Below are 288,358 nucleotides of genomic sequence, written 5' to 3'. Positions count from 1 at the left end.
CTGGCTGACGATATATCGAACATCGATTCCCCTGTCTGCTGTCATAGAGTTAGAATTGGCATCCCTGTCCGTGGATGTGTGACTAGTAGTGGCAGACTACATTCTGAACAAGTGGTTCTGTGGCCCTGCTGTGACAGTGTTACAGCTGGAAGGTCTCTGACGCTGCTGGTGGATGACGCGGTCGTCTGTAAGGAAGCAGCGACGCCAGAAGGCGGTGCAGATTTGCTGAATCACCTGCAGAGGATTAATGAACATTGGAGGCTCTGCCAGTTGACGCTGAACGTAAATCTATTTAACATATCGCTCAAACATAGGAAAAGAAATCCACTGCTCTAAAACTACATACCTGATGACAAATTTCTGGAAGCAGTAAGTTACCTATCGTAAGTCTATGAGTAGCTATCCAGAGCGAACCTATGTGGAATGAGGATGGAAACCAATTAGCAGGAAAAGGGGATGCCAGGCACATTCGTAGGGAAAATCTTGAGCAAACGTAAACCATATACGAGACACGTGGCTCCCAAGGCGCTTGTGCGACCGATTCTAGAGTACTGTTCGTCAGTCTGGGACGCTCACCAGGTGGGACTGGAGGAAGAGACAGGGGAGGTCCAAAGAAGAGCGGCGCGTTTCGTCACGGGACCTTTTGGTCTGCGCGAGAGAGAGCGTCACAGAGACGGCCAACAAAGTCGAGCGGCAGACGCTGCAGGAGAGGCGTTGTGCATCAGGGAGAGGTCTGCTGCTGACATTGCGAGAGAGCATTTTCCGCTAAGACTCGCACTACACACTGCCTCTCCCCCCTCACACTTCTCGCGAAATGGCCACAGCGAGAAAATTCGAGGAGTTAAGAGCTGATACTTACTGCAACCATTTGTCCAGTGGTTGTTCTGTAATTTTGTAATCTTACAGTGACTGGTCTCCCTGTGTAGGTACTCGCACTACGTTACGCCTGTCCGTGTCGAGGGTCCGCTGCGACTCCCTGCACCAAAGCCTGCTCCCCCTGCAGGTCCTCCTGTACTCCGCTGCAGTTTCCCACCGCTGCGACTCCTCCGTGTGCAGCAGCTGAAGCCTGACGGAACTTCTGACGTCATCTACTACGTCATACATATATAGCGAAAAGTAACGGTCCTGTAGCACTCCCTTGGGGGCACACCCTAAAAGCCAGTAGTACAATTATGCCCCTAAACTGTAGACCAATGCACCAGCGCCCCAAGCGTGCATATCCGTAACTACGGGCAGGTTCACGTAGACCTGTTACTCCGTCCACGCGGGACATACCTGGCGCGCATGCGCAGCAGACAGTGGTAACGCGCGAATTGCAAACACGACTGTGATCTGTTGTGGAGTCGTTCGTTCTTCCACGTGAAACACGAGGGGGACCGTGTCACATATTGGAACGTCATCTGTTCGAATTATTCATCTCACTCAAGGTTCCTCTTTCATAAGAAACTGTGTATCATTATTTATCAAGTAGTTGTTAATTTCTTATGTAGGTTACTACTGTTCTGAATTACAGACTCAACACTTAGTTTTACATTACGACACTTGGTTACACAGCTATATGTGTTCATACAGCATTCTGCACATGGAGGACCCACTTGTTTTTGCAGCTGTTGCCCTGCCAGTGACAGTAAATCTTCGGACTGAAAGCCAGATGTTGTTGGTGAGTTCGATCCTGGTTGAAAAGAAGCGACAAATGCATGGGATTAGATTCACTGCTTACGAAAGAACTGAGGCTCGAAGTATAAGCATGAATTTCGGACCTTCGTGAGGATGGACATGGCCTGTTTCGAGAAGCTGCTGTCTATGATGTTGTTGTTGTTGTGGTCTTCAGTCCTGAGACTGGTTTGATGCAGCTCTCCATGCTACTCTATCCTGTGCAAGCTTCTTCATCTCCCAGTACCTACTGCAACCTACATCCCTCTCAATCTGCTTAGTGTATTCATCTCTTGGTCTCCCTCTACGATTTTTACCCTCCACGCTGCCCTCCAATACTAAATTGGTGATCCCTTGATGCCTCAGAACATGTCCTACCAACCGATCCCGTCTTCTGGTCAAGTTGTGCCACAAACTTCTCTTCTCCCCAATCCTTTTCAATACTTTCTCATTAGTTATATGATCTACCCATCTAATCTTCAGTATTCTTCTGTAGCACCACATTTCGAAAGCTTCTATTCTCTTCTTGTCCAAACTAGTTATCGTCCATGTTTCACTTCCATACATGGCTACACTCCATACAAACACTTTCAGAAACGACTTCCTGACACTTAAATCTATACTCGATGTTAACAAAGTTCTCTTCTTCAGAAACGCTTTCCTTGCCATTGTCAGTCTACATTTTATATCCTCTCTACTTCGACCATCATCAGTTATTCTGCTCCCCAAATAGCAAAACTCCTTTACTACTTTAAGTGTCTCATTTCCTAATCTAATTCCCTCAGCATCATCCGACTGAATTCGACTACATTCCATTATCCTCGTCTGTCTGTGATAGAAGATGGAATTAACAAGTGTGACACAATCATAAGGGAGGCTATCTCACATTCTTGAAACTAAGAATAAAATCATATGTTTATACATTTGGTGGTTATACCAGCCTACATCATCAATAAAATACCGGTAAATGCACTGTTACGATGCAGGCTGGATGTAACACTACGTTTCCTGCTGACTGGGGAATCTTTCAAAAGTCTGGCTATTAACCACATAATACCACAGCCCACCATTTAAAAACTTGTTGTCGATGTATGCTCTGCAATTTGCAGCACAATTTAAAGCTGTACTTGTGTTAATTTTCCAAGTTTGGAATGTATATATACACAGAGGGGTCCAAAACTGTATCCACTGTTTAAAAGTCCATAATCGGCAAACTAATTGAGAGAGTTGTCTCATCTTTGGTAGTGTAATAGATTGTAGTTCCGGCAATCGCCACACAAGCGTTGTATTGCGTTGTTTTGTTTTGTCAGATCGCAGTCGACAGATAGTCAGTGTTTTGTTGTTAGCTGCACCTAGTTACTCGAGTAAACATGGCTGGCGCAAGGCTTACATTCGATGAAAGGAAGTCAGTTTTGAAGAGGTATTTCAAGTACCAAAACATTAATGAGGTCCAACAGCAATGGCGAAATGAGTAGCAAACAGACCCACCGACACGTTTAACGATTCCACGCATTCGAGACAAATGTGAAGCCGAAGGCTGCGTTACAGATGTACACAGACAACGATCTGGACGACCTGTAACAGTAACAAGTCAAGCTAACTCCCGCCGCGTGTTACAACAGTTCACTCGCCCACCACAGAAGTCTCTGAGGCAGTGTGCCCGTGAAACTGGAGTGACTCGCTCGAGTGTTTGGCGACTTTTGAAGACAGCAGAGTGGAAGTGCTGCATCCCACGATTGCTACACGCAATGAACGAGGACGACCCAGACCGTAGAATGGAGTACTGCGAGTGGTTTACTAACATCGTGTGCAAGGATGAAGAGTTTGCAGAGATGATTGTGTGGTCTGATGAGGCACAGTTCAAACTCAATGGCACAGTAAATCGACACAATTGCATCTACTGGGCTGCCGAAAATATGAGACGTCCCTGTAGACAAAGCCGTGAATTTGCCAGGAGTAAATGTGTGCTGTGGGTTGACTCACCAGGGCTCGATTGGGCCATTCTTCTTTGACGGCGAGGTGTACCTTCAGAAGCTTCAGACATCCATTTTACCTGCCATCCGAGACTTGTATGGAGACAGAAGAGTTTGCTTTCAACAAGATGGTGGCCCAGCCCACTACCAAAATCGTGTTAGGGCGTATCTCGTCGAAAATCTACCAGGAAGATGGATAGGCCGTAGAGGTGCTGTGGAGCACCCACCACATTCCCCAGACCTAACTCCTCTGGACTTTTACCTGTGGGGAACACTTAAAGACGTCGTTTATCGACAAAGGCCTCGCACATTGGATGAACTTGGAGAATCCATCGTACACTCGTGTGCAAATATCCAACTGAACACGTTGCAGTCGGTAGTTGGTGCTGCAGTTCGGCGGCATCGTTTGTGTGTGGATGTTAATGGTGACCATTTCGAACACCTACAGTGATATCTTTAAGATGGACTTTACGCTACTCTCTCACCAAAAATGAGACAACACCGTCAATTAGTTTGCAAGTTATGGACTTTTAAACAGTGGATACCTTTTTTGGTCCCCTCTATATATATGATCTACTCAGAGTTTTGCAGTCCTCGTCTGTCGCACTGTGCCAAAATGCAACGACTTTCTCCCTTTCAATTCCAGTTTCTGTTTTCTGGCATGCTGAAATCGAGCAAGAGATGCTATTAAATCAAACCGGAACTTTCGTAAACTAGGAAATTACGATACAAATCGTAAATCGCCGTATAACGTTATATGCATATTACTCAGAAGAAAACGACTTCCGATGTAGCTTAATACGATACAGTGGGTCATAACTCACCTTCCTCGCTGTATGCCTGATTTAAGACGCTTAACGCCTCTTTGCTGCATTTCATTTCTAGAATACGAAGCTATCAATAGAAAAATCCTTTCTCAAACAGCTAGTATAAAAGAGTCTACTGCATTTATGAAACCTGCTTACTGAAAAACAGAATGTGTAAGATCCCCAACGCGAAAACTTCCCAACACGAAAATCTGAATTTAGCCGCTAGACACCTAGCAGCAACCAAACAACAAGCAGTAAGCACTGCGGATAATCTATCTGCTAATTTTCGTAGTTTCACCTGTTCTACCGCTAGATGGCTGTCGCGCATGATCAGTGCCGTTCGTGGCGAATTCTCGTGTAATGGCCGCTTAAGTTACTCAGAAGTCCGAAGACTCCTCTCCGTTCAGGATGATACGCTGTGTTCCGTTTGCTGGGCGCTATTCTGTCCAGTCACACAGCTGGTGTCATATTCCATACGCTTGTTATTTTGTTGATCAGGCGGCCGTGCGAAACTGTATGGAATGCCTTTCGTAAGACAACGAAAAATTTTGGGTGAAAAGTAGATGCTTTTGTCCCATAGTGGGCAATGATTTTGGAAGAAGGCATAGAGATGCGAATCGCGCCGATTTGTGGAACAACTTTATCATGTCCAGTAGTGAAATGAGGCGGATGGCTCAGTTTACAAGAGGAGATAAGGATTACAATTTTTTATTCGTTTCACATAGTGATGAAGAAAACTAACAAGGGAATGTTCCAATAAGACAAGTCGAAATCTAGCCCACAAATTTTTTACACAGGAAGAAGGCAACGAAAGAAATGCACTGTCAAAATATTAGCTGCTAAGAGACAGTACAAAAAAAAAAAAAAAAAAAAAAGTTGAAAATTGCCAAATGCGTTGCGCGCCAGGCGGCGGTAGATATGTACACCCCTACTGATGCTGCAGCAGCTGCGCATGCGCAACACAGCCGACATCGGTGGTGCATTTATAAACAGGAAACACGACACAACCCCAACTGTAGTTTGTAAAGGACGTTTCAGGTTACCGTTCCTTGATAGTTTCTCGGCCACTATAGTACAATGTTACTATTGCTTCGAATTAGGCAGTCAACAAACATCTATCACAAATTATCAGTTGTATTTTGCAGTAATGGGAGCTACTGACAATACAGATAAAGTTGAATTGATATTTAGTGCGATTTCGTAAGAGATGCCTGCTAAGAAAACTTTTTTTTCTTCCTCCAGTTTGAGAGTGATGTAGAATGCAGTTAACGTTCTCAATTTAGCAATGATGAAATATAAAGGACGTGGCTTCCAGCCGAAATCACCTACCTCTCCTGAGGATGTGCATATTTGTCATTTGTTACTTGATTTCCTTGACATTCATTCGAATGATGTCGACATTTCGTTTGAAACTGTGGATACGTCAGAAGAAATACGAAATAACGGTGACGATTCCGTGAACTGTGGTTGGGACGACGTCAGCCGTGCCAGTAACAGTTGTGAAGGAGAATACCTCCCAAGTCTGAAAACAACACACGTACTGCAACAGCTTTCAGCGACAAAGAGAAGGCAGCCAAGTATCGGTTAGACGAAGGACGGGAAAACGCTCGAAGTTACGCAGTGCGTGAAGGCGTTTCCGTTTCGTACAATCTGGGCGTGAACTGTAGAAGTGGAAGAAGGAATTAGAGGAAGTGAGGAATGTGCGCCAAACGGAGGCCCCAAACCACCTGAGTGGAAAAACTGTCGGGGGGAGATGGGGGACTGGCCGGATGGAGAGGCTGTGCGCCGTCAGCGGCGGAGGTGTGCGGGGCTGCAGCCGGCGCGGCCACTGCCGGCTCTGGGCCTCTGGCCGGCCGGCTGCGCGGCTTCCAGGAGTCGCACAGAGCAGGAGGCCGCAGAGCCACCGGGTTTACGTCACGTGACCGTGTGGAGCAGCTGCCGGTGGCGGGCAGTGCTGCACGGGAATTCGCGGCTGACTCAGAGGCGAAACCTGCCGCCGTCGCCGCAACTGGTGTTTACAGCGCCGATCAGTCGGGTTTGGTGAGAGAACTGCGTGCGGCCCGCTCTTTATCGTGTCGGGGTGGAAAAGAGGCGGAGTCGGCTGCCCACTCAGTGAATGCAATGACACATTCTTGTACCATAATGCCGGTAGGAAGTGCGGGCGGTTTACTGTTTCTGCAGCTGTACATCTGTCTGCGAGAACCGCAACACAAAGTAGGGACCAAAAATAGAAAATGGACTGTCTAAGTGCAAAGATTTTGTGATCAATGTATCAAAATCTGCGACAATGGGAAAGAATAATTTCCACCATTTCGTTCGAGAAGTATTCCTACCAGCTGCAGAAACCAATTCACTGCTTTCGTTGCACTCATGTTCTGGACATAACGACGCCTCTGTTTTTGTGGACGGTGACGAAAAATGTGTGGATGTAATGTGGATTCCGCCTGGAATCGCTACTGCGATTCGACCTCTCGATAAAGAATGTTTTGGACAGTGGAAAGCATTTTTTGAGGAAATTACCAGACAACATCATTTCCGATACCTCTCTCTCGTTTCTGGTTTATCAGCGGAAGAGTATTCTTAAGCTACCGCCATTTGTCCATCGCCAGTTCTCTTGGCCACGCTTTACGAATTACGTCAGTCACGCCTGGAATGAAGCGCAATATGCAGAACAATGGCCGGGACCACTTGTGACTCCATCCCAGTTCTGTCTAAATAAAAATAGTGGTCGCTGCATCAATGTTTCCTTTGTCCGGTTTGTTTCTGACATTCAAGTGACACTTTGCATTTTTGTCACGACTACACAGAATAAACAAACAACTGTTACGCTGATAGTCAAATGTACAACATTCGATCATCATTGCAAGGAATGGCCTACAGGAAATGTTATAAAATGTGGTACTGCAAGACACATTCCAGTTCAACAAGTTACAAGTCCTCACTGATGGAAGTCGCCTGCCACATCAGACACGGCCATGATTTTATTCTCTCTGCTAGCCACTGATACACGTGCAAGAGTGCAACAGCCGGTATGAAGTTATTCAGACAGTTGTCTGCACAGTTCAAGGCAGGTTTCCACAGCGGCAGACGGGCTGACGAGCACGAGCGGCAGAGAACCCGCCCGGCAGGCCTCTTGCAGGTCTCCCTGGCGGCCGCACTGCAGCTGCTGGCGCGTCCCTGGCCCTCCCCTGTCACCTCATCGCAAAGTGGACACCTGCGGTTTGACGTGGAGTCCCAACCACGTGTCTTTCGTGGCCACTCCAACGTCTCAGGAAGTGACTGCTCGGTTAGAAATCACAGTGGAAGCAGTTGTGGTCTGAACGGGATTTGATCCCGCTCTCTCTGGATCACGAAGCGGGCGCTTTGCCACTACATCATAGATCTTTTAGAGAAAAAAAAGGAACAAAAAAGAATATGACCATTAGACGTTACAAACCTAGTGGAAACGCTAGCTGTGTCGCCTCCTCTTCAGATGATGCTCGAAGTCGGTAACTGGCGGTCTGTTTGTAATTTTCCCTCAGTGGTAGTGAGAGGCCAGGGAAAGGCGGCAGCCGACATACGAGGAAAACTTTGGACCAGTGGTAACGAGAGATGGAGATGCAATTCCGTTGCAAAGAGCACGATCTCCGCGCATGTCACGCTTCCGTAGAAGTTGAGACACTTAAATTCCTGCTTCCCTACTCCATTTTGGATGCTCCGTCAAGAAGAGTGCGCTTGACACACAAAATAATCCTCACTGAACACCAAAGTTTCGCGTCGTGGCTGTAGCAGGACGGAGCTGTATCCTGTGTGGCGAGTATTAGCTCCAGAGAGTAGAAACCAGTAAGACAGCGTTCACAGGCAGTTCTCCTCCGTACAGACGGTTCCAGCCGCACACCAGAGAACGGCCTCCCTCCAGGACGACAACGCGCCACCAGCAGCCCTCGCGTGGAGGCGGCGTCGGCGCCGCCCCCGACTGCAGGCGGACCACAGCTTCGGCGGCAGCTGCCCCTGCGTAGCACAGACTTGTTTGTCTCTTACGATGCAGACTGACTATTCTGTATCCCGCCCGTTGCCTGCGACACGTATCAAAGTTGAGTAATCGTAATTGTGTTTCGCAATGAAATTGATTCGTACGAGTTGTTTGACTGTTTATGTCTAGCGAACCGAGTATGTAGGATTCCTAGACACAACGTAAGCCAGGCTTCAGGTGCTCAGAATTGCTGTCTGTTAACTCCGGACAATCCCACTGCGCGGCGCTGCGTGTCTGATTCTGGGAGTCGCGCGCTAGCCGGGCAGGGTTGTACAGACCGCTGTCGTAAGCCGCTCTCGGCGCGGCAAAAAAGGGTGCACCGTAACTTCAACATTTTTTTACAAAATACTTGCAGCTAAAAGTTTGGCAATCCATTTCTTTCGATGTTTTCTTCCTCTGTAAAAAATTTCAGAGTAGATTTCGACATGTCTTACTGGACTGTTCCGTTGTAAGTCATAGTTTGTGTATACGCCCTGAACACGGAGCACACTGCAGCAGAATTTGGAGACGGAAGACGTTACAGCAGTGGTGACCTGCAGCCAGCACAGGTCACGTGACCGGCTTGTAGAGGCAGGAATAAAGCGGGAAACAGGTACTCGTTTGGCGCTTCTAACCCGGAGCGTAAGAAACGGTCTGACAGATGCCCGTCAATTGTGTGTCTTCAAGGTGTAGCGCAACTATATTATAACAAAAGGTAGACACATAGAATCCAAAACTCTTTGTTTCGTCATAAAAGGGTGAATCTTTCAGGGTACTAAATGTATTATATAGGAGAGAAGAACACGAGGACAAGCTCACTAGGGTATACGCCATGGTGCGAAATCGCTCGCGATAAATTCTTCGCGGCTGTCCGTGTTGTGACGTCACCAAAGTCTGTCGTGGAGACAGCACTTCCGCTATCCGTACTTACTGGTACAACGTCGCAAAGAAACCTGCACAAATACTCACTAAGGCTTTGAAAAGAACCAAAACGAATTGCAAAATGATTTAGACAAGATATCCAAATGGTGCAAGGAGTGGTAATTGACTAAAAATCATGGGAAGTGTGAAGTCGTCCACATGAGCACGACAAAGAAACCACTATTTCCTGTACGATGTTAGTGAGCCGACGCACCGCAATCCCTCCTGCTTGTTCTTCGTACGTCTCTCGCTGATATGGCCACTTGGGCAGTTCTTGCAGCAGAACGGATAGCTATTTAGATGCAAGCAGGCGATCTGTGTGTCCAATTTGGTGGTGAGAGTAGCTAAACCATTTGAAGTAAATTCCAAGACGCCATCACAGTACATTTATTAAAAAATGCAGTAAAACAGTTTGCATTTAAATAGATGAAACGGTTCACCACATGAAGTTACAAAAATCGGGACGTGTGCGTGTGTGTCGCAGGAGTTTAAAGTCTGACATGTGCTGAGATGAAATCTTGTTCAGAGCCCAAAGGCGACATTGCAGTTGTGAAAATAACTCTTACAGTAAATGGCGAATATATACATACATTATTGAAAACAGGTTCCCCTTTTATGCAGAAAGAGTAATTTCTCTTGTTACGTAAACATGTTTAGGCACCTCTGTGCCATCCCCAGTGGACATCTGATTATTGTAAGCTGTAGAAAGTGAACATATTTTATGTTTTAATTGGTCTAACAAAGACAGGCCTAAAGAAAGTTTTTTTTTTCTTCTTACCGTGATTTTTACATTACGCAGTTTTGCAGGACTATCTGTATGGTGTCCTGCACTGCACACCTCTTGATTATTCAGCGACGTAATTTTGGCGTCAAAACATTTAGCGTATACATGTTATTGCTCAATTTTTTTGCGACATCATTCTTTTGCGTTCTGAGGGCACTGCACACACAAACACACGTTGTGTTTGCTAAAGCCGTTAGCGTTCAACTCTTCTCGAGAGTATTTGGCGACGAATTTGAATTTTGGTTACACTATCGGCCTCTCTCTCTCTCTCTCTCTCTCTCTCTCTCTCTCTCTCTCTCTCTCTCTCTCTCTCTCTTTGTGCGCCAGTTTCTTTTCTCTCTACTAATTTGTTGGTTTAATTTCTCGATCATATGGGACTTGCCACTATTTTCCTCTGGTATATGTTTTATTGTGTGTAGCTGCTTTGTGTAATGGTGTTAGCTTACGGATGTTCTGTTGAGTCTGTGCAGTCCGAATCTGAAGCTTGTGCGGCACCGGGTGATTCGGCGGTTTGTGAACGGCGATGCTTCGTGGCTGTCGGTTTCCCGACTATTGTGAAGCCATGGTATCGTGTTTCTGTTTCGGACGGCGATATTCAGAAAATTTAGTGTGTTTTCTGATTCCGATCATAGCCTGGTGTGAATGTGTGGGTCTAAGTTGTTTGTTTCGCCGTGTAGCGGTTACACAGGTGACCGCCTGCTGCGCCACAGGTGGGCCCTGGCGGCCGATGCTGACTGAGGGGAAGTTGCAGGTCCGTCTCGCAGCCGAGTACTGGAGGCTGGCGGGCGCGAGTCTCTGTCGCGGCCCCACGGCTGGCTCGCGACTGAAGGGCTCCTCACGATAGTTTACAGGTATCTCTAGTCAGTGTCACGGTGTTACCGGAGTTGTCATACACAGCACAAAATGTTATGTACAAATAAATGAACAAAGGATTGATTTTTTGTATTCTTTATTTGAAAGACCAACGCATATGATGTAACTGCTTGTGCTTCCTGAATGCCGTATGTCAGCGTTGTGTCAGCATATCCACCAGCTCCTGGTTTCCCCACTCCCTGGCGAGGTCCAGGGGGGTCCTGCCATCCACATCCCGGGCCCGCCTGTCCGCCCCCGCCAGGAGGAGCTCAGCCGCCGCCCCTGCGTGGCCCCTCATTGCCGCCCTGTGCAGCGGCGTCTGCCCCTGCCAATCCCTGGCGTTGGGGTCAGCAGAGGCGCCGACCAACAGCCGCACCACACCAGCGTGGCCACTGAATGCAGCCAAGTGCAGGGGCGTGCTCTGCTCCCAGCTGTCCCTGGCGTCGACCTCCGCGCCGGCGCCGACGAGGCAGCTGGCCGCCGCCACGTGACCCCCGCCTGCTGCCACGTGCAGGGCGGTCCAGCTGCCCCCAAACACCCGCTCCCGCCTCGCCCCCACGTCCGCCCCCGCCGCCAGCAACTCGCGCAGCTGCTCCGCCGCGCCCTGCCTGGCCGCCTCTATCAGCCTCCTCCCTCTCTCCTGTTGAGAGAGGCTCCTGCACAAAACACCGACACTCTCTCACTCTACTACACACACACACACACACACACACACACACACACACACACACACACACACACACACCGAATGAAAGAAACCGTCACAGACGCCACACTGCGAGCAGCCCTCAATACACTTCTGCCCAGCCATGAGTTACAAATCTAGAAATCTTCCCTCTATGATACAGATCAACCAGCGTATCACAGACACATACCAGTATCCCATAATTGAAATCTGCATCCACTTCCCATTAAAAATTGGTGCACTGCATCTGTTTTAACTTTTTCTCCTAATTCACTCGGAGGAGTGACCTCCTGTCACCTCAGCATCCTGCTGGTAACCGATCTTTGAGCTTCAGTGAAACACACCTCTAACGGTTACTTGTGTGTGGAGCAATCCCTTCCGACACTCGGGAAGAAAACATAGGTAACTAATGTCATCTCTAAGTACAGAAATACAACTTCCTCGTCTGTTAACAAAACGTAGATCGCAACACGGACAATATTAGTGAAAGCGATAGCCGTGAATATTGGATTCATTCCTGGGTTTATGTATTACTCTATACCAATGTTATCTTCATCAATATATTTTCCACTACATGTGAATACATTTATTCCAGTGTTTGTTCCGCTTCCTCAAACAACTCTGCAAGTTTTGTTGTGATACCCTGTAGTTCTCTCAGCGATGCATTTTAAATCTCATCTGTGTATGAGAAAGAACGCCCTTTACGGTTCGTCATAATTTTTAGGAACAAAATTTCACATCGGGTGATGGTGCAGCCATGCGCGTCACCACAGTATGGTTTGTAGCCAACAATCACGAGCACGCAACGAATTCTAAACAGATGCGTTATCGCAGTGCAGAAATCATCAACTGTTCCGCTACAAATCTGAAGGGGTTTTTTTTTTCGGATTCCGTCATGCCGCTCACGTTGAGCTTGTAGGTTTTACTGCTTGCTGACCGTTTCACCTTGAGACAAGAATTCGTGGTGCACCAAACTGTTGAAATCGAAGAAATATTTACACCAGTCGTAAACACTTCCCGTACTGATAGTAGATTCGCCAAAAGCAAAATATAATGTCTCTAAAAGCTTGATGACTTTCACTCCGTTCCCATAGCCAAATGTAATACAAACGCGATAATCCGCTTTTACGTTAAGCAAATAATCGCCAATTCTACTAACACACCAATAAGCTTTCCAAGACGTGACCACAGACTAAATATCCCATTTACGTGGTGGAGATATACTTTTCACACATGTTTACCTACACAACGACAAAAAAGTCTTGCGAATGTCAGTTATAAAAAACGCAAAATGGCGAGTCCCCGTTATTTTTGAGCACTACTCGTGTCGCAAGAGTTGTCGCGTTTCAGAGCACCCCATCAAAGGAAACGCTTAGATTCTCCAGTACAGCTGCACTGTGTTTTGTTTAAAAACCGTATCGGACGGAATGTATGCGCCAATTGTGGATGAAGTTGTACACGAACACGCATTCACACGAACAGGCGCCCGCTTTTATATTTCTTACAGATACGGGAACGCTGACATTTGATTCCTGTTCCCGTGTTTATGCAATTTACTCCGTAATGTCGTGTTTTTCTGTACAGGGCAGTCGCTGAGGTGGGAGTGAGCGGCGCCAGGCTGTGTGGCCAGACTGGGTCGCCGGGACAGCACTGCGGAGCGGAGAGGGCGCACGACTTGACGGACACACTGTACCGCGTCCAGGGCAGGCGACCCTCACAAGCGACGCCCCCTACCGCCTGTCAGCGACTGTCCGACACATTTCATTTCAGTATGTGCTCAAAGTGTTTAAATAAAGTGTATTCCGTCTACGTACAATTGCGAGAAGTTTGTAATTTCAACCCGAGACCAGGTGTTTCACCGTCAGGAAGCAACCGCGTGCCTTCGAGCACAGACCAGGTCGAATGTTAGGCTGAGCCGACGGAAGCCGTGTCTGCACACGCAGGCGGCTGCGGCGTGGCGCACGCGAGCTGCAGGGAGGGCCGAGCGTCGGCCGGGCTGCCCCCTGTACTCGGCTGACTCGCCTGCAAGGGCTGCCGCCGTCTTCTCTGATGGCCGCACGGCCGCAATTGACAGACTTCCGCTGCGGAACGGCACTCGCCCCTACACCAGGATTGTCGATATTTTTAAAAATATGGAGTGTCCAATACATCAATATTTATTAAACTGTCTATACCGACTCTCGACATCTTGAAAAAAGTGTGTGTCGGCGGACAAAATATCGCGACACTCCTGCCTATAAAAATATCGGCTGCACATTGTAAATATACTGCTGGTTGTCGAGTTGTACAACTATCGACTTATTATTACATGTTCTGTACATCAACAAGCTATACAGCGTGTATACGTGGACAAGAAAAAAAAATTGCCGGATTTTTCCCGGATCCCCCGGTTAAAAATACACTTTCTCCCGGATCAAAATACACTTTTTCCGTGTTAAGCGACACTATACTCTTCCTCGGCACTGTAGAACTCATCAATCCTTTGATTGTTATACCGACGTAGAATTTCCCGGCCCTTTAGAAAACTAAACTCGGTGAGGAAAAAACGTTTTGCAAGACCTCTGATGTCGTCCATATGTTCCTATTATGGAGGTATAAATTCGGATTCCGCCAAACACCGCACGTCACTTTCCGATACATTGAAATCGAGGTTGCGAAGAGCTTTTGTAAGCCAGACATACCTCATGTCACGTGATCTCGCCAGCTGATGACAGCACGCGACACGCGATGTAGTCAGCCAATAGCAACATCACTCGTAAGTAGCGCCAAGACACAAATAAGAAAACTTGACAGTTTAAATCAATATACACAGCATTCACATATAATATTGGTCTCAAAGATTAGTAAGCCGCAAGAGAAGCTTGCACATATAATCTTGATCTTGTTTGCGCGTGTTACACTTCAACACATCACACAAACGTGTCAGTAAAATTTTTAATAACGCGATAAATGTCTGATCTTATGGACTCGAAATCCTTCTAAACGGTCCTCCTCAAAGAGTTATTTTTAAATGAGAGTCAAACGCTTTGTGATTTAACAAATTCATCGTACATTCTCGCACACAGTTCACCTTGCGTAAAAGGAAATTTGCTTTGAATGTAACGCTTTCAAACCACCATTCGCAATATTCAGTTGATAGCTCCCGGTGACAAAAATCCGTTTTGCTTTAATTTAACGTGAGAGCAATAAACGAGGAGGGAACAGTAAAACCGCTGAAGGTATACACAGGCCACGTGGAGGCGACCCACCCGCCCACCACAGCTCGGGCTGCTCTCTGCACCAGCCCCGGATCCACCGCATTTCCCAAGGGCGGCGACGGCAGACGGCGGCTCCCAGCCACACTTGTGTAACCACAACAGGGAGCAGGGACTGCTCACACGTGACTCTACTGCGCATGCGCGAGAGGCTGCCCGCACCTGTTCAGACGAATCCAATTCAAACAGTCCTCACGTGACGCTCATCGGAGGCAATTTGTTGTTATCGAGCACTGCACAGTCTTCCTAAAGCCTTCGACATACTTTGCTGTTGGCAGAAGGTTGTATGAGCACTGTGTTTTGTTGTTGTATGTGGCGTGGCGCAGTTCCTTCGAAACTTAAGTTTTATTTTCGTTTCTTTTCTGTCGTTCATGTTTTGTTGCTGCAGTATTATTCTGCAGTAGCAGGATACAGTAATATCCTTTGTTAGAGAATTTTTTCTCACCAATCAAAATCACAAAAATTTAACTGAAAACTAAAACAATGAAAACTTCCCGCAATTCTAAACAATTCCCAGTTTTTTCCCAGTTTCCTCCTAGATCAAAAAATTCCCGGGTTTTTCGCGGATCTCCCGGGTCGTATAGACCCTGAGCTAGCAGCCTGCCTATTCCCTTTAGAGCAAAAATTTAAAGCAAAACGTTGGACGTTCAGGCATACCAATAAACACTTTGCTAGAAATGCTACCTGCACGCAGGTGGCACAATGAAAGGGGGCTGATGGGTCCATCGTCCTCTTTAGTCACACATCGGGTTTGTCCGGAACACTTCATGCTGGCTTCCCTGTTCTTTCATTTCTGCAAACCCCAGCGACCTACCAGCTGCATTCTCTTCACCGTGAACCACCATCACATAATCGATTACATCTGAGGTCATTCATCCAAACATACTCAACAGAAACTTACTGGCAGATTAAAATTGTGTGCCGGACCGAGACTCGAACTCGGGACCTATGCCTTTCGCGGGCAAGTGCTCTACCGACTGAGCTACCCAAGCACGACTCACGCCCCGGCCTCACAGCTGGACTTCTGCCAGTACCTCGTCTCCTACCTTCCAAACTTTAAAGAAGCTCTCCTGCGAACCTTCCAGAACTAGCACTCCTGAAAGAAAGGATACTGCGGAGACATGGCTCAGCCACAGCCTGCGGGATGTTTCCAGAATGAATTCTATTTACTGAACAGGTTCTGTATATATATAAAGCCCATTCCTCTTTTGCTATTGACTGGTGACTGGCCACTGATGTACAATTACTACACAAGACGAACAACTGCTACATCGGAATAATGATGTACTTTTCACTGCGGTTTGACTTGGGTTTATTCGTATTTGGATCATAGTGGTGAAATATTGCATTAGTTTCCTTCAGCATAGTTGTATATGCCTCTCGGTCATCAGGCGTGTAGTCTTCGAATGCTACGTTTTTTTCGGGTTAGCAGTTTCATGAATTCATTGCTGGCACTGAAAACTGCTACCTTTGACAGAAATAGTGTCATTGTTAAACGTTAGTTCGGAACCGCCCATGTCGTGCTTTCGACTGTCAAATCTTAAGCCAAATACTGTACGACGACACCACCCAAGCATTTTGATACTTTCAGCCCAACATAATGTGTTGTTTAGTTTCTAACAGCCTTCATCTCCTCCCGGTCTTCTTCCTCAATTTGCTACAGCGCGGGCTCAAGCCTCTTACGTGTCTTTCGCGTGATCCGATTATCATCGACAAATAAACTTCTTTCAAAACGTTATTCCTCAGTTGTAGGCGGAATAGGACACACATTGTCATAATTCCCTTCCTAAGGAACTAGCTCTTTCAACCTCTCCATTTTTCACTATAGAACCAGTAACTTCTTTCTCTAAAGCATTCAGTTTATCCGTCACAGGCTGGACGCCTTTCTTATACTCCCCGTATTCTAATATCGGCTTCGTCTTCCACTCGTGAAACTAACTTTTCAGCTGTTCAAACGTCCTGTTCTTCGCTTGTTTAACAAGCTTTTAATCGTACTTTGCAAATATATTTAAGGAGAAATTTTAAAGTCTCACGTTTACTGTGATTCTTATCGTCGATAAACCGCAAGAATTTAACAGAATTCGATATCGTGAACGTCACAGCCATTGACATTCTTGTAACCTTTATATATCTTAAGTGTGCCTTTCAGCGTTTCATAGTCCTCGTAATTCGGCACATTGTTGTATCTATCAGCTGAAAGAATCTTACACTTGCAATCGAGCTCTAGATATGTTTTATATCCATTTATTGTATTTACGTGCTAGCATTTGTAATGTTGTACAAATGTCCTCCTTAGTCGGCAAGTCTTATGATCCACTCGCGACATTATAGGATTAGACAGACAGAATAATCTCTCGTTCGAGGCGAAATATGTATGTGAATTTCTCGAGTATGCAAATTCTTGACACGCCTTGAAAGATAATGTTAGAGAAAAAGATACCTCACAATAAAAAAATTGTAGTGTAGCTGTAAGCGGCAAATTTTGTCAATGAAACCGGACTCCATATGTTAGTGCTAAAGTCAACAATGCCTCTGACTGTTAAATTTAGTGATTGGGTGTTTGACGAATTCTCGCCTTCCATTAGGGCGGGCGCACAAGGGAGAACTTTTGTCGTGCAACTGCCTCGTCTTTTGCACAGAGTCTGTACAATCATATGTAAGAGCGCACACACACACACAGCGACTCCCCAGAGTCAACTTTCCAGTTGCTCCGGCCGCCGACAGAAGGGCGAACCAACTGCCCCCCCCCCCCCCCTTCCCCACAGGATACACGAGCGCGTGTGCTCGGCCGACAATGCAGTCGCCATCTCTGCTGCCTGCAGTTGGAAACTTGCGAGTTCGGACACTGACTGTTGTGAGGGACGAAGACATCGATAGTGAACTGATCGTAAATGAAGTAGAAAACAGGCCTGCACTGTTCAATATAGAACTTTGAAAGATTATTCTGACGCTAATTTGAAAAGCAAAGTGTGGGAAGAACTGTGTGTAGTACAATCTGCGGACGTCCTCCACAAAACAACGCCAAGCAGACAAGTTTTTATTTTACAGAGTTGCTTTTATTGACATACTTTCAACATTATTATCTTACACTTCTTAATAATGTTTTGTGGATAGAACAAGTAAGTTTTTCAATATTGTTGAATCGTAGTGAAATCAGAGTCCATTGTACTGCCATGGAACAGATCCTCCAGGGGACGTTTAATAGGTTTTAAAATGAAATGATAATTAAATTGACACCCTAGCTGCAAACAGGCGTTCATGTACTTCATTGGGGACATGTTGAAAATGTGTGCCCCGACCGGGACTCGAACCCCGGGGCACACATTTTCAACATGTCCCCAATGAAGTACATGAACGCCTGTTTGCAGCTAGGGTGTCCATTTAATTATCATTTCATTTCTAGTAAAGCTGCATGGTCATCCACGGTAACTGTTCTTTCGGGAACAGATACTACCGTCATATATAGGTTTTAAAATGGCTGCGTATATTGCTCCAGCATGGTCTATAGGCTGCTGTGGACATTCGTAAGCAATATCTGTAAAGTCTGTTTCATCTCTTCTGCGTACAAAATTGTAGAGCACACAACATGCTTTAATTATTGTACGACAGAAATCGGCGGTAACATCGTAAGGTCTACGGAAAATGTGCCATTTGTTCACCAGTATGCCAAATGTGCATTCAACCGTATGACGAGTAGTTGTACACCTACAGTTGAAAATTTTCTTCAACGAGGTTAGCATTTTAGTATCAAATGGGCGCAAAATGTGCCTCAATAAACCGAAAGCTTCAGCAAACAAACAAAAATGCATTGGTTTGCCTTCTGGATCGTTAAAGGCAATGTTCGGTTGTTCGGTATGTTCAGCTTTTCGCCCATATTCGAATTATTAAAAACTGCGAAATCACCTGCTGCTCCATTTGCACCGACATCTATGAAGACAAATTGGTATTCAGCATCGACCCGTGCCATCAATACCACAGGAAAGATTTTTTTATAATTAAAAAAATTCTGAGCCAGAACTTTGAAGTTGTATTATTTGAATACGTGTTCCATCTGTATCGTGTTGCAGAAATGGGTGTTTTTATAGAACTGTTCTGCCAACAACTCTTCCTCACATTTCTCTGGCATAACCACACATTGCAAAGCATTCCATATTTCAGTGCATGTTGCTTTCACTATTTTGCAGACTGTGCTAGCACAAATGAAGTAGTTGTATGGAAGATCATTTAAACTTGATCCAGTCGCTGGATACCTGAAAAGTTATGTAACTGAATAATAGTAGTTTTCATTTTTATTTCACGAAAATAAATTGACTTCTACAACAATGTCAAGCATTTCAATTTATTGTCCGTTTCCTAGGAACACTGGTACAACAAACATGAAAAAGTCGAAGGACATGCTCAGCAAGAGAATTGCGTGAGCAAAAATTGGCCAAGTCGGGACAACCAGCCGCGGAAAGCGTGAAAGTACAAATCAACTTATTTCTTCTACCAACCGTAGAAGTACGTGATGCAAGTGGAAATGTTGAAAACAGCAATAAGGAACCTGAGGAAACAGAACCTTCAAAGGACACGAACCTTCAAAGGCCACCAACTGTTCAATCTCGACATACCTCCTACAATCCAAAGATGAAAAGTTACGAAGAAACTTTACTCAATATACTTCGAGAAGAGAAAGAAACTGCTTCGTCAATGGATGACCCTGCAACATAATTTGCATTGTCTCTCGTCGCTACGCTGAAACCAATACCCACACACCAAATGATTGATGCACAAATTGAGGTTCTTCAGGTACAGGTAACGAGACTTTTACAGAACACGTGTCTACCAAATGACACATATGATACTTTCAGTCGTGGCGTTCGGTGTTCTAGCTTCCCCATCCCTGCACGAGTGTTTACTGGAACATCTACGTCTGACAATTAACCTACTGCCGGAAACAGCTCCTAAACCATCCTTACTTCTCCTCATGATTGAGACAGTGTAAACTCATACCCGACAACTTTTTCTGTGCCTCCACATGTATCACAAACTATGTACCATGTCACTACACGCAACAGTGTTCAGACTTTATACCTGCACTCATTTTCTGCCATTTCCATCAGTTGCTTTGGACATCTTTTATACCAGGGATTCCCAAAGTGGTCCATATCAACCCCTTGGGGTCGATGTCGGTTTCCTAGGGGTCGACATAAACGAAAACTTATTTTGGGGGTCGACGAGGTCTAAAAATCGATCCCTATTAAATTAACACAAGTTCATCAGCAAAGACAAAGAGCTTAAGCAGAAGTTCAACCAAGGTTATCAGAAGTTCTGGTTGCAACGCAACATTGAAACACAGAATCCTACATTGTGGAACGTTGCTGAAAGATACCTTATCGCTTTTCCATCATACCTAGTGGAAGAAAGCTTCAGTGTGGTAACAGACATTTTGACGAAACAAAGAAACCGTTTGAAAATCAACGAACGTGGAGATTTAAGGTTGCAACTCACCAATATTGAACGGGATGTGGTTAGATTGGTAGATAGTCAGCAGGTTCATCCATCACACTGAATGTTTTATTTTCCATTTGCGAATTCAAAAAATGGTTCAAATGGCTCTGAGCACTATGGGACTCAACTGCTGTGGTCATCAGTCCCCTAGAACTTCGAACTACTTAAACCTAACTAACCTAAGGACATCACACACATCCATGCCCGAGGCAGGATCGAACCTGCGACCGTAGCAGTCGCACGGTTCCGGAATGTGCGCCTAGAACCGCGAGACCACTGCGGCTGGCTCATTTGCGAATTAATACTTTTTTAAATGTAATTTCCTACCTACTTAAGATTCTTGAAGTACTTCATTTGTAATAATCATTATAAATTAAACTTGATATTTACTGAATTGTATGTCTCTTTATTTTGTTAAATTTTGATGAGAAAATGAAGTCAACTTTACTCACTTACCCAAGTGCAAAGTTTTCCAACTGGTACCTTAGAACCTAGGTATTTTGTATCAACCAAATATAAGCCCCCTTACTAATAATGCTCTGCTAACTTAAAGCATTGCTAATTCTCACTCTGTCTTCTATTGGCCTAACTCAGAATGAAAAATAACACTCTGTAGCAGCTGTTTTAAGTTAGCTGACCATTATGAATTAGGGGGTTGATCTTAAAAGTAGGTAATTTGGCCATAGGGTCTGAGGTAACAGTTCATTTTGGAAAAGGGGTCACTTGTCCAAAATAGTTTGGGGATCCCTGTTTTATACTAAATGTAATGATTACTGTTACTAACTGGATTGCTGGAATTAATAAATATCAAGCTAAATAAAAATGTGTAATTTCATGCAATCTACCGTAACGTAACACTCAGCCTCTCTTCGGGTGGAATCACCTATCGTATATTTGTATTTTGGTAGGAGGCGCATATTTCTATTTCGGTAGGTGATGGCAGGCTCCAGAATTGGGACTAGCTCGTCATGTGACGTTACACTCGTGCGGAACTGAAGGATTTCTCTGGGTAACATCTTAGCTGTTTAAATAAAGGGAAATTCACTTTAATATTTCGTCTTTCAGACGTAAGTGGATGAATCCAGTAATTCCTTTTCCACTTTGTCCTTTGTCGAATGATAACAGCACAAACCACTGCAGTCCCAAAACAATCCCTCCCTGAGCACTGCTCGACTGCACTACAGAAACCCCTGAAAACGCGTCTGCTGTCAGGAAACAGTTGCTCATCGTGTGCGAGCTCTCGAAAGCAGAAGCAACAATAACGCAACAAAGACGGAATGGTTGCGCGACAGTAAGTCTTCTGTGTACGCCTGCCCTTAGCAAATACGGCGAGTACAGAATTAAAGAGATGTATCGACGCCAATTAATTCACTTCAAAAGTTTGAACAGTATTAGTGAGGAGCACATTCAAAATTTACATAAATTACTACCTCACCTTGTCCCTAAAAACGAAAACTTGAAACATGTTCATACTCTCGAAATTATTTGACGATGACTGCGATTGCACTTACTGTTGTCATCAGAGTGCAGAAGAAATTTGCAAAAGCATCACGGTCAGACACCCAAATTGTGAAGAAATGCCGAGGCTAGAGTACAATGCAAATTCGATAAATTTGTACCAAAGATTGAAGGAAAACCTTAGCATCGACTACCACGTGAACTATTTCAATATCGAGGTTGATGACTACACCAGAGACGAACTGGTTAACGATATCAACTATCTCCGTGAGGCTCAGTTGTTAGCATAATTTTGTAATGGGTCGAGATCCATTAAAATTGTTGCAAAAAGTGCAGAACCTTCGGTGCCACCTGAAGGAAACCCCGTAGGGATTTTTTTTTTCAAGTCCGCTCTCATCTTCCACCTTCCAGGGTTTTCTTCCTCTCTCGATGATCCGCGACATGATGGGAGCTGCTCCTTCTTGCATCTGTCGCCCGTCTTTAACTGGGGGGGGGGGCAGAACACAGGAACAGTGGCGACTCGCTAGCCTCAGGCATACCAGGGAGCGAGGTCAAGCATTTGCAACTTGTACATACGGTTGGTGCGGCAATGCAGCACTTTCTGAAAGCACCTACAGTCACCTTATTTCACGCACGAAATGTGTGGTTTTTGGCAGATAGTTGCAACTCGTCTGAAGAGACGAAACGCAAACTTCACTTCTCTCTAATTTTCAGCTGGGATGACCATCCCATCTGCATTTCCGTAACGAGTAAAGCAAAACACGTACTGCAGTAATTTACACGGCGCAAACCTCGGCGACATCTGTTGACGGAAGAGAGCAGCTGCTGACAACGCCGCCACATCCTGCTTCTCTTAGTGTGCCACAGATTACAACAGGGAATGCTTTGCAGCGGTTCGTGCGCACAAACAGTGTCACGAAAACTGAATTAGCAGAAACACGGATTAAAAAAAAAATATAATGTGTAACAAAATTTTCAACAATACTATTAAACATGGAAGGAGCAACACTTTGTAACCATTTGGGAGAGTATGACAGTGGTTTTATAAAGGGCAGATTTTGCTCGAAACAGATTTTCAACCTACAGTTCGTAATTCGTCACAGATTTACAAAGTCCAAAGATATAGTTGTAACATTTATGTATTTTAAAAATGCATTTGACTCGGTTTATAGGGAAACACTTGATAAATGAACAGAGAATCTGGCATCAAACCTGAATTAGCAAACCTTACCCGTTGAAACGCTGACAAACACCACATCAAAAGTAAAGTTTCGGGATGATATATCGAAGGCATTCGACATAAAAACAACTGGAAGGCAAGGTAATGGCTTGTTTCCACTCCTCTTAACTGTGCACTTGAGAAAATAGTAAGAGTGTGGAAACAAAAACTGAAAGAACAGAAGCTATCACCAGTCAGACTGGGAACTAAAAACAAAGGTATTGAAATACACTGTTTAGCATTTGCGAATGATTTTGCCATTCTTTCTGAAAATCTAACAAATTCTGGGATACAAATCAGTCTCTTAGAAGAATTAGCCAACAAAGCAGGTTGAATATCTTAGAAAAATAAAATTTATGACAAATATAAAAAATGCTCTGGAATCCCTAGCAACAGATATTGGCCAGATAAAGATGGTAAATAAATTTAAATATTTGCGAGAAATTATTCAAGAAAATGGCTTAGAAAAATTTGTTTTAGAACGGAGTACATAAAATGGAGAGTACTTGTGAAATAACAAGGAATATCTGCAACAAAAAGTGCCTGTCAAAAAATTTGAAAATACGGCACTACAACACTGTAGCAAAACCAGAGTTTCTTTATGGAAATGAATGTTTAGTACTGAACTACGAATTATACAAAACTGAAGTCCTAAAAAGAAATTCGAAAAATATTTGGGCACCAAAAAATACAGAAGCAATGAAGAAGTTTATTGTAGCATTGAAAACATAAATGGAACACTACAAAAGAGGCAATTGCTATTTTTTGGACACTTACACAGAATGAACAGCAACAAGTTAACCAAACAGATTTTTAGATATCTTTGGGACAAGAAGTCAACAATAGCCTGGACTCAAGAAGTTAGGAAAGATATGGAAAGAAACAACATGAGTGAGAAAGATGAAACAGAAAGAGATTTTCAAGAGATAAGCGTAAAAAATTGAATGATTCCAAGGCAAGAGGGAGAAAAAGACAGTGTAAAAATGGCCCCAGGAGAGAAAAAGGATATGTAGTGAAACGATGAAAGCATACTAAAGGAAAAAGAAAGAACAACAAAGAAGGAGGCACTGAAATTGGTGCGTGGTCCTTAGATGAGCCAAATGAAGAAAAAAACTTGAAGGTTAAAGAAAATAAAACTTATGGAATTAAGAGCCCTTGCATAAGACTTCAGAATCAAAGGTTTGTAAAAAATGAAGAAAGCAGTGTTTGTTGAAGCTATAGAATGAATTTACTTAGCAGCAAATGATAGTGGTTTGTTTAACTATGGAGACTTGTCTCAGAAAGCTACTTGTGAACTGATAAATAGCAAGGGAAAGTAGGGTCAAAGGTTACTCTGTAGTACATACAAAGAAAGGCCTACTGGGTTTGGTGAACTCAGAAAAGGAACGTTTGGAAACAATTCGGCACATTCAATTCTCTACAAAGGTTTTCGAAGAAAAATAGCAATGGCGCAGCTCCACAAAAACAGGAAAACTAGGCCAAATCTTTCTGTTCAAGAAAGAACTATTCACTTCAGTGAAAGAAAAGAAGCTACCGCTCTAGATTCAATTCTGTGATTGTACAGTATTGTTAAAGAAATAACGTTTGGCAGACAGCTAGTATCATTACAATCAAAGACTCGAATCCCTTGTAACTAATGAAAGCTGTCAGAAAGGCTATACAAGCTGCTATAAATGCAGTAAGAAAATTGCCCGATTTCAAGCAAGGAGACGAAATGAAAATAGTTGCTGAAAACTATTTTAATCAATCAATTTCATCGAAAAGGAATTTAAATTCAATGATTCACACCTACTTGATCAGGTTGAAAGAATAGTAACATCCAATGATACAATGAAAATGTAAACACAAACACCACCAAATTTTACTTTGAGGTCTACGAAATACCTAGAGGTGAAGGTACAAAGGGAAACAAAAATAGTAAATGTTGCTATAGACATAACTGGCAAGAGTAGTATAAACAAACTAACCAACAACGATAGCCTGTGCGGTCCTCGAGCAATGATCACCAGAAACATACTTGTGCGAGGAACTGACAGATAATGACATTCTCTACACTAGGAAAGGGAGAGTTCTGCAGGAAGGATTAGCAAAAGAGTTGTGAGCGAGACTCAAAAGAACTGTGAAGAAGGTTTCAGTCTGGACGATATCGACGATGCAGCAGCTTCATTTGAGTGTTCAGACTAAAGTTGTTTCCGCTGTTAATTTTAACAGGGTTATCCAGTCCTCTGGCGACGAAAAGGGAACAACACTATTTGTGCTTAAATAATGACCACCACAATGGCAGCAATAATATGAAGAGTTTTTTAGGCAGCATGTCTATAGCAAGACTTGTGACGAATCCTGCAATCACAAGGACAAATACTTCTGCAACAAAGATAAAGGAAATGTGTGCAACTTGCGTTTAAGACTAAAGCATGAAGGTAAACAGCCAAGGATTTAATGCAGAAAGTGCAAACACACAGTAGAGTCTCGATAGTTCGAGGTAAATGGGACCGGAGCCACCTCAAACTGTCAAAAACTCGGACGACCGAAATTTAAATGGGAAAAAGAAATATTATGATATTGTAAGTATTACAACTCAAATTTGTAACTTTATTAAAATAAAAGTATTTACACACGCATTTGCATTGGCAGAATTATTTATTTAGCCGAGTAATAGTGAAGTGTGTGCGACGTTTGCTCGCGGCAGTGTCGCCTCAGGCTGCTGTTCCACGGAGCACATGGCGGCCTCGAGGCCAGCGCAGCCATCCGTGTGACTCGTCACCTGTGCAGCCGCAGCCTCGTCACCCTCGCACTGCCGTCGAATGTCAGCCGTGTCAATTACAGAAGAGTCTGTCACTTCCGACTGTTGGTCCGGATTTAACCACTCGCCTCCTGCCACCTCTTCACACCCTGGCAATCCACTGATTAAATTACACAGTCGTTGATCGTCCTCATCTGCTGAATCTTCAGTTTCTGTGTCCGGCACACTTTCCTGTAGAATTTTCCTCCACGACTTAGAAATTGTGTCCGACTATTTCGCTCCAAGATTCACTAATCCAGTACACGACGTCCTTCAAAGTCACTTTCTTCAAAGCTCCTACAATGCTTTTGTTGTCTTCAGAATGCAGCATTGACTGTAGCAATCGCAATCGCCGTCGATACTTGTTTTAGACATTCCAGAACGCCCTGATCCGTGGGCTGAATGAGACAGGTGACGTTTGGTGGGAAAAACAAGGCGCGGATACCGTCACACTGCAGTTCTCCTGTACTCGGATATGAGGACACATTATCCGTGAGCAAAATTGCTTTGTATGGCAGTCCCCTTCCTTTTAAAAAATTCGTGCAGTCACGTACAAATGAGTTAAAAAACCAGTTCTTGAAGATTTCCTGATTCATCCAGGCATTATTATTCTGATGTGTATAGACATCCGGAAGAGCTGAGATGGATACATTCTTGACTGCTCTTGGCTTGGCAAACTTCCAATCACAACTAGTTCTAGTTTGTGGTTTCCAGTTGCACTTGAAGCTGCCATAACTGTGAGCCCCTCTTTCCTTTTCTTTTTGTGCCCAGGAGCAATTTTTTCTTCTCAAGAAGCAAGTGTTCTCGCTGGTAACATTTTAAAATTTAGCCCAGTTTCGTCACAGTTATATATTTGTTCATTAGACAAATTTTCGTCACTTATGATTTTTTTAAATTCTACAATAATAGAACACACAGTCAACAAACAAAACGACACACAGCACTGTACAGTACAGGTGCTGGGAACTACAGCAGCGTATGAACTCCCCAGTTTTGATCGGTAGCAGCTGGCAGCAGTCGGGGTATTTCGTGCCATACTGACGACAGATGTTCGTGCAACAGGGCAGCGAGCTAACCGTCGGTGTTGACTGCATTGTTGTCTGCTTTGTGCTGAGCTGTACTCTCCCTTTCATTATTTATCATGTCTGTGAAAAAAAGAAAGTAGATCATTGCAACCTCTATTTTTTTCTTTTTTATTAAAGGGGCTCGGATTATTGGGAACTCTGACTATCGAGACTACAGTACTGTTTTGGTAAAAAATGCATGGGTAATCACAAGTGAGCGTGTGAAAAGATTTGTGTGAAAATATTTTCAAGTGCGAAAAGTGTAAAAAATAACGCAGAAGCAGCCTCGGCAGACAACCCTGGCTTCTCTGATTGCCAAAATTGCGCTGATGAGTGTGTGAAGGTGGTTGTTGTTGTTGTGGTCTTCAGTCCTGAGACTGGTTTGATGCAGCTCTCCATGCTACTCTATCCTGTGCAAGCTTTTTCATCTCCCAGTACCTACTGCAACCTACATCCTTCTGAATCTGCTTAGTGTATTCATCTCTTGGTCTCCCTCTACGATTTTTACCCTCCACGCTGCCCTCCAATACTAAATTGGTGATCCCTTGATGCCTCAGAACATGTCCTACCAACCGATCCCTTCTTCTGGTCAAGTTGTGCCACAAACTCCTCTTCTCCTCAATCCTATTCAGTACCTCCTCATTAGTTATGTGATCTACTCATCTAATCTTCAGCATTCTTCTGTAGCACCACATTTCGAAAGCTTCTATTCTCTTCTTGTCCAAACTATTTACCTTCCATGTTTCACTTCCATACATGGCTACACTCCATACAAATACTTTCAGAAATGACTTCCTGACACTGAAATCTATACTCGATGTTAACAAATTTCTCTTCTTGAGAAACGCTTTCCTTGCCATTGCCAGTCTACATTTTATATCCTCTCTACTTCGACCATCATCAGTTATTTTGCTCCCCAAATAGCAAAACTCCTCTACTACTTTAAGTGTCTCATTTCCTAATCTAATTCCCTCAACATCACCTGACGTAATTCGACTACATTCCATTATCCTCGTTTTGCTTTTGTTGATGTTCATCTTATATCCTCCCTTCAAGACACCGTCCATTCCGTTCAACTGCTCTTCCAAGTCCTTTGCTGTCTCTGACAGAATTACAATGTCATCTGCGAACCTCAAAGTTTTTATTTCTTCTCCATGGATTTTAATACCTACTCTGAATTTTTCTTTTGTTTCCTTTACTGCTTGCTCAATATACAGATTGAACAACATCGGGGAGAGGCTACAACCCTGTCTTACTCCCTTCCCAACCACTGCTTCCCTTTCATGTCCCTCGACTCTTATAACTGCCATCTGGTTTCTGTACAAATTGTAAATAGCCTTTCGCTCCCTGTATTTTACCCCTGCCACCTTTAGAATTTGAAAGAGAGTATTCCAGTCAACATTTTCAAAAGCTTTCTCTAAGTCTACAAATGCTAGAAATGTAGGTTTGCCTTTCCTTAATCTTTCTTCTAAGATAAATCGTAAGGTCAGTATTGCCTCACGTGTTCCAGTGTTTCTACGGAATCCAAACTGATCTTCCCCGAGGTTGGCTTCTACTAGTTTTTCCATTCGTCTGTAAAGAATTCGTGTTAGTATTTTGCAGCTGTGACTTATTAAGCTGATAGTTCGGTAATTTTCACATCTGTCAACACCTGCTTTCTTTGGGATTGGAATTATTATATTCTTCTTGAAGTCTGATGGTATTTCGCCTGTCTCATACATCTTCCTCACCAGATGGTAGAGTTTTGTCAGGACTGGCTCTCCCACGGCCGTCAGTAGTTCCAATGGAATATTGTCTACTCCGGGGGCTTTGTTTCGACTCAGGTCTTTCAGTACTCTGTCAAACTCTTCACGCAGTATCATATCTCCCATTTCATCTTCATCTACATCCTCTTCCATTTCCATAATATTGTCCTCAAGTACATCGCCCTTGTATAGACCCTCTATGTACTCCTTCCACCTTTCTGCTTTCCCTTCTTTGCTTAGAACTGGGTTTCCATCTGAGCTCTTGATATTCATACAAGTCGTTCTCTTATCTCCAAAGGTCTCTTTAATTTTCCTGTAGGCGGTATCTATCTTACCCCTAGTGAGATAGGCCTCTACATCCTTACATTTGTCCTCTAGCCATCCCTGCTTAGCCATTTTGCACTTCCTGTCGATCTCATTTTTGAGACGTTTGTATTCCTTTTTGCCTGTTTCACTTACTGCATTTTTATATTTTCTCCTATCATCAATTAAATTCAATATTTCTTCTGTTACCCAAGGATTTCTACTAGCCCTCGTCTTTTTACCTATTTGATCCTCTGCTGCCTTCACTACTTCATCCCTCAAAGCTACCCATTCTTCTTCTACTGTATTTAATTCCCCCATTCCTGTCAATTGCTCCCTTATGCTCTCCCTGAATCTCTGTACAACCTCTGGTTCTTTTAGTTTATCCAGGTCCCATCTCCTTAAATTCCCACCTTTTTGCAGTTTCTTCAGTTTTTATCTACAGGTCATAACCAATAGATTGTGGTCAGAGTCCACATCTGCCCCTGGAAATGTCTTACAATTTAAAACCTGGTTCCTAAATCTCTGTCTTACCATTATATAATCTATCTGATACCTTTTAGTATCTCCAGGGTTCTTCCATGTATACAACCTTCTTTCATGATTCTTAAACCAAGTGTTAGTTATGATTATGTTGTGCTCTGTGCAAAATTCTACCAGGCGGCTTCCTCTTTCATTTCTGTCCCCCAATCCATATTCACCTACTATGTTTCCTTCTCTCCCTTTTCCTGCACTCGAATTCCAGTCACCCATGACTATTAAATTTTCGTCTCCCTTCACAATCTGAATAATTTCTTTTATTTCATCATACATTTCTTCAATTTCTTCGTCATCTGCAGAGCTAGTTGGCATATAAACTTTTACTACTGTAGTAGGTGTGTGCTTTGTATCTATTTTGGCCACAATAATGCGTTCACTATGCTGTTTGTAGTAGCTTACCCGCATTCCTATTTTCCTATTCATTATTAAACCTACTCCTGCATTACCCCTATTTGATTTTGTGTTAAACCCTGCAGTCACCTGACCAGAAGTCTTGTTCCTCCTGCCACCGAACTTCACTAATTCCCACTATATCTAACTTCAACCTATCCATTTCCCTTTTTAAATTTTCTAACCTACCTGCCCGATTAAGGGATCTGACATTCCACGCTCCGATCCGTAGAACGCCAGTTTTCTTTCTCCTGATAACGACATCCTCTTGAGTAGTCCCCGCCCGGAGATCCGAATGGGGGACTATTTTACCTCCGGAATATTTTACCCAAGAGGACGCCATCATCATGTAATCATACAGTAAAGCTGCATGTCCTCGGGAAAAATTACGGCTGTAGTTTCACCTTGCTTTCAGCCGTTCGCAGTACCAGCACAGCAAGGCCGTTTTGGTTATTGTTACAAGGCCAGATCAGTCAATCATCCAGACTGTTGCCCTTGCAACTACTGAAAAGGCTGCTGCCCCTCTTCAGGAACCACACGTTTGTCTGGCCTCTCAACAGATACCCCTCCGTTGTGGTAGCACCTACGGTACGGCTATCTGTATCGCTGAGGCATGCAAGCCTCCCCACCAACGGCAAGGTCCATGGTTCATGGGGGGGTGGGGGGGGGGGGTGGGGGGGGGGGGTGGGGGGGGGGGGGTGGGGGTGGGGGTGGAGGTAAGTGAAAACAAATGCTACATGCAAAGGAGAAAAAGACGTGGTGGTTAATGCAATAATAAATATACTCGCAATGGGAGTGGCACTAAAAATTTTAAAAATGCTCTTACAAAGAGAGGTACTACTTTTCCGATTTCGAAGCAGAACAAGATACAGGCATACACACGCCAAACTTTGTGGCCGTGCACGACTTCAAAGGAAACACATACGAATTTAGAAAACAATGAATTTTGCGAATGATTGCTGTCACACAGTAACAGGGGCTATACGTGTATAGCACACAATACAAAGACTTATGATGTGTACTTTATTTTACAGTATTGTGTAAATAACTGAATGAAGATCAAAATCATTTACCAAGGACCGAAGATTATAGTGCTAAAAATACCTTCCCTAAGGCTCAGAGTAACTGACAGCATAAACCTTACCGTATTCACTCAAATCTAATCTAAGCCACACTCGAAGAATGAGACTAAATCAATGAAAAAAAAAATTTCCGAATCTAAGCTGCACCTGAAATTTGGGGTTCTAAATTCAAGGGGAGAGAAAAGTTTTTGACCACCCTAACGTGAGACACAATTGAAGCCGAATAGATGACGATACAGCTACAGTAGTGTGGTCCGAGTCGTAGGCTTAACAGTTAAGCTTTATCAAGTAGCCATTGCTACGTCAATTAATCAAAGCGACACTCACAGCCACATTATTTTGTCGCCAACCGGTTTCAACCTGACATGGGGTCATCTTCAGGGCAATCTCCACTGTAAAGTTATAGTATCAGTAAGTAATCATGTACAAGCAATCACTGCTATCTCCACGCAATAATGTTGTCTGAACATTCATTGCTGTGTGTCAGGCATTATACAGGTACCCTTCCTTTTTCACGTGCTTCGTCTGATTTGAACAGATTGCTTATTTTGCTTTGATCTGATGAGTGCTGTTCTCTTTGTTATAGGTGTTTAAGTCACTCTAAGCTGAAAATGCATTATTGTACTGTGTCATGCACTGTTTGTCGCATACTGACAATGAGTGTTTACAACCTGTCCCCGCTTGCGGCATGGCTTGCTTTTGTGCGTGCTTCCGTGGCTTACAATAAAAAAGAAAAAGAGAAATTGTCTCATATGGGAAACAATGGCAAGGGACTGCCATTTGTTGTTACTTACACTGCTGCTTTGTTTGGTAATGACCAACAAGAACCAAATAATAGACAGCGTATGAGAGAAGATGTTGTGAACTGGAGTTTAGCGAAAAATTTTCTCCGTTTGAAAATCTTTGCAGACGCCTCTTTAGTGCATTGCATTCTGCACAGAAATCAACGTCATCTTAGATTTAAAAATCTAGTCAGTTGCTGAGGTTCATTTCTGTCTATCACTATTCAGCATAAGAATAATACGAATATAAACATGACATGATATGTATATTCTTCCGCATTTGCTGTTGTCTCACTCTAGCTTCGTAGTTTATTAGGCAGACAGAAGTTCAGTGAGACAGCAGCAAACACAAACAAATACATGGCATAATGTTTACATTCTTCTACCTTTTCTTTTAATTTATTTACGAATGCAGAGGTTTTGGCGCCAGTATTTATCTTTGTGCCTGCAAAGCATGCCTGTGTAGCGCTACATATATTTGACGGCAGAAGTTAGTTGTGGCGGTACCTACCAATATTTTTCAGAAGTTCCGCTTACTTTGCACTCGATTCTAGGCCGCAGGCGGTTTTCTGAATTACAAAAACCGGAAGTACGGCTTATATCCCAGTAAATATGGTATCCTAGGAAATCTCGCGAGGTTTTCCAAGACATTCAGTCTGAAAGAGCTGAAAAAAGGTTACTTTCCACACTTCTTCAATAAGCAAATCAAAATTACGTAGGGCGACTTCCAGCAAACAAGTGCTATGGTGTTGACGTAGTGATATGTAAGGCTAGAAAAGCATTCTTAGAATGGCACGCTCAGGAAGTGGGTGAAAATTACGGGTTTGACTTCCAGAAGGAATTTTCAGAGTATTTCCATTCTGACGACATATTGCGCCGCAGCTGCCTTGAATTTAGGAGATATTTCCTGGATATTAGAAACATTGATCCTTTCCAGTACATAATTTTTAGTGTTTGTATGGCTATTTACAGGTCAGAATACATTGAACCCAATTGCTGTAGTCAAACATCAAAAGAAGGAAATGTTGAGCGAAGAGTAAATTGTGTGGTTAAATTCGTTTCCTAATGTACAAAATGCATTGAACTATGGAGAAGTTACAAAATGTGGCGGAAATGTTGACAGCTAGAACGCAAACACAAAAACAGTTTACCAGTATCACAATTGTTTCTGGCACGGCTGTCCAGTGTGTTATTCGCCCGATACTATCGACAACGGTCAACAATGAAACCATGGATCTCTTAGAACTCACGCAAGAGTTGGGGTACGCCGGTTGTAACTGTGTCGAAATATGGAGCTGTAAGTGGAATAATTCTAAAGAGAACGTAAATGTCAGAGAACCACTGAATCCTAGAGATGTCTTTTTTGGAGCAAGAACGAACGCTGCTAAATTCAAGGATTCAGGCAAGAAGCTGCGATATATAGAATGGGCAGGCTATATCCAACAGTGATGTTTTACAAAGATTATATGTTGGTCATCCCGTACAGAAACTGAAGCCAGAAAAATATGACGAATGATTTCGTTTCGTTAAGTGCAAAGTGCTTGTGCTTCACGGCTTGTACCACTCTGTGCTTCCAGTTGAGCAGGAAAAGCTTTCGTTTGCTCTACATTCAAAAAGTGTAGAAGAAAAGACTGATAGTAGTTGCAACCATAGTGACGATGAGTGAGCATTTGTACGAACTCTGGAAACTATAGAGCTCAACAAAGCCATCGAGAAGGCTGCACAATACAGGAAATTTACGAGGTGTGGCACTTTGAATGGGAAAGTAATTGACTGTTCACAAACTACGTTAAAACCTTCATGAAGGTCAAACTAGTCCTTGGCAAGGTAATTAGAAGTCTAAAGAAGAATACGGTTGAATTATCGAGGGAAAGCAAGACGTCAGGAATGACATTAACAATACTGAACCGAATGCTGGCAAGCGGGCTGTGTCCAAAATATGCAATTCCCTCTGGGGAACATTCGGCCAGTGACAGAACTCGTCACAAACAGAATTTATAGACAACATTGAGCAATGGTACAAGCTCTTACTCGAAATAAAAGAGAGACAACTAACGTCATACCGATCAACGAAGAAATAACACAGGTCTGAAAAAAAAATATTTTTTGGAAGTTGCTTGAAATTTGATAACTGAATGATGTACTTTCAACAACAATTTCAAAAATGCAATCCAATTTTTTTCTGTCACGTCAGGTTTTCTCACAAAAAAGGAGTATCTAAAGGTATAGTAACAATAAAATTTTATTTTATTTATAAATAAGTTCTAAACTACATTTCCCGCACGCTTCCACTTCTCTTTAATCTCACAAGTCATTATAATAACGCTTTCCCTTTCAAAGGAAGCTCCTCTTATTGCTTCTCCAGCTGTGGGCTCGTTGAGGATCACGACTTTTTATCATCCAGTAGTAGTCCGCTATCATGTTGACGTTCAGTCTTCCTTGATATATTCTTTCCATTTCTTGGATGTCTTGATGGAATCTTTCGCCCTGTTCTTCACTTGCATCACCAAGGTTTGCAGGGAAGTAGTCAAGACGCGAGTGGAGGAAATGAACTTTAATGCTCATGTTACAGCCCATCTTCTTGAAGTTGTCGAGCATAGAGTCTCCTAGGAAACCTGTAACACCTAATTTAAAAGATGTCCATGCTGTCTTTTCTTAAGTTTCCATTTTGTCCACAAACTTGGGTTCTGTAATTAGTTTCCTAATGTCTGGTCCGACAGATTCCTTCCTTTAGCTTTGCCTCAGATAAACCAGGAAACTGTCCACAAAGCTACCTGAAACATTCCCCTTCTTTTGGCAATGCCTTAAATTGTTTCATCAGCCCCAACTTAATGTGAAGTGGTGGAAGTAACACCTTTTGGGATCCACAAGGCTTTTCCTCTAAACGTTCTTAACCATTACCTGTAAGGTTATTCTGAAGGGCCAACCTTTTTTGATGGAGTGTTGCTTTCTATAGCCCTTTGTTGACCAAACGGCATTGAAATCACTTTTAAATCACCACGTAATGTCCATTTGTGGTCTGAATAGCTGTGTTTGCTTAAAGCCAGTTCAAGGCCTGCGTAACATTGTTTTAAGTAAACCGAATGTCCAACTGGTATAGAAACGTACTTATTGGCGTTGTGGGAAGTACTGCTTTAAGGCTTTTTTTTGTTTTGAAGAATCAATAAAAAGTCTCCACTCATCAGGAGCATATTCTATTTTGAAAAGGGCCATAAGTCCAGGGGGGGAACATCACCGCAAAACACCATGTCACCTTCTTGAGGGAAAAAAGATACAAACTCCTTTTCCCTCGATCAATACCAAGAAAAGGATTTACCCGGAGCCAATATATGTTTATCTTTTAATCTAGATCCTAAAACCTCTGCCGATTCTTTAGAAAGGCCTAGGTTTAAATCGTTCAGTTCAGTTTGTGAGAATGGAACGCGATCAGTTGTGCCAGAATCGTAGCAATCTCTATCTTCTTGCACTGCAAGAACAAAAATAGTAGTCTTCACTATGATTTCTGGGCTCCTCGAAACCATTGGTATTCCGAAATGTACGGACTGCTTTTTAGATTGAAACCATTGCCTCAGTTCTTCAACACACAATGAACAAACTTTGTGTGGGGCCCAAGGTTTATCTAGATCACCTAACTTCATACAAAAATAGGCAAACTATACCTTTTCAACAAAATCGGAAATGTTCCTTTGTTGCAATTTAACGGTATAGTTACCACAAATGTAGCACAAGCAACGTGGCGAATTTATACATCCTCTGGTAGCCACTGTCCATGGAAGAACTTCACAGCACAAGGAAACAGTCACTAGTTTAAAGCAACAACAACAACATCACGTGAACAGCACAGAGTGAAGAGGAACTGTGAACTGGAGGACAACAGCAGCAGCTCACTGCTCGGTAATGGCGGGGAAGGGGCAGCACGGCAGACAGGCACTGACCTGAAAATACTGCTGGTTTCTCCTGATTACTCTTATTTTGCGTACATCTAGTATAAAAATTCACTCACTATAGTGCTGAAATATCGAAAAAAGTGAAAACTAGAGAAGCAGTTTCTGAAATAACTGTACGTGATGGTATTTTTTCACTAATCTTCCCGAAATCAGTGTTGAAAACACTATGAAAACCACTTGATACATTTCGAACAATTTTTATGTCTCAGACCTGTGTAATCCAAGTTATATATCAGTACGATGTCTAAGATTGTACAAGTACCAACCTATTTGTGTCCGCATTCACCACTTCCAAAACTAGAACGAGGCCGTACGATATGCTCGATAGATTAGGTGATAAAATTGTGTCCTATGACACTCTTGTTTATATTGACGATGGTACAAATACTGTAGAAACAGGTTGCACACTTTGCGAATCGACTGACGAGTTTGCTAAAGATGATTACAGTACTGAATGGACAGGAACAGGACCAAACAGTTGCGCATACAAAACGTACAGAGGTAAACAGACTACCAAAATCACAAGGCTTCACTTAACTACTGCAGTGATAAAGGTTTTGAATATGGAAACAATGGCTGAGCTGGTACATGGATCACAAGACAATGTCATAATAACCAACGATATGATAACCACACACAAGAAAACAAAGAACTTTGTAAGTACAGCTATAGGAAAGGAATTTAACTGTAACTACGATAAGCTTATAACTTTAGAAGAGAATACAGAATGATTAATACACTTCCCTGGGGGTTATCAATTAATAATGAAATAAAATCTACATGTATAAATAGAATACAGCTATGCTTTCCGCGAGATTACAGAATGCATTGATGATACTGATTGTTGCTGGATAATAAAATAGAGATAACTGAAGAGACACCTATCAACCAGTAAATAATTGAGGTGTCTTGTAAGCACATCACAACTGTCCGATTTTAAAGGGTGGACACCCTCTAAAATTTTCGCGTGTCGTTGCAGAAAGTCATTGCAAAAATGCGCTCGCAAGAAAGTGGTAGCTAAACAGCGACCACGGAAAAGTGCCTGCCGAGCGACGACTGAGTGCAGCCTGGAAATCTCAAGAAAGTGGACGCAAAATGTCGTTGCAGGAAGGTGGCTGCCGTCTTTTCGTCTAAAACATGCGGGTTCGCGCCATACCGCTGCCCTTACTTAAAATCGCCAAGGTTTCCCAAAAAAGTGGCAGCCAAAAAGGGGCTGCCATCTTCTGCTCTGCGCAAAAAGACTTGTTCAAACGGACGACCACTTTTACGCAAAATGTTTTAAAATCTGCAGTGATAAGATGCGGAAAATTTTTATGCGGAAACTATGTTAATATTTTTACGTGGAAAACATGTGGAAATGATGAAAATAGTCTTTTCGATACAGTTTTCTTTAAGACAAACAGCGAATTTTTAAAAAGGAAATTGGAAATATTTAACAGAAAATTAAAGTGGAAATTTTATAAGACAAAAATATTTTTACAAAAAAATATGTGGAAACGTATATTCAGAAAAAACCGCGTCGAAATATTTTCAAGTCAGGAACACGTCGAAATATTTTCTAGTCAAAAACACGTCGAAATATTTTCAAGTCAAAAACACGTTGAAATATTTTCAAGTCAAAAACATGTGGTGTCCCATACCAACGCCTATACTACTGGCATAGTTTGAAACAGTGCTATAAAACTGAAAGAAATCAGGCAACGAAATTTCAAATAAAGCATTGACTCGACAATGCACAGTGAACTGCAAGTTTGTAGGTGAGACAAACTCGTCCCATCATTCAGTAAGGAATTTGTTTTTAACATCAACCATCCGTGATCTGAAGATAAAGTGGATAAAAGAGGGGTTAAGAGGGAATTGTAAGTTCCACAAGATGTATATCAAGGTTAACTACTACCAGTGCAGATTAAAACTGCGTGCCGGGCCGAGACTAGCTTGGGAACTTTTCCTTTCACGGAGAAGTGCTCTGCCACGAGCTACCCAAACACGACTCGCACCCCGTCCTCACAGCTTTACTTCCGCCAGTATCTCGTCTCCTACCTTCCAAATTCACCACACTCCTCTGCAGAGTGAAAATCTCACTCTGGTAATATCAATGCCTTAACGCAGCAGTACACAATTATGTCGAGTGTTAATCTGGTCGGTAAGTTGGTTGGAAATCTATTTATTGTGCTGCGACAAGTTGGAGGTGCTCTGCCCCCTACGATTCTTTCTCGTGTGCGCCATGTTCAAAGGGCAGTAGGCAGTAGTTACCTCAAAGCAAACAAGAGCAGGAAAATAGGCGTAAGAGAACTACAGGTGTAGTATGAGCACTGCTTCTCACCAATGGTTGGTTAAAGCAAGTTTCTTTTGATCGTTCTTGGTCTGCGTATAAAAAATATACTCCCTCAGAGCAAACTATCCCTCCTGAAAGCCTCCTGAAACGATTGCGACATTGTGATTTGTATCATTGGAAGATTCAGCCTCTAGATGTTTTGTTTGCTCCGTGCCTATAAAACGTATTATCGCATTATCTGAACATGCACCTCGAAGGAAGACCAGTTGCACGGTTTAAGGTCCACGACAGTGTTCACCTTCGATCTCGATGGTGTGAAGCTTTGTGACCACCGGGAAGCGCTGTTTCTCATTTGGTGCTTGTGGTTCAAGTTAATTATCTGTCCTGAACATTTCTCCAATTTCGACGATGTCTATTTTGTTATGTGTTAATACGTGTGTCTCATAGGAGGTTTATCTCTGTACATCACGGACACTCACTTTCTGTAGCCCTCCTCATGAAGATGGTGAAACATTAGCAGCTAATATATTCCCCCATCACAACTGTTAATACTATCCAATGAGCCTCACTGAAGACTGAATGTGAGATCTCGCACTCAAGAGGTTCCCTGTGAGAACTTCCAAACAGTTGTATACTCACTCATGTGACATGTAGGTTTCATTGAATAACAGTGCACTGACACCGTGGCTCCGAACCCACTTCCTTCGGAACTAATTTCTAAGATACGTTAACACCATCAAGAGCAGCAGGTACATTAAATACACATATAAAACGAAGAAATAATTTTTCCTGACAACTGTAAGCTAAGCTTTATCGAAAATTTCAAGAATACTTAAATTAGATGTTTTTAGTGTAATATTTGGTTGACGCGGCACCGAGTGTACAAGTCGGCAGCACTCACCGCAGGCGAGAGACGGTCGCGTCGTCTGGTGGCGGCAGAGTGTGGCGGGCAGCCGCGGCAGAAGAGCAGCCGGGGTCGCCGAGTGGCCGCGTGGCGGTGCTGGGACTGCTGGAGCCACGGCCCGCGCTGCAAACAGGGGGCGGCTGTTCAGAGTGGGGCGCGAACCACAGCCCGAACATAGGGGACAGCGACTGTGCTGCACTGACAGCACGACTGCCGGGCAGAGTTTTGGAAGCAGTTCAAGTCAGCTAGCTGTGACTTGCTTGTGAGGTTATTTGGAACCTAATGTATGGAAGCTGAATATCACTAACAGGGGGGGGGGGGGGGGGATGGGGAAATAGGGGAAACAATCGGACAAGTTCTGTTAACTTACGAGGGTCGTTCATTAAGTAATGCCCCACTTTTTTCCCCATAATGTATTTATTGTTAAGAGTCAGAATTTGGTGATACACATCGACACGTCTTGCTCGTGTCCACTGAAAGACTGACACACTCGTCCTCTTCAAAGTCTGTTCTCCGTAGAAAATCTTTAAGCGGCCCAGAGAGATGGAAGTGCGAGGGTGCCAGGTCCGGACTGTAGCGTGCATTATCATAGTAGAGCAAGATTTCTGCTGGATTCTTGTCCGATTGAACACGTCGGTAACGGTTCTCGTGTTCGAGTCTTCTCATATGGCCCTGAATTGATGGTTGACCCTCTTGCCATCACATCCACAGAAATGACGCCATCACAATCCCAGAAGACTGTCACTGTGACTTTTCTGGCAGAGGGGTTTGTCTCTAATGTCTTGTTTTGTCACTAATAAGGTCGACGCCACTGCATGGACTGCCTTTTTGTTTCTGCCACAAAGTGGTGCTCCCAGCTTTCGTCCCCCGTAACAATCCGTTAGAGAAAGGCGTCTCCATCTGTCTCAAAACGCTCTAATAGTTCAGATGAAATGGCCCTTCTTTGAATCGCGTAACCCGCTGTGAGCGTTATTCGAATCCATCGCGAGCACCGCTATCTGAATAGCCGAGAGTCCTGATCATTGCAGACGCACTTCCAATGCTGACCGACAACTGTAGAGCCAATTGTCAGGTTTTGATGCACCGGTCGGCACGAATAATGGCATCTGCACGATTCAGCATGTCTGGAGCAGCGGCTGTGGCAGGACGTTCTAAGTGTGGCTGATCGTGGAGCTTGTTTCTGCATTTCCAGAGCGTGCAACTTTCACTACCCGTTGCCCAACTGTGCTATCAACTGCAGCATTGCCACGCACTGCACACAAACGTTTATGGATGTTCACCACGGTTTCTCTTCTTGCGCACAAAAACTCAATAACAGCATGCTGCTTGTAGTGGAACTCATATGCAGATGCCATTTTGACGCTGTACTACTGATCTGCCATCTGCCAAAACAGTTCGAAACTGCAATCGCACACAAAAAACATGAAATAGGAGGCACCAAAAAGGACTTTTGTCTATGTATATTAACGGCATTTTTTAAAATTTAAGGCATTACTTATTGAACGACCCTCGTACAATGAAAAACACATGAAGCTTGTCACAGATACACAGGAGTTGTTTGATAAACTGCCACTTAGATTAACAGTGGATAACTAACACGCCTGAGGGAGTGAAGGAGATGATGGCCAGGAATTACAACAGCTATACTGTAAAACTTACAAAAGAGTTGTTTCAAAATTTGCTTCTGACTAAAGCAGACAGAACCATATATGCATGTAATGTCTCTTGATAGCAGAGGTGATCTACTTCTTCCTCAAACATAAATTTTCATGTTAAATTAAGCTGAACAAAACAGACAGAAGATTCCAGTACAGGCTACCGCTAGAAGAAAAAATGGATTACACAGGATAGGCAATATTGTTTCACGAACAATGTTTATAAATTGTCGAGTTACCAGTAGTGTAACACATTCAAGAAACTCCAAAAAGAAAAAGACTTAATATGAAGCATATGAATCAGAGAGAACATGCCGAACAAAATGAACACCCCGCCGTTCAAGATTGTTCCGAAGTTCCTCATCAGTTTGAGGGATGAAGTCCCTGTGAAAAATCACACCTTGAACCATATTTAGAGACTGGTGGGGGCGGAGGTAATGGACACAGGAATTGTGCCAAGATGGTTACAGGCACGAAGGGCCGCAGACTGGGCAGCTGAAGCAGTTTTGATCAGCAACGAACCCGACCACATCTTGCTCAGGGAGTCCACTTCGCCAAACTTGTCTTCAATGTGATCCACAAAAAAAGGTTTGGCATTGCTGAAGGTATCCACGTCAGTCCTGGTGCAAACCAGATAGCGGCGAAAAGGTTTCGCTACTTGCCGGTGGGCAACCCTCCTCCAAGGGCGTAGCCACGGGAGGGAAGGCTGAAGGGGCAGGAGAAGCAGCACTAAAAGAATCAGTTCCACGGGGAGAGACGGCCGCAAAAGAATGGCCTGAGTTCTGGATCCGTATTCAGTGTCCGCCCTGATACCACCCACTCCAATCAGGGGCTCTCCTCACGTGCACCACCCAGCCACAGCAAGGGCCGTCTGGCACGGCAGCCACTGCCGTGAGATCCAATGCTCCATGACGACAAGCAACCACTGCAGGTGTGTGATCCCTGTGTGTTCAGGGGGCTCGACCAAAAGGGTACTAGCGACCCCACCACACGGGCTGGCTACCGAGCAGGCTATGCACCCTAGCATCAGACGACGTGAAAGAACAGGTTGAATGAACTAGGAGGGCAAACGTTGGAGACACTAGGTAAGGTGCTCTTACCCAAATGGCTCACACGACGCAATAGAAATTTAGTAATGGAGGCCAATCCCCAGAGGGGTACCAGGGAATGCCAAAAGGATGAGGTGATTACGCAACAAAGCCAAATTACAAAACCAACATAACCAGGAGGATAGTGGGGCCAACATAAGCAAGGACACCAAGAGAGGGAGAGGAGAGGGCAAAGGAGCAAGGAGAGGAAATGAGGGGAAGGGCAAGGAAATGCAGCCCTGGAAAGAAGAAAGACTGCACTAGCTTGGCACCCCGTGCTCACCACGCACATACTCACGGAAGAATCGTGAGCCCCCTGGGGGTATCAGACTGGAAATCATACCCTGCTCTTTGGAGCTCAAGGTCTAGGAATATAGTCTTTAATTAGCAATCAAAAACGTCCTCTGTGCTGGGTTCATTTTGAATAAAAATTGTCAGCGTTGGCAGCCGAAGACTTCCAGCTTAAGATGTCACCATTACTCAGTCAACAGCTTTGTCAAAAGTGGGTGGAGGGGCAGACAGGTTCAGGACACTCTTGCCATTGGGTTTGGAAGCTTCCACTTAAGGCAGATGAATCAGCAATGATCAAAGGCATGAGGATGCAGAAGACAATGAAAACTACTGCATTAGACACAAAGTATCAGCAGGACATGTGGCCGGTAACTGACAAAAGTATCATCATGATCTTGGCAAGAGATTCCTGACTATAGTTCAATTCATTTATCTTGGCGGCTCGCGCATGCCCGCCCAGACGCGGGAGATTGCAGCGTTGCCAGTTGTACGCGCCAAGAGAAGCAGCGCCGTAGCAGTGTAGTTCTCAAACTTACATTTAGGGGGGAGCGCGCAGTTTATGAAGTAAAGCCACCACGGCTGCACTAAACCTTTCGCTGCTACAGAGACGTGCTCCCTGCATTCCACGCCGTGCGCGATTTTGTAACCACTGCACTGCTCGCCTGTGCAGACACATAGTGTTCCGACTGCTTTGACACACTTATCATTCGATTTCACAAAAACTATTTGGCCCAAAAATTTGATTTTGACACATCTTCTTGACTGATACCTTCCCTCCATAAATGACTTAATTTTGTTTCGATTTTCAACGCAGTTATATTGCAGCATTAAATGTAGTAAACCATTGCACGAAATTTTGAAGAGTTTGCAGAGGTAAAGTTCATAGCGTATACTTTCCGTATGTTCGATTGTAGTTACCACAATGTTGAGAATGAAATGTGGCCAAGATACCTAAATTTCATATAAAATTTACTGTATAACAACATCTCATTTAATTTAAGTATCAGATTGGTGTCGTATGTAATATTGAGAAATATTCCGTCTTTCGCGACTGTAATAAAAGTTTTATTTACACCGGGAGCGTTTGACTTTATTTTAAAGCACTTCAATCAATCAAAAGGAAGTACACAAAATACGTTAAACAAAACTGTGGACTTACAAAAACATTAGGACTTGAATATACTGTGTATCAGTGCTCTGAGCTACGTCAAATATAATTTTTGTGTGTGACACACACACAAAAAGCATTTATTTGCTAAAACACTGATCGGCCGACACAAACGTTGAATATTGTGTTACCTCAGCACAAAACTACGAAAGGTGACTTGGCAATGGAGGAGACAAAATGCTGTCCAATGAAGATGCTTCAAAAGAGAAAAACGCGTCTGGTCTAAATAAGACGCTTATTACAGTTGCAGAAGAGGAATATATTTCAATACCATTGGTAAAATTGCAACTGTGGAACAAAAACAAGAAAGAGAACATGAGTATTATTGTGTATGTGCCTTACCCTTCATTGTTGTCAATCGCTGCGATAGTCTTCTGCATCGCTGTAGTCAGTGTCACAGTCCGAATCATCAGGTCTTGAGAGTTATGACGATGGGTTCAAGCAGATTGTCAATTACAATTTCCCTGTCCATGTCCTCCCCCTGTAGCCTTTGTGCATGCCGAACACATTCAGCCCATGCTGAAGGAGTAATTCTGTCAAGTGCTTCGTGCAGAAGCCTTTCTGTATCGGCAATTTTAAATGTCACGTTTCGTTCTGCGACATACCCTTTCACTTGTGCCCAAATTAACTCTATCGGATTGTATTGGCAATGGTACGGTGGCAAACGCAAAACTGTGTGTCCATGTTCCTGTGCAATACAATCGATTTCATAAACTTTTGTGCGAGGCTTATGAAGCACTACAAGATTCAACATTTCAGCACGAGTTTGGTTGGCAGTATGTGGAATATTTTTACTTGCAAGCCATAACATGATATCGGCTTTTTTTGTACTTGTTGTGGGTGTCTTAACAACAACAGTGATAACTCGCATTGTCCATTACAATCACCGAGTTTGCAGGCAAGTAAGGGAGAAACTGATTCCTAAACCACAATTTAAATGTCTCAGAGTTCATTTCGGAATAATAATCCCCTGAATTTCTCTTTTCTGCCCGGAACACTAATTTGCTTTCTGGAATGAATCCAGAAGCAGAACCAGCGTGAAGCACAATTATTCGTCCACCTTTACCAACTGGTACTTTAAACCCACCCGAACCATCACTCATTTTCCAACACACTTTCCTTGTGTGATTTTGGTTCACCCATGTTTCGTCCAAGAAAAAAATGTTCTTATTCCTGGATTTTCTTACTTCAATAATACGTCTTAAAAACTGTGCCCTTGAAGCAGCGATATCACTACGTTCCATTAAAAACTTTCTTCCGTCATTGGTATGTACATATTTGAATCCAATGTTTTTAAGTATTCTATTCATTGAAGTCATGCTACCTTTAAAATTTATGGTTTCACGCATTTTCACAGTGATTTCTTTTACAGTAGGAAATTCGCCTGTGTTGTACATGTTGAGCACTTCTCGTCTTAGAACATCTTTGTCGAAATTATCTAAATTAGTTACAGTCCTCTCACGAGTGCGATATTTCCCTGGCGATCTGAAAAGTGGGCTTCCACAGGTCTCCGTAGATAACTTTCCTTCATTGGCAATCCGCTGAACGGTTCTCAAGCTAATGCCTGTCGCTTCTGCAGTGCGTTCCTGAGATCTGGCGACATCCGTGATAGGTCCACCATTTTCTGCTTCGCGCTTGAAAAAAGCGTGAATCCGGTAAATTATGTCCCTCGCCTGTTTATGGAGAGTTTGTCGCTTACCACCATTATCAGCCATGACAACTTGCAACAAATGCGATAAAAATTCACCAATCACATTTAACACTCGCACTCGCCAAGACATTCCCAGCAGACCGTTCAGAAAACTACTGAACACTCATTGGCTGTCAGCGGATGTGTGACGTCAGGTGCGTAGAACGAGCCTTAAATCGACCGCAGTCGTTCATGGTTCCAACTATACAGTGTTCATTTTAATTGAAGACATTGAAATATCGGCAAATCTACACATTGGATCAAACAAATTTATAACTAAATTTTTTTTGTCTCAGAGGGGGACATCCAATGATACCAAATTCGACGAATTTGTAGTCAAATTTGTTATAATTGGATGTCCCCTTCCGGGAGGAACTAATTTTCATTAGGATTTCTTTTGGCTCTGTGTGTCGTTTTCAAGAGATTTCAATGTCCCCATAAAATGAACACCCTTTATAACATAAACAGTGTTTATAAATTGGGAAATATTCTATCTTTAGCAACTGTAACAAAACTTTCTTTATACCAGAGTCATTTCGCTTTTTTCTAAAACGTTCTGATTAAAACGAAGTTGGCGAAGTACACAAAACTGAATTTTGGACGTAATAAAACATAAAACTAAAATATATTGCCAGTGAGGCACAGTGCGCAAACATTTTGTTTTTGTCACAACGGACAGCAAATACTTGCCAAAACATAGATCAGTCGACGAAACCATTGAATATGATGTTGCCAAAGCAGCGAAGCAAAGAATTCCGTCAGACAATCAAATAGCTCGGCAACGTACGAGCCGAAATTCTGCTCTAAATAATACTTTTAATACTGCCGCAAAAGAATATATCTCAATATGAATAGTAAAACAGCGACTGCGGAAGAGGCGATATACAAACAAAACGGATAACATGAATATTGTATGTGTGCCTTTTCGTTGTTTTTAATTGCTGTGAAACAAAATATTGGATGAGAAAATTACAAAAACTGAAAACTTATTATGATTATAATGAAGCACAGGAAATTTCAAAACATTACATTCAAACGAATAAAATTCATTAAGTAAGACACTTCGCTATTGTTTTTAAATAAATGAAATATTAAGTATGCAACAAGCCTTGAACTCAGAATCTTCCGATTAGCAGCCCAACATCTGAACCATTACGCCAACGCAGCTACTCATTTCTCGCATCTCGTGGAGCACTCTATACATCTGCAAAATACCGACAAACACTGTTGGGATGACTATGAATTACTCACGTTGCGTCGAAGTACAATAGGAAATAAACAATTACCGCTGTTCTTTATTGCGAAAAAGCGGTTCGTGAGACTGATACAAACACCTTTCCTTGCTATCGCCTGAATTAGGAGGCTTATTGTTTGTTTGGTTTAATTAATTAATAGAATATGAAGCAATTGGTGTAAAGAATGCTTTTTCCAAACTTTCTATAAAAGAAAGTCTGCTATCAAGACATTGCTTTTGTTCAATTACTTCATTTATAACTGAACGTTTCTAAAATTGAAGACACTCGTCCGTGCTCTGCACTGCAGTCGAGATCTGGCAACGTCGTTCTCTGTTCATTGGCTGACTGTGATTTGTTACGTCAAATGCGCAGAACGAACCTAAACTCGGCCACCAAGATATATGACGCGTACCTTAGTGCCTATTTGGATACCTGGGGGAGACTGCCAGAAGTGACATGACCACGAGAAAAAGATTGAATGACCAACGAAAGGATGACATTATACGAGTCGAGGCGTGGAACGTAAGGAGTTTGAATGCAATAGGAAAGCCAGACAATAACAAAAGGGAAATGCTAAAGCTCGATTTGGATACGGTGGTGGTCACTGAAGTGAAATGGAAATAAGGCAAGGACTTCTGGCCAGACGAGAGTAGGGTAATATCAACAGCAGCAGAAAATGGCGGAACAGGAGTAGGATTCATTATGAATAGGAAGGTAGGGCAGACGGTGAGCTACTGTCAACAGTTCGGTGACAGGGTTCATCTGAACAGAATTAAGAGGAAACCAACACCAGCACAGACAACGAGAGTTCAGGTATACAAGCCGACATGACAAGTTGACAATGAAGATGTAGAAAAACTATGATGGTATTGAACACTTAATCCAGTATGTAAAGGGAGATGAAAATCTAAAAGTGGGGGGAATGCAGTTGTAGGGGTAACAGTAGAAGAAAGGGTTACAGGAGAAGATAGACTTGGTACTAGGAATGAAAGAGAAGAGAGACTAGTTGAGATGTATAAAAAATTTCAGCTAGCAATAGCAAATACTCTCTTCAAGACTCAGAAGAGGAGGAGAGGGTACACTTGGAAAAGGATGCGAGATATGCGAAGATTTCAGTTACATAGCATCTTCAGGCAGAGATTCACAAATCGGATACTGGACTGTTAGGTTTACCCAGAAGCAGATACGGATGCAGATCACAATTTAGTAGTGATGAGTAGGCTGAAGTATAAGATACAGTCAGGAAGAATTGGTGTGCAAAAAAGTGGGATATAGTAGTACTAAGGGATGAAGAGTCTCTGTGGTTATAGATACTACCATAATGAACAGCTCAGGAGGTAGCATAGTTGAAGAGGAATGGAGATCTCTCCAAATAATCACAGACGCTGGAAAGGTAGAAAGCAGGTAATTGCAAAGAAACCGTGGGCAACAGAAGAAATACTTCAGTTGATGAATGAAGGAAGTACATAAATGCTCAGGGAATTCAGAAATACAGATGAACAAGTCACTTAAAAATGAGAAATAGGAAGTGCACAGAAGCTAAGGCAATACGACCACAAAGAAGAGAAGAAATCTGTTGGGAGCACTCAACATACAGAAAAGCCGAACAAACTTTGGTGAAATTAAGAGCACAGAAGGTAACATTAAGACAGACTGTTAAATGCACAGAAGAGAGCAGTTAGTACGAAATTCCTGTATGATGGGGAAGACTTGGCTGTCGTAACAGAAGGAGAAACAGGAGTCGATATGGAGAAGATATGTGGTCTAGTATTAGAATCAGAATTTAAAAGAGCTTCAGAAAATTTAATATCAAATAAGGCAAAAGGGAGATACAACATTCCGTAAGATTTTCTAAAATGATTGGGAGAAGTGGTAACAAAGTAACTATTCACATTAGTGTGTAGAATGTGAGTCTGGCAATATACCAACTGACTTTCAGAAAAAGATTATCCAGACAATTCTAAAGATTGCAACAGTTGACTAGTGTGATAATTATCACATCAGCAGCTTAACAGCTTATGCATCCAAGTTGCTGACAAGAATAATATACAGAAGAATGGAAAAGAAAATTGAAGTCGTGTTAAGTGTCAATTGATTTGACTTTAGGAAAGGTAGAAGCACTAGAGGCAGTTCTGATGTCGCTGTTGATAATGGAAGCACAACTGAAGAAACATCAAAGCACGTTCATAGGATCTGTCAACCTGGAAAATGCGTTCAACAGTGATAACTTGTCAAAGATGTACGAAACTCTCAGAAAATTAAGGGTAAGCTGTAAGAAGACACACAACATTCAATATGTACAAGAGCCAAGAGGGAACAATGAGACTGGAAGACCAAGGACAGAGTGCTCGGATTAAAAGTGTGGAAGACAGGGACACAGTCGTTTTCCCCTACTGTTCACTCTATACACCAAAGAAGCAATGACGGTGATAAATGAAAGGTTCAAGAGTCTAATTGAAACTCAACATGAAATGATATCAATGATAAGATCCACTGATGACATAACTATCCTCAGTGAATGTTAGGAAGAATTACACAGCATGCTGAATGGAATGAACAGGCTAATGAATACGGAATATGGATTGAGATTAAATCAAAGGGAGACAAAGTTAGTGAGAAGTAGCAAAAATGAGAACAGCGATGAACTTGACATCAGGATTGATGACCACAAAGTAAATTAAATTAAGAAGTCCTGCTACCTACGCAGCAAAATAACCGCCAACAGAGGAAGCAAGGAGTACATCAAAAAACAGAGTACCACAGGTAAAATGGCATTTCTGGTCGAGAGAAGTCTACTAGCATCAAACACTGGCGTTAATGTGAGGAAGAAATTGGTGGAATTGTTCGTTTGGAGCACAACATTTTAAAGTAGTGAGACATGAACTATGGGAAAACTGGGAAAGAGAAGAATGGAAGCATTTGAGTTGTGGTGCTACAAAGAACGTTTAAAATTAGTTGGACAGGTAAAGCATAAATGAGATGATCTCTCCACAGAATAGGCAAGGAAAGGAATATATGGAAAATATTGATAAGAGCAAGGGATAGGATGATAGGACATCTATTAAAACTTCCATTGTGCTAGAGAGCTAAACAGAGCAAACACTGTAGAGGAAGACACAGATTGAAAAACAGCCAGAAAATAACTGAGCACGTAGGATGCAGGTGCTAGTCAGAAAACTGATTGGGGGGGACATGTACAGCAGCTTCCTACGAATGTAGAGAAATGTAAGTTAATGCGGATGAGTAGCAAAAATATCTTATCAATATTGACGTTGTAGGAGATGTATCAGACTCCAACAGATGGGTTAGGAAATGAAATCTGCTGTACCCTAGTAGAGGAAAACATGGTGGGATTCACTGAGTGGCCTCTGGTAATGCCAGAGACGATTTCAAGCAAGACAGGACATACATTTGGCACACGCTCCTGCAGCATGCACTCAAGTGATGTAAAAGTACACACCGTTCCTGCATGTTTGTAAGGGGAACATGCAGCACATATTCCAGGCACTGGCTGAACAGGGGGGAGAAGGAAATGTGGCTGGAAGGCCCAGCATTGTGTGCGACCATGTTGTCTTGTTTACTGCATTATTCTTTTGTTGTTTGGTTCAAGTGACTCTCAGCAGTATGGGACTGAACATCTGAGGTCATCAGTCCCCTAGACTTAGAACTACTTGAACCCAACTAACCGAAGGACATCACACACATCCACGCCCGAGGCAAGATTCGAACCTGCGACCGCAGCAGCAGCGCGGTTTGTTGTTTGGTCACGGAGTGTCTGGGGAGCCCCTGTGCTTAGACCATGTTGTTTACTGCACACACAACCATATGCTACTCTCTGGAGCCTGGCATATTTAATGTGGTGTGCCTTTTAAGTCATACCACCACTTTACTGTTTGAGGGTAGCAAAGTAAGTTTTGTACTGAAGTTGCTGGCCTATTGCAGACATATACTGAGGAAATGGAAGCCAATTACTGCCGTACTGTCCTATACTGTGTCGGACGCTCACTGTGGCACAGACGGTGACACCAGATCTCGATTACCCCGACTGACACATCGCACTTCTGAGTAGCCATTCTATGCTTGTGGGACAGACCTTTAACGCGAACGTCAGTACTGTTCCAAGGCCGTCACCTAAGTCAGTACCTCACGGGATGTTCGCGCAGCAGCTGGCAGTCGCAGCTTTCACGATCAACCTGTGCCCAGGTCTGGCTGTGAGAGCCGCCTCGGCCGCTGAATGCACGCTGCGAGGCGTCAGTGTGGCACTCGTGTTGCGACAGTAGTATGTTTACTACGCCTAGAAGGTAGGGTAGGTCAGTATCTGCCACACGGGTACAAGAGAAATGCGAAACTGAATACGTTGCTGTCCTCCTCGACGTGTCGCAGAATGCTAAAATCTTTCTGGTGCTGTGCAACATACATAATAGTCTTCAACTCCTCATTATGCAGCACGATGCCAGTTGGAGCTATCATACTGTCAACTGCAGCAGTGGCACCGGACAGCTGATGGCTACTTTTAGTAAAGCTGCCCCACATCACAGCACGAGCATTCATCTGGTCGGCTACAAACTGCACCCGTCACTGTGTCCGTTTTGTGCCCACAGCGGCACTCTCACTTGCTAGGTGCACTATCAAAGGATCTCTTGTTCAAAGGCTTGATGCCAAAATCTAGATGAATGGGCTCTACACATGCTTTATAAGAGAACTAATCAAATGAGGACGGATTTCTTCAACACTGAAATTATCCCCTCTATGATTTGTTTACTTAACATAACTGCTAACAAAAAGGGCTGAATATGGAGCTTTGATAAACCATTCATGACAGGACAATGACAGCATTGTGAGCTATAAGGAGAGACAATCACAAATATTGTACTGTTAGAAACACACACACACACACACACACACATTATTGGTAAACACAGAATAACGTCTTGCCCTGGGCTCACCTGGCTTCTGCTGGTGGTTCACTGAGCAGCCGACTGACTTCAATCAGATGCTCAGGGCAGCTACGCATAGCATCTGCCCAGCCCTGCGTCGCCATTACTTTGTGTGTTTGAGACCTTATGAAGTGGATGGCGGCCGCAGTTAGGCTGGGGCACGAGTGCCTCACCGCCAGCACAGCTGCAGCCGCCGCCGTCTCCACCTCCAGCTGCGCCGCCACCTGCTGTTCGCAGGCGGCCTTCAGGGCGGACAGGCCGTATTTGTCGGCTGCCGTCAACAGCTCCGGGGCAGTGTCGGTCGTGTGGGGTGCCTGCAGGGTGTACATGTAAGACAGTAGCTGCCTCAGCACAGGGCCCTCCACGTCTGTAATTCTGACCTCGCCGCAGCTGGCCTCCAGCGTGTCGTGCTGGAACATGGCTCGGAACACGGGGCTCCTGGCGGCCAGGACCGCGCGGTGCGCCGCCAGCCGCGTCTCTCCCGCCACCAGCGTGACGACCGCGCCGTCGCCCGCGTCCAGCAGGGCGCCCAGGTCCACGGCCGCCGTCCTCTGAACCTCAGCAGCTGCCGACATGGCGGAAGGTCCTGAAACACGGCGCCACCGAGCCCACCTTACACGGCACCCTCCACACTTGTACGACGCACGTGCAGACCTGTACAACAACAGCTGGTGAATGTTGTCCACCAGTGATCCATTACAATGTCACGATATCCTGTCTGCGTAAAACTCTTCCAACAGCACAGCTTTCGAGATTTCCCATACCGTTGCAGCACCCTGATTTTGGACAACGTGTCTTCAGAAGGGGTGCAGACCTCATTCCCCCAACTTCTTTCTATAGAGTAGGGTTGTTCAATCACGATGTGTTTCTAAATGGAGATAGTAACTGTCTCAATCTCTCTAGTTATTTACAGAAAGAATGACTTGACACTTGGTATGTGCATTGCTCTGCTTTTAACAGCTATTTCTGCAAGTCTTGTAGGAGCTGCCTCACGCAGTGGACAGACAATCTGCTACAAGAGTTGGGGGTGACTTAATGGCAAACACTGCTACGGGGTAGTTGTGGCACCCAGACCGAATCCTCTGACATTTCCGACAGATTCCAGCAAGACAACACCAAACCGTCAACTGGTGAACTCTTAGCAATTCGTAGAGAATTGTCTCTTCCAGTTAGCTGAGGCGTGCTATCATTTTGTTACTGATGTCAGACAGCCACAATACAGGAAACTGTTCTCTTAACACCAACACGTTGTAAAGCCGTCACTGATAGGAGAAGCGGGCTCGTTGTGAAGTTAAGTCAGTAAGGCCAAATGTATCATGGACACAGTGATTTCTCCACCAACAGGCTCTGGCAGCCACGGTTTTACCTTCTGATCTGAAAGACGTGCTTAAAGAAAACGATCAAAGCTCTGAAGTCAAATAAAGTGTTGCAAACGACTGTTTAGAATCATCAGAATCTCCTCAGATTTGGTAGCTTTCCAAAGGAGAGGTATTGACGAATTCTGGAACTTGAAGCTGAATTTTAAGAACATTAAAACAAGATTCCAAATCTTTTTATTTGAATTATTTCTGCGATCCTCTTTCACTAGTGAAGTTAGTATTACTCGCAATTCATTTTAATCACACAAATATTACAGAATAGAGCCTCCAAGGGAGAGAAGAAAACGAATATAAAGGTGAAGGATAAAATCTAAGCAGTCCTGGCGAAATTCCGTTTGTGGTCAAAGTCTTTACTGAAGGCAGTGTTTCAGTCTGTCCCTTACTTTCAGAAGGCTGTCAGAGAGAAGTCGGCCAGTTGGTGGTGTAATTTCTCACATTCCTTGCACGATGCACAGCTTGACTAACTTTGGAGAAAAACTATTAATTTACTTTCCGGAACTGAACTCTCAAGCTAATAGTGGGCATAGATGGATGCGAAATCCTTTTGCAGCTATGTCAGTACAACTGAGCGATCTGAACACGAAGATGACAAACAGACTTTGCTTTGGACATCACGCTTACATAAAATTTAAATCGTAAAAGACTCACGTGTTCTGCATGAAGAGGAAAGACAAATATCCACAGCTGGAGAGCGAAGTTTTAGAATTCTTAGTGCCATTCACGACTTCCTAGCTATAGAAGTTAGCACTCTTCATTGGTGAACATGAAAACTAAGACCAGAAATAGGCTTCCATTAGGAAACGAGTTGGTTACTTTATCTCAAAAACAAAACCACAATTTGACAAATTATTAATAAATAAACAGGTACGGCCGTCTCATGAAAATAATTGTATTTTTTTCGCAGTTTAGCACCTATAACCCTTGCTCACATTTACCTGGCTAAGCCACACACCGATAACAGGTGTCGCCAATATTAACCTATGACTAAAAGCTGTTAAAAACAGTGAAATCCTTGTAAGCGTCAAGTATGATTTTAAGTAATACAAATCAAAGACGGACATTATTCATCAGATTGCTGTTCACTGTTCATTTGCAAACACTGTTCATTAGCGTATATTCGCTGAACGTGCCACTTTGCTCTTGGTGGTACGGCTTACACTACGCGCGAAAGAAATGACATAACGGAAAAGGTGGAAGAATAACTAGTGTAATGTTTACAACTGTTATAACCAAATCATCAATTGCTAGAATTCTTCTGTCAGCATTTCGGTTCATTTCATCAGTGAAGTTACAGGAGCTTTTCGTTCTGCAAAATGACACTATAGAAGAAATAAATTGTCGAATCATATGTGAAAACAGGTTCGGTTAAGCAATTGGCGAAATTTTCGAGTCAAGTACCTGGACAGACGACTACCAGCAGAGAGAGAAATACAGAGCCTGTATAAAAACAGGCGCACCTACGGCTCTGTGCAAAACTTAGAACGACGGAGAATTCCTTCAGTTGGCACACGCAGAAGTTACCGCAGACACTTGCTGAATAATTGTTCAGAGCCCAAAGAGGTCTACATGTAAATTGTTCCAAAAGGTGCTCTTGAGTAGGAGTTCCTGCCAGATATTGAAGAGCTTTAATCTGAAGACGCAACGTGTTGTGCAACAATTAGTGGAGGATGTTTGTCAAACGTTTACGTTACTGAAGGCGGCTTTTCAGTAAGATCGACGATGGTTTGTTAGACCCTTTCCATTATATCACGAGTGACTGTAAGCATGGTTTCACCTTTCTCGTCACTTGAATTCACAGAACACGAGGTACTGGGCAACAGAGAACCCCAATATAGTTTGTCAGCAACCACTCCACGATGAAAACGTCTGCACTTGGCGCCGTGTAACAGGACTGTTTTTTTGACACGACCCTCAACAAACGTTTGATACATTCTGTGCTCAGCTCACTGAACATGGAAGACAATACTGCTGCTTATAGCATGATGGGACAACATGCCACACGTCTAAGGTATCGCTGGAACGAGTCCACGATGTCTTCACTGAGGACCTAGCTGTCAGCAAACATTCATGGCCACCACGTAGGCCGGATCTAACGACGTGTGATTTTTGTTTTAGTTCCTCGCTTCTGTAATTTCACTTCATTTCCCTCACACTTAAACAGGTTACCTTTCTCAGCGCCACCCTGTATTATAGCGATGAAGAAAGAACAGTCACACTTCACTTAACGAGCACCTCCTATGAGGGTCATTCAAGAAGTCTGGTAAAATAAGGCGAGAAAAACTTTTTGTCGTAAACAACTCAACTAACCTCTCGACAGTCACCTTTGAAGCATATAAGCTTGGTCCAGCAATCTTCCACCTTTCTCATCCATCACAAAAATAGGTCATGTCAAATTGTGAAAAATACTTGTTGACTGCAGCTATCACTTCCTCAATGAAAATTTGTTCCCAGCAAGGCAGTTTCAAGTTACGGAACTGGTAATAGGACGTGCCAATGCAAATTTCTAACGATCCAACAATGAAGAATAATAGAGTCCAGTTCTGTTTCTGCCCTTTTCCAATTAACGCGTGATTATTCCCTGGAAAGTCCAAAATAAGTGGCCGTAACCTTACCAGCTGACGAAGTGGCCTTTGGCTTCTTCGGTGCACTTTCGCCAGCCTTTGTCCACTGTTTTGGCGGCTGCTTCGACTCTGGTGGGTAGGCCGTGTCTCAACAGCCACGAGTCGGCATAAGGAGTCTGGAGCAGTGCTGTTTACGGTCGGCAGGCAGTGAGCCGAAATGTGGTGCCGGGTGGGCTTTCGGTCGACTGTGAGCTGCCGCGGCACCCACATCGGCCACAGCTTCTTCAGGCCACCAGGCTACTCCTCCACGCTGGAAGTATCCTTTGGATTATTGCTATTCCCATTTCTTGTAACATTCAAATGGCATTTACGTTCAATACCCTAGCAGAAAGTTACTTTTATCTAATTAAAGCTTGTTGTTGTTGTTGTGGTCTTCAGTCCTGAGACTGGTTTGATGCAGCTCTCCATGCTACTCTATCCTGTGCAAGCTTCTTCATCTCCCAGTACCTACTGCAACCTACATCCTTCTGAATCTGTTTAGTGTATTCATCTCTTGGTCTCCCTCTACGATTTTTACCCTCCACGCTGCCCTCCAATACTAAATTGGTGATCCCTTGATGCCTCAGAACATGTCCTACCAACCGATCCCTTTTTCTGGTCAAGTTGTGCCACAAACTCCTCTTCTCCTCAATCCTATTCAATACTTCCTCATTAGTTATGTGATCTACCCATCTAATCTTCAGCATTCTTCTGTAGCAACACATTTCGAAAGCTTCTATTCTCTTCTTGTCCAAACTATTTATCGTCCATGTTTCACTTCCATACATGGCTACACTCCATACGAATACTTTCAGAAATGACTTCCTGACACTTAAATCAATACTGGATGTTAACAAATTTCTCTTCTTCAGAAACGCTTTCCTTGCCATTGCCAGCCTACATTTTATATCCTCTCTACTTCGACCATCATCAGTTATTTTGCTCCCCAAATAGCAAAACTCCTTTACTACTTTACGTGCCTCATTTCCTCATCTAATTCCCTCAGCATCACCTGACTTAGACTACATTCCATTATCCTTGTTTTGCTTTTGTTGATGTTCATCTTATATCCTCCTTTCAAGACACTGTCCATTCCATTCAACTGCTCTTCCAAGTCCTTTGCTGTCTCTGACAGAATTACAATGTCATCGGCGAACCTCAAAGTTTTTATTTCTTCTCCATGAATTTTAATACCTACTCCGAATTTTTCTTTTGTTTCCTTTACTGCTTGCTCAATATACAGATTGAATAACAGCGGGGAAAGGCTACAACCCTGTCTCACTCCTTTCCCAACCACTGCTTCCCTTTCATGTCCCTTGACTCTTATAACTGCCATCTGGTTTCTGTACAAATTGTAAATAGCCTTTCGCTCCCTGTATTTTACCCCTGCCACCTTTAGAATTTGAAAGAGAGTATTCCAGTCAACATTGTCAAAAGCTTTCTCTAAGTCTACAAATGCTTGAAACGTAGATTTGCCTTTCCTTAATCGTTCTTCTAAGATAAGTCGAAAGGTCAGTATTGCCTCACGTGTTCCAGTGTTTCTACGGAATCCAAACTGATCTTCCCCGAGGTTGGCTTCTACTAGTTTTTCCATTCGTCTGTAAAGAATTCGTGTTAGTATTTTGCAGCTGTGACTTATTAAACTGATAGTTCGGTAATTTTCACATCTGTCAACACCTGCTTTCTTTGGGATTGGAATTATTATATTCTTCTTGAAGTCTGAGGGTATTTCGCCTGTCTCATACATCTTGCTCACCAGATGGTAGAGTTTTGTTATGACTGGCTCTCCCAAGGCCGTCAGTAGTTCTAATGGAATGTTGTCTACTCCCGGGGCCCTGTTTCGACTCAGGTCTTTCAGTGCTCTGTCAAACTCTTCACGCAGTATCTTATCTCCCATTTCATCTTCATCTACATCCTCTTCCATTTCCATAATATTGTCCTCAAGTACATCGCCCTTGTATACACCCTCTATATAGTCCTTCCACCTTTCTGCTATCCCTTCTTTGCTTAGAACTGGGTTTCCATTTGAGCTCTTGATATTCATACAAGTCGTTCTCTTATCTCCAAAGGTCTCTTTAATTTTCCTGTAGGCGGTATCTATCTTACCCCTAGTGAGATAGGCCTCTACATCCTTACATTTGTCCTCTAGCCATCCCTGCTTAGCCATTTTGCACTTCCGGTCGATCTCATTTTTGAGACGTTTGTATTCCTTCTTGCCTGTTTCACTTACTGCATTTTTATATTTTCTCCTTTCATCAATTAAAGCTTAAAGATCATTAAATGTCAAATTTTGGGCATATCACCGAAAACACTTCGTTATTGGCTGAAAGTCTAAAGCTCTCCTGACGTCACAGGCTAGGAGTAACACGAAGGTTCGAGTGCGTTACAGGGTGTGTGTTGGCCCAAGTTAAGACGTTCTTACGGACTACTTCCGCTACGTAGTGATGGGAATCTCAATTACAACTTCTAAGTAACAATAGAAAGGAGTTGTATGGACACTGATAGTGGAAACCTGGCCAAAGTTGATGCGTTTATGTAGAGCGGCGGTATGTGCAACGACCGATATTCTTCTCTCTCCAGTTTGTAGCATCATTAATGTCGCTCGAAACTAAGGAAATGTGTGAGTTTGCCAAACGAGTCGGTATGTAGCAACCAGGTTGTCGACTACAAGTCGCGAGCCACGACCCCCGAAGCACAACAGAACTGTTCTCTGCAAACCCCTGAGCTGATTTCCTTCACTGAAGGCACTCGCCAGAGACCGCAGCCAGCACGCGCTCGGTGGGCAACGGACAGACGGCAAAGAGGTCGCAGCTTCGAATCCTGTAGCGGTCACGTACTCCTGAAAGTTTTACACCAAACACGAAAATACCGCTAGCACGAACTGATTGCAGTAGCTGCTTGGGTGGTGAGATGTATTATTTACAGCATAGTTTGAGAAATGGACAACAAAGGCTAAATGCATTTACTGCGCGAACCCACAACTCAGGTTTTTGGAATTAACTGCTAATAGTTGAGAAATCACCATACGCCCACAGTACAAAGAGGCGTACGGCGATGAGGTCATACGGAGAGATATGAAGCGTGTACAAGATGCAGGTAACACAAACGTTAGGGGTGTGATGTTTGTGTGTAAGGTAACGTCAGTGTCTGAAGCAAACTTACTTCATTTTTCATATAAGACGATGAAACCTCAAACGGTTAAACAGTAAGGATCATAGCTAGACAGTAACAAGATAAAAACATTCTTTGTATGAAATGAAAAGTGTGTGGCCACAAACTGCAAAGTATCTTTTCGTACGTGACGTGTGTGAAGAGAGATTGCAACTGAAGGCACATGTAAACAGCAAGGAGAAAGCAATCACATTCTGTGTCTGATCGGTGTGGTGAAGTTTTCTAATTGTGATTTGGCTACCACACGAGAGGTCTGTCGAATCGTTTCACACCTAAGTTAAAATATTCTTTCGGGTTAAATTCGAACCGGCGACCTATGGTACACAACTCGTAAAATTTGATGGTCTACCGGTCTAAGAACTGAGCTACCAACTAACTGACAAGGGAACCTCCCCATCGCACCCCCCTCAGATTTAGTTATAAGTTAGCACAGTGGATAGGCCTTGAAAAACTGAACACAGATCAATCGATAAAACAGGAAGAAGTTGTGTGGAACTATGAAAAAATAAGCAAAATACACAAACTGAGTAGTCCATGGGCAACATAGACCACATCAAGGATGATGTGAGCTCAAGAGCGCCGTGGTCCCGTGGTTAGCGTGAGCAGCTGCGGAGCGAGAGGTCCTTGGTCCAAGTCTTCCCTCGAGTGAAAAGTTTAATTTTTTGTTTTCAGTCAATTATCAAAGTTCAGGCACTCACACATAATCAACTCCGCTCTCCAAAATTCCAGGACAAGTTCAGATTTGCTTCGACATATGCAGGATTTGACGGTCTACACACGGAAAAACTTGAAAACGTTAAAAACATATGTTTTGACAGAGCACAGAGAAAACTGTGCGACTGTGAAACTGTTGCATTCATTTGTTGCAGTTTATGTGACAAACTCTTATGTTTTCATCACTTTTTTGGGAGTGATTATCACATCCACAAGAAAACATAAATCGGGCAAGGTAGAAGAATCTTTTTACCTATTCGACAACATATTTCTGTCATGTAACGCACATGCCGGCACCAGTGTCTTATAGAATGTATCAGATGTGTTTTCCTGGATCAAATGTTTTCGGTTCCCATTGCAGAGGCACATCCATTCGTCTACTAATCGCACGGTTTTGCGGTGCGGTCGCAAAACACAGACGCTAAACTTATTACAGTGAACAGAGACGTCAATGAACGAACGGACACATAACTTTGTAAAAATGAAGTAAGTAAACTTTTGGCTCGAGGGAAGACGAACCAAGGACCTCTCGCTCCGTAGCCCCTCACGCTAACCACGGGACCACGGCGCTCTTGAGCTCAGATCATCCTTGATGTTACCTATGTTGCCCATGAACTACTCAGTTTGTACATTTTGCTTATTTTTTCATAGTTCAACAAAACTTCTTCCTGTTTTCTCGATTGATCTGTGTTCAGTTTGTCAAGGCCTATCCACTGTGCCAAATTATAACTAAATCTAAGGGGGGTGCGATGGGAAGGTTCCCTTGTGAGGTGTAGTCGGAAAAACGACAATTTTCGCTAGGAGTTTAATTTCGTGGAATGACGCTGTTCTTGATCGCAAATGTGGTAAAGTTTATCTCTGCCGTGTATCGATGTAAACTTCACAGTGCAAAACGTTTTTCATTAAATTAGGGAACTCTTGCGTTAACGTGGTGGCAATTTGCCGGTACAGTGAAAACCACATTTTACTGATCTCTGGAACACTCTGAAACCACTTTTCAGGAGTTTTTATAGATGAATTTGTACAGTATGGTACTACTCATTTGCAACCCGTTTTCCGAACCGGAAACTCCAAAACAAGAGGTCAATTAGCATTACGACAGTAGGACTTTCAGATTATTCAAATTTTATTTCCGTTTCTATAGAACAATACTGATACTAAAGAGGAAAAGAAGCATGTCTAGCGCGTAAAATGACCATCATTCAATACAAATTCCCGAAAACTCTCAAATACCCCATAACCCGTGTAGCACATTACACACACACACGTCTCGGCAGTCCAACTTTTATTCGGCGCCCCTGCATTACCGTGTGTTCAGTGATGCTGCACACTGCGCGGGAACTCGATCCAATTCTGTTTTGAGTTGTGCGGCAGCCCAACCCTCCTAATGAAAGAAAAAGTTTAACAACAGCACGAAACTTTCTCTCCATTTTCAGTCGCATTCGGTACACTGACCAATTCTGTGAACTGTACGATGTGCACCGTTGAAATTCTTCAACGCCACCTTTGGAACAATCACACTTACGAAAGAGCAATAAAAAATGTTGCGCTCTTTCGTCGGAGTTTAGCAGACTCGTGAGACGCCCCCCGTACACAGAGGGTGGCCCGCAGGACGAGTCCCTCCCTCCCTCCTCCTGCTGGACTCCAGGCTGGACACCGCTGCCCTCCAGGCCGTCGCCGACTCTCCTCACGTCTCACTCACTGCTGCTGATTCGCACCTTTAAGTCGCAATTTATGAATTTCATTTTAGATTCGTCGTCATTAACCGACACGAATTCGACGAATCTTCAGATAGCAGTTCCAGTCAACAAGCCGTCTTCAGTGTTCAGAACTCATGTTTGAAAGTAGGGAAGGACAAACACCTTTCTTGTTAAAAAGGATGTACGTTGTTATACTTTACGTTACTATCTAATAAACTGTTTTAGTATTTTTTACGGAATGAAGCGAATTATCCTACTTATAGGTGTATTCCTACAGCAAAACATGCTTTGGGTAATTTACTGCACGAGAGACTCAGAAGTGAATTTTGTTAGCTTTACCGAGGTGCCACTTCATCGTCAGTTTGTAAATAAGTAGGTATTTATTCGAATTTATCCAAGTTTCTCACGCGATTTTCTTGAATGAGTTATCGAACATTCCCCTGAAAACAGTTTACAGATTTTGTTTTTATTCATCGTTAACACCGAGTATTTTTGATAAATGAATCAATCCGGAATTTATGTTAAACAAGAAATTACGTAATTTTTAATAAAAAATAAATTATTAGCCCTATGTTTTTGTATTATGGGATCTGTAGTACCCGCACAGGGAGTTGGCTGGTTCTTTCATTTCCTTTCGAAAGACGAAATCATTTTTCATTAATTGCAAATGTGTTTGGTATATTTCATTAAAAAATATTGCACTAGTTTTCTTTAAAGTATTTTTCAATTCCTTGTGAAGCATCATCGTAATCACAACGATTCAATTCACGTAATCACAATCGACAAGAAAAATGAACAGGGCGACAAACAACGACGATTTTGTGGTGATCCCGATCACACTACAGCGCTAGGGGAACAGAAGCGACGACGACACACGGTGAGTCCGTTGCAGTCTGAGGCCGTCTGCAGAACGTTTCCCAGAGACTGCCGCACTTCACGCCTCCTCTCGCTGCAGTCAATCCTACCCGTCTACTGTTTGTGGGCCGAGGTGTCCTTCCATCGCCGATATCGATATCCCGTGTGACGGAAGAGTCTCCGGTCGGCGCTGGTCGAGCCAACTCGTGTTGGAAGCCAGCCGGCGTCCCTAAAGCCGTCGGCACACGGACCGTGGATCCCAACGTTGGGCGTGCCGAGTTTCTAACGTCATAGCGTGGAATAGCACGTTCTGGAGTCTTTCCGAACGTGCGGAGCAGTATCTGGCATGTCAGATATTCTCAGCGTTGACCAATGAGATGACACAACGCCACCTACATCACACGCACGCCGTGTCCATTCATTACAGAGTTGTGAGGCGCCATATTGGCATTCATTTCAAGCTTACATGTATATATGCCGTTTGTGAGCACCAGCAAATTGAGAATCACTGGAAAACCCGTTGTTGACTGTGTGGTTCGTTGCAATAAAATAATGAGAAATATATTCGTGGCAAAAGAATTGTTGTAACTTGCGTCTTATGAGATTAGGCTATTTGAAGGCAGCGACACACTCAAGATCCACCCAGAACGCATTATTCTTGGTTAAGTTTGATATAATTAAATTTTAATTAGTAACATATCTACGATAAGGTTTTCTGCAAGGGGTAACATACTATCATTGCCTACTATGGATCTGTTGTGGGTCTAGCGCAAAGAGCAGCGTCATTGTCTAGTATTGTTTGTTGGTTGGGCCGCGTCTTGACATTTCTAAATTTTATTTCCTAACATTCGCGTTTTTATTAGGTTCTGATACTTTATTATTAGTTTCATTTAAGTATATACTATAATATTTGATGTTATGTACATACAAGTTCACCTTTTCCTGAGGGGTGACTGTTCGATTGGCTTAATCTACAAGACAGCTTGCGCTACTTGTATAAAGATATTTTGCTCCTTTTTCTTTTCCACTTCGTAATTCACATGTTGCAAAGCTTTTGCTGCTGGGTAGGAACCGTGATTAAGTAAGACTGACCTTGGGGTTGTACTAAAATGTGGGAATGTTTTATCTTATGCGGAGAAGGATCCCAAATTTGTACCGCACTGTTTGTAATGCAACTTTCCTAAGCCTGTGTCCTTATTGATTGGACATGGTAATTCCCTTTTCGTCGACGATGGAGGAAACGTGCGTTTTAATAGAGCTAACGTGGGAATTTTACGCGCGCCCGCTGAGTAAACAGTGTGATTTACGAACTAGAAACATCCCTCGACTGCCGCTGGAGTGCGTTGCGATCGCATGTACCACGTTGGGGCCCACGTACCGTGTGCACAAGTCGCATCGTTCCTGAGCGATCAGCAGCGCGTTGAACTCGGCACGCTCAACGTTCACGTTCGACAGCACGGCCCGTGTGGCGACGGCTTAACCGTGGTGCACGGGCCTCGCCGCGCTCGTCTTTTGTCGCGCCGGATGTACGGTGGCGATCACTGGGCGCCCCGACGTGCGAGTTTTTTGTGGATTCGTCGTCTCACGCTGAACAGCTTCCCAGCTCGTAACTTGCAAGCTCCAACTTATTCTGTCTTTAACTATGGCGGTTGTTGAAACTTATTGTGGCATGGGTAGCTGCCGGAGATGGTTCTCAACTTGGTTCCACAGTGGCCGTTTTAAGGAGGCTGATGTTCCTCATTTCGCCTATCTGTGGAGTGAGTTTTTTAAGTGGTTTTCATGCAAGTATTGTTTTAGGCCATAGTGGCCGCTTGGGGACTGGTTGCCGTTGTGTAGGCGCCCGACAGCCGTACAGTTAATGGTTTAATTATTTGTCACGGCAGGATTTGGTGTGTGTATTTGATGCTGAAAGTGCCTCAAGGCAACTGGAAGTGATCTCTTAAGTTTCCAGCTAATTTAGTCGGAGACGGGTCCTTTAGAGTATTGCTCCACAAGAACATGGGGGCACGCTTACTATATATTCGAGTGTGGCTGTGATTTGACCTTGTTTTCGTTGCAGTCTATTTGTGCTGCAGGCCATTTGTTGAGTCTGCTCGTTTCGTGGCGTCGGTGGGGTTTTGGATTCTCGTCAGGACCGCTCACTGTGAGGCTGGTCGGGCTATATACGAGGGCAGTTCAATAAGTAATGCAACACATTTTTTTTCTCGGCCAATTTTGGTTGAAAAAACCGGAAATTTCTTGTGGAATATTTTCAAACATTCCCGCTTCGTCTCGTATAGTTTCATTGGCTTCCGACAGGTGGCAGCGCTGTACGGAGCTGTTAAAATGGCGTCTGTAACGGATGTGCGTTGCAAACAACGGGCAGTGATCGAGTTTCTTTTGGCGGAAAACCAGGGCATCTCAGATATTCATAGGCGCTTGCAGAATGTCTACGGTGATCTGGCAGTGGACAAAAGCACGGTGAGTCGTTGGGCAAAGCGTGTGTCATCATTGCCGCAAGGTCAAGCAAGACTGTCTGATCTCCCGCGTGCGGGCCGGCCGTGCACAGCTGTGACTCCTGCAATGGCGGAGCGTGCGAACACACTCGTTCGAGATGATCGACGGATCACCATCAAACAACTCAGTGCTCAACTTGACATCTCTGTTGGTAGTGCTGTCACAATTGTTCACCAGTTGGGATATTCAAAGGTTTGTTCCCGCTGGGTCTCTCGTTGTCTAACCGAACACCATAAAGAGCAAAGGAGAACCATCTGTGCGGAATTGCTTGCTCGTCATGTGGCTGAGGGTGACAATTTCTTGTCAAAGATTGTTACAGGCGATGAAACATGGGTTCATTACTTCGAACCTGAAACGAAACGGCAATCAATGGAGTGGCGCCACACCCACTCCGCTACCAAGAAAAAGTTTAAAGCCATACCCTCAGATGGTAAAGTCATGGTTACAGTCTTCTGGGACGCTGAAGGGGTTATTCTGTTCGATGTCCTTCCCCATGGTCAAACGATCAACTCTGAAGTGTATTGTGCTACTCTTCAGAAAGTGAAGAAACGACTTCAGCGTGTTCATAGGCACAAAAATCTGAACGAACGTCTCCTTCTTCATGACAACGCAAGACCTCACACAAGTCTTCGCACCCGAGAGGAGCTCACAAAACTTCAGTGGACTGTTCTTCCTCATGCACCCTACAGCCACGATCTCGCACCGTCGGATTTCCATATGTTTGGCCCAATGAAGGACGCAATCCGTGGGAGGCACTACGCGGATGATGAAGAAGTTATTGATGCAGTACGACGTTGGCTCCGACATCGACCAGTGGAATGGTACCGTGCAGGCATACAGGCCCTCATTTCAAGGTGGCGTAAGGCCGTAGTATTGAATGGAGATTACGTTGAAAAGTAGTGTTGTGTAGCTAAAAGATTGGGGAATAACCTGGTGTATTTCAATGCTGAATAAAACAACCCATGTTTCAGAAAAAAAATGTGTTGCATTACTTATTGAACTGCCCTCGTATATAGACATACACCACCTGCTAGTGAGGCCTTGCAGAAGCCGTGGGGAGTGAAGGCTCTGACTGCCTGCCTGCCGCAGCGGCCTTGCTTCCGAATACTGCTGTGGGCTTTAACGATGTTCTCTAAAGTTAGGTGAGGCCACTTTGTCAATATTAGCGTTTCTGTAAGTCATTTTACAAGTTATTACTTGCCATTCTCATTCAACACTTGTGTTAATCATTTGTGTATGTGCAACTCATTGTTCCTGTGTTCCAGTTTTGCGACCTTGGTTGGCCCACTTTCATCTACATCTACATCCATACTCCGCAAGCCACCTGACGGTGTGCGGCGGAGGGTACCTTGAGTACCTCTATCGGCTCTCCCTTCTATTCCAGTCTCGTATCGTTCGTGGAAAGGAGGATTGTCGGTATGCTTCTGTGTGGGCTCTAATCTCTCTGATTTTATCCTCATGGTCTCTTCGCGAGATATACGTAGGAGGTAGCAATATACTACTCGACTCTTCGGTGAAGGTATGTTCTCGAAACTTTAAAAAAAGCCCGTACCGAGCTACTGAGCGTCTCTCCCGCAGAGTCTTCCACTGGAATTTATGTGTCATCTCCGTAACGCTTTCGCGATTACTAAATGATCCTGTAACGAAGCGCGCTGCTCTCCGTTGGATCTTCTCTATCTCTTCTATCAAACCTATCTGGTACGGATCCCACACTGCTGAGCAGTATTCAAGCAGTGGGCGAACAAGCGTACTGTAACCTACTTCCTTTGTTTTCGGATTGCATTTCCTTAGGATTCTTCCAATGAATCTCAGTCTGGCATCTGCTTTACCGACGATCAACATTATATGATCATTCCATTTTAAATCACTCCTAATGCGTACTCCCAGATAATTTATGGTATTAACTGCTTCCAGTTGCTGACCTGCTGTTTTGTAGCTAAATGACAAGGAATCTTTCTTTTTACGTATTCGCAGCACATTACACTTGTCTACATTGAGACTGAATTGCCATTCCCTGCACCATGCGTCAATTCGCTGCAGATCCCCCTGCATTTCAGTACAATTTTCCATTGTTACAACCTCTCGATACACCACAGCATCATCTGCAAAAAGCCTCAGTGAACTTCCGATGTCATCCACAAGGTCATTTATGTATATTGTGAATAGCAACGGTCCTATGACACTCCCCTGCGGCACACCTGAAATCACTCTTACTTCGGAAGACTTCTCTCCATTGAGAACGACATGCTGCGTTCTGTTATCTAGGAACTCCTCAATCCAATCACACAATTGGTCTGATAGTCCATATGCTCTTACTTTGTTCATTAAACGACTCTGGGGAACTGTATCGAACGCCTTGCGGAAGTCAAGAAACACGACATCTACCTGTGAACCGTGTCTATGGCCCTCTGAGTCTCGTGGACGAATAGCGCGAGCTGGGTTTCACATGACCGTCTTTTTCGAAACCCATGCTGATTCCTACAGAGTAGATTTCTAGTCTCCAGAAAAGTCATTATACTCTAACACAATACGTGTTCCAAAATTCTACAACTGATCGACGTTAGAAATATAGGTCTATAGTTCTGCACATCTGCTCGACGTCCCTTCTTGAAAACGGGGATGACCTGTGCCCTTTTCCAATCCTTTAGAACGCTACGCTCTTCTAGAGACCTACGGTACACCGCTGCAAGAAGGGGGGCAAGTTCCTTCGCGTACTCTGTGTAAAATCGAACTGGTATCCCATCAGGTCCAGCGGCCTTTCCTCTTTTGAGCGATTTTAATTGTTTCTCTATCGCTGTGTCGTCTATTTCCATATCTACCAATTTGTCATCTTCTGCGTTAACTTTTTAAAATAGTTCGGGTCTGTTTGTCACCAGAAGGTCTAATACGTTATCGCCACGAGTCTGTTCGCTGTTTAACTGCTCAAGGTAGTTTTCAGATAAAGCACTTAAAAAAATTTCACTGGATTCTTTGTCCCTGCCACCCGTTATGAACGTCTGAGTCTCCCAGTCTATATCCGGCAAATTAAAATCTCCACCCAGAACTATAACATGGTGGGGAAATCTACTCGAAATATTTTCCAAATTATCCTTCAGGTGCTCAGCCACAACAGCTGCTGAGCCAGGGGGCCTATAGAGACATCCAATTACCATGTCTGAGCCTGCTTTAACCGTGACCTTCACCCAAATCATTTCACATTTCGGTTCTCCGTCAATTTCCTTCGATACAATTGCACATCTTATCGCTATAAACACGCCTCCCCCTTCACTGTCCAGCCTGTCTCTGCGGTATACATTCCAATGTGAGTTTAGTCTTACGTCTTGTTTCATCCAACTTTCTGTTCCTAGTACTACATGAGCGTTGTGACCGTTCAATGAGAGCAGTTCTGGGACCTTTCTGTAGACGCTCCTGCAGTTTACTATTAGCACATTAATATTGTTATTCCCTGTTGCATTTTGCCTACTCCTACTTTGCATGTTTAGTATAAGCATGTTCACTGTGGACCTTTATGTGGGAAGTTCAGTTTTACTAATCTGTAAGATCTTTCTTTTTTTTTGATGAACTTGTGGTATTATGTGGCTGTGTAACTTTGTGTTGGAAGTGTATAGCGTTACTAGCCTTTTGAGATACGGTTAAACAAGAACGATTGTTTATGATTGATTATTCACCGTGCCTGCTATCCATGTTTTGGTTGCGGATGCAAAATATGATTCTATTTCGTGTTTATGCAATTCAGTTAAAGTGAAATTTTTTATATTGCATCAGTAAGAGGGCGAATGTCCGAACGGAAGTTTATAACAAAGTCTGTTTTGAGTGAAATTAAAATTGTGAAACAATCACAAGCTTGTCCACCACCTGTGATCCCGGGCTTCCTATTTCCTTTAAACACCCACTGGTGTGTGTGACCGCTCTGCAGTTCCTAACCCGACCATCGTGCTACTTTTTATCCCTTTTTAAAAAAGTACGTTTCATTTCAAGGCGAGGCTACGCACTAAACTTTGTCTTCTAAACGAATTTAATCAGTGTGTATACATGGACAAGGAAAAAAATTCCTGGATTTCCCGGTTAAAAATACACTTTCTCCTGGGCGACAGTATATTTTCCCTTATCAATCGTTTGAATGGTTATAGTTTTATACATGGGCATACAATTTCCAGGCACTTTACATCTACATCTACATCTATACTCCGCCAGCCACCTTACGGTGTGTGGCGGAGGGTACTTATTGTACCACTATCTGATCCCCCCTTCCCTGTTCCATTCACGAATTGTGCGTGGAAAGAACGACTGCTTGTAAGTCTCCGTATTTGCTCTAATTTCTCGGATCTTTTCGTTGTGATCATTACGCGACATATATGTGGGCGGTAGTAATATGTTGCCCATCTCTTCCCGGAATGTGCCCTCTCGTAATTTCGATAATAAACCTCTCCGTATTGCGTAACGCCTTTCTTGAAGTGTCCGCCACTGGAGCTTGTTCAGCATCTCCGTAACGCTCTCGCGCTGACTAAATGTCCCCATGACGAATCGCGCTGCTTTTCGCTGGATCATGTCTATCTCTTCTATTAATCCAACCTGGTAAGGGTCCCATACCGATGAGCAATACTCAAGAATCGGACGAACAAGCGTTTTGTAAGCTACTTCTTTCGTCGATGAGTCACATTTTCTTAGAATTCTTCCTATGAATCTCAACCTGGCGCCTGCTTTTCCCACTATTTGTTTTATGTGATCATTCCACTTCAGATCGCTCCGGATAGTAACTCCTAAGTATTTTACGGTCGTTACCGCTTCCAATGATTTACCACCTATCGCATAATCGTACTGGAATGGATTTCTGCCCCTATGTATGCGCATTATATTACATTTATCTACGTTTAGGGAAAGCTGCCAGCTGTCGCACCATGCATTAATCCTCTGCAGGTCCTCCTGGAGTACGTACGAGTCTTCTGATGTTGCTACTTTCTTGTAGACAACCGTGTCATCTGCAAATAGCCTCACGGAGCTACCGATGTTGTCAACTAAGTTATTTATGTATATTGTAAACAATAAAGGTCCTATCACGCTTCCCTGCGGTACTCCCGAAATTACCTCTACATCTGCAGATTTTGAACCGTTAAGAATGACATGTTGTGTTCTTTCTTCTAGGAAATCCTGAATCCAATCACAAACCTGGTCCGATATTCCGTAAGCTCGTATTTTTTTCACTAAACGTAAGTGCGGAACCGTATCAAATACCTTCCTGAAGTCCAGGAATACGGCATCAATCTGCTCGCCAGTGTCTACGGCACTGTGAATTTCTTGGGCAAATAGGGCGAGCTGAGTTTCACATGATCTCTGTTTGCGGAATCCATGTTGGTTATGATGAAGGAGATTTGTATTATCTAAGAACGTCATAATACGAGAACACAAAACATGTTCCATTCTTCTACAACAGACTGACGTAAGGGAAATAGGCCTATAATTATTCGCATCTGATTTATGACCCTTCTTGAAAATGGGAACGACCTGCGCTTTCTTCCAGTCGCTAGGTACTTTACGTTCTTCCAGCGATCTACGATAAATTGCTGATAGAAAGGGGGCAAGTTCTTTAGCATAATCACTGTACAATCTTAAGGGTATCTCGTCTGGTCCGGATGCTTTTCCGCTACTAAGTGATAGCAGTTGTTTTTCAATTCCGATATCGTTTATTTCAATATTTTCCATTTTGGCGTCCGTGCGACGGCTGAAGTCAGGGACCGTGTTACGATTTTCCGCAGTGAAACAGTTTCGGAACACTGAATTCAGTATTTCTGCCTTTCTTCGGTCGTCCTCTGTTTCGGTGCCATCGTGGTCAACGAGTGACTGAATAGGGGATTTAGATCCGCTTACCGATTTTACATATGACCAAAACTTTTTAGGGTTCTTGTTTAGATTGTTTGCCAATGTTTTATGTTCGAATTCGTTGAATGCTTCTCTCATTGCTCTCTTTACGCTCTTTTTCGCTTCGTTCAGCTTTTCCTTATCAGCTATGATTCGACTACTCTTAAACCTATGATGAAGCTTTCTTTGTTTCCGTAGTACCTTTCGTACATGATTGTTATACCACGGTGGATCTTTCCCCTCGCTTTGGACCTTAGTCGGTACGAACTTATCTAAGGCGTACTTTAGAAAACGAAACTCATGGGAAACGACACTATTTGGAAGTATCTTTGGTGTGCAGCAACATGTACGCTGCGTATTTTCGTATTACGACAGCACACATTGGAATTCCACCAAACGCCGCATGTTACTTTCCGAATCATTGAAATCGAGATTTCGATGCGCTTTTGTAAGCCAGTCACAGCTCATGTCACGTGATCTCGCCAGCCGATGACAGCGGATATTCAGACCATAGGACAGGTGATGTCAACCAAGAGCAACATAGGACAGGTGATGTAGTCAGCCAAGAGCAACATCACTCAAGTAGCACGAACACACAGACAGGGAAAGCTAACAGTTTAAATTACTATAGATAGTGTTGCTACAAGAAAAGCTAAGCTTTCACATATATTGTTGATCTTTTTTGCGCGTCTTTCACTTTAAGATATATCATACAAATGTGCCAGTAAAATTTTTAATGACATAAATGTCTTATCTTCAGGGTTCAAAATCCTTCTGACTGGCTCGTCATCAAAGAGTTGATTTTTAAATGAGAGTCAAACGCTCCGTGATTTAATAAATTCATGGTACATTCTAGCACATAGCTCAACTTACGTAAAAGGATATTTACTTTGAAAGTAACGCTTTTCAAACCACCATTCGCAATATTTTCCCGCGACCTGTTAGAAATAGGTTCGTTTCAGCAGTTGCCAGAGAGCGCAGATAACAGGCGATACCGCGCTTGGATAGCTATCACGCCGTAGGAAGCCCCTGTATGTGCGTACGTGTAAAACATTGAAAGATCATACATTATGTCATAAAAGAAACAAGACATCAGAGGATACTGCACGAGCATCGGAATTCCGTGAACAATACTAAAATGTCCACATTTAAAGTGCATACTTAAAGGTCAAATTCGTAAGTCCAGATTCCCAATGAAATAAACCTCGACCTGATATTAAGCTTTTTCGTGTGGTTTTCGGGGTGTAAATTTTGTTGGAGCACCAGTACTGTATTATATCATGTTTGGGTCTTTATTACGGCATAATGGCATCCGTGCTAGAAAATGAAAACGTGCACTTGAAATGCAGCGAACAGATGAAACGAGCCAGTACCGTGGAATTAAAAATTTCGTTTCAAATACATTGACTGCCTCTGCGGGAAAGGTTAACAAAACCCTAATTTCTTTAGCAAACAGACAAAAATAACTTCATTGTTCCGGAAGGCGATTAATGCTTGACTGTCAGAAAGGTGGAGATAAAATAAAATCTGAAACTAATGACATATTTCGGCCTCCCGTAATTATGTGAATGTGTTTTAACTCACTTGACAGCTCCCGGTCACAGATGTCCGTTTTGTTTTCATTTGACGTGAGAGTAAACGAAGGGGAAACAGCAAAATCACTGAATGTAAACACGGGTCACGTGGAGACTACCCACTGTAACTCAGACTGCTCTGCGCATCAGCCCCGGATCTACGATACTTGCGAACCGGGTCAATATTTTAAAAAAATCGAATTTTCAAAATATGTTCATCTCGTAGCGCACATCTTTCTGAAAAGTCTGAAACATAAAACATACGTATTCGAGGAAATGTAAGGCATATTATTTGGTCTTAAGTATGCCAAAGTGCAGTGCCACGCCTCTTCAGAAAGCCTTTTTCTACCGCACGTCGAAACTATATTCAGAAGAGTGGAAATTTAAATGTCCTCTGGTGCCTCTCCTGCTCCCAGTCGGCCAGTTTGACAGCCTGCCCCTCCTTAAAAAAATCTCAATTAATGGCGGATGGGATTATTCGTAATCGAGAAAACAAGCACTCTTCAGAAAATCTGAACTCTTTATTGCCTTATAGCTTATAATTTGCTGTTTTGTGTGACAAAATTAAATATAGGATATATAAAGCCAATACTGACAAGAGATAAGCAAGAAATTACACATTTCTTCAAACCTCAGCTCCTAGAATGTTCTCTCTAATCTTGCTACAGCTTTACATGGCGTGCTTTCCTTTCTGCGAAAGAATCTATTACCTCATCAAGGTTCGTCAAACGTTTTGCTACATGAAAAATCGAAATGTCGTTATCCAATACTAAAAAAGTTGTTAATACAAATAATACCAAATTACATCTAGTTTGTCACTGTCTGCTGGATAAAACAAAATAAGCCTTTCTAATATGGTAGCAATTTTGTAACGCACCAAATATTGGAGACACTTTTGGCACAAATGGCCATTTTTATAACACGACAGAATATAATCCAATAAGTAACAATATCATATGCCTATTTGCCTAGTACAAGCAAAAAGCTTTATATTAGGAAATAGTTTCACATTTCATTCATACGCACCAGCTTCTCAAGCATGAGATCGAAAAGTAGTATTACGAAATTTTTATATAAATCTGGATTCGTCTTATTCTTCCATAATTTGCGTGATGTCCCCGTTTCTTCTCCTTCCTCGTTCTAACAAACAATCTTGTCATCACCAATTCTGTAGCTATTCCTGCCATTGTCAAATTTTGTTCGGCGATTAACTTCACTAACCCTGCCAGAATCACAGGTTTATTTATCCAGCGATTATTTTCCCATTAGACCTTATTACGTTCCTAACAATACGTTTTCCGCGTTACTTCGAGAATAGAACTTAGGCGGCTGCTAGCCGGGGACTGTACAACGGTCCTTACTGGTATAGCGATCTGGTCAAAATTTTCTGTCAACATTTCGTTTTATCGGATACACTGAGAAGATAATACGCAATATTTCTCATCTGTTATTCCTGTCAGTCGTTTATTTCCATTCTGGTACACTGAATTTATGGATTTCGCTAGTAATTGTGACAACGCTGATCATTCGCAAACCCAGTCAACCACATAATCAGACAGCGATTGGCATCCATCCGTTCGGCTTTACCCCGTTCAGCCCGTATAGCCCCATCCCCTGTTGTCTGCGGAAAGTTTATTTCTAGATGCGACGAGGATTCTCCTGGCAGAGACATCACGTACACCATGCACACATTCCAACTTATGACTCATTCATAAATCAATTTAAAATGTGTTCAAAAATGTTCAAAGACCAACAGGGACGCGTTTCAAAATCATATGAATAATCTAGAGACCAACGAGAGCTGGATGCTAGGCGTTTTGTGAAAAGTTTTTCTTGCTCAAGAGTATGAATTTGGCGCCCCCTTTTCCCGGTAGCATCTAGCTGCTTGCTGCGACTGCCTGCACAGCCAACAGCCACATTCCTGTAGCCAGAAGCGGGAGAATCTACTACTCGAACTGCGCATGCGCATGAGCCCGCGCGTAACTGCTAAAACAAATCGAATGTAAACAGTTGCGACTTCACGCTCATTGGAGGCAATTTGTTGTTATGAAGCACTGCATAGTCTTCCTAAAGCCTTTGACACATTTTCAGTTGGCAGACGCTTGCATGAGCACTGTGTGTCGTCGTTGTAGATGGCGCATTTCCTTTGCAATTCAAGTTATTTTCGTTTTCTTCTGTCGTTTATGTTTTATTGTTGAAGTGTTATTCTGAAGTAGCGGGATACAGTAATATCCTTTGTTGGAGTAGCTGTTCTCACCAGTCAAAAATACAAAAATTTAACTGAAAACTGCAACAATGAAAAATTCCCGGAATTCTGAAAATATCCCTGGTTTTTCCCGGTTTTCTCTCGTATGAAAAAATTTCCGGGTTTTTCCCGGATCTCCCGGGTCGTATACACCCTATTAATGGTTATTTCACATATTTCGAGTGTCTACTCTCAGATCACAAAACGATCTGGATGTATTCAGATCACAAGTAGGTCTACGAAATTTTTGGAACACGGACTGCGTAATAGGCTGTACCACTCCGAAAGACGCGAAACAATTTTTCGTTTTTATCGCCTTCAAACGGAACCGCCTTTACTTGGAACTTGAAACAGACTTTATAGGCAGCGAGCGGGCTTCCAGCTTGTCCAGAACACTCGCGGCGGTTAGCTGGCGCCGCCCAGTTCCTGCAGAGCTGCCCCCCCCCCCCCCCGCTCCTCCCCCCCCACCCCGCCCCACACACACACACACACACGGTCCCTGTGCCGAAGTCGCGACTGCAGGCGACGAAGCCCGCTGCTCAACTTGCCGAGAGGTATTCTTCCAGTGAAAGCACAGATACGCCTGCATCAGGCCTGCTCGTGTTTGTACGCACTACACGATCGTATTCCAGTAACAGATGCGTTTTGTTTTCGAAGAGCTAACGTTAGTTCAGTAGGCGTTTATGTGAGCGAACACTGAAAAGTCTCTACCATGTCCACTTAACTACCGTGCTGAGGTTTTGCTATATGAGAAACCTATTTTGAGTGGCCATCTGCCTCATTCACGATGCATTTGAAGTCGTTGGCTGCCACGATATTAAATCGTAAAAGTAAAGAAAAGAAAATGTGACAGCCGGCAGGCAGATAAAGTACATCGGAAAGTTTCAGTATTATTGCCTCATATTTGACAGAATCTGTAGATTATATCTAACTAAAAGACAATACACGGAAGCGACAGACGTATTCCTCACGGCAGGAAACTTATCGAGAACTTACTGCAAATTCGTATTCCGCACATCAATACTATTAATGCGGTCTCTCACAATTCAACAATAAATACATCAATAGACTAGAAAAGAGTTTAAATCTGTTACCAGGCTAACACAATCCACCATCCACTGGAATCGTGCGTGCCAAACGAACGGCATACACGACAAACTGAAGGCTTGCAGAAACGTGATGGTCAGTCGCTCTCCCACCGAAAGTCTGGCAGTTTTCCAGATCTCACTTAAAACTTGATCAGCGTATATACTTCCCTCAAATAGACTATCTTGCACTGCAGTAAACGAATCCGTCACGTTACGTATTATTTCTGTGTTGTATTACAGGTCTCTACACTTTACGCAATACGTGAACAGCGCCAGAAATTGAGCTTCGAATTTCACGTACAGTGTTCACTTAATATCAGCTCACACTTGAAGAAGCCCGCTTTTAACGTTTCACTTTAACCGCGCTGCGGCAACGTTCCGCGTACTTTGTGACAGCCGCGACGATGACAAACCTTCCTCGATTCTCACAATTACTGCACTGCAAGTCGCAAATCTCAATTCTACCGTCGTTATAGGCTGCTCATAAAAAGTTACACTGCGCTTTCATCGCGTCATTTGAACGTCAAGTGAAGAAGTCGGTAAGTGACAGCGTCATAACCGGTAATATTCTCTCGCAACAAAAGATACGACTAATGCGCAAGCACGATTGTAACAACTTCTATGAAGCACTGGAGTACAGTCTGGTTAATTTGCACTCCGTTTTAAACAAAGCCATGTCTCTCGAGCGTCATATCCCTGACGTGTGGCCGGTACTTGCAATCGTGCGTGTGCATACTGTCTGCAAACTGTGTTGCGAATAGCGTCGGTACTGTGAAGAAATAAAACTCCACGTCTGATGCCGAAGTTGACTTTGTGAGCAGCGAAAGTGTGGTAGGTGACGTTCTGTATTGTTTTTAGGGCCGGGGGAAAGACGTTAGCGAGAAAAATATCCTTGTCTCTGAAAGCAAGTTGAGTACGGCAAATCGCTAAGCTGCCTCATTCTGAAATACTGGGTGAATAATAACCGCGGGCCGCTGTAGCCGATCGGTTCTACGCGCTTGAGTCCGGAATCGCGCTGCTGATACGGTCGCAGGTTCGACTCCTGCCTCGGGCATGGATGTATGATATGCTTAGGTTGGTTAGGTTTAAGTAGTCCTAGGTCTAGGGGACTGATGACCTCAGATGTCAAGTCCCATGGTGCTTAGAGCCATCTGAATCATGTCCGGGTGGTGCTTAGAGCCATCTGAATCATGTCCGGGTTTTTCAACGCCTTCATTTCCGTTTCCTCGAGACAAGCTAAGCTTCCAACTGATACTTCTCTTACTGCGTGAAAACCGTACCCTAAGATTATAGTACTTTACGAGCGGATTACCAAAGCATTTTGGGTGTTTAAATTCGGTCAGTTTACGCGAAACATTTCTGCTGGAGGTTCCGTAATGGAGATGACTACGGCTGACGGAATCTGAAGACGCCCTGTCGCTCCAAAACTCATTTAGTCCAAAGTGCTGCAGTTGATGGCGTTCGAAAAGTTGTGTCCTATGAAGATACGTTATTTCCACGCAGTGACATAATAAATAACGTGTTGTATTCATTTTAAATATGTGTCGTGAGAGAATTCTGAAGGAATCTCCACTCGCACGTCGAAACAATGTCCGACTGAACGTGGCGCTGTTTTCCGCTCGTTCGACGTTATTCCCTCTCAGCTTTTCAGCGCTTAAATGACCAGAACGGCGATAAATAACGAGCAATGAAACACTCGAATCAGTAATTTAACACACTATTCCTCATTCGCAAGACATTGTATTAGAGAGGAGCAGTTTTCTGACGTTGCTTTCTCCTGAGTTAACGCGACGGACGACACAAAAGCGACCAAAACAAGGGAAGAGCCGCGGCTTCCGGAAACTGCAGTCGGGGCCAGCTTCCCGCCTCCCCCTGTACTCCCGCGCAGAAGTGACGCCCTGACGACCTGCCGACACTGGCCGCCTGGCTCCTCCCCCACTCCACGGCTGACCGGCGCAAACCGCCGGGGCACGCCGCGTTGAGTCGTGGGAAGTTAGCGACCCTTTTCCGAGAAATATACTTTTTTTCTCGCTTCTTGTTAGATGTGCCACAGTTCTAGAGTTCGTTGTACAAAATTTGAATAGTTCTGCAGAATATAGCGAAGAAAACAACAATGTATAACACAGCTGATTCAGGACCCTTTCCTTCCGATACAATTCTCACTGTTGCCACAATAAATCACTTGTGATTAGATTCCAACCGTATTGATCATTACAAAAATATAACCATTAACCAACGACGCACATTTCTTGTGGCGTTGTACAAAGCATTCAGCTTATCCGCTGTGAAAATACCACACTTGACGCTATTGTAAAATTTACAATGGATGTCTTCCATTCATCTACAGAGTCAGCATCTATCAAATTACCTTCACGCAAACGTGATTCCATGATCACACTTCCCCTTTTTAGGTACGGAGGAAACCAGAGTTCAGTCTTGTGGAAGCCAAAACAGGAACTCTGGACAGCCCTCATTTTACTGGTAGCAAACTCTAGAGAAATCTCACGCTTGATTTTCTTCATCGTGCCAACAAAAGAAAAATTCTCCCTTCATAGCTCTATCATCATTCCAATAGTAGTAAACCAGTTGTCCGCTTTCACATTTCGACCTGACATATGTAGGTTTACACAGTCACAGAACATCAAAATGTTTATTGCTCAGTTGGTAAATCCTTCTGGTTGCAACACAGCGTATATTTCCAAATTGTATAGGTAAAATACTTAAGAATCCACAAAAGCATAGATTTTAAATCCATACTTGTTTGTTTTGATAGGTACATATTGATGAAAACTGCACCTTCCACAGAATCCTTCCAGCTTCTTGTCTACTGTAACATTTTCTCTGTATAAGATTTCTGGTAGTTGCGTACAAACAGTAAATATTTCCCGAATTGCTGTTAGCTTCTCAAATTGTCTCCTTTCATCACGAATAGCGCGACTGTAAAATCTAAGACACCCCACAATAAATTTGAAACGTTTTTATGTTCATTTGTGAGGTGAAATTTTTCAATGCCATCCCAATCACCTCCACAGAGATCTTCCACGATTTATCTGCTATTTTTGGTTAACAAAAATTAAAAACAAGAGACTGATGAAGGCTTTCAATTCAATAACATCTATTGATTTTACCCCTCTCTCACGCTGAAATGAAGCTTTGACGCTCTCCAATTGCTGATTGGAATACAAAACTACAATAGACAAATATCGACATCTATGAGGCAATTACAGCATCACAAATGCTGCTTTGGCTGCGCCTATTGGTCCAGGTAAATTTCGAATAATATTATCCTCGTCGAACAATATGCTTTGGATTTCTTCAACATGATCTAGTACATCCCACTTAAAATAATAAAATTCCTATAAAATAACGCAACCAGGCGCAGTGTATTAATCTGATATTTGACGTTCACACAACGGACACTGACGATTAGACAGTTCAAACAGAATTTAAGTCATTTTACATTCTGGATCAGCTATGTACTACTTACTACGTCGATAAACATATAAATTAATTGCTGAAATGAAATACGAAATGGCACAGTGGATAAAAACGAGCAATCGGCTCATATCTCATCAGGAGAGCATTAGCGTCCATGCTGAATCATACAACAGTGAAAGGCATACACAGAAAGGAAGCTATAACGAGAAGGCGCCAATACTGCAAATTGTTAAATAGTAATTTACAAAAAATTCCCACATGTATCAATATGAACAGCTGCGCCCGATGGAAGGATAATAAAAACTACGACACGTCCCTGAGACCTCTCAAGACCAAAAAACAAACGAAGCACAGCAACTATGCAAACGTCGTGGCACTACGTCTGGAAACAATGAACACGTGAACTGCGTCTTTTAAACAATCGGCAAGTGACGTCAGCGTAGCAGTTACAATAGAGAGCGTCAAAGCTAACGACAGCAACAGCTGCACTTTCTGGGTAACGCGCGCCGCGTCGTGTGAAGGCGCCCGCCACAGCTGCACTTCGCTCCTTGATCTGCCCCTAACGACTAAACGTAACAATGCTACTCACACTCATGCGAATGATCATTATGCTCGTACAGTCAGACCTCTCGTGCAGCCGCTGCCTGTTGTGTAAGTGATATTTATGAACCGAAATACCCATAAAAATGTACAATCTACCAGAATTGAAACGTCTTCTCAGCATGGAGGAATTTAAAGTAGTCGATGATACAGGCATTCAATTCACACCGTCTCATCCTATCTTCCAAAAACTGTCCGAAAATGTCTTCAAAGCATATTTACACAACAATTGAAGATTGTCATGATCTGCTTACTTTTGTTAGAAACACCTTCAGGCTGGAATGTTTCGTTGAAGAAAAAGACGACGACAGCAAAGATGAGTCGTGGAATGTTTTGGTTCTTCGTGCAACAAGGGCATGACAAAGCAATTTGACCTACTACTGTCAGGAGAAAAAATGGTCTACCGTAAAAACAACAAAGAGGTAACTTGGAAAGCTTTCAAGACTGGAAATAGGGAAATGGACCGATTTGATGGCTGATAAAATTTATGAACATCACAAAATTCCATGTGCCTTTTGTTTCAAATACGCGAAAGTGTGTGAATGTTCAAGTTCAAAGTACTTCTTGAAGATTAAAGGAAGATGTACAGAATGTGGAGCCACTTTCGAAGGGATTGCTCTGAAGAAGCCAAAAAAGGACAACGACATTATTCTCAACTGCAGACTTTCAAACTTTTGAGACGATAGAAATCACCTGAAAAGAAGGCAACTTCGTGGCACGAGAAGACAACAGGCAGCTGCTAAATTGGTTGATAACAGGATGCCTGCAGCTCTTTGGCGAAATGATGAAGCGAAAAACATGTCTTTCCCAGACATGATTCCTCCAAATTTACTTAATGCCGATGTCTTGAGGAAGGCTAAAGAAGAGTAAAGGGACAAACGATTTGGTATAACAACTAGTAAGCCCGATGAAAACCTGCAAACCGCAAAACATACAACCCATCGGGACGAAATTCACGCAATCGGATTGGACCCGTTCTTCTCTATATATTGGCTGAAAGATCAAAGTCAGTTGCACAAATATTGTCATCAAATCAATAGCAGTGAATACGATTCAGTAGATGCTACGGGTGGCGTTGTATTTCGAGTTATTTCACGATTTGGGGATCTGTCAAACAGGGCTGACTGTGTGGAAATTAAGTCAAAGTACATATACCTGTATGAGTACATACGCATCCGCGAAGTAAACGTCACTAGTAAAGATCCAAATATCATCAATCACTTGCCCAAGTTATCAGATATCCTCTAGACATGATGCATCATTCTTGTCATTTTTCTTTATGGAAATCGTCAGATCTGGAACTCCCAAACCAAAAATCATGGTAATTGATTTTGGTAAGGCTTTGTTGGTTGCCATTTCTAAAGCAATAGCCAATTGCTCGGGCTTAACATTATTTGAAAAGGTTTTATAGTCATATTGTTTGGCATGAAAGAGTAATTCTGCCCTCGTGTTGTTCGAGAATAGATTTAAACCATTTTATGGTCATGATTTCGAGGTGGAAATGCTTCTCAAGAGGTAAATCACAAGTCAAACAACTTTACCTTCGAGTTTTGGCCATATTTACATGACAGATTTTCGTGATACTGAAAGTGCTTTGCGCTCACTTTTGGTTGTTGCGTTGAGTGAACATAGACAAAAAATGAATATCTTACAACATAAAACAAAAAACAGTACGACAGTCAGCGCGGAAATCCCTAAAATAGCACAATACTTGCAGGCAGACATCATGTGCTTACAAGGACCCTATAATAGAAACATGCTACCAGAATAACATCCAGCAATGACTAAGGCTGCAATAGTAATTCTAAATAGAACTTATAATTAAGGTAACACAGTTATGCAATCAACACTTGGTCCATGTGCGCCCAATACAGCCATCAAAGCCGTACGCAGATTACATCAGAGAACCAGTAATGTATGCCAGAGGCAAAAAATTAGTGATAAGTGCTGACGTAATTCCAGATCGACCCTCTGGAACTCAGAACAGATGACAGAGGACGCATAATCACTGATCTAATACAAGAAACACAATTACATGTAATGAATACGGGAGGACCTATACCAACATATGCAGGGTTCGATGGTACGAGCAGTAATATCGACTTCACGCTGGCAAATAATGCAGCAATGGCATACGTAACAAACTGGACTGCACACGACAACATAACCAGTAGTGATCATATTGTCAGAACATACGCACAAAACACTTCAATACCGACAGCAAAGAACACAAATTGCTCACCAGTAGCATGGACCAAAGAACTCACGCAAGACGCAAATGAAAATTATATCGAAGGGCGATAGCAGATACTGAGAGACGAATAAGACTTGAAGCATATAGGTTTGCACAAGACATATACAGAGACACTATACAACACGCGTAGACAACAATGGGAGCTATTTGTAACAACACAAACAGAGCAAAATATATGGGGGGAACCATACAAAATACTGACAGAGAAAATAAAAACCCCACTAGTTCTGGGAACGCTAAGGCAGGATGACGGCACGATGAGGAGGGGATGGAGGAATACAGCGGAGTTTCTGCTGTATAAACTGCTCCCTGGCGACGTTATCGATACTGACACACAATACCATGCAACACTAAGAGAAAACCTACACACGCCATACAACGCTGCAACTGTCACCCGTCCTTTTGTGCAAGAAGAGGTTGCGCTAGCAATCTCAGAGCTCAAAAACTAAAAATCACCTGGACCAGATGGTATCCACTCGGAAACACTGAGAAAACTAGCACCGCAGATCACCACCTACCTAACAACGTTACAGAACGGTGCCTTACGGCTGGGCGGGGTACCTACAGTACGGAAAACCTCCAAAGCAGTCACTATTAAGAAAGCAGCGGACAGGGATCCTTCAGATCCAAAGACTTACAGGCCAATATGCCTAATAAACACCCTAGCAGAGATTCAGGAGAAGATACTGTGTAAGCGCCTGCAAACACACAGAGCTCTCAGGGGTATGAGCCAACACCAGTTCGGCTTCAGATCTGGCAGATCAATAGATGATGCCATCAACCAGGCCCTGCACATAGTTAACACCACAAAACAGAAATACGCCATGGCAATAATGATTGTCATTGCCGGGGCATTTGATAATCTTTGGTGGCCCGCACTGTTTCAGAGGCTAAGACATCTGGAGGTACCGCTATCACTGCAGACTACTGTAAAGACCGAGCAGTCGAATGGCAGATGGACAGCCGGAAAGTAAGTAAAAGAATTACCGAAGGCTCTCCTCAAGGGTCGATCTGCGGCCCCATCTTCTGGGACATAACAATCGAACCCCTCCTACAACTTCTGGATGGGGATGACAGGTCAGACGGAAATGTCGCCTACGCAGATGACCTTATTAGTTGTAGTCACTGCAAACTGTTTATATCTCTCATAATTCCAAAATAAAAATGAGAATTTAGGATCCGTCCTCACAGCTGTACTTCCAGCACTACCTCATCTCCTGCGTTCCAAAACTCGCAGAAGTTATCCTACGAAAACTGCGGAAGTACCACTCCCGGAAGAAAGGATTTTGTGACGATATTGCTTCGTCACAGCCTGGGGTTCGGAACCCGGTCCGGCACACAGTTTTTATCTGCCACCAAGTTTCACATCGGCGCACACCCACTGGAGACTGAACACACTATTTCATAATCTATTGGCACCACAAAAATGTTGTGACGGTTTTTAAAAGAACTCTTTCGGTGCTATCCAAAACTGTCAGCAAAAGGGATGTGCCAATTTATTATAATGTAGACCAAGTGGGTCTCTCGTAAATGATATATGGGTCTCTCGTAAATGATATCTCATTAACTGTTATCCCCACAAAAAATGTTATTACAGTTTTCGGTAGAACTCTTAGGGTCCTATTAAGAAATGCCATCTGACCTTTTGTACGAATTTATTACTCTCACATGACGAAAGTGAGTCCCATATTAATTATCTCATAATGTCATCGTCACAAAAAATGGTATATTTTTCAGTAGAACTCTATGGGCGCTATTCAGAACTGTCATCAGAACTATTCTACGAATTTTGTTTTCGTAGAGAAAGTGAGTATCTGATTAAAACAATTATCGCATAAACTATTATCGCCACAAAAATGTTATCATTTACAATACAACTCTTCCGGTGCTATCCAGAACTGCCAACAGAACTGTTCCACAAATTTATTTTTTCTACATTGACTAATTTTTTACTATACCAAAATTGTGCCGAGTTATTGTTTTCTTCCCGAAATTCTGCAGAACTATTCGTGTTTTGAGCAGGGAACTCAAACTATTGCATACATATCAAAAACTATGAAAAAAAAATTCTATTTCTCGTAAATGGGGTACAAACTTCACGGGAAAAGCTCATAAGCGAACCTTAATAAATGCCGTTACTACGTAAACAATTACCTGCACAGAATATGTTACTAGTATTCTCTATAGAACTCTTACAATGCTATCCACAGCTGTCATCAGAACGTGCGAATACACAATTTTTTGTAGAGTAAGTGAGCCCCACAATTAATTATCTTCAAACTATTATAACCACAAAAAATGTTATGATTATCGATAGAAGTCTTGGGGTGTTATCCAGAAGTGTTCATCAAAACTGTTGTACGAATTTCTTTCTTTCTGTGGAGACAGTGGGTCAAAGATGAAAGCAGTTACCGTATAAACTATCATCGACACAAAAAGATGTTATTAGGATTTTCGATACAGGTCTTTGTGTTCTGTTCAGAACTGTTGTACGAATATATATTTTGCTAAAATTGACAAAAGAATGTTTTCGATACGAAATTTTTTTCGAGTATTCTTGTTTTCTTCGCTAAATACTGCAGGACTATTGAAAATTCGTACAAAGAACTCGAACTATGGCACATCTACCAAGAACTATGAAAGAAATGTGTATTTCTCGTGAGAGGGGTGCTAACTTGACACGACTGCGGCGTTGCCAGGTCGGCCCCCGGCAGGCGAGGGAGCGGCTGCGGCAGAGCCGGCGAGGCGTCTACGTCGGTGTCCGCACTGCCGGACCGGACCGGACCGCCTGCCTCCACCCACACCGGTTTGTCTCGCACTGCCGTATACAGCTGGCAGCACGAACCCCGTCCCCGTTTACATGGGACTCCCAACACAGGATTTCGTAATCACATTTCTGAATACCGCTTCTAATGTAAATCTATTCTGGAAATCCGCGTCCAGTTGCCAATTTTCCGAAATGCGCAATCAATTTTCACTCCCACGTAAACGCAACCGGTTTTGAAAAATCCTGGGGCTGATAGGTTTCGTCGCTTTTTCAAAAAATTTCGGCTAGTGTGGCCAGAGTGGTTTTCTGTACAGTGAAGGAAAAGTAGAAATATTTGACGAAAGCTATTTACACCTCGTCTAACTGAAGGGAGCCGCAGAATATTCAACGGGTTGCCAAATATTCCGGTTTTTCGTATCAGAAGTAATCTTATTTTTGATGCTTCACTTTCGTTTTTATTTACTTTTACCTTAATATAGTGTCATAGACAGTTTAACATTTTCTTCAGTCTTGAAGGCAAAGATTGAATGAAGGTTTATTTTGATCACGGGATGAGGTGAGAACAGAACATTTCCCGTCATCGTGTTTACTCCCAGTCACCTACGCGTGAGTTTCGCGATTTTGCAGTGGATGCAACCGACACGATGTCTTCGCACTGTTACACACAACAGTGACAAGTAGGCGGCAGTTTCCACACTCTGTTTGGCGTGCTTGCCTCAGTCCGCTGTGTGTGAAAGTAATTCCTGCCCGTTAATATGGGGAAAATAAAGTTTCTTTCTTGAAAAGAGGATTCCTTTACCTGACAAACCGCGAGTACGAAGGTGGTATCTACGCTCAGTCGTTCAGTGTTTTCCACTGAACATTGAGATTGAGGACTTACCGATACAACGAAGCACAAAGAAAATGAAGCACCTGTTGGCAGTTTCTGAGAGGACTTGTAGCTGCGTCACTTCCTCTGTAAGAACGAATGAACTACAAACAGACGAAGACTAACGCGGAACAAGTGCTGTTTGGGTTCCATACAATCCTCCTTTCGATTCAATGAACTGCGCGACTCTTCTCATCAGAGACCTATTCGAGAAGAAATTCGCATGTTCCAGGACAAAATGTGAGTCAATTATAGTGAACGTTTTACCGCCTTACGCAATGCATGAAGTTCAGCGAGAATTTCAACATGCTAATTGTGTGTGTGTCATGGTCGATGAATCAAATGACGAAAGGTTAAAGCTGGTGACGATTCTAGCTAGTTGTTTCATTCCTCCGAAAGGTGCTCGGTGCAAAATAACCCGTCTTCAAGACTCGTTGGGTGTAGTCTGGATATTTTTAAAAAGAAAAATATAGGTGACAAGATCGGCACATTTTGTGCACATATAACTAATACCAGCTTTGGTGCTCGCAAGAGGGCAGGAACAAGCAATGTTTACTCCTAACTGAACAGTGTTCTCGAGACGAACTTTGAAAGCATCGGTCGTGCATCCCACGTGAAGCTGAAACACGTGCACACGTTCTTCCCTTTGACACAGAAACTGTAGTGAATTACATTTTTCAATATATTCACATTTACACTGTGTGTGTGACTAAGGAAATGTGGGCAATTTACATGGTCCCTAGGTGACTAATGTGCGCCTCTAAATCATATACCAATATCAAAAAATTTTAGAATAACCGTAATGACAGAACTCTCAAAAAGAAGTTTCGATATTAAACTATCACGATGGAAGGTATAAATCCTTCACACGTTAGATATTTGGCAGTAATGTGCTCAGACCCTGTTGTCAGAAAGCAAAGTAAACACTAGAGAATGAATCAGTGTTGAGAGCAACTATGATGGTTAAATATACTGAACTAAATAGTCCCGGTGACCAATTGATTGAACTTTCTGCATGAGGCGACACTGGCTACATGAATCCCACCGAAATATAAAGACTTTTATTGTAAAATATGTACCATGTGTGCTACATAATGTAAAAGTTAAGGTGCTTATAATGGACCCTTCACACGTACAAAATACTAACTGCGTGCGGAATGTGCATTTTAAGTATCGAACAATCAGGACGCTAAAGTAGCGACAATAAAAAGGCCAAAACCTTTCAACAAACGACAAATGCACGAACTGTGTAGTTGCATAAAATAGGTGAGCGCACCCACAGCAAGGAATAACAACTGTGACACACAGAAAAGAATCTGTAAATAGTATGTAAATTTATGGCCGAAGTCCCTAGCGCGTAGAAATATCTAAGCATTAATGTAAAGTTTCACGTACAAAATAGTTATATGCAGTGAACGAGACTGTTGAAATATCACATGCATAAAAGTGTTGGATGTAGAGTCAAACTGCAGCGAGTAACGTGTAAACACGGGACATCTGAACGCTGGAAGTGGCAGGTGGACAAACATACAACAGAAAACCCTAACGGAACACGACGACTGTATGAATGCAGTGCGTGTGTGACGGGAGGTGTTGACAAGCTATCAGCTTTGCATTTAATTAAACAGTGAGGTAGTACAAGCGTAATCCTAAATGTTGTGAAGTGCTGCACTAGTGACGTTCAAAACAAACTACATACACAAGCAACAACCGGGTGACACGGGTGAGGAGTGATTGTGAACTAATCAAAACATTTTGTCAGCTTATGCGTACATTTACATGTGTAAAAAACGAAAGAGACGTAAAGTGACATGTGTATAAAACATACGTGTGAGAAGTTACGTGTGTTGTTATAATGGTGGTATGACTGTTCGCATACCGCGGGTGTGTTTGGCCCATTCATACCAGGGGGCCCTTGTACCGATACGGGGCACAAAATATTAATTCGTGCGACATGTCGGACACAAAACAAAGTAAAATAGGAAGTGTAACACTATGAAAATACGTGTTTAATTAACTGTAATCGGTAATTCGTAACGAAACGAAATAACAATGAAGCAAAAGACCCTATAGAATGTATGTAGCAACGTAATTGTTCTTTTACTCGCTGCCCCAAGAAACCAAAAAGGAAACGCACCGTAATGCGGCCGCCTCGCATTGCGAGTTGTGACTTTTAAATAATATATGGTGATTTATGCTGACTGAGCATTTTTCTTTCATGTGCAGAAGTAAACATATTTGTTAGGTTTTCAGTACGCTGAATAAACAAGAACGGCCAAACAGTCGACCATTCTTGGTACACATCTTGCATAGAAATAATTTCATTGTTAACTTCATCGCCGTCATCAACGCACGCTTTACAATACTCGCATCATATAAGTAAATACAAGAAAGTGCAGAAATTAATTTATTTCGTATTAAAGCAAAAACTAAACAACATTCAGTTCAGTACATTGACCGCTTCTCAGCAAAACAAACATTATTCCATTTAAAAATTGAAATACTTTCTTCAATTCAAAGGTTTCCTTTAATTAAATTTCTCCACGGTAAAGGTATCCTGCAGCGATATTTTAATGCGGTGACACGAAATATAATTTTTTAGAGGTTCTACAACTACAGAACCATTTGACATGCTCTTAGCGAAATCCAAAAATTATTCTAAAAACCTAAATATGAAACACACAGACATCTCACAGCCAAGAAAAATTCCAGTGATTGCAACACAGAAACACCATCTGTTCCCAAAAAATTGTCTTCAGAGCGAAAATTTAGGAAGGATTTGTTCGAAATTCTTGATCTCATTCTGAAAAAAATTATCGAAGGGCAACCAAGAGGATTTAAAAAGACTATCCCATCTTGAAGCGATAGTTATTACGTTCTCCCAAATGTGTCCTCCATCTACAAGACGTTTGGAAGAATTGCTTTGAGAAAATACAACAGACTTCAACCTGGACAGGCTTTCTGCACAGCTCGAAATGATGCGAAGATTTACGACTGGTATACAACCATGTAACGTACCCTATACTGAAAGAAAACTTTCCGCTGAACCTGTTAGGGTTAAAGAACTCCTCCAGGAATTTATTTGCCTCATCATTCTGGTTCTGCCCGTCACCACCCTCAGAGGTCATTCGGCGCTTTGATACGATTTAAAACTTGCCTCAGATGAACGATGACTCAATCGAGACTCACCCCTTTACTCCTCTTCCATATTCATCAAGACAGGATTGGAAAAATGTATCTTGCGGATGTCATGAAAAAATCTGTTTACCGAAGCGTAGAAAGGAAAACTACATTTGGAAATGGTAACTAAATTTTTTTGGTCCCATGCGCGGGAAGCGAGAACGCTACTGCAACACCACGAGCTACGGACAATAAAAAATAAATAAATGCCTTCATTTCAAATTACGTTTTTCTTTTTCCATTATGATGTGATGCACAGTGTTTATCAAATAGTAACAATAATAAAAGGTTTCTCTACCCGATTGTTATCCATAATCTACAGTAAATAGGTATTCCTTTTCGTAAATGGTCTAAAGAAAGTAGGACCAAGGTCTTTTTAATTTTTAAAAATTAAAGCAACGAGACAATTTTACAGAGGACGAACCTTAAAACTGGGTCCATATTATTTAACGAGTTGTTTCTGTAGAACAGCGGTGAGTACCTAACACCTTCCCACACGGTCGGTATTTATGTTTTCTTAACGGTTTTGCAAAAAGACGAAATCAGCAAATGGGTTTCCATGAACCCCCTCCCCCTGCCCAAAGAAATGGTTGGTAAGTCACTGAACGGGTCGTTCTATTAAACAGCCTTGACGCCACATCAAGTCTTCTCTCCTGCGGTTTCCTTTATTTATTTATCTATTTTTGTCTTCACAACACAGCGGACCACGTGAGCAGGACCGTTGATCCAGCTCCACGTACTGGAAACCCTGTCTTGTGCTAGCACCGCGTGCCTGGAGTGCATGGAAGCGAAGGTGGTTACCGTTTTCCAGTATCTATGTCCATTAAAACGTACCACGAACTTAATTTCGTAGATTACAATTTAATAAGCAATGACTCCGAAACAAGCCACCTAAACTTCGCTAAAATTGAATATAGGCCTAATCTGGCTTCAGTTGCGACTGCTGTTTTCGGCCAATCACAGCACAGGACAACTGTTGCCATGAGATGAGGCACTGACGTCACACTATTTGTTAATGACGGGGAAATTCTCCGTACAGCTTCGTGTGCGTTATGTGGGCAACAATGAAATTTCCATCCCGACGACAAATTTATTACCGTCTATTCATTTACATACTGATCAGTGAACGTTCTCCTCTAAATTCTGGGTTCCATATAACACTACACATTTGCAGCCGAAGATCATACGGTTAGAAACATGTAAGGAACGACTAGTAAAGATTGTTCTCCGGCTTAGACAGAAAACACATTAAACTGCACATGATTATTGATGCACGAATTTCGTGAAATAAAATTTACCAGCAGTACTCTACAAGGTGTGTCGATACTAGCCTTGTTAATACCACTACCCATCTAGTTTGACCGATCACCAAAACGCCGGATAAGCCACTCCCAAAATGCAGTATGCGTGAAATACCTATAGCAACAAAACCTACTTTACTCCCCTTACAAGACATTCACATGCTTCGCCAAGTAAAGCTTCCCTTTCAGTCTAAGGTAGTTAAAAGTTCCAGCACACTGTGCCTAAGCAAGAATGTAGGAGGAAAATAAATGTGTTCTGTCTGTGCACACAGGAAGTCCCGTGAAATTACGACACAGGTCAAAGTAAATATCTGGCATCGGCAGGGCACTCACGGGAGAATTCTTTTATCGTTCTAACGTTTGCTGAAGTTACCTTGCATTTTAGGTTTTAGTTTGGAAGGTACGATACACAGGGTGAGTCAGGAGGTTCAAAATGGCTCTGAGCACTATGGGACTCAACTGCTGAGGTCATTAGTCCCCTAGAACTTAGAACTAGTTAAACCTAACTAACCTAAGGACATCACAAACATCCATGCCCGAGGCAGGATTCGAACCTGCGACCGTAGCGGTCTTGCGGTTCCAGACTGCAGCGCCTTTAACCGCACGGCCACTTCGGCCGGCAAGAGTCAGGAGGAAAGGTACGTGTTTTGACGCGTGATGGCATTAGTGATTCTGAACAAAAAAACTTGATGTGGATATATGGCCTATTCCTAATGGTTTCCCAGATACAACACTTAAGGTACATTTCTATTTTCGTTCTGTATTATTGTCTTTTTACAACGTACCACAACACAGATGAAGTGGAGACGAGCATTTTGGTACAGGACGCTTTCGGTCTATCAGGTAGGAAAACTGCCTCAAACTGGCCTACAAAAAGCTACAGCGCACGCGCCAGGTTTTCAATATTCTCGCGATGTCTCCGCGCAAACTGTTGGTCATAGACAAAAAATAAATAGGACCTTTTTGTAGCAAATTAAATTTAGTTTAATCGTGTACTATGACGTTTTCCTTGGAATGTGCGATTTTTAAGTTATTAAAGTACAGAAGTAATAACAAACATTCTATCTCGGAAACCATTCGCAATATGGCAAATGTCCACATGAAGTTGTTTGTTCAGTATCGCTTATACTACCGCATCTGAAAGCATGTACCTTTCCTCCCGACTCGCCCTGTATATGGCAAAGTGCCTTAATTACAGCGCAAATGTGGACATCAGCCGCTGCTGCATAGCAATCCGTTGCCCATTCACATCCAATGGATTACCCGTCTCCAACCATACCGTCTTATTCCAACCTAACCTAGACCTACTCCTTATGCTACAGACCTGTCTATCAGCGTAACCAGCGATTCATGGACGTAGAGAGGAGGTTATATCAGTCCTTGATCCTGAACGTTTGTCTACTGTTCGCATTCCTATTTTTTCGTTTACTTCAACAAAAGACGCTGAAATTACTCTTTGCGTATTAGTATCAGGAGATCCACTTGCTGTGATATAAACTGTATTGCTAGCTCTACGTAATAGCAATACACTTTACATTGTAGGCGACTACAGCTATAAGAATGTATTCTCGTTAAAACCGCACTAGCAGTTGATTAATCCTTTATTTAAGCTAATAAAGTGTTACTCAACAACTCCTGTGGCTTTGTTTAACAAGTATATGTGAATCCTCAGTTTCTATCAAGAGACAATTGTGTCGTAAAGACTTTTAAAAAACTTGGAACGATAAATTTATCTCGCGACGAAGTAAATGTACACGAACCTCGTGTATCACCGACCGCAAAGACGGCGTAAAATTTTATAGTAAATATTAAATTTACTCTTCGTATCAAGGAGTAAACTTCTTAAATGTAAACTTCTATGCAATTAATACGGGAGAATAACGCTCCTTTATTATTGTTGTAATAGGTAGAAGACATACTGTACCACGTAAGTTAGATGTTGCTAATACTGTACGTTAAAGTTTAAATGTGCGTTATTTCGATGTACAGTGAGCCATCATGTACCTCGCATCGAATTAATTTTTCTTAAGACGTTTACAGCTCCATAATTTTAGCGGCCTCTGCTTAGACGCCATTACGCGTCGCCCTATAATGCGAAATAATGCGGAAGCTCAGATAGCCCGCTTTAACATTTAACAAATTTTTTCACAGCAGTCAGCTGCAGACGAGAGCAAGACTAGTTTTGAGATTTTACTTTCCAGCTTACGCCGAGAGCCAGGATTTGACTACCACATCCTGAACATGTTGCGTGGGTCCAGAATGATTTCAATATATGAGTCCATGCTCCGAAAGTACAAATACGTCGAAGCTAATAATGCATTCAACAAGTTTTGCATCTTGGGCCACAGAATTACACTCGCGCGTCTATTTGAAGATTCCGAACAAATGAGAAAAATATAAATAAATAAATATACTCCTCCCGAAGAGACACTTCACAACTTTTTGCTGTCGATCAGTCCACGAGCGAACTGCCAGTTCGTGAGTCCAACGCACACACTGTGAACCAGAAGTTCACGAATATGGATAATAGTTTACTGCAGTAACATCTGTAATCGTCACACCACGTATTTCTAGATCGTTCTGACCAATGATGAAGACTTTTCAGAAAATACATTCAGGGCGACTGGTTTTAGCAAAAAAATGCTTCAATATAAGTGCTTAATGTACGGTATTGTTTTCCTCATTCAAATACTTACATTGTTAGAAAAATGAGTGCTGTTTGGTAAGTATAAGCCACAGTAAGTCTGAATATACACGTTTATTAATCTAAATGAATACAGTACTAAAACAATGAAGGCGAACATTTTGAAGTCAACCTAAGAATTCACTGATTTCTGCAATTACACAAATACAATAAAGACGAAATGGGGCACAGCCTTATCTAACCAAGAGGCGGAATTGTCGCCGAAAACATTACTCCACAAAAGTAAAAATATCAACTTGCTGTTTGCAAGTACAGGACAGGAGAAACAAGCTCCATTCCGTTACGTTATTCCCCACCTACAAGCAGGGTAGTTCTCTTATACATCAGACGTAACGAGTACAACGCAATATTTCGAGCAAACAATTCAACAAAATGGCCCGAAAACGACAAAACTATCTAGTCCGTGACTGTGCTTTTCATTCTTGCCTATAGTCAGTAAAACAGCAGATTTAATTGTTATTTACTGGAATTTCGATAGCGCTTTAAAATACCAAGATTTTTAATACGAAATTCGCTAGCATTTTGAGAACATAGTAACCTTCATAGTTTGCTTTATACGCAATAGCCTCGATGGAGAACACAGAAACCGCACAACTACCGCGGCTTTGCAAAAACGAAAATAATTCAAAACAGCGGGAACGAATGGAAATGGTCACCTTTACCTTATTAACGGAGTAGTAGATATCAACTCGGAAGCTGCAGCACAAAATGCGGACACACGTCTCCACACTGGAAACAGCTCGCTACAAATGCGGCAGACAACAGAAGGCGCAGGGACTGCCACGCTGCCAGTGCTGCCAACTGCTGAGATGGCGGCAGGTACCAACTGCAGCCAGCCTCTCACAGGGGGCTGTGGTCTGCTCACGCAGTACTGGCTCTGGAATTTCTGTAACAATGAGACGTTAAAAAGAATAAACAGAGTAATACGTCTCCATTGTGTCACACAACCATGAAGTACATTATAATGGCGATAGGACTTCTGATAGCTTTTCGTATAAAATTATAAATATAGAATAGAGAAGAAATGTGATGTGCAAAAATTTTTTTGTCTGTCATCCCATTCTTGGAAACGAGCGATATGTTAATATTCAATGTAACTGCTTCAACGGAAATATGAAACCTACTTTTAACAGTCCTACATACGGCTAATAAACACACTCTTCATAAACCCATCTGCCAGGACCCCTTCTGGTTCGTCCTGTAAACAGTATCAAATCGGTTCTGGAAATGCGGTTACCGTTGCCGAATTTCCTACTGTGTTTTTAAGGTAAAAAAAAACAATACGACGACATTCCATCATTTTACCGTTTTAAGCACATTCATTTTATCAGAGATTAAGTATGTAACTCCTGAGAATGTGGTCAGCACCTTTGTCCCGTCACGTCTGGCATGTGTAACGGTGCTGGATGACAAAACCTCGCTCAACCAGCACTGCTCAAGTTATATAAGTTGCAGGTACGTCACTGAACGACTTACAAACGTAATGACATTGTTTTGAATTACAGCACATTTAACTGAACTAGCAGATCGTAGTAACAAAGAAGACAAATTTATTTTTGCGTGAATTCTCCGTGCCCTGCAGCCCACAGAGCTATATCGCTGCCTCAAGTGATTGACTGTTGCTGCTAGCGCTCCGGAATGTCGGCAGTTTAACTTCCTCAGGAACAATGGCCGTTTTATGAAGTAAATGAAAATAGGAAAAAATGATGATAAAGATACAAACTGTGCCGCAAAATTCCGTTAAACTGAAAAAGGAATATTTCGCAGCGACATTCTTGTGACGCACGCTTTCGGCGTTCTTGCCGCGTTTTACGTGAATAACGAATCAAGATTCTGACGAAACTCTCAGCCGTCTCTTTCTGGACCAGCTGACTGCAGCCGTGCTGCCAAAGAGGGTGTCTACGTCTGCGACACTGCTTCCACCATGCTTGAAATGTAAACAAGTCTTGGAAGTGACTGTAGACTGTTAACGCTAAAAGCCGTCAAACCAACATCGGAGGCGAATTTGCTTACGTAGAAAGCTACTTATGAAATTTAACATATATTTTAGAACCGACAGAGCTTGGTCTGTTATTGACCTCACTAAGAAAATACATTTAGCGCTCGAAAAGTTTCGTCATTTTAGGAAGTTAAGAATTTCAAGGGTGCACTTTTTTTTGGCTCTAGCATTAACACACTGCAACAAAACCTCAGTGGTGTATATGTAACCGTTTGCAACTCTGGGGCTTACATACAATTTTTTTCGCCTTGTTTGTGTTTTACAAGCTGACTGCTTGGCATGTTTTCCTTATTACGGCTTCTTCCATTGCCAAGTGGTTCTGTCGCCCTTTACATGTTCCGTCCACATATTAATAGGCTGTTATAATTGTCTTGCTGACAATGGAAATGACAGACTTGTTATTTTACCTCGTATTATCAAGAGCCTAGTGAGTGTTTCTGCAGTTTCTTTGCGACAGTGCCTGATTAACTAAAGATCACGGCAGGCGTGTCTTGCTGCTACACTATGATGACGTCGTAACGTCGACACTCGCATCTCATTCATTGCGAACGGCTCTGCACTGCCACAAATGCTACCCCTGTAATCGAGAAAGCCTGGCCTTACATTCTTCTTACTAGAATATAAGTACCCTAAAAAGATCCGTGCTTCTCTGAAGAGAAGAATTTTTTCCCATTTAATACGTCTCATTTTTTCCAGTATAGTTATTCATCCACTTTGAAAGCGTGTAAATGGCCGATATCTGTCCGATCGTGTGTAGCTCACCGGGCATCAGACGAGAAACTTGGATTTTTTATGGCTCTGTTTTCTCCTCGATAAACGGATCACGTGTGCTCTTTTCACAACATGCTAGTAATATTTCTGTGGCGTCTTCCATCTCGAAGTTCTACAGTAGTGTGTCACATTCTTGCTATATAATGAAACAATCCCGAAATTTTTTTGATGACCACGAAAAACGATAGTAACCATTTTTATTTCATCTTATAAAGTGTGCTTTACGTCGCTAAGTAGAAACCACAATTCGGCGCGATAAATGTGTCTACATACTGTTTCGAAATCATTCCTCAGTGTAAGTCTGCGAGACATTTGCTATGATAAAATTGTTCTCTAGTATTCGAATTTCCGATCACAGTGATATACGTACGTAGGGAAGCGTATCTGGTCCTCAGTCAGTTTCTGTGAAGGTCAAGTAGTTAGACTAAAGGGGGCAGTCTCTGGAAACCGATCTGCCAGTGGCAATTCTGCACTCAGGTGGGAATGTGTCTACTCGATGAGAAGTTTGGTCGCCACCCCTAAAATCCTAAAGTTTTTCTGTGAAATATGCTTCCAGCACTTCTTTCCGCAACGAACGTAACCCCGGTCGCTTAATAAAGCAGCTATGAACGCCTCAAAGGTCGTGCGCGAGACTTTTGAACGTCCCTCTGCGGCCAGCCTCCTCCCCACACTCCCCCAACTCACGATTTCTCTGGCGTCCGTAAGGAATTCGTGCTCTGCAATATGTGTCTGTGTCTCCTCTCCGTGTTACATAAAGACTGGCGAGTTCACTTCGTCAAGCACAGCTGCACTGCAGAGACTATGCGTGTAAAAATCATGAAGATCGGGACGTCTGTTGACCCTAGTGGAATCGACTAATGTAACAAGATCACTTAAAGAAAAACGGTTTCCGGAATTTGCGTCACTATTTCATTACAGACAAAAGGTAAATAAGTGGACTATGGTTTGCTTCCGGTCAAGAGAAGAAATGACGGCTACTTGGTTCCATAGGTTACTGTGTCGTAGGTATATGACGAGATACAAAGAGCAGCTAATATCACCCTAGTCTTCAGTGTCTCAGACATCACTTCCACATCGCAGACGCTATAAAATTATTTCACCTTTACTCCCGATTATAGGAGCGATATGATCAACCCAATTAAAGTTTGGCTTCATTTTCACTGCTTAGACAGTTGACCAAAGGCGCGCAGTCTTTCCTCTCATTAACACCGATGCTGTAGGCTCTCAGATGTCGCCGCATCGTAGCGGGACCGACACCCTTGTCACGGCACTCACTTCTTCACTAGAGGACTTTTTGTAACCAAGAAACGCATTTTTCGTCTTACTTCGTTGCGGCTTGGTTAATGTATCGCATTTCCTTTACATAGCTTCCAACTTTAACGTTATAAATCTCTACCAACACACTCTGTCATTTTGCTGTTTTTGACACTTTCTACCACAGACGAAGTGTATTACACCTCTGAGAATTCGACAATTAGTCTGTCGTGTCACGTCTGGTATATACAGGGCGAGGAAAAAGAACTCGAGCAAAATTGCACGGCAGAAAGAGAGCATCAAGTGAAGGGGTTTCGGCATTGCGAGTTGAGGTGGCAGCTGAATATTTACGGCGCTATGCCAACATGAAAACGCTGGTCATACTGAACATTTGCTACACATACCTATGTTAATCAAGTGTTGGCTCGTTTTTCACTCATTTTGACCTTTCAAAGACATGTTCAAACATGAAACATGGACATTTGATTGTCTTCGTCTCTAAAGAAGTGCTGCATGTTACGTCAGCTTAGTACGATACACGTGTAAATAATGCCGTAAGTTTATATTGTTGTCATCGTGGCGGTTGGTCAGTCCAAACAGCCTGTTTAATCACACATTTTCTGTAAATTAGCAATCATTTAGAGCAAAGACGTCCGTGTCTGAGTTTTGAATTACGTCCCCGTAAGGCCAAAAATAAGCAGTTGCGACCCCCTAGTTGCTCTACTCAAATTCCTATGTTTCACGCTGCCTTTTCACCCTACACTTTTGGTCAAATTGCTTCTCCGCAACCTGTATAACGAAGCTGGATTGCAAACCTCGCTCAACCAGCGGTGCTTAAATTACTCATTTTTTACGTACGCTACACAGACAGGGTGAGTCAGGAGGAAAGGTTCATGCTTTGAGGTGTGACAGTATTAGTGATTCTGAACAAAAAACTTCATACGGACTTATGCCCTATTCCGAATGGTTTCCGAGAAAGAACACGTTTAATATCACTTTTATACGTTTTTCCTGAATAACTCGAAAACCGCACCCTCCAGTGAAAACGTGTCGCAGTACAAAATTAAGCTATATTGAATTTCCTACAAAACAAGTCCTATTCATTTTTTTGTCTAGAAGTAATGGTTTGTGGGAAGAGAGCGCCAGAACGTTGGAAAACTCGCTCGACGCGCATGCGCTGTAGTTTATGTAGTTTTTGTTGACGAATTTGAGGCCGTTTCCCGACTTGACAGGCCACAAGTGTCCCGTACCAAACTGTTCGCCTCAGCTTGCTCCACACTACTGTGGCACATTGTGAACAGTGACAATGTATGGTACTACAGAAAATAAATAACACTGTGTTCTACCTCGGAAACCATTCGGAGTAGTATTCAGTATCACTAATACTATGACCCCTCAAAGCAGGTACCTTTGCTCCTGACTCATCCTGTATGTCAGTGAATGGCTCCCAACCCGGTCGGCCGACCATATTCTGCCACGTCACAGGAACGCCAGCACGCGACACTCAGAATCACGAAACCAGCGTCATACCCGCATAATTGCACTGTACTAATTTTGAGGACATGTAGACGTTGACTACATTTGGACATAGTTGCAGAAGCTGAATTTCTTTCGGTTAATTCTCCTTCTCCTGCAGCCCACAAAGCTTTGTTGCTGCTGTACCCCATCATAAGAATAAACCTGATGTAAACAAACACAAACGCGATGACTGTTCAGAAGCCGTAGCACGCATACACTGGTGTTGTTACGCTCTTGGAAGTAGCTCCTGCTTATGTATCAGGTATCTTATTACCAAGTTACGTTAAATGAAACTTTCAAGATATCCAAATGTATTAACCGGCCATCAGCGTGTTAGCTACGTAGTTTTTACTCCACAAGCCGTGTACAGTCACTGCCTCTGTACTGGGGAGCCCTGATTGCCGCGCTGTTAGTGGCCGAGGCTGCTTTCTGTTCGGTGGTGAAACACGCGTGTGGGACACAGTTAAAAAGTGCCGTGGAATAGGTTGTTCTCGATGTTTCTCATCAATTTACAGCAACAATCGGCTTCCAAGTTTTCCAAGGGACTCTGTTAGACACATACAGTTCAGTTTCAAAGCCACACTCCTTGTCGACGTCTATGTCGGCTTGGTAGCTCAGTGTGTTGCCGGCACGGTAACTCTGCGTGTTCGGTCAAAGGGTTAGCTGCCCCCTGTAATAAAAAAACTGAATCAATAATTCAACGACGAACTGAAAAGGGGGTCTTGCGACGTACCCCCCGAGCAGATACAACGAACAAAAACGAATAAAATGAGATTAAAAAAAGAAAAAGTGTGTTCGATCAGCGTCGTATCTGCCCTCTGTAATAAAATTAACTGAGTCAGTGGACAAACGATGAACTGGAACAAGAGCCGTGGAACGTCCGCCACGAACGAATACAACAAACAAAATGAAATAAGAAATATTGGTAACCTAGCAGATTAGTAATTATTATTCTCTGTATATCATGGTCCACGGGTTCAAGCCTCGTCCAAGTCACTTTTTTTCTCGTTCACTTTGAAATAGCCACATCTCGTAATTGTAAAATTTATCATCATATTTTATGAATAATGCACGCCTTATTCTTTCTAATTACGTATTACACACGAAATTGCTGTTTTTATTTCAAATACAAATTATTAATTATCGATATTCTATGAAGCATTGTTAATAAATGTTAATAAATCATAACAATGTAATTTTTAAGGCGAAAATGAAACGCCAAATAGTCTTTATTTGGACTATCCGGATTGTTTTATACCACAGATGTAGATAAGTATCGTAGGAACATGGAAACAACCACTTTCACAGCATCGAGCACACCCACACCATACAAATGCTGCCTTTTAACATTTTCCACTGTGCCATTACAGTATGAACCCAACAGAACTGATCTGGAGCCTAGTTAAGGGATTTGTCCCGAGAAATAACAAAACACTGTTAATCTGCCAGACCTAGTGGAACTAACAAACGCAGCTTTTTCACATGTCAGTGCCGAACGCTGGAGGGATCCAGGACGGCAGAAAAGAAGAGTGTCGGTTAGACCGTCAGTGAGAGAGCACTTCGATTTCCTGCTGCTAATAAGGCGAGTACACCGTTCGCTTGTAGGGTAAACATAGTCATGTGTAGGGGCTGTGGTTGTTGTGAGCGGACGCAAGGAGAATTGGCCACTCTTCGGGGGCAGGTGGAGGCTTTGTCTGTTAGGCTCATCGAGCTCGAGGCGCAGGCGTCGGCTCGTAGTGGCGTTGGGGCAACTGTGGTGAGACCTATGCCTACTTCGGTGGCCTTGGAATCGCATGGAACCCCTGATGTCGCTGCGTCTTCCGGCAGTGAGCATCTTACCGGTCAGCCATCACTCCAGGGTGAATGGCGGACAGTGGTGGGCTCGCGCGTGCCTGGCCGAAAGGCGAAGGTGGGATCTGGCCGCGTGGCAGCTGCCTTACCCCTTTCCAACAGGTACGGGGTGCTTCCTAGTGGTGATGACATCGTTTCCGAGCCACCACAGGATGCCTCGCCTGTTGGGCCAGTGGCCGATTCTCCGGCAAGGTCCCGACAGTCACAGAGGGCGGGCCTATTAGTTATAGGGAGCTCCAATGTTAGGCGGGTTATGGAGCCCCTCAGGAAAATAGCGGGTAGGTCGGGGAAGAATGCCAGTGTGCACTCGGTGTGCTTGCCGGGGGGTCTCGTCCGTAATGTGGAGGAGGCCCTTCCGGCAGCTATTGAACGCACTGGGTGTGACCGGCTGCAGATAGTAGCACATGTCGGAACGAATGACGCCTGCCGCTTGGGTTCTGAGGCCATCCTTGGTTCCTTCCGGCGGCTGGCTGATTTGGTGAAGACAACCAGCATCGCACGCGGAGTGCAAGCTGAGCTTAATATCTGCAGCATAGTGCCCAGAGTCGATCGCGGTCCTCTGGTTTGGAGCCGTGTGGAGGGTCTAAACCAGAGGCTCAGACGACTCTGCGACTATAATGGTTGCAAATTCATCGACCTCCGTTATTGGGTGGAGAACTGTAGGGCCCCCTAGAGAGGTCAGGCGTGCACTACACACCGGAAGCAGCTACTAGGGTAGCAGAGTACGTGTGGCGTGCACACGGGGGTTTTTTAGGTTAGAGGGACCCCCCCTTGGGCGAAACGATAAAATACCTGACGGCTTACCAGAGAGGACATTATCATCGTTGATAAAGAACGTCCGTCCTCAGAGACCAAAAACAGGAAAAGTCAACGTAATATTGGTAAACTGCAGGAGTATCCAGGGCAAGGTTCCTGAATTAGTATCTCTTATTGAAGGAAATAGTGCGCATATAGTATTAGGAACGGAAAGTTGGTTAAAACCGGAAGTGAACAGTAACGAAATCCTAGACACAGAATGGAATATATACCGCAAGGATAGGATAAACGCCAATGGTGGAGGAGTATTTATAGCAGTAAAGAATTCAATAATATCCAGTGAAGTTATTAGCGAATGCGAATGTGAAATAATCTGGGTTAAGTTAAGTATCAAAGGTGGGTCAGATATGATAGTCGGATGCTTCTATAGACCACCTGCATCAGCAACCGTAGTAGTTGAGCGCCTCAGAGAGAACCTGCAGAACGTCGTGAAGAAGTTTCGTGATCATACTATTGTAATAGGGGGAGACTTCAATCTACCAGGTATAGAATGGGATAGTCACACAATCAGAACTGGAGCCAGGGACAGAGACTCTTGTGACATTATCCTGACTGCCTTGTCCGAGAATTACTTCGAGCAGATAGTTAGAGAACCAACTCGTGAAGCTAACGTTTTAGACCTCATAGCAACAAATAGACCGGAACTTTTCGACTCCGTGAATGTAGAAGAGGGTATCAGTGATCATAAGTCAGTGGTTGCATCAATGACTACAAGTGTAATAAGAAATGCCAAGAAAGGAAGGAAAATATATTTGCTTAACAAGAGTGATAGGGCACAAATCGCAGAATATCTGAGTGACCACCATCAAACGTTCATTTCTGAGGAAGAGGATGTGGAACAAAAATGGAAAAAATTCAGAAACATCGTCCAGTACGCCTTAGATAAATTCGTACCGACTAAGGTCCAAAGCGAGGGGAAAGATCCACCGTGGTATAACAATCATGTACGAAAGGTACTACGGAAACAAAGAAAGCTTCATCATAGGTTTAAGAGTAGTGGAATCATAGTTGACAAGGAAAAGCTGAACGAAGCGAAAAAGAGCGTAAAGAGAGCAATGAGAGAAGCATTCAACGAATTCGAACATAAAACATTGGCAAACAATCTAAACAAGAACCCTAAAAAGTTTTGGTCATATGTAAAATCGGTAAGCGGATCTAAATCCCCTATTCAGTCACTCGTTGACCACGATGGCACCGAAACAGAGGACGACCGAAGAAAGGCAGAAATACTGAATTCAGTGTTCCGAAACTGTTTCACTGCGGAAAATCGTAACACGGTCCCTGACTTCAGCCGTCGCACGGACGCCAAAATGGAAAATATTGAAATAAACGATATCGGAATTGAAAAACAACTGCTATCACTTAGTAGCGGAAAAGCATCCGGACCAGACGAGATACCCTTAAGATTCTACAGTGATTATGCTAAAGAACTTGCCCCCTTTCTATCAGCAATTTATCGTAGATCGCTGGAAGAACGTAAAGTACCTAGCGACTGGAAGAAAGCGCAGGCCGTTCCCATTTTCAAGAAGGGTCATAAATCAGATGCGAATAATTATAGGCCTATTTCGCTTACGTCAATCTGTTGTAGAATAATGGAACATGTTTTGTGTTCTCGTATTATGACGTTCTTAGATAATACAAATCTCCTTCATCATAACCAACATGGATTCCGCAAACAGAGATCATGTGAAACTCAGCTCGCCCTATTTGCCCAAGAAATTCACAGTGCCGTAGACACTGGCGAGCAGATTGATGCCGTATTCCTGGACTTCAGGAAGGCATTTGATACGGTTCCGCACTTACGTTTAGTGAAAAAAATACGAGCTTACGGAATATCGGACCAGGTTTGTGATTGGATTCAGGATTTCCTAGAAGAAAGAACACAACATGTCATTCTTAACGGTTCAAAATCTGCAGATGTAGAGGTAATTTCGGGAGTACCGCAGGGAAGCGTGATAGGACCTTTATTGTTTACAATATACATAAATGACTTAGTTGACAACATCGGTAGCTCCGTGAGGCTATTTGCAGATGACACGGTTGTCTACAAGAAAGTAGCAACATCAGAAGACTCGTACGTACTCCAGGAGGACCTGCAGAGGATTAATGCATGGTGCGACAGCTGGCAGCTTTCCCTAAACGTAGATAAATGTAATATAATGCGCATACATAGGGGCAGAAATCCATTCCAGTACGATTATGCCATAGGTGGTAAATCATTGGAAGCGGTAACGACCGTAAAATACTTAGGAGTTACTATCCGGAGCGATCTGAAGTGGAATGATCACATAAAACAAATAGTGGGAAAAGCAGGCGCCAGGTTGAGATTCATAGGAAGAATTCTAAGAAAATGTGACTCATCGACGAAAGAAGTAGCTTACAAAACGCTTGTTCGTCCGATTCTTGAGTATTGCTCATCAGTATGGGACCCTTACCAGGTTGGATTAATAGAAGAGATAGACATGATCCAGCGAATAGCAGCGCGATTCGTCATGGGGACATTTAGTCAGCGCGAGAGCGTTACGGAGATGCTGAACAAGCTCCAGTGGCGGACACTTCAAGAAAGGCGTTACGCAATACGGAGAGGTTTATTATCGAAATTACGAGAGAGCACATTCCGGGAAGAGATGGGCAACATATTACTACCGCCCACATATATCTCGCGTAATGATCACAACGAAAAGATCCGAGAAATTAGAGCAAATACGGAGACTTACAAGCAGTCGTTCTTCCCACGCACAATTCGTGAATGGAACAGGGAAGGGGGGATCAGATAGTGGTACAATAAGTACCCTCCGCCACACACCGTAAGGTGGCTCGCGGAGTATAGATGTAGATGTAGGAGAAGTGCGGCGCCTGGTTGGCTTCGTGGATTCTGTTGTTGATCGACTCGTCGTCAGAGTAGTGAATTTCTCGGATACGGGTGGGGAAGGAGCTAAGAGTCTACCTGACGACTGACTGCAATCAATACCTTCATTAGCTTAAGTATTCAACATCACGGTGAAATTGCTGCAGTGCGCTTTTGCGTCACACATAGGTGGCTCAGAAAAATTACCCTGTGTTTACGTGATCAGTTGGGAATTTTCATCACACTAGTTTGTAATCGGAATCCTATGTAAGGTAAGAACGAGAGCATTTTATGCTTTGCGTCTCGCCGCCTAAGAAGCGTGCGGCAGTGCCGGACTTTTGCCGAATATTATTTCAATCGTTTTAAAAATTAAGTGACATTTGAAGCTATATTGTTTCTTTGCCCGTCTCTTTTTGCGTCTCAACTGCAGCTGCTCTCAGCAGTGCAGGTTGGTTGGACCGCTAGCTGGCCACTGCTGTCCGAGTTTAATGCGCCGGTGAAGCTGTTGTACGGCGTCATAGCTCAGTCTGTGTGTGTGTGTGTGCAACACAGCACAAAACGTGTCCTTGTGATCGCACTTGACTGTACTGGACACAGCTTGGCTTCCGCTCCACGTGAAACGGAATCCAATGAGATTCGAGCAAACGCGGGAGAATACATGGCGTAATGTTTACATCAGGTTTATTCTTATGACGAACAGAGTATAGCGCCGCGGAACGTTGGCAGTTTGAAGCTCCCGCGAGTCGTGGCGGTTTTCTGAGGTGAATGAAATTTACACCCCAGTGTTAATCATCGCAATGAGAGTGAATTCCCACTTGACTTGACGGCTTAATTTTTAAAATCCACCCACAGCAGAAGGCCGCGTGTCCCGCGAGATGCGAGCCGCGTGTCCCCCCCCCCCCCCCCCCCCCCCCCACGTGTGGATCACACTCCCAGCCGCTGTCCAGTTCCGCCATTTTAGTGCATCCGGACAGAGCTGTTCTGCACTCGGCACGTCCCTGCACGGCCTTCTGCCACACAAGCCTCCAGCAGGCGTCACCCTGCACTCCTCAGAAGGGGGAGGCCGTGGGAGAAAATCTTCCGGAAAACACGTCAAAACATACGGTCAAAACGTTCAGTCCGAGCCAGTTAACGCACGAGATTCTGTGTAATTATGTTCACCTGGATGACACGCGTTGTGCGTAATATGCGTAGTGGTAAGGGGTGGTATGCATTTACACTTCGTAGCTTTGAAGACGTATAATGGCTAGAAAAATTCCTCTCGTCTCGAGGCGATATCTTGATCAAGTACATTGAATGACCACATGTGCTGACACCACGCACCGATTGTTAAAATTTAACAAAAAAGCTGACTGCATCGTGTGTTTTGTATCGACACGGAATATCATCGCAGGGTGAGAAACTGTTTTACTTCGTGGCAGTGTGTGCAGGTGTTGTCCTTCGGCTGCTAAGGATGGCATTCCTACCTGGCAGCGGATAAGGAAAAACATCTGCCGGTGGCCTTCAGACACTGCACACTTCAGGAGGAGAACCGCATTCAGCTAACAACTAATTTACTGAAAAGACGATAAGAGCAAAAAAAAAAAAAAGTCAGCCATATTATTCTGTCGATCGCGAGAACAAAGCCCAGCAAAGCTTTATTTTACGGTGCTGGACCGCTGCATCCACTGCTCTTTGGCGTATGTGAAACTTACCTTACACCATGACGATACACACACAGACGGCACATGCCTCTACCCTTGCCGTGTTAAGGTTCGAAACCGAGTGGATTAGACAGTTACAGTATCTGTAGCTGGAACCAAGCTCTGGTTTCAACAACTGATCTCATGTCTTCGTCAGGATAGAGGTCAGGAGCGGAGGGCGTTGTAAAATGAAAAGTAATGAAGTGGAATGGACCCAGTTTATTCCCGTAACGATGATACATTGGTGCCTACGCAGGGCCGAGCAGCCCCAAGAGGGGGGTTGCCGCCTGCTCACCAGAGAGGCAGAGGCTAGAGGGGCGAGTACTCGGGGCCGAGGTCCGAAGCTAAGAGAGCGCGGAGCCGTTTCCGAGCCGCCCTCGCCGCTCCCGGCCGCGTCCCCACGTGATCACACGACTGGTCTCTGATTCGAGGATTGATTCCGGCAACGCGCCCTGCTAGTAGCGTAGCCCCGTCAGCGCAACCGACCCGTGGGACTCGAGTCTGACCGAGGAGCACGTGGCAGGAGTGTGCCGACCGTGGTCTTCCGGCCAGCACCTTCCACCACAGTATGCCCAAGCCGGCTACGGCCGAACATTACGCATGGAAAATTTATTTAATAAAATTTTGTCGGCAATGATCCCTCTTGGGGGGTCTCCTCCCTGCACATCCTTTCCCCTTCCGAAGAAGGCTCTCTGGATGAAAATGAATTAGCTTATTCTAATTGATTATTCCATTTAAAAAATATATGATCACTATGAAGGGTCCCATAGCATAGTGATATCAATATGTGCAAAAGTTACAAAGTGGCCTGAAGGGCCTGAAGGAAGCCTCTTGAACAACAACCTTGTGAAGTTGGTGCGACGGCAGTGGGGCGGCGCCGTGCTGTGAGTGTGTGTCGGCGGTGTGAGTGGTGGAGGGGAACCGGAGCACCGCACACTGAAACACTCCACCCTCGTGGGGGGCAGAGGATGCTCCCAGGCCGAACAGTCACAAGGGGGTTTTCCCCCGTAATATAGCCTAGAGTTCTTAAATCTAGGATTACAATGGTAATTGCCAAAGTGGGTGAGTGAGAACATTACAAAATGACAAAAATTTAAAGAGAAAACAAAATGACTTACGTGAGGGTTAAGACTCGACAGTTGCCGGCCGCGGTGGTCTCGCGGTTCTAGGCGCGCAGTCCGGAACGTCGCCACTGCTACGGACGCAGGTTCGAATCCTGCCTCGGGCATGGATGTGTGTGGTGTCCTTAGGTTAGTTAGGTTTAAGTAGTTCTAAGTTGTAGGGGCCTGATGACCACAGCAGTTGAGTCCCATAGTGCTGAGAGCCATTTTTTGCCAAGACTCGACAGTTAAATTGTGATTCCATAGACTTTACATAGAAATACAAATCCATTACAAAATTAGTTCACTGACCTGACACCTAGACTACAACTTATTTCTAAGGTGGGGGGGGGGGGGGTCATGCCTGATCGCATGCACCAAGGTCGGCAGGTAGTTTCAGGTGTAGATATTCACCTTCAGGTTGTGGGGGTGGTACTACTTCTCGGAAGGAAGTGAAACATTTGCAAAACCCTCTTTTAAAGAGTATCCAGGATACTATAATCAGAATCATTACAATGATGATTACCGAACCAGCGCTGGGTAATACAGCGGTGGTCAATCGCTTGGTTTGGTGCCAATCAGCAATATGTGAAGCCACTCGGTCAACAGCAACTTGGTTGTGTTCCTGGGTAAGGAGATGATTGGTCGATTGGAGTAGATCTGAATCATTGGTATTCGGTAAATTCTTTAGCTTCTCATGGTGATGGAGTTTAAAAGAGAGTTCAGGAAGGTATAAGGTAAATGTGGGAATGGTGACATAAAAGGTGGAGTGCAATTGAGCTGATATCCTCGTAGAAGCAGCGTATACGTCACATCTTGAACTATTATACACTAGGCCACTATTGTTCAGTGTTACTCGGTACGATTCAGTCTCTGACATTGAACGGTGGCACACCAGGGTGGCGGTGACAGTCTGTGGAACAGCGAATAGAAAACTGTTGCCAACAGGTTGAATTATTGGTTGACGAAGTGAGACTAGAACACGAGGACATGGAGGTGTAGTAGTTTCAGCTAGAAACAGTGACATCTCGCAGTCAGTAGTGTTATAGTGTAAAATTTGCGTGGAGCATAGGTAATGTGTTGTATGGGTGCAACTGGATAGTTCAGCGCGAGAGAGAGTGGCGTGGGTTTGTCGATCCCGACTAACTATTAAAAATTCTTGAGTCTGCCAAACAACATGGTGGTGCAGGGTGGCTCAAGAGACAGGAAAAGTGTGTACCTGATAGCACTCGTGTTCGCAATTTGCGCACGTGGTCGGCAACCTCATTCGCATCCGAATACCGTCCGAATTACTGGTAAGTCGGACCTCCAACGCAGCACAGTAAAAGGGGAGGTTGCTTTCCCGCACGGCATAAAGCATTTGTTTAGGGGCCAGAATTTGCGACGACGCATTGTGTAGGATGTGCAAGAAGGGCTCTGAGGATAACAGATGTGGACTGAGCTTTCCTTGCAGTCCGAGTTGAATGGCCGAGTGTAACATGTGCACGTGTAACTGTGCTGTGTGTATATTAAATAAAAGAATCTGCGTGGTCTTCACAATGTCCAATGTGATAGATTACGTAATCCCGAGGGAAGATGAGTCCACTCTTGGTTAAAGCATTGTTCAGGTGCACCATAGTGTCGTGTTAGTCTGTCGGCTACAACTTGTATTTGTCTAGTTGTGGCTAACAGGTTATTCTCAATATGGGTCAGGCGCACCTGTTGATGTACCAACACTTCGTGATTAACTTGTGTTTCCGAAAGCGCTTGCTGTGTGTCCAAATCCCAGGGCTTTGCGTCTGTTTCGTCAGGAGTCCCAAAGACAGATTTTAATAATGTACCTCCAACGGGCAACCAGGCTCGTTTGAAACGAGGCCGTGGTACTGCGTCCCTAATACTGTTCAACAGACTTCGAAGGGTGGAAATAATTCTAGTCACTTCCCACAAAGATCGGAGACACTCATGTTCCTTCGTCTGCGTCAAGGTGGTTTCGTATTTTGACAATTGCTGAGCTGTATCACATAAAGCACGGTCTTCCTCTTCTAACAGTGTTAAGTTCACATCAGCTAACACAATAGCATAATGTGGAGTGTGCACCAGATTGTGACGACGTCCAAAAAGCACGCCAGGCGTGGGAGGGTAGACGTGAAATGGAGGCGCCTTAACGGCGACGACGGCAACCACTGAGGTTAACATGCTTCCCATTGCGGATGATGAATTGACAGCCTCTTCATCCCCTTATATCTCATTTTCATCTGTCCAGCTGCAAAAAAATGAACATCCGACTTGGTAATTAATTTAGCATATCTGCCTGGCAAAATAATTTTAAAGTCATTATTAAGGTCTATGCAACGTCGTTCTCTGTATCTATTGTTTAAAACGTTCGCATCCAGTAACGTTATGCAGAACGCCTACCTGTAGCTCACTTAGTTTTTTAATCTCTTTCGTGCTGCCTGCGTTGTTGAGCTTCTTGATAAGAGTCTCCATTTTACGCAGAAAATTTTTCAATATAGAATATTTTTGTATGCTATAAATGTACTCAGACAACAACAACAACGAGACTTTTGAAGAGCTACAAATAGACCTGAAGAAGAGGTCGATCATGAAGATGACAATATTTTCACTGTTGAAGAGCTAGCAGAAATTATATGTAACAGACCTGCATTATGGTCATTTTTTGAATCAGAAGATGAATTCGATGATAATGAATATGTTGACTATACTGATTATGAAGAAGGTGACAATAATGCGTCCAGTCTCAGACTGCGTAGTGTCCGTACGTCAGTGTATCTGCTCCATTTTCCAGGACATGTCTTCTGTTGTCATGTGGGCTCAGCGCCTTCTTGTTTATTTCAACTGAGTACATTTCGTGTCTTCCACTTTCGAATCATGTTAATCCTTCTCTACCAAGCTGATTCTATTTTTGACTACACATTTCTTCAATCGTTTAGACTTTTTCTCTATTTTATAATCATCATCGTAAGCGTACATCTTCGCCCTTAGGCCACAGAACTCTTCCATTACTTTTCCATTGCACTCATCCTTCATTTTTCCTAAAACTTTCTTGTTTACTTGTGGAATACCACAAATATTATCTGCTGGATAATCACTCGTATCAAAGTAGTGAATCATCGATTTCATGTCCTCGTAGAAGTCTTCAGTCTGAATGTTGTATATGTAGTTGTCCATGTCTTGGTTGCACAGCTCAATATTTTCCCCACACTTTGGCTTCACTGTGCTGTAGTGAAAGTCATACATCAGTTCTTTAGACAGATCGAGTAAGGTCATTCCAACATGGGCTTATTAAATGTGATAGAAACAAGATTTTCATTAAATATAGTTCTGCCTTTAAAATTTAGCTTTGCTACAAGTTTATCACATTTTTCTCCACCTGGTACTAATTTTATGTCTACTCTGTTTCTTATGTTTTCCATCGTCTTGGCAAAGACCGATTTATTCATCAGCTTACAGAAGTCTTTCTCGAAGTCGTTTGTAGCCTTGGTCCTCATCTGTGTATTCAGATTTATATATTTCTTCAACTGGTCAGACTGCTCATATTTTCATACTCTGCCCATTTTTGTGAATTTCATTCTCAGAGACAGCCACTGTTTGAGATTTCTATAGTGAGACACATATTTCTGTTTGTCATTCAGTGTAGTCAACAATTTGCTTTCTTTAGTTCCAGGGACAATTTTATTTTCAGGACCGAGTGGTAAATCTTGATGTAAATCGTGCAGCTCCTTCGGATATTCAAGATCTACTTGGAATATGTTTCCCTCTTGAGAAGTGTTTGACTCTCGCTTATTTTTGCAGAACCAAAGCTTTCTGGATCATCCCATTCGAATTCCCCATAAGGCAGATATTGACTCACAGCCCAACCATACAGACTGCTTGCATCCAAATATGTCAGATAATTTGATGTCTTCTCAGCATCAAAGTCCTTCCCATGCTTGTCGTTCGCCTCGACATATCTTTTGCAACACTGTGATGTTCCTCCTCTTATGCCCTTTTCGTCCATCAAAATCATGTCATAGTCATATAGCAAGTCAAGCGGCTGCTGGGTCGTTTCCAACATAGCATCCCATGACACACCAGGAGCTGTAAAATACCAAGATGGATCCAAATCATAGGCTGTCATACAAGCTTCCCTGAAATTCTAGAAGACATCAGCCAGTAACAGCACACCAGTTTTCACATACAGATCATGATATTCGCCAAGATCTTTCATGCCAAATTTTTCCCAGACCATTTCTGCATGTTTGTAATCTTCATCACTTATTTCACAGTCGTTCAATTTGTTGTAAAGCTCTTCTTTTGGTGGTATTTTTGTCTCTTCAAATTTCTTCCGAGAGTCCATATAATCGTATGGCTATACACCTTTTCTGATCGCCAAGTGGATCAGTTCTTCTGGGGAGAATTTTCTGTTGTCAAGTCGAATTCGATGAAAGTTTGTGAAGTGACAAAGCCCTAAATTTAAATGTGTCAATAAATCTCATCTTCAAATTATTTGTTCTCTTCCCAAAACTGATGTATCTGTCCTCATTGTTGGGTATTAAATCTATCTCTTTCTTATTATACCCAAGTTCTTTCACAAACAGATGCGAATCGTACCCGGGCAAGTTATGCAAATAAATCGGTACAAACTTCGGATGAGTCAGCTGAAGATTGCGACTGTTGCACAATGGACCGACGTATTTTCCAGTCACATGATCATGATGACGGACCTTTTTTTATTTTTCTCGTGTAGTGGCATGCGCACAGTGTACAAGCTGTAGATTCTACATCTACATCTACATACATACTCCGCAATCCACCATACGGTGCGTGGCGGAGGGTACCTCACACGACAACTAGCGTCTTCTCTCCCTGTTCCACTCCCAAACAGAACGAGGGAAAAATGACTGCCTATATGCCTCTGTATGAGCCCTAATCTCTCTTATCTTATCTTTGTGGTCTTTCCGCGAAATGTAAGTTGGCGGCAGTAAAATTGTACTGCAGTCAGCCTCAAATGCCGGTTCTCTAAATTTCCTCAGTAGCGATTCACGAAAAGAACGCCTCCTTTCCTCTAGAGACTCCCACCCGAGTTCCTGAAGCATTTCCGTAACACTCGCGTGATAATCAAACCTACCAGTAACAAATCTAACAGCCCGCCTCTGAATTGCTTCAATGTCCTCCCTCAATCCGACCTGATAGGGATCCCAAACGCTCGAGCAGTACTCAAGAATAGGTCGTATTAGTGTTTTATAAGCGTTCTCCTTTACAGATGAACTACATCCCAAAATTCTACCAATGAACCGAAGACGACTATCCGCCTTCCCCACAACTGCCATTACATGCTTGTCCCACTTCATATCGCCCTGCAATGTTACGCCCAAATATTTAAGGAACTGACATTCCACACTCTGTCCGTAGAATGTGTGTTTTCTTTCTTCCGATAATGACATCCTCCTGAGTAGTCCCCACCAAAAGATCCAAATGGTGGACTATTTTATCTCTGGAATGTTTTACCGAAGAGGATGCCATCATCATTTAACCATACAGTATAGCAGCATGCCCTAGGGAGAAATTACGGCTGTAGTTTCCCCTTGCTTTCAGCCATTTGCAGTACCAGCACAGCAAGGCTGTTTTTGTTTATGTTACAAGGCCATATCAGTCAATCATCCAGACTGCTGCCCCTGCAACAACTGAAAAGGCTGCTGCCCCTCTTTAGGAACGGCATGTTTGTCTGACCGCTCAACATATACCCCCCCCCCATCCACCCAATTGCAGTTGCAACTACGATATGACTATCTGTATCACTAGGGTAGGTTCATGGGGGCAGAAATAGATATACACCATGAATGTATGGCATTAAAGATAAAAATGGCAGTACAGTATTTCCAAGTGCTACAGACATGGAACTTTGGAAGAAGTAGTCCTACTTTGAGGACATTTTAAATGCCAAAGCTGGAAGTATAGGAATGGATCAACAACATAAACAGCAGAATGTAGATCCCTTGGATCCACAGCTTCAATGGAAGAGAAAGCAGATGCAGTGAAATTATTAGAAACAACAAAGCTCCACAGAGAGGTCAGATGCCAGGTTTACTGCTTTAGAAGGGAGGAGATCCACTTGTGAAACAAATACACAAACATGTGACCAATGTTTGAAACGAAGAAAGAGTGCGAGCGCAGTTGAAAGAAGGGGTCGTAGTACCAGTCCACAAGAAGGGCAATAAACAAGAATGAACACCTTATAGATGCAGCTCATCAATAACCACAGCTCAAAAAGTGTCCCTCAAGATTCTCCAGAAAAGACTGCAACCATATTTAAAAGAGGTAACACACGAGAAACAAGTGGGACTTACAGAGAGGCAATCCCTCTGCTGATGGGGTATTTATAGCGAAAGAATCCATATGAAAGTATTAGGAACAATGGCAATATTGTTTGCTGATATTAGGAAAGTCAGTGATAGCAAGAATAGAGAGCAGCTGTGGGAACAAATGCAGAAATTTGAAATATCAAAGAAGATTACGTCTTGTAGAAGATACACTCGAAGGCTCGAAAGGGACAGTGAAAAAGAAAGAATATTTTAGGGCTTGCAACATAAAAACAGGAGTCAGGCAAGGAGGTGGATATAATGAACCACATACTATTGCAGAACCTTAGACAAGGAGAAGAGAGGGGGATTAAAAGTGGGATAAGTATCACAGAAGGAACCCAGAGGTCAAAGACCTTTAGGCAGACCAATATTTAGATGGAGAGACCAGGCGGTCAATGGTCCTGAGATACTATAAAACTGCTGGTTATTACCACACCAGTAAATCCTTATTAATGTTATTCCCTTGAAAGGACTTAAGAATTTGACTGTGGCATGTATTAATGGGAAGGAATTGGACTGTTTCGTTACCTGAAAGATTAAGTTTTGGCAGGGGGCAGGAGTTAAGTCAATGGGGGTCAAACCAATGTTATTCAAGCTGTAAAAAGAAACGGTAGCTGCATCAATCAAAATAGTTTCCAAACAAATAAGCCATTATTCATGAGCAACAAAAAAAACGTAACTAAAATGTCTTGATAACATACTATCTCTCATTAGCACACATTGTCTGTTCTAAAGAAAGAAAGATAATGTTCAAGAATATAAGGAAAAAAATAGATTGCCACTCACCAGAAAGTTGGCACAATGAATTTTGAAGGCAAGTAAGCACACCTCTTCACACACACAAGTGCCATTTCTCACAGCTTGGGCCAGAATACATTCTAATCTGAGCTGCTGGGGATGGCAGTCATGTGTGTGTGAGAAGGTGTGCTTGCTCGTATCGATGAATGTGTGTGTGTTTTGTTTTCTTTTCTGAAGAAGGCTTTGGCTGAGAGCTACATCTTAACAGTGTTTTTGTTGTGCCTATCTGCAACTCAACATGTCATTCTCACGGTGAGTACCAACCTATCCTTTTCCTTGTATTGCTGATATTCCAACCTGGAGTTTCCATTGTTTGTACGATAATTTTCATTACACGGTGCTACTTACTAAGGGAAAATCACAGTTAAATTGGACATGAGGTGGCTCTAACACTTCACAGTTGCAAGATGGTAACAGAGAAATGATCAAATTGTTGTGCTAACATGTATGATTACTAAATGTTTTCGAGTGGAAAATATAAGTATTTGCATTATGTTGAATCTGTCAAAGTCTTGTCAAGTTGTAGCCAGTTATGTTTATAAGAACACAAATATATTTAGAATGACGACTACACTTCATAAATACTTTCACTATACTAATTGTTGATCTACCGGGTCAACATTAAGTGGGTTCCAGAAACAGTACTGGCTGTTAACTGAGGTTATCACAAACTCTTCTGACCAGGCATAGTAAAGATGCATGCACAAATGGAAATATTAGAATAAGAGCAATACTACAAACCTGTAAAGTACATAATAGTTGCGATGGCCTTTAGACTGTAATGACCTATAAATACTTCTAATCACCACCATTCTAGTCAGTTACTTCAGTACTAAGCAACACTTTAAATTAGAATAAAAACTGATTAATGTATTTAGGCCTTTTACTTGCAATTATTCTTTTACAATAAGTTTCCTTTAATTTTCGTCTATGGTAACAAACTTTTTGTTAACAGATTACTGGTTTCGCTTTATAATGACCATCATCAGATCTCCAGCAAAAAACGGGAAAAAAACATAAATACACTCGCAGATTGTCTGCAGCTTAAAAACAACAAATAGACCACAATGAAAAGTACCACTGACATATATATATATATATATATATATATATATATATATATATATATGGGTTTGTGCACTTTAAGTACGAAGAGGCATACCTGTTTCATAAAAACAAAGTCGTAATGTAGGTACTGCAGCCATAGTAGGATCGTCAAATGTTAAATGCAAAATCAGCACCAGCATCGTCTGATATATATAAATAACATCACATGCACGAGTCACGTTGTCAGTAGCACTACTGTTTAAAACAAGCTGACGCACAGTAGCCACAAGATGTTTGTGTTGTAAGTTGACCAGATGTCGCTAATGTAGGCATACACTAGTTTTCAATAATTAATTGAACAGCGTGAAATAAAGGGGGATACAATAGTTGAAGTCTGTAACGAGCTTATAATGTATAAGAGGCAACACAGTAATAAAAGCAATGAAATAGAACACGACAAAAGTCAGATTGTTAAAAAGAGGAAGAGTTAAGAGATAGTAGTTGGCGTAAATATTCTAGATAATGACATAAGTAATAAACACGTTTGATTGTGCATGGAATAATATTTAAAAAACTATAAAACAAATCGCTAAAGAAGCCACAATGAAAGAAAACATAGTGCTGCACGTAATCAGCAACCCTCTGTAGTTGGAGGAAAGTGGTGTCTGTCAGAGGGCCCCTCCTACCCTGCGGCACTCTGTTGCAAGCGGAGAATGATAAAATTCCGTAACAGTGCATGACTAACACTATCTAGTTGATGCAGTATATGAAATGAACGGAGAAGGAACAAGAAAATACTATAGTCATGCGTAAAACATACGAAAAATGGAGTAAATATGTGAGGCGCTCAATAGTAAGTGAAACTATCAACAAACTATACATAAGAGAGGCTTGCAGTGATTAAGGTGAAACATTGTCAAACAAAGCAAAGTAGACATTGGGCCTAAAGTTGCTCTGCCAGTTAAGCGGTTTTGTTGGTTCTTTCTTTTTTGATTTACAAATTTCGAGCTCCTCTAACAAATTAAGAGCACGGCCTTTCTCGACTCTGTGGAAAATACGCATACAATTCTCAATACTCCCTATGAAATGACCAGTTTGAGTTAAATGCTGTCTCAAAACAGTTTTGTTCCATGGCTGTGAGTGTTCCTTATACCTTAATTTAAAAGAGCAGCCTATTTGACCGATATAATATTTGTCACAGTTACTGTGGGCAATGGTGTATACTCCAGAGCCACCAAATTTGTCATACTTCCCTTTCAGTTTATGTTTTATTCGCAGTTTTAGGGTGTTGTTAACCTGAAAGCCATATCTGACATCAAACTTTTTGAAATATTTTTTTTTTTATTTGCAGGGACATTTTGCCATTAAATTTCATGGGAATGGTTTTCACTCTATCTTTACCGCTTCTATTTTGTGTGTGAGTAGCATTTCACACAAAGCTTAATTGTACACACGAGAAAACTGTGGTATCGATAGCAACAGTACCACGGCATAAATACAAGTTCTAAAGTTGGCACTACGACAGAAACCGACGACAGCGCACTCTAGCCAGAGTGGGAGAGGTCTACGAGCTCCGCTACAGATTTCTGCCCATTTGACGAAGGGCAGACGGCCGGGACACTTCGCTTTAACTGCGCACCTCAGGGCAAAGTTATGTATTACTGTTGTTTCTAAAGCAAAGGTGATTTTAATTCACACTGCAGTTCCGACAGATTTTCACCTTCTCCTGCTCCTGCTCACGCGCCACCTTTCCAGGCGGGATGCAAAAGTTGGCGATGAGGTTTCCCCTATCTTTTCCTTTGTTGCTCGCTACTGCTTTCTTTTCGTGCTAGCCTCAGTATAAGACGCTCATTTGTGTACACCGTGGCTTCGCCACAGGAACGGGCTTCGCTGTCCGATCTTGTCAGGTTTCAGGCTCAGCAAATGACGCAGCTGCTGGCTGCCATAAGTGGACTGGTCACGCTACGAACTGCAGCTACTTCGGCGCCTCCGACGCCACCGCCTGTGCCGACGGCGCCGCCATTTCGTGCCTTCAATGCTGAGGTCGAACGCTGGCCAGAATACATCGCCCACCTCGAGGCACACTTCGCAGCTTACAACGTACCAGCTACAGAGCGGCTTGCCTTTTTCATTGCCAACGCGAGTGTCGTGTTGTACCGCGTGTTCGTGAAATTGTTTCCCACCACCCGCCCAGAAACTGAAACTTACGACGAAGTGATTGACGCTTTGAACTCCCACTTCCGTGACAGTGTGAATGTGGTGGCTGCACGCTACAAATTCTTTCCCCTCCGTCGTGGCCCTGCTCAATCGAATAAATCTTGGTTAGCGGACCTTCAGGGACTAACTTCTGATTGCGACTTTAATTGCTCTTATGCGGATATAATGATCAGAGACGCTATTGCGCAGAAATGTGGCGGACCACCGCATCCGCGAGCAAACCCTCAGGTTTAAAAGCCCGTCTTAGCAGGAAGTGGTGGACCTGCTAGCCGGACGAGATAAGGCCGGTTCCCACTAGAGCGCGGCAGGGCGGCGTGCGGCAACGGCGGCGGCAAGCGTTTTCCGCTTTGACGCGGCGGCTCGCGGAATTGGCGTTCCCATCTGGAAGTGGCAGACGCTAGCGGTAGCCAATGACGGACAGCCACTGAGGTACGGGGCGGGACCCACTGAAACGCCCGGTGCGTTTGATTAACTATATCTTACACCTACAAGAAGGAAAGACGAAGTTGGGTGAAGACATACCAAATTTTCATTTTCTGTAGAATGTACTCTTTCACATATTTCATTATTCATGTTTTCTCATTTCACCATAAACACATTGAAACAATCAAGGTACGACAAAAGAGATTATTCAGATAGTTAAGCGAGACAAAAATTTAAAATTTGATACGGTAGCAGGTACAGGAAAACAGTAAGAACACAAAGGGATGAAAGTGGATCCACCTGGTAGAATTTCGCACAGAGCATAATGTAATCATCGCCGGCACCTTGCTTAACACTCATGAAAGAATAATACATATTTGGAACAAAGTTTTCGAAACCAGATTTTAAATTATAAGACATTTTCCCTGTGCAGACGCAAACCTACAATACTTTATTGGTTACGATCTGCAGTTTACAACCAAAAATACAGTAAAAGATAGCAAATTAAGGAAATGGAACTTGAATAAGTCAAGACCCACAGTTATTCGATAATCTTATTTACCGTAATGCAACGACTGACTGAAACAGAGGAAGGAATCCGCTAGAATACGAATGGATATCTTTGAGAGAAGAAGTGGTGAATGCAGCAGAGTATGTTAACGGGAAGAAGGTACAGTAGAAATCGTTAGATAAAACGTGATATATTAAATTTGACAAGAGGGAAAATTATAAAAATGCAGCAAATAAAGTAGACCATGGGAAACAGAAATGTCTAAACATGACGTCGACAGAAAGTCCAAAATTGCAACGCGATTTTGCACTTGGAAAGAAAACTTTCCTCAAAGGAGAAGCAACTGTCAAGAACTCATTTGGCAAACCAGAACTAAGCAAATAAGAGAAGGCTAGAAAGTGGAAGGAATATGTAGGTAGGAGAGTGGGAGGGGTTGTGCAAACTAACATAAGCACAATGTTAGATTCCTGTGAAATGTCTGAACACGCAAAGCAATACTGATCCTACCACTTAGATAAGTAGACACACTGAAGAACTGCGAAACTGTGTTTATAGCATTTGCATGTTTAGAGAAAGGTTTTGACAATCTAAATGAAAACATTCTTTGAAGCTCTGGAGATGTCAGCGATAAAACACAGGGCCACAAGATTATCTACAACTTGTACAGAAACCAAACTGCATTTCTAAGACTTCAATGACTTGAAAGGGAAGCAGTAATTGAGAAGGTAGAAGTAGAGATGACATAAAATGAAGACTGTCAATAGCAAGAAAGCGTTCTGAAAAAGAAAATTTGTTCACATCGAATATAAATTATAATGGTTGGATACTATTTTACAAAGGTATTTGTGTGGACTGCAGCCTTGTATGTAAGTGAAACGTGGGCGATGAACAGTTCTGTCACGAAGACAATGGACGCTTCAAAACGTGGTGATCAATAAGAATGCTGAAGATTAGATATGAGGATCGTGTAACTAATGAAGAGGTACGGAATTAAATAGAGGAGGAAGAGGAAATTACGGCACAACTTTGACTACAACAGGGGTAAGTTGACAGGACATATTATGAGGCGTCAAAGAGTGAGGACAAAGGGGTTGGGTGATAGTATTCTGATAATAATCATCTGTTGAAATGCTTTTCTACTATTTTATCTATTAATGTAAGCAGTGAATTTACTCTTCCATGCACTCCTCCACAAAACATTTAAACCAAAACTGAAATCAGCTGAACATCAAATCTTTCAACCACGTCTGACAACTACTGGATTCACTTTCAACTTTCTATAACTATCACTGACTAGCCACACGCACATACAGATATAAGGAGAACAAAAATAAACAAACATTAGTTTTCAGCATATAATTCTGCAGGTTAGCAACATGTACATAAACAAACCAGACAGGAAGGGACATGAGGTGAACACACTGTAGTTACGACTTCAAATCAGAGTTTTCGGTAAAACATCTACTGCTAGTGACAGTAAAAAACAGAGCGAACATGAAAATGTGCTTATGTTCCATAATCTAAGTTTTAGTTCAACCTCCAGCATGTGACCAGGTGAAGGGAAACGTATATGTCCACCTGTCCGCCAAAAGCTCGGTTCACTGTAAGTAATCAGTCATTCACGTAAAAAAAGATGTGAACTGTTTTATAATCTGCAAGTATCACATATCAAAACAAAACTGAATCATTCTAGATTCCACTGAAGGTGCCTTAAAGTAAAAGGCGAAACGCGTCTTCAATCAGTGAAGTACACTGGATAAAGAAAAAAAAGTTTGTTACTTACCAAAGGGAATAATCAATAGCTGTAGATATTTAGTAAATTACATCTTACGACATACCAGCAAATTAGTTTCGGTTTAACTTCTCATTCCACATGCTATTAAATGCTGTTTAAAAAAATTCATCTATCCCTTCTGAAAAACTGTAGTTACTTTCATATCTCGGTAGATAAACAGATTTAGGATATTTATCACGCGACGAAATACGTGACTTTTCACAAGTTATCGTTTGCAAAAAAACACGTTTCGATTTCTTGAACCGTTTACGAAATTTGCAGTTGATACAACCACATGGTTTACGACGAGCAGGACGAAAGTATCGGTCGCGTCGCGAGCGACCCGCGCACGGTCACCGCACAGCCCGTCCGCCGACATATCATCCAATATCTCGAGAACGGTGATAGCTATCGATCTGCTCTCAGCTTTAAAAACAATTTCGATATGTTGACTAAATTTCATACGCAATAATGTATTACCTAAAATGAACTGTACGCAAAGTCCACGCAATGCGTTTTTACCTCTGCACACTCATTAAAATTTCGTGTAAAGGTTTACGTAAATGCGATACAGCAAGTAACCACAACGAATAACGAAAATAAATTCGGTCCTTTATCGAGAGAAGATATCAGGCTGTAACATACCCAAGAATCAAATTTTTCTGCCGAATAGTTTCCTTGGAATCGGATGATAAGTATTTCATTGCTGCCGCCGCGTCCGCGCCAGCGGTTCGGTGAAAGTTCGTGTGGCCCAGGGGTCCGTACCTGACGTCACGCTCAGCGCGTTCTGTGATTGGCGGCGCGCACCTGGAGCGCGGCACGCGGCAGCGGAAGCGGTTCGACATGGTCAAACCGCGAAGCAGAGCCCGCCGCGCCTTGCCGCTGACGCCGTTTCCATGGCAACCACGCCGCTGACGCGCGGTTTTGACGCGCGGCAGCCCTAGTGGGAACCGGCCTATACACTGGACACGGCTGCTTCCGCGTCCGACGTGACCCCGGCTCTCTGTGCTGTTACACGTGCCCTCCAAGCCAGACACGCCGCGCCGCGCCGCTCCTGCGCACGTAAACGTGGTTCAAACCAGGCACCCTCTCAGAAACTGAAATCGTGTCCGAACTGCTTTTGTGCCCACCCACGGGACAGTTGCCCATCCCGTCAAGCATTTTGGTAATAACAAGCGACAGATGCGAGCTGTGTGTAGTAAGAGAAACTCTAATTCACAACTTGTCTCCAGTTCGCGTGGGCGTCAAGGCCGGTTCCCACTAGAGCGCGGCAGCGCGTCGTGCGGCAACGGCAGCGGCAAGCGTTTTCCGCTTTGACGCGGCTGCTTGCGGAATTGGCGTTCCCATCTGGAAGCGGCAGACGCTAGCGGTAGCCAATGACGGACAGCCACTGAGGTACGGGGAGGGACCCATGAAACTCCCGGTGTGTTTGAATAACTATATCTTACAGCTACATGGAGGAAAGACGAAGTTGGGTGAAGACATACCAATTTTTCATTTTCTGTACAATGTACTCTTTCACATATTTCATTATGCAGGTTTTCTCATTTCACCATAAACAGATTTCATGACTACCGTTCACCATTGTTCACTATCTAGCACATTGCTTAAGCATCGTGAAAGAATAATACATATTTGGAACAAAGTTTTCGAAACCAGATTTTAAATTATAAGACATTTCTCGGTGCAGACGCAAACCTGCAATATTTTATTAGTTACGAGCTGCAGTTTACAACTAAAGAGACAGTAAACGGCAGCAAATTAAGGAAATGGAACTTGAATAAGTCAAGATCCACAGTTTTTCGATAACATTAAAGTTAGCGTAATGCAACGACTGACTGAAACAGAGGAAGGAATCCACTAGAATACGAATGGATATCTTTGAGAGAAGAAGTGGTGAATGCAGCAGAGTATGAGAACGGGAAGAAGGTACAGTATAAATCGTTAGATAAAACGTGAAATATTAAATTTGACAAGAGGGAATAATATAAAAATGCAGCAAATAAAGTAGGCCATTGGAAATAGAAATGTCTAAACATGACGTTGACAGAAAGTCCAAAATTGCAACGTGATTTTGCACTTGGAAAACATAAAGGAATGAAAATTAGAAAGAACAAAGAAAACTTTGCTCAATGGAGAAGCAACTGTCAAGAACTCATTTGGCAAGCCAGAACTAAGCAAATAAGAGAAGGCTAGATAGTGGAAGGAATATGTAGACAGGAGAGGGGGAGGGGTTGTACAAACTAACATAAGTACAATGTTAGATTCCTGTGAGATGTCTGAACACGCAAGGCAATACTGATCCTACCACTTAACTAAGTAGACACACTGAAGAACAGCGAAACTGTGTTAATAGCATTTGCATGTTTAGAGAAAGGTTTTGACAATCTTAATTAAAACATTCTTTGAAGCTCTGGAGATGTCTTCGATAAAACACAGGGCCACAAGATTATCTACAACTTGTACAGAAACCAAACTGCATTTCTAAGACTTCAATGACTTGAAAGGCAAGCAGTAATTGAGAAGGCAGAAGTAGAGAGGATATAAAATGAAGACTGTGAATAGCAAGAACAGAGTTCAAAAAGATCATTTGTTCACATGGAATATAAATTGTAATGATTGGGTACTATTTTACGAGGGTATTTGTGTGGAGTGCAGCCTTGTATGTAAGTGAAACGTGGGTGATGAACAGTTCTGTTGAGAAGACAATGGACGCTTTCAAAACGTGGTGATCAATAAGAATGCTGAAGATTAGATATGAGGATCGTGTAACTAAAGAAGAGGTATGGAATTAAATAGAGTAGGAAGAGGAAATTACGGCACAACTTTGACCACAAGAGGGGTAAGATGACAGGACATATTATGAGGCTTCAAAGAGTGAGGACAAAGGGGTTGGGTGATAGTATTCTGATAATAATCATTTGTTCAAATGCTACTCTACTATTTTATCTATTAATGTAAGCAGTGAATTTAGTCTTCCATGCACTCCTCCACAAACAAAACATTTAAACCAAAACTGAAATCAGCTGAACACCAAATCTTTCAACCACTGTCGGACAACTACTGCATTCACTTTCAACTTTCTATAACTATCACTGCCTAGTCCCACACACATACAGATATAAGGAGAACAGAAATAAACAATTTCAGCATATAATTCTTTAGGTTGGCAACATGTACAATTGTACATAAACAAACCAAACAGGAAGGGGCATGAGGTGAACACACTGTAGTTAAGACTTCAAATCAGTGTTTTCGGTAAAATTTCTACAGCTAGTGACAGAAGAAAAAAGAGCGAACATGAAAATGTGCTTATGTTTCATAATCTAAGTTTTAGTTCAACCTCCAGGATGTGACCAGGTGAGGGGAAACGCAGATGTCCGCCAAAAACTCGATTCACTGTAAGTAATCAGTTATGCATTTAAAACAAAACTGAGTCATTCTAGATTCCACCGAAGATGCCTTAAAGTAAAAGGCGAAACGCATCTTGAACCAATAAAGTACACTCGATAAAGAAAAAAAACGTTTGTTACTTACCAAAGGAAATAATCAATAGCTGTAGATACTTAGCAAATTACATCTTATGACATACCAGCAAATTAGTTTCGGTTTAACTTCTCATTCCACATTCTATTAAGTGCCGTTTAAAAAAATACATCTATCCCTTCTGAAAAACTGTAGTTACTTTCATATCTTGGTAGATAAACAGATTTTGGATATTTATCATGCGATGAAATACATGACTTTTTACGAGTTAACGTTTGCAAAAAAAAAAAAAAAATCGCGTTTCGGTTTCTTGAACCGTTCACGAAATTTGCGGTTGATACAACCACATGGTTTACGACGAGCAGGATGAAGTATCAGTCGCGTCGCGAGCGACCCGCGCACGGTCACCGCACAGCCCGTCCACCGACATATCATTCAATATCTCGAGAACGGTGATAGCTATCGTTCTGCTCTCAGCTTTAAAAACAATTTCGATATGTTGACTAAATTTCATACGCAATAATGTATTACCTAAAATGAACTGTACGCAAAGTCCACGCAATGCGTTTTTACCTCTGCACACTCATTAAAATTTCGTGTAAAGGTTTACGTAAATGCGATACAGCAAGTAACCACGACAAATAACGAAAATAAATTCGGTCCTTTATCGAGAGAAGATATCAGGCTGTAACATACCCAAGAATCAAATTTTTCTACCGAATAGTTTCCTTGGAATCGGATGATAAGTATTTCATAGCTGCCGCCGCGTCCGCGCCAGCGCTTCGGCGGAAGTTCGTGTGGCCCGGGGTGCCGTACCTGACGACACGCTCAGCGCGTTCTGTGATTGGCGGCGCGCACCTGGAGCGCGGCACGCGGCAGCGGAAGCGGTTCGACATGGTCAAACCGCGACGCAGAGCCCGCCGCGCCTTGCCGCTGACGCCGTTTCCATGGCAACCACGCCGCTGACGCGCCGTTTTGACGCGCGGCAGCCCTAGTGGGAACCGGCCTTCACTGCAGCGGCAACCGCCGTTATCACGACTCCCATCAGCCTATGGACGTTAATGCCATTTATCCAGTGCCCTCTGCTTAACGTGCTTCTACAGCTCGTCGTATGAATAAAGTTTTGCCAGACACTTCCTCTCGCATTCAGGAAACTTTTTGTGACTCTGATCATTTTTGGACGTTCTGTTTGCCTGCAGCTGGACACTGGTGCGTCAGTTTCCTCGCTGAACAAATCAATGTATGACTTGCTTGGGTCGCCCCCAATTCGTCGTTCGCATTCCACGCCGACTGCATTTGCTGGACAGGAAATCTCGGTGCTCGGCGTGTGTAGTTTGCAAGGCACGTGTGGTGCAACGACCCGTACAGTGTTCTTCCATGTGCTCCGCTCTAGTGATGCTAAGAACATTGTTGGCACGGATGCATTTGAACTTTTTGGCCTCGCAGTTCGGGACAATGTACTTTGCATCAGCGGTAGTACCCATGCAGACAGTGTTGCCGCACTACGCGATGTGGTTGTGCCACAGACTTTGCAGCGCATGTTGTAGTTAAAGACAATGCCATACCTGTTTTCCCTTCGCACACGAGCGGTACTGCACGCACTCCATGACGCCGCAGCTGCTGAACTTACTCATTTGCAGGACTGTGGTGTCACTGAACCTGTTTCTGCTTCGGCTCACCGTTAGCCTATGAACCGCGATTTATTTTCAAAGAATGTTCTCAAGAATTTATTTTATTTACTAGCGATTCATCAAGAACATTAACACACTATGTAAGCATGGAAGTTGTCGCCAGGGAGTAACTGATGAAATCATAACCAAATTCCTTTACACAAATCGGAATTTTATTCACTTTAATAGTGCCTAAAAGCATTTATGAAAATAAACAGATTTGAAATTATAATCAGAAAGCACCCTCTAAATATCAAGTTACGATTTATTCAGAGGCAGAAAGAAACATGTTTTGAGTGTATGAGCTTTCGGGCAGAGAACCTAGCCGCTCCCTTTTGACATGGCCGTAGTTACGACCGCTCACAACAGCCTCTGAAAGACTACACTGGTGCAAATCTGCAACACACCAGATTACTTTAAACTAAGAGTTTTAACAATTTACACAAGCACACAAACTACGCACCCCCCGCAGGATGGATGGAAATGATACAAAACACTAACAATTAAAATATTAACCTTGCCACCGAAGGTGCAACTTGATTTTAACTTCTAAGAAAAGGGTGGCAACTTTAAATACTAAAATGATCATTTAAATAAAAGTCCCTGAAATGCAATTTTACATAAAATTCTACAAGGTTGGCCAAACAAGTTAAGATGCTCTATAGCACATAGATACCGCCTCTCAAGATGATAGACAAGATCAAAACGTATTTCAGGCATTAGGCCGTTACACTCCAAGCAATAAATTTGTTAACACACCAAATCCGACAAACATGACAGACGCAGTTACTAACGTACGGGAGATCGATAGGGAGATTACCGAACAACCACGACTGCAGGTTGTTCTAACCCGCCCCTAGTCCACAAGGGAAAAATGGATCACCCAACTTATAAACAACCATCTTCCCGCGGGTGGGCAAACGGAGAAGAATGGTGGGACGACCCCAAAGCAAAACGGCTGGTGACCTCACCAAGAAAACAAGTAGAATTTAACAAGCGTAAATCAAACAACATATCAGCAATCACTTAACTTGTAATAAACTGCAATTTCTGGCGAAGACCTGGCGCAGCACCTCCAAAACGCTACCCCGACCCGTCCGCTGCCAGCCGCTTCAACGGACGCAGGAAGGCGCGCCGATCTCCCGTCTCACGGCGTCGCAGCTCACACCGGCCAGACCGATGTCGTGGTTTGACTCCTGCTGCTCTCGTGTCGACCGCGAAGCCACTACCCCTCGCTATACGGCGCGGCCCACTGGACTCACGTGGCGACCTCACGCGCGCCGACGCTCAAAAGACGGACAAGTCATCTCGTGTCTCAGTGCGCGACCGACCAACCGATCGATCCGACCGGCAATGACCATCGCCTGAGCACACTGGCGGGCTAACGCGCAGACTCAGATGCAGGAACTAAGCCCCGACCGGGCGACCACTCGCTGAGTTCTCTTACTGGCGGAGTGGAAAGACTCTCATTTTGCAGGCTTTAAAGGTTGATCCTATCGAAAGACATACTAGCACTCCGGACGACAGACAGACGCTAACTGCCTAACAAATGCGCACGAGAGACAGACTAGCAAGCAGGGGACGAGAGACTGACCCAGACTGACCGACTGGCGAGCTCACAGCGCCCCTCAAATGCACGTGAACAGGCAACCTCTCCCCTTTGCCACCAGAGGGAGACACCAAAGCTGCGACTGCCACAGCGGCGCCACCGCCAGAAACGGAGGGCGACTGCTTCACACTACGCGCTGCGGCGCGCTCTTCAAAACAGCAATTTTTACCACGGCACGAATGTTTGCTATTTGTAACATATACAGTTTTCCAAATGGTTCAAATGGCTCTGAGCAATATGGAACTTCTGCGGTCATCAGTGCTCTAGAACTTAGAACTACTTAAACCTAACTAACCTAAGGACATCACACACATCCATGCCCGAGGCAGAATTCGAACCTACAACCGTAACAGCTTTCCCTTGTAAAGAAGCTTGTTAAAAAAATTTTCGTTGTAATTTGCAATGGTTAAGGCTTATTTACTGTGAAAGCTAATTGCAAAACTATTGTGTAAATTATTTTGACTTCCGGTTGAAGAATTCATCATAATGCAGGTGGCGACTGTTGGGAGGTGTTCAAATGTGTGTGAAACATTATGGGACTTAACTGCTAAGGTCATCAGTCCCTAAGCTTACACACTACTTAACCTAAATCATCCTAAAGATAAACACACACACCCATGCCCGAGGGAGGACTCGAACCTCCGTCGGGACCAGCCGCACAGTCCACGACTGCAGCGCCTGAGACCGCTCGGCTAATCCCGCGCGGCTGCTGGGAGGTGTGGCAGATGGACGGTGTGTTAGGAGGCACTGTCCCAGTTCGCCACTTGCCATTTCCTCAGGGAAGAGGAGGTGGTAGTGACCTGTGTACGCAGTAAGAGAGGAGTGACATTTATTTCGGCCAATACTTCTCTCCTTTAGCGATGCCACTGCCGTTCTCTGATGCTGTTCACCCGGCTGCGACGCGAGCGCCCGGCAGCTACTCAGGAAGCGGAAGCTGCGCGTGCGTACGTGGCTTACACACGCGGGCCCAGGACGTCCCCGGTCCCCTCCCGCAACTGTGGCTCATCTGTGCTCTCTGAAGCGCGATGTCGGCTGTCGTGTGGTCGAGAGGCGCGCCGACCCTGGCCTGCCGTGCAGGCGGGACCCGTGGCTCTGCTGAGGTGTCAGCAACGCTGGTGTCGCGGTCAGAGTCGACACGGGAGACGCCCAGCCCTCCCCATATGCGCTGTAAGCCGTCAGCGGCACCGGACTCGTGGCTGGTGCTTACACAGAGGGAGGCATCTCTCCTGCGGCTGTGGGCGGTGGTGAGTAGGAGCAGGGGACCAACAACAGGCTTATCCCACGCGTTACTACCGTGCCAGGGAATCGAGTATCCGCGTCCTGTACGCCATTGATCCTTCTCACCGACCACTGTCTGAGCTTAAATGCTGGAGTACTTGAAGTTGGTGTTGACCCAACGTCACTTGTAATGACTGCATAGGCTTTCCTAATACGAATGTATCAACGATTCATGTCGTTGTTGTTGTTGTTGTTGTCTTCAGTCCAGAGACTGGTTTGATGCAGCTCTCCATGCTACCCTATCCTCTGCAAGCTTCTTCATCTCCCAGTACTTACTGCAACCTACATCCTTCTGAATCTGCTTACTGTATTCATCTCTTGATCTACGACTTTTAGACCGAGCGAGGTTCAAATGGTTCAAATGCCTCCGAGCACTATGGGACTTAACAGCTGTGGTCATCAGTCCCCTAGAACTTAGAACTAATTAAACCTAACTAACCTAAGGACATCACACACATCCATGCCCGAGGCAGGATTCGAACCTGCGACCGTAGCAGTCGCGCGGTTTCGGACTGCGCGCCTAGAACCGCGAGACCACCGCGGCCGGCACCGAGCGAGGTGGCGCAGTGGTTAGACACTGGACTCGAATTCGGGAGGACGACGGTTCAATCCCGCGTCCGGCCATCCTGATTTAGGTTTTCCGTGGTTTCCCTAAATCGCTCCAGGCAAATGACGGGATGGTTCCTTTCAAGGGGCACGGCCGACTTCCTTCCCCGTCCTTCCCTAATCCGATGAGACCGATGACCTTGCTGTCTGGTGTCCTTCCCCCAAAACAACCCAACCCAACTCTACGATTTTTGCCCTCCACGCTGCCCTCCAATGCTACATTTGTGATCCCCTGATCCCTCAGAACATGTCCTACCAACCGTGACACACACACACTCCCCTATTTCTCTATAATACGAAACGTGCTTCTCTTTTTTGAACTTTGTCGACGTATTCCGTTAATTCGATCTGGTGAGGATCCCACACTACGCAGAAGTACTCCAAAAGAGGACGGACAAGCGTCGCGTAGTAGGTCTGTTACATTTTCTGAGTCTTCTGCCAACAAAGCGCCGTCTTTAGTTTGCCTTCCCCCACAACATGTTCTGTCGTTTCTTTCCAATTTGATTTGTTCGTAATTTTAATTCCTGGGTATTTTGTCGAATTTACAGCCATCAGATAATACTAATTTATCGTGTAACCGAAGTTTGACGGATTTCTTTTAGCACTCATGTGGATGATCACACTTTTTCATTATTTAGGCTCAATTGCCAATTTTCGCACCATACATATCGTCTCTAAATCTTTTTGTAATTTGCTATGATCTTTTGATCAGTTTACTAGGCGATAAACGACAGCGTAATCTGCAAACAACCTAAGACGGCTGCTCAGATTCCCTCCTAAATCGGTTACATAGATAAGGAACAGCAGAAGACCTACAACACTACGTTGGGGAACGCCAGAAATCGCTTCCGTTTGACTTTCCGTCAATTACTGCGAACTGCGACCTCTCACAGAAAATCACGAATCCAGTCACATAACAGACTATTTTCAGTAACCATGCAATTTCAGAAGCCTCTTGTGTGGTACAGTGTGAAAAGTACTTTGGAAATTTAGAAATGCGGAATCAATTTGACATACCTTGCTAATAGCGCTCGACACTTCATGTTAGCTAGTTGTGTTTCACAAGAACGATGTTTTGAAAATCCGTGTTGACTGTGTGTCAATTGACTGTTCTCTTCGAGGTATTGATATGGGCCTGTAATTTAGTGGATTACTCCCACCTTTCTTGAATATTGGTGTGACCTGTGCAACTTTCCAGTCTCTGGGTACGGATCTTTCATTGAACGAGCGATTGCATGTGATAAATATGCAGCTACCGCATCAGCATGCTCTGAAAGGAACCTAATTGGTATACAGTCTGGACCCGAAGACTTGCTTTTATTAAGTGATTTAAGGTCCTTCACTACTCCGATGATATGTACTAAGTTCATGTGGGCAGCTGTTCTTGATTCGCATTCTGAAATATTATTTACTTCGTCTTTTTTGGTAAAGGAATTTCGAAAGGCTGTGTTTATTAACTCTGCTTTGGCAGCACTTTTTCCATAGTATTTACATTTCTATCGCGGAGAGAAGGCATTGATCGTGTCTTGCCCATAGCATATTTCATATACGAGGAGAATCTCTTTGGACTTTCTGCGAGGTTTCGAAAAAGTTTCGTTGTGGCAAATACTATGAGCCTCTCGCATCGATGTCCGCGCTAAATATCGAGCTTCCGCAAAAGATGGCCAATCTTGGAGATTTTGAATTCGTTTAAATTTGGCATGCTTTCTTCGTGGTTACTGCAACACTGTTCCGACCGACGCCTTTTGTGTACCAAGGAGGATACATCTCTCAATTGCTGTCGATATTATTTCTCTGAATTCAATCCACATCTAGTCTACATATATATTGTTAATTGGGAAGGAAGTGAGATAGTCTCTAAGGAAAGCGTCAAGTCAATTTTTATCTTTTTTCCTGAATATTTTTCGTTTATTTTTGGAGGATTTTGGGGGTTACAACACTCAATCTCGCTACGACAACGATGTGTTCAGTAATCCTTGTATCCGTTTCGATGCTCTTTATTAGCTTGTTGCTAAGAGGTCAAGTGTGTTTCCACAACTGTTTACCATTCAAGCGGGCTCATGAACTAACTGCTCCAAATCATTTTCAGAGAATGCGTTTAGCACAATTTCGAATGATCTTTTATACGTACCTCCGGATTTAACGATATATTTTGGCCAACATATCGAATATAACTGCATGAGTCAGGTACGTGTTTGAAATTAAACTCAAGTTTTCAATGAACCTTTCGACAATTGTATCATCTGAGTTGGGAGGTCCGTAAAAGGATACAGTTACTTTATTTCAGTTGCGAAGAATGATCTCTGCCCATACTAACTCACAGTAAATTTCTGCTTCAATTTCGCTGCAAGATACACCCACAAACATTCCACAGCCGACTGTGTTCATCCAATCGTTTTGGAAGGCCGTTAAGTTCTTTGCAAAAATTTCGGCTGCGCTTATCTCCAGTCTTAGCAGGCTTTCGGTACGTATGACGATTTGAGCATCAGTGCTCTCTATTAGCTCTTTGAGCTCTGGTACTTTCCCATCACAGCGACGACAATTTACACCTGTTATACCGCTGGTTCCTGTATCTACGTACTTCCTGTGTTCGGCCTGCACCCTTTGTAACTGAAGCCCTTTTTGTATTTTCCCGATACCCTCTAACCTAAGAAAACCGCCCAGTCCACGCCGCACAGCCCCTGTCACCCGTGTAGCCGCCTCCTGCGTGTAGAGGACACTTGAACCCGAAACCCAACTGAACTGTAAATTAGGGCGGTTCACAAACAACACCTCAAGTACACATGTTACTCCAAAAACGTTATCGTGGAAGTAGGGGCCAGGAGCTGCTGGTGAAATAACACACACTGCTAAGGTTATCTTTTTATTTTAAAAGACTTCCTCAATAATACATTTTTAAGTCTGGCATTTAAAAAAAAAATTGAAAACAATTTCGAATAGGTGACAAATTTTCTTTATGAAAAGGAGATATGCGAGGTATGACGCTGAAAACTTCCCAATAGTAAGATTTTAACTATATATATATACATATATATAATGTAAAAAACACACTTTTAAATAGCTGGCAAATTTTCTCTATGCAAAGGATATTGCAAGGTATGACGTTAACAACTTCCCAATAGTAAGATTACACCTGTCAGTTGTTACAAGATAAATGTGAATAAGCCAGCACACAAAGCTTCACATTAAAGGCAGTTCCCAAAGAAATTTTCCTTAGCTCGGTGAGGGAGTGACACGTGTAAAGGGGCCCAGATCACAACAGGAGGAACAGTTACTGGTGGTCTGCAGGGCCACAGCAGATCAGCCCCAAAACTTGCATTACAAGCCACCGTCTCCCAGAGTTACCCAAAACCAGAAGATGTGGCAAGGGCGGTGCCTTCACAGACTCCGAAACACAGAGACTCGCGACTTCGACCCTAAATCACCCAATCCAGGTGTGAATGAAGCGGCCCGACCAAGAAGCAGTTACCACATTCCCGCGGAGAGGCAAACGAAAACTGTGGTGGGAAGACCCCAGCAAAACCACTGCTGAAGAAACGCATACACTTCACTAGAACTTGAAAAACTCTGTTACATAAAGACAGTACTCAACTTCTCAGACTCCACCAGACCACCGGGAACACGTCGCACTTCCCTGTGCTCGTCAGAGCCAACCGCTGCCAGCGGTTTCAACGGCCGATAAGAAGACATGCGGTCCTACGCGCTGATCTCCTGCACCACGGCTTCTAAGCTTCATAAGCCAGCCACGTACATACTGGTGAGGCAGACTCGGCCCCTGACAGCCGAGAGGTCGGCCAAAGCACGTGGCGACCCCCAACAGCAGGGCCCAGCTCGCGCCACCACCTCTCTCCGTCACCGCCCAGTAACTCCTCCTCGATCGTCACGCGACCGTACACTTGCTCCACCTCCCGCCAGAGGGCGGTAGCGATCCAAACAGAGCGCCAAATCGAAAGCGCCACTGCAAACACTGGACGCGAAGCGAAAGCACTCCTGGCGCGCTTTTTGAAGAGCCGGACACAACTACGGCTCACCAACCACCCTATTCTGCAAGTCGAGGAATGTGCAGCCTACACGGTCGCAGAACCGTCAGCCTCTGATTCAGACCGTCCACTCGGTTCTGTACCAGAGTGTCTGCAATCTGGTCCTGTCGACTATGTTGCAAAAGATGAGCTCTGTTTTTATCCCCCGAGCAACACTGGCAGACTTTGCCACTTATAGACGCTTCAAACCAGAGGGGATCTCTTCCAGTCCAAAGTGACATCAGTTGTACTGACATGGGCCACCACCTGCAGCTGGCTGCGTCCTCTGCTCTTCATGGCACCCAGAAGGACCCATTCTATGTCTGGAATTACTATCCTGTATGCACGTGGAGTGCAAATCGGTTTTCTTCCACTACTTGGCAGGCATGTCCCTAAGGGGCTCCACAACGATTGGAGCTCCCAACTACCAATAATCCTACCCTTTGCAATTTCATGGATCTTGCAGGCTGAGAGGTTCCTCCTGAAACAGGAGAAGCCACTGCAACTGGCTAAGGGACATTATCAGCAACAGACAGCACCTGGAATCTATTTATCAGACTAACCAGGCCTGCAGCCTCTGGGAAGACTTTCACCATCTTCCACGCCCCAAGGTGAACTCCCACTCGACTGCAGGTAAGTTGTCAATCCCAGTGGGAGCAGTAGCTGGGCTGGCCACCTGTGGGGACCGATCGAAGTGATCAGACAGGGTGAATGTACGTTTGATCTGCACAGCTCGCTCACAACAGTGGTGCCCACCCACTGTAGCTTCAAGCTGTGTAACCAAAGCCATCACAACCTGGAGCTGAGAGCTAAGTGTCACCAACTCTGCTCACATCTGCACACAGCCGTCAACGTCCCTATCTGCACAACTAAAGGCCATAGGAAACTGCAGTCAAACATGGCCTGTCTACACATGCTACAGAACCCAACTGTGGAGATGGAGGAAAGTCCAAGAACTGTGTTCAATGAATTAGATTAACACACAAAGATTCAAAAACTGAACTACAGAAGCACACAGGTGAGTCTAAGTAATTCGGTCCTGATTAGGAACTTTTGATGCGACACAAAATCTGCTTGCATTCCGACACAAAGGAATACACAAGAACTGTGCCTATTAAAGCGCAAAAACTAAAGAACCTAAATTACCATACCATACAGATGGAACTATACAATTCGCTCCTGGTTAAGAACTCGTAAAATACCACAGAATCTGTTACTTCCCTGTGGCTACTTGTGCTTCAGCTAGCTGCTGTTCACTGATTAGCTGAGTACTGCTAACAAGCGGTCAGTAACTTCCATGTAAAATGCTTTCACATACATGTTGAAGCCTCCCCGTTATATGAAAGCACCCAGCAATATGCTGTAGATGAAAGAGTAACATATGAAGATTTTGTACCATTGAAGAAGGACTGTACCTAATTGACTAGTAATTTGAAAAATGTGTTAAATATCTGGATCCACATGTCATATGCGACACCAGTTAGCCCCGCTATACACTTCGTCCTCCCTATTGCTGAGGAATACATAAGCATTGTCCACCAAAGCCACTGATCTCTCTACTCTACAGTTGGTTAAATTCAAATTTCAGACATAAGGCGATCATTGCCAATATTACATGTTACACTCTGGTTCCGATATTTTTATGTTTCTTTCATCACACCACATATAATGTGTAAGAATTTTAAGTACTAGCATCATATTAAATTCCCTTCGTTCCATTAAATTGCGGTTAGCTCAAGACGGATAACCAATAGTAGCAGCTGCTGCGGAAGATGGCCACGCGAACAAACTTACCTACTATCGACGCCTTGTCAGACGTTTCAAAGTGGCCTGGACATGAAGTTTAGAATGATCCATCACAGCCTTTTTAAAACTGCCCAACATATAAAGTTAAACAATACTTGCAGAACAAATAACATTATACCTAAACATATTAATATACAGGTTAAAAACAGTTCTACCAGTGCACAGAAAACGAAGCAAATGGCTCAAACAATTTAGCTAAACAACGAAATCAAGTCTCTTTATGGCAGAAAGCGAACCCTAAATGGGGAGCTATATAAAGCTTATCTTAATCTTACGAGGTGTAAGGGGTCCGTAGGCCCTTACTATAAGTTTTGCGACAGCACAGGTCGACAGGACAAACAATCGATAGTGTGTGTCGGGTTGCGAGAGTGAGAGCGAGTGTTGAGACACTGGTGTGGGACGCGCTGTGGGCCGAGCCGGGTGGAGGTCTGTTGCTGGAATGCAAGACCGTACCGACAAAGGGAGTGGCCATCGCCGTGGTTCAACCCCTTTGTGTTAGAAATATACGGGAAAGTGGAAAAGTATAATTAATAGAGTGATCAGTGATATTTTTGTGCCGATATTTGTAATTACGCGTCTACCGCGCCGGCATCATTTGGATTGCAGTGTTGGATTGCAGTGTTGGATACAGTAATTAAAATTTCCGTGTGACGATAATGAATAACAAAGAGGCCTGTGCTAAGATTAGCCGTTATTAACTCTGTAAGACGAAGGCAGAGGCTGTCTCCTTATTTTGGTGTTTTTGTGATGAATATAGGTCGTTGATTGATGAAGCTGTATTGTTGTTCTTCTTGCCACCAGACATTTTATTATTACAGCATTTGAGAAGGACAGAATGGAATGTAACATCTCCGTAGCAGTCCAATCCGATTGCCAGCCCCATTAGGTACACGGTCACATTAATTAATATCTGTTTCGGGCTGCTATCAGATCTCGATCGAGCGGGATAAGTCAGTAAGATCAAACCGGAGTGTTACAGAGGGTTCTGAATAATACCGATATTTTCTCCCATCTTCTTAACAGTCATAGAAAAAATGAACTCACAAAAGAAAGATTGCAAATTTGAAAGCTAAACAAACACCCAACACAGCCCATATTACATCCACTCTAAAGAAGAACATCACTTCTATCTAACACTGCTCGAAAAATGACAACGTCAGCACACAGACGAAAAATTTATACAAAATTTCATAGTTTAATCAGAAAGCATTGACCCGCCAGGTTAGCCGATAGCGCGAATGCGCCGCTTCCTGGACTCTGGTAGGTGCGCCGGCCCTAGATCGAATCCGGCCAGCGGCTTAACGACGGACGCCGGTGTGCCGGCCAGCCTGGATGTGGTTTTCAGGCGGTTTTCCACATCCCACTAGGTGAATACTGGGCTGGTCCCCACGTCCCACCTCAGTTACACGGTTCACAGACATCTGAACACTTTCACACTATTCCATGGATTACACTCGACACAGACAGTTGGGGTGCACTAATTCCGTCCTGGGTGGGTACGGGGTGGCGGCAGGAAGGGCATCCGGCCACCCCTTCCATTAACCCTGCCAAATCCGATTTCGGGGAAAAGGCACAAGCGAAAGAAAGAAAGAAAGTTTAATCAGAAAGCATTCTCTCGCAGGAACAGAAACGAAACAAGCAGGTAAACATTGGTAATGAAATCAAAAACATAACAGATGAAAGAAAATGGAGGAAACCAAAACAATATAGATTCAATAACACTGACGAAACATAGAAAGAAACTACAAGAACACAACGCCATCACAATGGCAGGTAAAGGAAACTGGTTTTATCGATAAAGAGCAGTGCATCAGTAAGACAAGATTTCATTACAAAAAATAAAATTACAGAACTAAAATCTGATCCAACTAATAGATTCCAAACGAAGTTGAGAAACACTGAAAGACATTGACAGTAAAATAGAAAACAAAGAAGGAAATTGCTACAAAAAATCCCAGTGCATCCTCCCAACCAAAGCTACACAAGAAAGACCTCACCTTCAGAGCTATTGTGATTATAGAAATGCTCCCACTCCCATTTGCAAAACACATGTTGAAAATCTGATGAGAAAATTATAAGAGGTGAGAACTTTAAGGAACAGCACCTGATCTATTACGGGAAAGACATACATGTTCCACAGAGCCACCCTCCTGTCATTTGATGTGGAGGATTGTTGTTGTTGTTGTGGTCTTCAGTCCTGAGACTGGTTTGATGCAGCTCTCCATGCTACCCTATCCTGTGCAAGCTTCTTCATCTCCCAGTACTTACTGCAACCCACATCCTTCTGAATCTTCTTAGTGTATTCATCTCTTGGTCTCCTTCTACGATTTTTACCCTCCACGCTGCCCTCCAATGCTAAATTTGTGATCCCTTGATGCCTCAGAACATGTCCTACTAACCGATCCCTTCTTCTAGTCAAGTTGTGCCACATACTCCTCTTCTCCCCAATTCTATTCAATTCTTCATCATTAGTTATGTGATCTACCCATCTAATCTTCAGCATTCTTCCGTAGCACCACATTTCGAAAGCTATTATCTTCTTTTCCGAACTATTTATCGTCCATGTTTCATTTCTGTACATGGCTACACTCCATAAAAATACATTCAGGGACGACTTCCTGACACTTTAATCTATACTCAATGTTAAATTTCTCTTCTGAAACGCTTTCCTTGCCATTGCCAGTCTAAATTTTATATGCTCTTTACTTCGACCATCATCAGTTATTTTGCTCCCAAAATAGAAAAACTCATTTACTACTTTAAATGTCTCATTACCTTATCTAATTCCCTCAGCATCACCCGACTTAATTCGGCTACATTCCATCATCCTCGTTTCGCTTTTGTTGATGTTCATCCTATATCCTCCTTTCAAGACACTGTCCATTCCGTTCAACTGCTCTTCCAAGTCCTTTGCTGTATCTGACAGAATTACAATGTCATCGGCGAACCTCGAAGTTTTTATTTCTTCTCCATGAATTTTAATACCTACTCCGAATTTTTTCTTTTGTTTCCTTTACTGCTTGCTCAATATACAGATTGAATAACATCAGGGATAGGCTACAACCCTGTCTTACTCCCTTCCCAACCACTGCTTCCATTCCTCCCCCTCGACTCATAACTGCCATCTGGTTTCTGTACAAATTATAAATAGGCTTGCGCTCCCTGTATTTGACCCCTGCCACCCTCAGAATTTGCAGGAGAATATTCCAGTCAACATTGTCACAAGCTTTCTTCAAGACTACAATTGCAAGAAATGTAAGTTTGCCTTTGCTTAATCTATCTTCTGAGATAAGTCGTAGGGTCAGTATTGCCTCACGTGTTCCAACATTTCTATGGAATCCAAACTGATCTTCCCCAAGGTCGGCTTCTACCAGTTTTTGTATTCATCTGTAAGGAATTCGCGTTATTATTTTGCAGCCATGATATATTAAACGGATAGTTCGGAAATTTTCACATCTGTCAACACCTGATTTCTTTGCGATTGGAATTATTATATTCTCCTTGAAGTGTAAGGGTATTTCGCCTGTCTCATACATCTTGCTCACCAGATAGTACAGTTTTGTCAGGACTGGCTCTCCCAAGACTTTCAGTAGTTCTAATGGAATGTTGTTTACTCCCAGGGCCTTGTTTCGACTCAGGTCTTCCAGTGCTCCGTCAAACTCTTCACGCAGTATCATATCTAGCATTTTATCTTCATCCTCTTCCATTTCTGTAAAACTGTCCTCAAGTACATCGCCCTTGTATAGGCCCTCTATATACTCCTTCCACCTTTCTGCTTTCCCTTCTTTGCTTAGAACTGGGCTTCCATCTGAGCTCTTGATATTCATACAAGTGGTTCTCTTTTCTTCACAAATCTCTTTAATTTTCTTGTAGGCAGTATCTGTCTTACCCCTACTGAGATATGCCTCTACTTCCTTACATTTGTCTTCTAGCCATCTCTGCTTAGCCGTTTTGCATTTGCTGTCGATCTCATTTTTGAGACGTTTCTATTCCTTTTTGCCTGCTTCATTTACTGCATTTTTATCTTTTCTCCTTTCCTCAATTAAATTCAATATATCTTCTTTTACCCAAGGATTTCTACTAGCCCTTGTCTTTTTACTACTTGATCCTGTGCTGCCTTCACTATTTCATTCCTCATAGCTACCCATTCTTTTTCTACTATACTTATTTCCCATATTCCTGTCAATCGTTCCCTAATGCTCTGCCTGAAACTCTCTACAACCTCTGGTTCTTTAAGTTTATCGAGGTCCCATCTCCTTAAATTCCCACCTTTTTGCAGTTTCTTCAGTTTAAATCTACAGTTCATAACGAATAGATTGTGGTCAGAGTCCACATCTGCCCCTGGAAATGTCTTACAATTTAAAACCTGGTTCCTAAATCTCTGTCTTACCATTATATAGTCTATCTGAAACCTTCCAGTATCTCCAGGCCTTTTCCATGTATACAACCTTCTTTCACGAGTCTTGCACCATATGTTAGCTATGATTAAGTTATGCTGTGTGCAAAATGCTACCAGGCGGCTTCTATCTATTCTTATCGCCATTCCATATTCACCTACTACATTTCCTTCTCTTACTTTTCCTACTAAGGAATTCCAGCCATCCATGACTCTTAAAGTTTCGTCTCATTTCACTATCTGAATAATTTCTTTTACCTCATCATGCATTTCATCAATGTCTTCGTCATCTGCAGAGCTAGTTGGCAAATAAACTTGTACTACTGGATAGGCATGAGCTTCATGTCTATCTTGGCCACAATAATGCGTTCACTATGCTATTTGTAGTAACTTACCTGCACTCCTATTTTTTTTTATTTGTTATTAAACCTACTCCTGAATTACCCCTATTTGATTTTGTACTTACAACCTTGTACTCACCCGACCAGAAGTCTTGTTCGTCTGACACTAATTCCCACTATATCTAACTTCAACCTATCCATTTCCCTTTCTAAATTTTCTGACCTACCTGCCCGGTTAAGGGATCTGACATTCCATGCTCCGATCTGTAGAACGCCACTTTTCTTTCTTCTGATAACGACGTCCTCTTGAGTAGTCCCCGTCTGGAGATCTGATTGGGGGACTATTTCACCTCTGGAATATTTTACCCAAGAGGATACCATCATCATTTAGCCATAGAGTAAAGCTGCATTCGCTTGGGAAGGATAATGGCTGCAGTTTCCCCTCGCTTTCAGCCGTTCGCAGTACCAGCACAGCAAGGCCGTTTTGGTTAGTGTTACAAGGTCAGATCAGTCAATCATCCAGACTGTTGCCCCTGCAACTACTGAAAAGGCTGCTGCCCATCTTCAGGAATCACATGTTTGTCTGGCCTCTCAACAGACAATCCTCCATTGTGGTTGCACCTACAGTATGGCTATCTGTATCGCTGAGGCACACAAGCCTCCCCACCAATGGCAAGGTGCATGGTTCATGGGAGGGAGGGGGGGGGGAAGGAACTGAAACATTATATAAACAAAATTTTAGGATAGAATATACTTTCACATGAATAAGTCAAAGGAACGAGCTTCTACATCTAATAACAGTACAGAACTATTTTCAGTTCAATAATGAATTCTATTTACAAAGTGAAGGATTACCAATGGTATCTCAGTGTCTGAACCATAGCAAACATTTATGAACCAAGTAGAACAGATTATCTAACAAAATAGTGCCAAATAGGTACAACATTCTACACCACCTTAGATGTATGAAAGACGTCTTGCACCCGATATATGAACCACGTAATATAATTGACCAGTTACACACAGAAATTCTGTTCATGATACGATACATTTCACTATAGAGAAAGTGTAAAATCGACTTTCAAGGACATTGTCATAAAGATTCAAAACAATCAACACATTTCACATATACTGAAAACTGACAGTTTCACATGAGATATCACAACACCCCAGTTCTGAAAAGCAGATGGTATCTAGATACATGCTCAACAGTCTAAACACAGTACCATTAGGTACAGAGAAATACGAGAAAGAAATGAATACCTCAATACACAGCCACGAACGATGGATGCAAAGAGAGCTTAGCAAAGCTGAACAAGAAAGAAAAGAGCAAACACCCAAATGTCACCAACAACACACAGAAAATACAAGAACACAAAATGTGGAAGAAACCGAAATTAATACCTGGTACACAATGATATAAAACCACAAATACACCCAGAATATCCAATATTTTCAAAAAAGGCTTAAAAATAGCCCACCAAACAAGTAACAATTCAGAAATACTGCCCAAAAATAGGAAAACTGATCTATATCAGATCAGGATTATACAGACATGTGATAGAAGATACATAGGTCAAACCAGAACATTTGACACCCAATACACGAAGATTTAAGAGCTTGGAAGTATAGGACCAATTATTCAACTTTTGCAGAACACTTACACCAACAACAGCATAAAATTGCCACTAGGGACAGAGAGATGTAAATCATAAGAATAAATAAACACCTCCTTACCTTACAGTGAAACAATCAATTTCAAAAAACCATAACCAAAGAAACAAATGCCCTGACCAACTTGGCAAACCATCCTCCTTAAACTGACTGATCACTTAACAGTAATGCCCAGAGGGGTCAAAATGACCCTTTTCAGTCTATGTTTTGAAGAATGATTCGAGCAATTTTTTTTTTTTTTTTTTTTGCTTGTACTGTTCAGAAGCAGTGCATTTTGCGTAATTGATTATCACTTTTTCCAGTTTTTCCTTTAACACCCAGAGGGGTCATATTGACCTCTTTAGAAAAAAAGCTATAATTTTGTTTATAGTTATGACATACATTTATCTCTTGCATTCTCAAGCATGCTATTTTATCTGTAATGCAATACTTTACTTTCATTCATATTATTGCCATATGAAATGACAATGGACTGTTCACCATTGTTTGTCAATCCCTTGTAAGAATCAGTCTATCCAAGGTGATTGTAAGCTGAAGATTGAAATGAATCTGAAAGAGAAGAGATTCTTCCAGAGTTACAAAGAGTTATGGAATGTGATTCAGATGGTGGTGACCTTTTCCTTACGATAAAGGAAGTTTTTACTGCAAACACTGAGAGAAGATGAATCATCTAATACTGAATTATTCTGATTCTTCAGATACAGATAATCTAAGTTTACAGTCTTTTAAGTATATTATTATTATTATTACTACTGCTAATTTATAATCATCGTTCTTATCTACATATGTTACTGTAGTCAATTTATATTTTATGGTGGCTTTCTTACAATTGTTCTATTATTTGTGCTCTACAGATCGAAAAGAATCATAACAGAAGAGGAATTAATTCTGTTCCTTGAGTGTAGAACAAATGACAGCTTCATCATCATCATCATCATCCGTCATTATCATTATCATCATCATCATCATCATCATCATCATCATCATCATCATATGAAAGACAAAGAAGTTGCTCCTGATGTAACAGTCTGGATAGAAGCAGTGCCTAATTGACAAGATGGGCGTCTTCCTAATCACAATATTTTGAGAGAATCTCTTGTATCTACACCACATGCAAAAAGATATGTAAGTGATGAATTTGTATCAAGTGCTTGGCACTTGTTCATAGACAATTATATAATCAAACATATCTTGAAATGCACTATAACACAGGCATACAGAGTACTAGGAAATGACAGCTGGTCAATGACCATGGCAGAACCAGAAATATGTATAGCAATTATTAACGCTCGTGGCGTGAGTGGTTGCCAAAGTACAGACCTTCGCAGCTTATGGTCAGATTCCTGGAGCCTATCATTTTGTGTGGAAACCACGAGTAGAAAGATTCTGTGATATTATGAGATTCTTGACATTTGATGAGAAGTCTACACACTGTATGATTACAGAATGATAAGTTTGCATTGGTTTCTGCTGTCTGGAACAAATTTATAGAAAACGGTACAATGTGTTACAAACCTGGAAGTGAGGTAACAATAGATGAGCAGATCTTCCCAAGTAAAACGAGGTGCTCAGTCACACAATTCATGGCCTGAAAGCCTGACTAGTGTGGGCAAAAATACTGGTTAGCTATAGTTGGTGAAAGCAAGTACACACTCAATGGTTTTGCTTATCCTGGTAAGGATACTGCACGATCCCAAGACGAAAGGGTTTCAGATTATGTAGTGATGCATCTTACAGAACCATTTCTAGGCAAAGGTAGAAATATCGCTACAGACAATACCACACTCAAACTAGCCAAACAATTGAAAGAAAATTCAACCTCCATTGTAGGAAGAGTAAACAGAGCAAGAAGAGAAATGCCACATGCTCCGAAGTCCTTGAAGTGTTCTCTGTATTCTACAAAAGTTTTAAAACATATTTCCTTGACAGTCTATCAAGGAAAGAAAGCAAAAAAAAAAGTGCTAGTTATGTCTTCCCTTCATCCTTGTGTTACCATAAGTTTAAATGAGAAAAAACTCCACAAACTGTATGTTATTACAACAAAACAAAATTTGGGGTTGACATAGAAGAGAAAATGGCGAGACTGTATTCAGTCAAGGCTTCCTCAAGAAGATGGACAGTGCACTCCTACAATATCCTTGACCTAGCAGGAATAAATGTGTGTGTAGTATTTAGTGCTGTTACTGGGAAGAAGATCAAAAGAAGACATTTTATTCAGCAACTTGCAGATGAACTACGCTTTGAGTATGTGAAGAGACACTTTCCTCGTATGACAGACAAGTATGAAGAGAATGAAAACGAAGATAAAGACGAAATGCCATCCAAGTGCAATAAACATCAAGTTTACAAATTCTGCAAATGTAATAAAAATATTTCCAAGTGCAGTGTCTGTAAGAAGGTGGTTTGTGGGAAACGTACAAAGGAAATTGAATAAAAATGTGTCAATTGTGTAAAACATTGAAGCAGCTGAAATTTCTGTACACATGAAAAGTTCAATTTTTTTATGAATTTAGACCAAAGAGAAGCCTGTCATGCTTACACTTGTTTGGGTGTTAGCAGGTTCAGTGAAATTTGTTTATATGTCAATAATATAATTTTCTTTTTATTCACAGCTCTCTATCTGAAATGGCCATAAATCTTGTAAACATTAAAATATAATAAATGCTTAAAATTTGGAAATAATAATTCAGAAAATTTTTAAATGGTAGGCGTCAAAATGATCCCTCTGAGCGTTTGAGGGGGCAGGCAAAGTCTGGCCGTCTGAGTGTTAATACAACATTAAATACACACACGACCACAGGCTGCACTTACCACTACCACCTCAGATTCTGTCCTATAATCACCATCCAGGGCTATCGCTCACCCGTCACAACAAATGCAATACTCCCATCGCTTACAAGCAGAATATGTGAAGAAACAATGTAAATGTCTTGCACACCAACTCTGTAAACAAAACACTGTTTTTAACCCAAAAGCGCCAATATTGTGCAAATGTATGCATCCAGTTTGCCGAATAACCACCTCAGATGCTTTATAAATAAAAGCAAATGTATTTCTCTGTCATTAAATTGAAGTGAGCTCAAGACAGATAACTGATAGTAACTGATATTACTTTCCAACTGAAAATACAATAGTAATCAGTAGGGGAAATAATTGGCAGCTATACCGGACAAGAACGCCCGTTTACTCAGCTTTCTCTGCCTCAAAAGGAGCTGACTGGATGCAGTTGCAGAAGCCCGTATTTTCAAATAGCTCAAACGTTTTAGCACTGTAATTGCTCACAGACTGGATGCGGAAGGTAGAAGCCATAACGTTTCTATCATTAGCTCTGCAACCTGAACAATATCATAGTCAGCCACAGAACTCAAAACATTAGCATTTAAAAAGTTTAATTATTAAATTATGGGGAGAAAATTAAAGTTTACTGTGACCATCAAGCTGTAAGCTTTTTGTAATCTTGAAAGTTACTTCATCTGGTTCTTGTTTCTACAGGATCACTGATATGAGGTCATTCATATTTCCAGTAAGGCTAACTTAATGGGCAGTGCTCTGCCACGATTAGCTCAGGATCTACTCGAACTTACTGAGCGCTCTAATTACTACCGTATTATACTCATGATGTGTAGCTATTACAGATAATACTATCTAGATGCTGTTGTTTAAATTAGCACACTTATTAGCAATAGTTAATGATGATAAGGCATATTACATTGTAGAAAGAAAGGCGTGATGATGTATAAACGATGCGTTAGAACTTCCTATTGCATATGTTATTGCACTATTGTGACGAAATACTGTTGTTTAATTGGCACACTTATTGAAGATGATTAATAACAAAAGATATATTATGTTATAGAAAGAAAGCCTACATGGATATTGTTACTGAATCATTAACACCGAACCTATGTCACTGTATTAGAGACCATAGCACATGGCACCGCAATAAAAGTCAGACCGATAATTTTTGCGATAAAGATGAAAATAATAAATAAAACAGTGATACAAGAATTGTGGAAATGCAAATGTTTAGAATGAAATGCATCAACATTACTGGGGAAGGTCATAGGAGATATAATTTTTGCAACAGACGTTTGTTTCCCTACATGTGTGTCAATGTACGTTTTCTTCCTGGTGGCTTTTTCTTCCACAGTGTTGTCAGTCACCTATAAAGAAATATGTTGTTGTGTATAAGTGCTCTGTCTGTCAGAAAAAGTGATGAGTTTTGTGTCTGATGAACCTTCACGATGGAGGACAACATACTGGGTCCTCTTATTTAAGAAGCCTTCGAGCCACTCACGTATCTGCGAGCTTATTCCATGTGCTCGTACTTCCATTAACAGCTTACAATGGGGCACCGTGTCAACTGCTTTCCAGAAATCTAGAAGTATGGACTCTGCCCGTTGCCCTTCCTCCGTAGTTCTCAGTATATCGCGTGAGAATAGGCCAAGCTGATTTCGCACGAGCAATGCTTTCTAAAACCATGCTGAAGACAAACCTGTAATTTTCGGTTACCTTATTGCTAGTGTCCAGCTTGACACGCTCAAGTCCTTTAAATATCTGGGCGTAACGTTGCAAACCGATATGAAGTGGAACGAGCATCTGAGAATTGTGGTAGGGAAGGCAAATGGTCGACTTTGGTTTATTGGGAGAATTTTAGAAAAGAGTGGTTCACCTGGAAAAGAGACCACATATACAGGGTGGTCCATTGACAGTGACTGGGCCAAATATCTCACGAAATAAGCGTCAAACGAAAAAACTATAAAGAACGAAACTCGTCTAGCTTCAAGGGGGAAACCAGATGGCACTATGGTTGGCTTGCTAGATGGAGCTGCCATAGCTCAGACGGATATCAACTGCGTTTTTTTATGTAGCAACCCCCATTTTTAATTAATATTCGTGTAGCACGTAAAGAAATATGAATGTTTTAGTTGGACCACTTTTTTCGCTTCGTGATGATGGCGCTGTAATAGTCGCAAACGTATAAGTACGTGCTACCACGTAACATTCCGCCAGTGCGGACGGTATTTGCTTCGTGATACATTACCCGTGTTAAAATGGACCGTTTACCTATTGCAGAAAAGGTCGATGTCGTGTTGATGTATGGCTATTGTGATCAAAATGCCCAATGGGCGTGTGCTATGTATGCTGCTCGGTATCCTGGACGACATCATCCAAGTGTCCGGACCGTTCGCCGGATAGTTACGTTATTTAAGGAAACGGGAAGTGTTCAGCCACATGTGAAACGTCAACCACGACCTGCAACAAATGATGATGCCCAAGTACGTGTTTTAGCTGCTGTCGCGGCTAATCCGCACATCAGTAGCAGACAAATTGCGCGAGAATCGGGAATCCCAAAAAATCGGTGTTGAGAATGCTACATCAACATCGATTGCACCCGTACCATATTTATATGCACTAGGAATTGCATGGCAACGACTTTGAACGTCGTGTACAGTTCTGCCACTGGGCTCAAGAGACGTTACAGGACGATGACAGATTTTTTTGCACAGTTTCTATTTAGCGACGGAGCGTCATTCACCGACAGCGGTAACGTAAACCGGTATAATATGCACTCTTGGGCAACGGAAAATCCATGATGGCTGCGACAAGTGCAACATCAGCGACCTCGGCGGGTTAATGTATGGAGCGGCATTATGGGAGGAAGGATAATTGGCTCCCATTTTATCGATGGCAATCTAAATGGTGCAATGTATGCGGATTTCGTACGTAATGTGTGTGTGGTTTGAGGTTTTCGCGTACGTAATGTTCTACCGATGTTACTACAAGATGTATCACTGCATGACAGAATAGCGATGTGCTTCCAACACGATGGATGTCCGGCACATAGCTCGCGTGCGGCTGAAGCGGTATTTAATAGCATACTTCATGACAGGTGGATTGGTCGACGAAGCACCATACCGTGGCCTGCACGTTCACCGGATCTGACGTCCCCGGATTTCTTTCTGTGGGGAAAGTAGAAGGATATTGGCTATCGCGATCCACCGACAACGCATGACAACATGTGTCAGCGCACTGTCAATGCATATGCGAACATTACGGAAGGCGAACTACTCGCTGTTGAGAGGAATGTCGTTAGACGTATTGCCAAATGCATTGAGGTTGACGGACATCATTCTGAGCATTTATTGCATTAATGTGGTATTTACAGCTAATCACGCTGTAGCAGCATGCGTACTCAGAAATTATAAGTTCGCAAAGATACATGCAGCACATTGGAACAACCTAAATAAAATGTTCAAACGTACCTACGTTCTGTATTTTAATTTAAAAAGCTACCTGTTACGAACTGTTGATCTAAAATTGTGAGCCATATGTTTGTGACTACCACAAAGCGAAAAAAGTGCTCCCACTGCAACATTCATATTTCTTTACGTACTACACGAATATGTAATAAAAATTGGAGTTCCTATTTTAAAAAACGGAGTTGATATCTATTTGACCTATGGCAGCGCCATCTAGCGGGCCAACCATAGCGCCATCTGGTTTCCCCCTTCAAGGTAGACGAGTTTCGTTCTTTGTAGTTTTTTCGTTTGACGCTTATTTCGTGAGATATTTGGCCCAGTCACTATCAATGGGCCATACCAGGTCGGCGTGAAGGAAAACATCGAAGCAATTCAGAGGCAGGCTGCTAGATTTGTTTCCGGTAGATGCGCACAACACGTGAGAGTTACGTAGATGCTTCGGGAACTCGAATGGGAATTCCTGGAGGGAAGGCGACGTTCTGTTCGAGAAACACTACTGAGAAAATTTAGAGAACCGGCATTTGAAGCTGACTGCCGAAAGATTCTACTATCGCGAACATACTGCGCGGAAGGACCTCGAGGATAAGATACGGGCGCGATACAGAGGCGAACAAACGATCGTTTTCCCGTCGCTCTGTTTGCGAGTGGAACAGGAGGGGAAATGACAAGTAGTGGTACAGGATACCCTCCGCCATGCACCTTACGGTGGCTTGCGGCGTATCTATGTAGATGTAGGTGTAGCAGTGGATATTTATTGTATAAATATGTTCCTCGGTTGCGGATATTCACCTGGTCAGATATTCAATGACATTTACATTTTTCCCGTCACAAGTGAATTTATTTACAGATGTGGTGCGATTCCTGTAGTAGCACCAACCACAGCGGTGCGCTAAAATTTTTCATTGTAGCTTGCTCATCTCGACCAATCTGAATTTGGGTGCCCCAAATTCCTACTCACAATCGCGTGTAGCGTTAAAGTAAGAAGACAGTAGGCCGTACTGCTTCAAACTACTTCTGAATCAGACTTTCTGTTTCGTACTAGTTTCTTTCGTAAGACAAAAACAGCTTATTAACAGGCCTTTTTCACTGTTTGGAAGCCATTCCCCATCTAGATGTCCGATCTTACATGAAGTTTTACAATGATACATACAATGAAATTAACAAAGGGCCACTTTTCGCTCTAAAAAATTCAGGGTGATTCACGAAGATATGCAAATATTTTAATATGGTATTCTACAAGTGAAACTAAAGAAAAAAGTTTTTATACACATAGGTCCGCAAATGTTTATTTACGGAGGTACGGCCAATAAAAGATTTTGCCTGAAATTTAGCAACTTCGCTAACATGAAGCCATCGCAAAGCTGTACGAGGTTAAAGCAAAGCACGATTTTTGTTTATTTTGTTGTTATTGGTCTGGTCAATCTAATAAAACATGTCCCAGACGTGTATCTGCAGTAGTTTCCCAGAACATCCAGAGAAGCAAAGACGTAATTTCGTAAAAATTTTAATTTATTAACTACTTGGTCCAAATTGTTTTTTTTTTTTAAATTCCAGACAATTCCACAAAGTTTTCAGCAGAAGTTGTTGTTGTGGTCTTCAGTCCTGAGACTGGTTTGATGCAGCTCTCCATGCTACTCTATCCTGTGCAAGATCTTTCATCTCCCAGTACCTACTGCAACCTACATCCTTCCGAATCTGCTTAGTGTATTCATCTCTTAGTCTCCCTCTACGATTTTTACCCTCCACGCTGCCCTCCAATACTAAATTGGTGATCCCTCAGTGTCTCAGAACATGTCCTACCAACCGATCCCTTCTTCTAGTCAAATTGTGCCACAAGCTCCTCTTCTCCCCAATTCTATTCAATACCTCCTCATTAGTTATGTGAACTACCCATCTAATCTTCGGCATTCTTCTGTAGCACCACTTCAAAAGCTTCTATTCTCTTTTTGTCTAAACTATTTATCGTCCACCCATCACTTCCATACATGGCTACACTCCATACAAATACTTTCAGAAACGACTTCCTGACATTTACATCTATACTAGATGTTAACAAATTTTTCTTCTTCAGAAACGCTTTCCTTGCCATTGCCAGTCTACATTTTATATCCTCTCTACTTCGACCACCATCAGATATTTTGCTCCCCAAATAGCAAACCTCCTTTACTACTTTAAGTGTACCATTTCCTAATCTAATTCCCTCACCGTCACCCGACTTAATTCGACTACATTCCATTGTCCTTGTTTTGCTTTTGTTGGTGTTCATTTTATACCCTACTTTCAGGACACTGATAGTTCGGTAATTTTCACACCTGTCAACACCTGATTTCTTCTTGAAGTCTGAGGGTATTTCGCATGTCTCATAAATCTTGCTCACCAGATGGTAGACTTTTGCCAGGACTGGCTCTCCCAAGGCTGTCAGTAGTTCTAATGGAATGTTGTCTACTCCTGGGGCCTTGTTTTGACTCAGGTCTTTCAGAGCTCTGTCAAACTCTTCACGCAGTATCATATCTCCCATTTCATCTTCATCTACATCCTCTTCCATTTCCATAATATTGTCCTCAATTACATCGTCCTTGTATAGACCCTCTATATAGTCCTTCCATCTTTCTGCTTTCCCTTCTTTGCTTAGAACTGGGTTTCCATCAAAGCTCCTGATATTCATGCAAGTGGTTCTCCTTTCTCCAAAGGTCTCTTTAATTTTCCTGTAGGCAGTATCTATCTTACCCCTAGTGAGATAAGCCTCTACATCCTTACATTTGTCCTCTAGCCATCCCTGCTTAGCCATTTTGCACTTCCTGTCGATCTCATTTTTGAGACGTTTGTGCTCCTTTTTGCCTGCTTCATTTACTGCATTTTTATATTTTCTCCTTTCAGCAGTTAAATTCAATATTTCCTCTGTTACCCAAGGGGTTCTACTAGCCCTCGTCTTTTTATCTACTTGATCCTCTGCTGCCTTCACTATTTCATCCCTCAAAGCTACCCATTCTTCTTCTACTGTATTTCTTTCCCCCATTCCTGTCAATTGTTCCCTTATGCTCTCCCTGAAACTCTGAACAACCTCTGGTTCTGTCAGTTTGTCCAGGTCCCATCTCCTTAATTTCCCACCTTTTTGCAGTTTCTTCAGTTTTAATCTACAATTCATAACCAATAGATTGTGGTCAGAGTACACATCTGCCCCTGGAAATGTCTTACAATTTAAAACCTGGTTCCTAAATCTCTGTCTTACCATTATATAATCTGTCTGATACCTTTTAGTATCTCCAGGAATCTTCCATGTATACAACCTTCTTTTATGATTCTTGAACCAAGTGTTAGCTATGATTATGTAATGCTCTGTGGAGAATTGTACCAGGCGACTTCCTCTTTCATTTCGTAGCCCCAATCCATATTGATCTACTATGTTCTCTCCCTTTTCCTACTCTCGCATTCCAGTCACCCATGACTATTAAATTTTCGTTTCCCTTCACTACCTGAATAATTTCTTTTATATCATCATACATTTCATCAATTTCTTCGTCATCTGCAGAGCTAGTTGGCATATAAACTTGTACTACTGTAGTAGGCGTGGGCTTCGTGTCTATGTTGGCCACAATAATGCATTCACTACGCTGTTTGTAGTTGCTTACCCGGACACCTATTTTTTTATTCATTATTAAACCTACTCCTGCATTACCCCTATTTGATTTTGTATTTATAACCCTGTATTCACCTGACCTGAAGTCTTGTTCCTCCTGCCACCGAACTTCACTAATTCCCACTATATCTAACTTTAACCTATCCATTTCCCTTTTTAAATTTTCTAACCTACCTGCCCGATTAAGGGATCCGACATTCCACGCTCCGATCCGTAGAACGCCAGTTTTCTTTCTCCTGATAACGACGTCCTCTTGAGTAGTCCCTGCCCGGAGATCCGAATGGGGGACTATTTTACCTCCGGAATATTTTACCCAAGAGGACACCATCATCATTTAACCATACAGTAAAGCTGCATGCCCTCAGGAAAAATTACGGCTGTAGTTTCCCCTTGCTTTCAGCCGTTCGCAGTACCAGCACAACAAGGCCATTTTGGTTAGTGTTACAAGGCCAGATCAGTCAGTCATCCAGTCTGCTGCCCCTGTAGCTACTGAAAAGGCTGCTGCCCCTCTTCAGCAACCATACGTTTGTGTGGCCTCTCAACAGATACCCCTCCATTGTGGTTGCACTTACGGTACGGCCATCTGTATCACTGACCCACACAAGCCCCCCCACCAACGGCAAGGTCCATGGTTCATTGTACAAAATTTAATTTTGGAAACTTGATGGTAATAACGTAAACTGAAACTGTATGAATGTGTCAGGTAAACTTCTTTTATTAATACCATAGTACACGTGAAATTATGTTGTTAAACCGGAAAAAACAAAGCTCAGTGTAAAGGAAGTTGTACAGTGTACATACAGTTTCACGATTCATTCACAATAAATGTTCAAAAATGCCTCCATCGAATTCAGTCCACGAGCATGAACAGATGTTGTTGCTCGTTTCGGTTTCACAGGGTTCTTCTTCATTTCGTGCGTTGCAAGTAATGCCTCACGTCTATTGACTTTGTCCTCATGTGTTTCATCCAGCTCCATACACTAAAGTCATTAGTGTTAAATCTGGAGATGTGGCTGAGTACAGACATGTAGCACCACGTCCAATCCGTTTCTGGGGAAAATCTTCATTTGAGGTGTAGTAATTTAAAGACACTGTTTCACTTAACAATACCGAAAACTAACTCGTTTCAAGGTTAGGCGCCGACCGAAACAACTCACTGACGGTTGCCAACAATGACATAAACGTTTCTACATTCTTGATAGAAAGTAAACAAATTTACCTGTATGGTAATCTTTGCTTCTCTGGATGTTCTGGAAAAGTACTGCAGATACACGTCTGGAACATGTTTTATCAGATTCACGAGATCAATAACAACAAAATAAATGGAGATCGTGCTTCACTTTAACTTCGTACAATTCTGCGATGGCTTCGTATTAGCGAATTTGCTAAATTTCAGGAAAAATCTTTTATCAGCCGTAACTCCGTAAATAAACATTTGCAGACCTATGTTTCTATGAATTTTTTTGTTTAGTTTTTGTTGTAAAATAACATATTAAAATATTTGCATACCTTCGTGAATCCTGTATAATTCGTCCATACACACATGACGACACTGTTGATATTTTATACCTTATATACCTGACGTCGGTATTACACTACTATATTTCTTTTTCAAAGTTGATATGTCAAATATTTATGTCAAAGAAATTTTATGGTGTAATAAGTCAAATAAATATGATCGTATGTAGAGCCACGCCGTAGATTTGATCATAAAAGCCGTTCGTCTTCTGTTCACTGCAATGTGAAATGTAGCAGCTTGGGACGCTGGCGTCGCTACAGCTATTTGACATCACTGTACGTTTGTAAACATGGCTTCAAAGCTGGTATGTTCCTTCGACTCTTTTTTTTTTTTTTTTTAATAAATTTGATTCGAGTAGGCGGAGGGGACGAGGGGGGGGGGGGGGGGGGTGAGCAAGGGGCACAGTGCATGTCCACAATCAGAGCTGCAGCCATCCACTTCAACATCTGGAAACATCCAGGCAGCTTTTCAGCAAGCCGAAACGGAGGAGGTGGTCACACTCTAAAATAAAAAAAAATATTTCTTAGCTGTTTCGCACTTTTTATCAATTTTGTAGTTGTTGGCACACTAATTTCAATAATTAAATTATTCAAACATGAAAACAGTTCTTACTGCCGATATACTGCACTAAACATTTATTTACCTTTACATATTCCCCCTTCACGGCTTTACAAATCGCTTCACGCGTTTCTGGAATTAATGTGATATTCGACAGCTGTGCTGTAAATCGGAGTAGCTCTCTCCTGCATCAAGAAATCGCAGTGTCACAGTTTGCCTGTCTTCGAGGGGCAATTCTAGAAGTCGGTCAAGGAGGGGTTGAGAGGGGGCCGTTGGGAGAATGGAATATCGCTTAACAAAAGGAGAGTTGGGGTCCTCCACCGACAAATTGGTAAAATTTCGTGTTCTTAAAATAGTTTTTGGTAACTGTTTTGTAGTTCAGGGCAAAAACGTCTCTACGGAATGTGTGTGCCCAGAAAAATAATACGATTTGATCCAGATGTCCGGAGATTTCGAAGTTTTTGTCTGGGGTCAGCAATTTAAACGTTGGTAGGCATACCCGTCATATTTAGCTTTCTTGGTTGTTGTAAGTGGTACTCGTACATTAATATACATCTAATGTATATTAACAGATAATACGACGCCCATTTTAAGTTAAATGATATTTATTGGCTTACATAGTAAGCTCTTATTCTTTTGTTGTAATGTATTTGAAATAAATTGCCACCTATATTGCTACATGATTATTAAAAAAATGAGTGAATCTGCTGAAGTAATACATTCGCTGATTTCTCAAGTCATTTCATCCAGTGTAATATGATACTTCATTGTAGCGGGGGAGGGGGGGGGGCTGTGGCCCCTCTAGCCCCCCTTCGCCACAGCCCCTTCTGTCTTCTGCACATGTAGCATTTCTCAACAGAGTATTTGGTTTTGTAATATGAGAAGCCACATTACTGAGCAAATACTGAAATACCCTCTCATCCATTCGTAAGTAATTTATACACTCCTGGAAATTGAAATAAGAACACCGTGAATTCATTGTCCCAGGAAGGGGAAACTTTATTGGCACATTCCTGGGGTCAGATACATCACATGATCACACTGACAGAACCACAGGCACATAGACACAGGCAACAGAGCATGCACAATGTCGGCACTAGTACAGTGTATATCCACCTTTCGCAGCAATGCAGGCTGCTATTCTCCCATGGAGACGATCGTAGAGATGCTGGATGTAGTCCTGTGGAACGGCTTGCCATGCCATTTCCACCTGGCGCCTCAGTTGGACCAGCGTTCGTGCTGGACGTGCAGACTGCGTGAGACGACGCTTCATCCAGTCCCAAACATGCTCAATGGGGGACAGATCCGGAGATCTTGCTGGCCAGGGTAGTTGACTTACACCTTCTAGAGCACGTTGGGTGGCACGGGATACATGCGGACGTGCATTGTCCTGTTGGAACAGCAAGTTCCCTTGCCGGTCTAGGAATGGTAGAACGATGGGTTCGATGACGGTTTGGATGTACCGTGCACTATTCAGTGTCCCCTCGACGATCACCAGTGGCGTATGGCCAGTGTAGGAGATCGCTCCCCACACCATGATGCCGGGTGTTGGCCCTGTGTGCCTCGGTCGTATGCAGTTCTGATTGTGGCGCTCACCTGCACGGCGCCAAACACGCATACGACCATCATTGGCACCAAGGCAGAAGCGACTCTCATCGCTGAAGACGACACGTCTCCATTCGTCCCTCCATTCACGCCTGTCGCGACGCCACTGGAGGCGGGCTGCACGATGTTGGGGCGTGAGCGGAAGACGGCCTAACGGTGTGCGGGACCGTAGCCCAGCTTCATGGAGACGGTTGCGAATGGTCCTCGCCGATACCCCAGGAGCAACAGTGTCCCTAATTTGCTGGGAAGTGGCGGTGCGGTCCCCTACGGCACTGCGTAGGATCCTACGGTCTTGGCGTGCACCCGTGCGTCGCTGCGGTCCGGTCCCAGGTCGACGGGCACGTGCACCTTCCGCCGACCACTGGCGACAACATCGATGTACTGTGGAGACCTCACGCCCCACGTGTTGAGCAATTCGGCGGTACGTCCACCCGGCCTCCCGCATGCCCACTATACGCCCTCGCTCAAAGTCCGTCAACTGCACATACGGTTCACGTCCACGCTGTCGCGGCATGCTACCAGTGTTAAAGACTGCGATGGAGCTCCGTATGCCACGGCAAACTGGCTGACACTGACGGCGGCGGTGCACAAATGCTGCGCAGCTAGCGCCATTCGACGGCCAACACCGCGGTTCCTGGTGTGTCCGCTGTGCCGTGCGTGTGATCATTGCTTGTACAGCCCTCTCGCAGTGTCCAGAGCAAGTATGGTGGGTCTGACACACCGGTGTCAATGTGTTCTTTTTTCCATTTCCAGGAGTGTATATAACACTTGAAGTCCTCCACTTGCAGCTCTCGTAAAAATCTTTGTTGAATGCTTTTATTATCTCGACGTAATACCTATGGCTTCATCCAAGTACGTTTCCTTTTTTTCTTCCAAATGATTGGCAACTGCGGCGGATAATAAGAAGTTATTGTCCGCCATCTTGAAATTTAACGAAAAATATAACGGCAGTGTTAATACCCCTTTTAAGCGCCACGTCAAAGAACTTTGTCAAAGAAATTTGACGAATATCCAATCATATTTCTTCGTCAAGGAAATATGATAGTGTAACAATGGCAATAGTAAGACGTATAATACTTCTTGTTCCCATGGCTCACTCTGCCTTTTTGACAACTTATGAGGTTTTAACCAGTACACAAAACACAATACGGCGGGAAGGATACGGGCACAGCAAAGACCACCAGCGAAAAAATGTACTCCACACCGTGAGAGCAATTCATCAGACACTAACGCAGCGGTTCCTAACTTGGGGGTAATTACCCCCTGAGAGGTAAAATGATATTTTCTGGCGGATAAAAACTAAAATATTCGATTCTGTTTCAGTCACGAAACTAAATTATTTTCAGAAGATCATCACTATTATAACAGTTTTGTAGGACTCTGTTACTGATTATACACTACGTGATCAAAAGTATCCCGACACCCCCAAAAGCATACGTTTTTCATATTAGGTGCATTGTGCTGCCACCTACTGCTAGGTACTCCATATAAGCGACTTCAGTAGGCATTAGACATCGTGAGAGAGCAGAATGGAGCGCTCCGTGGAACTCCGGACTACGAACGTGCTCAGCTGATTGGGTGTCACTTGTGTCATACGTCTGTACGCGAGATTTCCACAGTCCTAAACATCCCCAGGTCCACTGTTTCCGATGTCATAGTGAAGTGGAAACGTGCAGGGACACGTACAGCACAAAAGCGTACTGGCCGACCTCGTCTGTTGACTGACAGAGACCGCCACACAGGAATTCCAAACTGCATCAGGATCCACTACGAGTACTATGACAGTTAGACGGGATGTGAGAAAACTTGGATTTCACGGTCAAGTGGCTGCTCATAAGCCACACATCGCCGGCCGGACTGGCCGAGCGGTTCTAGGCGCTTCAGTCTGGAACCGCGCGACGCTACGGTCGCAGGTTCGAATCCTGCCGCGCGCATGGATGTGTGTGGTGTCCTTTGCTTAGTTAGGTTTAAGTAGTTCTAAGCTCTAGGGGACTGATGACCACAGCAGTTAAGTCCCATAGTGCTCAGAGCCATGTTGCTGAGGTCATCAGTCCCTTAGAACTTAGAACTACTTAAACCTAACTAACCTAAGGACAACACACACATCCATGCGCGAGGCAGGATTCGAACCTGCGACCGTAGCGCTCGCGCGGCTCCAGACCGTAGTGCCTAGAACCGCTCGGCTACCCCGGCCGGCCTTACCTGTTTCCCGTAGAACACCTTTGGGATGTTTTGGAACGCCGACTTCGTGCCGGGCCTCACCAACCGACATCGATACCTGTCCTCAGTGCAACACTCAGTGAAGAATGGGCTGCCATTCCCCAAGAAACCTTCCAGCACCTGATTGAACGCATGCCTGCGAGAGTGGAAGCTGTCATCAAGGTTAATGGTGTTGGCTCAAATGGCTCTGAGCACTATGGGACTTAACATCTATGGTCATCAGTCCCCTAGAACTTAGAACTACTTAAACCTAACTAACCTAAGGACATCACACAACACCCAGCCATCACGAGGTAGAGAAAATCCCTGACCTCGCCGGGAATCGAACCCGGGAACCCGGGCGTGGGAAGCTAGAACGCTACCGCACGACCACGAGATGCGGGCGGTTAATGGTGTGTCAGAACCATATTGAATTCCAGCATTACCGATGGAGGGCGCCACGAATTTGTAAGTCTTTTTCAGCCAGGTGCCCGGATACTTTTGATCACATAATATAGGAGTTATCAATTATTACTTTTTGTCAATTAGTAGCATTAATGCTTTGGAGGTTGCAGGTTACTCAAATAGTCCACCCACTACATACATATCTTGTGCTTTGTTCCATACATCGCTGATGATAAAACTGAGAGATATACGCAACAAATGCTAAATATTTCACGAAAATGTCTTCTCCAAATTGTAGATTGTACCTGCATTAGTCCAGAAATTGCTTCAATAGTCTCGTCGAAACAGATGAAAGTATTATTTGACAACATGACACAGCAGTAAGTAGATAAGGACTACTATAGTTCTGTGCACAGTATGATTATTATTATTATTCCTATTAGTGGCTGTGGTCAGACACGAAGCATCAACAGTCTGAAGTCTTCAGATATCTGCCAGTTCAGAGTTAAGGAGTTGCAGCAATCGAGCGATTTACGAACGGTAAGTATAGTGCCCACATCTGAACTTGGTTGATTTTAAATGGGGTTGCAGTGTGCACGTTAAGTAAGTGTTGCAATGGAGAGAAGTAACGCAGGGGAAGTTTGTTCTGTAACAAGTGTCTATCATAAAAAAAGTGTGTGTGAATTCCTAAGGGACCAAACTGCTGAGGTCATCGGTCCCTAGACTTACACACTACTTAAACTAACTTGTGCTAAGAACAACACACACACTCATGCCCGAGGGAGGAGTCGAACCTCAGGCGGGAGTGGCCGCGCAATCCATGACATGGCGCCTCAAACCGCGCGGCCACTCCGAGCAGCTCTACCACCACTGTGGATACTTAACTTTGTTATCTGAGAAAGAGTTGCGGCTAGCACTTGCGATGCTCCACAGATTCCTTCGTCATTCGTTCTAACATCCCCCCCCCTCCCTTCCCCCTCCACCAACATACACACAAAAACTAAATATCATTCATGTTTCATAATTTTAAAAATGAAAGTGTTCAAAGAAAAGTGTTTCATTCTACAGTTCAATTAAGTGCTAAGGATGGTGATAATTTGGGTGAGAGGGGGGGGGGGTACTAGCTAATGGGCGATTGTACTCGGGGGAAATGAATGGTCTAACAAGGAAATCTGCCCATCGCGCCCCCCCCCCCCCCTCCCCCACAGATTTAGTGGTAAGAGAACACTGATCAAGCACGAAAACAGGAGGAGGTATACTGGACTGTGAAAGAGAAATGCATAATAGAGACAATAAACTGTCCAAGACTAGGAAGTACAACATGGAGCAGCTAGCAACGGCAATGGCGTCGTAGTTAAGTGGTTATGGTGCGTGACTGCCAAGAAGGTGAGCTGTGTTCCAAACTCCCAAAGGCGATTTTTTTTTAATTGTTTGATGTATTCAAGTTTGTCTCTGTGTCGTGGTGTAACGTCCATTTGCAACAGCGAGATGTAAGGTAGGGACCTATAATGAAAGTTGATTCTGCAGAACTACTCTATTAGCAGCCAAAAGGAAGTGGCTTTCGAATGGGGAGCGCAAACGTTTGATGACAAGGCGACAAGTCAACTGATCATTTTCTTTCGTTCATTCCGATGGGGACATTTCTATTTCTTAGTAAACCACTGTGGTTGTTTAATTTATTTCTTTTACACGGTATTGCTTTCTGAAAATGATGAATATCTTGCATTTAAATCATATACCCATTAAATGAAAACTGGTTTCTAGTGATATGACTAAGCGTACAGCATAGGATGACAGAAAACGTAATTGGTCAAAATCATAGACAGTTTTCAAGTGTACAAATTGTAAGTAGGCTGTTTAGGTTTTTAAATTGGTAACGCCACGTAGCGCTCTGTATGAAAATCACTGGCTGTGCTGTGTGCAGTCTGTGGCTAGTTTGCATTGTTGTCTGCCATTGTAGTGTTGGGCAGCTGGATGTGAACAGCGCATAGCGTTGCGCAGTTGGAGGTGAGCCGCCAGCAGTGGTGGATGTGGGGAGAGAGATGGCGGAGTTTTGAAATTTGTAAGACTGGATGTCATGAACTGCTATATATATTATGACTATTAAGGTAAATACATTGTTTGTTCTCTATTAAAATCTTTCATTTGCTAACTATGCCTATCAGTAGTTAGTGCCTTCCGTAGTTTGAATCTTTTATTTAGCTGGCAGTAGTGGCGCTCGCTGTATTGCAGTAGTTCGAGTAACCAAGATTTTTGTGAGGTAAGTGATTCATGGGAGGTATAGGTTAATTTAGTCAGGGCCATTCTTTTGTAGGGATTATTGAAAGTCAGATTGCGTTGCGCTAAAAAATATTCTGTGTCAGTTTAAGCACAGTCATGTATAATTTTTCTAAGGGGACGTTTCAAAATGTACACACAATATCATAACGTAGTAGCAAAAAAATGTAGAATAGTCAAGATATTGGGATATCATAAGGCAAAATGTCAAATTCAACTGGTGTATGTTATATATATTTCATAGTGCATACAGAGTAAATTCTACATTCGATAGGAAAACGATCTTATATACATAAAAAAATGGAAAATGTGCACGGTCTGATACATAACGACAAGAAAAGTAACCGGCTAACCTTACCTTGCCGGGCACTTGTCAAGAAAAAATATAATCACCATCAGTAAGTGGTCATATAAATATCTGGAAATGGCATTACAGTGTCATAAGTCATAAAGTATGTTTATTCAATAAAGGATTTAATATTGGAAATATAGTGATTGCCCTTGGTTTTTCTGGTTCTCAAAATTGCGACATGTACTACATTGGCGTGAGAAATGCTGCGAATTTTATATGGACCAGCGTATTGAAGCTCAAATTTACTGCGTCTACTCTTTGCTCTGTTGTATAAGTAGTGTGTGCGTACTAATATCTTCTGTCCAACGTGAAAGTCACGGCGTGTACAAACCTGTTTTTGTTGTCTTCTCCGGCGCTCTGAGGCACGTTTGATGTTGTTGAGTGCAATGTTAATTATTTCATGGTGGCGTAGTCGACGAGATGTAGGAAAATATACTGATTCTTTAATTTTCTTGGGTGATTCAACATTTTTCAATATAACAGTCGGAGATAGCATAGTAGATTCATTTGGTATCGAGCTAATTACATCCTGGAATGATAGTATGTGTGTGTCCCAATCAATATGTCTTTTATGGCAGTATATTATACATAGTTTACCAATTTCTTTCATCAATCGTTCAGAAAGGTTTCGAAGAAGCATGGTACCTGGTAGATCGGAGAAATGTTCCTAGCTCGTAACATACGTGTCCATATCGCAGATAGAAATTGTGGTCCATTGTCGGAAATTACTTTCAATACATGCCCTACATGAAATAGAAAATGTTTTACAAATGCATTCGAAATAGATTTAGCAGTAGCTTTGCGTAACGGAGTGAAGGTAACAAATTTCGAAGTGAGTTCAACAGCGACAAAGATGTAGCAAAAACCTCTATTAGGTCTGGGAATCGGCCGAAAAATGTCTACAGCAGCCATATGTCACAATTTAATGGGTACAATGGGATGTAACGGGGGAATATGTGAAGTCGTGTCTGATTTAGCTTTCTGGCAGATTTTACATGACGCTAAAACTCGTCGATTACGTTTCTCCATGTTGGCAAAATAACAGTTCTCTCTCAGTGTAAGAAAACATTTTCTGGCTCCATAATGTGCATAACTTAAATGAGTATACCAGATTAATTTGTTAACAAGCTCGTCAGGAGTGCATCATAACCAGTTGTTGCTGTCAGGGTGAGAGCGGCGAAACAGAATGTTGTTGCGTACAGTATAAATGTTTCTAATGGTAACGTTATTCCTATCTTGCCAAAGGTGTTTAATTTCTTTCCATACGTTGTCTTTGCTCTGCTCTTGTGCTACGTCTCGTGATGACGACGAAATGAAATTTTCAAATGCAACTTGTTGAATATACATGAGGCTAAAATTTGCTTGGCAAAACTCAGTTGCGATGTCTTGCTGATTGTTGCTGAGAGAAGGGGATAGTGCGTCTGCTACAGTATTTTGTGTACCGGTAATGTGAACAATCGTAAAATTAAATTCCTTTAAATAAAGTTTCCATCTGCTTAACCTGTCATGTGTAAATTTAGCGGAAAGTAAAAACTGTATAGCTCTATGATCTGCATAAATGGTAGTATGCCTTCCATAAAGAAAATGCGTGTATCTGGTAAATGCCCATTCAACACATAATGATTCAAGCTCTGTAACAGAATAATTGCATTCAGCAGGTGACAGAATGCGACTTGCAAAGGCGATGCTTTTAATTACTGTCGTACCGTCTTCTTCAATTTCCTGAAAATTGTACACGCCTAAAGCGGTGTTAGAACTGTCGGTGGCAATGGAAAAATTTCTGGTGGGATCTGGGTGTGATAAAAGTGGTGCGTTCAACAAGGCATGTTTCAGATTAACAAACTCAAATTGCGCTTGGCTATCCCAGGACCAAATAGCGTTTTTACCCGTCAGCTGGCATAATCTAGGGGTGTCTAAAGCAGAGTAATGAATAAATTTACGGAAAAAGTTAACTAAACCCAAAATGCTGCGTAGTTGTTTCTTCGTCGAAGGAACAGTAATGTCACGTATAGCTGGAAGTTTTTCCGGGTCAGGCGCAATGCCTTCTGCTGAAATTACATGTCCAAGAAATTTTATGGACGTTTTGCCAAAGTGCGATTTGCTAAGATTAACTGTGAGTCCTTGTGCATGAAAAGTTTGCAACAGTTGTTCAAGAATCAAATTATGTTCAGAAATCAAATTATGTTCAGACCAGTTAGCTTCTGCGATGAGGAAACGTTATGATTCTGTCTTTAAGGCTAAAAATGGTTCGAATGGCCCTGAGCACTATGGGACTTTACATTTGAGGTCATCAGTCCCCTGGAACTTAGAACTGCTTGAACCTAACTAACCTAAGGACATCACACACATCCATGCCTGATGCAGGATTCGCACCTGCGACCGTAGCAGTCGCGCGGTTCCGGACTGAGCGCCTAGAACCGCTAGACCACCGCGGCCGGCTCTGTCTTTAAGTCCTGTCGGAAGTGTAGTTCCGTCTAAGTCCGAATCAAGGTCACGCGCAGTGAGACGCGTAACGTCAAATATGCCAAAGTCCCGATTTTAAATCTAATGTGGAATTTCTGTAGAAGTTCTTCTAGTGTCTGTGGACGATCTGTTTCATTAATAATCATGTCGTTGACATGACGCGAATCAAGTACGAGGCGAAGTGAGCCGTCCTTTTTCTTAACAATATGGAGCGGGTTTACGTACGGGCTAATTGCCGGTTCAATAATTCCTTGGTCAAGCATAGCTTGCAATTCTTTCTTGACTTGTTCTCTGTGGATATATGGAATAGGATAATGTTTGGCTTTAAACGTGTCGTGCTGTTTAACTCGAAATTCATACATAAAACCGGACGTAGTACCAGGAATGTTGTCAAAAATTGGAGCTTCCTGTAAAATAATTTTGCGTGGCTCTGTACCTTCATCATCTGTATTTGCGTTGCTCCGTTTTACTTTATCAGAAATCATTTGCATAACGTCATAGTCGGCTTGACCTGGTCTATTGTAGTTGTGTACATACGTATCTGTGAACAATGTGGAGTGACATTCTATGTTACGCGATGCAGAAATGACCTCTGTCCGATTAATCGCCTGCTCTTCTGCTGATAGAGCGTGCTGAAATTCTAATGCCAGTTGTACTTTTTCATCCTTTAACATCAAATAGGAACTTTGAAAGTCAATAATTGCCTCATGTTGTACCAAAAAATTCGTGCCTAAAATAACGTCTGTTGTCAATGAGGGAACAATCCAAAAATTTGTGTGGAACGTATGACGTGCAATACAAAATGATAAGTGTGTCTGTAATTTTACATCTACTCCTTTACCACATACTGCTCCTTTTACTTCAGTTTTGCCTAGCGGTAATATAGGATAGGTGTTCTTTAATACATTCATTGAAAGTTTCTTGATTTATAACTCACGTAAGTGATCCAGAATCGATTACTGCTGAAAATGTGGATGATCCAATCTTTGCTTCAATAACAGGTTGGGAAATGGTTTTCTGTGTAACTGGTTTTTCATGTAAAAGTGTGTCTCGGATGTCGTCAAAAGTAATAACATTTTCCTGAACAAGATTCTGTGTATCAAAAATATTGCTTACTTGATGGAAGATGCAACCTGTACTGTATCTAGTCGAATTCTTTCTGACGTGCTGTTACTTGCAAGAGGATGCTATGGCACTTCGACTATTTGTACTTTTTTCCAGCCACTTGGTATACCTAACCAACAATGTAATGTGAAAGGTCAACCAAACTTTAATGTTTCGCCGTCTACGCGTATAGCGTCGGCTCCGCGAAACAGTAACGCACAGAAACAAGGAAATCAATAAGTACAGAAGACAAAGCATTTCAACTCCTATCAAATGGTTCAAATGGCTCTGAGCACTATGGGAGTTAACTTCTGAGGTAATCAGTCCCCTAGAACTTAGAACTACTTAAACCCAACTAACCTAAGGACATCACACACATCCATGCCCGAGGCAGGATTCGAACCTGCGACCGTAGTGGTCGCGCGGTTCCAGACTGTAGCGCCTAGAACCGCTCGGCCACCCCGGCCGACAACTCCTATCGCAATGCGCAGTATAGCAATGACTTATCATGACAGACGTAAAAGTAATGAGCACAATTTTCAGCGCGGTTTAATAACAGTCGGTCTTATCAGCAGCAGAATCATCCACAACAACAGATTATCATGAATGAACCAGACAGTCGATATCATCCCCAACCTAATATGTCAGGACGAAATAACAGAACAGTACAAATAGTCGAAATGCCACAGCATCCTCCAGAAAATAACAGCACGTCAGTAGAATCTGACTAGATACAGTACAGGTTGCATCTTCCAGCAACGTAAGCGATACTTTCGATACACAGAATCTTGTTCACGAAAATGTTATTACTTTTGACGTCATCCGAGAAACACTTTTACATGAAAAACCAGTTACACAAAAAACCATTTCCCACCCTGTTATTGAAGTAAAGATTGGATCATCCACATTTTCAGCAGTAATCGATTCTGGATCACCTAATGTCAGTTATAAATGAAGAAACTTTAAACGAATGTAACAAAGAGAATACTTATCCTACGTTACCATTAGACAAAACTGATGTAAAAAGGAGAAGATGTAAAATTACAGACATACTTATCATATATACCCTACTGGCCATTAAAATTGCTACACCAAGAAGAAATGCAGATGATAAACAGGTATTCATTGGACAAATATATTATACTAGAACTGACATGTGATTACATTTTCACGCAATTTGGGTGCATAGATCCTGAGAAATCAGTACCCGGAACAACCACCTCTGGCCGTAATAACGGCCTTGATACGCCTGGGTATTGAGTCAAACAGAGCTCGGATGGCGTGTACAGGTACAGCTGCCCATGCAGCTTCAACACGATACCACAGTTCATTAAGAGTAGTGACTGGCGTATTGTGACGAGCCAGTTGCTCGGCCACCATTGACCAGACGTTTTCAATTGGTGAGAGATCAGGAGAATGTGCTGGCCAGGGCAGCAGTCGAACATTTTCTGTATCCAGAAAGGCCCGTACAGGACCTGCAACATACGGTCGTGCATTATCCTGCTGAAATGTAGGGTTTCGCAGGGATCGAATGAAGGGTAGAGCCACGGGTCGTAACACATCTGAAATGTAACGTCCACTGTTCAAAGTGCCGTCAGTGCGAACAAGAGGTGACCGAGACGTGTAACCAATGGCACCCCATACCAGCACGCCGGGTGATACGCCAGTATGGCGATGACGAATACACGCTTCCAATGTGCGCTCACCGCGATGTCGCCAAACACGGATGCGACCATCACGATGCTGTAAACAGAACCTGGATTCATCCGAAAAAAATCACCTTTCTGCCATTCGTGCACCCAGGTCCCTCGTTGAGTACACCGTCGCAGGCGGCCGCCCGGTTCTAGGCGCTATAGTCTGGAACTGCGCTGCCGCTACTGTCGCAGGTTCGAATCCTGCCTCGGGCATGGATGTGTGTGATGTCCTTAGGTTAGCTAGGTTTAAGTATTTCTAAGTCCTAGGAGACTGATGACCTCATAGTGCTCAGAGGCATTTGAACCATTTTGTGTGATGCAGTTTCAAGGGCAACCGCAGCCACGGTCTCCGAGCTGATAGTCCGTGCTTCTGCAAACGTCGTCGAACTGTTCGTGCAGATGGTTGTTGTCTTGCAAACGTCCCCATCTGTTGACTCAGGGATCGAGACGTGGCTGCACGATCCGTTACAGCCATGCGGATAAGATGCCTGTCATCTCGACTGCTAGTGATACGAGGCCGTTGGGATCCAGCACGGCGTTCCGTATTACCCTCCTGAACCCACCGATTCCATATTCTGCCTACAGTCATTGGATCTCGACCAACGTGAGCAGCAATGTCGCGATACGATAAACCTCAATCGCGATAGTCTACAATCAGATCTTTATCAAAGTCGGTAAGGTGATGGTACGCGTTCAACTGCTGTTTGTGAATGAGAAATCGGTTGTAAACTTTCCTCGTGTCAGCACGTTGTAGGTGTCGCCACCGGCGCCAACCTTGTGTGAATGGTCTGAAAAACTAATGATTTGAATATCACAGCATCTTCTTCCTGTCGGTTAAATTTCGCGTCTGTAGCACGTCATCTTCGTGGTGTAGCAATTTTAATGGCAAGTGTATATATACAGGGTGTTACAAAAAGGTACGGCCAAACTTTCAGGAAACATTCCTCACACACAAAGAAAGAAAATATGTTATGTGGACATGTGTCCGGAAACGCTTACTTTCCATGTTAGAGCTCATTTTATTACTTCTCTTCAAATCACATTAATCATGGAATGCAAACACACAGCAACAGAACGTACCAGCGTGACTTCAAACAGATTGTTACAGGAAATGTTCAAAATGTCCTACGTTAGCGAGGATACATGCACCCACCCTCCGTCGCATGGAATCCCTGATGCGCTGATGCAGAACTGGAGAATGGCGTATTGTATCACAGCCGTCCACAATACGAGCACGAAGAGTCTCTACATTTGGTACCGGGGTTGCGTAGACAAGAGCTTCCAAATGCCCCCATAAATGAAAGTCAAGAGGGTTGAGGTCAGGAGAGCGTGGAGGCCATGGAATTGGTCCGCCTCTACCAATCCATCGGTCACCGAATCTGTTGTCGAGAAGCGTACGAACACTTCGACTGAAATGTGCAGGAGCTCCATCGTGCATGAACCACATGTTGTGTCGTACTTGTAAAGGCACACGTTCTAGCAGCAGAGGTGGAGTATCCCGTATGAAATCATGGTGGTGAATCGAGGAAGTACAGTACATACTGACGAAACTAAAATGAGCTCTAACATGGAAATTAAGCGTTTCCGGACACATGTCCACATAACATCTTTTCTTTATTTGTGTGTGAGGAATATTTCCTGAAAGTTTGGCCGTACCTTTTTGTAACACCCTATATATATATATATATATATATATATATATATATATATAGTTTGGGCAGCGTGGAAGCCAGCAAAAGGAATTGGCCTTTCAGGTTGGCCCAACTGCGCTTTTTAAGGGTAAAACATATATATATATATATATATATATATATATATATATATATATATATATATATACAGGGTGAGTCACTTAACATTACCGTTTGATATATTTCGTAAACCACATCAAATACTGACGAATCGATTCCACAGACCGAACGTGAGGAGAGGGGCTAGTGTAATTGTTTAATACAAACCATAAAAAAATGCACGGAAGTATGTTTTTTAACACAAACCTACGGTTTTTTTAAATGGAACCCCGTTAGTTTTGTTAGCACATCTGAACATATAAACAAGTACGTAATCAGTGCCGTTTGTTGCATTGTAAAATGTTAATTACATCCGGAGATATTGTAACCTAAAGTTGACGCTTGAGTACCACTCCTCCGCTGTTCGATCGTGTGTATCGGAGAGCACCGAATTACGTAGGGATCCAAAGGGAACGGTGATGGACCTTGGGTACAGAAGAGACTGGAACAGCACATTACGTCCACATGCTAACACCTTTTTATTGGTCTCTTTCACTGACGTACATGTACATTACCGTGAGGGGTGATGTACACGTACACACGTGTATATATATATATATATATATATATATATATATATATATATATATACGTTTGGGCCCTACTGGACCACGCGAAGTACAATCACGGGGCATTCAGTTATTTTCTTTTAGACTTTCTCTCTGCCCAAATTGTTTTCATTCTCTCGGAATGAGCTCTTTTCCTTTCATCATACCATGTGGTTCCAGTTTTCTTTGGTTTTTCAGCTTGACCAACTACCCAGTCATGAATTTTTTGCCTAAATAATTTTCTGTCTTGAATGTCATCTTATATATATATATATATATATATATATATATATATATATATATAAGAGAGGGGGGGGACATTTCAGTGACCGGACGGACGGTACATAATGTTGTGAATATATACTGTTCACGGTTTCCATTTTGCTTTTTTTTTGTTTTCTCACAGTTCAGCACGCTTTCTTCCCGTTTTCATACTTACATCTGTGTTCAGGTTTTGACGAGTTGTCCACTGGGTTATGTTGCCGCTAAATGGGGGGGGGGGAGGGGTGCTATGGGGAGTTTCCCTTGTAAGAAAGACTGCCGTACCGGCTGCTGACGTAAAATGTTTGTTCACCTGCGTGTATTGTCGGCAGCGCGACAAGTCGGCCGTGTCGTCACAAGGAAGACGGGAGCGGATGTCTAGGGCAATGGTGGGCAGAACTGTTTATTCGGTACGCAGCGTTCTGTGGAAAGAAGTGTGGGGTAGGCGGCTCACTTCCAGGAAAAAAGCTGCACGAAGCGGAAAGGTCGCACTGCTCGCGCTTTCTGCACTGCCCTCCAGGGAGAGTGGTGGGGGTAGGGATGGGGGAGGGAGGGGAGTCACGTGACGTCGGAGCTGCGGCCCCTCCCGCCTGGACAACGATCAGTCGCTCGCTGACCGCGCCGCTGAAGAGTTGCAGAAGGTCCGCGCTTCATCCTCCGCAGCAGAGCTGCCGCGTACACAGCAGGTAGGAGCTGTCAGCCGGCACGTGACTCGCTTCTCTCCGCGGATGTACTATGAGGCATGGAATCACTAAGTGGTATATCAAACTACACGGGATCCTTGTTTGTCCGGTCGTCATTAATCCGGATTCTTTTGTGTTTCCTTTCTAACTCGCAAATATGTTTACCGTCGATAGGGTATGATATATTTAATTAAATGAAAAAAGTAGTTTACTGTTACCAGTCACCGTTTTACTTTAATGTGAGTTGAAGGGATTTTTTTGTGTTTATGTAGGTTGGCATTGATTGTTTCTAGTGTGGGATCTAGTGGCACAGAGGAATAAAGGTTTTGTGTGTCAAACGAGGCAAGTGTGGCTCCATCAGGTACTTGTATGTTTTTGACATATTGTGTGGATTCTGCTGTGTTTTTAAGTGTTCTCTCATTATTGAATGTGTACGCTTGTTTGAGAATTCTGAAGAGTATTTTATTGAGCTCGAATGTTGGGATGTTCCTACAGTTCACTATGGGCCTGATGGGGGTCCCATTTTTCTGTATCTTAGGTTGTGACCTAAGACAAGGTGTTTGTGGGCTCATTGTTACAATGTTTCTTGCTTCTTGGATGGTGAGTAGAAAGTTAATGTTGTTCGAAATGTGTTTAATTTCCTTTTGTATTCTGGCTGTTGGATCTTTATGTATTTCAGTTATGTTGCTGGTTTGGAAGAAGTCTAGAGTTTTTTCTATGTATGTTGTTCTGTGCATTACAACAGTTGTTGCCCTTGTCAGCTTTTACAATTATTGCATTATTCGTGTTTAATTTAGTCTTAATGGTACGTGTAAGGGCTTCTTCTCTTTTTTTGTATGCTGGGAATGGTTTTGCGATTTCCTTTTCAATGATTTCGTTAATTTTGTGGCAGGCTGATATTCTGTCAGTTTGCTTCTTAAGGGCGATGGTCGAGATCTGTGAGACACAAGTGATGAACTTCTCTCGGTTCTTTTGGTCCAGCGGAGCTTGAACATTGTGTTTTAAGCCTTTGCAGAGTACAGCCTCTTCTTCTGCAGTGAATATCATGTTTGTGTTGTTGAGGAAAGGTGTGTAGAATGTGTGCTTCTTTTGGCTGTTTGGTTTGGGAGGTAATTGTTGCTTTATAAGATTGGCCAGTTTTTTCTTCTGTGTAGCTTTCGTTTTCTGTACGATGAACTCGGTGTACTCTTTGACTTTTTTGGTTATGGAATCATGTTGTGACTGGTAACAGTAAACTTGTTGTTTCATTTAATGTCACTGACAGTCACGGTAAAGCCTAACCTACAAATGTTCGCATTTACGACGTATTTGTTGACACCGGATGCTGTATAGAGATACCCGGTTCCACGTTTCGAGCTATCGACTACTAGTCAGTGTGGACCTGTTCCTCAAGGTACAGGCTGGTAATTATTGAACCTCCCCATCGCGCACGCCCCTCAGATTTAGTTACAAGTTGGCACAGTGGATAGGCCTTGAAAAACTGAACACAGGTCAATCGAGGATAGTGTAAAGTCAGGAGCGCCGTGGTCCCGTGGTTAGCGTGAGCAGCTGCGGAACGAGAGGTCTTTGGTTCAAGTCTTTCCTCGAGTGAAAAGTTTAATTTTTTATTTTCAGACAATTATCTGTGCGTCCGATGCGAGGTAACTGCGCCGTAGTATGGGGACGCTGCACCTAAACAAACGTCGAAACACACGACGTCAGTCGACTACAGCGCACGGAAGAGAGAGTATTCCTGCTAACGAGGCTCCCTGGCTGGCAGTTGACTGTTCGCTACTCTGGACGAGAGTGCATTAAATACGGGAGATGTATTCCGTTGGCAATATGAACCCAGCAAATGTAGCTCCCGACTTCAATAAGGAGGTCAATGAATATTTGAGAGGCACGTCCTTTCGTCTACTAATCGCACGGTTTTGCGGTGCGGTCGCAAAACACACACTAAACTTATTACAGTGAACAGAAACGTCAATGAACGAACGGACAGATCATAACTTTGAGAAAATAAAGACAGTAAACTTTTCGCTCGAGGGAAGACTTGAACCGAGAACCTCTCTTTCGGCAGCTGCTCACGCTAAACCACGGGACCACGGCTTTCCTGGGTTCACATTATCGTTGATGTTGCCTATGTTGCGCATGGACTACTCAGTTTGTATATTTTGCTTATTTTTTCATAGTTCCGCACAACTTCTTCCTGTTTTTCCTGTTTTTCAAGGCCTATCCACTGTGCCAACTTATAACTAAATCTGAGGGGGTTGCGATGGGGAGGTTCGCTTGTAAGTAAAATCGTCATAACTTCTGAACGCTTTGCGTTCGGACGTTCAAGCTGCGCGGGCCGTGGTGGGAATTGTATGCGCCGTACGGTTTGGCTTAGGGACGAAGCCGACTTTCATTTGGATCGCTCCGTCAATCAGCAAAACTGGCGCTTTTCGGGGACCGAGAATCCGCATTTCGCGATCGACAAGTCTCTTCACTCTCGGCTGGTGACTGTGTGGTGTGCGATGTCCAGCCGCGGAATAATCGGTGCGGTATTCCCTCATGGCAAGGTCACTACCGAACGGTACGTGAAGGTTTTGGAATATGATTTCATCCCCATTATCCAAAGTGAAGTCGGGTGATGCTGCGGGAATTAGATTAGGTATTGCGACGCTTAAAGTAGTAAATGAGTTTTGCTATTTGGGGAGCAAAAATAACTGATAATGGTCGAAGTAGAGAGGATATAAAATGTAGACTGGCAAGGAAAGCGTTTCTGAAGAGATATTTGTTAACAACGAGTATAGATTTAAATGTCAGGAAGTCGTTTCTGAAAGTATTTGTATGGAATGTAGCCATGTATGGAAGTGAAACGTGGACGATAAATAGTTTGGACAAGAAGAGAATAGAAGTTTTCGAAATGTGGTGCTACAGAAGGATGCTGAAGATTAGATGCGTAGATCACACAACTATTGAGGAGGTATTGAACAGAATTAGCGAGAAGAGAAATTTGTGGCACAACTTGACTAGAAGAAGAGATCGGTTGGTAGGACATGTTCTGAGGCATCAAGGGATCACCAATTTAGTATTGGAGGGGAGTGTGGAGGGTAAAAATCGTAGAGGGAGACCAAGAGATGAATGCACTAAGCAGATTCAGAAGGATGTAGGTTCCGGTAGGTATGGGAGATGGAGAAGCTTGCACAGGATAGAGTAGCATGGAGAGCTGCATCAAACCAGTCTCTGGGCTGAAGACCACAACAACAACATCCAAAGTGACCCTGATTTCGACAAGATATGGTTCATGCTTGACCCCATCGAAGCAGGAGAGTGTTTGATGTCCTGGAGGAGCACTTTGGGGACCGCATTCTCACTCTGGGGTACCCAGAGGCCACTGACATGGCTTTGGCCGCCATATTCTCCAGATCTGAACACTCGCGACTCCTTTTTGTGGGTTATATTAGAGACAAGGTGTACAGCGAAAACCCCAAAACCATTGCTTTAAACAGCCATTCAGGAGGTCATCGACACTTCAGCGAATCTTCCAGAATTTCGCTGTTCGTCGGCGGCACATCATCGCCAATGAAGGCAGGCTTATCGAACATGTCGTATCCTAAATCCGAATATGTGTAGTGACGTTTACGTGTTCAATAAAGTGTGTGCACGCCGTAGTTTGTAACTAATGTACCTTTTTCCGTATAGTTCAACAGTAGTCAACCTGTACGTCCACAGGATGCGTCTTTCGTCGTGCGCAATGGCAGACGCACGGGAACACAAGGGCACGCACAAAGAATTGTGCTCCGGCCGGAGTGGCCGAGCGGTTCTAGCCGCTACAGTCATGAGCCGCGGCCGCTACAGACGCACGATCGAGTCCTGCCTCGAGCATGGGTGTGTGTGATGTCCTGAGGTTAGTAAGGCTTAAGTAGTTCTAAGTTCTAAGGGACTGATGGGCTCAGAAGTTAAGTCCCAGAGTGCCCAGAGCCATTTGGACCATTTTCTGCTTGGGAAAATGCAACAATAAGGCTGGCACTGATATTTCGTTAAGTAGTAAGTGGTGGCTTATACACCACCTCGAGCTGCTTGTTCCTCATTACAAAACAAAGCATTTCAGCGATTTATTACTGAAACTGAAAAATACTGAAGGGACGTTCGTAGCCGTTATGTGAAGGCTAATTAGCTTTGAATGCGTCAATTGCATTTTGTTTACAGAACATTAATCATAAAGGACGATATGTAGAAAAATATCCTCGCACACGGCAAAATTTTGGAGTTTCCTTGAAGCCAGAATCTAGTACGATATAGGTTTTATTTTTCAGTTTTGTAGTTTTTGCATATTCAGTGTACATCATTTCAGTTTTTAGTAGTTTTTTGAGGAGCTAAACTTTTTTGTTTGAATGTCAGGCTCCCCAGTTGCTGTGCTTTTAAGTCGCCATAGCATTGAATATTTGTCCACGGTTTTCACATATGCGGAAGCTTTTCCTAAATTTTTTTCTCTCTTTTGAGTTTCTCTACTTCAAAACTTACTGTATCTTATTCTTTACAAAAGTTTGATCGGAGACCTTTTATATAACACCTGACGACCAGGGTAACAGTTCTCGAATTTTTGTTCAAATAGTCTTCAGAACGGGACACTCCGGTCAACTTTCTTCTTTGTCTGTAATCATCTTTGCCGGCCATTGTAGCCGAGCGGTTCTAGGCGCTTCAGTCTGGGACCGCTACGGTCGCAGGTTCGAATCCTGTCTCGGGCATGGATGTGTGTGATGTCCTTAGGTTAGTTAGGTTTAAGTAGTTCTAAGTTGTAGGGGACTGATGACCTCAGAAGTTAAGTCGCATAGTGCTCAGAGCCATATTGTAATCATTATAATCAGCTGTGCTTCCTTTGCATGCAGCAGACATTATTTCGCATAATCCGTTTCACAGCATAACCTCAACACATTACACACTGGCCTCAGCCACCAGTCGGGTGCTAAAAAGCGCACGGCCACCATTTCCAGGAAATTACGCAAGCTCAAATGCGTATGCGTTGTTGCGCTGTTGGAAATTCACGCGCACGCGCAGCGCTGAACAAGTGTGGACACACCTTTAAAGAGTTGAGAAGCTAAGTCGGCGTTGCTCTTTTGTTTTGTGTTTGGAGTGTGCGCCAGTGAAACGGCTTCGAAACGAAAGAAAGTGGTTGTTTCGATGCACAAAGTTGAAAAGATGAAACAGAATAGACCATTGGTCGCTAAACTACCGCCCGATTTAAGAGTTAAGTATCCATGCGCCAAGCGGTTCTCAGCCGTATTTTATAATAATATGCCTCTAGCACCAAACAACCGAAACGATAAACGTCAACTAAAAGGTTTCGACAAGTTATTGCAACCAGTCGCCGTGTGTTTTATTATTCAGTTTTTATTTTCCAGTATCGGTTTCGAATCGCCTAGCGATTCATCATCCGATGCTACATATTCACTGCACGTTTCAAACGTTCGTGGGACTCACGTAGCAGAATGTATAGCCTAAACATATAACCACTGAATTTGGCGAGACTTGTTCACATTATGAGATCGATGCTTGCACGCTACGTTTATATATTCTGCCACAAGTGCGTGAAACGTGCAGTCAACGTGTACCATCTGATGAGGAATCGCTAGGCGATTCTAAACCGGTAAAAATTGAGTGGTAAAGCAAAAGGCAACTGACTGCAGTAATTCTGGAAACCTTTCTGCATGCACTACGGATAAGTTTTGACGTCAACAAACGTTCAAAGCTTCTCTCTTGCTCAGCAACAAACAAAAATAATTACAGTGATAGTAATATTTTAAGACGTGTTTAATTTTAATTGACGTGGGCAAATGCGGCTGTGAGCTATGTAAACTTGGCCGGTTACGTCAGGGGCAGGCGGGCAACTGTTGATTAGGTAAGAGGTTGTGAGGGGAGGGGGGGGGGGGAGTTTTATTGTTTCCCTTGCAGTGCAGACACGTCAAGGACGTGCGCGAAGCTTATAGATCTCCTGCCGTGGTACAAGTTACAAGTACTAAGCGAGCTGTACTGAAATTGCATACCTACGGAATGTAGTCCGTTACGTGACTGGATTCGCGATTTCCTGTCAAAGAGGTGACACTTCGTAGTAATTGGCGGGAAGTCATAATTAAGACACATTTCTGGCGTTTCCCAAGGTTTCATCTGTATAAACGATTTAGGAGGCAATATGTTTGCGGATGGTACTGTCGTTTATCGTCTAACAGAACCACCAGAAGATCAAAACAAATTGCAAAACGATTTACAAAAGATATCTGTATAGTGCGAAAATTGGCAATTGACACTGAATAATGAAAAGTTCGAGGTCATCCGCACAACTGCTGAAAGGCGTGCATTATAAACACCACTTACACGATAAGTCAGTATAATCTTAAAGACCGTAAACTCAACTAAATGCCTAGGAATTACAAATACGAACATGTTAAACTGGAACGAACACACACAAAATATTGTGGGGAAGGCGAACCAAAGACTGCGTTTTATTCACAGAACACTTAGAAAATGTAACAGATCTACTAAAGAGACTGCCTACACTACGCTTGTCCGCCCTGTTTTGGAATACTGCTGCACGGTGCGGCATCCTTACCAGGTAGGATTAACGGAGAACATCGAAAAAGTTCAAAGAAGGGCAGCACATTTTGTACTATCGCGAAATAGGGGAGAGACAGTCACTGACATGATGCAGAATTGGGGGTCGATACCATTAAAATAAAGGCGTTTTTCTTTGCGGCGGAATCAAATTCGAATGGCTCTGAGCACTATGGGACTTAACTTCTGACGTCATCAGTCCCCTAGAACTTAGAACTACTTAAACCTAACTAACCCAAGGACATCACCCACATCTATGCCGGAGGCAGGATTCGAACCTGCGACCGTAGCGGTCGCGCCGTTCCAGACAAGCGCCTAGAACCGCTCTTCCACACCGGCCGGCAGGGATTATAAGTAAATGCAAGCAAAGTGAGGGATAAAAATAACGAATGCAATAACATCGACAAAAAATACGATGATAAAACAAAAGAAATTAAATTGGAATTAGTGAATGAAATTAATTAAAATCACATGAACAAAGATTTCAAGCAGAAAGAGAGTGATTGGTTAGTTGACTTGGGAGAGGGGGCCAAACAGCGACGTCATCGGTTCCAACGAATTAGGGAAGCCATGGAGTGCTGTGTGCACAACGACCATATACGTTAAATTAAAAGGAAGGTCAGCGTTGGTTGTAATATTGATGTTTTATTGATAGCTGAATCGATTTTCGATCACATAGTGATCTTCGGTGCTGTACACATTAAACTCAGATGAAATCGAAAATCGATTCAGCTATCAATAAAACATCAATATTACGACCAACGCTGAATTAGGGAAGGATGGGCAGTGCCCTTTCAAAGAAACCATCGCGGCATTTGACTGAAGCGATTTAGAGAAATCACGGAAAACCTAAATCAGGATGACCGAACGCGGCTTTGAACCGTCGTCCTCTCTAATCCTATTCCAGTGTGCTAACCACTGCGCCACCTCGCTCCGCTTATGTATAAGAATTGACAATACCGGGTGATTATACAGTAGTGCGTACTGTACATCTAGCTCCTTTTGACGTCCATAAAACATCGATCGTTGCTGGCACTGTCGGAAGACTTGATGCTGCCATATATTGGTAGCCATTGTTGTAGACGAGATTTTTTTGCTGGTTGTGGCGTTTTTCTACATCTACATCCATATTCCGTAAGCCACCTGACGGTGTGTGGCGGAGGGTACCTTGAGTACCTCTATCGGTTCTCCCTTCTATTTCAGTCTCGTTATTGTTCGTGGAAAGAAAGATTGCCGGTATGCCTCTGTGTGGGCTCTAATCTCTCTGATTTTATCCTCAGGGCCTCTTCGCGAGATATACGTAGGAGGGAGCAATATACTGCTTGACTCCTGGTTGAAGGTATGTTCTCGAAACTTCAACAAAAGCCCGTACCGAGCTACTGAGCGTCTCTCCTGCAGAGTCTTCCACTGGAGTTTATCTATCATCTCCGTAACGCTTTCGCGATTACTAAATGATCCTGTAACGAAGCGCGCTGCTCTCCGCTGGATCTTCTCTATCTCTTCTATCAACCCTATCTGGTACGGATCCCACACTGCTGAGCAGTATTCGAGCAGTGGGCGAACAAGCGCGCTGTAACCTACTTCCTTTGTTTTCGGATTGTATTTCCTTAGGATTCTTCCAATGAATCTCAGTCTGTTATCTGCTTTACCGACCATCAACTTGATATGCTCATTTCATTTTCAATCACTCCTAATGCGTACTCCCAGATAATTTATGGAATTAACTGTTTCCAGTTGCTGACCTGCTATATTGTACCTAAATGATAAAGGATCTTTCTTTCTATGTATTCGCAGCACATTACACTTGTCTACATTGAGATTCAATTGCCATTCCCTGCACCATGCGTCAATTCGCTGCAGATACTCCTGCATTTCAGTACAGTTTTCCATCCTTTGTGCTTTCTGACAGCTTTGTTTTACAAGAGAGTCATAGCTCAATAAATTAAAACAAAATTGTAACCATATAACACCGCTGGAGTTCTTTCAGATAAAGCAGTCAAAAGTGCAAAAAATTTGTAAACGGAACAAAAGGCCATAGTTATAAAAAAATGTGATCTATAACGACATTACCGATCGAAATATGGCAGCATAGCTGTCATAATCACGCCATCTGTTAGTTATAACAATCAACTCAATACAGACAGCGACAGCACTAATGTGTGTTCTGTGGACGTGGAAAAGAGTAAGCAGTATTGCATAATCACACACTATTGTCAATAGTTGTAAAAAAAAAAAAAAAAAAAAGAAACGAAGGTTAACGAAATTGCGTGTTATTCACAGACAGATAGAAAATGGCACTGTAATTGAAATAAACTTAGCGCAAACAAATAAAGCAGTAAATACTTTAAAACAACGACTATGTCTTGCAAGACAGATGTGCGGTTCAGCCTGGACTGCAGAAGCTAAGTTCACTCATGCAGTAGCCGCTGTCCTTTTGGCTTCTCACAGTATTTACGTCTACGGCTGCTGATATTTTTAAAGATCTGTGGAATCCGATTATCGATATTTAAACAAATATCGTTATCGGCCCGCGATATACCGAAAAAAATGATCGCCCTATCATCATCAACTAAAGGCTCTGCCTTGTCAATTTAGCCACGTCCTTCTCTCCATTGTCATTCTCTTCAATTCTTCATGGGATTTTATCCCCATATCTTCTTTGATGTTATTAAAATATGTTGTTCATTGCCTGCCTCTTTGTTTTTTCCCTAAAACTTTTTCTTCAAATACATTCTTTAGTAACTGGTTGTCTGATTATGTGCCCTATGATTTTTTATTTTCTTCTTCCTATATAATTTAGCTGCATTCTGTTCTCGTTCACTTCTCTTAAGACCTGTTCATTACTTTTTCTATCTACCCAGTTTGTTTTCGTCATTCTTCTCCATATCCACATTCCCATTGCTTCGTCTCTTTTTCTCTGCCTTTCCCAGAGTCCACACTTCACATCCGTGTGTTAAGACCCTCCCGACAAAAGTTTTGGCGAACTTTCTCCTACTTTCTAGGCTTATGATTGTGTGTTAGTAAATTCCTTTTATTTTGGAAAGCTTGCTTTGCCAAGGCTATTCTCTTTATATCTGCGATACATTTATTGTTGTCAGTGATTGTGCTCCCCAAATAACAGAAGTTCCCAACCTGCTCCAGAACATCTTCTAGTTTAATATTAACTTTGTGGTGTCACCGCCAGACACCACACTTGCTAGGTGGTAGCCTTTAAATCGGCCGCGGTCCGTTAGTATACGTCGGACCCGCGTGTCGCCACTGTCAGTGATTGCAGACCGAGCGCCGCCACACGGCAGGTCTAGTCTAGAGAGACTCCCTAGCACTCGCCCCAGTTGTACAGCCGACTTTGCTAGCGATGGTTCACTGCCTACATACGCTCTCATTTGCAGAGACGACAGTTTAGCACAGCCTTCAGCTACGTCATTTGCTATCACCTAGCAAGGCGCCATATTCACTTACTATTGATATTGATGTTGTGAATCATGTACCTGCAAGAGCGACGTTCATCATTAATGGATTAAAGTATCAAACTAGCTACGTCCGCTTTCTGAATTCTAATTCCTTGTCACGTTCCAGACCTCACGTATAGTTCTTCCCTCCTCACGCCAGCCTGCGTGATCTAACACGGTGTTGGCTCTTCAGCCAACACAACATTTATCATTTTCTTTTGTCTTCCCTACTACCATGGCTTTTGTTTTCTTCTTATTCATTTTTAGATTAAATTCTCTTAGGATTTTGGCAGATTTTAGCAACATAAACTCCATTTCCGTTACTGAGTCAGCAAGTACTACTACTATATCATCTGCAAAATGGATACAGTGTATTCGTTCCCCGTTATTCTTTTCAATTTTTAGTGGTTTTTTCAATAAATAAGTTGAACAAATATGGCGATAATGGGCATTCTTGCCTTACTCCCCTCCATATTTTTGCTTCTTCTTCACACCATTCACTGCTATCTTTGCTTCCTGCCTCGTCCTATTGGCGGAAAGGAATCGAATCCACCAGGCTATAAAAAATACCGGTTGCACGTTATAGATAAATAGCCAGTTTTAGAGCTGCATATAAAAGTGTTGATTTATTTATTATAGCAGACCGTTTATCCCCCTCAGAGCAAGACAGGAATGGAAGATGGTGCACATTCACGCTTGGCGGTAAACATTTTTTTAAAATGATTCAAATGGCTCTGACCACTATGGAACTTAACTCCGGAGGTCATCAGTCCCCTGGAACTTCGAACTACTTAGACCTAACTAACCTAAGGACATCACACACATCCATGTCCGAGGCAGGATTCGAACCTGGGACCGTAGCAGTCGCGCGGTTCGAGACTGTAGCGCCTAGAACCGCTCGGCCACACCGACCGGCGGTAACCACTTTGCTAACAATGATAACGGCAGGTAAGTGGCACAACAGATGACGTCCGGTGAGTCCGTCGTTCGGTTTTGTCACATATCAGATTTGTCCGGAACACTTCAGGTCGAGCCGGCTGGTGTGGCCGAGCGGTTCTAGGCGCTACAGTCTGGAACCGCGCGACCGCTACGGTCGCAGGTTCGAATCGTGCCTCGGGCATGGATGTGTGTGATGTCCTTAGTTTAGTTAGGTTTAAGTAGTTCTAGGGGACTGATGACCTCATAAGTTAAGTCCCATAGTGCTCAGAACCATTTGAACTTCGTCGACTTCACTGTTTTTTCCATTTCTGCATACACCAGCGACCTAGGAATAGTAGTGTCAAAATTGCGTGGTGAAGCTAAACGTTGCATTTTCTGTTGGTAGCGCCCAGCGTCTATTACGTCAGCGTTTCCGCTACTCACCGCAAACACTAAGCTTGTCACGTAGATTTATATACAACAGTTTCAGCAGCTATTTTTGAAGAATGCCGATGTGATGAAATAGCACACTAGTTGCGTTTAACATTTGTTTTTTAACACAACTGGTGTGCTATTTCTTCATATCGGATATCTTGTTATCCCACTTACACCGCCACCCCCCAGTGCAATAAGACTTTTGTGCCACCTATACTTGCTTCACACAATCAGAGAGAGACATTGGACTTGACGAAAGCTCAAAAAGTATTAAGACTCTTTCACACAGTGAGAGAAAAATTATGTCTATTACAGTTTCAAAAGGGGTAACGGCCTTGCCGTGAGTTCACCGGAGTTAAGCGCTGTCGGGCGTGACCGGCACTTGGATGGGTGACCATCCGTTCCGCCATGTGCTGTTGGCACTTTTCGGGGTGCACTCAGCCTCGTGATGCCAGTTGAGGAGCTACACGACCGAATGGTAGCGGCTCCGGTCACAGAAAACCATCGTAACGACCGGGAGAGCGGTGTGCTGACCCCACGCCCCTCCTTTCCGCATCCTCAATGAGGATGACACGGCGGTCAGATGGTCCCGATGGGCCACTTGTGGCCTGAAGACCGAGTGCTTACAGTTTCAAAAGAACAACTTAAAATATTTATCGAAAATTGCGAACAAAATATAATATAAAAATATCTGCACTCGATACTGCCATTTCGATTTTGATCGATATTTTATCAACAGCCGTACTTGTGTCTGTGGCGTGCACAATGGCACTGACGATTCCTCAAACAATTCAGTAATACATTCTGCAAACGAAACATTTATTTTGTATCTTAGTGTCTCCCTGGTTGATAGTGAAGTAGATATTTTTCCATTATTAGTCATAATTATTGTGCTACTTAGAATTCAGGTACTCATCTAACTTCATATGTAGAGCCTGGCTTTAAGAGTGAGTCACTGACTCTACGTGATTACTCTGTCATTCACAATAAAGTGCCTGGCAGAGGGTTCAATGAACCGCCTTCAATCTGTCTCTCTACCGTTCCACTCTCGAACGGCGCGCGGGAAAAAAACGAGCACTTGAATTTTTCTGTGCGAGCCCCGATGTCTCTTAGTTTATCGTGATGATCATTTCTCCCTGTGTAGGTGGGTGACAGCAGAATGTTATCGCAATCGGAGGAGAGAACTGGTGATCGAAATTTCACGAGAAGATCCCTTCGCAACGAAAAACGCCTTTGTTTTAATGATTGCCGCTCCAATTCGCGTATCATGTCTGTGACACTATCTCCCCTATTTCACGATAACACAAAACGAACTGCCCTTCTTTGTACTTTTTCGATATCATCCGTCTGTCCCACCTGATGCGGATCCCACACCGCACAGCAATACTCCAGAATATGGCGGACAAGCGTGGTGTAAGCAGTCTCTTTGGTAGAACTGTTGCACATTCTAAGTGGTCTGCCAGTGAAACGCAGTCTTTGGTTTGCTCTTCCCACAGCATTATCTACGTGATCGTTCCAATTTAGTTTATTTGTAATTGTAATTCCTAAGTACTTAGTTGAATTTACAGCCTTCAGATTTGTGTGACTTACCGAAATTTAGCGGCTTTCTCTTAGTACTCATGTGAATAACTTCACACTTTTCTTTATTCAGGGTCAATTGCCACTTTTCGCACCATACAGATTTCTTATCTAAATCGTTTTGCAAGTCGTTTTGGTCATCTGATTACTTTGCAAGACGGTAAATGAGAGCATCATCTGCAAACAATGTAATAGGGCTACTCGGATTGTCTCATATGTTGTTAATAAAGATCAGAAACAACAGAGAGCCTATAACAATTTCTTGGGGAACGCTGGATATTACTTCTGTTTTACTCGATGACTTTCCGTCTATTACTACGAACTGCGACCTTTCTGACTGGAAACAACGAATCCAGTCGCACAACTGAGGAGATATTCCAACCGACTGGTGCCTCGCACGTCGTACATTGCTGAATATTAAGTGCCGCTGACATGGCAGAAACCGCTTCAAAAGCCGAAAGAAGCGTCCTCTCATATTCCCCCAGTTTAGGCTACATGCACTCGAAGCTGCGGATGCAGAGCATCCACTAATCACTGGCCTATTTACGGGGGGGGGGGGGGGGGGGGGGGGGGGTACTCAAAGAAACTGGTATTATTTTTTAAAACTTTATTTTCAAATTGTTTACAAAACTACCTTATCCCCTTTAAGATACTCTCCAGTACAAGTAACACATTTGTTCCACTGGTGCTCCCGCTGTTCGAAACCTTTTTTGTAGTCATCCTTATAAATGACCGACAAACCCTCCCTCGTTTTTCTTCTTTTTTTTTTCCTCGACTTCTCAAATGTGTCCTTTCATGCTCCTTTCCATGCGTGGAAATAAGAAATAAGTGGCATAGAGCTAGGCCAGGCGAATAAGGTGCATGGGGGCAGTGGAACCTTGCCATTTTTAGCCAAAAATTGTGTAACTGAGATGGCTGTGTGTGCAGGTGCGTTGTCATCCTGGAAGAACCAATCTCCTGTCTGCCACAAATCGGGTCTTTTTTTACGACGACTGTTACGCGACCCTCTTAAAAGTTCCAAATAAAAGGTCTGATTTGCTGTCTGACTCGGGGGAACATACTCTGAAGTTCCATGCGGCTTTTCACAGATGATGCTGTAGTGTACAGAGAAGTTGCAGCATTAGAAAATTGTAGCGAAATGCAGGAAGATCTGCATCGGATAGGCACTTGGTGCAGGGAGTGGCAACTGACCCTTAACATAGACAAATATATTATATTGGAAACAGATGGAAAGAAGGATCCTTTATTGTATGATTATATGATAGAGGAGCTAACACTGGTAGCAGTTACTTCTGTAAAATATCTGGGAGTATGCGTACGGAACGATTTGAAGTGAAATGATCACATGAAATTAATTGTTGGTAAGGCGGGTGCCAGGTTGAGATTCATAGGGAGAGTCCTTAGGAAATGTAGTCCATCAACAAAGTAGGTGGCTTACAAAACACTCGTTCGACCTATACTCGAGTATTGGTCATCAGTGTGGGATCGGTACCAGGTCGGGTTGACGGAGGAGATAGAGAAGATCCAAAGAAGAGCGGCGTGTTTCGTCACGGGGTTATTTGGTAAGCGTGATAGCGTTACGGAGATGTTTAGCAAACTCGAGTGGCAGACTCTGCAAGAGAGGCGCTCTGCATCGCGGTGTAGCTTGCTCGCCAGGTTTCGAGAGGGTGCGTTTCTGGATGAGGTATCGAGTATATTGCTTCCCCCTACTTACACCTCCCGAGGAGATCACGAATGTAAAATTAGAGAGATTCGAGCGCGCACGGAGGCTTTCCGGCAGTCGTTCTTCCCGCGAACCGTACGCGACTGGAACAGGAAAGGGAGGTAATGACAGTGGCACGTAAAGTGCCCTCCGCTACATACCGTTGTTTGTAGATGTACACCTTTGGCATAACAAAATCAGCATTGGTTTGATGTCTGATTGAACTTGAGGACATTTTTTTGGACAAGGTGACAATGACATCTTCCATTGGCTTGACTGTTGCCTTGTTCCTGGGGCGTAACCACAGCACCATGACTCATCACCAGTAATGACCTTTGACAGAAAATCGGGATCAGTTTGAAGCTGTTGTTTCAAAGCAAGACATGTTTCAACTCGATGTTGCTTCCGATTGCCAGTCAGAACCCGAGGAACGAACTTGGCAGGAAGCCTTTTCCATTCCCAAATCTTCCGTTAAAATTCTCTGAACCGAACTCCAAGATAACCCACTAATCTCTGACAGTTGATCAATTGTCTGCCGACAGTCTGTGAGTGCAAGCTCTCCAATTTTTTTCAATATTTTCGCCGATTCGGGCAGTCGATGGTCGTCCAGAACGAGGTCTGCAGTCAGTCGACGTGTTGACATTTTTAAATAGAGCTAACCTCTCGTACACTTGAGCTTTTCCTATAGCGTCATCTGGGTAAGGTGTTTTCAACATTAAAACTCTTTCAGCAGCTTTTTTACCGAATAGAAAACGAAATTTCACCGATGCACGTTGTTCATTTGAACTTACCATCATAAAAAACGAACAAAGCAGCAAAAGCCATCACTCCAGATAAACAGAACAAGCCAGATCGACATGACAGACGGCACTGAACTGGCAATGAGTAGGCGGTATACACACCTAGCGGCAGAAATGCGTACTACACAAGCTCCGCCCACGGCAATGTTATTCCGTTTTTTTATGCGGGGGGTGGGGGGGGGGCATACCATCGTACCTATACTGCATGTACCACGCTTCTCATCTGTAGTGTGTAATCTTTATTCCCAAAAAATCGAGGAACTGTTATCGGTATTAAATAGTTGACACCAGTTTAAAGAGAGCCCAAGTACAGATGAAATTTGTAGTTTCGAATATTAATCTCTAACTGTATAAACATGGCTGACTGGAGATCAAATTTGACATCAGATCAGACAGTGAACTCCGTTCAGGACTCAGCTCCATTGTATAACAATAAACGTGGATCCATCGAAACAGGTTTAGATTTATATTCAGGCAGCATTTAACTCTGCTTGGCTACATGGCTAAAATCAGCTATCGACACGATTAGTGCGCTTCGACCGCAGGTATTTATCGAACGTCGTAGATACGCAGCATTTTTACTATCGGTGTCGTGCTATAACCAGGGGCCGTATTATGTATCGTTCATACCGATCGGTGTAGTAGGTTAGTCTCGGTAGTGACGTCACTTTCGGTTCTGTATTGAAATACCCAATTCAGTTAAGCTTCTGAGACTTGTTACCGAGCAGTCCTCCCGCCGATTTTACGACAATTGTACCGAGAGGTTTTGGATTTTGGTGTGGCCCTGTCGATCGGTGAGCTGTGGTTTATGTTTGTTGTTTTAAACATATTTAGCGGTTTTAGCTTTGGATTTAGTGATTATGTTACTAAAGAATCACCAGAGGACGCATCTGGTTGGAAAATGAGTTGTTCTTCTTCGTTTCACCCAACTTTGGGGTACGTTGAATCAATCACTTCTGTGTGTTCTGTGCCTTTCTTTTCGCCCAGTACTGCTTAATTCTTTCTGATCTTGCTTTTCTTTCCTCATCAGAGATGACAATCGTTCTTTTCTTTCTATTTTGGAGCTGGAATCCCTCTTTTCTGTCTTTGCTTATCATTTTTGCGGTCCTGTCTGTGAGCATTTTTTCTGTGATGTGTAGTTCTCTTAAGTCTTTCTCTGTTTGGATAAACCAATTTGGTTTGGATTTTTTATCCCTGAAGTAGTCAAACATTCTTTTTGTAAGTCTATTTGGGTTCATTCTGAGAATGTGCCCATAAAACTCAATTCTTCTTTTCCTCATTGTATCCGAAAGTTTTTCTGTGGTTTTGTAGAGTGTTTCATTTTTGGTATGAATTAGTTTGTCGTTATGAAATTTGGGGCCTAAAATTTTTCTCAATATTTTTCTTTCTTTGATCTCTAGCCTTTCAATTGGGCCCTGGTTAGTGATAGATAATGTCTCAGCTGCATATAGTGCTTCTGGTTTAATGACAGTGTTGTAATGTTTTAGTTTTGAATTCCATGAGAGGGACTTTTTATTATAAGTATTTTTAGTAAGCTGAAAGGCTAGTTCAACTTTGTTTCTTCTTAATTCTATTGCTTTTTTCTCAAGGGCGTTCCAGCTAATCCATTCACCAAGATATTTGAATTCCTTAACAATTTCGATCTTTTGGTCTCTTACTTTAAGATATTTCATTGGCTTTTTTATATTTGATTATTTTGGTTTTTTCAAAAGAAATTTTAAGGCCTATTTTCTCTGCTTGTTTCTGTAATTCGAGGATCTGTTCTTTGGCTTCTTCCCATGTTTCAGCTAGTAGGGCCATATCATCTGCAAATGCTAGGCAATTAACCTTGATGCCTTTGTTTTTTGTTCCTAGTTGGATTCCACTATTGATTTTCTTGTTCCATTCTCTTACTATTTTTTCTAGGGCACAGTTAAATAACAATGGAGAGAGTCCATCACCTTGTCGTACTCCAGTTTTTATCTCAAATAGGTCTGAGAGTTCTCCCATAAATTTAATTTTGGAGTATGTGTTGGTGATGGTTTCTCTAATTAGGTTTGTAGTTTTATTGTCTAGGTTCAATTCTTTTAATATGGAGATTAGAGATTCCCTGTCTATGGAGTCGTACGCCTTTTGAAAGTCAATGAATGTGATGACATACGCTTTTGCTCTCGATTTTTGGTAGGCCATAAGATTTTTGAGGTTTAGAATTTGTTCTGGGCACGATCTTCCCTTCCTGAAGCCTGCCTGGTATTCTCCAAGTTGACAATCTAGCTGAGGTTCTGCTCTGTTCAAAAGGACTTTAGACAGTATTTTGTGTGTTACGTCAAGGAGCGAAATCCCTCTGTAATTGTTGGGGTCTGTTCTGGATCCCCTCTTATGAATTGGGTGAATGAGGGCCATCTTCCATTCATCCGGAATTCTTTCTGTTTTCCATATTTCTTCAAATATGTTTTGGAGAGATTCTATGGCATTTCTATTGACATTTTTCCACAGTTCAGCTGTAATTTGGTTCTCTCCCGAAGCCTTATAGTTTTTGAGATTCAAAATGATTGATTGTAGTTCCTCGACGGTGGGTGGTTCTGAGTTAGGACTTGTTGAAGTTGAGTTGCTGAAATCCATTTTTTCAATTGGTTCTTTACAGTTGAGAAGGTTTCTGAAATATTCCCTCAAAATTTTGCAATTATCCCTGTTGTTGTGTGCAATATTACCATTTTTATCTTGTAATTGGAGTGTCGGTGGGCTGTACTTGGTTATTTTTTGTTTAAAAGTTCTGTAAAAGCTCCTAGTCTTGTTTTTGTTGAAGTCTTCGTTGATCTGCAAAAGGAGTTGATCTTCTTGTGCTTTTTTAATTCTTTTGAGGTTTTTACTCACTAGTTTTCTTACACTCAGGAAATTTTGCCTATTATATTCATTTTTCTGAGATTGCATCTGTTGCCATGCTTTCTTTCTTTGCTCAATAAGTTTGTCACATTCCTCTGTCCACCATGCGTGTTTTTTGATTTTGGTTATAGGTGCTATTTGTTCAGCTTTGGTTAGTAGGCTTTCCTTCATTTGATCCCAATTTTGGTTCCTTATATCTTGAGTTCATAATAGACTATTTTCCTTTTTTAGAAATATAGTTAGGTTAGGTTGTTACTGTGAATGATTACATCCAAAAAACAACGTTTTCGGTCAATATTCTCTCAAAATATGTTATTTTTATGCAAATAAGAGTTTAAAGGTTATTAAATATCAAGACTCTGCTTATGTATATTACATGAGTGTGAAGTGACGTTGTTAGTGCCTTTATGTACTGTTCCCACAAACGAGTTAGTTAGTAATTATCGAAACGTGTTTACAGTTCCACGTAACAATGGAAAGCAATTATGTGAAGCCTGATACAGAAAACCTTCCAAACTGTCACGCATTTATGACTTACGCAGCACCATTTGGCAACGAAGTCAGCCTACGTTCCTCTGCACACTACTACAAGAACTGAGCGTCGGGTGTCTGTTGTTCAGTGTGGCCGAGTGGCTGGCGGCGCGGTAGCTCAGCGTGTTCGGTCAGAGGGCCGATTGTCCTCTGTAATAAATAAAACTGACGATGAGTGAAGGAATCAGCGATCAACTTGAACAGATGTCATGTGGCGTCCGCCCAGACCAAACGAAGCGTACAATGCCGAACAAAATTATAGAAAAAAAGAAATGGTTACCGCGCGGGAATGCGATACGAAAGGACATGGGTTCGCACATGGCTGGATGGAAAAAAATTTTTTCTGTTCATCTATGCAAAACGTTCTGAGACATTGTTATTCGTGTAAGTTAAGATTTTTCTGCAATATTCGTTATTACTTACATGTAATAGCGCACTTGTGCAGTAATGATTTCGTGATTTCTGTGCATTTAAAATACCAAATATGAAATTGTTGGAGATGAAATTACTGTGAGTGAAACAACCGACAACGACTTTTATATTTTTTCTTGTCAGAAATAATTCACCATTTTTTCCGAACATGTAGCGATTTCCGAGTATGCGGTTAGACAGGAATCCAAGAGCACAACTTGAATTACTTGGAATGTAACTAGCAGCAGTCATCTTCATAATCTTGCTGGTCACAACTGTTTACCTGCGATCGAATCAAAAAATGGTTCAAATGCCTCTGAGCACTATGGGACTCAACTTCTGTGGTCATCAGCCTCCTAGAACTTAGAATTACTTAAACCTAACTAACCTAAGGACATCACACACATCCATGCCCGAGGCAGGATTCGAACCTGCGACCGTAGCGGTCATGTGGTTCCAGACTGAAGCGCCTAGAACCGCACGGCCACACCGGCAGGCTGCGATCGAATCCCCAACCACAGTAGACACACATGAAAGATCTCTGCCGTAATATTCTTCGACTGTAGCACCATATATGAAACATTGTCATTGATGAGATGCATGTTATACACTTCGACGAACTGCAGGAGCTCTCGAAAATGCGTTTTTTTTTCAGTTTTGAAGACCCAGATCGTTGACGTATCATATAGGGAAGTGGGCTACTTAATCATCTGGATCTCTAAGAGCGAGTCGTAACCATATTCTGTTTATCTTCTTATTCTTTGAAACTCTCAGAATCAATTTTTCGGGTGTTTTTATAGATGTGTTAGTACAATGTGGTACTACACACCATTCCTAACTCATTTTCCGAAACGTAAAATCCAAAACACGATGTCAGTGTGAATGAGAATAAGATGACATAATGCGGCATTTAACGACAATCTGCAGAATACAGTCGTATTTGCTGTCGTTATTATGCATGCATGGAAACATGCGGTCAGAGAAACTGTAAAAATTTTTATGCATTTCAGCTGAGAATCACGGAAACGGATATACTGCTCGTGATACTGTTGAGGAGGAGGCAAGGGCGATGGAGGCGGACACGTCAGCTCGATGGAATGCGGCGTCATGCGTTATGGCAACGTAAACGCAATTTTCGGTACGTGGAAGAATTGCGCCCCCGTGTCTTCTGCTAGCCGCTTTGTGTTCCTGGCGCTGTGTGCGCTCCAGTGCGCATGCGCGGCCGCTCGCTTTTGATTGGCTTGCGTGACGTGAACCGACAACAGCGCTTCGGTTCTCTAGACCCGAACGGTATCGCTACCGAAATGCGTACTGAATAATGCAGGGGCTCTAATTCGAGTACTAGACCGTTCGGTGCTCTTGAGTACCGAAACGATCGACAAAATGGCGGAAAGGTACAGAATAGGCACACAGGGGAGCAAGTAAACAGAAAAAAGAAGCGACTGTCTGGAGACAAAAAACGAAATGATCATGTGGCGTTGTTGGGTGGGAGGCCCCATCCGGGGAACTTCGGCCGCCGAGGGCGAGTCTTACTTCAGTCGACGCCACACTGGGCGACTTGCGTACTGGTGATGAGGATGAAATGATGACAACACAACACTTGTTTTTCTTTTTTTAGCCTCCCATCTCCCATTACAGCCCTTCCTTCATTGGCGAACTTCAAGTCCTTCAAGATAACATAAAAAAACGTTGCTGTTAACTTCCTCCAACAGCAGCTTAAAATCACCTTCTAAACTGCCGTAGGACTGTACCGTTGACGGAGTCGAACATTATAATCGCCAACGCAGATACAGCAATAGCGATGAGACAAGGAGCCGGTCATCGACTGCAATTAAATGTAAAATGATGCTCTCTTAACAAAGTTTCAGAGGCACGGAATAAACAACTTCCTCCACAGATATGAGAATGGTGAAAAGTCCCAATGCTCACAGCACACATCAGTCTTCAGGAGTGAAACAGAAAAGAAAATTGAAGGGGAAAAATTAATGAAAAGCCCCTCGATGCTCGACAAATGGTTACAACCAGAACACAAACTAAATCAACTCGCCACATGTTCAGATCATGGAAAAAAGTAAAGAAAAGGAACCAAAAAAAGAAACAATACATAGATATAAACACACATACCAAAGACATACGTACAGACAGACAGACAGACAGACAGACAGACACACACACATGTAGATGTTACAGTGTCGCCCAGTCCACGAGCGGAGAAATCTCCAACCCGGCCGAGAATCGAACCCGGGCCTGCTGCAAGGACAGGCAAGGCACATTACCACTCAGCTAAGCATATGGACGCATCATCAAACCATGCTACAGACCGTCAGAGTTACAGGGGCCAGTGCCCGTTGTGGTTCTGTTTATGATGTTACAAACTTTCTAAGATGATGGATAAATGTATCAATCTGAGGTAAGGGTCTCTGCACTGGAAATGAGCTAGTCGCAAGTTGTAAGGGAAAACCATTCTGATACTTCTGAGAGTGGAACACGTGCACTGGTACTGTTCTTGCTAACATTGTAGGGTCGCCACATTCCAGAGGTGGTAGTGTGGACCAAGGCAAGGAAGAAGAGTCGAGTAAACATGGCCCCTAAGGAACTATCAGAGCGTGTTGCTCTTCGCTACTGTGAAACACACCACCTCCATTGAACAGCTGTTCATAGCTCTTAATGTGTTCATTTTAGAGCCCATGTTCAATAGACAATTCTTCTTATTTCGGTCCAAACGACCACCTCTGGAAGTTGTTTACCCTAATATCTTTTGAACAACTGTATAACCAGTGCTTTTACTCCACTGTCGCAGTTACTAGAACGATTTTAGCTTTTAACGTTAGACTCGATAGTTTCTAGTAAAGGGACACTTGCCTCAAATTTATAAATTTATCCTTCTCCATTGGAAGTGAAACATGACGGTAATTAGTTTGGACAAGAAGAGAATAGAAGCTTTCGGAATGTGGTGCTACAGAAGAATCCTGAAGATTAGATGGGTAGATCTCACAACTAATGAGGAGGTATTGAATAGGATTGGGGAGAAGAGGAGTTTGTGGCACAACTTGACCAGAAGAAGGGATCGGTTGATAGGACATGTTCTGAGGCATCAAGGGATAACCAAATTGGTATTGGAGGGCAGCGTGGAGGGTAAAAATCGTAGAGGGAGACCAAGAGATGAATACACTAAACAGATAGAGGAGGATGTAGGTTGCAGTAGGTACTGGGAGACGAAGAAGCTTGCACAGGATACAGTAGCATGGAGAGCTGCATCAAACCAGTCTCAGGACTGAAGACCACAACAACAACAACAACAATCCTTCTCCATCGTCCTTGAAAGTTTGTAAATCTCGGAATCACCTTGTGTATAAATACGAGGGTCATTCAATAATTAAAGAGAGTGGTCTGAGGAAAAATCTGTTAGCAGGGCAAGTTTGGTACTTTAATGGCTTTAAGTTGGCATGACTGGGATGAGCCCTGACCAACTTGAAACGTGCACATCAGTTGAACAACGTTCTGTCATTCCACAAGCTGCAACATCATCGTTTTTTGTTTGCTGAAGTCGAGAAACCACTGAATATGTACTGTAGAATGTCTGAAGTTTATGGTGAGGTTGTATGAACCGTGCAAATTTTTACAAATGTGTAGAGCAGTTCAAAAATGGTCGCGACTCAGTGTCTGAGGAACACCTTTCTGGCCGACCAGTTGCAGTTTCAACTCCCTCACTCGAAAGTCTAATTGATGACATTATTCGTGCCTACCGCCGTGTGACTGTGGAAGTGATAGTCGATAAGGTTCAAGTTAGTACTGGTACAGTTCGTAACATTATCTGTAGCAAGCTGAAGTACCGGAAAATATGTGCATGATGGGGTCCCAAAGGAGTTGACGCGGCTACACAAGGACACACGGTTGAGAGTGTGCACAGAGCTAAAGGAACGTCATGAAAGATAAGGTGAGCACTTCCTCAACAAAATTTGAACTTGTGATGAACCTTTGGTTCACTACTGTTATTAGCCAGAATCAAAAAGACAAAGCATGGAGTGGAAGCACACCAAGTCACATGTCAAGAAAAAATTCAAAACCCAAACATCGGCAGCAAAAGTCATGTTGACGGTGCTTTGGGATGCTGAAGGTCCAGTTTTTTTGTGACTATCTTGAAGAGCAGTGTACAATGAACACCCAATACTACTCCGATTTGCCTTTAAACAAGGTGAGGCCAGCCATGAGAGAGAGAGAGAGAGAGAGAGAGAGAGAGAGAGAGAGAGAGAGAGAGAGAGAGAGAGACATTGTGGATCTCAGAAGAGAGGTGTGATACTCCAGCAAGACAACGCACGTCCTCGTATTGCTCAACTAACCCGTCAAACCGTCGACAAAACGGGCTGGGTAGTACTGCCTCATCCCCCTTACAGTCCTGATTCATCTCCTAGTGGTTTACATTTGTTTGGTGCTCTGAAGGAGACATTACGTGGGAAGAAATTGGCTCAAATGGCTCTGAGCACTATGCGACTTAACTTCTGAGGTCATCAGTCTCCTAGAACTAAACCTAACTAACCTAAGGACACCACACACATCCATGCCCGAGGCAGTATTCAAACCTGCTACCGTAGCGAGCTCTCGGTTCCAGACTGTAGCGCCTAGAACCGTACGGCCACTCCGCGGAGCAAGGGGTTGCAGGAAAATGAGGACGTGAAAAAATTTTTGTGCGAAATTGGTTCAAATATCAAGACAAAGAGTTCTTTGCAGCCGGAATAAAAAGCTTGTAGCCCGTTAGAACAAGTGTATAAAGGTTCAAGGGGATTATGTTGAAAAGCAGGAAAAGTATTGTTTTGTAAAAATAAACGCTTTTTTGTCAAGACCAATTTGTCCCTTTAATTATTGAACGATCCGCGTACATTTACAGGCGCCGGCGCCTATAAATTTGGAATGTACAAATTTTCACAGATGAAATTAGCTTCTTGATTCATTTCTTCGGCCATAGGTAGGTTATACATTCATAGCGTCGGAGACAAAGTTCTTGTACGAATGTCGGTCAAGAGATGGGCTATGGTGTTGAAGATTGCACTGCTTAAATGTTACAGTCCGTTCATCATTAGAATAACCCTGATGTAAACAAACACAAACGCGATGACTGATCAGCATCCGTTCTCTCGTACCCTGGTTTTCTTCCGCTCTTGGAGGTACGTGCAAGTTATGTATTACATATTTTATTAGTCTGTCTCTCTAAAAGAGACTTTAAGACATTCTGATGTATTAACAGCCATCAGGGTTTTTCTTAATCATACCGGGTGATCAAAAAGTATAAATTTGAAAACTGAATAAATCACGGAATAATGTAGAGAGGTACAAATTGACACACATGCTTGGAATGACATGAGGTTTTATAAGAACAAAAAAATACAAACTTTCAAAAAGTGTCCGACAGATGGCGCTTCATCTGATCAGAATAGCAATTTTTAGCGTAATAACAAAGTAAGACAAAGCAAAGATGATGTTGTTTACAGGAGATGCTCAATATGTCCACCATCATTCCTCAACAATAGCTGTAGTCGAGGAATAATGTTGTGAACAGCACTGTAAAGCACGTCCGGAATTATGGGTAGGCATTGCCGTCGGATGTTGTCTTTCAGGGTCCCTAGAGATGTCGGTCGATCACGATACACTTGCGACTTCAGGTAACCCCAAAGCCAATAATCGCACGGACTGAGGTCTGGGGACCTGGGAGGCCAAGCATGACGAAAGTGGCGGCTGAGCACACGATCATCAGCAAACGACGCGCGCAAGAGATCTTTCACGCGTCTAGCAAAAATTTTTTTTTCCTAATAAAACCCCATGTCATTCCAAGCATGTGACAATTTTTACCTCACTATCTACATTATTCCGCGGTTTATTAAGTTTTCAAATTTATACTGACTTTTTGATCACCCGGTACCTTAGCTGCGTATTTATTATTTTATTAACACAATCTTCCGTCGGTTCTTGGTAGAACGACATTATAATAATAAATGAAAAGCACTAGTTTGCTTTTGTTCTACAATATTACTTTTATTGCTAACCGGTTTTCGGCTTACAAGGCCATCTTCAATAGTAATAAAAGTAATATTGTAGAACAAAAGCAAACTGGTTCTTTTCATTTATTATTATTTTTTATTTCAAAAATCGTCTACAGTCAGTCTCTGTAAACGCTACTTGTGTTCTGATTGTGTTCATACGTACCGCGAAAATGGATGACACTGCTTCCTGCTTCGTAGTGAAACAGGGGTGCGGAACACCATCAATGGCTAGAAACAAGTTGTTCTTAGTGTTTTTCACAACATGACAGAAGAAAATGAGCTCTGACGTTTGTGAAGAAATACGATGTACTAAATACAAGAGCTTCAACTGCAAAACTGCAGTATCGGTGTAACTGGTATCATTGTTGATTGATAATCGAGTGCGCTGGTATGCGGTGAGTCGAAACAAAGAGACCTATGCAATCAGACAGATGCAATTCCTACAAGAATTAAGCAAATAGAAGCACAGTTAATAAGTCTGAAACGTAAGGAACTGGAGGGACTTAAGATAAAATCCAAAGCAATGTCAGTCATTGAATATGCATTGTACCACCTTGTCAGACACGCTAAGAATAGTAGTTTCATGGATGAACTTCAAATCGATGATGGTACCAGAGGCTGCAAAAAAATAAACAACCAACGGCCGATTTCGCTTTTAAAATTATAGCTCGAGTAATTAATAACCGCTTTATACCATGCACCGCTGACATCACAGGCCAACTGCAGAATGTGCTTTTAGAAGGACGATTTTACAAACTGCGGCTTTTTACCGCGATGTCATTTCGCTGACACAGGCAAATAAAATAAAATGTGGATTGCTTTTCTAAGACTTCCATAAGGCATTTGATCAAATTAATCACAAATACCTGACAGAGACAATGCGCCGAAAGGACTTCCTGCCAAAAACCATCGACATCATCATAAACTTGGCAATGGGTGTTACTGCACAAATCTCTGTTAACTGTCAACTGACAAAACAACTTGATATAAAAAGGGGTGTTACCCTTATCCATGCTGGAACCTTTCCTGAGACAGCTACAGCGCAGGCTGACAGACATTACCATTCAAGGAACAAAGACCGTGGTAGGTGCTTACGCGGACGATGTAGGCGTAATCATCAGAGACCATGCAGATGTGGTACAACTAGAGGCGGTACTTGCAAAATATAGTTCCGCATCAGGTGCGAGGGTAAATGAAAATAAAAGTAAATTTCTAAATATAAAGCGACTTTCTCACTGAGTGGGCGAACCATGTAGTGAATACAAGGTTCTTGGAATAGCATTGACAAAATGGTTCAAATGGCTCTGAGCACTATCGGACTTCTGAGGTCATCAGTCCCCTAGAACTTAGGTTAGTCAGATTTAAGTAGTTCTAAGGACATCACACAGATCCATGCCCGAGGCAGGATTCGAACCTGCGACCGTAGCGGTTGCGCGGTTAGAGACTGTAGCGCCTAGAACCGCTCGGCCACCCCGGTCGGTAATAGCATTGACAACTTCCCTTTTAAAAATGATAGCAATAAATTGGCGGGAAGTTACTAGAAAAATCAAGGGGGCTTTGATTAAAACTGTCAATGTAGCATAGACCAGTTCCAGAGAATACTGTCCATCAACACGTATATCTTATCCAAGGCTTCCTACATAGCACACGTTCTCCCCATCCCATCCCGGGTGGCGAAGGCGATCATGTCCACCCCAGCAAAGTTTTTTGCGGAAAGGGGAATTGTTTCGAGTGCCGGTGAAGACAGCAGTGTTGGATCCAAGCAATGGAGAAATGGGGCTAACGGACATAAAGTCCAAACCGATGGTACTGTATGTCAGACGAACGTGGTGCATAATGCGTAACGCTCCAGGGTGCATTACAGCAAAACTATGCAACTTTGGACATTGTCAGGCTAGAAGGTGTATAGCCGCCTATAAATATACAACAAATAAATTTTAAACTAAAACCGGTTAGGGAGTTTTTAACTTGAACGAAGCTATCTCAGCAAAAAGCTTTTAAACTCCAAAAACGTTACCGCAAAGGCGAATTTAGCTGAAAGACGGAAACATGAAACGAAAAATAACAAAGAAACTGAATATGCTGGAATAGCATTGAATGTGGTCTGGGAAAACATCAGTAGTGATGTTCTTTCGTCTGACGTGAGGAAAAATGGTTCAAATGGCTCTGAGCACTATGGAACCCAACATCTGTGGTCATCAGTCCCCTAGAACTTAGAACTACTTAAACCTATCTAACCTAAGGACATCACACACATCCATGCCCGAGGCAGGATTCGAACCTGCGACCGTAGCAGCAGCACGGTTCCAGACTCTAGCGGCTAGAACCGCTCGGCCACTCTGGCCGGCTGACGTGAGACAGCGTGATACAAGGTAGCCACTAACATCAGCAGCAGTAATGAGCGACTCTTTGCCATCGGTTTAAGTGACAGTAACCCCTGCAGCAAATGCAGCCTCGTTGATAGTGTGCCTCATCGTTACACATATGGAGACCAGATTATCAATTGGAGGTAGACCAGGGAGAAAATTGCTCAAATAACAAGAACTTCAGCAAACAATGTGCGCCGACCGTTGTGGCCGAGCAGTTGTAGGCGCTTCAGTCCAGAACCGCGCTGCTGCTACGGTCGCAGGTTCGAATCCTGCCTCGGGCATGGATGTGTGTGATGTCCTTAGGTTAGTTAGGTTTAACTAGTTCTAAGTTCTAGGCGACTGATAACCTCAGACGTTAAGTCCCATTGTGCCAGAGCCATTTGAACCATTTCAAACAATGTACCAACTAATACTTTCTATAGACCAGAAGAAAGTTATTACCCTCAGGCAAAAAATAACGTAGTCATTTGGTTAATGGACAAATATACAAGTTACATTTTTAACAATATTGGGAGTGATGAACATATTGAATACAAGATGCATACGGAAAATGAATTCGAGAAAAGACCTAAGTATCAGAATCACAATAAGAAATATGGTAACATGCTCCGAACTGTCTTCAACAGAATGGGTATAGGTTAGGAACACGTGGATTCCTCGTGGAGAGGGGATGGGTTGGGTCGGGTCACGATACCGACCCTAACCTCACCTGCAAGTCACACATGGAAAATAAATCAGTAGTACATCAGATACAAGAATATGACAGCAAACATGTGGTGTCTGTTGTAAACGACGATCTTGATCTCCCTAAGGATGCGTTTAGAAGGCTGAAACGGAAAAAAATGGTTCAAATAGCTCTGACCACAGTGGGACTTAACTTCTGAGGTCATCAGTCCCCTAGAACTTGGAACTACTTAACCCTAACTAACCTAAGGAGATCACACATATCCATGCCCGAGGCAGGATTCGAACCTGCGACCGTAGCGGTCGCGCGGTTCCAGGCTGTAGCGCCTAGAACCGCTCGGCCACCCCGGCCGGCATTGAAAATGACAAAAAAATAACAAGGACTTTGCGATGTCGCTGTTCGGGACTGCTCTTCTGTGCACGTGGTTTACCCTGGAAGGAACACACATCAAGGATTTACTGAATGATTAATTTGGGTCTGGGAAATGATGAGGAGGGACCTCAGGCTGCAGAAGAAGAAATTGTGCGTGCCGAACTGCCACCAGTTGAAGGTGACAGTGAAGATGCTAAATGTGTGCCACTGCTGAAGACTGAATATCTTTCCTCATTCTATGAATGCTGCAATTATCTGTCACCTGACTTATGTCATTTCACTGTAAGCTAGCCATTTTTGTTACTGTTTTTGAGGAAGAAAAAAAAGTTCTGCAGGGTTCGCAGGAGAGCTTCTGCAAAGTTTGGAAGGTAGGAGACGAGGTACTGGCAGAAGTAAAGCTGTGAGTAGCGGGCGTGAGTCGTGCTTCGGTAGCTCAGTTGGTAGAGCACTTGCCCGCGAAAGGCAGAGGTCCCGAGTTCGAGTCTCGGTCCGGCACACAGTTTTAATCTGCCAGGAAGTTTCATATCAGCGCACACTCCGCTGCAGAGTGAAATTCTCATTCTGGAAAAAAAGTTGGTAATGCAAAAAAAAAAGACTCGTGGTGTTCAACACTCATTTTTGTTCCGTTTGAATGCCTAAATCATTTAAATATGAAATTTTTCAATAAGTAGTAATCAACTCATACTTAACCATCATTTTTCAAGAAAAATGCACGTCTTCTAGTTTCTAATTACTTTATCACACTCAGAATTCTGGTTTTCATTGCAAATACACATTCTAAATTATCGATATACGCCCATGCTCATACATTAAGGATAATGCTAATACATGGTGAAACAACACTCAGGTAGGCGGCTTGCCGGCTTAAATCACCTCGGGGTATGACCATGTGGTGCATTTGACCTGCGGTCGTCGCACGGTGGCGCTGGCAGCAGTCCACATAGGCAGAGGTGTGTTGGTGCATGTTAGAGTACGGTGCAGCGAGTAAGTGTGCACACCTTCTCAGGCGTGCTAATGGTGACTGTGCGTTGAAAATGGCTCAAAGAACAGATATTGATGACGTTATGAGGGGTAGGATACTTGGGCGACTGGAGGCTGGTGAAACACAGCAGGTCGTAGCACGGGCCCTCCGTGTGCCACAACGTGTGATCTCAAGATTATGGCAGCGATTCCAGCAGACAGGAAACGTGTCCAGGCGCTACGGTACGGGACGTCCACAGTACAACACAACAAGGAGACCGATATCTCACCATCAGTGCCCGCAGATGGTCATAGAGTACTGCATGTAACCTCGCTCGGGACCTTACCGCAGCCACTGGAACAGTTGTCTCCAGACACACAGTCTACAGACGACTGAACAGACACGGTTTATTCGCCTGGAGACCTGCAAGGTGGATTCCACTGACCCCTGGTTACAGGAGAGCCCGTAAAGCCCGGTGTCAAGAACACAGTACACGGTCATTGGAACAGTGGTCCCAAATTATCTTCACCAACGAGTCCAGGTATAGTCTGAACAGTGATTCTCGCCGGGTTTTCATCTGCTGTGAACCAGAAACCACATACCAACGTCTTAATGTCCTTGAAAGGGACCTTTATGGAGGTTATGCCTAGATGGTGTGGGGTGGGATTATGATTGGTGCACGTACACCCCTGCATGTCTTTGACAGAGGAACTGTAACAGGTCAGGTGTATCGGGATGACATTTTGCACCAGTATGTCCGCCTTTTCAGGTGTGCAGTGGGTCCCACCTTCCTCCTGATAGATGAAACGCACGGCCCCACCGAGCTGCCATCGTGGAGGAGTACCTTGAAACAGAAGATATCAGGCGGATGGAGTGGCCTTCCTTTTCTCCAGACCTTAACTCCATCGAGCACGTCTGGGACGCTCTCGGTCGACGTATCGCTGCACGTCTTCAAACCCCTACGACACTTCAGGAGCTCCGACAGGCACTGGTGCGAGAATGGGAGGCTATACCCCAGCAGCTGCTCGACCACCTGATCCAGAGTATGCCAACGCGCTGTGCGGCCTGTGTACGTGTGCACGGTGATCATATCCCTTACTGATGCCGGGGTACATGCGCAGGAAAAAAGTGGCGTTTTGTAGCACATGTGTTTCGGGACGGTTTTCTCATCACCAATACCGTGGCCTTACAGATCTGTGTCGTGTGTGTTCCCTGTGTGCCTAAGCCATTAGCGACAGTTTTGCTTAGTGCCACGTTGTGTGGCACCGCATTCTGCAGTTATCCTTCATTTATGAGCATGAGTGTATTATAAAAGATTGGTACAGCTTTTGAAGTTAAGAAAACATTACACAGTTAAAATTTTTGGAGAGAAATGAGAAAATCAAGTACTCTTTGCCCACTGTTTTATAGGACAGATGTGGTCTCACACGAGCTAGAGTAATAAGTGTCCTAGAAACACGGCAAATAAATTTCGCGGCATCGAGCACGCAGTACAACTGCTGTACTTTTACAGTTGTCGCCGTCCCGCTGCTATCTGGATGCAATAGAACTGGCCTGGAGCCAAGTTAAGGGATTGGTCGCGAGAAATAACAAGACGTTTAAGCTGCCAAACTTGCTGGAACTAAGGCACGAACCTTTGTGACGTCACTGCCGAGCGACGGTGAAATGCAGAGCAGCACGTCACAAAAGATGAGGAGCAGGAAATGTGGATTTTCTGGTGGCTTGCGATTTTGTTGTTGTTCGCCTCGTTATCAGCGTAGCAGTACTGAAATGTACAGCTTTCCTCGGAGTCCAATATGGAAGGAGGTCAGAGATCACCAGACGACTGTCTGGAATACCTTCAGTGGCTCCAATGTTTAACATTCTGAAATCACAGCAGTGCGCTTTTATGCCACGCATAGCTCCTGCAGAAAAATGACCCTTATTAAGTCAGAAATTCTCAACACTCCTGTTTTTAATTACAGTACTATGTTAGCTAAGACCGACAGCATGTTTTCCTTCAGATCACCTAAGAAGCATATCGCCTGAGTTTTCCGTTATTTCCTTCTGTTCGAAAATTAAACGACATTCAAGGCTACATTCAAATCAAATCAAATTATATTGTCATTAAACAACTTAATGTTGTAATAGACAGCGTCAAAAAATACAAGGATAGGTACCAAAATACAATACAACACACACATACATACATACATACATACATACATACATACATACATACAGGTTTTTTTAAAGGGACCAATTAGTTTATGAAAAATATACAGAAAAGAAAAGTATTTACAGTTATACATCTCCTTGGATCAAATTTGTCAGCCGGCCGGGGTGGCCGTGCGGTTCTAGGCGCTTCAGTCTGCAGCCGCGCGACCGCTACGTTCGCAGGTTCGAATCCTGTCTCGGGCATGGATGTGTGTGATGTCCTTAGGTTAGTTAGTTTTAAGTAGTTCTAAGTTCTAGGGAACTGATGACCACAGATGTTAAGTCCCATAGTGCTCAGAGCCATTTGAACCATTTGTTACACAAGAAACTTAGGAGTTGTCTGGATAAATTCTTTGATTATTTCCGCATGTCCGTAGACTCTTTCGACTTATTGCTCTCGAATATAGAAACAAACTTACAAAAGGATGGCAAATTACGCGACTGAGAGTACACTACTGGCCATTAAAATTGCTACACCACGAAGATGACGTGCTACAGACCCGAAATTTAACAGACAGGAAGAAGATGCTGTGATATGCAAATGATTAGCTTTTCGGAGCATTCACACAAGGTTGGCGCCGGTGGCGACACCTACAAAGTGCTGACATGAGGAAAGTTTCCAACCGATTTCTCATACACAAACAGCAGTTGACCGGCGTTGGCTGGTAAAACGTTGTTGTGATGCCTCGTGTAAGGAGGAGAAATGCGTACCATCACGTTTCCGACTTTGATAAAGGTCGGATTTTAGCCTATCGCGATTGCGGATTATCGTATCGCGACATTGCTGCTCGCGTCAGTGGAGATCCAATGACTGTTAGCAGAATATGGAATCGGTGCGTTCAGGAGGGTAATACGGAACGCCGTACTGGATCCCAACGGCCTCGTATCACTAGCAGTCGAGATGACAGGCATCTTATCCGCACGGCTGTAACGGATCGTGCAGCCACGTCTCGATCCCTGAGTCAACGGATGGCGACGTTTGCAAGACAACAACCATCTGCACGAACAGTTCGACGACGTTTGCAGCAGCACGGAGTACCAGCTCGGAGACCGTGGCTGCGGTTACCCTCGACGCTGCATCACATACAGGAGCGCCTGCGATGGTGTACTCGACGACGAACCTGGGTGCACGAATGGCAAAACTTCATTTTTTCGGATGAATCCAGGTTCTGTTTACAGCATCGCGATGGTCGCATCCGTGTTTGGCGACATCGCGGTGAACGCACATTGGAAGCGTGTATTCGTCATCGCCATACTGGCGTATCACCCGGGTTCCATTGGTTATACATCTCGGTCACCTCTTGTTCGCATTGACGGCACTTTGAACAGTGGACGTTACATTTCAGTTGTGTTACGACCCGTGGCTCTACCCTTCATTCGATCGCTGCGAAACCCTACATTTCAGCAGGATAATGGACGACCGCATGTTGCAGGTCCTGTACTGGCCTTTCTGGATACAGAAAATGTTTGACTGCTGCCCTGGTCAGCACATTCTCCAGATCTCTCACCAATTGAAAATATCTGTGGTATCGTGTTGAAGCTGAATGGGCAGCTGTACCTGTACACGCCTTCCGAGCTCTGACTCAATGCACAGGCGTATCAAGACCGTTATTACGGTCAGAGGTGGTTGTTCTGGGTGCTGATTTCTCAGGATCTATGCACCCAAATTGCGTGAAAATGTAATCACATGTCAGTTCTAGTATAATATATCTGTCCAAAGAATACCCGTTGATCATCTGTCAGCTGCCTAATCACTCGTAATGTTCTTCAAATGGCGAGATCGAGTCTTGATCCGCAGTCCAGTGAGTGACTGTAGTCCCAGGTGCAGGGCGTGTCCATGTCGGCGTACCTGACCTGGCAGCGTTTATGGAAGGAGCCAGTGGTAGTGCTCTTTTCCACAGTCTTTCGGCTGTAAGATTTTGTTAATTATGATGTTTTTATGTAAAAGTCTAGTTTATCGTCGGTAGTCATTTCTTTTAAGTAAGGCAAAAGAGACGTCGAAAACAAAGTCATCAGGATATTTTTGTGGTACAGCACAAGTTGAACTGTGACTCAAAACTCATATCAACTCTCTTTCCAATGGGGTCCCGAGGTTTTGTCTGCTTCAGCAGTGGAAGGCTTAGCAGCAATGTTAGGTGGCGGTGAACTGTCTTCATTATGCTTTTCCGCTTCATCATCGTCAAGAATAGAGGCTTCATTCATACTTCCTGAGGTCCTGAAATTAAGGGAAACCTTTTTGGAGAAACCCACATGCCACTTTCTACTGTGGAAATGTTTCTGATGTGATAAGTATATAGTAATTCGGTATCGAGAAGGTAATTAACTATCATATCCATGGGAAATACATTTAAATGTTTCGAAATCGCAGAAGAAAGTTTTTCCATACTGCCTCAGTACTATGGCTTCTTGCAGGAGGAAAGACATCTATCTATCGTAGACACATGGTTCTTTTTTCAGTCGTTGCTTTGCCACTCTTTTTATCTTTTTGTAATACTAACCCTACAACTTATCTAAGAGAATAGATTAACGAAAGGCAAACCTACGTTTCTAGCATTTGTAGACTTAGAGAAAGCTTTTGACAATGTTGACTGGAATACTCTTTCAAATTCTGAAGGTGGCAGGGGTAAAATACAGGGAGCGAACGGCTATTTACAATTTGTACAGAAACCAGTTCTCAGTTAAAAGAGTCGAGGGACATGAAAGGGAAGCAGTGGTTGGGAAGGGAGTGAGACAGGGTTGCAGCCTATCCCCGATGTTATTCAATCTGTATATTGAGCAAGCAGTAAAGGAAACAAAAGAAACATTTGGAGTAGGAATTATAATCTATGGAGAAGAAATTAAAACTCAGAGGTTCGCTGATGACATTGTAATTCTGTCAGACGGCAAGGGACCCGGAAGAGCAGCTGAACGGAATGGACAGTGTCTTGAAAACAGGATATAAGATGAACATCAACAAAAGCAAAACGAGGATAATGGAATGTAGTCGAATTAAGTCGGGTGATGCTGAGGGAATTAGATTATGAAATGAGACACTTAAAGTAGTAAAGGAGTTTTGCTATTTGAGGAGCAAAATAACTGATGATGGTCGAAGAAGAGAGGATATATAATGTAGACTGGCAATGGCAAGGAAAGCGTTTCTGAAGAAGAAAAATTTGTTAACATCGAGTATAGATTTAAATGTCAGGAAGTCGTTTCTGAAAGTATTTGTATGGAGTGTAGTCATGTATGGAAGTGAAACGTGGACGATAAATAACTTAGACAAGAAGAGAATAGAAGCTTTCGAAATGTGGTGCTACAGAAGAATGCAGAAGATTAGATGGGTATATCATATAACTAATGAGGAGGTATTGTATAGGATTGGGGAGAAGAGAAGTTTGTAGCACAACTTAACTAGAAGAATGGATCGGTTGGTAGGACATGTTCTGAGGCATCAAGGGATCACCAATTTAGTATTGGAGGGCAGCGTGGAGGGTAAAAATCGTAGAGGGAGAGCAAAAGATGAATGCACTAAGCAGATTCAGAAGAATGTAGGTTGCAGTAGGTACTGGGAGATGAAGCTTGCACAGGATAGAGTAGCATCGAGAGCTGCATCAAAGCAGTCTCTGGACTGAAGACCACAACAACAACAACATTACTATGTTACGTTAAATGAAACTTTAAGATATTCAAATGTATTAACAGCCATAAAGGTTTTTCTTAATAAGCGTTAAGCCATGTAGTTTTTATTTCAAAAATCGTCTACAATCACAGCCTCTGCACTATTGTCTGCCCCCTGTTAATACGGCAGTAGACTTGGCCACTGTTTCTATGTTTCGATACAGTGTATCGATACGTGGACCTGTTTCAGTGTTTCGGAACGGCTGTGATTCACTGTTTCGAAACGGTGGTGTTTCATTCCACCCCTGTCTCGGATAACCGGACCAGATTCGATCTCGAGCCAGACACGGAAACTGTATTGTTGTTTCAAAATAAGGTTGTTTCAGTCCACCTGTGCTTGGAACGGACTAATTGTATCGAAACAGTGATGTTTCATTCCGCTCTGTGTCGGACGAGATTCGGGCTCGGCACAGATACTGAAACACATTTAACATCTCACTTCATGAAATACTTTCAAGAGTATCCACATATGTTTGACAAGCAATAGCATGAAACTTAAGATTTCCGAAAATAAAGCTTCGTTTCTAGCTGACTGCCCAATTCCGAAATGGCGTAACATCTGCTTTATAAACACTAACAAACAATAAAATAACGCACACCATTTGCATTCAAAATAATCAATGCGTGCCAGCCGCGGTGGCAGAGCGGTTCTAGGCGCTTCAGTCCGGAACCGAGTGACCGCTACGGTCGCAGGTTCGAATCCTGCCTCGGGCACGGATTCGTGTGATGTCCTTAGGTTAGTTAGGTTTAACTGGTTCTAAGTTCTAGATGACTGATGACCTTATACTGTGGAAATGTTTGTGGTGTGATAAGTATATAGTCCCATAGTGCTCAGAGCCATTTGAGCCAATGAATATGTGAAAATCATTCAGTTAAATTACACATTTTTTTATAATATACGCTTCTCTGTTCATGTACAGTAATCATATTAAGAAACGCAAGTAAGCCTACAACATTTTGAAGAAAAAAAAGGCGTAGAGTGACAGTTATTAGACATATACATAAATTTGATGTAGCTATAATTGCAAGCTATCTGTTTGACATGTCACTGACAGTGCAATGGTGAACGGGAAGCACGGTGAATTTATGGTAGTTATTTGTAAGTCTATGGTCACTGTGCCTATTATCCACAATGATTCCCTTTGTGTGCATGGAAATTAGCAGGATGGGTATATTACCCATACTAACGGAATGTGGGAATCCCAGTAGCACATCCGTTGTTTCTGCAGTTTGCTCCCACATCCAGTTCCGTTCGTGGTGGTTCTTCTGTCTTCAGCTATGGCGTTACGAATCACGGTGTGGGATTATTTCATGAAGATGGATCCTGAGAAAATTAAGTGTAACTTGTGCTCGGCAGTGTTGTCGTTTGAAAGTAGTTCAACCTCTTGCTTAAACAGACATTTGCGACTTAAGCATCCAACAGTTAATTTAAGCGAAACTCGTTCGAAACCAGTTTTTATGAATCTGGGAAGTGACGAAGTCACTTCAATTTCCACAGTAACTGTTCAGGAGTCTGACGATTCAGTTCTGGGTAGGTGTGGTCGACAAACAAAGATTACTGGATTTGCACCAAGACCGGTGCCTTCATCCAAGCGAGTCATAATAGACGAACAGATTTTTAAGACTTGTTGTTAAAGAATATCTTCCGTTTAATGTATCTGAGAGTGTAGAGTTTAGAAAAAATTACTTATTTATTAAATGAAAACTGTGTACCTTCCAGTAGAAAAACCGCCTCCAAAAGTTTACTCTCTCAAGTGTTCGACAACACACTAATGTGAGTAAGATCTGCAGTGCAGGCTGCATCCTCCATGTGCATTACGACTGATTGATGGACATCTGTGAGAAATGAGAATTACATTGCAGTGACTAGTCACTTCATTAATGAAAACTACAAACTAAAGTCATATTTGTTATCTAGTTTTAAATTCCATGACAAGCATACAGCTGAAAACATTTCCAGTGAATTAGAAAATGTGACTTCAACTTGGGGTGTTACCAATAAAATTGTAGCTTGCACTACAGATAATACACCTAATATGGTGAAGACAGTGGTGATGTGCAAATGGTGGCATGTACCTTGTTTTGCACATACACTGAATTTAATTGTGCAAGTAAGCCTTGAAACAATTACACAGACAAGAACAAAAGTGTATTATCACGTAATAGGGTAGAGAGTGTGGCAGATATGATACGCGAGTTGGGATGGAAGTCATTAAAGCAAACACGTTTTTCGTCGCGGCGAGATCTATTTACGAAATTTCAGTCACCAACTTTCTCTTCCGAATGCGAAAATATTTTCTTGAGCCCAACCTACATAGGTAGGAATGATCACCAAAATAAAATAAGAGAAATCAGAGCTCGAACAGAAAGGTTTAGGTGTTCGTTTTTCCCGCGCGCTGTTCAGGACTGGAATGGTAGAGAGATAATATGATTGTGGTTCGATGAACCCTCTGCCAAGCACTTAAATATGAATTGTAGAGTAATCATGTGGATGTAGTGGAATTTTTCAAAAGAAGTCCTCAAGTATTTGAGACATTACACAATATTCAGAAGCAAATGGGCTTCCGTATTTTAACTCCGAAACAAGATTGCCCTACGGGATGGAATTCCATTTATGAAATACAATCTCCTTTCGAGCAAGTCACAAAAGAAATTAGTAGCAAAAGAAATGTAACCTTGTCAAAAGTTGTCTTATTAAGCAAAGGTTTACAAAGTCAATGTCCGAGAATTACGGCAATGAAGCCATTAATACAGTAATTGCTAAACTTGATGATGTAATCTGTACCCGCCTCGTTCAGAAGTTTGCAGATGAAGCAATTGCTTGCGAAGCAACATTATTGGATCCTCGCTTCACATAGCATGGATTTCCAAACACTGGGCATCGATTAAAAGAAACAAAAGATGCCAAAATTAGCAAGTGCTGCTTAATACGACAGAAACCCACAAGGTGTTCTACAGACAATCCACCACCGGCCAAACCATTTGAGGCGAGGACATTCACTTCTAGCAGTGGCAACATTTGGCAAGATCTTGACCAAGCTGTAGGAGGGTTGATCCAAAGTGTAGACAGTCCACGTGCTGCAAGTATAGTCCAGCTTGATAAATACACTCCTGGAAATTGAAATAAGAACACCGTGAATTCATTGTCCCAGGAAGGGGAAACTTTATTGACACATTCCTGGGGTCAGATACATCACATGATCACACTGACAGAACCACAGGCACATAGACACAGGCAACAGAGCATGCACAATGTCGGCACTAGTACAGTGTATATCCACCTTTTGCAGCAATGCAGGCTGCTATTCTCCCATGGAGACGATCGTAGAGATGCTGGATGTAGTCCTGTGGAACGGCTTGCCATGCCATTTCCACCTGGCGCCTCAGTTGGACCAGCGTTCGTGCTGGACGTGCAGACCGCGTGAGACGACGCTTCATCCAGTCCCAAACATGCTCAATGGGGGACAGATCCGGAGATCTTGCTGGCCAGGGTAGTTGACTTACACCTTCTAGAGCACGTTGGGTGGCACGGGATACATGCGGACGTGCATTGTCCTGTTGGAACAGCAAGTTCCCTTGCCGGTCTAGGAATGGTAGAACGATGGGTTCGATGACGGTTTGGATGTACCGTGCACTATTCAGTGTCCCCTCGACGATCACCAGTGGTGTACGGCCAGTGTAGGAGATCGCTCCCCACACCATGACGCCGGGTGTTGGCCCTGTGTGCCTCGGTCGTATGCAGTCCTGATTGTGGCGCTCACCTGCACGGCGCCAAACACGCATACGACCATCATTGGCACCAAGGCAGAAGCGACTCTCATCGCTGAAGACGACACGTCTCCATTCGTCCCTCCATTCACGCCTGTCGCGACACCACTGGAGGCGGGCTGCACGATGTTGGGGCGTGAGCGGAAGACGGCCTAACGGTGTGCGGGACCGTAGCCCAGCTTCATGGAGACGGTTGCGAATGGTCCTCGCCGATACCCCAGGAGCAACAGTGTCCCTAATTTGCTGGGAAGTGGCGGTGCGGTCCCCTACTGCACTGCGTAGGATCCTACCGTCTTGGCGTGCATCCGTGCGTCGCTGCGGTCCGGTCCCAGGTCGACGGGCACGTGCACCTTCCGCCGACCACTGGCGACAACATCGATGTACTGTGGAGACCTCACGCCCCACGTGTTGAGCAATTCGGCGGTACGTCCACCCGGCCTCCCGCATGCCCACTATACGCCCTCGCTCAAAGTCCGTCAACTGCACATACGGTTCACGTCCACGCTGTCGCGGCATGCTACCAGTGTTAAAGACTGCGATGGAGCTCCGTATGCCACGGCAAACTGGCTGACACTGACGGCGGCGGTGCACAAATGCTGCGCAGCTAGCGCCATTCGACGGCCAACACCGCGGTTCCTGGTGTGTCCGCTGTGCCGTGCGTGTGATCATTGCTTGTACAGCCCTCTCGCAGTGTCCGGAGCAAGTATGGTGGGTCTGACACACCGGTGTCAATGTGTTCTTTTTTCCATTTCCAGGAGTGTATATGAAGATGCCAGATCACAATATCCACTGCTGTGGTGGAAAGAAAACCATGTGTTGTTTCCTCTGCTGTTTGAAATAATGAAACGACGTGTCTGTATTATTGCCACCTCTTTTCTGTGTGAGCGCATATTTTCAAACCAGGAGCAAACAATGACAGACGATCCCGTCCTTCAAGCGAAAAAGTATCAAAAATATTTCTAAACTACAACTTAGAATAAGAACAGTAGATCTACTCGAAAATTAAACAGTAAAATTTCAATTGATTTTGTTCTTCTCTGGACGATGTTCACTGAATTTGTATCCGACTGTATTTTGTTTAGTCCACTAAATCTTACATGTAGCTACCTTACAAGAACATATTTCTCAAATTTGTTGAACACAGGACATACGTTTTTGTTCATCAGTACGTTTATGTGTTTGAGAATAATTATCTGATTTATGTATGTATATGTTTGAATGTTTATTTTTGTAAATGTGCTATTTTTGGTTATTACACAATATAGGCATGTTAATACTTGTGTATCATAAAAAATTCTCAGGCAGTTCAGCAATGGTACTTTGATACTTTTGTTTTTCGGATACTGTGATAAAAATTGCATTCCAAAAGCAACTTAACTTCATCTCTAATTTCCTGGGAAGTTTACAATAAAATGAAAACATATCTGCTTGTTGTGAGTACTTGAGCGATCTCCATATGACTGTACTTCAAACTTCTTTAGCAAGAATTGTAAGTGGTGTGTGAGCCCAGATCATCCATGATGTAGATATCACAAGGGCATTGCACTGTATGAATTGTTGCAAATTTTAGGCTGGATTTTATACTTCAAGGAAACATACCGATCTCTGCATTTCAGTTACCTTGAAATATTTTAACATGTTTTCCAGTTCTATCAAGTGTACTTATTAAGAGCTGTATTCAGCTGACCTGTGAATGTTTGATGAGAAACTGCCATACTTGACCATTGCGTTATATGCTCCAGTCTGTTATGGCAATTTTTTGATCTGCGTGCATCAGTTACTTTGCAGGACTGCTCTGTGTGACAAACAACGGAAAATTTAACTGTAAGAAAAGTGTGAGTAGCACACTCATTAACGTTATTTCAGTCCCTCGCTTCCCAGAATGCTATCTCAATAAATTACATCACATGATCTGCCTTTTCAAGAGCATGTACGGATTTTCCCTCATAAAACCTATCAAAATTAGAAGCTACAATACAGGGAAACGAGTAAAATGTATTATGTCAAACATATAAACTTTAACCTCAGCCAATTGAAAAGTATGAAAGTCACACGAAAGCAGCGCATTTGCTGCAGGAAATACGAAACTGCCAAGACACCTAAGTGAAAGTTTCATACTTTCGGCGATATGATTAGCGCTCTCGCACCTCATTTATGTTTATATGTACATACTTATACAGTAGACATTCAAGATGATAAAATGTGTAGGCCTATTAGATTACAAAACACAAACTGTTTCACTGTCTCGAAACAGCGTATCGAAACTTTACATTGTATTGTTTCATTTGTTTCGAAACAGTTACGTGTTTCAGTTTCCACATCTCCATACGACAGTATGAAAATGGCTGAGGCTGCTTTCTGTTCCGTAGTGAAACACGCGTGGCGAACACGGTTAAAAAGTGCCGAGAAATAGGCTGTTATTAATGTTTGTCATAAATTTACAGAGATAATTGGCTTTGCAGTTTTCCGAGAGGCTGTGTTACATGCAGTTGAGGTACAAATGCAATCCCAGAGTGTAGCGGAGTCGGTAGTGTAGTGTTTTGACAACAAATTGCAATCTAGGGTCCGCTGGTTCAAGCCTCGCCTGTGCCAAATTTTTTTCTCGTTCACTCAGGAATACCTACATCTCGTATTTTTAAAAGTTATCATTTTTTATGAATAATGCACTTCTTGTTTTTAATTACATATTGCACGCGAAATTCCTTTTTTTCATTTCAAATACAAATTCTCAATTATCGATATTTTATGAAAGACTGTTAATAAAGGTTGCTTAAATTAAGGATACATAAAAATTTAATTATTACAGCAAAAATAAAAGAAAACAAATACTCCTTGTATGGACTATGTCCATTATTTTATACCACAGATGTAGATATGTGTCGTCGAAACATGAAAAACAATCATTTTCACAGCATCGAGCACAACATACAAATGGCGCATTTTTACGTTTGCCACTGTACCATTACAAATGTTCCTAACGGCACTGATCTGGAACCAAGTTAAGAGATTTGTCCTCAGAAGTAACAAGACTGTTAAGCTGCCAGACGCACTGGAACTAACGCACGCAGCTTTTCCACACGTCACTGCCGAATGCTGGCGGGATATAGAACGGCACGTGACAAAAGAATAGGAGAAAACGGGACGCCTAATAGCTTCATGAATTCTGTTGTTGATCGACTCCTTATCAACGTAGCAGATAGTAGTTCCAGAACTGAAATGTATTTCTCGGATTCGCATAAGAGCTAAGAGATTACCACACGACTGACTGTAATTAATACCTTCAGTAGCTTAAGTATTCAACATTACGGCGAAATCCCTGCAGTATGCTTTAGCATCACACATAGCTGGCTCATAAAAATTACACTGCGTTTAAGGTAGGAATTTTCATCGCTCTTGTTTGTAATTAGAATTTAAATGTCTGCATTTCCTACAGATATATCAACTTCATCCGCTACGTTTACCAGAATGGCACTCTAGGTGTGACAATAAAGGAAGACTGGATCACTGAAAGGCTTCTTGTGGTAAGAAGCGCCTGGTCATCTAAGAAGCGCGCGATACTGCTGGTGTTTCGCCGAATATTATTTTATTCTCTTTAAAAATTGAATGATATTGGAAGCCACGTTCCTTGCCCGTTTCTTTTTACATCTGAACTGCAACCGCTCACACCATTGCAAGCTAGATGGACCGCTGGTTGGCCGGTGCTGTCCAAGTTTAACGTGGCGGTAAAGCTGTTTCCTGCACATTATCGCTCGGTCTATATGCGTGTTCAAATGGCTCTGAGCACTATGGGACATAACTGCTGTGGTCATCAGTCCCCTAGAACTTAGAACTACTTAAAGCTAACTAACCTAAGGACATCACACACATCCATGCCGGAGGCAGGATTCGAAACTGTGACCGTAGCGGTCGCGCGGTTCGACTGTAGCGCCTAGAACCGCTCGGCCATCTCGGTCGGCTATATGCGTGCAACACAGCATAAAACGTATCCTTATGATCGTACTTGAGTGTACTGGTCACGGCCTGGCTTCCGCTCCACGTGAAACGAAATCCAATGAGATTCGAGTAAACGCGGAAGAATGCATGGCGTAATCAGGTTTATTTTTATGAAGAACAGAGTATACCTCTAGAAGTGTGTGGCGTGAATTGTAAAAGACCTTGTACATTTTGTGAAATTGTTGGAACTCGTTAAGGTAATTGTGTGAGGTTCTTTGGCGCTTATCGACACACGGCAATCCGTGTTCAGTTTTGCAGTCTGTTTTACGTGATTGTAAATCTTAAAGTAATACGTAATCATTGTGATTTTCAGTTTGTCATTAGTGTGTCTGGTGCGAGGCTTCCTGACTATCTGGCACATAAATGCCCCCCGTGGCGTTTACTTGCAACGTAAACTCGATCGCGAACTTGGTCGGCACACACATGCGAACAGTCGCTGAGACCTTGACTTCGCCTCGCAGCTGACGCAATGCGGTTAGACTCGCCGAAACCTGCCGGCTGGGTAGGTGGGGGAGAGGGGAGGGGGAAGGGGAAGGAGGGAGGGAAATGTGTGGGAGCCAGCCTGACGCAACAGTGGGGCGCAGAATTGCAGTGGAGCTCCAAGTGCCCTCCGCCACACACCGCAAAGGCCAATTCACCCTGTCCGTGACGGCACCGCGCGTCTGGTCAGTTCTAGTCACGTGGTATCAACTGTTCCTCCGCGGGAATTGCCACCTTCCTAACATTATTTTCTCAAGTGTAATCGGAAGCCAAGTACACATAGAAAGCGCGACAGCTTACCTACGTGGATGCTGGGGTCCACCACGTTTGTACGAAAATGACATTTATCGGACTCAAATGGGTTTGCAGCCAGCAGGGATAGCTTGTATATTAGAGAAGGATGACAGAAGTACAAGCCGACGCAAAAAAGTGTGCGTCCAAAACTTGTCATTGCGTGGAACAGAATAATTTCACACGCACTACAAGGAGCTCGAGGAAGAGGAATTTGCATTTTATAACTACTTTTGAATATCGAAGCAACAGTTTTTTTCATTTGTTACATCAAACTGCACCCAGAATTGAGGAGCGCTGGAACAAAACCCGATAAATCCGGATTTGCTGTTAATACATAAAGCAACAAATAGTGATCTCTAATAGCTCCACAAGCTATAAAAAGAAGAAACACACCATAAAACACTTGAAGTCGCGTTGTGCTGAAAATTATTTTGTGGCAGCGTGTATTATTACTCCCGTCCAAAGAAAGATAGATGTGAAAATTACCGAACTATCAGTTTAGTAAGTCACAGCTGCAAAATACTAACGCGAATTCTTTACAGACGAATGAATAAACTGGTAGAAGCCGACCTCGGGGAAGACCAGTTTGGATTCCGTAGAAATATTGGAACACGTGAGGCAATACTGACCCTACGACTTATCTTAGAAGAAAGATTAAGAAAAGGCAAAACTACGTTTCTTGCATTTGTAGACTTAGAGAAAGCTTTTGACAATGTTGACTGGAATACCCTCTTTCACATTCTGAAGGTGGCAGGGGTAAAATACAGGGATCGAAAGGCTATTTACAATTTGTACAGAAAGCGTATGGCAGTTATAAGAGGCGAGGGACATGAAAGGGAAGCAGTGGTTGGGAATTAGATTGGGAAATGAGACACTTAAAGTAGGAAAGGAATTTTGCTATTTGGGGGAGCAAAATAACTGATGATGGTCTAAGTAGAGAGGATATAAAATGTAGACTGGCAATGGCAAGGAAAGTGTTTCTGATGAAAAGAAATTTATTAACATCGAGTATACATCGAGTATACATTTGTCAGGAAGTCGTTTCTGAAAGTATTTGTATGGAATGTAGCCATGTATGAAAGTGGAACGTGGACGATAAACAGTTTGGACAAGAAGAGAATAGAAGCTTTCTAAATGTGGTGCTACAGAAGAATGCTGAAGATTAGATGGGTAGATCATATAACTAATGAGGAGGTATTGAACAGAATTGGAGAGAAGAGGAGTTTGTGGCACAACTTGACAAACCAGTCTCAGGACTGAAGACAACAACAACAACAACAACATCATTTCCCCCCTACAGCTCAAACACGCGAATACAGCAAAAGTGGGTATATTGGGTTTTGTTCCGGCGCTCCTCAAGTATTAAAAGCAGCACTGTGTTGCGAGCTGCTATCACAACCCGTGAAAAATTGGCAAGTTTCGCTGCCAGTCCTGTGCAAATTTTTATTCTATAGTCGGACCTCCCTCAATACCTTCCCTTTCCAAGATTTATAGGTTTTCATTACATCCAGTATTTGGCTGTTCAAGTGAATTCTATACGCATCGTTCTCTCCCTAGAGTTTCAATACGTGGCGGTTCTGAATTTAAGATTTGGTGGTCCGGAATGTGTATTCAGTTTTTCATTTTGTTCCTTGCCTATATTTATAACGGTTGTTCTGGTTACTCTTAACGCCACTGGAGTCCTCTCGGCTACCTTATTAATGGAAATAAGAGGACCTGCATTCTCCCTTTCCATCCCAAAATATCGCCTTACGTTATTCACGTGATTGTCTTCGCAATGGTGTTCCTTATCTGACTTTCTTCGAAGATAAATTCCGGACTGTGCATTCTAAGACGTCCCTGCTTCTCATTTGCGGACATTTTGTACGGACAAGCCACTGCAGTAATTTGTCACACACACACACACACACACACACACACACACACACACACGGACGGAAAGTAGACATTAAGATAGCGCAGTTCACACAACACAGCGCGCATTGAGACAGCTGCTGAACGCTCCATAGTCTGTTATCGGCACGGGGTGGACGAGGAAAAGTCGAAACGATGAATCATAGGTCGGTTGTGAGTAGCAGATGACAATCGCTGAATGCATAGATTTCTTTCGGCCGAACATGCAAACTGTTTACAGTTGATTTCTATATGCAGAGCGGGAAGAAATTAGATGGTCTGACAGAATAACATGTAGCAAAGCACGAGACCATAGTTCAGGTTAGAATGTGAGCCAAACAACCTCAACACAAAATTAAGATTGCCGTAACAGACTGAAGTGTAGCGGAGCCCGAGATATGCGTACCTCATTGCAGTAATGTACGAGGGTCACTCCAAAAGAAATGCACACTATTTTTTTTTTTAAATCCATCTTTTATTCTACGTGTTGGAAATTTTTGCAGTGTGTAGATACATCCTTTAGGAACAATATTTTCATTTCTCCGCATAATTTCCATCCCTTTCAACTGCCTTACGTCATCTTGGAACCAGCGCCTGTATACCCGCACGGTAAAATTCTGGACCAGGCTGTTGGAGCCACTTTTTGGCAGCGTGCAGAAGGGAGTCACCATCTTCAAACCTTGTTCCACGAAGAGTGTCCTTCTGTTTCCCAGAGAGATGATAGTCACATGGAGCCAGATCAGGACTGTAACGCGGGCGTTTCAGTGCTGTCCATCAGAGTCTTGTGATCGCTTCCACGGTTTTTTGACTGACATGTGGCCGTGTGTTGTCGTGCAACAGCAAAACATCCTGCTTTTGCCGATGTGGTCGAACACGACTCAGTCGAGCTCGAAGTTTCTTATGTATCGTCACATATGCATAAGAATTTATGGTGGTTCCACTTGGCACGATGTCCACAACCAAAAGTTCTTCGGAATCGAAAAACACCGTAGCCATAACTTTTCCAGCAGAAGGTGTGGTTTTGAATTTTTTTTCCTTGGGTGAATTTGCATGTTGCCACTACACTGATTGCCTCTTCGTCTCTGGTGAGAAACGATGGAGCCATGTTTCATCACCTGTCACAATTCTTCCAAGAAATTAATCTCCACCATTCTCGTACTGTTCCAAAAGTTCGCTGCATACCGTTTTTCTTACTGGGAACCCACCTGGCACATACCTTTTTTAACGCAAACACTTTCAGTGTTCTGCGAACACTTCCCTCCCCTATCCCAACGTAGCGTGACAATTCGTTCACTGTGATGCGTCTATCAGCAGTCGCCAATTCGTTAACTTTCTGCACATTGTCTGGAGTGTGTGCAGTACGAGGCCTGCCGCTGCGGGAACACTCCTCAATACTGCCGTGCCCGCTTTCATCACGTAACCTGCTCGCCCACCGACTAACTGTACTGCGATCGACAGCAGCATCTCCGTACACCTTTTTCAACCTCTTGTGGACGTCTCCCACTGCCTCGTTTTCACAGCACAGGAATTCTATGACAGCACGAAGCTTCTGACGAACGTCAAGTGTAGCAGCCATCTTGAAGACATGCTGTGACGGCGCCACTCACGGGAACAGGTTGAACTAAGTTTGAAAACAAGCGGGAAGGATGTATCTACACACTGTAAAACTTTCACACATGCAGAATGAAAACTGTATTTTACAAAAATAGTGTGCATTTCTTTTGCAGTGACCCGCGTATGTCGTATTTCCGATTCTGGCGAAAATTCCAACTGTGTAGTTGAACTGTATCCTAAATAAAATAATAGCAAATTCAATTTACAAACCATAACAAATTACGATCTTTCTGATTCGCTACAGAGAACCATTCATTGGGCAGTTACCAAGGCTTCATTAGCAGATGGTTAATTGACAGTGTACGCAAACTTCTGCATAACAACATACAGGACTATTCGTTAAGAGCGGAGTAATACAGAAGACAGTCGTAAAATATCGTGGTGTTTATACATACATGCAGTGATTTGAAGCCTAACTCTTTCAGCTCGACTTTAGTTCCTTCAGTCTGTAATCTCCCCCCTGCTTGCTGATTCCATCTATTGTTCACATTAGTCTTTTTATGAAGATTTGAGAGGAGCGAAGATTAGAATAAACTTTCTAGTTTACTTAGCTTGTCATGTTGAGATGTCTCCAGTTCTTCTTGTCTAGGGCTCCGATTCTTGAAGTTCAAAATGTCACGTTTGGATCCTCACGGTTGGCTCCATCTAAATAAATTTGAAGTTTTTTGTTCAGAATTTTTGTTCTTACGTTAATATGTTTTCTCACATTTTAGTATATCATGCAGTCTTTCGATTTTTTTATATTAACAATGCTGAAATTACACTTTCCGCACAAAATGCAAAAATACGTCCGATCACATCAGAGGCATGCTTACGACTCTCGCACTCTGCGGAAATAACCGCATTCCAAAGAGTTTACAATTTTTCTTAACAAAAGAATTTCTACTAGCTTCTGTTATTTTCAGTTATTATTCCATGATTGATTCCAGAAACAAACGCAGTAACCAGTACAGTACTGCGTAATTAATAACAGAAATTTTAGTGTGCCAGGAGTTCGTAATTTCAACTGTTTGTAAAAAAAATAATTTGAACTGTACATTCAGAACTAGTACTTATCGATTATGACATCGAAACTAAAACGTTTTATAAAGTAATTCATTTTCATAAAGTTTTGCTTGAAATATAACATACTGCGTATAAAATTATATGAAAGTTTTCAGAAAAGCAACTGAGATAATATTCACCTGTCTACAATTCGAGAACGAATAATGGTATCGAGAACTACTGTTGAGGAAAAGTAATGCTGCAGGAGGGTGTTGCTTTACAAGTGCCTCTTAATATTGCGTTAGATGTCTGTTTTGAAAGCCTTCATGATCCACACTGCTTTGCAGCTAGAAATTAAAGAAATTAGGTCTCTGCCCCTTCTGAAGACATGTTGTGCAAAATGAAGGTACTGCAATAAAATGCGAAATCTTGAAAACTGTGTTGTTGGTTTGTGCCAACTAGCCGATGGCATGAATTGGACGTAGAAGGGATATCTTGGTGTTGTAGTTCACCTGTGATGGACAACTTTCACCAGCTTTTGCTTGCCACACGTGTTGAGGTTGCTGTTACAACTATTCACCGAAATTTGTGTTTTGTCCCACGGCTGAATGAGCGATTGGGGAATGACAGTTTGTCAGAAAGTAACTATTGGAGCCTTTCTTGAAGTGGGTCTGTTGTCGGTGACTACATCTCTATTAGTACCAAGCCATTATTTAACGAATGAAAGCGTTCTGTATATGAACTCGTAAAGAGCTCAACGGTACTAATCATGTGATTCACTACGATATTCTTTGTAGGCAATGAGCATATACGAGAAATTTGCACATCTACATCTACATGACTACTCTGCAATTCACATTTAAGTGCTTGGCAGAGGGTTCATCGAACCACAATCATACTATCTCTCTACCATTCCACTCCCGAACAGCGCGCGGGAAAAACGAACACCTAAACCTTTCTGTTCGAGCTCTGATTTCTCTTATTTTATTTTGATGATCATTCCTACCTATGTAGGTTGGGCTCAACAAAATATTTTCGCATTCGGAAGAGAGAGATGGAGACTGAAATTTCGTAAATAGATCTCACTGCGACGAAAAACGTCTTTGCTTTAATGACTTCCATCCCAACTCGCGTATCATATCTGCCACACTCTCTCCCCTATTACGTGATAATACAAAAGGAGCTGCCCTTTTTTGCACCCTTTCGATGTCCTCCGTCAATCCCACCTGCTAAGGATCCCACACCGCGCAGCAATATTCTAACAGAGGACGAACGAGTGTAGTGTAAGCTGTCTCTTTAGTGGACTCGTTGCATCTTCCAAGTGTCCTGCCAATGAAACGCAACCTTTGGCTCGCCTTCCCCACTATGTTGTCTTTCCAACTGAAGTTGTCCGTAATTTTAACACCCAGGTACTTAGTTGAATTGCCAGCCTTGAGAATTGTACTATTCATCAAGTAATCGAATTCCGACGGATTTCTTTTGGAACTCGTGTGGATCACCTCACACTTTTCGTTATTTAGCGTCAACTGCCACCTGACACACCATACAGCAATCTTTTCTGAATCGCTTTGCAACTGATACTGGTTTTCGGATGACCTTACTAGACGGTAAATTACAGCATCATCTGCGAACAACCTAAGAGAACTGCTCAGATTGTCACCCAGGTCACTCATATAGATCAGGAACAGCAGAGGTCGCAGGACGCTTCCCTGGGGAACACCTGATATCACTTCAGTTTTACTCGACGATTTGCCGTCTATTACTACGAACTGCGACCTTCCTGACAGGAAATCGCGAATCCAGTAGCACAACTGAGACGATACCCCATAGGCCCGCAGCTTGATTAGAAGTCGCTTGTGAGGAACGGTGTCAAAAGCTTTCCGGAAATCCAGAAATACGGAATCAACCTGAGATCCCTTGTCGATAGCGGCTATTACTTCGTGCGAATAAAGAGCTAGCTGCGTTGCACAAGAACGATGTTTTCTGAAACCATGCTGATTACGTATCAATAGATCGTTCCCTGTTGTCACTTTAAATTACTCTGGGGTTGTCATCTTGGAAAATCAGGTTTTCTGCCTGTAATCTGCGTCGTAATTGGACGATGTTTCTATCACGTAATTCGCAATCTTCATCAGGTGCTCCCTGAGGCTGAATTCAGTGTGGGCTGGGTCCAGTATTTACGTCTATTTGGGACTAGGCCGTACGTCATTGCTCCCGCGTTGCGTCGAGTGCTCCGTCCGAAGTTACATGCTGGCCAGTAGCAGCAACATGTACATCCATACTCCGCAAGCCACCTGACGGTGTGTGGCGGAGGGTACCTTGAGTACCTCTATCGGTTCTCCCTTCTATTCCAGTCTCGTATTGTTCGTGGAAAGGAGGATTGTCGGTATGCTTCTGTGTGGGCTCTAATATCTCTGATTTTATCCTCACGGTGTCTTCGCGAGATACACGTAGGAGGGAGCAATAAACTGCTGGACTCCTCGGTGATGGTATGTTCTCGAAACTTTAACAAAAGCCCGTACCGAGCTACTGAGCGTCTCTCCTGCAGAGTCTTCCACTGGAGTTTATCTATCATCTCCGTAACGCCTTCGCGATTACTAAATGATCCTGTGACGAAGCGCGCTGCTCTCCGTTGGATCTTCTCTCTGTCTTCTATCAACCCTATCTGGTACGGATCCCACACTGCTGAGCAGTATTCAAGCAGTGGGCGAACAAGCGTACTGTTACCTACTTCCTTTGTTTTCGGATTGCATTTCCTTAGGATTCTTCCAATGAATCTGTCTGGCATCTGCTTTAACGACGATCAACTTTATATGATCATTCCATTTTAAATCACTCCTAATGCATACTCCCAGATAATTTATGGAATTAACTGCTTCCAGTTGCTGACCTGCTATACTGTAGCTAAATAAGGGATCTTTCTTTCTATGTATTCGCAGCGCATTACACTTGTCTACATTGAGATTCAATTGCCATTCCCTGCACCATGCGTCGATTCGCTGCAGATCCTCCTGCATTTCAGTACAATTTTCCATTGTTAAAACCTATCGATATACCACAGCATCATCCGCAAAAACCTCAGCGAACTTCCGATGTCATCCACAAGGTCATTTATGTATATTGTGAATAGCCACGGTCCTACGACACTTCCGTAGTATTTCCCAGGCGTACCAGCTGATGGAGATTGCGGGTTATACGGCCGAAACGTAGTGCAAGAACGACGCGAGTTACTGGCAGAAAACCTGATTTTGGCAACACGGGGTAGCAACGCGGTCCAGGGCACCTTGTCACGGTCCGTGCGGCACCCCCTGTTGGAGGTTCGAGTCCTCCCTCGGGCGTGGGTGTGTGTGTGTTGTCCTTAGCGTAAGTTACTTAAGTAGTGGGTAAGCTTAGGGACCGATGACCTCAGCAGTTTAGTCCCTTAAGACCTTACCACAAATATCCAAAAATTTACCTGATTTTCGAAGACGGCAAATTCTGAAGGTCCATTCTCATGTTTTAGTATATCGTGCTTTAAAGGAATAGAAATACATGAGTTTGATACAAGACAGTTAATATCAAATTCATTCTATTCCTTTCCTAATAATAAGTTCCTTCAGTGACACGAGCAATTCACATACAGACAACACTTCAGTTGGCACTGAGTAACCAAATAGTTATCTATTATTGCATGAAGAGGTGAAGCAGCAATACACACTCATTTTTCAACAAACTAATCAAAATGATCGTAGAAAATATATAAAACGAAAATAAAAGTTAGTATCACTTCAATAATGTTCATGTGTGGAGTGTTTGTTGGCCAGTGGAAGTGTTTAAACACAGTGTGTTCCTGGGGCCACTCTGTAAGCAATGCTGGACATGTGCGGTGTCGCATTGTCCTGTTGGAATTGCCCAAGTCTGTCGCAATGCACAATGGTTCAAATGGCTCTGAGCACTATGGGATTTAACATCTGAGGTCATCAGTCCCCTAGAACTTAGAACTACTTAAACCTAACGAACCTAAGGACATCACACACATCCATGCCCAAGGCCAGAATTCGAACTTGCGACCGTAGCATCAAGGTGGTTCCGGACTGAAGCGCCTAGAACCGCTCGATCATAGCGGCCGACAATGCACAATGGACATGAATGGATTGAGGTGATCAGACAGGATGCTTACATACGTGTCACCAATCAGAGTGGTATCTACACATATGAGGGGTCCCATAGCACTGTCACTGCACATGCCCCACACCATTGGAGCCTCCACCAGCTTGATGAGTCCCCTACTGACACGAGGGTCCATGGATTCATTAGCTTGTCTCCATACATCCACACGTCCATCTCCTCGGTACAATTTGAAGTGAAACTCGTCCGACCAGGCAACATGTTTCCAGTCATCAACGGTCCAGTGTCAGTGTTGACGGGCCCAGGCGAGGCGTAAAAGCTTCGTGTCTTGCAGTCATCAAGGGTATGAGAGTGGGTCGTTGAATGCTTCGCACGCTGACACTTCTTGATGGCCCAGCATTGAAATACGCAGCAATTTGCGGAAGGGTTGCACTTCTGTCACACTGAACGATTCTCTTGAGCCGGCCGCTGTGGCCGAGCGGTTCTAGGCGCTTCAGTCTGGAACCGCGCTACCGCTAGGTCGCAGGTTCGAATCCTGCCTCGGGCATGGATGAGTGTGATGTCCTTAGGTTAGTTAGGTTTAAGTAGTTCTAAGTTATAGGGGACTGATGACCTCAGATGTTAAGCCCCATAGTGCTCAGAGCCATTTTGATTCTGTTGAGTCGGCGTTTGTCCCGTTCTTTTCCGGCCACAGCGATGTCGGAAATTTTATGCTTTACCGGATTCCTGATATTCGCGGTACACTCGTGAAATGGTCGTATGAGAAAAAAGCCACTTCTTCGCTACCTCGGAGGTGGAGTGTCCAATCGGTCGTGCGCCGACTATAATACAACGTTCATACTCACTTAAATCTTCATAACCTGCCATTGCACCAGCAGTAACCGATCTAACAACTGCGCCAGACACCTGTTGTCTTATAGAGCCTTTGCCGACCGCAGCGCCGTGTTCTGCCTGTTTACATCTCTCTGTGTTTGTATACGCATGCCTGTACCAGTTTCTTTGGCGCTTCAGTGTAGTATTGCCGACTGTCAGACTCTCAGTTTCTCATTTATCGAGCGTCTGCGAATCTCCCGTTGAGAATGGTCGCGCAGTGAAATACACTACTGGCCATTAAAATTGCTACACCGAGAAGAAATGCAGTTGATGAACGGGTATTCATTGGACAAATATATAATACTAGAACTGACATGTGATTACAATTTCACGGAGTTTGGCTGCATAGATCCTGAGAAATCAGTACCCAGAACAACCAGTTCTGGCCGTAATAACGGCCTTGATACGCCTGGGCATTGAGTCAAACAGAGCTCGGATGGCGTATACAGGTACAGCTGCCCATTTAGCTTCAACACGATACCTCAGTTCATCACGAGTAGTGACTGGCGTATTGTGACGAGCCAGTTGCTCGGCCACCATTGACCAGACATTTTCAATTGGTGAGAGATCTGAGGAATATGCTGGCCAGGGCAGCAGTCAAACATTTTCTGTATGCAGAAAGGCCCATACGGGACCTGTAACATGCGGTCGTGCATTATCCTGCTGAAATGTAGGGTTTCGCACGGATCTAATGAAGGGTAGAGCCACGGGTCGTAACACATCTGAAATGTAAAGTCCACTGTTCAAAGTGCCGTCAATGCGAACGAGAGGTGACCGAGACGTGTAACCAATGGCACCCCATACCGTCACGCCGGGTGATACGCCAGTATGGCGATGACGAATACACGCTTCCAATGTGCGTTCACCACAATATCGCCAAACACGGATGCGACCATCATGATGCTGTAAAAAACCTGGATTCATCCGAAAAAATGACGTTTTGTCACCCAGGTTCGTTGTCGAGTACACCATCGCAGGCGCTCCTGTCTGTGATGCAGCGTCAAGGGTAACCGCAACCACGGTCTCCGAGCTGATAGTCCGTGCTGCTGCAAACGTCGTCGAACTGTTCGTGCAGATGGTTGTTGTCTGCAAACGTCCCCATCTGTTGACTCAGGGTTCGAGACCTGTCTGCACGATGCGTTACAGCCATGCGGATAAGATGCCTGTCTTCTCGACTGTTAGTGATACGAGGCCGTTGGGATCCAGCGCGGCGTTCCGTATTACCCTCCTGAACCCACCGATTCCATATTCTGCTAAAACTCATTGGATCTCGACCAACGCGAGCAGCAATGTCGCGACACGATAACAATCGCGATAGGCTACAAAGTCGGAAACGTGATGGTACGCATTTCTCCTCCTTACACGAGGCATCACAACAACGTTTCACCAGGCAACGCCGGTCAACTGCTGTTTTTGTATGAGAAATCGGTTGGAAACTTTCCTCATGTCAGCACGTTGTAGGTGTCGCCACCGGCGCCAACCTTGTGTGAATGCTGTGAAAAGCTAATCACGTGCATATCACAGCATCTTCTTGCTGTCGGTTATATTTCGCGTCTGTAGCACGTCATTTTCGTGTTGTAGCAATTTTTATGGCCAGCGGTGTATATTAAGTGTACTAGACCAGCTAGTTAATTACACGAAAATTATATCAGCAACAACCAAATCCATTTAGCAAAACAGTTCTACTAAAAATTCTCTCAGAAAAACTTACAGGTGGCTTATTTCGGTTACGTTCTGATTCAGTTTTTCACTCGTCGGCGAAGGCACAAATCTGCACAAAATTCGGCATGCAACGCAGATAAAATACACGTTGCACTGTGCGCTTCACAAAACGAAAAAACGTAGTATCCTGTGACATATATTGGCCAACTCATACAAATACCTGCGTGTGACACTTTGTGTGGATGTGAAACGGAATGATCACATAGTTTCAGACTTTGATTTATTGGTAGAATACTGGGGAAGTGCAATCAATCTAGAGAGGAGATTGCTTATACATCACGCGTGCGACCTGTTCTAGAAAACTGCTCAAGTGCGGGGAGATCTGTACCAGTTAGGACTAACATGGGATACTGAACATATACAGAGAAGGGCAGCACGGCTGATACAGGTCTGCTTGATACCTTGGAGAGTCAGCGATACTGAAGAAACTGAACTGGGAGGCTGTTGAAGACAGACGTAGGCCTAACCTAGCCCAAGAAAGTGTGTTAAAGTTTCAAGAACCAGCTTGAAACGGTGGCTCTAGGAATATACAGGGTGATTGTAATAGAAGTTAAACTTTCTAGCCGCTGTAGAAATAACACCAATGGTCAGAATGACGTCAAATTGCAACTGAATATTATCGGAGAAGGCGGGGAAACGTATGGAAAAAGAAAAACAGATAGTTACAAAATGTAGCAATATAATTTAATTGTAGTCGACAGCAAATGACAAATGAATCATACAACAATGCCTAAGGTGTACGTTTGACATAAACCGAACTGTACTACCCAGCGTGCGGGGGTGTACAGGTGTGATACTGTTAGTTACGTAAGCCCATCCACCTCGCCAAGGTCATATCACATCTGATGGGATAAATCGGTTTTTAATTGTCCCGAAGCCAAAAACCGCATAAAAAGCATCATTAAAATTAAATCGGGTTATTAATTTCCGTGTGACTGGCGCAAACTATGTTCTATATGCTGTCCATCGTTTTCTGCAACAAGTTGAAGCCCAGAAACAACATGTTCCACAAGTAATCTTACTGTTTCCCGAGTCAACTTCAGAATGTGTTGTGTAATGCGTGCCTTCAATGCAGCTAAGTGTCCAATCGGAACACTGAACACAACATATTTCAGATAGCCCGACAGCCAGAAGTCACACGGATTAAGACCAGGTGATTGGGACGGCCATGCTGTAGGGAAATGGCGGCTGATAATTCCAGCATTTCCGAAATGACGTTTCAGCATCTACTTAACTGGATCTGCAATGTGCGGAGGTGCGCCATAAAGTCCACTGTTCAAAGTGCCGTCAATGATAACAAGAGGTGACCGAGACGTGTAACCAATGGCACCCCATACAATCACGCCGGGTGATACGCCAGTATGGCGGTGACGAATACATGCTTCCAATGTGCGTTCACCGTGAAGTCGCCAAACATGAATGCGACCATCACGATGCTGTAAACAGAACCTGGATTCATCCGAAAAAATGACGTTTTGGCATTCGTGCACCCAGGTTCGTCGTCGAGTACACCATCGCAGACGCTCCTGTCTGTGATGCAGCGTCAAGGGTAACCGCAGCCACGGTCTCCGAGCTGATAGTCCGTGCTGCTGCAAACGTCGTCGAACTGTTCGTGCAGATGGTTGTTGTCTTGCAAACGTCCCCATCTGTTGACTCGGGGATCGAGACGTGGCTGCACGATCCGTTACAGCCACGAGGATAAGATGCCTGTCATCTCGACTGCTAGTGATATGAGGCCATTGGGATCCAGCACGGCGTTCCGTATTAACCTCCTGAACCCACCGATACCATATTCTGCTAACAGTCATTGGATATCGACCAACGCGAGCAAGAATGTCACGATACGATGAACCGCAATCGCGATGGGCTAAAATCCGACCTTTACCAAAGTCGGAAACGTGATGGTGCGCATTTCTCCTCCTTACACGAGGCATCACAACAAAGTTTCACCAGGCAACGCCAGTCAAGTGCTGTTTGTGTATGAGAAATCAGTTGGAAACTTTCCTCATGTCAGCACGTTGGTGTCGCCACCGGCGCCAACCTTGTGTGAATTCTCTGAAAAGCTAATCATTTCCATTTCACTGCATCTTCTTCCTGTCGGTTAAATTTCGCGTCTGTAGCACGTCATCTTCGTGGTGTAGCAATGTTAATCGCGAGTAGTGTGTGTATTCTGACACATACAGCGCCATCTATTCATCAATTTTCACACTTTTTTCTTCTGCCGCACATTTGCCCCTTCTCCTATAATATTCTGTTGCAGTTTGACGTCATTCTGACCAGTGGTGTTATTTCTACAGCGTTTTGAAAGTGTATGGTTCAATTGGCTCTGAGCACTATGGGACTTAACATCTGAGGTCATCAGTCCCCTAGAACTTAGAAATACTTAAACCTAACTAACCTAAGGACGTCACACACATCCATGTCCGAAGCAGGATTCGAACCTGCGACCATAGCAGTCACGCGGTTCCAGACTGAAGCGCCTAGAAGAGTTCGGCCACCCCGTCCGGACTTGAAAGTTTGATTATAATGACCCTTTACTACAACCCCCTATGTATCCCTCACATAGGTGCCGTGAGGATAACAAGAATAATTACTGCATGCACAGAGGCAGTCAGTCATTCTTGCAGTGCTGGATACGTGAATGGAATGGGAAGAATCCCTAATACAAAACTGTTAAGGCGTTCGTGGCCACTTGTTGACAAACTGCCTATTGGCTTCTGTCTCGGGTTCTTTGGCCGACGTTCATCTAATGATTTTTCTGACGTTTCGCCAGCACGACTGGCTGGCACTGTCCAAACTTCACCCTCCATCGCCGGTAGTGAACTGGAGTCCAGCTCGCGGGCGCAGACTAAATGTACCTGGCGCGCCAACGTCCCAGGGCTTCTCCGCGGTCATTTCCGGTGCGGTTCTCCTCTTGCTACCTGCGACGGTCGTTCGCTGCAGCACGGGAAGCCAGGATCCGTTTACCTTAAGGCTTTCCTCTTTCTTGTTGAAACTGTTCGCGTGTTTTTGTATTTCTACAGCTTCGCTGAACAAGCGCGTGTGATAGCGCTTCTCTACAGCCAGAACTTCCGTGTCGGCGAATTTTGTTACGTGGTCGGTCTCATTGAGTGCGTGCTCTGCCACGGCCGATTTCTCCACCTGCCCCAACCTGCAATGTCACTTATGCTCTTTGATCCTGGTGTTGATGGATCGTCCAGTCATTCCGACATAAACTTTTCCGCATGTGCACGGTATGCGGTATATTCCCGACATTGCAAGTGGGTCTCTTTTCTCCTTCGCCGACCTAAGACACTCTTTGATCTTCCTTGTCGGTTTGAAAATCGTCTTTACGCCATGTTTGCGCAATATGCGGCCGATTCTGTCCGTCACTGTGGGAATGTATGGCAGACAGGCCGTACCCGACATTTCTTTTTCTGATTCCTTACTTCGCCGAGTGTTTGGCTCTGTTACACTTGTAATATAATTTGAGGAGTACCCATTGCTCCTCAGGACAGTTTCCAGGTGTCGCATTTCTCGTCTGAGTTGTGGAGGCTCACATATTCGTCCTGCTTTCGTTACGAGCGTACTAATCGTGCCTCTTTTCTGGCTCGGGTGGTGGTTTGACAGTCTGTGCAGGTATCGGTCCGCGTGTGTCGGTTTTCGATACACGCTGTGTCCCAGGTTTTCGGCGTCCCTTGTGACCAGCACACCTAGAAATGGCAGTTTCTTGTCCTTTTCTACTTCCACGATAAACGGATCCTGGCTTCCCGTACTGCAGCGAACGACCCTCGCAGGTAGCAAGAGGAGAACCGCACCGGAAATGACCGCGGAGAAGCCCTCGGACGTTGGCGCGCCAGGTACATATATACAGGGTGTTACAGAAAGGTACGGCCAAACTTTCAGGAAACATTCCTCACACACAAAGATAATATGTTATGTGGACATGTGTCCGGAAACGCTTACTTTCCATGTTAGAGGTCATTTTATTACTTCTCTTCAAATCACATTAATCGTGGAATGGAAACACACAGCAACAGAACGTACCAGAGTGACTTCAAACACTTTGTTACAGGAAATGTTCAAAATGTCCTCCGTTAGCGAGGATACGTGGATCCACCCTCCGTCGCATGGAATCCCTGATGCCCTGATGCAGCCCTGGAGAATGGCGTATTGTATCACAGCCGTCCACAATACGAGCACGAAGAGTCTCTACATTTGGTATCAGGGTTGCGTAGACGAGAGCTTTCAAATGCCCCCGTAAATGAAAGTCGAGAGGGTTGAGGTCAGGAGAGCGTGGAGGCCACAGGATTGGTCCGCCTCTACCAATCCGTCGGTCGCCGAATCTGTTGTTGAGAAGCGTACAAACAAAAAAAATGGCTCTGAGCACTATGGGACTTAACATCTATGGTCATCAGTCCCCTGGAACTTAGAACTACTTAAACCTAACTAACCTAAGGACATCACACAACACCCAGCCATCACGAGGCAGAGAAAACAACTGGCCCCACCGGGAATCGAACCCAGGAACACGGGAATGGGAAGCGAGAACGCTACCGCACGACCACGAGCTGCGGACAAGCGTACGAACACTTTGACTGAAATGTGCAGGAGCTCCATCGTGCATGAACCACATGTTGTGTCGTACTTGTAAAGGGACATGTTCTAGCAGCACAGGTAGAGTATCCCGTATGAAATCATGGCGGTGAATCGAGGAAGTACAATACATACTGGCGAAACTAAAATGAGCTCTAACATGGAAAGTAAGCGTTTCCGGACACATGTCCACATAATACATTTTCTTTCTTTGTGTGTGAGGATTGTTTCCTGAAAGTTTGGCCGTACCTTTTTGTAACACCCTGTATATATATATATATATATAGTCTGCGGCCGCGAACTCGGCTCCAGTTTACCAACGGCAATGGAGGGTGAAGCTTTGACAATGCCAGCCACTCGTGCTGGCGAAACGTCAGAAAAATCATCAGACGAACGTCGGCCGAAGAACCCGAGACAGGAGCCAATAAGCAGTTTGTCAATCCCTAATAACTGGAACAATGGGATGTTCCTTCTGCCGTGCACTTCATATTGGTTTGTAGACCATAGGTGTAGATGTAAGGGCAAAAGGCTGCTCAGTGGCGCCGTGTTGCAGAACTGGCGACCATGGCAGGCAACAAGAAAGCCCAGGAGACGGCAACCGAGGACCTGGGGGCGCTGCTGGACGCGGAGGACGGCGCGCTGGTGACGCTGGTGGCGGGGCGGACGCGGCTGGTGGTGCACCGGGCCGTCCTCGCAGCCAGGAGCCCCGTCTTCGAAGCCATGTTCCGCCACGACACGCTGGAGGCCAGCAGCGGCGTGGTGAGCATCGCGGACGTGGAGGGCCCGGCGCTGAGGCAGCTGGTGGCCTACGTGTACACGCTGCGGGCCCCCAGCGTGCCCGGCACGGCTGCGCAGCTGCTAGCGGCCGCCGACAAGTACGGCCTGCTGGAGCTGAAGGCCCACTGCGAGCGGCAGCTGGCCGCCGAGCTGGCCGTGGAGAGCGCGGCGGCCACGGCGGTGCTCGCCGTCAGGCACTGCTGCCCCAGACTCGCCCAAGTGGCCGTCGCCTTTGTCGAGGCCAACTCCCAGGTCTTGGCCACGCAGGGGTGGGCTGACGCGGTACGCAGCCACCCTAAAGATGTTGTCGAAGTGAGTCGGCTGATTGCTGTGACTTCAGCGAGATCCAGGTAAGAGAAATGGAGAGAGAGAGAGTGTGACAGAGAGAGAGGTATTCGCCCAGGTATCTCGTCTGTACCAGAGCTGATAGGGGAATCCTTTGTATCCGTGAAGCCTCAGTTCTTTGTAGAGCATTTAGAGGACAAGTTTTGGGAGGTGGAGGGCTTGTCCAAAATGCGCTCTGGGTCAGTTTTGATAAAAAAGGCATGCTCCGCCCAGTCACGCAGGTTACTTGCTTGTGACAAGTTGGGGGATGTTAACGTTACCATCACACCACATAAGAGTTTAAATATGGTCCAGGGTGTTATTTTCCATAGGGACCTCCTTTTGCAGTCTGACGACGAGCTGTGCGCCAACTTAGAGCGCCGGGGTGTACATTTCGTCCGGCGCGTTCATCGGGGTCCGAGGGACAATCAGGTTGCTACCGGTGCCTTCATCTTGGCCTTCGAGGGCGATACATTACCGGAAAAGGTCAAGGTGATGGTCTACCGTTGTGACGTCAAGCCCCGTATCCCTCCCCCAATGCGGTGCTTTAAGTGCTGGAAGTTTGGCCATATGTCTTCCCGCTGCACTTCCGACCTCACATGTCGAGATTGCGGACGCCCATCTCATCCCGATACTCCATGTGCTCCTCCTCCCATCTGTGTCAACTGTGGAGAGCCTCATTCACCTCGCTCGCCAGACTGCAGGATCTTACAGAAAGAACGCAAAATCACGGAATATAAGACCCTGGACCGACTGACTTACACTGATGCTAAGCAGAAATTTGAACGGCTACATCCCGTGCGCATGATGGCATCTTATGCCTCCACTGTCACTCCTGCTCCAGCTCCTTTAGCTACACCACAAACAGTCAGCACTCAGTCAGAGGACCTCACCTGCCCCCTTGACGATGGGGGCCCCTTCTCTCGCTGTTGCTCCCACACAATCTACCTCGGGAGCAGCACCCACTAAACCAACAGGGACACCAGTCCCCACTTCTAAGCCGGAGAAGCGTAAGTCTTCTTTGGCTTCTCTCACTCGGAAGGGATCCCTTGGGACACTCCCTTCCCAGGTTCCTACCAGCGGCACAGCAGACACCAACCAGTGGCTGGTCGTCGAGCTTCGCGATCATCTTTGGTCCTGGAGACTGACTCCAAAAAGCCCTCTCAACAACGACAACCAAAGGAACAGCGAGAGAAAACGATATTGAAGACCCGTAAGACCAAGGCACCTGCGGTGGCACCTACTCCACCGCTACCTACACGTTCTGCGTCTGAGGATGAGGTGGAGATTCTTGCGTCCGCTGAGGACCTCGATCGCGCCGGTCCCTCAGACGCAATGGATAGCACTTGCACGGGTGCTCCATCGGAGGCAGCAGGTGACCCAGAGGCGTAATCTGCCTTCCCAGTCCCGTCACGCCTTTCTCAGCCATGGACAATACCATCCTCCAGTGGAACTGCAGCGGTTTCTTCCACCATCTAGCTGAGCTCCGACAACTTATCAGCCTTCACCCTTTCTTCTGCATTGCTCTTCAGGAAACTTGGTTTCCAGCAATGCGAACCCCCGCCCTCCGTGGCTATCGGGGTTATTATACGAACCGGGCAGCTTACGAAAGGGTGTCTGGTGGCGTCTGCATATATCTCCTTAACTCTCTTCACAGCGAGTCTGTCCCTCTACATACAGCTTTAGAGGCTGTCGCTGTTCGGGTGTGGACGCCACAGGCTGTTACTGTCTGCAGTCTTTACCTTCCACCGGATGGTGATGTCACGCAGCATGTCCTGGCTGCACTGGTAGCCCAATTGCCGCCACCTTTCTTCTTACTGGGCGACTTCAACGCCCATAACCCTCTGTGGGGTAGGTCAGTGGCGACAGGTCGAGGTGCCACCATTGAGCATTTATTGGCACAGCTCGATCTTTCGCTGTTAAATGATGGTTCCTTCACACACTTCAGTGTGGTGCATGGCACGTACTCCGCCATTGACCTTTCGATCTGCAGCCCTAGCCTCTTACCATCTGTCCAATGGAGAGTGCATGACGACCTGTGTGGTAGTGACCATTTTCCAATCTTTCTGTCACTGCCACAGCGTCAGTCTTCTGGGCGCCCTTGCAGGTGGGCAATGAATAAGGCTGACTGGGACTTGTTGAGGAAAACAAGTCCCAGTCAGCCTTATTCATTGCCGCTATTGAGCCTCTCTCTGGTGATGACATTGATGCGGTGGTTCAATCGGTCGCCACTGGCATCGTTACTGCCGCAGAATCTTCAATTCCCCATTCTTCTGGGTCCCCTCGGAGGAGGACTGTGCCTTGGTGGTCGCCTGAGATCGCTGAGGCGATTCAAGATAGCCGGCGGGCGCTACAGCGTCACAGGCGACATCCCTGCATTGAACACCTCATCACCTTCAAACGGCTGCATGCGCGGGCCCGCCGCCTTATCCGCCGAAGCAAGCAGGAGTGCTGGGAGCGGTATGTGTCCACCATCGGCCTCCATGTCTCTCCATCGCAGGTCTGGGCCAAGATCCGACGCCTCTATGGCTATCGAATCCCTGTCAGCGTCCCTGTGCTCTCACTGAATGGAGCAGTTCGTACAGACTCCGACGAAATTGCCAACAGCTTGGCAGAGCATTTTACTCTTAGTTCCGCTTCTTCCAATTACCCACTGGCCTTCCGCTCCATTAAAGAGCGAATGGAACGTCGGAGCCTTTCTTTTCGCACCCACCATTCTGAATCCCACAATGCTCCATTCAGTGAGTGGGAATTTCACAGCGCCCTTGCCGCTTGCCCTGATACCGCTCCTGGGCCAGATCGCATCCACTGTCAGACGCTGAAACACCTTTCAGTGGACTGCAAGCGACGCCTCCTCGTTTGCAAGCTTCTCGAACAGATGGTGAGCCAACGCTTGAATTGGGTACTGGAGTCTCGGGGCCTTCTGGCTCCATCTCAGGGTGGGTTCCGTAAAGGTCGCTCCGCCACTGACAATCTGGTGAGTCTGGAGTCAGCCATCTGCCCGCTGTCAGCACCTGGTCGCTGTCTTTCTCAACATGCGGAAGGCGTACGATACGACATGGCGTCATCACATACTTTCTACGCTTCATGGATGGGGTCTTTGGGGCCCTCTGCCGATCTTTATCCGAAATTTTCTGTCGTATTGTACCTTCCGCGTGCAAGTCGCGGCCTCTCATAGTTCCTCCCGAGTCCAGGAGAACGGGGGTACCACAGGGATCTGTCCTCAGTGTCTGCCTGTTTTTAATCTCAATAAACGGGCTCGCTGCAGCGGTGGGAAATTCTGTCTCCGCTTCCCTGTATGCTGACGACTTCTGCCTTTACTACAGCTCTACTGGCATTGCAGCCGTTGAACGTCAGCTACAGGGCGCTATCCGCAAGGCGCAGTCTTTGGCTGTAGTGCATGGTTTTCAGTTTTCGGCTGCCAAGACCCACGTTATGCATTTCTGCCGGCGCCGAACAGTCCGTCCTGAGCCGCGCCTTTATCTTGACGACGAACTTCTTGCTATGATGGAGACCCACAGGTTTTTGGGGGTAGTTTTTGATGCTCGGTTGGCTGCCTCATATTCGGCAGCATAAACAGGCGTGTTGGAGGCATCTAAATGCTCTGAGATGCTTGAGCCACACCAGCTGGGGCGCCGACCAATCTACCCTGTTACGGCTCTACCAGGCGTTAATCCAGTCCCGTCTGGATTATGGGAGCCTAGCTTATGGCTCAGCATCCCCATCTGCGTTGCAGGTGCTGGACCCAATACTACACAGCGGGATATGACTGGCCACTGGTGCCTTTCGGACCAGCCCTGTGGACAGCGTACTTGTGGAGGCTGGTGTCCGTCCACTGCGATTGAGGCGCCAATATTTACTGGCCGCTTATGCTGCCCACGTTTTTAGCTTGCCCGGCATCCAAACTATCGTCTCCTGTTCCCGCAATCAGTCGTCCATCTGCCAGAACGTCGGCCTCGGTCAGGCTGTACGATCGCAGTCCGCGTCAAAGAACTTCTCTCCGGGCTTCGGGTTTTCACTGTTCCACCTCCTTTCCAGGCCACTTTGAGTACACCCCCATGGTGTGCTCCTCGCCCTTTCCTTCGGCTCGACTTGGCACAGGGCCCGAAGGACTCAGTCCCTCCAGAGGCCTTCCACCGCCGCTTTTATTCCATCCTGGCCACGTATCAGGGCTCTGACATTGATTGCACTGACGATTCGATGGTTGCTGGTCGTGTCGGTTATGCGCTAACTCTAGGGGACCATTCCGAACAACGTTCCTTGCCGGCTGGCTGCAGCGTTTACACTGCTGAGCTGGTCGCCATCTTTCGAGCCCTAGAGTATATCTGCTCCTGCTCAGGTGAGTCCTTCGTGATCTGTAGCGATTCCCTGAGCAGTTTACGAGCTGCTGACCAGTGTTTCCCTCGTTCTCGTCTGGTGATGGCTATCTAGGAGTCCCTGCATACTCTTGCCCGTTGCGGCCGCTGTGTGGTCTTTGGGTGGACCCCCGGTCATGTCGGTATCCCGGGCAATGAACATGTTGACCGCCTGGCGAAAGAGGCCACCAGTCAACCATCTCTGGATGTTGGCCTCCCAGAGACTGATTTGAGGGCAGTCTTACGCCGCAAGGTTTTTGCGCTATGGGACGATGACTGGCGCGAACTGACAATGCGTAATAAACTCCGTGCTGTCAAGGAGACGACAGCTGTGTGGCGGTCATCCCTGCGAGCCACTCGCAGGGACTCAGTAGTCCTTTGCCGGCTCCGCATTGGCCACTCCCGGCTGACACACAGTTATGTACTGCGCCGGGAGGACCCTCCTCTACGTCACTGTGGGGTGGCTTTGACAGTGGCCCACATTTTGTTGGCCTGCCCCCTTTTAGCTGTGGTCAGGCAGACATTTGCACTGCCTGATACGCTCCCTGCCCTTTTAACTGATGACCCTGCTATGGCTGGCTTAGTTTTACGTTTTATTCGGGCAGGGTTTTTTTATTATTTAATATGAGTGTTTGTTTTATTTTATTGTTTTGTGTTGATTCTGGCCTTTGGCCTACGGTTTTAAACTGAGTTTATAATGTGTTCTCAGTGGTTGGCTTTTCCTTTTTTATTCTATGGTCGGCCAAACACCGCCACACTCCGTGTGGTATTAATTTGTTATGTCTGTTCTTTGTCTGAGTTTTTCTTGTCCTGTGTTGTCTGTTGTCTCTCTTATCTGTTTTTTTTCCCTCTGTGTGGTAGTTTTTAAGTTTTGGAACAAAGGACCGATGACCATTGCAGTCTGGTCCCTTTAATCCCACAAACCAAACCAACAGAGAGAGAGAGTGTGTGACGGAGAGAGAGTGTGTGACGGAGAGAGAGTGTGTGACGGAGAGAGAGTGTGTGTGACGGAGAGAGAGTGTGTGTGACGGAGAGAGAGTGTGTGTGACGGAGAGAGAGTGTGTGTGACGGAGAGAGAGTGTGTGTGACGGAGAGAGAGTGTGTGTGACGGAGAGAGAGTGTGTGTGACGGAGGGAGAGTGTGTGTGACGGAGGGAGAGTGTGTGTGACGGAGGGAGAGTGTGTGTGACGGAGGGAGAGTGTGTGTGACGGAGGGAGAGTGTGTGTGACGGAGGGAGAGAGTGTGTGACGGAGGGAGAGAGTGTGTGACGGAGGGAGAGTGTGTGTGACGGAGGGAGAGTGTGTGTGACGGAGGGAGAGTGTGTGTGACGGAGGGAGAGTGTGTGTGTGACGGAGGGAGAGTGTGTGTGTGACGGAGGGAGAGTGTGTGTGTGACGGAGGGAGAGTGTGTGTGTGACGGAGGGAGAGTGTGTGTGTGACGGAGGGAGAGTGTGTGTGTGTGTGACGGAGGGAGAGTGTGTGTGTGTGTGACGGAGGGAGAGTGTGTGTGTGTGTGACGGAGGGAGAGTGTGTGTGTGTGTGACGGAGGGAGAGTGTGTGTGTGTGTGTGACGGAGGGAGAGTGTGTGTGTGTGTGTGACGGAGGGAGAGTGTGTGTGTGTGTGTGACGGAGGGAGAGTGTGTGTGTGTGTGTGTGTGACGGAGGGAGAGTGTGTGTGTGTGTGTGTGTGACGGAGGGAGAGTGTGTGTGTGTGTGTGTGTGACGGAGGGAGAGTGTGTGTGTGTGTGTGTGTGACGGAGGGAGAGTGTGTGTGTGTGTGTGACGGAGGGAGAGTGTGTGTGTGTGTGTGACGGAGGGAGAGTGTGTGTGTGTGTGTGACGGAGGGAGAGTGTGTGTGTGTGTGTGACGGAGGGAGAGTGTGTGTGTGTGTGTGACGGAGGGAGAGTGTGTGTGTGTGACGGAGGGAGAGTGTGTGTGTGTGACGGAGGGAGAGTGTGTGTGTGTGACGGAGGGAGAGTGTGTGTGTGTGACGGAGGGAGAGTGTGTGTGTGACGGAGGGAGAGTGTGTGTGTGACGGAGGGGGAGAGTGTGTGTGACGGAGGGGGGGAGAGTGTGTGTGACGGAGGGGGGGAGAGTGTGTGTGACGGAGGGGGGGAGAGTGTGTGTGACGGAGGGGGGGGAGAGTGTGTGTGACGGAGGGGGGGAGAGTGTGTGTGACGGAGGGGGGGAGAGTGTGTGTGACGGAGGGGGAGAGAGAGAGAGAGAGAGAGAGAGAGAGAGAGAGAGAGAGAGTGAGAGAGTGACAGAGACAGAGACACAGAGAGAGACGGAGAGACGGAGGGGGAGAGAGACGGAGGGGGAGAGAGACGGAGACACACACACACACACACACACACACACACACACACACACACACACACACACACACACACACACACACACACACACACACACACACACACACACACACACACACACACACACACACGGACGGAGAGAGAGAGAGAGAAACGGACGGAGAGAGACAGAGAGAGGGCGAGTGTGTGTGTGTGACAGAGAGAGAGAGAGAGAGAGAGAGAGAGAGAGAGAGAGAGAGAGAGAGTGTTCAAGCCTGGAATGTTTATCAGTAAGTTTCATTAGATGTGTCTCTACTGTGAAACACACCTTCGTTGCTGTCTAAAGAAGCCATTTGCTGGTAGCTCACATAGCTTTCACTCACCTTTTCTTTTTGTTTTGTTAGCCTTTTGCATTAACCATTTAGTCACAGAAGTGAGTAACTACAGATTTGGTGTACAGGGTGTATTGTATTGTATGTTAACCGGGGACCTAGAAACGACGGAGATGCTCCGTCCCCGCCGCAGCCACTGCGGTTCGCAATCCCACGACGACTACCCCAGTCCACTTCACCCCTCTGCCGCCCAACACCGAACCCAGGGTTACTGTGTGGTTCGGCCCACGGTGGACCTCCCAGGGAACGTCTCACACCAGACGAGTGTAACCCCTGTGAGTGCGTGGTAGAGTAATTGTGGTGGACACATACGTGGAGAACTTGTTTGCACAGCAATCGCCGACGTAGTGTAACAGGCGGAATAAGGGGAACCGGCCCGCATTCGCCGAGGCAGATGGAAAACCGCCTAAAAACCTTCCACAGATGATTCGCCGGACCTCGACACAAATCTGCCAAGCGGATTCATGCTGGGGACCAGGCACTCCTTACCGCCCGGAAAACCATGTGTTTGACCGCACGGCTAACCAGGCAGTTGGTATACAGGGTGACTCACTAACTATTGCCGCCTAGAATAACTCTGAAAGTATGTTAGGAGCTGAAAAGCTTGTGCAACAGATGTTGCATGGAACAACAGGGGCCATAATATGCCGTTGGTTTTTTGTTTGTACGTGGGGTCGCTTCAGAGATGTGAAGGTCAACTATGTTCTTTTTAATGGGATGCTATACTCTGGTACTTATTTTCTGATAGCAGCTGTCGAGACGAACCCAATGATATGTAAGACTAAGGTCTTTGAATTTCAACGAAGGTCAAAAAGTTGGCTTGAACGTCCATTTACAGGTGTTCGAAGCGATGACCATTGGTATCAATGCAGTGTTGCAATCTTCTTATCGTGGATTGAGTGGTATTCCTTATCACTTGATGGTGAGTGTTCATTGGAGGTGAGGGTATCATCTGGAGTGCCCCAGGGAAGTGTGTTAGGTCCGCTGTTGTTTTCTATCTACATAAATAATCTGGATAGGGTGGATAGCAATGTGTGGCTGTTTGCTGAAGATGCTGTGGTGTACGGGAAAGTGTCGTCGTTGAGCGACTGTAGGAGAATACAAGATGTTTTGGACAGGATTTGTGATTGGTGAAGAATGGCAGCTAACTCTAAATATAGATAAATGTAAATTAATGCGGATGAATAGGAAAAAGAATTCCATAATGTTAGAATACTCCATTAGTAGTGTAGCGCTTCACACAGTCACGTCGATTAAATATTTGGGCGTAACATTGCAGAGCGATATGAAGTGGGACAAGCATGTAATGGCAGTTGTGGGGAAGGCGGATAGTCGTCTTCCGTTCATTGGTAGAATTTTGGGAAGATGTGGTTCATCTGTAAAGGAGATCGCTTATAAAACACTAATATGACCTATTCTTGAGTACTGTTCGAGCGTTTGGGATCCCTATCAGGTCGGATTGAGGGAGGACATAAAAGCAATTCAGAGGCGGGCTGCTAGATTTGTTACTGGTAGGTTTGATCATCACGCGAGTGTTACGCGAATGCTTCAGGAAGTCGGGTGGGAGTCTCTAGAGGAAAGGAGTAGTTCTTTTCGAGAATCGCTACTGAGGAAATTTAGAGAACCAGCATTTGAGGCTGACAGCAGTAAAATTTTACTGCCGCCAACTTACATTTCGCAGGAAGACCACAAAGATAAGAGAGATTAGGCCTCGTACAGAGGCATATAGGCAGTCATTTTTCCCTCGTTCTGTTTGAGAGTGGAACAGGGAGAGAAGATGCTAGTTGTGGTATGAGGTGCCCTCCGCCACGCACCGTATGGTGGATTGCGGAGTATGTATGTATGTGGATGTAGGTACTCATCGAAGCACATGCTCTGACAGTTCTCTCTCTCGTAATTATATCGTGCAAATAGTAAATTTACACCGAATACGTTGTATCAATCTAACGTGCCATTGACATGTAAACACCATTCGACGGTTTTGCAATACAACACCGGTAGGAACGGCAAGACTATTATCGTCGAATCAAGCGAATGTGAATGTTGTATTCCTTCAAAGAACAAGTCGGTATGCTTCTCATTTACAGAGAATGCCAATGAAAATCAGTCACAGCTAGAGACTGATACGCTGATATCCTCAATGTAGTCACGCTACACGTTATACATTTAAATACGTGTATGATAAATTGAGAACAACTGGATCTTTAACGCGTTAGTAAAACACATCCGGAAAAGGAAAGTTACTAACGAGGAAACGGAAATTGGTACTCTTGCCACCGTGGTTAGAGATCCTTGTGTTAGTTCGCGTCAAATTGTAAGGGAATCTGGCATGAGCCAGAGTAGTGTTGTTCGTGTTCTGCATCGCCATAAATGTCATCCTTACCACATCAGTCTCCACTAAGAATTAACTGGTACGGATTGTATGCATCGCATTGAATTCTGCCAGTGGGCTCATCTTCGGTTTCAGAGGGATGACACATTTATTAATTTGATTTTATTTACTGACGAGGCTGCATTCACGAACCACGGAAATGTTAACATGCGTAACATACATTATTGTGCAACTAAAAGTCTGTGTTGGCAGTGGCAAGGTGCACAACAAAAACCGCGGTTGGTGAATGTATGCTGTGGAATTCTGGAAGATCATATTAATTCCCCTATTTCATTGAAGTAAATCTTAATGGTAGGAGTACGCCTCATTCCTGCAAAAAACATTAGGTCTGTTATTGGAAGAAATACCTTTAGCAACAAGGAACAGAATGTGATATCAACACAATGGGTATCCGGCACATTTTTCACTGATGGCTAGAAATGAGTTGCAGAAACGATTCCCAAATCGTTGGACTGGACGCAGAAGACGTGTTGTGGCCGTCTCCTTTGCCAGACTTGACGCCTCTGGATTTTTTCTTGCGAGGATTCGTGAAAGACATTGTTTATAAAGTCATTCCATCCACAGCTGAAGATATGCGAGAGAGGATTGTCAGAGCATGTCTTTGATAACTGCCAATGTGATAAGGAATACCACTCAATCCACGATAAGAAGATTGCAACACTGCATTGATACCAATGGTCATCACTTCGAACACCTTCTGTAAATGGACGTTCATGCCACCTTTGTGACCTTCGTTGACCTTACTCTTACACATCATTGGATTCATCTCGATAGCCACTACCAGAAGAGAAGTACCAAACTGTAGCATACCATTTAAAAAGCAAAGTTGACCTTAATATCTCTGAAGCAAGCCCACGTAGCAACAAAAAACCAACATCATATTATGGCCCCTGTTGTCCCATGCAAGTTTTGTCTCTCAACTTTTCAGCTCCTATCATACTTTCGGAGTTATTCTTGGTGGCAATAGTTAGTGACACATCCAGTATAATATGATACATATGCAGCATAGGAATTAGCAATTATATTAATTCCAAATAACATCCAGGTTGACTTTGTACATTCACACACTCAGAACAGTCCATATTTCAAAACTTCTTACATTGGAACCTTTGTGCGTGATGTATTACGGGATAACTGCTTCTTGCAGAAACCAGGCAATACTGGCATAGTCTGTTGTGGCCAGCTGTCGAAAGAGGCCTATCACAGATGTAGGTTGGGGAATTCTTGCTCTGATCAAGGCCTTAAGAAACTTGCGACATTGTCTGTCATATCGTGAACACTCTTTTATCACATGGTTGAGGTCTGCAACCCGAGCTGGGTGGACTTTGCAGCATGCAGCATATGAAGATGTGAAGGATAACAGCACATTACAGAGTGCTACGACATCTGGACGGCTTAATTTGGGGAACCAGGTTTTCCCAGCAGTATTTCAATGCCTCATCAGGAGAGGTTCAACGGATCTCTCAACTGAACTGTGTTTATTAGCAGATATGTTAGCTAATGACAATCACAGAACAACAAACATATCTTTGTAAATTGTTTTGTCCTTTAAGCAGTCCATCCCTATCTGCAGTCATTGATCTGTAAAACTGTGTCTGCACAAATTATTATTTATATTTTGGTATTGGGCCTTTGAACAAAGCGTACATTGATAGTGTACTCAACACAAGCTATCTTTCTGTAGGTATAAATGTGTGTTGCTCTGAACAGGAATGGATACTGTGCCAAATGTCATTTGAATTCAGTCACGCGAGTGCTCGGACCATGTTGAACAAGTCACTTCTCACCTCTTTACAATAAGTAGCCTTTTGTTGTCTGGGGTCACTGCTGCTGACAGTAAGAGAACTGTAAACTGCAACATGCTGTATGAAGAGAAGTTGAAGGAGAGGAATAAGTGTGTCACTCTGTTCCACACTGCAGTATTCTCCAACACAAGTCAAAGAGGGCAGCCATGTATTCACATTGTCCATTTCTTATGTTTGCTTGACATACATGATGAACTGACAAAAAATGTAGAAGCAGTACCACCATTCCCTCATCTGCTCTGCATTAATGTCTCACAGTACACACTCAGCAACCAAGACAAAACTTTTCACCTGACATGGGCAACACTGCACTTGTCCCACTATGGCTTCTGGCAGTTCCAGCTTATGCCAACATCCCATGAGGCTGTATTATAAGTGGACAGCTTTATGTTAGTATTGATAATAACACTGGATGATGATAAAACTCAATGTCTCACAAATATAAAACACTAAAAGTGTGATTTATCAGTCACTGTAGTTGAGGGGTGGCATTCGTTTCACCCTGCCACTGTGTGCACATGCCACAGTGCCTGATAATACTACAGATTTTTGTGTTCCATAATTGACTCTCGTCTCCTTAATAGAGGTATGCAATATGCTAACAATTTCAGTAGCAAAATTACCTTATTACCCAAGCAGTAGAGTGGGACTTTGACACAATTTTTTAGGCATTGCAAATGAAATATACTAGCCTAAGCAAGGTGCTTACACAGGAGCAGTGGGGTGTAGCTGATTACTTTTCATGCAGCCTGTGCCCACCATAAAAGGGAGCAAACCAGTCTACATGACAGAAACGTGGTAGGTTAAGGCAGTCCGACACAATGATGGGCTTCCATGTTTCCTTCTCCCCTCTGTTCACCAGTGTGCAAAAAAGTGTTCTGCATTGCTACACTCTATTCTACAACACACAGGGTTAATGTGTACTGGTTAACACACTGTACTGCAGTCTAGATGTGCAGACATCAAATATCAACTCTCCTGTGTTGCCTGATGTTCTCTATTGTGGTTCTAAAGGCCATCCAGTGAATACCACAAAGTTTTAATGGAATGTTGTCTACTCCCAGGGCCTTGTTTCGACTTAGGTCTTTCAGTGCTCTGTCAAATTCTTCATGCAGTATCGTATCTACCATTTCATCTTCACCTCCGTCCTCTTCCATTTCCCTAATATTGTCCTCAAGTACATTGCCCTTGTATCGACCCTCTATATACTCCTGCCACCTTTCTGCTTTCCTTTCTTTCCTCAGAACTGATTTCCCATCTGAGCTCTTGATATTCATATAAGTGGTTCTCTTTTCTCCAAAGGTCTCTTTAATTTTCCTGTAAGCCGCATCTATCTTACCCCTTAGATCTAACTGACTCATCAGTATTGAGGTTGTTAGGCACGTATCAGTGACTCCAGTTTATAGAAACAGAAGACCATGTGCTGTGCCTAAGTAGAAGAAAACTTTGTGGTATTCACTGGATGGCCTTTAGAACCACAATAGAGAACATCAGGCAACACAGGAGAGTTGATATTTGATGTCTGCACATCTAGACTGCAGTACAGTGTGTTAACTAAAACTACTGATAGCCTTGGGAGAGCCATTCCTGAGAAAACTCTACCATCTGGTGAGGAAGATGGTTGAGACAGGCGAAATACCCTCAGACTTCAAGAAGAATATAATAATTCCAATCCCAAAGAAAGCAGCTGTTGACAGGTGTGAGAATTACTGGACTATCAGCTTAATAAGTCATGGCTGCAAAATACTGACACTAATTCTTTACTGACGAATGGAAAAACTGGTAGAAGCCGACCTTGGGGAAGATCAGTTCAGATTCCATAGAAATGTTGGAACACGTGAGGCAATACTAATGCTACACTTATCTTAGAAAATAGATTAAGGAAAGGCAAACCCACGTTTCTAGCATTTGTAGATTTAGAGAAATCTTTTGACAATATTGACTGGAATACTCTTTCAAATTCTGAAAGTGGCAGGGGTCAAATATAGGGAGCAAAAGACGATTTACAATTTGTACAGAAACCAAATGGCAGTTATAAAGAACAGAGGGGCAGGAAAGGGAAGCAGTGGTTGGGAAGGGAGTGAGATGGGGTTGTAGCCTATCCCCGATGTTATTCAATCTGTATATTGAGCAAGCAATAAAGAAAACAAATGAAAAGTTTGTAGTAGGTATTAAAATCCATGGAGAAGAAATAAAAACTTTGAGGTTCGCCGATGACATTGTAATTCTGTCAGAGACAGCAAAGGACTTGGAAGAGCAGTTGAACGCAATGGACAGTGTCTTGAAAGGAGGATATAAGATGAACATCAACAAAAGCAAAACGAGGATAATGGAATGTAGTCGAATTAAGCCGGGTGATTCTGAGCGAAAGATTAGAAAAATGAGACACTTTGAAATAGTAGATGATTTTTGCTACTTGGTGAGCAAAATAACTGATGATGGTCGAAGTAGAGAGGATATAAAATGTAGAGAGGCAATGGCATGGAAAGCGTTTCTGAAGAAGAGAAATTTGTTAACATCGAGTACAGAGTTGTCAGGAAGCCTCTTCTAAAAGTGTTTGTATGGAGTGTAGTCATGTATGGATGTGAAACATGGACGATAAAAAGTTTGTACAAGAATGGAATAGAAGATTTCGAAATGTGGTGCTACAGAAGAATGCTCAAGATTAGATATGTAGATCGTGTAACTAATGAGCTGGTACTAAATAGAATGGGGGAGAAGAAAAATTTGAGGCACAACTTGACTAGAAGAAGGGATCGGTTGGTAGGACATAATCTGAGGCATCAAACGATCACCAATTTAGTACTGGAGGGCAGTGTGGAGGGTAAAAATCATAGAGGAAGACCAAGAGATGAATACACTGAACAGATTCAGAGGGATGTAGGGTGCAATAGTTGCTCAAAGATAAAGAAGCTTGTGCAGGATAGAGTAGCATGGAGGGCTACATTTAATCAGTCTCTGGACTGAAGATCACAACAACAACATCTTTTGTTACACATGTGTTCCAAACAAGTGTTGTTCCTTTACTTTTCAAATATGTTTTAAGTCTGTATGTTTACATAATGGGCTACTTAACAATATGTATATATAGCATTATCTGTGCAGAGTGGCTGCACAGTTTGAGGCACCATGTCACAGATTGCGTGACCCCTCCTGCCGGAGGTTCGAGTCCTCCCCCAGGCATGGGTGTGTGTGTTGTTCTTAGCATAAGTTAGTTTAAGTAGTGTGTAAGTCTACGGACCAATGACCTCAGCAGTTTGGTCCCTTACGAATTCACACACATTTGAACAGTTGAACATAGCATGCAACTTAATATTGTCTAAACTGCCTAAACCAGTTTTTCTTTTAGTTGTAGTCTTTATTGTAAACCCCACCATCTCAGTCTCTCTTTGTTCATTTTAACTTAACATGAAAATAAATGTTTGAAAAATAAATTTATTGCCGCTGCTGTCATTTCTGCAATTTATCATTACTGAGACATTACATATAAATATTGTTCTGTCTGCCTTATTCTAAAGTATCTTACAGAAGTGCTCTTGATAATTCTTGCAGTATACTTGTTTTAGTTCCTGATAATCATCTGTATTCCTTCAGGTTCCACACACAGTTTCATGGTAGTTGCCCCTCCGCTTATTGTAATACAAAAGTTTTCATGCACCTTCTCATTGACATCTCCTGCATGTCCACAATAACCTTAATTTTGTTTCTGGAGTAACATTATGCCCCAGCATTAACAGATTATAATGCCCTCTCTCTCTCTCTCTCTCTCTCTCTCTCTCTCTCTCTCTCTCTCTCTCTCTCTCTCTCTCTCTCTCTCTCTCTTTCACTGATTATCATTGAGCCTCCATACATTAGGTTCCATGTCTCCTCATAGGTAAAAATCACAACCAGCAGATTTTAGTTACTTTCCTTATGGAAACATCATTTCAGGAGTTGTCAAAAATGCACTTTGTCCTTTGACTTATGAACTCTCTCTATCCTTATTTTCATTAACATTGACAGCTCCATTCCCGAGGAGCTAAATCATTCCAAATCTGATAAATATGATTTGAATACTGTAATAATATCAAATTTTTAATTTTGCTGTGATGTCAGTCTCTGATCGCATTTCCATTGTTTCTGCTCACTGATCTTCCTCACACACTTTCTCAGTATTGCAGTCAGGTGATGCTTAATATTCGCCTATTGAGGGAAAATGGTTCTATACCCATGTATATGAACTCTATTTACTGACCACCCTTAAAATTTGTGTGATAAAAACTTTTATAGTTGAATTTCCTAATACCTTAGTTCCATTTTTTCCTGAACAACTACCTTCCTGCACTGCTACTTTCTCTAAATTACTTTAACTGCTAAGTTAAAAACCTGCTTTCAACCTGTTTATTGTATGTGTCTCACATAACCCATTCATATGTCTACAAATGCTTTGAATGCCGTCTGATGATCATAATGCCACAGTAAGTACATATAAATGTGTGAGACTGTCGGATTAGTGCACTTCCAGTAGCTGTATTATTATTACTAAATGGTGTATTTGAAGCATGTTGTCCAAAAATTGTCCATTCATTGCAGCAGTCTTGTTAGCCTCTCTTTAGTTTGTGCTTCATTGTGAACAATTTGTTGTTTGGCCTGCTAAGCTATGCCTCTGGGGAACGTAGGAAAAGTAGTGTGGAAACTGGCACGTTGAATCGTAAGTCATTCATCTTTACTGACAGTAACATGTTAACAGTGAACAGATATTCTTTTTGGCAGTGTGTGTTTCATTATCTGTGCAGACAATCTCTCAGCAGCACTGCTACCTCCTGGCTCCCACACGAAAACACCCGCTCACACAGTGCCTTTCTGTGCAGTGCGCCAGCCACTAATAGGAGGAGGCACAACGCGGGCCCGCAGCCAAACAGCGACCACGGCGGAACTCCTGCCACAGCTGCGCTGCCCGTGACTTCCCGTAACACTCCTCCGTCTGATGACACCACCATCTCTCGCATGTGGTGAGTTGCATCACTATGCCTGCCCAATTTCTAGACTTGTAGTATCATTTAATGGGGCATTCACCAAGTAAAAAAATAAAATTTCCATTATTTGATAAAGAAAAGTTACAGTTGTCAGTAGAAATTTTTTTTTTTTATAGCTTTTGTGTTATGACATGGTGAAATCTGAAATTTGAGTATGTGTGCATAATAGAGTTGCACACCCTTCTCTGGATTCACAGTGAGTACTCTGACATGATGGACTGTATTTGAGTGTGTGTGATGGGTTTTGATTGCAAGTGACGCATGGGTTTGTGCACGCTCGGATGAGGAGCCCAGATGAGGGTGAAGCCTCATGAATTTGCTACTGGAATATGTTCAGTTCAGAATGACTCAAATGCATTCACGTGGCAGTTGTACCGTATGAGCCATATCCTTTCCCAAACATTCTTGATATATTTGTAGGTTGAATGCAGTTTCTGTTTATGTATCTTACAAATTAGTGCTGAAGGAAATTGGTGCATAAGCAGGGTTTTGGTGCATTGTCATTCAGCAAAATGTAAATGTTATATAAATGAATAATTGTGAATATAAATTTACAGAGGTTCTCAGAAAGAAATAATGAAGGAAGAGAAAGCAGATATGGAAATTGGAGGGACAAAGAATGAATATTCAGTACAGGAGTTAAGATGTGGCATGTTAGGAAGGTGTGTTCAAATATAATTTGAATTTTCATTAAATGACTTCATTGGGCACGTGTGTAACAACCACTGAAAATTTCTACTATTAGTGGAACTTGACCTGGATTTCCTGCTTATCACAAGTAGTTGCCTTAACCATTAGGCTGTCGGAGCATGCCTCCAGTTCTTACTTGAACTTCCATTGTCACTTATGTTTCCACCTCTGACTTCCAAACACTAGCACCCATAGATGAAAGTTGGAGTTAGATCTGCAGGCCAGTTCTACTGGCCTAATAGTTAAGGTGCCTGCTTGAGATATGCAGGAATTCCAGTCTGTACTGTTGTGTGGAGATGTGTGCTCCACCATATATACCTCTCCAGTTGTAAACAACCTCCTATAGCTGACAGAGTTTAGTAATTTTATTGATCCATTTTCATCTACAGCTGCACAATGTGCAAGAGATATTTGGATTTTTTTTTGTTAATATTAACATTTTTACATATACTTTTGTACATAACAACACACAATAATGCATCAATTAATGATGAATACTTAAATAAATGTTGTTACGCTATATACAGATAAAATACAAATGTTCTTCTGAATGAGACTACATTGGGTAAACACACCAAAATTTAGTTTTGTAGGTATTCATATACTGTGTAAAAGCAGTGATCAACCAAGTACGACTACAGTTCAGATTTGAAGTGACCAATGTTTTGTATGTGTTTAATGGTATCTGGTAAGGCACTGTATTGTTTGATACTAGGATGGATAAGGCTGTTTTGAAATAAATTTGTGTTGGAGTGCCATGAGTAGTGTTTTTGATTCATCTTGGGGCAATTTTTATGAAATTATATCCTGAAGTACACTTTTCTTTTTCAAATTCAGTACCCACTGATGACGGACATAGTTGGCTTTTTGAAAAAGAATATCACTGTTTCACAGTGCCATTGCAGTTCGTTTTAAAGTCAACAACGAACCACTGTGCACCTGAATAATACTTACATAGGTCTGACAGTAACATCTGCGAGATTTTCCAGCTACTTTATGAAAGTAAGAGTAAAGTGTAACAAGCTGTTGCATAATACAGTAGTCTCTTAACTATTCAGGGGGTACATGATAGCAAAACTACTATTTTGATGTTGATAAGGGGTAAGAAAGTATCACAGGGGCTTAGTAGATGGGCTTTGATTACTTAGGTCAATCAGCCACAGTTGTCCATGATCCACTACTTCAGTATACATTTAAAAGCCTCATCCAGTATAGTTCAAGAACAGAAGTACATCAACCTTCACAGTTAATCATGAGTGACATAGGACATGTACCATCATGTTAAAATTTTTAAAAGTAATCATAACAGGCTAGATCACAAGGCACATTTACTGAAAGATCACCGGTTTCAATCACAGCATGATCATCTTTAGACTTACAACTGTATTGATGGGTAATGGCTGTGTATGGAGTAGGAACTGCTGAATGATCTGGCAGTTGACTATCATTATTCAGTGGTTCCTGATCCATGCACAACCATTAACCATCAGTATGGCTTTAGGGCTGAAATGATCATGTGACTGAAACCAGTGACCTTCCAATAAATGTGCCTTGCAATCTTTCAAGGATTATATGTTGATAACTCCAATAATCTTTTTTTCAAAAATATTGATCAAAAGTATCCCAATGACATGATTTGCATGCAGCCTACATAATGTAACTTTCTTATGGTCCATTAATCACTTACCAGTACAATTGTTTGACTGCACAAAATTGTTACCAGTAGTGATCAAATTCCAGGTGCAGACAAATATCACAATACAATAAATATCAGGAAACAGTTTATTAGACATGAGCTGGCCCATATCACTTGTAAACTAAAATTAATTACAGTAAGTTAACATTCCTAAAGTTTTTTTTTTTTTTTCATGAGTCTACTGACTGATTTGATGCGGCCCGCCACGAATTCCTTTCCTGTGCTAACCTCTTCATCTCAGAGTAGCACTTGCAACCTACATCCTCAATTATTTGCTTGACGTATTCCAATCTCTGTCTTCCTCTACAGTTTTTGCCCTCTACAGCTCCCTCTAGTACCATGGAAGTCATTCCCTCATGTCTTAGCAGATGTCCTATCATCCTGTCCCTTCTCCTTATCAGTGTTTTCCACATATTCCTTTCCTCTCCGATTCTGCGTAGAACCTCCTCATTCCTTACCTTATCAGTCCACCTAATTTTCAACATTCGTCTATAGCACCACATCTCAAATGCTTCGATTCTCTTCTGTTCCGGTTTTCCCACAGTCCATGTTTCACTACCATACAACGCTGTACTCCAGATGTACATCCTCAGAAATTTCTTCCTCAAATTAAGGCCAGTATTTGATATTAGTAGACTTCTCTTGGCCAGAAATGCCTTTTTTGCCACAGTGAGTCTGCTTTTGATGTCCTCCTTGCTCCATCCATCATTAGTTATTTTACTGCCTAGGTAGCAGAATTCCTTAACTTCATTGACTTCGTGACCATCAATCCTGATGTTAAGTTTCTCACTGTTCTCATTTCTACTACTTCTCATTACCTTCGTCTTTCTCCGATTTACTCTCATACCATACTGTGTACTCATTAGACTGTTCATTCCGTTCAGCAGATCATTTAATTCTTCTTCACTTTCACTCAGGATAGCAATGTCATCAGCGAATCGTATCATTGATATCCTTTCACCTTGTATTTTAATTCCACTCCTGAACCTTTCTTTTATTTCCATCATTGCTTCCTCGATGTACAGATTGAAGAGTAGGGGCGAAAGGCTACAGCCTTGTCTTACACCCTTCTTAATACGAGCACTTCATTCCTGATCGTCCACTCTTATTACTCCCTCTTGGTTGTTGTACATATTGTATATGACCCGTCTCTCCCTATAGCTTACCCCTACTTTTTTCAGAATCTCGAACAGCTTGCACCATTTTATATTGTCGAACGCTTTTTCCAGGTCAACAAATCCTATAAAAGTGTCTTGATTTTTCTTTAGCCTTACTTCCATTATTAGCCGTAACGTCAGAATTGCCTCTCTCGTCCCTTTACTTTTCCTAAAGCCAAACTGATCGTCACGTAGCGCATTCTCAATTTTCTTTTCCATTCTTCTGTACATTATTCTTGTAAGCAGCTTCGATGCATGAGCTGTTAAGCTGATTGTGCGATAATTCTCGCACTTGTCAGCTCTTGGTGTCTTCGGAATTGTGTGGATGGTGCTTTTCCGAAAGTCAGATGGTATGTCGCCAGACTCATATATTCTACACACCAACGTGAATAGTCGTTTTGTTGCCACTTCCCCCAATGATTTTAGAAATTCTGATGGAATGTTATCTATCCCTTCTGCCTTATTTGACCGTAAGTCCTCCAAAGCTCTTTTTAATTCCGATTCTAATACTGGGCCCCCTATCTCTTCTAAATCGACTCCTGTTTCTTCTTCTATCACATCAGACAAATCTTCACCCTCATAGAGGCTTTCAATGTATTCTTTCCACCTATCTGCTCTCTCCTCTGCATTTAACAGTGGAATTCCTGTTGCACTCTTAATGTTACCACCGTTGCTTTTAATGTCACCAAAGGTGGTTTTGACTTTCCTGTATGCTGAGTCTGTCCTTCCGACAATCATATCTTTTTCCTACAGCCATTTCTTCTTAGCTTCTTTGCACTTCCTATTTATTTCATTCCTCAGCGACTTGTATTTCTGTATTCCTGATTTTCCCGGAACATGTTTGTACTTCCTCCTTTCATCAATCAACTGAAGTATTTCTTCTGTTACCCATGGTTTCTTCGCAGCTACCTTCTTTGTACCTATGTTTTCCTTCCCAACTTCTGTGATGGCCCTTTTTAGAGATGTCCATTCCTCTTCAAATGTACTGCCTACTGCGCTATTCCTTATTGCTGTATCTATAGCGTTAGAGAACTTCAAACGTATCTCGTCATTCCTTAGTACTTCCGTATCCCACTTCTTTCCGTATTGATTCTTCCTGACTAATGTCTTGAACTTCAGTCTACTCTTCATCACTACTATATTGTGATCTGAGTCTATATCTGCTCCAGGGTACGCCTTACAATCCAGTATCTGATTTCGGAATCTCTGTCTGACCATGATGTAATCTAATTGAAATCTTCCCATATCTCCCGGCCTTTTCCAAGTATACTTCCTCCTCTTGTAATTCTTGAACAGGGTATTCGCTATTACTAGCTGGAACTTGTTACAGAACTCAATTAGTCTGTCTCCTCTTTCATTCCTTGTCCCAAGTCCATACTCTCCTGTAACCATTTCCTATACTCCTTCCCCTACAACTGCATTCCAGTCGCCCATGACTATTAGATTTTCGTCCCCCTTTACATACTGCATTACCCTTTCAATATCCTCATACACTTTCTCTATCTGTTCATCTTCAGCTTGCGACGTCGGCATGTATACCTGAACTATCGTTGTCAGTGTTGGTCTGCTGTCGATTCTGATTAGAACAACCCGGTCACTGAACTGTTCACAGTAACACACCCTCTGCCCTACCTTCCTATTCATAACGAATCCAACACCTGTTATACCATTTTCTGCTGCTTTTGATATTACCATATACTCATTTGACCAGAAATCTTTGTCTTCCTTCCACTTCACTTCACCGACCCCTACTATATCTAGATTGAGCCTTTGCATTTCCCTTTTCAGATTTCCTAGTTTCCCTACCACGTTCAAGCTTCTGACATTCCACGCCCCGACTCGTAGAACATTATCCTTTCGTTGATTATTCAATCTTTTTCTGATGGTAACCTCCCCCTTGGCAGTCCCCTCCCGGACATCCGAATGGGGGACTATTCCGGAATCTTTTGCCAATGGAGAAATCATCATGACACTTCTTCAATTACATGCCACATGTCCTGTGGATACACGTAACGTGTCTTTAATGTAGTGGTTTCCATTGCCTTCTGCATCCTCATGTCATTGATCATTGCTGATTCTTCCGCGTTTAAGGGCAATTTCCCACCCCTAGGACAAGAGTGCCCTGAACGTCTAACCGCTCCTCCGCCCTCTTCGACAAGGCCGTTGGCAGAATGAGGCTGACTTCTTATGCCGGAAGTCTTTGGCCGCCAATGCTGATTATTTATCAAAATTTAGGCAGTGGTGGGAATCGAAACCCGGGACCGAAGACGTTTCGATCATGAATCAAAGACGCTACCCCTAGACCACTGGTACATGTTATCACCTTTCATTAATATCGGAAACAACTAATGCCCATAATTCATCCACATAAATCATTCCCTAATCCTTACACAAAACTAAATTTGTTTGTGGTGAAGAGATATCACAAGAGGATTTGGTGTCTCAAAGCTAGATAAAAATTCTAAGCAATATTTCTCTCTAGAAGATTTTCCAGTCGCCTACTAAACTACATTTACCTGAATTGGTCAATGAACTATCCAGTGGGAATGCTATCCAGCAACTGTTGTCTCTGTTAACTAACCACAAAGGAAGCTAAATATGATTTCATTCACAAATAGCGAACTTGGATTGACATAATGTAAAGTTTTGTGCTGCGTGGGGATTTGAACCAAGCACTTAATCTGATTGTTAATTAAATACAACCAAATGTAAGATAAGGTACTTTTTCAGCAGTAGCTAATGCTTGAAGCAGCAATGACGAGATGGATAGATAATTTTTGCCTCACTAGAATTAGAACCTGACACCTACCTCCATTGTTTTCTAGAAAAATGGGTGTTAAATGTAGGTTCCTTTCACCAGTAGCGAGAAATGCCCCATGTTCTCACTAGTTATAATGTGACAGTGTGTTTGTTGGTGAATGGGAATCAAAAACTGCAGGTATTGTCATGGACTATACATGAAGGGATGTTAACCGTCGAATTCTTTTTCGCCAGTGCCACACACAAACTTGAAATGATGTCACGAAATATCCTGTGTCTTACTGGAAGTTGAAATCATTCTGTGCCATTATTGTTGACAGTGAATGAATAAATGTTAAGAAATCAAAATTGTTTGCCACCAGCAGTTAGGTGTCCTCATGTTATAAGTTCAAAAGACATGATGAAAATCTTTGTGCTGTACTATGATTTTAAAATCTTGAACAGACAGAATTGATGGGACTGTATTGTCATGAAGGGATCAAATCCTGTTAATGGGAAAACCTGAGTTGGAATTGCAGTCAGTTCAGAACCAATACACTTAACATAAAAGATGGAATAGTGTCTTGTGATATTAAATGGCATTTGGCTCATTAACTAGAATAAAGTTACAAGTGTAACAAATCTTATTAGTGACAGAGTTTCTACACACTGACACTTCCACTCAAAGTAACCTCTATTTGGTAGGGAAGAGAGACCATGTTTAATGTGATTTTGGAACCACAGTGTAATCTTATATTGTTCATGTTACCAGGGGAGAGTTGTATCTGTTTGTGCCTGTTAAGAACCATTGCCTGAATAGGAAAGGAAGCCACACCCTAAGATGGCGGCTAGTGTTGATATGCATAGTGTTCATGTGGAAAAAAGTGAAAATTACACCGATAAAAACAGCGTGTGCACGAATTGTAGTGATGAAATCAGAAAGTTAAATGATCGTTTAAGTAGTCTGCAACTAACCATTAATACTCTGATGAGCAAACTAAAAAAACTTACGTCCGGAAAGTGTGAACCTATATCAAACTTGCCTCACAGTAACCACGAAATTCCAGGCAAAGTGAAAAACAAAGCGCCTCATTCTCAACAAAGGTTATTGTATGAGCTTAATGCTGCGTTTACAAGCAGGTTCAGTGTGCAATCAACTGTGCAAGGTAAGAAACATTGTGCATGTGATAAAACTAACTTCCGAGCTGAATATGAAACTACAAATACGCGAAGAGATAAATCCAAAAGAATGCCTAACAACTCAACTACTGTTATGAAAGGAAATAAAACTGAAAGACCTGAACACTTGCGTGACCCAAATATCAAGTATTTGTCCAGCGCTAATACTAAATTGTTTGGCCATAACGACGGTGGACCTTCTAAACAGGCAGGGAAACCTAAACGAAGAAAAGTAGTTTTGATGGCAGACAGTCATGGTCGTGGATTTGCTCGCCTTCTGAGCGGTCAGTCCAGTTTACAAACAATCGTTCACACAAAGCCTGGTGCTTCTATGTCGGAAGTTTGCAATCATGTACGATCCACAGACGTTGCTGACTTATCCTCTGAAGACTTTGTTGTGCTAATTGGTGGGTCAAATGACGTATATAAAGACGAAACCCACAAAGCAAAACAAGAACTAAAAATGTGCTTATGACAGTTGACACACACAAATGTTTTAATGCTGAGCATTCCACATCGGCATGACTTACCGTCTTGGTCATGTGTAAATAAAGAAATAATCAATGCCAACCAACAAATTTCATTACTTTGCAAACGTTTCAGAAATGTAGAACTCGTAAATGTTAATAATATTGTGCGCATATTCCACACATTACATGGACTGCACGTTAACAACATCGGGAAAAAACTGCTCGTCGGAAAAAATTGAAGAAATTATCACCAAGAGGCATCAAACACTCAAAAGCAAAATCATCCTGGATTGGCCCCCCAAATATTCGAAGGAAACAACGCCAGCAAGACCTCACTCACCAACATAAACAACAAAAGAAGGAACTAGGTGCCTCCAATATTCAGGCAGTAACAGCTATACCAATTGCAGACCCAGCTCTAACACCAGCAGCAATATTATCAACAGTAGGAGCAGCAGCTGAACAACTACCAAGGGAGCCAGACACAGAAGAAAATTCTGCTGCAGATGATAATAGAAGAATAGATGCAGTCGGGAAAAGAAAAGCAGTACTTCCAGCACACCTGAATGATTTTTTATTGACAAGGTAAAGGTAAGTGATCAATTAAATATGCCAAAGTCTAACAATATGCCAAAGCCTAACAAACCCTTTAATTTCATGCTGATTCATCAAAATGTCCAATCATTGCTAAACAAATTAAGTGAAGTTGAAATTTTATGTACTGATGAGCTAAAAAACGTTTCTGTAGTGTGTATAACTGAACACTTGCTGCCTAAAGATGCAATGTCAGTCACAAAACTTGCAGACTTCAATCGTTCTTCATCATTTTCTAGAATTACATCCAGTCATGGAGGGTCATGTATATTTGTTAAAAGTGGCATTGATTATTGTAACATAAAACCCATTGAACTGTTAGCTGAAGAGAAGATTTTTGAAATATCCGCAGTTGAACTCTCTGCATTAAAATTAATAATCATCTGCGTATATAGGAACCCTGACGGGAACTTAAATAATTTGTCACCAACTAGAAGCAGCTTTAAATACTGTAAAAAAACTTCAACAAAACAGTGATCCTATGTGGAGATTTTAATATAGATTTTCAAGAAATCTCGAAAGACCAGCAAAGCTTGATGATCCTACTGGAAACATATAACATGAAAGCCACCGTAGACTCTCCTACAAGAGTTACACCAACAACTAGCTCAACAATTGATCAGATATTAATAAACACAAATGTAAATCACAATTTCTGTGCCAGAAATCTTAATACTGGCTTCAGTGATCACTATGCACAGTTTATTGCTTTGCAAGCCCCAAGTGAAACAACTGAGAAAGAGGAACTTGTAAAAGAAGCAAGGAAATTCACTAACAAACAAATAAACCTTTTTGTACAGAGACTAAGTGAAGAAACTTGTTATGAAGTGTATACTTGTGAAAATACTAACAAAAAGTTTGAAAAATCATGGAAATCTTCATGTCCTACTTTGAAGCTGCATTTCCATTAAAAAAGTAAAAATGTCAACCTAACTTCAAAAAGAACAAATGGATTACAAAAGGTATTAGAATATCTTGTGCAGAGAAAAGAAGATTACACGCTATAGCAAAGACACAGAACATGCCTCATGACTTTCATTTGTACCTGAAGAATTACAAAAGGATCCTCAAAAATGTTGTAAGGAAAGCTAAAACAATGGCAAATGACAAATACATTGAAAATTCAAAAAACAAATCTAAAGCTATATGGGAAGTTATAAAACATCAAACAAGTGAAACTAAACAATATAAAAATATGAACTTATGTTATGAAGGACAAATGATTTCTTGCCCAACAGAAATTGCAGGGACCTTCAACAAATATTTTGCAAATGTAAGTGAACAGTTGGTGAGTGGACTGGAAGAACACAACAAAATATCACCTTCATCATGCAATAGTGTGAGAAATGTGTCTATATCTTTGTTCCTTTCAGCCACAAATTCTGAAGAAATTTTATCAGTTATAAAAACCTTGAAAACAGGGTACTCATGTGGAATTGATGGAATACCAGATGCAAGCTGAACCCTTGACACATTTGTGCAACAGCTCACTGGCATCAGGAACCTTCCCTTCATGCTTAAAAACAGCAAAGCTGAAAGCACTGTTCAACAATGGAAATCCAGAATGTGTTTCAAATTATAGACCAATAGCCCTACTGCCTGTATTTTCTAAAATTTTAGAAAAAGTTTTTTTATAAGAGATTGTCTGATTTCCTAAATAAAAATAAAATTCTCTCTCCTTCACAGCATGGCTTCAGGAAAGGCTATTCAACTGAAAGTGCAATATTTGAATTTCTTAATGAAATCCATACTAAACTGGATGCAGGTGAGTTTGTGACAGGCATATGTCTTGATTTATCTAAAGCTTTTGACGTCATTGACCATAGTGCCCTACTGCAGAAGCTTGACCAGTTAGGAATTAGAGGTATATCCAATGAGTGGCTCAAGACATACCTATGTGGTCGCAAACAGGTGGTTGAAGTGCAATGTACTGACCATAACAAAATCAGCTACTACTGTTCAGGATATGAAAATGTGAAATATGGTGTCCCTCAAGGATCAGTATTAGGACCCATTCTGTTTCTCCTCTATGTCAATGATCTTATGTACAACAAGTATTGCCAAACTACCCTCCAATTTGCAGACGATACAAGCTTCCTTATTAGTGGTAAAACAGAAGAAAAACTTAAAGACTCCGCTATCCAAATAATGAACAGTGTAGAACAGTGGTTCAGCTACAACAAGCTAATTATAAACAAAGAAAAGACAGTAACACTGAACTTCTATATGTAAAAGGAGGACACCACCCAAACATAGAAATAGAACTTAGGGACAGAGTTCTCGAAAGTGTTGACAGCACTAAATTTCTGGGACTCTGGCTCCAGAACAACACCAAATGGGAGGTACATATTAAATATTTGCAAAGAAAACTAAGCAAAACCTGTTACATGATACGGATCTTAAAAACTTGTTGCAGCAAAGCCAGCCTGTCAAATGTATACCACTCCTATGTGCATTCTGTAATTAAATATAGCATAATCTTCTGGGGAAATACAACAACAAATATTAAACTTTTCAGGATGCAAAAGAGAATACTAAGAATTATTGAAGGGGTAATCAATACGAAATCATGCAGACCCATATTTAAAAAAACTGTCAGTTCTTCCTCTTCCTTGCATTTTTATCTACGAAACATTGGTTTTCATCAAACAATATATTGATAGACGCCCAGATATCTTATTAAAAAATGAAGATATACATGCACATAATACAAGGCAAAAATCTGACCTTCATGTGAAACAGGTGAGAACATCATTGTGCCAAAAACGCACACTACATACTGGGATAAAGATTTTCAATAATCTACTTAAACATATTAAATCAATAGGTAAACTCTGTAGTTTTAAGGCTGAAGTAAAGGCATATTTAATTGATCATTGCTTTTACAGTCTGACAAAATATATAAAAGCCAAACAACAAAAATAAAAATGCATTATTAATATTCTACTTTGTATATTGCCTGTAATGTTTGTTGTATTTATGAATCTGTGCTAAATTACCTCAATATCTTGTCCTTAGGATTGCAATAGAAACTGTATTTTATCTTGTAAATACCTAACCATGTCCAAAATCCTTGTATATATTCTATACATATAGGATTTGAAGGACTAAATAAATAAAGTGTGCAAACCTAACACTAATCCTCCATACTAGCAAAGTACACATGTGGCTTGGTAATGTTTTTGTCATAACACAGGTGCTCCACACTGAATGAGAATTCTGACTCTCTCAAGTGGATTAAAGCCTGTTCAGTACATTTATTCCCTTGTTTGAATCAAATCACCATTAACCAGCTGCCTCAGTTACCCAATATGCCCATTTGACTTGATTTTTTATCACTGAAATAAAATGACATAATGGCCACCTACACAGACAACTGACACTGTAGGAGACAGAAGTTTTTGCATAAGTTGTCACATTGCACTATATTTTTCCATAATGTTGGAATCCATACCTCATCCATCTGCTAACAGTATCAATAAGCTGTCCGTGTTGACATTTCCATGGAGCACTTCACACTGTTAAATGTGATTATCTAACTGATAAGTTCATCAATCTGGCAGATGACTGTTAATAGGTGGCTGGAAAATTTTGTAAAGAGCGAGACTACTTCAAATTATCATCGAACTTAAGGGGATCCGGAATGCCCTATACTTGCAATGTTAAAATAACGCTTATAAATTACATCTTTCCTCACAAAGTATTTGAGGTAGGAAGCTGAACTTTTTACAGATTATTTATTGGAGTATGGGCTACAACTTAACATAGGGATTTAACAAAATTTTAGTTCAGTTATTAAAGATGATTTTTTTTCAATTGTAATGAAAATTCACAACATTTTTTTTTGCAATTTTTTATTTATATATTCAAAAATATACAGTTTTTTGGAAAAAGGCTGTGTTAAATTATGCAGAAGGTACTGTGTAACATTTACTGAAAGTTTGAAACAAATATGTTTGGAAGATCCTTAGAAAACATGTAATTAGTATGAGAAAATAAAAGTTTTGGGAATCCAGCGACAAAGATTGGATTAACTTTTTAGTGCATTCCAGGTCCATAGGATGGATTATCTTCATCCTCTGCAAACTCTTCCTCCAGCTTCCTCTTGTTCCTCCTCCTGTTTACTCTTGCTTGTATTTCGAGACTCTTTACAGCCCTGTCTGCAGCCCGAAGGCGTTCCTTGTCTAAAGCAAGCATCGCTCGTTGTTGTGTTCGTAGATTTTGCTACCATTTTCTTCAGTTGCAGTTACTGCAACACTGTTCCAAAAGGTGGTCATGTATGAACACTTATCACATTTCAGTTGTATTTCACTAGCAAGTCCTACGTGCTTTATTGTGGAGAGTTCCAGACCAACTTCACTACAATGAATACATCTTACACAGTTTGAAAAAATTCCTTTGAGAACCAACATATCAAATAATTCATTCACATCCGATTCGCCCATAAAACATTCATAGTTTTCACTCATTGAACCAAGCTTCTTCTGTGAAGTATTTTCTTTCCCACTTTGACTGCTATGGGCAGGTGTACTTGAGAGGTTAGGTTCACTCACTTGGTTATCGTCTTTATTGTTTACAGTAATAACACATACCTTTGGCTTTCCAACATTTCTCCTTTTCTTAAAAGCCTTCAAAGGATTTCTAATAACTTTACTTTTACTCATTATTATACTTCAACAAAACAGAGACTCAAGAAACAGAATTAATTACGAATATTTTCGAGATAACGACAGAGTAAATAAACATGAAACAATCGACAACCACACCAGCGATATATATTGAACCATCACAGGTTAGCCACAACACATACTTTATCTCACATCACTAAAATGTACCTGATGAACACGGACGTTAATAATAACAGCATTTGACAGCAGTTTAACAGCGCCACAGTGGGTCACGCCCATGTAGAACACATTTCAAAAAAATTTTAAAAATAGTTGTAGTCTTCGGAATTGAATAAATTATATATCTATTAAAAGGTAATAGTCTGCAGATTCAGGAAACGCAAAAAAGTAAAAATTGAACTTTTCATGATTTTGAGCCTTAAAGTCCAAATATTCTTGAGAAACAACTCGTTTGCAAATAAATTAGTTTTGTCGAAGGATTAGGGTATTATTTATGTAGTTGAGTCATCTCTGATACTAATAATAGGGCCAACATTTTGGAAAGGTCACTTATTGTAATAAACCTAAATTTGTGCACTGTTTCACCCCTAATAAGGTGTCTGTAATATTGTGGTACTAATTTACAGCTGGTGTAAAACAAAGGGCTGTAGATAGAGAGTAGCTGAATGAAACGTGTTTGGCTGACAAGAGTGCAATTCCTGTGGTTAACACTTCGTACAGACATGAGATGGAATGATCACATAGGTTCAGCCATGGGTAAAGCAGGTGGTAGACATTTTATGTGTAGACTACTGGGAATGTGCAATCAGTCTCCAGAGAAGGTTGCTTAAAAATCACTCATGCGACTGGTTCCACAATATTGCTCTAGTGTGTGGGACTCATACTAGTTAGGACTGAATGTGCGCAGAGAAGGTGGCACAAATGGTCAGAGGGTTCTTTATCTTTTGGGAAATTGTCACAGAGATACTGAAGGAACTGAACTGGAAGTCTGTTGAAGATAGATGTAAACTATCACCAGAAAATCGATTAACGAAGTTTCAAGAACCAATTTTAAATGATTACTCTAGGAATTTACTGCAATCCCTATGGATCACTCTCACAGGGATAGTGAGGATAAGATTAGAATAATTACTGTATGCACAGAGGCATTTAAACAATCAACGTTCCCACACTCCATATGTGAACGTAACAGGAAGAAGCCCTAATAACTGGTACAATGGGATGTACCCTCTGCAGTGCGCCTCATGGTGGTTTGCAGAATGCAGATGTATATGTAAATGTAGATGTAGAATTATTGCATAGCAGAGCAGTGTTATGTAGTGCTCTCTTGTGTAGTCAGATGACTTTGCCGAAAAGAGATAAGATAACCTGCAAGACATTTACCTTGTGTTGCAGTTCATATCATTTGGATACTTTTGAGCATGATAGTACATCAGGAAATGGAGATATAAACAACATGAGTCATTTTACACAAGAGGTACATGCTGATAATCAACGAGAAGAAAGCATCAGGGATATTATTAAAAAGACAGAACACAGAAAGGGTCAGTTTGTAAGAAAGAGAAACTTCTCACTGTGAAATGACACAGCATTATGCATATCCCAAGACACAAACAACAGTGCTATATAGCACAGTGACCAGCATGATGAAAAGTCTTATGCTGATCACTGTACACACACTGTGTAGCACTATTGCTTCTGTAGGAAGTACTAAAATCAAAATTAGTAGATACTCAGTAGAGAACAGGGTAGAAGACAGAAAAAAATAAACTAGAACTGGAATCCGGAACAAGACATGTTAACAGAGCTAATTTCCATTGCAAAAATATTGATATTAAGAGTGAAGAAAATTTGTAGAGAAAGCAACCACGATAGCTTCTCACAAACCTAAAAAAGCTGCATGGGACTATTGAAGGAGGATAGGAAATGAACAGGGACAATAGTTAAAAAAGGGTAGCAAAGATTTTATTGGTGAAGAGAATACGAAAACTAAGTTAGAGAGCAGAATGTGTCTTGAGAAAAAGTGTGCACACGTGATACTAACAAGAGACAACGACAACGGTGTGTAGGGGGGGGAAATTGAAGACTCCCTCTGGGGCAGGCAGTGGTTGTTAATGCAGTAAAGCACCTTATCCAAAAAGTCACAAGCCATGGAAGACTGTAAAGGAACTACTATAAATAGAGGCTGTACAGTCACCAATAAGAAAACGAACTCAGAAAGACTATCTTTACACAGCAGAATTACAGTGGATCTAATTTTCTTCTAAGAAGTGTAAAAGAATAAAATAAAACAAGCCATTTGGCTATGACACAGTATGTAATGTACAGGTGGTGGACAAAAATGTGGATGTGCCAAAAACACAACACATTACCACCCTTAATGTGGTGTAGGTAAACACAATGGATAAATACAGGTCCTTTATGATTTTAAAAGGTATCTTGGTGGCAGCTTCAAGTTATGCGATGCGAACCATGGGGAAATGCGTCCTGTTCTCTTGGAACATATCGTCATCTTTGGGGAATAAATATTGTTCCATGTGATGGAGCTGATCAGTAAAAATGGTTATGTAATCCTTGTCAGTAATGCTACATTGCACTGTAACTATGGGGCCCAGGGAATACCACCATATGTCTGCACAAATCGCCACCAAACCCCCAACATGTTTCACTCGTGCAACATAATCTCAGCCAGAATTTGGAAATTGTGTCAAACAAGACTAATATGACCAAATAACTTTCTTCCATTGCCCCATGGTCCAGATTTTATGGTTCCAGCACAGTGTTTTCCTGTTACAGGCATTTGCACTGCTGTTGTGTGATTTTGTAATTTTAGCTCATCCTGCAATTCTCTGCTTATGGAACTTCTTTTCTGCTTTGTTTTGGTACTGACACGTTTCGCAAGTGCAACATCCAGTTCTATAGCGAGTTTTGCAGTTGTCATCATCTTATTTTACATCACAGTCCTCTGCAATGACTGTCTGTCACAATCACTTGCTTTCATCCACGTGTGATTTAGCTGATGATGGTTTTCTGCATTCTCTGTGTGCAGTATACATCTTTGATACAGCGCCTTTTGTAACACCAAACACTTCAGCTACCTTGTTTACAGAAATACCCACCATAAGAGCACCAAAAATTTGCCCATGTTGAAATTCACTTAGTTCCTACATAATTCCATCCTAAAACTACACAGATTATTTTTCTGACCATGACTGATACTTCAAATTATTGAGGGCACTGCACAGGTGCCATTGGTGGTCAAATACAATAATGCCAGCTAGCATCTGCATTTATGTTCAGACATTCTTTTCTTCTGGTGTATCCATGTTTTTGTCCAAGTCCTGCGCATGACATGGATGGAACGACAGTTTTATTTAGAGGAGTAAACTACAAAATATCCGAAGTTTTAACATGCGGAAGAGACATAGTGGCATGGCTGCAAGTTCCTTTGTAAGTGAATATTTTTGCACCCTCCAGAATGAAAAGCACAGGAAGAGAGTGAGTTTTTTAGAGATTATATAGTTATCTTGTCTGCCCCGGCACTTCTGTTGGGGGACATTTTAATTTTGTGATTCACAAAGAGAAACAGCAGCCACACTTTAAATTTAGTAAAAACTAAATAATTAATTAGACATGCAAAATACTTGGATCTCATTACACTTGGGTAACAATCAATGAAAGAAGGGTGTTAATTAATATGTGGGAAACTTTTGGTGAAGAGATACAGAAGTGAAAAAGAAGCAAAAAAGTTCATATATACATATAGCCTTTTTTTTATTTTCTTAATTATAGCCTTCAAGACGACGGAGACGCTGTGTAGTAAGTGAATGGAGGTCTTGCGAAAAACGAAAGTAATGTCGGTAAAAATACAGTGTGCGTAAATTCTAGGGGCGAAATTGTGAAACTAAATGAGCATATTTCTAGCCTCCAGCAAAGCATGAGTGTATTGAGTAGTGAGATGTCTAATCTTCGAAAAGAAAGTAAGTCAGCTATTAGTCAAACAAATTTCCATATCTCTTCCACAAAAAAACTCTAACGAGTGGACGAAAATACCATACAAAAACAAATATGAAAACGTCGCCAGGGAGTGAAAACGCCAAACAGTTGGTGGTTAAAAACAAATTTCACGCTCTTTCCTGAGTGAAGAGGAGGATTTAAGCTAACATAGGTAAGGGAACATGAACTTTTGAACAAACCTTATCAACAGAATGCTGATACAGGCTCTAAGTTTAGCATTGAGGCTAACGCTGACGGTGAAAAATTGAGCATGCCATCTATTGCACGTAGTAATGAGACGAATGAGAAAGACAATATCAACAAAAACGTATAACAGTGCAAACACGAAAGTAGTGTATTATTTTTAACGGACAGTCATGGCAAAAACATGACGAGACGTTTCAAAGAAAACAAAAAATACGACGCAACAGGTATTGTGAAGCCAGGAGCAACAACAAAAATCATTATTGGAGTCGACTTACACGATAAAATGTCGGGAAAAAATGACTGTGTCGTATGTGTAGCGGGTGCAAGATGGCGACGAAGGTAGAAGTTCGAAATGTGTCTCTCCACAAAAACGTAAATTTTGCGACAAAAAAGAAATCGTGTGAAAACTGCAAGGGCGAAATTACGAAGCTAAATGAACAAATTAGTAGCCTACAGTTCGTAATCAATGCCCTGAAAATGGATATTACTAAAATTCAAGAAAGAAAAACCGAAGTGAACACGTCACGTTTTCTGCAAGATAGTTCGACAGTTTCCGAAAAGTGGACAAAGGTGAAATGCAGCGGCCGCAAACAAAACGTACAAGATGAAGAGAATTGTGAAATAAATGTAAGCTTCGTGCACGACAACTTGTTTCAAGTACTTTCCACAACAGATTGTGGAAGTGCAGTGTTTAGTGATAGTGCTCATGAACCATGTGAAAAGCAAAAGGAACTTGTAAATAAGCCAGAACAAAAGAATTCGTTGACGCAGAAAAATAAGAAATCCGACTTAAATTTAGTAAACAAACATCTGCCGACCTTATGTAGCTCCGATGGATTATCGGCTTGTGTGAAAAAGAAAGAGGAAATAAACAGCGCAGTTAGGCCTACATCTTGTAGCTCCAAAACAATTACAAAAGTCGAAATATATTCAGACAGCCAAGGGCGAAACATAGCTACTGACTTTCGTAATAAAAGCAATGTGAACTTAACTTCCATGGTGAAACCAGGTGCGAAATTCTGCACAGCAACTGCAATAAGCCACGAAAAAATTCCAACATTAAGCAACAAAGACTTTGCCGTTTTCCTGGCGGGAACAAACGACGTCGCAAGAAACGAAAAGCAAGATCTGTTGCTTTCACTAAAAAGGCGACTGTATGAACTAAGATGTACTAACGTCATTGTATTTTCAGTACCACGTCGTCATGACCTAGCGGAATGGTCCTGCGTTAACAAAGAAGCGGAAAGTGCAAATAGTGGGATGAAACAGATATGCAGACGATTTGAAAATGTCACTTTCATTGATACAAGCAAACTAGGAAGGAGATTCCATACTAGACATGGTTTCCATTTAAGTAGATTAGGAAAAAATTTCGTAATTGCAAAAATAATTGAGATAGTAAGTGCCAAAACGAAAGTAAGTTGTGACAGCTCAAACGTAATTCCCCTCAAGGACAAGGCGCACAAACTACTTGGTGAATCTGAAAATGAAGCATCACCACTACAAGACAAGTGCTAGCAGTTCACAAGGAAGCATATCAATAACAGAACCAACACCTGAAGTATCAGAAACAGCTACACCATCATCATCAATAACAACAACAGAAATGACAGCATCAATGACACCGGGAGCTACACCACCAGCAGCAGCAGCAGCAAGCAACTCACCCTATCCCAGTGAACGACCTACAAGGTGCAGAAAACCTGCCCTTCTGGAGGATTTTTGGTACCTCGCCAGGGCAAGGAACGGCGTATGACACCACAAAATGTAAATACAAATGTAACCAGTTCTCATCCTCATCACCTGCAGATTCTAAGCTTAAACGTTCAGTGTCTTAGAAATAAATCATTAGAACTTGAGGTAGCTATGAACAGTGCAAATATTGACTGCATGTGCATTGTGGAGCATTGGTGCAGAAGTATTGAACTAAGTTAAGTTGAAGTTGGCAAGCCAATAGTGTAGAAAAAATACCAAAAATGGAGGTGTATGTATATTTACTAAACCAAGTATCAGCTATAAAAGGTGTGAAGCTGAATCATTGAGTGTGGCAAATCATTTTGCAGCAGCAGCTGTGCAGCTGAATGAAATACAGGGAAAAGTCATATACAGACCACCTACTGGTGATGCAGGCATATTCTTTAACCAATTAGAAATATTGCTTAACACTCTGTTCACCGATAGAGCCACTGTAGTTGTGTGTGGGGACTTTAATATTAATCTTATGAGTGAAAGTAGGCTAAAAGACCAGTTCCTAAATCTGTTATGTAGTTTCAACCTGCTTCCACACATACACACACCCACAAGAATAACAAATAATACAGTCAGTCTTATTGATAATATATTTTCAAATGTAGGATGCACAGAAGTTGAAGTAACAAATACTGATTTGGGATTATCAGACCACAATGCTCTTGTCCTCAAAATTCCTTCAAGGCCACTGAAAGAGAAAAAAACACTTCATGTATAAAAGAAATTTTTCTACAGAAAACTGTAGAATTCATAAATATGCTAACTAATGAAGCTTGGGCAGAAGTACTATCTCTAACAAATACAAATGATGCATATAACACATTTCCTTCCATTTTCATGGGATATTTTGAAATGTGTTTTCCAAAAAAGCTGTCATAAATCAGGTCACATGGCAATACAAAGCCAAGTTCTTGTATCACAGCTTGCATCAAAACTTCCTGTGGAATGCTAAAGAGACTAATTTCTAAAATGAAAACATCCACAGACCCACAATTCATAGAACATGTCAGGAATTACAAGAGGGTTTATAGAAAAGTAATTGCTAAAGCAAAATTCATGAGAAATGATAGTTTTATAAGACAGTCTGAAATCAAATCAAAAGCCATATGAGGTATTGTGAAGACTGAAACGGAGAAGAGTTGTAAAAACCAGGACATTAGCCTCAAAAATTTAAAAAAATGTCAATATTAATAAACAAGATTTGCTAAATTATATTAACAATTATTTCATAAATGCAACAACTCCAGAAAGCTTAAAATTTACAAATGAAGAAAAACCTGAATATCCAAAAACAGCTTGTAGGATGAGGGTAGAGCCAACAAATGAGGGTGAAGTGTTGAAAGTGATACAAAGCTTGAAACCCAAAATGTAGGCTGGCATAGATTAGGTGCCTGTGTCAATCATAACAAGGACAGCACCACAAATTGCAAAGCCCTTTGCACACATAGCCAATTTATCAAGCAGTGAAGGAGCTTTTCCAGAAAGGCTGAAAATTTCAAAAGTGAAGCCAGTATTTAAAAAATGGCGACAAGTATAAGGAAGAAAACTATCGCCCAATATCTCTCCTCCCAGCATTTTCAAAAATATTAGAAAAACTGATGAAGCACCGAATCAACAAATATATAAATGACCATAATTTACTAAACAGAAATCAGCATGGCTTCCAAGCATGTAAAAATACTGAAACAGCAGAAATGTGCTACACTGAACAAATAATAAAAAATCTAGAAAAAGATTGTAGTGTAGTAGGAGTAAATTTAGACCTCTCCAAAGCTTTTGACACTGTGAACCAGGACATTCTTTTAGAAAAAACTGGAAGCGTTGGGTATACATGGGATAGGGAAAAAATGGTGTGAATCATACCTAAAAAACAGAACACAGGTTGTAGGACTGACATCAACTTACTCCAACCACAAAATAAATTCAGTAAATGGAAATAGGAGTACCACAAGGCAGCATCATAGGGCCCCATATTGTTTCTTGTCTATATAAATGATTTTCACACCTCAGATGATGCAGCCAAAGCAATAATATTTGCAGATGATACTAGTGTGATAAGTGCACCAAAGCAGTTGCTACCAACAACTGCTGATAAAGTACTAAATTACATCCACTCTTGGCTCAATGCGAACAGGGTGACATTGAATGTAAATAAAACAAATTATATGCAGTTTGGGAAAAGATGTCAAAATGTAAATCTCGATCTGGTGTGGGATGACAAAGCCTTAGACGGAGTGACATCCACAAAATTGCTGAGGATTCATGTGGATGAAAACTTAAATTTTAATGACCACGTAATAAAACTTGCACAGAAACTTAATTCAGCCTGTTTTCCCCTCAGAATTATAGCAAATGTTTGTACCTCAGAGGGTGCCAGAATGGCATATTTCAGCTATTTTCAATCTCTTGCCACTAACGAAATATTGTTTTGGGGTTCCACAACAGGGCGCCTAAAACAAATTTTTTTGTTGCGGAAGAGGGCCATCCGAATAATAACTCACAGTCATCCACAGACACACTGCAAACCCATATTCAAAAAACTTAGAATACTTACTGTACCATGGCTATACATATACAGATGTATATTGTATGAGAGAACCCATATTGCAGATTTTCAGACAAATGCCAACATTCATAACTACAATACCTGTAATAGCGCAGCACTCCATACTCGGCGAACAAAAAGAACGAATACACAAAGGCATGTGAGCCATATCGGTGCAAAACTGTACAACGCACTGCCTGTCAACGTCAGGCACTTACAAGATGATAACAAATTTAAAACAGAATTTAAAAAAATTTCTGTTAGAACAATGTTTTTATTGTGTAAATGACTATGTAGGTCAATAAATTTTTTCTGATGATATTTATGAAGGCAAAATGGAAAATACTCTTATCTGTACCTAATCATTCATTACATTTACATACTTAAAGGACAGATGTTGCGTGATGTAAATATATACTTAAGCAGTGTTGTGTATATAAGGACTTGCCATTTAGGAAGGACAAAACTAAAACCTTATGAAAAACAGATTATGCACTTAAATTAACCAGCAGGGATGTATATAGGCTACATTAATTTCATTGTATTATTATTAACTTCATTCTTCTTCTTCATGGATGGATCACTTAGGACCATGCGTAATCAACATTTGTTGGCCTTCCTTTTCGCCCAGTATTCCTTCATGAATAACGAATGGGCTAGCTTTCGTTGCGTAGACCATGTATGTCGGTTAGTTTTTCTCTCTTCTTCCTCAAGACCCCGTGTGTTTGTGATTTTTCTGATTTCATTTCTATCATGTTGATTTGGAGACCCTAATTCTCTCAGGTCTTTTTCCGTCTGTTTGTACCAGTTCGGTCTTGTAGTTTTGTTCTTTAAAAATGTATGGATTTTGTACGTTAACCTGTTTGAGTCCATTCTTTCTAAGTGCCCCATGAATTGGATTCTTCTCATGTGCATTGTGTCTGTTATTTTGGAGATACTTTTATATATTTCTGCATTGGGTTTTGGATAACTTCATTGTATTGTTTTGTTTTGTACTTTTTTACGTATATATTGTTTGTGTCCCATTTCTTTGAAATGGCTTACATATACCCTTGACAACATCCATACAATATTTGTCAACGGATGGATAAATAAAATAAATAAATAAAAAATAAATACTGCAAGAAACGAAGCAAATAACTGCCTAATGGAGTTAAAAAAACTTCCTGGAACACAATAAACAACGAAATACAATAGTTGCAACATGACAGATATGATCTGATGTATCACTCGTGTGTCAACAAAGAACTTCAAAAAACTGACATTAAAATAAAACAAATGTGTTCTTTGTTTGGAAAATGTAGTGTCGTTGATGTAGGCAAATTGGACAGATGTCAGCATACTAAACACGGAATGCATCCAAATTACGAAGGAAAAAACTTCGTGTGTAAAATGATAAATGAAATCATTGCGAACAGAGATAGAGCGAACAGCAAAATTCCATTTACCGGTATGGGACCAGTCTCAGCAGCAGAATCATCAGTGGCAGGATCAACAGCTGAAACATCAATACATGCAGCAGAAACTGTTGCCAGTCCTACACGCAACAGAAAATAACCAAGCCTTTTTTATGGTGAGTAACACGAAGTAAAAGGATTCCAAATTGCATGAAACATCCCTCTCGTGCATTAAGCATGAGTCTTCCACTCCTCAAACAATACTATCAACTAGTGCACTGGAAAAAGCCACTCCTAGCGAGCACCATGCAAATGCAGGGTTGAGCAAAAATCAAACTTCGTCTTTATTCCACCAAAATATATGTAGTCTCAAGAGTAAAATAGACCAGTTACTAATAAATTTAAAAGATGAGTGTGAAAGTGAGCCTGATATACTGTTTTTCTCAGATCATTGAGTGGAATCCATATGCTACAAATTGAGAACTTTAGTTTAGCTGCACATTACTGTAGATCCATTACGAGAAAAATTGGAGTTGCAACATTTATAAAAAAACAATGCAATGTAGTGTATAAATCTCTAGATTAAGCAAGTACTGTGATTAACAGCATTTTGGGGTGTGTTTTGCACTATCTGCTGTTAACTCGATGGCAGTTACTGTACTGGCTGTTTACAGGGCACCTGCTGGAAATCTGAATGTATTTCTGAGACAAATAGAATCACTTCTGCCCCACCTATGTAGGAAACTAAATCAACCATTGTTATGAGTGACTTCAATGTGGAATTCTTAACAGAAAATAGAAACAAAACGGACTTTGAGCACCTGGTGTATTGTTACAGCTTAGTACCAGTGTTAGACACTCGAACTAGAGTAACAGCCATTTCTAGCACTTTAATAGATAATGTATTTGTAGATAAGGATATTTACAATAATTGAACTGCGGAAAATATTATAAATGGCCTCTCTGACCATGTAGGGCAATTCCTCACTCTAAACCAAATAAATGTTCAAAGGAAAGAAAATTTCAGGTGGATTATAAACAAACACACCACTGAAAGCTTTAATCAGCAATTACAGGTAGTGGGCTGGTGTCCTGTGTATGCTGCAATTGATGTTAACTCAAAGTTTAATATATTTATCAATGAAGTTACAAGCCTTAAAAAAAACTTTCCAAAAAAGTCACCGAGAGAAAACCAATTAAAATGTGGAAACAATCCTTGGATTACTTAAGGCATCAAAATTTCTTGTAAAACAAGAGAGCAAATGATCCCGGTAGGAGTATACACTATAAACTCTACAATAACGTTCTGAATAAGACCGTACGAGCAGCAAAGAACATGTGCTTGAACACAGAAATTGATTCCTCAAGCAATAAAGTAACAACTATTTGGAATTTTGTAAAGAAGGAAACAAGGAAAAATGCAGTTTGTAGTGAAAATATCCAAATGAAAAGTGAGGGTCATATTGTTAGCAATCTATAAATAGTTGCGCGCGCGCGCGCACACACACACACACACACACACACACACACACACACACACACACACACATTTTTAACAGTAACAGATAAAATAGATTTACAAGGCTCCATGAACAAAGCCACCAATCTTTTGAAAGCCAGAGTACCTAGCTCAGTACAACACATGAAGGTAACAACAGTCACTATTCAAGAAATTGAAAGGGTTATTAAATCCTGGAAAAGTAAAAACTCTTCTAGGATTGACAACATTTCTAACAAATTACTGAAATACTGCTGCAGCCATGTAAGTAAAGTCCTATGCAACATTATTGATGCATCAGTTAAGTAAAGAATAGTTCCTGAGAGGTTTAAGTATGCAGTTGTAAAACCATTGTATAAGAAGTGTGATAAGATGGATGCTGCTAACTATCAGTCAATATCACTACTGACAATTTTTTCAAAGGTTTTAGAAAAATGAATGCATGCTAGGATAGTTAAGCATCTCAGGGTTCAAAAATTCCTCAGCAAAAGTTAGTTTGGATTTCAGGAAGGTTTGTCAACAGAAGATACAATATTTGCATTTGCTGGCAAAGTCTTGGAATCTATCAACTAAAAACTGAAGTGGTTGGGATTTTTTGTGATCGAACAAAAGCCTTTGACTATGTCAGTCACCAGATTGTTTTACAAAAAGCTGCATATCTCAGTATAGGTGGTTCATCAGGTAAATGGCATGACTCGTACCTGTCAAATGGGAAACAGCAAGTTGTAGTGGATAGTCAAAATGGAGTCCCGTTACCTTCAGAATGAGGTACCATCACATGTGGAGTGCCCCAAGGCTCAGTGCTGGGCCCCCCTACTTTTTATTATCTTCATAAATGATCTGCTCTCTATATGGAATATTGTAGATTCACCATTTTTGCTGATAACACTACACTACTTATTGATAATTCAGTAGATAAACTTGAGGAAACAGCAAATAAGGTTTTAAGTTAAACAGTGAACTGGTTATACATTAATGGCCTTTCTTTAAATTACACTAAAACAAACTACATTCAGTTCCACACAACATTCAGAGATGAAGAAATAGTAGTAAAAATGGGTGAGCAGGTGACAATGAGGGTGGATACCTCAAAATACCTAGGCTTGCATATTGACAACAAACTGGATCTATGCAAAAGATTGAGTTCAGCAACTTACGCATTACACATTGTTTCTTCTTATAGAAAAGTGGACACCATGAAGGCAACCTATTATGGTTATTTTCATGCCATTATTACATATGAAATTATATTTTGGGGTAATCAGTCACTGGCTAAAAACATACTGTGTGCACAAAAAAGATCCATAAGGATCATGCAGGAATCTTTTTCAGAAACTGCATGATATATATTGTCTTTGATGTGCTTCATAAGGAAAGGAAAATCCACTTTTAAACTTAGTAGTGAGTATCAGTCATGAGATGAGAAGAAAACATGATATCCACTGTGAACTGGCAAATCTAAGTATGGTACAGAAAGGAGTACATTTCACTGGCTGTAATACTTTAAATGCCCTTCAAGAAATGTGTGTTGGGTTGAAGATGAGCTCTTGTTAAAAAAAACTAACCTTAAGGCGGTTCCTATTACAAGGATCATTTTATACAATATAGTGCTTAGCATTTCTTGTATTGTTAAATGCAAATATATGCCCAAATCTACATTTTTAATCCTGACTACTATTTGTTGTAAACACACATTTTGAAATATTTATTTTCTGTAACACTTCTTATTTTGTAATATTTATTTATTTCTCAAAATTGATTTCTGTAGTAGAACCTAAGTTACTGTTTACTGTAATATGAAATCATCATCTTTTGTTTTTATGTGCTACCATAGATTTATGACATTTTCCACATCCAGTGATATTTCCACAACATGGATCACTGGAACAAGAAGTAAATGAATAAATAAATAGTCTAATTTTTGCTGGTACATGTTTGCTTCATTTGTCTTTGTTTTCCAATTTCTAGCTTGATTCTACAGGTATTTTTTTCTTTTCAAATGTTTTTTTGTTTTTGGAAGTTGCATGGTAATGGTAAATGAACTTTTTAATGGAATATTTAAATAGTTTAATGGAACATATTCCACTACACTTATGTCAGAGTATGTGGTTCATGCATGGTGAGAACAACTTCATTTTCTCGGCAAAGAACAATTTTAAACTGGGAAATTGTGAGATAACACCATGTTGGCCTGCTCAATCTCCTGATCTTGATCCAACAGATATTTATTTGGGGGCATTTGAAGAACATAGTGTATTCAAGAGCTATTGTGAATGTTGACATTGTTTGTCAATGTGTACAAGGCTTTCAGCAGATACTGTAGACAGCTGGAAATAGAAATGAGTAAGTCAATCCATGATATGACATTTAAAAATTAATGGTAGACATTTTGAGCATTTCATTTAGCCACCAGAAGACAACATTTGAAAAGAAAAAACACCTGCAGATCCAAGCTGGAAATTTGAAAAAGAAAAGACAGAAATGAAGAAAATGTGTGACATCAAAAAAGTATCTGAAACTGAGAAAATATAGATAATTGGCCATATGTACACACAAACTTTTCTACTTCTGTTTAAGTCTTCTATCCATTCCACAGAGGATGGAGAAATGTGGCCAGTCAGCTTCTTAGGCCACACCACTTAACAGATTTGGATGGACTACTGACCACAAAAAATAATATACCGTGGCAGAAGTGACGTGTGGCAGCTGAACGTATTTCTCCTTTGAGTGCAATATGAGATACTTTGTACCAATTGGTACAATCACTTTCCCCAAATTGAGTGACAGATGTGCTGTGTTTTCAGGATTTAAATGACAAAAGTGACTGTAAATCAAACAATGGAAAATACAGGATGGGATATAACAATATTATTAAAAGAAAACTTGCTACTCACCATATAGTGGAGATGCTGAGTTGCACTTGGGCACAACGAAAAGACTGTCACAATATAAGCTTTCGGCCAACAAGACCTTTGTCGAAAATACACGCACATACACACAGACGGAAATGCAACTCACACGCATGACTGCAGCCTCTGTCAGATGAAGGCACACTGTGAGCAACAGCATCAGTGCAGGATGGGAGTGGCAACTGAGTGGGGGTAAGGAGGAGGCTGGGGCAGGGAGGGGAAGGGTAGCAGGATAGGGTTGGGGGACAGTCAAGAGCTGCTGGAGAGAGGGTAGGGTGACTGTGATAAATAGATGACAATTTTTTACAGTTAAGACAATCGTGGCAAATAATTGCAGTGAAGAACAAACATCAGCTTTCCACATCGTACAAGAAAATGAAAGGGCAAAATCAATGCCAGCGAGACAGTTAACAGATGAGGATGCAGCACGACGCCAGACACAGGAAGTGGATTACAAAACAAATTTGTTTATGCATTTTACCAATCTGTGTGGAAATCCAGAGAGAAGTAGAGTGGCAGCAGACTACAATTACAGGCAGAATTTCTGTGAAAGGTAATGACACCATACTACTACCCCGTTTCACCAAACAAGAAAATGAGAAACGTGCTAGAAGACCAAATCACCTTCAAAAAATAAGGTAGCAAGGATTGGTGGGTTACCTTCGGAACTATACGAGGAGCTAAGTTCATAACTGGCACCAACTCCACACATATGCGTAATGAACTTTGTCAGAACAATATTTCTTGGAGATCTTGCTGAGGGACTTGTGAAGTCTATCCCAGAGTACTAAAATAGATCATTACTGCATGATAGCAGATTGTTAATATGTGGATTAAAAAATTTTAGCGCACCTCTTTATGACACCATTATCAATAAAAAGCGTGATTTGGCAGGGATTACTTCTTTCAGTAATATTGTATGCGACTACTGTGAACCACCTCTTAAAATGCTACAAAGGCCTAAGGTTATCAACAGAAAGGTGATGTCAGGAATGTCAAGTCTATTTGCTGATCAAGAAGAAGAATGATTTAGAGAAACAAAACAAATAATATCTAGGCAAAAGGAGTGAATGTGAATCGTAGGAAATCACAGGGTGAGAAGCTGTGTGTGACATCCAACATCATAATCATAATTAAGATTAACATAACTGAGTAGAAATGTTCCTTAGATCTAACACCTTACCCAACCTGAGATACATGATTTAAGATAATTAAGAGTAGAAACAAAATGCAGTATATGCACCAATAAAAGATAACGACACAATAATTTAGAATAAGCTCTAATGAATAACCTTGATGAACAGAAACATCATTGAAATTAATTATTTAGAAACAGTCTTTCCAATAATCATTACATTTGCTAAGAGGAAAAATTGGTGGTAGACTGTATGGTAAGGTAACGTAAATACAGTCTTTAGAACCTGAATGCCATAGCGCAAGCAAGTACCATTAGGCATAGATCAAGCAGTAACGCTGAACATCAGGAAGAGCAGGAAAACACTTCAAAACAACCACAATCCTACATTCAAATATCGTGTAACGGTTGATGATAAATCCTCAACTAGGTTATATTTGACAGTTTTATATGGAAACCAGTTGCTTACAAGGAAAATGTTCATATTCCATTACAGGCAGCATGATTCCAAGCCAGCTGGTATGAGGCAAGGATAGGTGTGTTTCTTACTGTAGATTAGTTATGCAGCAGGATTCTGTTAAGCCCAGGTCCACAGTGCCCAGAACGTCATTTAGTCATCACAATCCCATGTGGAACTGGATGAGGGGCAAAAAGAGACTTGATCACACGTGAAAATGAGAGGCACACTGAACTGAACCATAACTTCCATTGGATTGAATGAACCCCCTTACACTGAGCACAGCACTGTGACGTGGCTGCGAGGACAATTTATGAAAGCTGCTACAGTCAACAGAAAGCATTCATATCTGCGGAATCGAAAGAAATTCCGAGTATCATCTACGAGTGAAAAAAAAATTAAATCATCACATTCGTGGCTGATTTAGAGGAAAAGAGGAACATAGTTTACATTTCAAATACTCCTAAACAACAAAAGATACTAAATATGATGATACCTCTTTCTTTTATGTATGCTATGCACATATGGATTCCAAGGTGAATTACATCAGGTATTTTGTCACAGAAGTCCATATTAAAGAGAATGTGCTTTGACTTTTTTTTTGCCAGGAAGCAAGATTTTTTTTTTTTTTGGATAAGAATGACTAACATATTTCTGATGAAGCCAGATTTTTGCATTTTAAACGAGCAATTCTACAGAGTTATTTTTAAGAATAAACTTGTAATAGTGAGAAAGCAAGATTTTAGTCTTTTTTTTTCATTTTAGAAGAAGGAAAATAAAATCATGATTTGAAGAAACAGGAAGGCTGAAATTATTCATGTTTCAGGAATAAAGATTTCCTTTAAATTATTATTCACACTTAAGGATTAAGAAGATAGTTTACAGATTGCTTGCACTAAGAAAAAAAATCTATATTCTCACTTGATGTGACAAAAATTTTCTAGTATCACTACAGGCTAATCACACAGAATGTTTTGATTTGGTATCATTCCATGTCTTTACATCTTTTCTAATTTTATCACTGTTGATTCATTAACTTGATTCAAATGCATTTAAATGACTTGACTAAATTTTTTGTCCATGTAAGGTATGTTTTCTTAAAATCTGCTCATCATAACTCATTTTTTTGACATTAGCCTTTTGTTACATTCAGATATCTTTAGATGAAACAGTTTTGTAATATTTTACTTCAATAGAGAAAAAGAGAAGAAAACTAAAGTTAGAAATTATCAGTGAAACATCTTGTTTCCAAAATGATAAAGTTCAGAGTATTTGAAGCATAATAATTTTGTTTCTTTAGCTAGTGTCCCTGGTATTTTTCTAACTACAGGTTTCTCCTTTCAGCTTTTAGTATTTTTTCAAACTTCATAAATGTAAAATAATTCGAATATGGCTGAGCAGTGAGTAATATGTAAAAGCAGATTGTTGGTAACACTGCAGCATTTTGCACTGAACTGTTGCTGTTAATGATGTTCATAAGCATGTAGTATTCTTGAGAGAATGACGAAGTAGGTGTGAAGACATTTTGTATACTCGTGTGTGTGATTAATTGTCTCTCTGACTGCGAGTCATTCATCATATGCAGTGACACAAAGGACAGGAACAACACCCACCAAACCACTTGATGACCCATCTCATTCCACAGCTATTCAGGGTGTAGGGCATAGCTGTACTCAGTTCACACCCCATGCACAGCCCTACGGGTTGACATTGCTGCCAGTAACAACACACACTCAAAAAGTGGAAACTTCTCCCTCTGCAGATGACACACATGGCTGCTTCAACAGCAGTTTTAGAGTAAATGGTTCCCAACCTCTTAACAGCCAATTATTCAGAGGCACAGAAGTACCCTTATGAATGTCCCACCATACAGAAAAGTAGCTCAGCCACTGAGAAGATTTTGTAAGCGTATTGTCATATCGCTGGTTTAGTTGTGGAGTATCTTTGCAGGCAGCCGCGTCTGTAGAGAGTCGAGCGCGGGACACGGAACTGTTATGTTGTGTAGTGTGTAGCTCTGCATGTGAGAGGCACTGTTAGCGTGGAAGTTGAAGTATTGCTACAAGTGCTATTACAATAAAATGATAAAATAAGTAAATAATTCAGATGAAAGTGCATCAGGCTGTAAAAATGAGCAGCGCTGCTGATAATGTATTTGTGTATACTATCGTTGCATGTCGTACCGTACAGTACCAGTCACCCGCTCCGTGTTTGGTGTCCCAGAATGAACTGATGTGAATCAGTAGAAATTAGTTACCATAAAAGAGTGCAATCAAGTGCCAGTGATTTGTAGCGATTGTGAGAACGTGCGTTCGGTCATCGCGTTTCAACATTATCAACAATCAGCCGTGCCGCGACTGTTACGTGCACGCTTGTATAAGTGAGAACAGAGAACTGAAAAAATAACTTTATGAACAGTGTGAAAATATCATTACTAGTGTCAAAGAGGACTGGTACCACATATCTGTGTATGCATGACGAGCGTAAGAACTTTCGTGCAATCATTCGGCTTCCGCATTATCAACAATCACCCGCATCGTGTCGGTTACGCGTATGCTCGTCCGAATGATATTGTGGACTGTTAATCATCCATTAATTGGGATAACACTTCTGAATTAGAATGTAAACAGTGCAACCTGCGATTTTCCTTTAATCGTCTCAGAATATAGTTGTTCATACCAGACGTCGAGCAGTGTTGTGTTTTAACGTTGAGTGGCTCCCCTAAACCCGCTTGCATAATTCGATAGATAATTTCAGGCAAGCCAGCAGCAGTGTGGAGCAGAACAATACGACCACCATGGGATTATAAGGTGCGTGATGTGGACAGGGCGCACGGTCAAGAAACAGTCACGAAACGACAACAGTTTAAAAGGTACCACCCCACCCATTCGTAGTCCCGGGCGTGTTACAATCTGTTGGACTGGAGCAGGAGGTTTCTTGCATAGGGAGCTATGAGACAGCCAGCTGATAATTAACTTGTTAGTCCAACAGAATTCACAATAATAATGAGAGTAGGAGATAGGGTAAATGTCTTGAAATGTCACACTGATCTGAACCAGTTTGCAGCTGACAGCCAAAGCAACAGCATTGTTGGTAGACTCAGTGGCAACTGTCTGTACATGAACCACCTTGGTTGCTCCATACCAAAGTGGCTGATTCCACAGTTCGGGGGCGTGACACTTATTCGTAGAATGTTTTACATTAGTAGACACCACTTACACCCCTTCTGTGTTTTGAAAGGAAGTATTAGCACTGATAGGGTTCCGTACCAGACTTTGTATCCATGTGAAGTGGTGCACACTCAATAAGCAGGCAAAACAGGCTCACAACATCCAACAGTGCCATTGCTAGGAATGCAATGGGAAGGAGGGAGGATGGGGTCAAAATCACTACCAACCACTGTACAGTCATTCAAAATTCACATTGTCTATCTCAGCATCTGATAGGAAAGATCAAAAAATGTTTTTTTGTTGATGATTGGTTCATTCTTTAATGTTCCTGTCAAGTTTTGTTTTTATGATTTGTGTATATTCATACTAATTTTCAAAACACCGATGTCCATTTTGAGCATATGAAATGCCTGAGCTCATAGTCTTTAATTTGTTTGTGCAAATTCACTTCCAGTTGGACAGCAACATCAGTATCTTCATGTGTATATAATATTCATAGAAAAAGTGTAAGAGTTTGGTTTGTGGTTAGTGGATATATCAGATATCATGTCTCCCTTGTTGGAATAATAAAAGCACTTTATCGTTAGTTGCCTTTCCTTTATAAAGAACTCGCCTTATCTTACTCCTCGCCATATCAGACAGATTGTTTGTGGTGTCTACTATGATACTAAAATGTAAACTTTCACGGCCGGAAATATCATGTCCATTATAATTATCCGGGCTGTTATGCTGTGGTCGGTTGATGAATTCTGTGGTATCAGTATTTTTTTCTGTGGTGATTCACCACAGAATTCATCAACCGACCACGGCATAACAGCCCGGATAATTATAATGGATATGGTGTCTACTATGTTCATTGTAATAAGGCAGTGATGTGCCAATGACAAGGTGCCATTTCTCTCTACATACATAAACAGTATGAGATACACAGTGTGGTCATGAAGCCGAGATTTACTTGCCGTTAGATGCATGGCAGCCACTAGGATTTAGTTGAAAACTGTGTGGGAGTGTGTGTGGGTGCGCGCGCGCACGAGCGACTAATTGCATGTGAGTGTTATCATGCAAGCATGTTTATCTGTGCATGTGTGCACACTCCAACAAGTGGGTTTGAGTGTAGGAAGGGGGGCAAGGTGAGGCAAATTAGTATAATTGTTACATGTAAAACATTTTGATGAAATGTTTCTCTGGTATCAGTATTTTTTTCTGTTTGATGTGCTTGTCATGAAGCTTGTGAATAAATGGACTGAAATCTTTTGCTAACATATCAGGAAGTTTTCTTAAAAAATATAGAGATGTGATGTGATTTGTGTGTTCCATTTGCAGGTGTTATAGGTGAGGTGACCACCACACACACACACACACACACACACACACACACACACACACACACACGACTATTATCTGTGTTAAGCAGTTTTGTGCTTCACTGAAAGAGATGCTCGACACAATGCGAATGCATAATATGTCAAGTTTAGTAGTAAAGCGAATATTTAATGGAAACTGGGTGAAAACTTTGATGATTGGTTACTGCTACGCATTTCTACTTCATATACTGATTTCCAAACTATTCTGTATCTTATAAGGGATCTTTCTAGATTTCTGATTTGTCACTGGGCTGATGTGTTTTCACAACTGCTTCCACATTCACTTCTATGATAGTTTTCTTCATTTGAAGTATGTGTTTATAGTAAAGTGTAAGAATGTTCATGTTCTGTGCAGGAGTCTTTCTGGAGAGGAGAAAGCCAGGAGGCTGAAGCAGGCAGCTAAGTCAGGATCAGTGCAGGAGCTGCGAGCGTTGCTGTCTGTGGGTGCAGATGTGGATGCGGGGGACAGACGTGGGTGGACCGCCCTGTACTGTGCGGCACTGGAGGGACACGTGGAGGCTGTGAGGAGCCTGTTGGAAGGTGGTGCAGACGTGGTTGCCAGAGACAAGTGGCAGAGCACACCTCTGCACTGTGCCGCCTGCTGGGGCCACGCGACTGTGGTGTGGCTTCTTCTGACAGCCTCGGCTGACCCTAACGCGAGGGATCAGTGGCGGCAAACTCCACTGCACTGGGCAGCGATGAATGGCCATGCAGAGGCAGTAGCTGAGCTGCTCGAGGCGGGAGCCAACAAGGAGGCTAGGGATGAGGAGGGGAACACCCCCGTGGACCTTGCCAGGCTGTTCAACAAGCAGCAAGTTGTCGAGATGCTGAAGTAATGTTAACATAATGTTAGTAAAACAAATACAATTTGGTACAGGACTTTTTATAATTTTTAAAGTAAAGAGTATAAACAATTAGTACCTTTGTCACTCATTTGCTGCACGCCATTACCAAGTACATATTACTGCTCTAGTAACTTCTCAACAAGCATGACAACAAGAGATACCCGTAAACTAATGTAAGCAAACTTCCTTTTGAGGAAACAATTAAAATAATTTTCTTGAGCAAATATTGTAAAAGTCAACAATAATTCTAAAATACTTCCTTCATTACCAATAAACACCAGTTTTGTGCCTAAAATGTCAGTTTCTTCTAGTGCATAGAATATTCACACAACTTACAGGTATGAAGCAGTGTGATGTCTCAGACAATTGAGGAGTGTGATGAACTATGGGTGTAATTGGCTTTACGCCCTTTCTCAGGCAAAGTGCTGAATCGATACATCCACATTTAAATTAACCGCCCAGGAAATTTTGGCTCAATGTCTTTCGTGTAGGCTAAGCAGTCATTTTAAGAAGGCAGTGGATGACACGCTGGTACCATCTTGTTTACCACTTATGGGTTGTATGTCGACTGTGAGTTGTGTTGTGTGTTAAATTATGTGATAAAATGAGAGAAGTGAGTGGCAATGAATCTAAAAATGACTTTACATACAAAAAGAAGAGAAGAAACAGTGGGGAAAATTATAGAAACAGGAAAAGAATCGTCATGGGCACAAAAAAAAAAAAAAATTTGGACCTGTAGATCCATTTTGTCCAAAAGAGTGCAATACAATAGTGAGAGGCAAGATCCAAGAAACAATATTCAATCTCTTTTATTGTTGTGGTGATAAATTTTTCTCTGTGGAGAGAAAGGATTTAAAGTATTAAGGAAGATGCCCAAAATTAACAACAGAAAAAAAAAGTATGGGTGTATTCATTTTCACTCCAAGGTTGTGAAGTGCCTGTCTGCAGAAATTTGGTCCTTCATGTGCTGAACATTTCTAAAAAGTATTTAAGAACAGTACAGACAAAGAGTCTGCAAGGTGATAATGAAAAAAGGAAAGGTAAGCGTGAAAATAGACCTCATAAAAAGGCAAGTCGATTTGGGAGTTTATTAAGGAGCATTTAGTAACAATTCCTCACACAAATTCACATTATACAGCATCAAAATCAAGCAAGTTGTATTTTGAGGACCCACATTTAAATATCAGGATATTATTCATCTTCTTTAAAGAGTACTACTTGGCAAAATATGGTAGTCAAGCTAACATGAAATATCATGCATATTGTCGCAGAAGAAGCTCAGTAGCACAGTCTCTGTGGTATAGTGGTTATGATACTAGAATGCTGATGGAGGGTCGTGAGTGGAAAACTCACCTGAACTGTAAAATTTTAATTTCTATATTCGGTTGACGTACATTCTAGAAGTATCCACAAATGTCAAGAATCTTTGTACTGGAATGTTCTGTAACTATATATATACCGTATGTGTTCTGGCCAGAGGCAGTTCGGTCCATGCTCTTGTATGTGCAAGTGCTGAATAAACCTTCGTTAAGTGAAGTTAGTGTTCATCATTCATCTAATCACACCTTCTTCTATGTGACATTATTCTGGTGGAGGCGCCGGGTATTGGAACTTGTGACAGCACTCATTATCGACGATACAGAGGCTCCCATCAGGCCACGACAGAGCCGCTGTTTACGTGGCGAGATACCTGAGTTTGAGCCCTACTCGACAGATCGCAGTCTATCGGAGACAGCAGAAGAAGAGGATTGTTGTGATGACAGCAACTGTGTGCCACCACATGAGACATCCTTCTGGGTTCTCTGGTGATGATGGCCAAGATCCAAGCAAGTGGCTGAAGGTACATGAGCGTATAGCCAAATTTAACAAATGGGGTGTGTTTGGCTAACGTTTTTTCTACTTGGAGGTCACTGCCAAACAATGCCATGAGAACAACAATTAGACATTCACAAGCTGGTAAGGAACTGCGCAAGTATTTTGGCGACGTACAATGACAGAAGTGCAAGGCTGAAGATAAATTAAAGTGCAGGGCACACCGACCAGGAGAAACTACAGCGTCTTACATTAAAGACGTCTTGAAGCTGTGTATCCTAGAATGAAGGAGGAAGATAAGGTTGCACATCTCGTGAGGGGTGTTGCTGAGGACATGTATCAAGCCCTACTCCTGAAGCAGGCTTCGACAGCAGACAACTTCATAAAATGGTGCCAGCAGTATATCGAGACAATGCATCAAAAAAGAATTACACACGAGAAGTTTGAACAGTTTCCAAACGCCATATTGACGTCTGTGATGGAGGAAGAAACTGATTTCACAAGTGTTATTCGTCAGACAGTGAGAGAGGAAGTTCAGAAGGCACTTGGATTGCACCGCGAGCAAAAAACCGAGACGCTTCAAGGGGTCGTAAGGGAGGAACAGACATTGAACCCAATCTCTCTCCCCTCATTTCCCTTTAAAACAGTGAAAAATTCGAGACCCAGACAAAGTTACATTCCTACAATGCCATGTGAGGAACCCGGTTGGGCACCAAGGAAGACCGATGTATGGAGGACCCAGGATAACCAGCCAGTATGTTTCCACGGTGGATGACCAAGACATGTGGTGCACTATTGTCGAGAAAGGTGGTTGATATCTGATGACTCCTGCGCCAGAAGACTGCAGACCAATCTTAGCCGATGCCAAATCCAGGACGACAAAGATGAACAGGAAGATGTGGGTGCAGGAAGATGTAGGTAACCATTGCTGCAAGCTATCTGCTGGATAGGATGCTCCCCAACACACTGATCAAGGTCTCCCATGCCGAGTCTGTGAGTGAAATTAGCGCTACCACTACAAGACAAGATCTTCTAGCTTGACTATCACCTGATCTTACTAAGGAACAACAGAAGATGCTACTTGCCATTCTTCAAGAGTTCTCTGAATGCTTCAATCCACAGGTGAAGAGCAAATTAAACAAATCAACAGTGAAGCACCGGATTAGCACTGGAGACCATCAACCAATAAGCCAGAGATCATACTATGTGTCAGCAATGGAACGTCAAATAATTCATGACCAGATAGAGAAAATGATGAAGAATGGCATCATTCAGCCTTCGCAGAGCCCATGGTCGTCACCTGTGGTTCTCGTCAGGAAGAAGGATGCAGTTGGCGCTTGTGTGTTGATTACAGGAAGCTTAATAAGATAACGAAAAAGGACGTTAACCCCCTTTCACGAACTGATGATACACTAGATTGTCTGAAGTGGGCTAAGATTTTCTCACCCGTAGACATGTACTTGGGATACTGGCAAATCGAAGTAGATGCGGTTGATCGTGAGAAAACTGCATTCTTCACCCCTGATGGCCTGTATGAGTTTAAGGTAATGCCGTTTGGTGTGTGTAATGCACCAGCAACTTTTGAACGGATGATGGATAATCTTCTGTCACCTGAAGTGGATGATGTGTCTCTGTTATTTAGTTGACATTATAGTGTTCTCAGAGACATTTGATGAACACGTCAAAAGACTGAGGGCCATTCTTAAGTGTCTCCAACAAGGTGGACTGAACCTTAATCCAAGAGAGTGTCTCTTTGGAGCAAAACAAATCAAAATACTTGGACACCTTGTGTCAACCGAAGGTGTGTGGCTAGACCCAGGAAAGGTGAGATCTATAACAGTATTTCCTATTCCTAAAAGTATTGGAGATGTGGGAAGCTTCCTCGGATTATGTTCTTATTACTGTCGTTTTATCAAAGATTTTTGTATCAAAGCCAGGCCACTCCAAGAGTTATTAAAAGCCCATGCTAAATTTATCTGGTATGGTGCTCAACATGATTGTTTCGATGTGCTGTGAAAAGCTTTGACGCCTGACCCTGTACTTGGTCTGTATGATGAGAGAGCACCTGCAGACCTACACACAGATGCCAGTGGGTATGGGATCGGTGCTGTTCTGGTGCAAATTTTGGATGGAAAGAGAAGGTTTTAGCCCATGCTTCTACGACACTTACAAAAGCCGAGAGAAACTACTCAACTACAGAAAGAGAATGTCTTGCTGTGATCTGGGCCATGTGCACATTTCGACAGTATCTCTATGGAAGGCCATTCACAGTTGTTACAGACCATCATTCACTTTGTTGGTTGACATGTATTAAGGATCCAACAGGACGACTCGCCAGGTGGGCACTACGTCTTCAAGAGTATGACATTACCATAGTGTACAAAATTGGAAGAAAACACCAAGGTGCTGACTGTCTCTCAAGAAACCCTGTGCAAGACCATCAAGACTTTGATGAAGATAGTGACTGTCTCACTGCACGCCAGGATCTCTCTATCCTGAGCAGGAGGAGGACACCAAGATATCCCAAATTATGCTTGCCTTAAATTGGTTAGAGGATGCGAAAGGGCAATTGAAGGTAGTTAATGGATTACTTTACAAGAAAAACTATGATCCATTTGGAAAGAGGTGGCTACCAGTGATTCCTAAACACATGCGCTTAGATGTTCTACAGAAATTCCATGACACACCTGAGGCCAGAAATTTAGGATTTATTAAGACATATCCGCAAGAGATTTTTCTGGCCAGGTATATTTAGGAGTGTCTGTCACTATGTGTTGCACTGTCAAGAGTGTCAGGGGAGAAAGGCAGTTCCTCAGAAACCACCTGGCTGACTCACACCAATTCCACCAGCCGAAACACCTTTCCAGCGTGTTGGGATTGACCTCCTCCGACGATTTCCAACGTCTGCTAGTGGCAATAGATGGATTACTGTTTTCACTGATTATCTGACACACTATGCCATTACTAATGCTGTGAAAACAGCCAAAGCATTCAAAGTAGCCAAATTCATTGTGGAAGACACTATTTAAACACAGTGTCCGAAGGTCGTTAATTACGGATTGAGGGAAAGTTTTTGAATCGAATCTTGTGACAGAGATAAACTGTCAGTGCAACATTACTCAACACATGACGACTGCCTACCATCCGCAAACTACAGTAACAGGTTTACTGAATGCCTTAATAAGACCTTGGCCGACATGCTGTCAGTGTTCATCAATGTTGAACAGGGCAACTGGGTTGAGGTGCTACCTTTCATGATGTTTGCTTACAACACCGCCAAACAAGGCACCACAGGATTTACGCCTGGTGCATGGGTTTGCGGCGACTGCGACGATGGACACTATGTTTCTGTTACATCCAGATGACGAAGATGACGAATACATTGGCCAGGTGTTAACCAGAGCTGAGGGAGCTCGGCAGTTAGATAAACTCCGCATGCTGTAGGCTCAAGGAAACGATCGCTGAAGATATCACGCAAGACACCACCCTGTTGTCTACCAGCCTGGTGACCTCATCTGGATCTTCACTCCTGTTCAAAAGGTTTGTCTCTCTGAGAAGCTCTTCAGGCGCTACTTTGGACCTTATAAGGTTGTAAGATAGTTGTCTGATGTTACTTACAAAGTTGAAGATTTCGACCCTGACACAAGATGGTGAAAGATCAGTCCACATCCTTGAATTGAAGCCCTATAAGGATGCTGCAACCGAGGGTAAATTCAAAGCTCCAGCTACAGGCAACAAGTGGAAAGGTGATGAAGAGCGTAGTGGCAAAGCAAGTTCTAAGAAGATCACCACCAGGGCGAACATCAGTCATCGGGAGTCGGAGTATGGAGGACCGATGACTGGTTCCTGGACTAGGAGGACGTAACAGTGAGACACTGTTCCCTTAAGGAGGGAGCAATGTCATAGAACAAGCTGAGTAGCACAGTCACTTTGGCATAGTGGTTATGATACTAGTGTTGGATGGAGGGTTGTGAGTGCGAAACTCACCTGAACTGTAAAATTTGAGTTTCTATATTCGGTTCAAGTACATTCTAGAAGTATCCACAAATGTCAAGAATCATTGTTCTGGAATGTTCTGTAACTGTATACAGAGGGGTCCAAAAATATGTATCCCCTGTGTAAAAGTCCATAACTTGCAAACTAATTGACGGAGTTGTCTCGTTTTTGGTGAAATTGTAGCTTAAAGTCCATCTTAAAGATACCTCTGTAGGTGTTCGAAATGGTCACCATTAACATCCACACACAAACGATGCCACCGAACTGCAGCACAAACTACTGACTGAAACCTGTTCAGATGGGTATTTGCACATGAATATACGATGGATTCTCGAAGTGCATCCAATGTGCATGGCTTTTGTCAATAAACGACGTCCTTTAGTGTTCCCCACAGGCAAAATTCTAGAGGAGTTAGGTCTGGGGAACGTGGTGGGTACTCCACAGCACCTCTATGGCCTATCCATCTTCCTGGTAGATTTTCGTCGAGATACGCCCTAACACGATTTTGGTAATGGGCTGGGGCACCATCTTGTTGAAAGTAAACTCTTCCGTCTCCATAAAAGTCTCGGATGGCAGGTAAAATGGATTTATGAAGGTACACCTCACCAGTAACTGTGCTGTCAAAAAAGAATGGCCCAATCAAGCCCCGGTAAGACAACCCACACCACACATTTACTCCTGGCAAATTCACGGCTTTGTCTACGTGGACGTTCGGATTTTCGGCAGCCCAGCAGATGCAATTGTGGCGATTTACTGCACCACTGAGTTTGAACTGTGCCTCATCAGACCACACAATCATCTCTGCAAACTCTTCATCGTTGCACACCATGTTAGTATACCACTTACAGTACTCCATTCTACAATCTGGGTCATCCTCATTCATTGTGTGTAGAAATCGTGGGATGTAGCACTTCCACATTGCTGTCTTAAAAATACGTTGAACACTTGAGCAACTCACTCCAGTTTTACAGGCATGCTGCCTCACAGACTTCTGCGGTGAGCGAGTGAATTGTTGTAACACACAACGGGAGTTAGCTGGACTTGTTACTGTTACAGCTCGTCCAGATCGTTGTTTGTGTACATCTTTAACATAGCCTTCGGCTTCACATTTGTCTTGAATGCATCGAATCGTTAAACGTGTTGGTGGCTCTGTTTGATACTCATTTCGCCATTGCTGTTGAACCTCATTAATGTTTTCATACTTAAAATACCACGTCAAAACTGACTTCCTTTCATCAAAAGTAAGCCTTGCGCCAGCCATGTTTACTCGAGTAACTATGTCCGCCGCTCGTGGTCTCGCGGTTGCGTTCTCGCTTCCCGAGCACGGGGTCCCGGGTTCGATTCCCGGCGGGGTCAGGAATTTTCACCTGCCTCGAGATGACTGGGTGTTTGTGTTGTCCTCATCATTTCATCATCATCCAGGAAAGTGGCGAAATTGGGCTGAGCAAAGGTTGGGAAATTGTACGGGCGCTGATAACCGCGCCGTTGAGCGCCCTACAAACCAAACATCATCATCATCATCATCGAGTAACTAGGTGCAACTAAGAACAAAACACTGACCATCTGGCAACTGTCATCTGACAAAACAAAACAATGCAATACAATGCTTGTTTTGCGATTTCCAGAACTACAAACTAGTACACTACCAAAGATGAGACAACTCCATCAGTTAATTTGTCAGTTATGGACTTTTAAACAGTGGATACATTTTTTTGGACCCCTCTGTATATACCATATGTGTTCTGGCCGGAGGCAGTTCGCTCTGCGCTCTTGTATGTGCAAGTGCGAAATAAACCTTCATTAAGTGAAGTTAATGTTCATCATTCATCTAATCACACCTTATTCTACGTGTAAGTTTTTCAAAACATTGGACTTTGCATTCAGACAACCTATGTCAGACAATGGTGACATTTGTTCTGAAAGTACTACAAGACTTAATTGTGAAGAAAACAAGGAACTGAAACGTAGATTAGAGTTGTGCAAAAAGTCTGTTTTGAGGTGTATTATGCAGGATAGAAGCAGTGTACTGCACATTGTAAGTGAGATGACTGTATGCTGTGCTTAGAATTTGATTGTGCACAGAACCTTCCATTACCAAAACTGGTGGTGAATGCACAGTTTTATAAACGGCTCCTCTGGATGCAAGGTTTTAATGTACACTGCCATAATGATGGTTCAAGTGCTTTTTACTGGTTTATGGAGTCTGGAGGTAAGAAGGTTCCAAACTCTGTTTGCTCATCTCTCCATGACTTTATATTCAAGAAGCTTGAAGACCCCAAGACCATTAGGAAAATATTAATTTTTTTCTGATCCTGCAGGCGGGCAAAACAAGCACTGTTATAGAGAAACTAATTGCAGCAGCAGCAGCAAATATGAGGGACATTCAAGACCTATTGCTCTTCCTTCCTGATACACTAAAAGGCTGGTATGAAAACCTTCTAGATAGAGTAAACAGTGAAGAAGCTACTGATCCTGAACAGGAACATAAACCATAATGGTCAAGAACATATATTTTTTGTTAATGTACAGTTTAACTGGATAATAAAATAATAAAAGCAATATTCCAAATCAATTTTTATGATATTTTGTGGAGGTATCATGCTTTGATGGAAAAAGTGTGTAAACCCCTCATTGTATTTTGGATAACGTATCACAAATAGCAGAAATATCTTCAGTTGTAAGGAATGATTCTGTATGTTAAAAGTATGGTCTAAGACAGAATTGTTCCATTGAAATATCATTGGTTTTAAATAAGATATAAATATGCAAATATTCAAATCACTATTACCAGAAATGCATATTTCGGAGTTACACCTATAGTCCATCAAACTCCTCAACTGCGTATGTTTCAACAGGTGAACACCCAATACTTTTCAGGGCACAAATAACAAAACATCAGCGGTCATCAAAGACGTAGCTGCCTGTGTCCCCTTAACTTGTTTGAACCAGTTCTCTACATTATTTGATTCCTGAAACACGCCTGGTCGAACATATTTGGTGCTACATAAAACTAATGTACACTGCATCACACACAAATTACTGCCATATAAACTGTATGGTCGCAATACATCTTCAGTTCTGATCTCAGACTGAATTTACTTATGTGTCTACAGCACAGATGATACAACTGTTAGTGTGTTCAATTACAGTGTGACAATAGTAGTAATATTCAGACCACATTTTAGGCCTCTCGTGTAGAATTGTGCTGTCAGTTTATGTGTAATTAAAGAGAATCAAAGAACCACCTCAAATCATTACTTTCTCACAGAGCTGTATAGCTGCTGCTACAAAACATACCGATACTTGTCAGTTAATATGGGCATTTAGCATCATATTACAAAATGCTACAGAAAATATTTCCACTTTCGACACTTCCCACACTCTTCAGTGCATTTCCCTCAGTCCAGTTCATGTTGGCAGAGTGCTCACAGGGTCTGCCATGCAACTTATCGTGCAGCAACTACTGAGTGAGATGGCACAGTGGTTAGTGACTTGCATTCGGGAGGATGACAGCTCAAACCTGCATTTGGCCATCCTGATTTAGGTTTTCTGAGATTTCCCTACATCACTTCAGGTAAATACCAGGATGGTTCCTGTGAAAGGACATGGTCAACTTCCTTCCCTATCCTCCTCTAATCCTATGGTACCTTGCTGTTTGGTCCCCTCCTTCGAATCAACCAAAGAGACGTGCAGCAAGTCTGACTGGATAGACGGTGCTCTCACTGCCCCAGCCAGCAGTCTGACCAAATACAGCTAGCACAAACTGTGCAGCTGATGGAGAAATGTTACAGATTTGTACATGCAGTTGGGTAACAAAACTCAATACATCACACAAGAAGTGAAACCTACTCCTTTACATCCAAAGAATACATACCACTGGTGTTAATAGTGTTTTACTTATGTACTATGTAAATAGAAACAAGTTTGCAATTCACCAAAAAAGAGACGAAAGAAATGGTCAATACCGTTAGTATTCAGAATGAGA

At 42.7% G+C, this 288,358-nt stretch overlaps 2 protein-coding genes across 2 annotated transcripts; one reads left to right on the top strand and one right to left on the bottom strand.

The window, feature by feature from the left end:
• Positions 1–11,137: 11,137 nt before the first annotated feature.
• LOC124553968 (E3 ubiquitin-protein ligase mind-bomb-like) lies at positions 11,138–51,843 on the bottom strand. The gene is made up of 3 exons (XM_047127993.1): positions 50,977–51,843; positions 38,901–39,026; positions 11,138–11,639 (listed from the first exon to the last, which is right to left on the bottom strand). The coding sequence occupies exons 1-3, from the start codon at positions 51,540–51,542 to the stop codon at positions 11,138–11,140; spliced, it is 1,194 nt and encodes a 397-aa protein (XP_046983949.1). The 5' UTR covers positions 51,543–51,843.
• Positions 51,844–166,877: 115,034 nt separating this feature from the next.
• Positions 166,878–278,827, top strand: LOC124553825 (poly [ADP-ribose] polymerase tankyrase-1-like). The gene is made up of 4 exons (XM_047127812.1): positions 166,878–166,953; positions 227,341–227,914; positions 243,979–244,119; positions 278,076–278,827. Exons 2-4 carry the CDS (start codon positions 227,352–227,354, stop codon positions 278,554–278,556), a joined length of 1,185 nt encoding a protein of 394 aa, XP_046983768.1. The 5' UTR covers positions 166,878–166,953; positions 227,341–227,351; the 3' UTR covers positions 278,557–278,827.
• The last annotated feature ends 9,531 nt before the right edge of the window (positions 278,828–288,358 follow it).

Source organism: Schistocerca americana, chromosome 11 (genome assembly GCF_021461395.2).
Source record: "Schistocerca americana isolate TAMUIC-IGC-003095 chromosome 11, iqSchAmer2.1, whole genome shotgun sequence".
Lineage (NCBI taxonomy): Eukaryota > Metazoa > Arthropoda > Insecta > Orthoptera > Acrididae > Schistocerca > Schistocerca americana.
The sequence above is the reverse complement of the archived record's forward strand: the minus strand, read 5'-3'. Positions and strand labels throughout refer to the sequence as shown.

Bases quoted from the DNA above. Each gene is read 5' to 3' on its own strand.
- LOC124553968 (XM_047127993.1), bottom strand. From the start codon at position 51,542: ATGTCGGCAGCTGCTGAGGTTCAGAGGACGGCGGCCGTGGACCTGGGC. The intron at 39,027-50,976 runs GTGAGCCCAGGG...CCCTGTTTGCAG, and splicing joins GAACCACCAGCAGAAGCCAG to CGCGGGCCGTGGCTCCAGCA. The intron at 11,640-38,900 runs GTGAGTGCTGCC...TGTTTTGTGCAG, and splicing joins GCGACCGTCTCTCGCCTGCG to GAGCCTCTCTCAACAGGAGA.
- LOC124553825 (XM_047127812.1), top strand. From the start codon at position 227,352: ATGGCAGGCAACAAGAAAGCCCAGGAGACGGCAACCGAGGACCTGGGG. The intron at 227,915-243,978 runs GTAAGAGAAATG...CTTTCTGTGCAG, and splicing joins GTGACTTCAGCGAGATCCAG to TGCGCCAGCCACTAATAGGA. The intron at 244,120-278,075 runs GTGAGTTGCATC...TGTTCTGTGCAG, and splicing joins ACCACCATCTCTCGCATGTG to GAGTCTTTCTGGAGAGGAGA.